Source organism: Orcinus orca, chromosome 5 (genome assembly GCF_937001465.1).
Source record: "Orcinus orca chromosome 5, mOrcOrc1.1, whole genome shotgun sequence".
NCBI lineage: Eukaryota > Metazoa > Chordata > Mammalia > Artiodactyla > Delphinidae > Orcinus > Orcinus orca.
The window spans coordinates 140,959,833-141,242,263 of record NC_064563.1 but is presented as its reverse complement, the minus strand read 5'-3'; the positions used below and the strand labels follow the sequence as shown (position 1 = coordinate 141,242,263).

At 41.3% G+C, this 282,431-nt stretch overlaps 3 protein-coding genes and 1 long non-coding RNA gene across 24 annotated transcripts; 2 read left to right on the top strand and 2 right to left on the bottom strand.

Moving 5' to 3' along the window:
- Positions 1–3,703: 3,703 nt before the first annotated feature.
- LOC125964554 (uncharacterized) lies at positions 3,704–16,471 on the bottom strand. Its single transcript, XR_007477682.1, has 4 exons — positions 16,365–16,471; positions 8,720–8,786; positions 4,048–4,148; positions 3,704–3,828 (listed from the first exon to the last, which is right to left on the bottom strand). It is a non-coding gene; the product is annotated as an uncharacterized LOC125964554 (long non-coding RNA).
- Positions 16,253–85,837, top strand: VPS26C (VPS26 endosomal protein sorting factor C). 5 transcript variants are annotated; one of them, XR_007477681.1, is made up of 9 exons: positions 16,465–16,846; positions 50,292–50,435; positions 51,536–51,685; positions 56,721–56,801; positions 58,890–58,964; positions 60,691–60,841; positions 61,124–61,276; positions 61,480–64,307; positions 64,511–85,837. XR_007477681.1 is itself a non-coding variant. In XM_033418289.2 (8 exons), exons 2-8 carry the CDS (start codon positions 50,295–50,297, stop codon positions 64,591–64,593), a joined length of 834 nt encoding a protein of 277 aa, XP_033274180.1. In that variant the 5' UTR covers positions 16,253–16,397; positions 50,292–50,294; the 3' UTR covers positions 64,594–85,837. The 5 variants fall into 5 exon arrangements, 4 of the variants coding, with proteins under 4 accessions (XP_033274180.1, XP_004264600.1, XP_033274179.1 ...); XM_033418289.2 differs by lacking the exons at positions 16,465–16,846; positions 61,480–64,307 and adding an exon at positions 16,253–16,397; XM_004264552.4 differs by lacking the exon at positions 61,480–64,307.
- A 25,354-nt stretch (positions 85,838–111,191) lies between these two features.
- On the bottom strand, positions 111,192–251,348 carry TTC3 (tetratricopeptide repeat domain 3). Of its 16 annotated transcripts, none has more exons than XM_033418270.2 (47): positions 251,247–251,342; positions 248,149–248,278; positions 239,804–239,958; positions 239,012–239,054; positions 238,538–238,688; positions 237,983–238,070; positions 236,719–236,772; positions 235,487–235,607; positions 233,375–233,460; positions 232,219–232,313; positions 231,040–231,102; positions 218,619–218,673; positions 209,192–209,354; positions 208,196–208,241; positions 207,276–207,396; positions 206,462–206,525; positions 204,232–204,292; positions 201,132–201,216; positions 186,914–187,048; positions 186,190–186,270; positions 183,416–183,528; positions 180,865–180,985; positions 178,716–178,838; positions 177,853–177,954; positions 175,901–175,993; positions 175,180–175,244; positions 174,055–174,191; positions 172,184–172,510; positions 169,807–170,058; positions 167,043–167,089; positions 166,005–166,061; positions 164,934–165,007; positions 157,249–157,413; positions 151,020–152,067; positions 150,037–150,102; positions 144,908–145,057; positions 132,049–132,188; positions 130,478–130,546; positions 129,418–129,514; positions 127,641–127,741; positions 123,620–123,710; positions 123,115–123,216; positions 120,391–120,728; positions 118,021–118,147; positions 117,708–117,842; positions 113,863–113,955; positions 111,192–112,715 (listed from the first exon to the last, which is right to left on the bottom strand). In XM_033418270.2, exons 3-47 carry the CDS (start codon positions 239,945–239,947, stop codon positions 112,641–112,643), a joined length of 5,964 nt encoding a protein of 1,987 aa, XP_033274161.1. In that variant the 5' UTR covers positions 239,948–239,958; positions 248,149–248,278; positions 251,247–251,342; the 3' UTR covers positions 111,192–112,640. The 16 variants fall into 16 exon arrangements, with proteins under 16 accessions (XP_033274161.1, XP_049566559.1, XP_033274165.1 ...); XM_049710602.1 differs by lacking the exon at positions 251,247–251,342 and adding an exon at positions 251,138–251,154; XM_033418274.2 differs by lacking the exon at positions 248,149–248,278 and having other exon boundaries at positions 251,247–251,348.
- Positions 251,349–251,400: 52 nt separating this feature from the next.
- Positions 251,401–262,850, top strand: PIGP (phosphatidylinositol glycan anchor biosynthesis class P). Of its 2 annotated transcripts, none has more exons than XM_049710625.1 (5): positions 251,401–251,646; positions 252,125–252,211; positions 257,955–258,027; positions 260,226–260,344; positions 262,496–262,850. In XM_049710625.1, exons 1-5 carry the CDS (start codon positions 251,616–251,618, stop codon positions 262,624–262,626), a joined length of 441 nt encoding a protein of 146 aa, XP_049566582.1. In that variant the 5' UTR covers positions 251,401–251,615; the 3' UTR covers positions 262,627–262,850. The 2 variants fall into 2 exon arrangements, with proteins under 2 accessions (XP_049566582.1, XP_004287041.2); XM_004286993.4 differs by having other exon boundaries at positions 251,402–251,629; positions 252,110–252,211.
- The last annotated feature ends 19,581 nt before the right edge of the window (positions 262,851–282,431 follow it).

Sequence of the window (282,431 nt, the reverse complement as noted above, 5' to 3'; positions counted from 1 at the left end):
GTTTCTGGTCTGTTCCATTTTAGGGTTGCCAGACTGAGCAAATTTAAAAAACAGAAAACACAGGATTCCCAGTTAAACCTAAATTTCAGATAAACAATGAAAAATACTCTAGAATTAAAATATTTGAGACATATTTTCCTTAAAAAATTATTCATGGTTTATCTGAAATTCAAATGTACCTGGGCATCCTGTGTTTTATTTGGCAACTCTATTCCGTGTTCAACTAACTGGAGCAAATACTTGCCTGGACAGTTTTTGTCTGAAGACTTTGGTCTTTTAGTTACTGTGCACTATGCTTCTCTTCACCTTAATACCTTGAGGACACATGAAATGATGGGCTCGGTTGGGAAAGTAAAACACCCTTACACTACGGTTTACCTCTGGACCGGCTCTAACTCTCGGGCAGAAAAATTGAAGTATGAAGCCATTTGTAAAACTTGGAAACCTCAGTAAAACCATCTTTCCGGGCTGCCTTTGCTTGGGGTGTGGAAGCAGACCCCAGATTATCAGTTTATCAGTCAAATGAAATCGTAGACTCCAGGCAGAGAGGGCTTCCTTGGCACAATAATATTCCTTGTTTACAGACTGGCTGACTTTCCCCCCGAGTTCACCTCTCTCTTGCACTTTGCAGAAAGTGGAAGGAAGCAGCCCAATGTGCTCCAAATTCTGATTTTTTTCAATCATCTTCCCCAGTGCGCAGCCTTGGTCAGCAGGTAGTATGCTTTCTAAAGTAATACTGGGAACATGCCACCAAATGTCATTTTTCCTACTAACGGTTGTCATTTTTCCTCCCTGCAGTATCTGAGCCCTCACCGTCCAATGGCTACCTCAGTGCTGCAACTTAGGTTCTGCCGCGTGCATCTTCCCACTTCTGGATACCCAACTCTGTATTAGTTATGACCGGAGTCGGCTGCCAGTGTTAGAACGCACAAAATAACAGGCACTTAAGCAAGTGTATTAGTTTCCTGTGGCTGCTATAACAAATTACCGCATACTTAGTGGCTTAAAATAACACACATTTATTCTGTTACAGTTTTAGAGCTCAGAAGTCTGAGATGAGTCTTTTGCAACTAAAATCAAGGTTCATCAGAGCTAAGTTCCTTCTGGAGGCTCCAGGGAAGACTGTTTCCTTGCCTTTTCCAGTTTCTAGAGGAATTCTAGAACCTGCATCCTTTGGCTTACGGCTCTTCTTTCCATTTTCAAGGTGCATCGCTCCAACCTTTGCTGCTTCCATCACTGCATCCCCTTTTCCTGTCTCTGACGTTCCTCTTCTAAGGACCCCTTTAATTAACTTGAGCTCACCTGGATAATCCAGGTTAATCTCCCTCTTTCAAGATCCTTGACTTAATCACAGCTGCAAAGTCTCTTTGTAAGGTAACACGTTCACAGTTTCCAGGGATTTGGATGTAGACATCTTTTTTGGGGGGGAGAGGGGGTATTATTCTGTCTACTACAGCAAGAAAGAAGTTTCCTTCTCTCACACATAAGTGTAGGCAGTCAGGGCCAGGATGGAGGGTCCATGGTCAGGAAGAGCTCAGACTCTTTCTAAACTGTCCCTCTTCCATTCTCAGCAAGAAGTCTCCACCTCAAGGTCCAAGAGGACTCCTCAAACTGTAATCAACACCTCCCAAATTCTAGCCAGCAGTGGGAGGAAGGGGGAAAAGAAGGATTTGCACCTTCTCTTTAAAGATGCTTCCCAGGAGTAGCACACGTGGCTTCCACTAACATCCCTTTGGCCAGAACGTAGTCACATGGCCACACCTAGTTACAAGGGTGATGGAGACACCCTTGTACAAATTCTTCTGGGCAACTACATACACAGCTGAGAAAAAAAATGGAGTTTTTACTACTCCAGAGGAAGGGGAGGACGTGTACTGGGGGCATCTAGCATTCCCTCCAGAGTTCCTGACTAAACCTCTAAGATTACATGGACATTTTCAGAGAGTGAATTTAATTCACATGCAGGTGTGCTCAGTTCCAGAAGACAGACAGTTTTTGCCTTGTTGCTTCTAGTCTCATGCCCATATTTGGAGTAATGTAACAGGAACCCTTTGTGTAGGGCCCAGACATCAACGTTCCCTTAAAAAAAAATCAGAGACAGTCACGTAAATACCTTCCAGGGAAGAACGTGAAATGGAAGTTTGATGGTTCCAGAAATAAACAGGAGTTTTCCCTTCAGCGACTTCCTGAATGATCTAATGATTATCAGTGAATGGATAATTTGAGCTCTTGCTGAATGGGGGCGTGGCATCTCAGAGTGGAAGGGAAGCTCCAGGGCCTGGAGAACCAGGAAGTGAACACTCTTCCCTGTGATGACTACAAGTTTCACAAAGGCCACATGGTCATACCTGCTGCGAATGCGGGTTTGGGTGAGACATGGGACCCTGAACCCCTCATGCATAGGGAGACCCCTTCTCACTCTCCCAGCTCATGTGTGAGCTCACGTCGGGACCAGCTCCTAAAGTGTCTCTATTGGCCAACTTCTTTCCATCCTACATTATTACTATGACCGTTGTCCAGTTACTAACGTCTCTTGCTAAGATTACTACATATGTCTCCTGAGATGCTTTGTGTGATGTTCCTCCCCTAATGTACTCTGCAGAGATTGCAGTCAGAAGGATCTTTCTAAAATGCAAAGCTGATCAACTCATGTTATAGGTTGCATTGTGTCCCTCCAAAAAAGACATGTTAGAGTCCTAACCCTTAGTACTCAGAAAGTGCCTTTATTTGGAACTAGGGTCTTTACAGAGATAATTAGGTAAAACGAGGTCACTGGAGTGAGCCCTACAATAATTCTTCACATTCTACTGGAATTATTTGTGCAACCATCTCTCTTCCTTTCTAGGCTGTAAACTACATGAAGGGAAGACTATATCTGTCTTCAGGATTTAGCATAATTCATAACTGGCATCCAGTAAGTAGATGTGAGACAACTCACCAAAGGAAGAGTAATATATGTTCCCCGTAAATTGTATAAGTATCTCTACTTCCATTTTCACCCCAACTTTTATTTTAAAACTTTCAAACATAGAGAGGAACTGAAAAAATTGTACAGTGACCAGGCATTTACCACCTAGATTCTAGAATTAGCACTTGGCTAGATCTGCTTTATCACATATCTATCTACCCATCAATCTCTCTCATATGATTATGAATTGTAAGGGCCTGCAGGGTGCCTGGCAAACATGCTTGTTCAGTTTAGTAGATAGCTCTAGGACAGCAGACTGCCAGTCTTCCTGAAAGTCATATCCTTGGCCCTTTGCACTAGTGCTAGGATCATGTGGATTTATAATTTTAAAATTGGAATTTTAAAAGTGGAGCTCTGCAGAGTTACCTAGCATTTCTTTTATTCCAGATCCTTACCTATTTTCAGTTTTGGTGTGTATTTAGCAGAGACTTTCTAACAAAACATTTTGTTCTCAGTTTAGGATTAGTGTGGAAACTACCCAGGAAAACGAAGAAGAGCTCCATGATGATGGAGAAAATAAACCAATGGGGCAAGATATAACAACTGTAAATATATATACACGCAACATAGGAGAACCTCAGTATACAAGGCAAATGCTAACAGCCATAAAGGGGGAAATCGACAGTAAGACAATAATAGTGGGGGACTTTAACACCCCACTTACACCAGTGGACAGATCATCCAGACAGAAAATTAATAAGGAAACACAAGCCTTAAATGACACATTAGACCAGATAGACTTAATTGATATTTATAGGACATTCTATCCGAAAGCAGCAGAATACACTTTCTTCTCAAGTCCACCCGGAACATTCTCCAGGATAGATCACCTCTTGGGTCACAAATCAAGCCTAGGTAAACTTAAGAAAATTGAAATCATATCAAGCATCTTGCCGATCACAATGCTATGAGATTAGAAATCAATTACAGGTAAAAAAAACTGTAAAAAATCATAAACAGTTGGCACCATAACCGAGACAGAACAGAGGATACCTCATCTGGAGGATGAGCCCCTTGGTAGGCAGCCATTGGCCTGCTCAGTTAGGGTCAGGAAGGGTGAACCAAAAGGTGGAACTTACCTACAGGGCTGTGGTAGCACCTGATATCTCCTTGCCACCTGGCCCGCCTGGAAGTCCAGGAAAACCCAGTAGTCTGTGGAGGAGACCAGCGCACCACACTCCTGTAGTGGATACAGGAGCTGGAGTGGGGACCTGGCCACTGCCATATTTAAACCTTGATAAGCTCCATCCCTGACACGTCCTTAGGCATTCACGAGCAATGGCAGGAAATCAAGTTAACTTCAGTGATTTTCCTCACGAAAATCTTTTACAAGACATCATCTTGTTCTATTTTCTTCTTAGTGGGTTCACGCTGTAGAATTTTGGATAACTCCAGTACACTAACTCTCAGGGCATGATGGTCCATTGTTGATACGCTGTATGAAGTTTACAGTTGGCACATCAGCAATATCTCCTTGGTAATCGACATAGTAAACAGACACTCTACTTTAGGTAGGTAAATGGAAAGGAAATAACAAACCAGGAAAGGAGAAGCTTGGCACCAAATGTGAACTTTACACAATTTGAATTATTGGAAGGCTGTGGGAATGAAATTAACGTAGGAGATAAAATATATGGTCTTAACAAGTTTTCCTTTCCTTACAGCTTTTTTAATACCGAAAGTGTTTATGGTGTAGTATTCATCAATTTGCCTATTTGAGAGATATTTTAGATGTCTCCCCCATAAATGGTAAGGCTCCTCTCTAAGGAAGAATATCCAGAAATGAGTAAATTAATCTTGTGTATAACTTAACTCCATCTTGCATTTCAGTTACAAAAGCCAACATACCTGTGTGTGGCTTAGGATCACTTAAGTAGGTTTCTGGCTCTTGCAGTTGAAAGAATGCTGACTCTGCCCTTATGAATTCTTTTTTCCGCTTCTCAAATTTAATGGTAACTATTTTTTTAAATTTAATAGAAAAAACTTTAAATTTGATGGTAAATATTTTTTTAAATAATGCATGTTTGTGAAAAGAACTAAAAAAGAACAAAAGGTACTCATAGTCCTAATCACCCCAGTACAGACACTGTTAATATTTGGGGGGCATTTCTTTTTCTGCTAGGATTTCTGTGCTTTTTTTTTTTTTTTTTTTTTTTTTTTTTTTTGCGGTACGCGGGCCTCTCACTGTTGTGGCCTCTTCCGTTGCGGAGCAACAGGCTCCGGACGCGCAGGCTCAGCGGCCATGGCTCACGGGCCCAGCCGCTCCGCGGCATGTGGGATCTTCCCAGACCGGGGCACGAACCCGTGTCCCCTGCATCGGCAGGCGGACTCTCAACCACTGCGCCACCAGGGAAGCCCTCTGTGCTTTTTTTGTTTGTTTGTTTAACTTAGAGACTTATGTTGCATGTACTTTTTTGTTTGCCTGTTTTTCACAGCTGTAATCATATTATAGCTAAAACTCTGAATTCTTTTTAAATTTTTATTTTAGCACAACCATTTTCTATGTTAGAATATGATCTGCATAACTGTATGACTTTTGAAGTCAACTTATGCAAATATAATTTATATAAAATAAGCCACACCCACCGTATATATACACAGTTTGATGAATTTTAACAAATGGATAACCTGTGTAACTAACTCGCACTCAAGATATAGATTATTTCCTTCATCTTAAGAAGTACCCACCTGACTGTCTGTAGTCTGTCCCCCAGCCTCCTCACGGGTATCCACTGATCCATTTTATGTCACTATTGGTTAGTTTTGCCTGCTTGGAACTTATATTAATTATGTAGCCTTATGGCTGGCTTCTTCTGCTCAGCATGTCTTGAGATTCATCCATGCTGTTGTATGTATCAGTAGCTTGTTTTTTAGTTGTTGTGGTTGTTTTGTCTTTTTCTTGTAATACTGTGTAGTCTTTTTCTGTTTTTTTTTTTAAATTTTTGGCTGCGTTGGGTGTTTGTTGCTCCACGGGCTTTCTCTAGTTGCAGCTAGCGGGGGCTACTCTTCGTTGCAGTGGGCAGGCTGCTTATTGTGGTGGCTTCTCTTGTTGTGGATCATGGGCCCTAGAGCGCACGGGCTTCAGTAGTTGTGGCACGTGGGCTCAGTAGTTGTGGCTCTCGGGCTCTAGAGTGCAGGCTCAGTAGTTGTGTTGCACAGGCTTAGTTTCTCTGCAGCCTGTGGGACCCTCCCAGGCCAGGGATTGAACCAATGTCGCTTGCATTGGCAGGTGGACTCCTAACGACTGCACCACCAGGGAAGTCCCAATAGCTTGTTTTTTGTATTGATAAGTAGGGATCCATTGTGTGGATATACTGCTATTTGTTTTTCCATTCACCACTTGATGAATATTCGGGTTGTTTCCAGTTTTTGTCTATTATCAATAATGCTACTACGAACATGCAAGTACGAGTCTTTGTGTAGAGAGATGTTTTCATCTTCTGGGTAAACACCTAGGAGTGATTGTGCTCAGCCGTATCATAAGGGTGTGTTTAACTTTATAAGAGGCTGCCAAGCTGTTTTACAAAATGGTTGTTTCACTTTTCATTCCCATCAGCAAGTGAGGGTCCCAGTTCCTCCACAGCCTCACCGATACTTGGTATAGTCAAACTCTTTCATTTTAGCCATGCTAGTGCTGTGTAGTATATCTCGGCATACTTTTAATTTGCATTTCCATAATAGTTAATGATGCTGATCATCTTTAAGTGTGTTTATTGGCTATTCATATTTTTTTTCTCTTGTGAAGTGCCTACTGAAATCTCTTGACCGTTTATTAATAAGGTTGTTCTTTAGACAATATAAATCCTCCAACTTTGTTCTTCTTTTTCAAAACTATGTTGGCTATTTTGAGTTCTTTGCGTTATCGTGTAAATTTTTAAATTAGTTTGTCCATTTTTACCAAAAAGGTTACTGAGGTTGCTAAGTGGGATTGCACTGAGTGGAAGAATGGTCATCTTAATAATATTGAGTCTTGTACTCAATAAACATGGAATATTTCTCCACCAGTTTAGGTCTTCTTTTATTTCTTTAAGCATAACCATGTTTTTAGTGGCTGATAATTTCTCACTGATTTGAAGGTATAGTTTACCAAACCAAGACTGTTTTGTCAAGTAGATTTTTCCAATTTTTCATTACTAATAATTTGCTGTGAATGCTGTGATGTTTAAGTTTTTTTTTTCAAATTTAGGATTATATTGTTTAGATAGATTCACAACAGTCAAATTACCGAGTCAAAGAATATTAACATTTAAGAAACTTTGGTATATATTGCCAAATCTTTTTCTACCTTTGTCATACCATTCACATTACTATTATAAATGAATGAAGATGTTTGTTCCACCTCTTATCTGCCAATATTGAGTATTTTTTGCTAAATGAATCTCTGAAATGGAAGATTCTTACTAGCATTTCTTTGGGTTTTTTTTTTCTTTTAAGTTAAACATTTTTGCATATGCCTGCTTACTACTTAATTTCCTCTTTTGCAAGTGTTATTCATACCCTGCGTTTTAAAGTTCTTCTTATAGATTTGACAGTCAAAATCTTAAGAATGATCCCCCAATGACCTTCACCCTTGTATAATTTCATCCCTTTTGAGTGTGGGTAGAAGCTATGAATACGATGAAATATCTCTCCCAGGATTATGTTGTTATGTGGCATGGCTAACCTTAAAATAGGGAGATTGTGCAGCCAAAAATAAAATAAACATTAAAAAAAACTATATTAAAAAAAAAGTCTATGCCTAACTTGTTTTATCATTTCCTTTTATTATTATTATTATTTTTTTGGCTGTACTGCACAGCTTGCAGGATCTTAGTTCCCTGACCAGGGATTGAACCTGGGCCCAGCAGTGAAAGGGCCGAGTCCTAACCACTGGACTGCCAGGGAATTCCCTGTTTTGTCATTTCCTGAACTCTTAATCCAACTAATTTTTGGCAGGAGGAGGGGATAGGAGAGCTTATGGTGAGATAGCAAAATCTAAATGAATTTTTCTTCTATCAAGTCATTTAGTCTAATATCATTTGCCAAATAATCCTCTGTTTTCTACAGATTTGTGATAACTCGTTTATCGTATATTAAAATCTTAAATACTAATATATTGGTGTCCGTTCTGAGCTATCCTGTCCAACTGATCTTATGCCAGAATGATGTGGTTTTAACTCTTATAGCTCTACTTTGTGCTAAGTAGGACTCTTTTCCCTGCAATTAACTTTTTTAAAAGATACATCATTTTTTAGCATTCATTATGTTTTCAGAAGAATTTTAACGTGATTTCATTAAATTCCCTCATTAAAAATTATATTGAGGGGAATTAATGAAGACTAAAAATTAATTTTATAAGGATGGGCATTTAAAAGTATTTAGATATTCTATTCAGAAATACTATCCATCTCTCCATTTTTCATAACTCATATATCTTAATTCAGCCTCATAGCTTTATTCATGTAACTCAAGCATATGTTACATTCAAATTACTCCCGAGTATTTTAGATTTTTATTGCTATTTAGGATACAATCCCCATTTTCATTTTATTTTCTAACTGGTTATTGCTGTTAAATAGAAATGTCTATTGATTTTTGTATATGTAGCTGTTTTAAGATTTATAGGCACAACATATAAATGGCCAAAAAAGTAACAATCTTCATTTCTCTATAACTTAACCCAGTTTAGCTCTCCAGCAATCATTTCTGCTGAGGGTGGGGGAAAAAATTCAATCTTACTGTTCAGTTGGAACTCAAGTGATAGTGTCTTACCTTCTCCTTTCACATCCCCATTCTCCTTCTTGGCTGCGATGGGAGAGTCATGTGGTTCAAAAATGCCCTGTACCACAAAAACAGAAATATAGATCAATGGAACAGGATAGAAAGTCCAGAGATAAACCCCTGCACCTATGGTCACCTAATCTATGACAAAGGAGGCAAGAATATACAATGGAGAAAAGACAGTCTCTTCAATAAGTGGTGCTGGGAAAACTGGACAGCTACATGTAAAAGAATGAAATTAGAACACTCCCTAATGCCATATACAAAAATAAACTCAAAATGGACCTAAATATAAGGCTGGATACTATAAAACTCTTGGAGGAAAACAGGGAGAACACTGTCTGACATAAATCACAGTAAGATCTTTTTTGATCCACCTCCTAGAGTAATGAAAATAAAAACAAAAATAAACAAATGGGACCTGATTAAACTTAAAAGTTTTTGCACAGCAAAGGAAACCATAAACACAATGAAAAGACAACCCTCAGAATAGGAGAAAATATTTACAAATGAAGCAACTGACACGGGATTAATCTCCAAAATATACAAAGAGCTCATGTAGCTCCATATCAAAAACCACAAACAATCCGATCAAGAAATAGGTGGAATATCTAAATAGACATTTCTCCAAAGAAGATATACAGATGGTCAAAAAGCACATGAAAAGATGCTCAACATCACTAATTATTAGAGAAATGCAAATCAAAACTACAATGAGGTATCACCACACACTGGTCAGAATGGCCATCATCAAAAACTCTACAAACAATAAATGCTGGAGAGGGTGTGGAGAAAAGGGAACCCTCTTGCACTGTTGGTGGGAATGTAAATTGATACAGCCACTATGGAGAACAGTATAGAGGTTCCTTAAAAAACTAAAAATAGAACTACCATATGATCCAGCAATCCCACCCTGGTTATATATCCAGAGAAGACCATAATTTAAAATGATAGATGCACCCCAATGTTCATTGCAGCACTATTTACAATAGCCAGGACATGGAAGCAACCTAAATATCCATCAACAGAGAAATGGATACAGAAGATGTGGTACATGTATACAATGGAATATTACTCAGCCACAAAAAGAATAAAATAATGCCATTTGCAGCAACATGGATGGACCTAGAGATAGTCATACTGAGTGAAGTAAGTCAGAGAAAGACAAATATCATATGATATCGCTTACATGTGGAATCTAAAAAAATGGTACAAATGAACTTATTTACAAAACAGGAATAGAGTCACAGATGTACAAAACAAACTTATGGTTAAGGGAGGAAGGGGAGGAGGGATAAATTGGGAGACTGGACTTGACATGTACACACTACTGTATATAAAATAGATAACTAATAAGGACCTACTATATAGCACAGGGAACTCTACTCATTACTCGTTAATGACCTATATGGGAAAAGAATCTAAAGAAGAGTGGATATATGTATATGTATATCTGATTCACTTTGCTGTACACCTGAAACTAACACAACATTGTAAATCAATTATATTCCAATAAAAATTTAAAAAACAAAAAAAGAAAATGCCATGTATCTTGGCCAGTGACCCAGCTGCAGTAATTTGCAGTCCATTTCAGCAAAGGCAACACCACGCTAGAGGGCTTCTAGAGTAAGCTTGAGCTCTCCCCACCCAGCTCACAACGCACTCTTGCTGGATCTGCTCATCCTCTGCTCCTTCACGCTCACTCAGCCTCTCTGAGTTTTCCATCATTTTCTGCAGCCCTGTCCATCCCCAACTCCAAGTGGGCTGTTGACTTCAGAGGACAGATAGCCAGACCTCACCCCAGGATCTTTTTTGCTCCATTCTCTGTTCACACCCCTTCCTCTAGACCAGACACATTTCATATCTTTGGAAAAGTGCTGTTTATCACACATTTTTTGATTCAAGGTGTAAATTTGATGTAAGGAATTTTGGGGGTCACCTACTAGGAATTACAGGGCATAAAAAATACTTCAGCTAATAGTTAAAAAATATTATCCTACTGCATATATTTATCTTGTCTTCTACTATGGAATTCAAAGATACATACAAAGCAGAGAGATGGTACAATAAAGCCCCACGTTCCCATCACCCAGCTTCAGTAATTATCAACATCTGTTTCAACAATCATCCTGCCGGTCACAACTCCTCCCTTCTTCCTGCTGCTCCCCCTCGTCCTGGAGTTATTTTATAGCAAATCCCTGATTTCATATCATTTTACTCTGGCCAAATTTTCAAACAATTTTTTTGGGGGAGCTGCATTGGGTCTTCGTTGCTGCATCAAACAGTTTTTTTTTTTTGTTTTTTTTTTTGTGGTACGCGGGCCTCTCACTGTTGTGGCCTCTCCCGTTGCGGAGCACAGGCTCCGGACGCGCAGGCTCAGCGGCCATGGCTCACGGGCCCAGCCGCTCCGCGGCCTGTGGGATCTTCCCGGACCAGGGCATGAACCCACGTCCCCTGCATTGGCAGGCGGACTCTCAACCACTGCGTCACCAGGGAAGCCCCAAACAGTTTCTTTAATAAATTTTCAAACACTTTTTCTAATAATTTTTCTTCCTTTGGCTGTATCCCATAGGTTTTGATATGAAGCATTCTTACCTTGTTATTTTTTAGCTGGTTATTGTATTTTTATTTACTCCTTGACCTAATGTATTTGGGAAAGTATGTCTTAATCTCCAAGTGGTCAAAGTTTTGGTGGTTAAAGTTTCTGTACTATACCTAGTTAATTGAATTTGAGAGTGTCTTTGTGGCCTAGTGTACAATCAATGCTTATAAATGCATCATGGACACTCGAAAAAGTGAATTCCCTGTAATTCCATCTTATTTGCTAATTGCTCTTCTTAGTTATTTTGTTAAAATCCTCTATGTCTTTGTTTTTTATCTGCTTGATCTCTGATACACTGTGTTGTGTTAAAATCTTTTACTTACTGTACCTATTTATCTTTATATGCCTGAATATTTTTGTTGTATATATTTTGTTACTATATGTTACAGGTTGAATTGTGTCCCCACCAAATTCATATGTTGAAGATCTAACCCCCAGCACCTCAGAATGTGACAGAATTTGGATACAGGGTCTTTACAGAGTTAATGGAGTTACAATGAGGTCATTAGTGTAGGCCCTAATACAATATGACTGGTGTCTCTACAAAAAGGAAGAATTTGGAGACATATACACATACAAGGGAGAATGCCCTGTGAAAGTGAAGACACAGAAAAGAAGACAATGTGAAGGGACGCAGGGAGAAGACAGCGGTCTGCGAGCCAAGGAGAGAGGCCTGGAACTGATCCTTCCCTCATGGCCCTAGGAAGGAGCCGATCCTGCCAACACCTTGTTTTAAGACTTCCAGCCTCCAGAAGCTAACGTGAAAGCACAATTTCTGTTGTTTTAAACCACCCAATTTGTAGTACTGTATTTTGTTACAGCTGCACTAGTAAACTAATACACTATAAAATTCTGCCATAATTTTAATAGTCTTCCCTATCAATTGATAAATGACCCCTAGTCCTTTCTTTAAAATCACCTTTTACTGTAACGTTGTACCTCTGCTTGATCTTCACATTTGATTGGCAGTCCTTTGCTCAGTCTTTTAATTAAGGTCCTGTGCCTCTCTGCTATAACCCCAGGCCTTTGTTGTACACACATTTGTGGCACGGTGATTGGTGACTGCATATGTGAGCTCTGGAATCAAAATGGGTGGCTGCCATTTGGTTGCTACATGGTCTTTCAGTGCCTCAGTTTTTCCCTTTTATAAAGTGAGTAAACAGTAATTGTACTTGTATCGTAAGACTGTTATGAAGATGGAATAAATCAAAACATTTAAAGTGCTTAGAACAGTGCCTGGCCCACAGTAAGTACTTGATAGATATATGAACTGTTATGAATTCTATTAACTTCCCTGTAACGAAGGTATTGTGAGATCACTTTACAGATGAAGAAAACTGAGGCTCAGAGAAGTTAAGTCAGGAAGCTAGCGTGACAGGATTGTTGCAGGAAGCAGGCTCGGGATGGAGATTAATGTTCAGGAAGAATATTGGGGGTGAGCAACAGGAATGGAGGGATAGGGTGAAGAAACAGGACTGGGTTGGGCAGAGGGAAAAGTTGAACTGTCACGCAGTTACAACAAAGGCTCCCCATCCAATGGGAGCTAAGTGGCTTAAAATATGTCACAAATTTTTTGATGCCCCCTTCTAAAGGTAGAGCCAAATTCCCCTTCCTTCAAGTATGGGTTGGATTTAGTGACTCTTCTAATGAACAGAAGAAAAGTGAATGTGAGAAGTCAGGCCATACAAGGCACTGTAGCTCCCTGTTTGCTCTCCCTGTGGGATTGCCTGTTCTGGGAGAAGCTAGCTGCCATGCTGTGAGGACTCTCTAGCAGCCTGTGGACTGTCATACAGAGCGAAGTAAGTCAGAAAGAGAAAAACAAATATTGTATATTAACGCATATATGTGGAATCTAGAAAATGGTATAGATGATCTTATTTGCAAAACAGAAGTAGAGATACAGACATAGAGAACAAATCTATGGACACCAAGGGGGGAAGAGCGGGGAGGTGGGGTGAATTGGGAGATTGGGATTGACATATATACACTATTGATACTATGTATAAAATAGATAACTAATGAGAGCCTGCTGTATAGCACAGGGAACTCTACTCAGTGCTCTGTGGTGACCTAAATGGGAAGGAAATCCAAAAGAGAGGGGATATATGTATATGTACAGCTGATTGACTTTGTTGTACAGTAGAAACTAACACAACATTATAAAGCAACTATACTCCAATAAAAATTAATTTAAAAAAAAGCAGCCTTTGGAGAGTCCCACATGATGAGGAACTGAGGCCTCCAGCCAACAGTCACGGGAGGGAGCCATCTTGGATCTCCCAGCCTTAGTCAAGGCTTTGGATGACTGTGGCCCTAACATCTTGACTGCAACTACCTGAGACCTTGAGCCAGAACGACTCAGTGAAGCTGCTCCTAAGTTCTTACCCACTTTATTAACTGTTGGGGTAACTTGTTATGCACAGTAGATACTAATATAGGGAGCTTTGGAGTTGGAACTGTCCCAAACTGTGGTGAGGGAAAGAGGTCTTCATATCCTAAACTGACTAGTCGTTAGATATGGGCTGTCCCTGCCCCCTCACCCCTCCCCCACCTCCCCAAGGGACCATGACTTCGGGCAAAGCAGTTTTCTTCAGCTGAGGGCAAGTTTTGAAGAGTGACGTAACTGAGAACTGTTGAGAGCTATACTCTGAGTAGATCAGGGAACATGTCCTTCAGTCCTGAAAGGTCTGAACAGAGAATCACAGCATCCACTAAAAGATGTTTAGTGGGGCCTCTCCTCTTGTCCCAGAATGAGCACTAAGCTCACGGCTGAAAACAACATAGTACCCCATCTTCTAACAAAAGATGCCACAATCGGAGACAGACACTTTCCGCACGGATTAATAAAAGCTGCAGATCTAGCCCTGCTTCCACGGAATACTTTCTCAATCCTCTCCTTCTCAGTCTATATCGGAAGGCAGGCGAAGGAATGAAAGGAGGTAGTTGGCCTTGGGGAGCGTTTCTGGTGGGAAGTGATGTAGTGGGGAGGCTGTACGATAATCTCTCCGCTATCAGTAGGGCTTACTGGAAGGAGAGGCTGGTGTTCCATTTCCTACCTGCAAACCTGTCTAGTCAGCATTCTTGCTGATTTACTTCTCTCTGTGTTTCAGGAGGGAGGAAGAGGATGGAAGAGAGATGGCAGAGTAGAGAGCAGAGGCCACGGGCAGCCTCCAGTCTGGCCCTTTTGTGTGGCAAGGGCACGTGTTTCTCAAGAGTCGGGTGGACTCTGTGGAAGATAAATCGTCTCCAGCTTTCTTGCTGGACCCTCACCCACAAGACTTGGTATACTGCTCGGTGCGGTCAGTGGGGTGATGGAAAAGATCGAGCTGAAGGTAGATCTTCCATGAAAACATATGGAGAGGACAAGGCCCATCAGGTCTTCCCATATGTACCCCATGAAAGGAGTTTCAAACAAGAGCCTGTTATCCAGAGAAGCAGGGATCAACTAAGATAGAACTCTAGCAGTGGCCAGTTAAGAGAAACTTGCCTCAACACAGAAGAAGCCAGGCCTTCAAGAGGATGTTGAGGAAGTGTCTGAGAACCAGAACCATGACTTGTACCTTAGCACCCTAAGAATCTAGGATCCCACTCAAGCCACGAGATCAACACACTAACAGGGTCTGATTTTAGTAACTGAATTGACCAGAACAGTATCACCTAAGGTGTGGTTAAGGGATAGAAAAGATTCAAAAGAACAGCGATCGGAGAAAAAATGGACTGTTCTTATGTTTGGAAGCCATCACACGGAGAGGGTCCAACAAACTGTTTACACTGATAACTGCCGGAACTAAAGCTCTCTGCAGTGCACCAGCATTCCAGAAAAATTGTGTACAAACTACATAGATGAGTGAAATATAGCACACTTGTCCTCAACGAACAAGAAATGTTCTGTTACAAAATAAGTTTAAAGCAGGTTTGCTGAAGCAAACAAGTCTGGAATGTGGATCCTTTTAAGGTGTTTCTTTTCCTGTTTCCCAGCTTTGTCTACTGAGACTGACATTTTACCATTTGGAAATGATGGGTGAGTCTGGTGGAAACGGATCCACGTCTTGAACTGCAAATAGACTAGACAGTGATTATTAAGCCCCTAATGAATTGTTTTAGAATTGCTGCGTTTGAGTTGTCAGGAAGGTATCTAAGACCGAGACGAAGCCCCGAGGGCACGGAGGAGCTGAAAACTGAATATTGGGAAACACCAATGTATCAACCTTCAAAAGCAATTGTAGCTATAGCACCATCACTGTTGTCCTGTAAAGTACCTTACATTCCCAAGAGAGAGGCACTCGTGATACTAATTCAGGATACCGTTTTACGGAAAAATTCTCATGTAATTCTAAAAGTAACGCACTTAAAAAAACAAATAGCAGAATCAAAGAATTTTAAATAAACAAAAAGCACTGTATTAAGTCAGCTACCAAAACAATGAAGATTTACCTCTCTGCTTATTAGAAAAGTTCTTGTTTAAAACATTGACAAGGGATTTTATTTCAACCAACGTAGTATGTTGCCTAGCACCGTACCGCTGCCCTGTCTGGAGGCAATCCTCCCACAAAGCAACGTACTCCTTGTGTGTAGTCAGCTCTTGCTGGGAAAAAAAAGATTAGGCAGGACCGTTTCTGCTTTTAGGTTTTCATTTCCATGCACTGTCAGGACCCAAGGCCTGCGAGCCGCGCCGCCCCACATTCTGCGCACCCCGTTCCAGGGCGCGCGCCGAGGGAGTACCCACAAGCCCCCGCGGCCCTGCGAGGCTGGGCGAGGTCACCCGCGCTCCCCGAGACCTTGGCCCCCGGCTCGGCGGCGGGGGCGGGACGGCCGAGCCGCCCGCCAATCCACGTTTTGCAGGCAGCGAGCGCGGGGCCTCGGAACGGGCAGGGAGAACTGCCTAGCCGAGGACGGACACAAGGCCTCCGCCTTCAGAGCCCCCGAAAGAAAGCGAGAGAGGACGAGAGACGACAAGAGGAAGGGACTGGAAGCGAAGGCAGCCCCCACTTATCACCGCCTTAAAGCCAACTCAACAGCGTAACGCCTCTTTACCCCGCACAGCCTGACGGGCGCCTCAGCCTCTAGGTACTGGCTGCGCCCGCAACGAGTCCCTGGCACCGCCCCCTGCCGCGGGGCACGCCGGGAGAGCCGAGTTTCCCCCTTCCTCTAGTAAACGGGCGAGACGAAGGGTATTTCCGGTGTTAACGACTATCTTTACGGAAGAGGTGGGGTTAATCCTGTCCCGCCCTTCCTGGCCGGCGGGGCGAAGACTGACAGTCTTCGGCAAGCGCTAAGGCCCGCCCCTGCACCGGAAGGAGGAAGGCGGGGGAGTCGAACAGGCGTCAGGCGCGGTGTCACGTGTCGCAACTGCTGGTGGAGAGAAGAAAAGGGCGGGACCCCGGACGGAGGGGTGGGGTGCCCTCCCTTCCCTTGGGTCACGCGCGGCAGGAAGTGGTTCCCGAAACGGAGTATTTGAGATGGGGACCGCCCTGGACATTAAGGTTAAAAGAGCGAACAAGGTTTATCACGCCGGGGTAAGTAGGGGTGGGTGTGCCTGCAGGTTCTGTTGTCTCCCAGGTCCCGCATACTTCTGGGTTTTCCTGGGCGGGGCAAGGCGCACCTCCAGGTAAGTCCCGGTCAGGTGCGGACCAGCCAGGTGCATCCCTGCCAGGTGCGTCTCGCTTGCGCGGCTGGCTGCTCTAAGAGCGGCCCCCGCCGGAGTCGCCGCCGGGGTTGGGGAGGCATGCAAGGCCGAGAGGCTGGCCCGAGGGCTGCAGCGCTAACCGTCGGGCGCCTTGAACATCCAGCTCGGCCTTGGGCCCCCGGGCTTGAGCTGTCGCCTAGAGCACTGAGGGGGGAGGAGCTTGATGACCAAACGCCCCGTTCCTCACTTCTAAGTTGAGTGCAAAGGTCTAAGGACAGAAAGGCAGAAATAAACTTGGAAGCAGAAATACGCACTTTAGGCCGTGCTCAGCTTTAACACCATACAAAAGTTATTCATTTCTCTGGTTTTGTTGTTTTAATAACATACAAAAGGAATAGCATATTAAAATGCAAGTCAGAAAAAATCTTAACTATGCCATTAACAAGTTTTGGGCCACTGGCTACTTAATCTCTTAGGGCGTCAGTTTCCTTATTTGCCAAATGAGGATGCAAGGTTCCTCTACCTCTAAGTCGGGGAATCTCAACCCTTGCTGTACTTCAGAATCCATCACTCAGGGGAATTTAAAAATACGCTAACTGGGGTCTCACCATCCTAACCAAGACCAACAATGAATACCACCTTTCCATCACTGTCACCACTAATGAGATTGACATGTTCTGGCATAACAATAGAGGGTTCTGGCATGAAAAACTGAGAAGGATACAACTCACCTATGTAGCCTTCCTGCCAAAAGTGCTTAACTTCCCTCAGTTCATAAGGAAACAGGCATGTTCATATTGAGAAACATTCTGTACAGTAATTGGCCTGGATTCTTCAAATATGTTAGTGTCATTAAAAAGAATTTTTTTAGATTCAAGAGATGAAAGGGATTTGAAAACCAAATACAGTACCTAATTTTTGATAAATTTGAATATGGGCTATATGTTAAATACAAGTTTTGTGTTGGTGTTAATTTTCCCCAGTATGATATTCATATTTTGGTTATGTGAGAGAATACTCCACATACTGAAGTGCTTAGGAGTGAAGGGTCAAAATAACTAAATTTTAAATGGTCCAGCCGTATCGTGTGCGCACATATGAGGAGAAAGAAAGCAAATGTGCCAAAATATTAACTGGTGACTCTAGTTGAAAGTTATATGGGTCTACTTTGTATTCTTTATTGAGATCTAATACCATAAAAATACACCTTTTCAGGTGTACAATTCAGTGGTTGTAATATATTCAGGGTTGTGCAACCGTCACCACCATCTAATTTTAGAACATTTTTATCACCCCCAAAAGAAACCCTGTACCCATGAGTAGTCATTCCTCATTCCCTCTCCCTCTTGGCCCCTGGCAATCACAGATCTACTTTCTGTCTCAGTGGATTTGCCTAATTAGGACATTTCATGTATATGGGATCATACAGTGTGTGGCCTTTTGTGATTGGCTTCTTTCACTTAGCATAATGTGTTCAATGTTCATGCATGTTGGAGCATGTATCAGTTCCTCATTTGTTTTAATGGCTGAATAGTAATCTGTTGTATGGATATGTCACATTTTATGTATCCATTCATCTGCTGATGGACATTTGGGTGGTTTTCACTTTTTGACTATCATGAATAATGCTACTATGAACATTCTAGTACAAGTTTTTGTGTGAACATATGTTTGCATTTCTCTTGGATATATACCTAGGAGTGGATTTGCTGGGTGATATGGTAACTCTATGTTTAGTTTTTTGAAGACCTACCAAACTGTTTTCCAAAGCACAACTTCACACTCCACTAGCGGTGTGTGAGAGTTCCAATTTTTCCTCTACTTTGTATTCTCATAACTTTTTTGTAGCTTGGAAAATATCAAAATAAGAATTGGGGGAGGCAGTGACAGGCGATATGTACACTTAACTTTAATACTTATTATTTTCATTCAGAAGTTCGCAGATTCCATTCAAGGATGTTATAGCAGCTGAGATGCTGAAACGTTTTCTGTGGTTTAAAATATGGTATCAGTAATGAAAAGTACATTTGAAAAAGTTGAAGAGATGGAATCATCCATTTGACCCAGCTGGAAGTCTTAACGCAGCCAGGACCACTCCTTGTGGGTGGCAGGGTAGAAGCAGGTATTAGCTCTGCTCATCTGGTGCACATCCCTTCATGCCAGGATTAGGAACAGAATCTGCACCTGTTGGCTTATGACAGTGTTTCCCAGTCTTCACTTTTACCCTTAATGTATTTTACACTAAATGCATTTTAAAAGGAGACCTCATATGGCCATTGTGAAAGAAAACCCTGTGTAACTTCTCCTAAATAGAGGGTTGCTGTGTACAGTTGACTCTTAAACAATGCAAGGGTTAGAGGTGCCAACCCCACGTGCAGTCGAAAATCTATGTTTCACTTTTGACTCCCCCCAAACTTGACTACCAATAGACTACTGCTGACCAGAAGCCTTACCAATAACATACACTGTTAACACATATTTTGTGTGTTATATGTATCATGTACTGTATGCTTACAATGAAGTAAGCTAGAGGAAAGGAAATGTTATTTAGAAAATTGTAAGGAAGAAAAAATAACATTTACAGAGCATTGTACTGTGTTTATCAATACCATAGTTTGTCTCTTTACAAGGTGACTCGTCTGTCAGTACCTATATCGATATTGTCTTATACAAAACACTGTAGATGCTATATGTATTACTAACACTAGACATCAAAAGTCAAGAGATAATGTGAAAAATAAATTCACATTTATTTACAGGCGTAACAGTTCATGCCCTGATAATAAAAAAGCGACAGTATGATTGCTTTGTGGTAGCCTAGCCTATACACCGATGTCACGTTCGTGACATACCTAACTTTTTCTTAATTTTTTCCATGTTTCTAGGCTATATGGTTTTTCTTGTGAGTTTTTTTCAAATCGTCACAAATCTCAAAAACTTTTTCCAGTATATTTATTGAAAAAAATCCACCGTGAGCCCACACAGTTTAAACGCATGTTGTCCAGGGGTCAACTGTATATTTTTTAAAGCCAAAAAAAGTTATTAAAGGAATAAATCTAATCACTGGACAAAAATATACACCTGGAAACACATGCTGTGACTCATGTGTTGGATGGACTCCGTCATCTGTGGTTAAGGATGGGTAGAGGAGGCAACCAGCACCGTCAGGGCTGCTCCCAGAGCTCCAGGGCGAAGGACCCTCCGAGGTCTCAGTGCCTGCAGACAGCGCGTGTCTCAAGCCCAGTTTGCACCATGGTTGTACAAGGGGGGGTCCTGTCTTTCTCATCCTCTCCACTCTTGGCTGGCGGCAGGTGGGACTAACAAATACAAATTTCCAGTTTTCTCAGTACAGCTCAACAGCATTGGTAAAGATTCGGTTGCTATAAACCGGACTCATCCATGCGCCTGCCAGAACACAGCACCTGTAATTGTCCTGGTTTGCTCGAGGTGGCTGCCACCTGTGCTCTCTGGTTTTAAGTGCTTGTCATTCAAGTGAAACATACTTGTCCATGTAACGACGGTCTTATGTTCCACCTGAGGGACTCGGGAAACACTGGTGTAGGGTTTTGTGAGCCTGGCAGCATCACTCCCATTTTACTAACGAGGAAACTGAGGCCTAGACAAGTTAAGGAATTTGCCTCGGATCACCCAGCTAATGACAGCCTGGATTCCAGTGCAGGTCATCAGATTGCAAAGTGTGTCCAGCCAACACTCTTATTACACCTCCTCCCTAAGAGCGCCCATTTTTGTGCAAAATGGAGGAGCTTTTTACGTAGGAATAGTAGTTATTAGTTTCCTAGGAGTGCTGTGAATAGCATTGTAATATTTCAGTTAAAAAGCTGCTGTGACGACTCCTCGGAACGTGTGCAGCCAAGTCTGTTCCTGTGCTTTTCAGCATCTTAGTTGTTGTGGAAGCATTTGAAAATGGTTTTGATTCTGTGGACACCAGTGAGCCTAAGTTATTCTTGGGTTTAAAATTGTCATTTGGGTTTTTCCTAGAAAAAGACGCTCATTCAAAGTGGTGGTGTTTTTTTAAAAAATCACAGTTGAATAATTTTTTAAAATATAAACAACATTTTACAGAAGGCTGGAAAGTGAAAAGTCAAGTTCTTCCTCTTTCTGACCCCTTTTTCTGTCCCTGGACATATCCACTGACAGTTTATGTACTATTCCAGACATTTCCTGTGAGTAATAGTTGCACGTGTGCGCAGACACGCACGCAGACATACACAAAACTTGTTCTTTTTGCTGAACGGTATATCCTTACCTTGGATACCTTTCCTTATACCACATCTTCATCAACTCATTCTTTTCAGACTGTTACTGAATCAAAACAGTTGTATTCAACCAGTGTCTGTGACTCTCCTTACAGGTCTGGAGAGAAGTAGATAAAGAGAAAACAAAAGGTGCTGACGTACTTGTGCTGGAATGGGTGCATCTCTGGTGTGTGAGGGAGCTCAGAGGAAGGTGTAGTCGTTTGGGGGTGGGGGAGGGCCCTTCTGGAGCTTCACTGAGGCAGTGAGGCTCCAGCCTACTTCTGAAAGCTGTGTGCGAGGCCGGGGTCTCCCTCCCCACCTGGCACTGTGTGTGTGTGTGTGTGTGTGTTTCCATCAGAAGGAACAGACAGTGCGAGCACAGTGGACAGGAGCTAGCAGACATTTGTGGGGCAGTGAGTCCAGTGAACGGCTTCTTTTACTCCATCTCCCCACCTTTCACTGCAGCTCATGTTCATCTCGTTTGACAGTGATTTGTTTTAATGTTTTTTGTTTTTTACATCTTTATTGGAGTATAATTGCTTTACAGTGTTGTGTTAGTTTCTGCTGTATAACAAAGTGAGTCAGCCATACATATGCATGTATCCCCATATCCCCTTCTCTTGCGTCTCCCTCCCACCCTCCCTATCCCACCCCTCTAGGTGGTCACAAAGCACCGAGCTGATCTCCCTGTGCCATGTGGCTGCTTCCCACGAGCTATCCATTTTACATTTGGTAGTGTATGTATGTCAGTGCTACTTTCTCAGTTCGTACCAGCTTACCCTTCCCCCTCCCCGTGTCCTCAAGTCCACTGTCAACGTCTGCGTCTTTATTCCTGTCCTGCCCCTAGGTTCATCAGAACCATTTTCTTTTAGATTCCATATATATGTGTTAGCATACGGTGTTTGTTTTTCTCTTTCTGACTTACTTCACCCTGTATGACACTCTCTAGGTCCATCCAACTCGCTACAAATAACTCAATTTCATTTCTTTTTATGGCTGAGTAATATTCCATTGTATATATGTGCCACATCTTCTTTGTCCATTCATCTGTCGATGGACACTTAGGTTGCTTCCATGTCCTGGCTATTGTAAATAGAGCTACAATGAACATTGTGGTACATGACTCTTTTTTTATTATATAAATTTATTTATTTATTTATTTTTGGCTGCATTGGGTCTTCGTTGCCGCACGCGAGCTTTCTCTAGTTAAAGTGAGCGGAGGCTACTCTTCGTTGTGGTGCGCAGGCTTCTCATTGCGGTGGCTTCTCTTTTTGTGGAGCATGGGCTCTAGGCACGCAGGCTTCAGTAGTTGTGGCACGTGGGCTCAGTTGTTGTGGTACACGGGCTCTAGAGAGTAGGCTTAGTAGTTGTGGTGTACGGACCTAGTTGCTCCGCGGCATGTGGGATCTTCCTGGACCAGGGCTCAAACCCATGTCCCCTACATTAGCAGGCAGATTCTTAACCACTGTGCCACCAGGGAAGTCCTACATGACTCTTTTTGAATTATGGTTTTCCTCAGGGTATATGCCCATTAGTGGGATTGCTGGGTTGTATGGTAGTTCTATTTTTAGTTTTTTAGTTGTTTTTTTTTTTTTTTTGCGGTATGCGGGCCTCTCACTGTTGTGGCCTTTCCCGTTGCGGAGCACAGGCTCCGGACGTGCAGGCTCAGTGGTCATGGCTCACGGGCCCAGCCACTCCACAGCATGTGGGATCTTCCTGAACCGGGACACGAACCCGTGTCCCCTGCATTGGCAGGCGGACTCTCAACCACTGCGCCACCAGGGGAGCCCCTAGTTTTAGTTTTTTAAGAAACCTCCATACTGTTCTCCATAGTGGATGTATCAATTTACATTCCCACCAACAGTGCGAGAGGGTTCCCTTTTCTCCACACCCTCTCCAGCATTTATTGTTTCTAGATTTTTTGATGATCGCCATTCTAACTGGTGTGAGGTGATACCTCATCGTAGTTTTGATTTGCATTTCTCTAATGATTAGTGATGTTGAGCATCCTTTCGTGTGTTTGTTGGCAATCTGTATTTCTTCTTTGGAGAAATGTCTATTTAGGTCTTCTGCCCATTTTTGGATTAGTTTTTTTGTTTTTTAGATATTGAGCTGCATGAGCTGCTTGTATATTTTGGAGCTTAATCCTTTGTCAGTTGCTTCATTTGCAAATATTTTCTCCCATTCTGAGGGTTGTCTTTTCATCTTTTTTATGGTTTCCTTTGCTATGCAAAAGCTTTTAAGTTTCATTAGGTCCCATTTGTTTATATTTGTTTTAATTTCCATTTCTCTAGTAGGTGGGTCAAAAAGGATCTTGCAGTGATTTATGTCATAGAGTGTTCTGCATATGTTTTCCTCTAAGAGTTTGATAGTGTCTGGCTTTACATTTAGGTCTTTAATCCATTTTGAGTTTATTTTGTGTATGGTGTTAGGAAGTGTTCTAATTTCATTCTTTTACATGTAGCTGTCCAGTTTTCCCAGCACCACTTACTGAAGAGGCTGTCTTTTCTGCATTGTATACACTTGCCTCCTTTATCAAAGATAAGGTGACCATCTGTGTGTGGGTTTATCACTGGGCTTTGTATCCTGTTCCATTGATCTATATTTCTGGTTTTGTGCCAGTACCATACTGTCTTGATTACTGTAGCTTTGTAGTGTAGTCTGAAGTACAGGAGCCTGATTCCTCCAGCTCCGTTTTTCTTTCTCAAGATTGTTTTGGCTCTTTGGGGTCTTTTGTGTTTTCATACAAATTGTGAAATTTTTTCTTCTAGTTCTGTGAAAGATGCCATTGATAGTTTGATAGGGATAGCATTGAATCTGTAGATTGCTTTAGGTAGTATAGTCATTTTCACAGTATTGATTCTTCCAATCCAAGAACATAGTATATCTCTCCATCTGTTTGTATTATCTTTAATTTCTTTCATCAGTGTCTTAGTTCATCAATAGTTTTCTGCATACAGGTCTTCTGTCTCCTTAGGTAGGTTTATTCCTAGGTATTTTATTCTTTTTTGTTGCAGTGGTAAATGGGAGTGTTTCCTTAATTTCTCTTTCAGATTTTTCATCAGTATATAGGAATGCAGGAGATTTCTGTGCATTGATTTTGTGTCCTGCTACTCTACCAGGTTCATTGATTAGCTCTAGTAGTTTTCTGGTAGCATCTTTAGGATTCTGTATGTATAGTATCATGTCATCTGCAAACAGTGACAGTTTTACTTCTTCTTTTCTGATTTGGATTCCTTTTATTTCTTATTCTTCTCTGATTGCTGTGGCTAAAACTTCCAAACCTATGTTGAATAATAGTGGTGAGAGTGGACAACCTTGTCTTGTTCCTGATCTTAGAGGGAGTGGTTTCAGTTTTTCACCACTGAGAATGATGTTGGCTGTGGGTTTGTCATATATGGCCTTTATTATGTTGAGATAGGTTCCCTCTATGCCTACTTTCTGGAGAGCTTTTATCATAAATGGGTGTTGAATTTTGTCAAAAGCCTTTCTGCATCTATTGAGATTATCCTATGGTTTTTATGCTTCAACTTGTTAATATGGTGTATCACATTGATTTGCATATATTGAAGAATCCTTGCATTCCTAGGATAAACCCCACTTGATTATGGTGTATGATCCTTTTAATGTGCTCTTGGATTCTGTTTGCTAGTATTTTGTTGAGGATTTTTGCATCTATGTTCATCAGTGATATTGGCCTGTAGTTTTCTTTTTTTGTGACATCTTTGTCTAGTTTTGGTATCAGGGTGATGGTCCCTCATAGAATGAGTTTGGGAGTGTTTCTCCCTCTGCTATATTTTGGAAGAGTTTGAGAAGGATAGGTGTTAGCTCTTCTCTAAATGTTTGATAGAATTCGCCTGTGAAGCTATCTGGTCCTGAGCTTTTGTTTGTTGGAAGAATTTTCATCACAGTTTCAATTTCATCGCTTGTGATTGGTCTGTTTATATTTTCTGTTTCTTCCTGGTTCAGTCTTGGAAGGTTCTGCTTTTCTAAGAATTTGTCCATTTCTTCCAGGTTGTCCATTTTATTGGTATATAGTTGCATGTAGTAATCTTTCATGATCCTTTGTGTTTCTGCAGTGTCAGTTGTAACTTCTCCTTTTTCATTTCTAAGTCTGTTGATTTGAGTCTTCTCCCTTTTTCTTGGTGGGTCTGGCTAGTGGTTTATCAATTTTGTTTATCTTCTCAACGAACCAGCTTTTAGTTTTATTGATCTTTGTTATTGTTTCCTTCATTTCTTTTTCATTTATTTCTGATCTGATCTTTATGATTCCTTTCCTTCTGCTAACTTTGGGTTTTTTTTTATTCTTCTTTCTCTAATTGCTTTAGGCGTAAGGTTAGGTTGTTTATTTGAGATTTTTCTCATTTCTTGAAGTAGCATTATATTGCTATAGACTTCCCTCTTAGAACTGCTTTTGCTGCATCCCACAGGTTTTGGGTTGTCGTGTTTTCATTGTCATTTGTTTCGAGGTATTTTTTGATTTCCTCTTTGGTTTCTTCAGTGATCTCTTGGTTATTTAGTAGCGTATTGTTTAGCCTCCATGTGTTCGTATTTTTTACAGACTTTTTCCTGTAACTGATATCTAGTCTCATCATTTTGGTTGGAAAAGATACTTGATACGATTTCAATTTTCTTAAATTTACCAAGGCTTGATTTGTGACCCAAGATATGATCTATCTTGGAGAATGTTCCATGAGCACTTGAAAAGAAAGTGTATTCTGTTGTTTTTGGATGGAATGTCCTGTAAATATCAATTAAGTCCATCTTGTTTAATGTATCATTTAAAGCTTGTGTTTTCTTAATTATTTTCATTTTGGAAGATCTGTGCATTGTTGAAAGTGGGGTGTTAAAGTCCCCTACTATGATTGTGTTACTGTCGATTTCCCCTTTTATGGCTGTTAGCATTTGCCTTATGTATTGAGGTGCTCCTGTGTTGGGTGTGTAAGTATTTACAATTGTTATATCTTCTTCTTGGATTGATCCCTTGATCATAATATAGTGTCCTTCTTTGTCTTTTGTAATAGTCTTTATTTTAAAGTCTATTTTGTCTGATATGAGAATTGCTACTCCAGCTTTCTTTTGATTTCCATTTGCATGGAATATCTTTTTCCATCCCCTCACTTTCAGTCTGTACGTGTCGCTAGGTCTGAAGTGGGTCTCTTGTAGACAGCATATGTACAGGTCTTGTTTTTGTATCCATTCAGCCAGTCTATGTCTTTTGGTTGGAGCATTTAATCCATTTACATTTAAGGTAATTCTTGATATGTATGTTCCTATTACCATTTTCTTAATTGTCTTGGGTTTGATTTTGTAGGTCTTTTCCTTCTCTTGTGTTTCCTGCCTAGAGAAGTTCCTTTAGCATTTGTTGTAAAGCTGGTTTGGTGGTGCTGAATTCTCTTAAGTTTTGCTTATCTATAAAGGTTTTAATTTCTCTATCGAATCTGAATGAGATCCTTGCTGGGTAGAGTAATCTTGGTTGTAGGTTTTCCCCTTTCATCACTTTAAATATGTCCTGCCACTCCCGTCTTGGTTGCAGAGTTTATGATGAAAAATAAGCTGTTAACCTTATGGGGATTCCCTTGTATGTTATTTGTTGCTTTTCCCTTGCTGCTTTTAATATTTTTCTTTGTATTTAATTTTTGATAGTTTGATTAATTTGTGTCTTGGTGTGTTTCTCTTTGGGTTTATCCTGTATGGTACTCTCTGTGCTTCCTGGACTTGATTGACTATTTCCTTTCCCATGTTAGCGAAGTTTTCGACTATAATCTCTTCAAATATTTTCTCAGACCCTTTTTTTTCTTTTCTTTTTCTGGGACCCCTGTAATTCGAATGTTTTTGCATTTAATGTTGTCCAGAGGTCTCTGAGACTCTCCTCAAGTCTTTTCATTCTTTTTTCTTTATTCTGCTTCCTGGCAGTTATTTCCCCCATTTTACCTTCCAGCTCACTTATCCGTTCTTCTGCCTCAGTTATTCTGTTATTGATTCCTTCTAGAGTATTTTTAATTTCAGTAGTTGCATTGTTCATCACTGTTTGTTTGCGCTTTCTTTCTTCTAGATCCTTGTTAAATGTTTTTTGTATTTTCTCCATTCTGTTTCCAAGATTTTGGATCATCTTTACTATCATTACTCTTTCTTTTTCAGGTAGGTTGCCTATTTTGTCTTCATTTATTTGGTCTTGAAGGTTTTTACCTTGCTCCTTCGTCTGTCACATACTTTTGTCATTTCTTTTTTTTTTGATGGGTGGTGCTGTATTCTTGTCTTACTGGTTGTTTGGCCTGAGACGTCCAGCAGTGGAGTTTGCAGGCAGTTAGATAGAGCTGGGTCTTGGTGCTGAGATGAGGACTTCCAGGAGGCCTCACTCCAATTGATATTCTTTGGGGTCTGAGGTTCTCTGTTAGTCCAGTGGTTTGGACTCAGAGCTCCCACCACAGGAGCTCAGGCCTGACCTCCGGCCTGGGAACCAAGATCCTGCAAGCTCTGTGGAGTGGTTAAAAAAAAAGGAAGAAAGAAAGAAAAAAAGAAGCAGTACGATATCAAAGAATAAAAAACAAAATAAAATTAGAAAGATAAAAAGTATATTAGGAAAAATAAAGCTATAATTGAAACAACTGCAAGAAGGTAAAATAAAACCACAGCAGAGAAAAGAAAAAAAGGTGGGCAGGGGGAACAAGCCCAAAGGAGAGATATATCACTAACAAAGTATAAAGAATAAAATAAAATTAGAAAAATAAAAGATTTATTAGAAAGAATAAAAATATAAAAGAATCTACAACAGTGAATCAACAAGGTAAAACAGAACCCTGATCTAAATGAGGAAAAAAGAAAAGAAAGGAAAAAAAAAAAAAGCCTTGGCTATGGGGGCAAAGTTTAGGAGCCGGGAGTGGGGGTGGTGTGGAGCTTAGGCAGGGGCAGGGTTCAAGGTGGAACGGGGCCTAGGTGGGGGTGGGGGGGTGACGTTCGAGCGTGGGACGGGGCCTCTGCTTAGGGCCTGCGCGGAAGGGGAGAGGCAGCCTGTGGGAAGCAAGGCCTCTGGAGTGTGGGCTTCCAGAGTTTGGAGGTGGGGCCCTGGTGGGTGTGTGTGGGTGGGGTTTAGGCCCCGCACGCTGGAGGTGGTCTCAGAGGGGGTCTCCGCATGTAGGGGTGGGGCCCCGGGTAGGGGTGCAGGTGCGGGGCTCAGGTTCTGCCCGACAGGAGGGAGGCTCCCAGGGCAGAGGCTTAGGCCCGGGAGCCCAAGAGGCTCCCCAGTGCCTAAGTGGACGGGGAAAGCACTGGCTGCGTTCCCTTCCGTTTCTTCATGCCCCTCCCCCACTTGACAATGATTTATTTTTTTTTAAGTGACTTTGCTATATTCTCTTCCCAGAATATTTATTTTCTTTGCCTTAGGTTTACTCTGCTCTTCTCCTGTGTTTTTTGTTTGTTTGTTTGTTTGTTTTGGCCAAGCCTGGCAGCATGCAGAGTCTTAGTTCCCTGACCAGGGATTGAACGCATGCCCCTTGCAGTGGAAACGCAGAGTCCTAACAACTGGACCACCAGGGAAGTCCCTGTTTTCGTTTTTTAACTTCATAAATTGGCTGTTTAGCTTACTAAATTGTAGCCATCTTTTTAAAATGCAGACACTTTTCTCTAAGTACAACTTTAGTTGCATCCCGTAAGTTTTTGTTTTTAATAGGTTGGTGAATTATTGTAAAGCAGACGCCCTTGAAACCCCACCCAGGTCCTGCAGGAAACAAGTAGGGGACCAGGAGAGAGGGAGAGATTGGAAGAAGTTGAATCACTGCCTAGATGCTGGCAGAAGGCGCTGTTTCAAAAGATGGTGCTGTGGGGATGTGGGAAGACCCCAAAAGAAGCTCCACTGCTCTGTCCCTCAAGATTTGATTCATAGTATTTTTATGATTGTCAACTTAAATTTCTTCTAATTTCCATTATGATCTTTTTCTTTGACATGTGACTTGCTTAGAAGTGTGTGTTCTAATTTCTGTTATAAAAACTCTCACTAGAGGCTTATAGTAATTCCCAAGTTTAATATTTAAATTTTAGAGAAGTCCTTATGAGAAGAGTAACTTTAACCAGAAAGTGAGGTTGTGATGAAAAAGAATGCCAGGAAATTCCAGTGGTCAGAGAAAAGAAAGACTAACACGGGATTGTTTTCTATAATTCTTTTCTCTAATTTAGTAGTGACCTATAATGGGTTACTAGCATACTTTATATATACCGCAGTCATCACATTGATTAACTTCTGTTGTAATTAATTTGTTCTCTGAGTCGGCCTAACTAAAATAATTTGTTTATATTTGTATTCCTAGACCTTTCAGTACCTGCCACTTGGTAAGTGCTCAGAAACTTTATTAAATGATAGTTGAAGCCTTAAAACATAGATTTTAAGCAAAATTCATGAGACTGATAGTTTTATGAATGCATTGATCAGAAAAGGAAAACTATTGTCTTATAGTCAGATTTTGCTTTGTAATTATAAATAATATTCTAGACATAAATTCTAGACAGATGCTGGTAAGATTCTTATTTTGATGTATCCCCACAGCTACACATGACCCCCCCCCCATTATTTGTATTTGCTTTAGGGTGGTCATTCTTTTTTTTAAAAATAAATTTATTTATTTATTTTTGGCTGTGTTGGGTCTTCATTGCTGCATGTGGGCTTTCCCTAGTTGCGGTGAGTGGTGGCTACTCTTCGTGGCAGTGCACGGGCGTCTCATTGCAGTCGCTTCTCTTGTTGCGGGGCGTGGGCTTTAGGCGTGCAGGCTTCAGTAGTTGTGGCACACGGGCTCAGTAGTTGTGGCACACAGGCTCAGTAGTTGTGGCTCATGGGCTCTAGAGCACAGGCTCAGCAGTTGTGGTGCATGGGCTTAGTTGCTCCGTGGCATGTGCGATCTTCCTGGACCAGGGCTCGAACCCGTGTCCACCGCATTGGCAGGCAGATTCTTAACCACTGTACCACCAGGGAAGTCCCTAGGATGGTCATTCATAAGAGAATGGTTCAAATAAATGTGGGAACAGGGACTTCAGACTTCCTGTATATATGGTTATCTTCTAACTCAGAAATAGAAAATTGTCCAGAATTTGATTCCCCAGAGTCTTTGTCACAATTTGCACAGCTCAGAGACAGGAGGCCTTCCTCAGAGCTTGAGCAATGCAACCTTCTCCCTGAGACGACTCATTGAATCCAGAAGGTTAATTTGTGTTTCCAAAGCCCCATATATGATACAGAGCAATCAGGAATGTGAAAAAAATTCCCTACTTGTGTATTTCCAGGGAAAATTCCTGGAAATTTTGAGGAAGAGAACACTTAACTGATACTGTTTTATGATAACATGGTACCAGTACAGCCCTTTCCAACACACAGACTGCTTTAATGCTCACAAATACTGAAGAGATGGCATTTCTCTCCCATTTTATGTGTGGGAAGACTGAGGCTCAGAGAATTCAGCGGCATGTCAAGGGCATTGATGTAAGAGTGAATGTTTGAAATCACGTCTTTTTATTCCCAAGCCTGGAACTCTGTGTGCCTTCTCCAGGTCTTAATTCTCATCCGGAGGATGGGGCTGATACCTGCTCAGAGGCTTTGTTGTGAGAATTAAATGAGAGAAAGTTTCAAGACATTTGCTATAGGTTTGACCCGAAGTAGGGGTCAAACGGTAGGTGGTGGTATCCTTACGCTTTTCCACAATCTCAGTTTGCACCTAGAATCGCTCTGTCTGCCTTGTTGTTAATCATGTCGTTCATGCACCTTACAGATGGTGCACCTTACAAACAGTAAGGGCGTATCAGATGCTGTACAGATTGCTGGATGTCTCCCCGTGGTGAACTTGGAGAACGGAGGCCAGGGACCCGGGAGAGCATACAGATGACAGCATTTGGGGCACTGCAAGCTGGGTGTGGCTTGGGCTTTGTTATGTACTTCTTTGCTTGGTGCAGTAGATGTGTTCTTGGACCAAAAGTTTGACTCAAATGCATTCTAAATTGCATTATATTTTCAATGTACTAGAGCTTATTGGCTAAAAGAGACCTGCAGTAAATCTTTTTGCAATGTAAATATAGTTCATTTGTTTTTATAAATTCAGAATGTTTTACCTTCTGAAACCCTGGCACATGTACTCATGAAAATGACACTGTTATATATTATGGTTGTGAAAAATATAAACGGGAGATTTACTGTCCAGCATAGCCAGGTTACAGTGATAAAGGATTTATGCACGGTGGGCTGATCACTGTTACCACAAGAACTTATAGGTTTGCGTTTTGTCTTGTTTGGCTTTCATGTAATTTCTTGTTTAAAAAAGGAAAAGTTTAAAGAGGAAAAATCCTTTATATGCCAGTTCATTATTATGAAGAAAAATTGCAAAGCTAGAATGGTATGAAAAAAAGAAGCCTAACTGTTCTACTTTGTTCTGCTGGATTTTTGATTTGTGAGCGGTCAGTTATAGTTGGATGCTGGTGCAAATTCTTAGGGTAGAACTTTGAGCTAGGAGGGATCTCAAAATAACTTTGTGGGAGGTATGAACCCATTAAGGAACGCAGTCATCTGAACCTTAAGTGGGTGTTTTTTCTCACTAATTATCTAATACTCCTGAAAAGGTTTGTCCAACCCTTATATAATGCATGAGAAGTATTTTCAGAGTTGTCCAATGCCGTTTGAACCGTGGGATGCAGTCAGAGTGTTCGTTAGTTCTCCGTTTGGTGTTTGTTGCAGCAGATTCTGTCCTGGCCTGAGCATTAGTGACGCCTGCCTGGCCCCTGTGGGCGTGTCCATGTCTAGACTTGGGACAAGTCTCAGCATGTTAGGGACACCCTTGACACTCCCCTCCCCCTGCCGGCTGCTCTGACTCTTGCAGGGTGGTTGGGTTTTCCCCCGCCTTCTTCTTGATGCCGAGACCACAGTCCAGACCTCCTGGCCTTGTGTGGTCCTGGGTTCAGCCTGTGCAGCCAGCAGTGCCCTCTCCGTGGGCCGAAACCTGCAGTCTTTGACACCAGCCACTCCTGCAGTGACTGTCCCCCAGTGCTGAACTCCTAGCTGTGCTGCTCGCAGGCTGGGGAGTCAGCAGCACCCGTCTTCTCCTGTCATTCCCCCTCTCTGACCCCCTCCCCACTGCTGCCCCAGCCTGAGTTGGCAGAGCCCAGCTGCTCTCTTCTATAGGTGTCCAGTCTAGGTGACCCTCCTTAGAGAGGGTCCCCGCTCTCAACCCGCCAGGAGCTTAATTGCTACTGTCCTGCTTACCTCCCCCTCCCTGGTCCTGCGACTCTAAAACCTGCGCCCTCTCCCTCCCCACCATCCTCCGGGCTCAGCCAACCAGACTCTCTGATATCCTCCCTGACTTCCATCCTTGGCCCCCTCTCACTCCCACCACTCTCCTTGCACCTCTGCCCCCGTGTGCTCTCCAGGCCTCTTGGCTTGTCATCTGCCCTCTTAGTACAGGCAGGTTCCAGAAAAGTTGTAAGTTGAAGCCAGTTATCTATTTGCTTTCCTTTTTCATCTCAGCTCCACTTTGGGGATTTTTAACCCCCTAGCTCTGAATATGTTTTCATTTCATTGAGAGATTTTAATCGGCAGTTGTTATCTGTAAATGCACTTCATTTACCAGACAAATCTGTGACACCACCCCCTCCCCCAGTTAGGGTTCTAGGCTTCAACTTCTGTTGGGAGAACAGACTTACTCGTTAGCCATCGGCCAGGTGGGCTGATCTGCTTCCCTTCCCAGTGAGCACATTGAAGCCCGGACTGTTGCAGAAGAGCATTATTAGCAAATCAACAACGGATGGTATTATGCCAACAAGAAAAGCACAACGTTCCAAAGCTCAGAAATAAACTTTGGCCTGTTTGGATGGAGGGTTTAGGGAGAGGTCAGTTCATGCAGTGACTTGCTTCAGGCCTGTCTGAATCTCTGCGTGGGGCGGTAGACCCAGCTAGCTGTACACTGTTGCTCTCTGGCCTTGGGGTCCTGCCTCTTTTCAGATACTTTTCCATATAAGCACAAGCAAGTAAAGGTATAATTTTTGTAAAATACTTTTGTGAAGTGAAGAATGCCTATCAATTTCAAGTATTGTCCTCTACTTGCACATAGGACTTTCTGGGCACATTAATCTCTTTAAAAGATTACTTTATTCATTTCTTAGAAAGGTACAGTTTCCCAAGACTGAACCAGGAAGAAATAGAAAATATGAACAGACCAATTACAAGTACTGAAATTGAATCTGTGATTTAAAAACTCCCCAAAACAAAAGTCCAGGACCAGATGGCTTCACAGGAGAATTCTAGCAAACATGTAGAGAAGAGTTAACACTTATCCTTCTGAAACTATTCCAAAAAATTGCAGAGGAAGGAACACTTCCAAACATTGTGTAAGTCCACCATCACCCTGATACCAAAACCAGATAAAGATACCACACAAAAAAGAAAATTACAGGCCAGTATCACTGATGAACATAGACGCAAAATCCTCAACAAAATACTAGCAAACCGAATCCAACAATACATTAAAAGGATCAGACACCATGATCAATTGGGATTTATCCCAGGGATGCAAGGATTTTTCAGTATCCACAAATCAATCACTGTGATACACCACATTAGCAAATTGAAGAATAAAAACCATATGATCATCTCAATAGATGCAGAAAAAGCTTTTGATAAAATTCAAAAACTCCACAGAAAGCAGGCATAGAAGGAAGCTACCTCAACATAATAAAGGCCGTATATGGTAAAGCACAGGTAACATCATACTGGTGAAAAGCTGAAAACATTTCCTCTAAGATCAGGAACAAGACAAGGATGTCCACTCTCTCCACTTTTATTCTAGATAGTTTTGGAATTCCTAGCCACAGCAATCAGAAGGAAAAGAAATAAAAGGAATCCAAATTGGAAAAGAAGAAGTAAAACTGTCACTGTTTGCAGATGACATGATACTATACACAGAAAATCATAAAGACACTACCAGAAAACTACTTGAGCTCATCAATGAATTCAGTAAAGTTGCAAGATGCAAAATTAACACACAGAAATCTGTTGTATTTCTATACATTAACAGTGAAAGTTCAGAAAGAGAAATTAAAGAAACAATCCCATTTACCATTCCATCAAAAACAATAAAATACCTAGGAAAAAAACTACCTAAGGAAGCAAAAGACCTGTACTCCAAAAACTATAAGATGCTGAAGAAAGAAATTGAAGATAAAAGGAACAGGGGGGAAGATATACCATGTTCTTGGATTGGAAGAATCAATATTGTCAAAATGACCATACTACCTAAGGCAATCTACAGATTCAGTGCAATTCCTATCAAACTACCAATGGCGTTTTTCACAGAAATAGAACAAAAAATTTTAAAGTTTGTATGGAAACGCAAAAGACCCTGAATAGCCAAAGCAATCTTGAGAAAGAAAAACAAGAGCTAGAGGAATCAGGCTCCCTGCCTTTGACTATGCTACAAAGCTACAGTAATCAAAACAGTATGGTACTGGCACAAAAACAGAAAGATAGATCAATGGAACAGGATAGGAAGCCCAGAAATAAACCCATGCACCTATGGTCAATTAGTCTACGACAGGGCTTCCCTGGTGGCGCAGTGGTTAAGAATCCACCTGCCAATGCAGGGGACACGGGTTTGAGCCCTTGTCCAGGAAGATCCCACATGCCACAGAGCAGCCAAGCCCATGCGCCACAACTACTGAGCCTGAGCTTTGGAGCCCATGAGCCACAACTACTGAGCCCACGTGCCATGACTACTGAAGCCCGCATGCCTAGAGCGCATGCTCCACAACAAGAGAAGCCACTGCAATGAGAAGCCCGTGCACCATAACAAAGAGTAACCCCCGTTTGCCGCAACTAGAGAAAGCTTGCGTGCAGCAACGACGACCCAACACAGCCAAAAATAAATAAAATAAATAAATTTATTTAAAAAATTAATCTATGACAAAGAAGGCAAGAACATACAATAGAGAAAGCACAGTCTCTTCATTAAGAGGTGTTGGGAAAACTGGAAAGCTACACGTAAGAGAATGAAATTAGAACATTCTCTAATACCATATACAAAAATAAACTCAAAATGGATTAAAGACCTAAACGTAAGACCGGCTACTATAAAACTCCTAGAGGAAAACATAGGCAGAACACTCTCTGACATAAATCGCAACAGTATCTTTTTGGATCCGTCTCCTAGAGTAATGGAAATAAAAACAAAAATAAATAAATGGGACCTAATCAAACTTAAAAGCTTTTGCACAGCAAAAGAAACCAAAAACAAAAAGACAACCTGCAGAATGGGAGAAAATATTTGCAAATGATGCAACTGACAAGGGATTAATCTCCAAAGTATACAAGCAGCTCATACAGCTCAATATCAGAAAAACAAACAACCCAATCAAAAAATGGACAGGAGGGCTTCCCTGGTGGCGCAGTGGTTGAAAGTCTGCCTGCCGATGCAGGGGACGCAGGTTCGTGCCCCGGTCTGGGAAGATCCCACATGCCACGGAGCGGCTGGGCCCGTGAGCCATGGCCGCTGAGCCTGCGTGTCCGGAGCCTGTGCTCCGCAACGGGACAGGCCACAACAGTGAAAGGCCCGCATACCGCAAAAAAAAAAAAGGGGCAGGAGATCTAAAAAGACGTTTCTCCAAAGAAGACCAGGTGGCCAAAAGGCACATGAAAAGATGCTCAACATCACTAGTTATTAGAGAAATGAAAATCAAAACTACAGTGAGGTACCACCTCACACCAGTCGGAATGGCCATCATCAAAAAGTCTACAAATGCTGGAGGGAGTGTGGAGAAAAAGGAACCATCCTACACTGTTGGTGGGAATGTAAACTGGTATAGCCACTATGGAGAACAGTATAGAGGTTCCTTAAAAAACTGAAAACAGAGCTACCGTATGATCCTGCAATCCCAATCCTGGATATATATCCAGAGAAAAACATAATTCAGAAAGACACATGCACGCCATGTTTATTGTAGCATTATTTACAATTGCCAGGTTGTGGAAGCAACCTAAGTGTCCATCAACAGGTGAATGGATAAAGAAGATGTGAGATACACACACACAATGGAATATTACTCAGCCATAAAAAAGAATGAAGTAATGCCATTTGCAGCAACACGGATGGACCTAGAGATTATCATACTAAGTGAAGTAAGCCAGACAAAGACAAATATCATATGATATTGCTTATATGTGGAATCTAAACATGATACAAAGGAACTTATTTACAAAACAGAAATAGACTCATAGACATAGAAAACAAACTTACGGTTACCAAAGGGGAGGAGTGGAGGGATAAATTAGGAGTTGGGGATTAAAATATACACACTACTATATGTAAAATAGATAACCAACAAGGACCTATTGTGTAGCACAGGGAACCATCCTCAATATCTTGTAATAACCTATAATGGAAGAGAACGTAAAAAAAGAACATATATGTGTGTAACTGAATCACTTTGCTGTACACCTGAAACTAACACGATATTGTAAATTAACTATATTTCAGTAAAAATTTTTTACAAGGATTTCCTTTGTCTTTTATTGTCTGTTTTGAGGAGACAGTCTACTCTCTCACTTGCAGGCAGGAGAAGATTGAGGCTCAGAGAAATGGAGCCTTTCTAAAGGTGACGGAAACTATATCTTACCCTTCATCTCACAAACTACAGTGAATGTTTCCTCATAAACAGCTCAAGAAAGTGAACAACATTGTTTAGAATAACGATTCCACTCCTCCCTGCTGCAATTCTAAGCAGTGAGACTCTTTTATTAAATGAAGTCTTATCAATTAGCATTCTGATACATTAATTTTAATAGATATAATATCCATTAAAATAGTTCATTTTATAAGCAGATAAAAGCAGAACTTTTTCATTTGAAGTGAGCCCCCCACCCTGCCCTCCCTGACTCTTCCTCAAATCCCAAAGTGGCTGCTGAGGCATCTGCACACATCTGGAACTAACTGAAACTAACTACTAGTTGTAGGATGTAGTGACCAGCCAGAGCCAACAAGGTTGAAGCTTTTTCATATCATCCCATTTTAGTTTGTTTTATGCCAAAGCTTACAGGCTCTGTTAACTTTCTGATATAACAGTGCGTACAGCCAGGCTTCAAGCATTTTGCTTTTATTATTGGAGGATTTAAGTCAAAAAAAGGTAGCCTTCTAACTCCATACAGATCATAGACCCACCATCCATGAGTACCAAGGTTACCCATGGACTGACCATCCTTGGTTAGGCTTCTGCCAGTTTCCTCCTTGAAACCTGCTCACCTGGGGTTCTTGGGCCAGTAGACCCAGCAGAAGCTGATGGAGTCTGTCCTTCACTGTTCTCCCTGGTGTTTAAACTCATCCTGGGAAGGGTAGTATGAGATTGTAGGTAGCCTTTAACTCTTGATGGGAACCTGTACCTAATTAATCTGTTCTGACCTTGGATTTCTGATGCCCAGAAAGAGCTTGCCCCTGAGGAACTGGAAGGGTTACACCAGCTGTCCTCCCAGCTGTTGGCAGGTTCTTGTGTTGTATGACATTGGCACTCATGCTTTCTAATGACGACTGGGTTCCATTAATCCTCACTACCCTGTCCCACCATGATGATAGTCTTACTTAGGCTGACAGTTTTACTGTCACACACTAGGCATGACGTCAACCAAATACCGGCCCTTCCTTTGTTTTATCAGAAGAGATCGTTTAAGACCATTACTCTAAAATGCAAATCATAATCTTTGGGAAAGGAGCACAAGTCCCATCAGTGGAAAAGTAAGGGGCAGATGGACCGAAATTCCCCTCTTCAATAATAATCAGGAAAAAAACTTTTTTAAAATTAAAAAAAGATATAATAGTGTCCATTTGTTTTGGATATTTCAAAAGGGTTTATATTTGTTTTGTACGTTAAAAAAGTTTTCTTTTAACTTGCTGAGAACATTCAAGTAATAGGAGGGAGTATCAGATGAGAAGTAATATTCTCTGTCTCCCCTTCACTGCTCCGTATGCATTTCCCAGGACTAATGCTCCACATTCCCAGCCTCTGCTGTGGGATGGAACGGTGGCCCTGGGAGCTGCCGGGCCAGTCTGAAGCAGGGAGGCTGCACCTGTGCTGGGCAGCACGTGACTGCCCTGAGCTCTTCTGTGAGCTCCTGCTTTCAGCAGCGCTTGGCGTGGCCTAGTTTGCTGCAGGGCTCTCCGCTGGCTCTTCTGTTCCTGGAGTTTGCCTGTGCCTTGGATTTGGATGGTGCGCTGTCGGTCTCACTCATACTTGAGTTCCCTCTGACTGCTGTTCAATTTGGTGGTGGTGGTTCGTTATGTAAGTGTTGGGCTGGCTACTCAGAGCATTTTCTTTGGCCCTCTGCCTGTATTCCACGGTCATTACTTTGGCCTGTAATCAGACCATCTCCCAGACACCTCTGCGGTCAGAGCTCTCCTAAACTCTTGGGTTTATAGTCTGGAGTCTTTGCATTCACTTAGGCCAATAGTGCCAAACGAGTATCAACACTATAAAGTTTCTGTGAGTTTTAATGTTATTGAAATCTGAAATCTAGTCATCTGTATTAACTCATAATTTTGCTAATATGTAGTATCTAACCCCTGAAACCACACAGCACACCAAGGTTCGATTTTAATATTCCTGCGCTAAAGACCTCATATTTACTTACTCTTATTAATTTTTACTTTTCTGACTAGTATTGGCAATCTCATTTTGCCCCTTTCATCTAAACTTTTATTCAGGGGCTCGGGTTTCTTTTCCAGACTCTCAAAAAAATTTCAGAACTAGAAATTTCAGAGATGGCTCCATCGGACAATAGCTGTGATTTTTGTCAGCCCGTTTTACTGAGTATTTAGACCTATACTTGTACTATACTGACCTAGAAGAAACCTGCTTTGTTTTACCATATTAGTACACCATCAGAATGCAGCACTGAAATGTAAGCCCACTGAGAACAAGGGCTTTACCTCTTTCGTTCACTGTCCTGTCCCTGGTGCCTGGAACGGTATCTGATGCATGGTACGCATGCCAAAAATATATGTTGACTGAATGATTATATTATTTCTACTCTTTTGGCAGTAAGTGTATATAAGCCACACAAATTAGTATCTCAGTATTTTGTTACAGTTTCATTGCTAATGAACTGCTTGATTTTTACTTAAATATTAATCACTTTAAGAATATGACTCTTGTCAACAAGGTAGGATAACTGTGTTTCTTTCTTGATTATCTTTGTGAGTTTCTTAATTGACGTATATCACATACAATAGATTGCTCTTTTCACTGCAAGTTTTTCCGAGACCTTAGCCGCCATCACAATCAAGATATGGAACAGTTCTGGCACTCCCCCAAATTCCCTCATGTCCTCTGTACTCAGCCTCTTCCCCCACACCCGCCCCAGCCTCAGGCAAGCACTGATGTGGTTTTAATCCCTATAGTTGGCCTTTTGCAGAAGGTCACATATGTGACATAAATGCAGTTGTACGACACGCAGCCTTTTGAATCTGGCCTTAACACTTAGCATAATGCCTTTGAGACTCATTCAAGTTGCTGTGTGTCAGTAGTTTGTTCCTTTTTATTGCTGAGTTGTCTTCTCTTTCATGGATGTACCACTGTTCCTCCGTTCACCCGTTGAAGGACACTTGGGTGATGATGAGTGAAGTTACAGGAAATATTTGTGTACAGATTTTTGTGTGAACATAATCTTTGATTTCATTTGAGTAGAATCTAGGAATGGGATTGCTCAACAGCATTGTCTTGGTTTTAATGATAAATTGGAGATGATGCATCTCTTCAAAATTCTCCTTTCTAGAACCTTAGTAAACACCACACAATATCGGCCCATTACTTAATATGTGGAGAAATATCTGGTGATTGTTTATTCTGTTTTAAAACACGATGGAAAACAGTTGTTTTACAGAAAAATGGAAATGGGGACACCTAAGAAGTTGAAATCTCTTCAATGGGCCTGATTTCCCTTTTCCAACCAAAATGGGTCTCTCAGTGCCACTAAGGACTAGAGTCTTTCAACAAGCCGAAGTCCACTTGTGTTTTCCCACCTAGCTCAGTGATTTACCTTGTGATTTTTTTTTTTTATGTTAGTGAACTGCTTAACACATTTGGTTCACTGTCTGTAAATGGAAGGGCAACTCACTCTTGGGGTACAGGATCTCTAGACCAATGTGGTATAAGAATCCCAGGCGGTTCTAAGAGTATCGCTGAAACGTTAGGAAGGAAGGACTTGTTCAGAGACTCAGAGGACTCCTGGGGACAACGATGGCTGTGAGGCTCCTCATGCTGCTTGGGCCCATCAGAGAGGAAAATACTAGAGAGAGAGCGGCTGAGGCATTAACCCAGAGACTTTCACTTCCCTAGCAGTTGTGTTCAAGTCCAAAGTAAGAGGTAATCCAGAGAATGTGACTTTCTAGCGTACAATCTTTAGGTCTTTTCCTGAGGAGGAAGACTGTGCCCTTGGGTCATCAGCATTTAAGGGCTTAGAACTTTGTACATTTTTACACTTAGAGGTCACCCAGTCTGGGATTGATCTTATCTTAAAATTGATTTATTATGTTACCAGTTAACATCAGTGCAGATGGTTTAAAATTCATGAGTTCCAGGATGGATGCGTCTGCCCTCCTTTGGCCATCAAGGTCCTCTCCTATGGGGCAACTAAAAGCTCTCGATTTCTTGCCATTTCTGCCAAAGTTATTTTATGCATATCAAGTAAATATATATAAATGTTCTTTTTCTCCCCATTTTTCACAATGGTGCAACATGCAGCCTTTAAAAAAAAAAGAACATATATGTACTAATATGAATATCTCCAAGATATTAAAGGGAAAACCCACCATTTTCTTATTGTTGGAATTTAGGTTGTTTACATTCTTTTGTTATTACAAACAATGTTGCAGTGAGTAACTACTGTTCATAATCATTTCAACGTGCAAATGTCTTTGAGGAAAATTCCTAAAAGTGGTATTGCTGGGCCCAGGTGTTTGTAAAGTGTTTTCGGTTTTGCCAAATGGCCCGTACAAGATTGTGGTATTCTCAGCTACCCTCAGCAATGTATGAGAGTGCCTGTTGCCCCCTCCCCTACCATAATATGATCATACATTTTGGTCTTTGCTAATCTGATAGGTGGAAAATGGTACTTAGTATAGTTTTAATTATCATTTCTCATGTTATCATTGATATTGAGCATGTTTTCATGGGCTTAGGAGTAATTTGCTTTTCCTTTTCTGTGACCTGTTTTCATATCATTCAATTTTTCTCTTAGGTTGTTAGGTGGTTTTTGTTTTATTTTTTAGGAGTTCTTAACATATTAGAGAAATTAGCCTTTTACCTGTTATATTAAGTTGCATCATTTCTCTAGTTTATCATTTATATGAGTGATGTTGCTTGTAATCACTTTTATGTAACAAACTATTTTTGGTTGTATTTGTAGTCATTTATTATTCAGAGTTTTGAGTCATTCTTAGAACGGCCTTCCCCACTTTGATAAGATAAAAATCATTCCCCGTGGTTCTAAAATTTTGGTTATTCAATTTTTACATTTAAGTCTTCGATGCATTTAGAACTTTTTACCTGCAAAGCTTTGCAGTATGGATCCAACTTAATTTTTGTTGCCAGTTTTCTGGACAGTTTTTCCCCCCAGATCTCTGGCTGGTTTCCCAGTATTATTTAGTGAATATTCCAACTTCTCCCTCTGGATTTAAAATGCTTCCTTTATCACCTACTAAATTCCCATGTATCTGGGTTTATATCTGGAGTTTCCCTCTTGTTCCTTTGATCTTTCAGTCTGTACATGCCCTGCACCTCACTTTGTAAGTTATTGAGGTGTTATAATATCTCGTAGGGCTAGTCCCCCTCATTTCTCCTCATTTCAAAATTTATTTATTATTTATTATTATTATTTATTATTCCAGATAAGTTTTAAAATCAGCTTGTCTAGTCCAGCCCACCTCTAAAAAAGAAAAAACAATTCTGATGTTTTCTTTGGATTATGTTACCTTTATAGACTGAAAGTAGACATGTAAAGGGTGTAAAAACATGGTGTGGCTTTCCATTTGTTTCTTTTGTGCCCTTCAACTGTGTTTTAAGTTTTCATCTTCTAAGGGTTTTAGACATTTCCTGTTAAATTGATTTATAATGTTTTAACTTTTTGTTGGTTTTAAAAAGAAAGTATTTTCTTCCAATGTATCTTCTCATGGATTGTTGTTGTGTACATGTTGCCTTATTGATTTCTGTATATTAATTTTGTACCCAGCTATCTTCCTTCCTGAAATTCTCTTCATGTTGATAGTTTTCAGTAAATTCTCTTGGGTTCTTTCAGGCATGCAGTCATGTCATCTACAAATAATGATAATTTTGCCTCCATTTCAGTTCATACTTCTTTCTCTAGTTTCATCGCATTAACTAGTACATATAGTACGTTAATGGTGATGATAGTGGTCATCTTTGTTTTATTCCTGACTTAAATGCAGTGTATTTCATTTCCCATTAAGTTTGATGCTGGCTTCTGGGTAAGGAAATATCCTTCTATTCTTATTTTACTAATAAGAATTTTATCAAGAATGGATATTAATTTTAGCAAGTGACTTTTTAGCATCTATGGAAATGACTCTACGATTTTTCTCTAGAGAGCTATTAATTGTGAGTTGTATTAATAGTTTTCCTCAACAGTTGAGCTATCCATACATTCCTGGACTAAATCCCACATACTTACGGTGTAATATTCCTTTAAGTTGCTACTGGATTGTATTGCTAATATCTTACATAGGGCTTTTGCACTGGTATTTGGAAGTGAGAAAAATCTAGTTTTCTTTCTGTATGGGTGTGTTGTGTGTATAGATACTGTCTTACTGTGGTGTCACTGATATATTTGCTGTATTTTTTAAAAGAAATTCTTTACTTTTCTGTGTTTTGGAGTAGTTTAACATTGGAATTTTCTGTACTTTACACACTTGGAAATGATCTGTGAAAGTCTCTGGGCCTGGTGCTTTGGGGGGGCTTGTGTATAACTTTCTCTGATTTTTCTATGGTGATTTATTTGCTTTAGCTTTCCTGTCTCTTTCGGAGTTAGTTTGGGTAAATTATATTTTCCTCGAAAAGTAATTCACTTTACCAACTTTTCAAATTTACTTATATGCAATTGAACAATGTGTTCTTTTATTCTTATTTCAATTACTGCTATATCTTTGATATTTTTTATTTCTCGATTAGATTAATAATTTGCTTTGCTATTTTTTTCCCTAAAGAAAGACCTGTTGGACTTACTCCATTCAGGGTGTGGAGGTCAGCATGTTGTATGTTGAGTTCAGTTAGTTATACTTTATTGATGTGTAACTAAGATGCTTATATCTTTTCTTCTTTTTGTCCTCTTTTCCATCCTGGCTAAGGGGGGTAAATTAACATTTCCCACAATGAATGTGTTTTACTCAGTTTTCTCCTGTATCCCCTGTGGTTTTTGCTGTGAGTGTTGATGCTGTGTTATTTGATCCACAGATAGTGATGCCGCATGTCTCTCCTGAGGGCTGTACCCTTTAAAAGCATACAGTGCCCTTCTTTGTCTGGTTTAATCCTTCTTTCTCAGAACTCAGCCTTGTCTGATATTAAGATTACAGCCCGCGATTTATTTCTTCCATTTGCTTCATATACCTTTGCTTATCCTTTCCTCCTCAGCCTTTCCAAATCCACCCTCACCCCTGCCGTTTTTAGGCGCTTCTTTGTCGTACAACATAAAATTGGGTTTTGCTTTGAGATAAAATCTGAACGTCTGTTTTTTAATAGGTATTAATTTAGCCTGTTTATTAGTATGACATATGTTTGGCATTAATTCTGCCACTGGTGCTATGTTATCATTTGAGGGATTGGGTTTTTTTAAACATTTTTTTAAATGTTTATTTTATTTATTTATTTGGCTGCACTGGGTCTTAATTGCGGCAGGCAGGCTCCTTAGTTGCAGCTCGCCAGCTCCTTAGTTGTGGCATGCGAACTCTTAGTTGCAGCATGCATGTGGGATCTAGTTCCCTGGCCAGGGATCGAACCCGGGCCTCTGCATTAGGAGCGTGGAGTCTTAACCACTGTGCCACCAGGGAAGTCCTTGGGGTATTGTTTTTAAAGTAGCTTTTAGAACATCTGCCTCTCTACAGTCTTATTTGCTTTATGTTGTTTGTATGATCTTCTAATAATTTGCAGTTTTATTATAATTCTTATCCTTACAGCTTTTTATTTTACCCTAAATCTTCTCTGTTTTAGATGTTACTTATTAATTCTCTACTATGAACAATGGTGAAATTAGTATAGCTCCTCTTCTTTCCTTCTCCCTTCTCTTCTACCAACTGATCTTAGTTATTTACAAATATTACCTTTATTGGTGTTTAACTTGTTAACTTTATTTGTACAACATTATTTGATTTATTAACTTTAAATCAGCACTGTGCAGTAGAACTCTCTGTGATGATGTGAATGTGCTATTTATCTGCCCTGTCCGTTGTGATAGCCACTAGCCATAATGTGGCTTGCAAGCAGTTGAAATGTAGCTAGGGCAACTGAGGACCTGAACTTTAAATTTTCCTTAATATTAATTAATATAAATTTAAGTTTAAATAGCCACATATGGCTAGTGGCTACCGTATTGGAGAGCATGGTTTCAGTGATACATTTTTAAACCCCAGCTGTCAAGGACAAGGAAGCCACGTACATTGTACTGCCTCCCACCTTCTAGCCCCTTAGTTGCCCAACTGGTGTTATTTAAGTAGTTTCTGCACTGTCAGGACCTGTATTTTGCACTCTGCTCTCTCACCATAATCATGACATACCTCTTAGTCTTATTCTTTCAGTTGAATGGATCCAGTCCTCACAATTGGTTTTGATGGAGGGTTTCTCTTGAAGAGTTATAGTTCACTATCTAATCAGTTCCTCAAGAAGGCTTTTTATGCAGTGCTCCTTGGGGTTTTGTTTGTTTGTTTCTGCACACGTAAAACTTCTTTTATATGTGAGCAATTGTTTAGGTAAGTCTAAAACCCTAGTATCATCACACTTGTTTCCTTGAGCATTGTAATGAGTATTGCTGTACTTTCATTTTGGATTGTATTTTGCTGTGAAGAAGTCTGCTTTTCCCCCTCTTGTAAGTGACTTTTCTTTTGCCTGACTCCTAAAGGATTCTTTCTTTTTTTTAAGTAGAATAGTTTTACTAGAGCCTGTCTTTTTCTTAACCGTTCCTAATCCATTTGCTTTTTCAGTGTTTAAAAATTACATCAGTAAACATGTTGTGTTCCATTATTTCAGTTTTCTTATTTGGGAACTTCATTATGCATATGTTGGATGTTCCTCATGGTCTCTTGTATTTATCTTTTTCTCTGGTGATTCTTTTTAATTCTTTCTTAAATTTTCACACGATTTGTTTGAATTTTCTCATTTCTGTCCTGTATGTATTTTGAGCCCCTTTCAGTTTCACCTCCTTTTCTGTGATGGTTTTGTTTTATTTTTTCCTTCCACTTCTTTTCTGAGCTTCTCTTATATTTTTTATCTCTTTCTTTTGCCTCACCATCTTATCCCTGAACTCTCATAGCTCTGTCTTGCGTTCATCCCTCATAGAAGCAATTGCATCATGACGTTGAAAAATTCACGGTGAAATGCTTGTTCACAGTTTCCATCTGCTTGATGGTGCTGTGTTTTTCTGGTGGGTAGTCATTTATTTGTTCAGTAAACATCGAGTGCCTGCTCTTGCTGTCACTCTACCCTTGTGGAGTTTACATTCCAGGAGTACAGATGATAAGTAAAATAGATAAGCACTTACGGAGTATTTTAGAAGGCGACAAGTGCTGCAGAGCGAAGTTAGGGAGGGGGATAAGTGAGTGTTGAAAAGGGGGTAGTGCAGTTTTAATAGGAGTGGTCAGGGGAGTCCTCATGAGGTTGCTGTCATTTGAGCACCAACTTGATGGAGAAGAGGGAGCGAGTGTGAGAGAAAAAATTATCCATGGCCCTTGTTGAAGATGGTAAAGCAGACTTTATTCAGGGGGGAACTGTTGGAATAGATGTAGGGACCACTGCAGTGGGGTCTTGCAGTGGCGAAAAGAGGCTCCACTCTGAGTGCAGTGTGGGCAAGTGGTAATTATCGCCAGGGAGCAGAGTGGGGGGGGGGGGTCACTGGATGGAAAATTACTGAGAAGAAACATCAGGAGGGTAAAGGAATAAACCAGCTCACAGGATTCTTGCTGAAGGCAGGCCAGGTTCATCAGACACCCCCCGGGGCCAGGAGAGGTGGAGAATGAGGAACCTGGTCAGGTGTTGAGGGTGATGGATATGGAGGATGGTTCAACTGACTTAGCAGAATTCTTGCTACAATCAGACGATGCAGAGAGGAACACGGAAATCAAAAGCCGAGGCCTAGTTGAAAAAGAGCTCAAGAGAGGCTGAGTAGGGCTTCCCTGGTGGCGCAGTGGTTGGGAGTCCGCCTGCCGATGCAAGGGACACGGGTTCGTGCCCCGGTCCGGGAAGATCCCACATGCCGCGGAGCGGCTGGGCCCGTGAGCCATGGCCGCTGAGCCTGCGCGTCCGGAGCCTGTGCTCCACAACGGGAGAGGCCACAACAGTGAGAGGCCCGCGTACCGCAAAAAAAAAAAAAAAAAAAAAAGGCTGAGTAGAGTTTGGTCAAGGAGAGAGTCTTCGTCACGAGCCACGTGGGTTCTGGAAGAAGAGCATCCAGGTGGGGGCAGGAGTGTGTGCACACGTCCTGAGGCTGGATGCGGGGGCCAGGACGGTGGAGAGGAGTGGCTGAGGGGGACGGTTAGAGATGAGGTCACACAGGTGGGGCTGGAGCCCCCCATCTGTAGGGCCGTGGAAATGACTGGCCTTTCTACCCTGTGGAGTTCCTATACGTAGAAGAGCCACGTGGTCTGTGCTTTGTGTGTCCAGGCACCTCTGCTGGTTCTGTCAGTGTCTCCTTCTTGCAGGAGATGATTTATTCCTGGACCGCGCGGGCTGAGGTTTGACGTGAGTCTCTCTAACCTTTACCCCCGGCCCCCGTATGTGAGAAGCAGCTGGGGGGCGGGTCACAGCTCCTGCTTCCCGCGTGGGGCGTCGGGAGGTGCCCCTCACCTTCCAGAAGCGGCTTCCTGCAGCCGCGGGCCTCACTTCGCCTTTTGACTGCGCGGCCCCTGCTCGTCTTCACCTATTTCACGGCACTTAGCCGTCTCCTTGCTTCACCGAGAAGGGCGTTTGTGGTTTTGTGTCTTGTTCTTCTGGGTGATTTCCAGGAGGCCGGGCGGGGGCGTTGCTGACTCGACGCTGCCCTCCTGCAGCCCAGAGCCCTAATTATGGGTTTGGCATTAGATTCCGGAGAACAAAGAAGAAAAGAGTTGTGGAGTTCGCTAGCGGCCTCTTCCGTTTAGAGAATACAGAGTTACAAGCCGCAGCTTCTCAGCCCCCTCGGGAAGCCTCGGCGGTGGCTTCTGCGGAGAAAGCCGGCGGCCGGTCAGCCGGGGAGACCCGGAGACTTTGGGCGCCCCCGCTTCTGGTTTGGCTCTGGTGCCGGGGTTCCAGGCCTTCCTCTGGACTCGGCTCCTCCGGGCAGAGCCTGGAGCCCCCCTGCTGCGGGCTGGCCGCGGGCGCGCGCGGGACGCACCCCCCCAGGGCCCGGCTTCTGCCGATGCTGGTGGGAGTGTGGCGGCTGCGGGTCCCCTCTGAGGGCCACACGGGCGGGCCAGAGCGCTGGGATCTGTCTCCTCGTGTCGGCTACACGCACACGAGTGCGGGGCCCGCGTCTCTCTCTGTCTCTTAACCTGTCTCAGGGCAAGGGCCTCCTTGCTGATGTGACAAAAGCCATGGCTCTTCTCCCCCCGAAAATCAGCACACGCTGTACATTGTTTCCGGGGTTCATTGTCATCCTTACGTCCAGGAGGGGCTCCTCTTTGAAATCATGGCCCTCAGCGAGGGACCCCACTTATCACGTCACGGTACCAGCGAGGTAGCCTCGCTGTCCACGGCCCTGATCTTTTCTCCCTGTTGACCCTTCTAGGTGGAAGTCTGAGCGGGAAGTTCTTGGTGAGGTCTTGGGTTCTCGTTAATTTCAGTTATACAAGTTATTCTCTCCTCTCTCACCAGGAATAACCAAGAATTGTCTGGTACACCTAAAACAAATACAGTGTTGTATGTCGATTATACCTCAGTTTAAAAAAACAAAAAGAAGTGTCAGTCGTCTTCTTACCGTGGGTCTTAACTCTTTGTTGAAATATGTTTTAAAATTCTTGGCTCCGTGGGCTGTACTTGGACTAATTCTTTATCTTTCTTATGTTGGTAGGAATTGAATGGACCTGTGTATTGTTAGAATGCCTAATTTATCTGCAAATATTATATTAATTTTTTATTCTCTCTACTATATTTCTCAATTGAAATCAAGGAATGACAAAAGAATCATAAAATATTTACTCTGCTAATTTCCAGGGTACTTCACTGCTTTTTCCTTCTTATGCCATAGGGATTAAAGGAAGGAAACAGTTCTATTGATGTCGTGATTATAATATGGTATTCAGTGGTCAACCCAGATCCTGTTCCCATGAGATTAACTGAATACATTACAATTAAATAGAAGCAGAACCAAGTACTGTTGTGTGGTTTAATTGATAAAGTTCATGAATTGTTTTCTCTGATTTTAATTCTGGGACATACTAGTAAAGCATATTTCTTAAAATATAATAGTGGATTTAAATTCTTAAAAATCAGATTTTAAAATTTCATTTAGGTCGTACAAAAATTAATAGAATTAATTTTAATTAAATTTAAAAGTAAAATTAGTATTTCAGAAGGGGTTTCATTTAAATTCTCTTACGAGCTTCTTATGTTAAGAACAAAATGAGTTCTACCCCTTGAATTCTGCTTAAAAGGGAGCTGAGAGTGTTTGTTTAATTTAGACTTCAGCGCTTTGCGATGGGGAATGGGAAACAAAGCCAAAATACTTAGCATATTTAAGGGACATAGAATAGTCCCCGCTCCCAAAATTTCACATAATATAAGAACTTGGTGAAAGTTTTTTCACCAGATGACTAGAGAAAATAAAAGGTAAACAGATTTAAACACCAGGAGGACAGATTTTTTTAATGCTTTGATCTGTGGGGCCATTTTTTTTTTTAACATCTTTTTTGGGGTATAATTGCTTTGTGGGGCCATTTTTAATTTTTGTTGTTTTTCTTTTTTTCGTCTTTTTGTCAACAGTTCTGCCATCACATTACCATTTGAGAACAGTCACAAACCGTTTCTTGAGGTCATTTCAGAAACACGTTGTTTTGTGATTATTGTGGATTTCCTTTGGTTGGTGCTAGTTAATCTTCTCAACTTCCTGTTCCACGCAAACCCCAGTCGCAACTTGAGACCGTCAAGCCCACGGTGACAGGAAGGAATGTAGTTAATGTCCATATTCTGTGACTCAGTGATTATCTCCAGAGAAGTGAATGGATGTGAATGGATGCTCTGTTGTGAAGTCTTTCTTAAATGATTCATGAACCAGGGAAATCTGGGCTCGACTGTCCACCAGCAGGAAGCAGGCACAGAGGGGCTGGGGGCTTAGTGAAGGGCCGTGTGGCCGTCGGGTGGTATATCCACGACCTCCAGGCCCCCCACGAGGCTCTCTGGGCAGAGGACACCCGGCCAGCAGCCGTGCTCAATCACTCATGCGTTTGACAGTGTGTAATCATCTTAGTCAGCATAATTGAGAAAGAACCTAAAGAAAAGGCTCTTATTGTGTCATATTCCTTCTGAGGAGATCGCCATACACGCTCCTGTGTAACGGTCTGTGAATCTGCCTTTCCCCCAGGCCCTTCTCTTTGCCCTTTTGAAATCAGACATTTGTTTGGATTCTCCAGCAGGAACGAAGGTGTGTCCGGAAGGCGGTGATGGGATGAGATTCCTCGCCCCCCCCCGCCCCCCCGTTCCCCCGGGCCCCCCCAGGGCCGGCCCGTCCTCATCCTGGTATCCAGGCATCTGGTCTGTGATAAGCACTCAATGAGTGTCTGCATCTTTGAACAAATTGATGGTTACGGAGGCTGACTTTGCTAGTAGACCAGGTGGATGAAAGAGCCATGCTAACGTGTTGGGTGGCTGTCTCCTCTCCCCCAGGAAATGCTCTCCGGGGTGGTGGTCGTATCTGGGAAGGATTCGGTCCAGCACCAGGGAGTCTCCTTGACAGTGGAAGGAACCGTGAACCTCCAACTCAGTGCCAAGAGTGTGGGTGTGTTCGAAGCATTCTATAATTCTGTTAAGGTAAGAATGCTAGCGTTGCACGTTTTTAGTTCGTTTTTCAAACGTCTGTGGTGGTTTTTACTTGCTGTCTGGCTTGTTATTTGTCGCTATTTTGCAAGGAATGGTGGTAGTCATGCTTTTACTATTTACTAATCAAACTGAAAAAACATTCAGATGTTTTGATTTTGAATATATTCTGTTATTGAAAGTCTGCTTGTTTTTATTCCCATTAGATAGGATTGGGGGGGGACTAATTTCAGCCATTAAGGAGACGAGAGCTCTCTGAGAAGTTGTGCCTGGGCCTTCTGGCACTTACCTTCCTGAAACAAAACTGTTCTTTTAACTGTTATTTTAATCCAGCTGCTGTTGGATATGGCATTCAGGTAAGATGCAGGTAGAGCCATTCTTTTCTGTCACTTAAAGTTCTGTGTTCTAGAAAGTGAAGTCTTTTTTCTATACTTATAGTTTCCTTTTCCTGAAGGACATATTATTAACTCTTTAAGTTTTGAAGGGGAAAGAGTTGAGAGGAAAGAAAGGTTCATTAAGAGTATTCAGATTCAGGACCTTCCCAGGTTTTTCCACAGTTTTCTTATTTTCTTCCATCAACACTTAGAGACTCACTTCAGAAGCTGTGGATTTTCTCAAAGTGATTGTAAATCAATGGCTTAGAGTACCTTAACTAAGTAAGGTGTAACACCTGCCTTTTAGGCAGGTTCCAAGTGTGAGTACTGTTTCCCTCCAAGGGCCCAGCCGAGGAGGCCTGCACGGGTGCCCTGGGCTGCGCGAGGGCCCCGCACCTTGCCAAGTGTCGTGCACGTCTGCTTCACTCTGAAGGTGGAGGTGCCCGCCGGAAGGGTCGTTAGGACAGTCAACTGAGATACTTCGGGATAAGGGAGGGACGTATACCAGTTCACTTCCTACTGTGCACCAAACGCCTAAGCATCCAGTCCTGCAAATGAACCAGAGACCTTGGGCCAACTCACCGCTGACAGGGCACCAGGATGGTAGCGGCCGAGGGCTGGGGTGTGGTGTCTCAGGAGATTATTTAATAGACGCAGTAACGTGAAGGAAAGTGCATCAAGAAGTGCTTGTTGATGGACTGACTTGGGGTTTCTTTACAGCCCATCCAGATTATCAACAGCACCATCGAAATGGTGAAACCAGGTAAATTTCCCAGTGGCAGAACAGAAATTCCTTTCGAATTTCCTCTGCACGTGAAGGGTAACAGAGTCCTGTATGAGACTTACCACGGCGTGTTTGTCAACATCCAGGTGAGCGTTTCCTTATCCCGTGAAGCTGACTTCACAACTTTTCTTCTGCAAAACAGCTTGGTCTTTCTTTCACTGAAAGTTCATAGGTGGACCCAAGAATTTAATACTCTGTTTATTGCTGAGCCCTCCCATGTATATTCTGTGTTGATTTCTCATTTTGCCCTGCAGAACATATTTCATGTATGACCATTATCTTTGATGGGGATCTAGGAGCACCCAAGCTGTAGCTTCTTTCCAAAATTCCGTTGTTTCTTTGGGGCTCTGTTCAGGCCACGCTGACACCGTAAGGGGTGCTTTTATTGTTGGTAGTAGACGTGCCCTCACTTCTCTCTGGCACCCGCACTAACTTTTCTATTTTATACGTATAAATATCTCTTTGTTTCATACCCAAAGGCTCCCGCTCTGACATAGGCTTGTATTCTTTATTGAACAAACCTTGTAAATGAGGGGGAAGTGGATTTATGACTTCCCGTCTACCTCCGCTGGTTCAGGGTTCTTTCACAGTCCCTATTGTTGTCTCGGGGCAGTTTGGAGTCATGACTCAGAGCGAGAGAAAGAGAGCCTTTCCTTGATTCAGCGGAAAGAAAGGTACTTTTGTGTTATCAGCCTTGCAGCGGTTCCCCTGCTGGATGAGACAAAAGTATTTTGTCTTACGTATGTGCAAGAGGGCTGGCAGTTAGGAAATTTTTTGATTTATTAATTTTTAGCTGATAATTTGGTCTTGGTAGAGACCATTCCCCTGCTTAAAATGTAGCACTTTTAAAATAAAAATCCTGCAAACACTTGTGAGAGTTAAACCAAAGGTTTGTCTGTATGTGAGTTTTATGTATGGCCTAAGAGATCGGTCAAGAAGAAACTCGTGTAGTATGATGTACTCTATCGCAATAAATACCTTTCTGTAAAGAAAAACTTTTCTAGTCCTTTGTTATCGGTGCACCTGTTTCAGGCAATAAATATACTGAAGGCTTTGGGCAGCTCATAAGAAGTGACAGTGAAGTGTCTAGCTTCAAAGGAGACCCCTTGCATAGACATACAGATCACTGCTGTAGAGACCCGCATCCTCTGACCAGCTTTCTAGGCTGGGAATACTTTCACCATGAAAGAAAGTATTGCCTTTTTACTTTTTAGCGAGACTGAAAATATCTCAAACGTTGCATTTTCAAAATTATTTGTATTCTCTTGCCGTAATCAGCATCAACCTGCTTTACCCGCACAGTCGTTCTTTGATGCTGCTCACTTAGCAGCAGAAGCATATATTCGTTAGAAACTGAATAGAATAACGTCAGATTCTCTGTGGTCATACTTCTTACTTGTCACTTTCTTTTCCTGTGTTGATCATTCTTGTTAAAAGATTAATTTGTTTAAAATAAAATTGGAAATCTCACCCTTTTCCAAATATTGACAAGAAACCAGACAGATATACATACAAAACTTGGGTTCCTGTGTAGCTGTGTGTAAGTTGGAAACTAGCTAAAATGCAGAAGAAGAGTTCACATGTGGTTAAGTCTTTAGTAAGGTAAATAATCACCCCGACCCCCTTTATTCTGGTCATCAGATTTCACCACTTTGAGGGTTTACCTCAGAAGGCTACAACTTGGAATCCTGCACCTCCCCAGATATCTCATAAATTTCTGAAAACGTAGAGATGTCTTCTCAACCTCAGATTTATAAGAGCTTGTCACCTTACACTTACCACTAGATTCAACATTTATTAGAATTTTGCCACCTTTGTTTCATCTGTATTTTTTTTTTCTGAATCATTTCAAAGTTAGTTACAGAATCTTGACAGTTCGTTTCAAAATACTTCAATATCTATCACCAAAAAATAGGGACATTCTTCTACATAATCCCAGTTAACTATTTTCACAGCTATCAGAATGAATAAAAATTCCCCAATATCATCAAATTGTCAGCTCTTATTCAAATTTGTCATTGCTTCTTTTGAGAAATATACTTCTTGAGAGAAACTAGGATTATAGCTTCTTGATCTCTTTTTCATTCATCAGTTCACTCATTCACTCAGTCTCTAGATGGGGCTTTTTCTACCCTCCTTGTGGGACAGTGGAGCAGGTGCCCTGCAGAGAGGCGCCACACGGGGCGTCACCTTCTCAGTGCCATCGCTTATCAAGCTTCCCGTGAAGAGTCCTGGGTGTGTGACTTGGGATTGGGATAGAAAGTGTTGTTGTTGAGCCCTAATAACATCTTTCTCAGATTATACGGGTGCAAAGACATTTTGCATTTATCCTCTGAACTGTGTTATAGTAACATAATGGAAAAACAGGAAAAATCATAAGACAGAATAAAGGATTTAAAATGTAGCCGGTATTAAATTGTCAGCTTGCAGGGGCTGGACTCGTGGTAACTTCTTAGAGGGCTTGATCCTGTTTGCTCTGATTCTTCTTCTCAGCCATCCTGCATCCACTTCTCATCCTTGTTAGTAGACAGAGCGTACAGGAAGCCGGCAGTCTCTCTAGTTGTCCCCTGTGCAGCCACTTTTTCCTTTAAAAGTTGTTTAAATCACAGGGAAGTTTTATTATGGTTGTTTTACTCTTGTGGCCATACTATCAAGGTTTTATACTATAAAACACAAAATACAGCAGTACCAACATGTCTGCTGAAATTGTGTGTTCAGAATCAAATGGTAGAGATGGTAGTCCTCCTGTTGACAGACTCCTTTCTAGGAGTCTGCTTTAAATCTGTTGACACGCGTTTTCTTTCCTCGTTCCTGTCCTGTGTTTACTGACAGTCGAAAAAAATCAAATCTTGAGAGTTCCCGGGCGGTCCAGTGGTTAAGACTCCGTGCTTCCACTGCAGGGGGCACGGGTTCCATCCCTGGTCCGGGAACTAAGATCCCACAAGCTGTGCTGTGTGGCCAAAAAAAAAGAAAAAAAATTTAAGAACTTAACACAATTCCTAAAACATAATCTCGTGTTTTTCCTCTTTTCTCCATCTTTCTCCCCTTCCCCCCACTTACCACCAGCTGCCTTATATTAGTAATTATTGCTTTCACACTTAAAAACCTTCAGTGACCAAAAGTTGGTGCCCATTACACTCTCTCATCTGCAAGTTATAGAAATCCAGCTCAAACTGGCTTAGCCAAAAAAGGGATATTGGATCATGGAACTCTCAATTCCAGGGGACCGTCTAGGCCAGGGCGGGCACCGGTCAGCCCGCAGCTCGGTGTTCTCGGGGGTGAAGCTGGTTGTTGGCCGGCGGCCACAGGCTTACAATCTCCTGGCCTGGCAGCCCCAGCAGAAGGGACTGTTTCCCGTGGCCAAGCAACAGTCCTGCCTTTCTGGTCACTTCCACACCCCCGTGCGATGGGGGGAAATCAGCCCCGCCCAAAGCCCTGAGACTGAAAATGAGGAAGGGACGTTCCCATCGGGAAAACCATCAAGGAGACCAGGCAAAGCCCGAATAAAATGCTGCCTCTTCTAGGCAGCGTGTGGGCTGTACAGGAGAGAGACAATGGACGTGCATACGTGCATGTATATATTGTATATTATACACACAAACATAGCATATACATATATGGTACAGCCCTCGCTGAGCTTGTCTGGTTGGGGAGACCAGATTGAAATCTCAATAGAGAATATCTATATCTATATCTCTGTATATATATATGAAGGCCCTTGCAGACAAAGGTTGATTCTTTTTTTCTTTAATGTTTTAATCTCCCAGGAGTACCTTAAATACGTAGCAGCTTCTTGTTTAACGTGGACAGATTGGTCATAATAGTTGTAGCTTCTTGACTCAACTGTGCATATAGTTCCAGTTCTACAAATTATTTTAATGTTTTTCTCGGATGATTAAAACAACAGCTCACTTTATCCAACATACGTTCTGTGATTTTTTGTTTAAGATTAACGTTAAGACAGTGATCGTGCTGTAGAGTTTTGTTACCACACAGTCTGTCGTGGACCGGGATGTGAAGGGACAGTCCCGGGTGAAGCCAAGCTTTCGGCTCAGGGCCCATTGCAGCAGGTGCACCGGCAGTGGCTAGTTCAGAAGGACAGCACAGGGACAGCAGAGGAGTTGAATACGGCCAAGTTCAAAGCAAGCGTGATGCTCCATCCCTTTCCTGTCCACGTTCTTTTGCTCGCAGGATACGTCTTTGCTGGCCAATGGGGGAGGGCCGAGGAGAAGAACAGGACTGGCCGTTGGGGAAGCTGGCTGACGGATCTGGGGCTTCCTTATACGCTTCTCTTTACGTTTGCATACATTTGAATTTTCTAAAATGACAATTTTGCAAAGACTTTCCCCTCTTTTTTCCTCCTACGGTTAAGATATGAAGAGCTCATTTTGAGATGCCCTGGAGGCCTGGGCTCCAGGACTCAGCACTGTCACTAGCATCGCTTCCCTTCCCCACGTGGGGCGCAGCTCTGCCCTTGCGCCGGCACCCAGCGCGGTGCCGCCCATGCAGAGAACGCAGCGAGTGAGAGCGAGTCGGGGGCTGACCCACATCTCCCAGGTTGGCCTGTGAAGTCTAGATGCCGTCCAGGGGTTTGCAGTCCTGCTGCTGTGTTTTCTCGTCCTTACCACAAAACAGCAGCCGTTTTACCCAGAGCTGCTGTGTGCCAGGCCTTGGCTTACCACACGTTACCTAGCTGGGTCCTCGCTAGGGTGGTGTTAGCGAGCAGGAAGCTGAAGCTCAGGGAAGCTGTGCTCCTTGTCTGGGCTCGCCCGGTAAGGCAGAGGACCGGGTGTGAGCGAGCTGCTGCTCCAGGCCTGCCCTTCCGCTCTGCCTCTCTGGTCTGTCCTGTGATACAGGGGAGGCTCTGCACCTGTATTCCAGGGGGTCCAGCTACAGAATGGCCGTGGGAATGGTCTGAGGAATAACCTTAAAGTGTTTTTTTAATAGCACTGTTTTTTTTCTGAGCATTAACTCCCCCCATTATGTACATTAATTTCATATAACACATTAATTGGACAAAGTTTCCCTAAAATATGTTGACTGACTTGCCTCTTTGTAAGAAATTCCTGGATGAAAGCAAACCATCTGAAAGGATGTATTCTTCTCTGCCTTTCCCTCCAGTATACCCTGCGCTGTGACATGAGGCGGTCCCTGCTGGCCAAGGACTTGACCAAGACCTGTGAATTCATCGTCCACTCTGCTGTAAGCTGCACTCGGGGGCTCTGGGCTCAGTAATAGGAATCCTCTGTGGGGTCTGGTACAGGACCCCACTTACAAGCAATAAGTTAGCCTGATAGTGTTTCGTGGATGCTGGGGAGAGACTCGGGACTCCTGGGTTAGAGACAGGGGACTGGATTTCTCCCGGCATGGCTGGTGTCAGCATGTGTGTCATTCCCCTGGGCCAGAGCCCTGTGGGGTGACGCCACGGGCCCAAAGGGGCACTGCACCTGAGGGGTTTGTGCCTCAGCTGCGGCGCCCCAAGCTGGGGAATCCGCCTTTGTTACAGCAGGCAGTGAGCAAGCCTGCTCTTTGTCCTGGAGGGAGACCTCACCTCGTCCCTCAAGGCAGCTTCAGCGAACAGCTGGGGGAAATGGCCCAGCCCAGGGAGAGAAGGCCAGGGCCTTGCATTCTCGGCCTGTACAGCAAGAACATGCAGGGCTGCTCGGGCCGGGGTGGGGAGCCTCTCCTGACACCTTCTGCTAGTACTTGGCAGTGACAGAGTGTCCTTAAAAATTCCTCTCACGTGCCAGGGCTGCAGGTGACACATGGTGGTGAGTAGTCGTGCCCACGGCCCTGGATCCCTTTGTGTCTCAGCCTCTCCAGGTCCTTTGGGGCAGGGCCTTTTACACCATTATGAAATGTCCATGGGTGTCTTTTAGTGATGATTAAGTGAAAATGTAAGACCAATTTCTTGTGCATAAGATTGGCAGAATCGCTGATGCCCTTGCATCATTTTGTGACTTTTTAGGATTTCCAATATTTGTAGTTTCCCTGTTTATAAATTTTTAATAATCATAGTGTTAAGTATTTCTTTCAGTGATACAATATTTTATGTAAAATATGATGAAAATATCCTTTTTGGAAGTTAACTTGATTTAGATGGATATTTTCCCTTTTTCCATCAAGGGTTTTCAAAGTGAAGCAAAAAAACTTTTTCGCATGTAGATTATCCCCTAAAAAAGTCACCTGCCATTTTAGGCGCTAAATCAAAAGCGCCTCCAACTTTGTGAAGAAGAATGAGCCCGAACCCAGCCCCCCGCCCAGAGCTGGGCCCGCAGACCCTGGCCCCCGGCCCACGGGTGGCCGCAGAGCTCGGGCTTCCTCCCTGCTCCTGGGGGTCCGCCCGCACTCGGCCTTCAAGAGTCTTCGGGACTGATTTCACCAGAAGCCAAACCGTGCTGTGACCTGTAGTACATGAAGTTACATACTCCTCTGTATACTGTGAGGAGGAATACATTATTCCCTAAAGAACACGTTCATGAACCTATTAGTAAAAAGAATATATTCAGGAAGAATGTTTCCTAGAATAAGCTTTTGGTGAGTGAGTGAACTTGGCAAATCGGTCGGTGCCCTTTCTCCTCCACGGCTCCCCGGCCGTCTGGGCGCCAGTGGCCTTTGGGCCCCAGCCCATGAGTAAACGACACTGGGCAGGCCCCGTGAAGCTTGTCTGTACTGATGGGTTCCGCACGTATGTAATGTGGAGATGATCCTTGCTAACTAATTACGGCAACATATAATTAATTATGTTAACATATAACTACGTTATAGGTGTGATTCTTCCTGGTAGACAGTTGTACAGCTGAGTGGCTAACTGCCCCGGCCTTGGAGCCAGGCTGCCTGGGTTTGGACCTCAGCTCTGCCCCATGCTTGAGCCACCATGTGAGCCCTCTGTGCCTCACTGTCATCTGTGAAGTGGGACCAGGGCTGGTAACAGCTCTGCACAGGGTCATGGTGCCGATTCAGTGGCTTTTATTCTCAGAAAGAGGTTCAGAATAAATGTCTCCCAACAATACTGCTCTGTTTTTAAATTCTGGACCTGAAAGGGACCTTAGAGACTAAGAAGCCTGTCCCCTCATCTTACAGATGAGGAAACTGAGTCACGGGGATGAGGACCTTGGACAGCACACAGCCTTCCTTGTTTCTTGGCCGAACTGTGTTTAGAATCCAAGCGTCCTGCCTCTTAGTGCCAAGGTCTTCTGGTTCACGATGCTACCTTGTGTTTCCTTAAATGGGGAAAGGCAAGTCTGACCTGTGGACTCTCTGCTGAGTTTGGTTTCTCCTCCTCTGTAGCCTCAGAAGCGGAAACTGACTCCGAGTCCCGTGGCCTTCACTGTCACGCCTGAAACCTTACAGAATGTCAAAGAGGTAACGTGTTCCTTACACACCAGTGCCAGGGAGGCTTTCTTAGTAACCGGATCCCACTGACAGACTGTTGCCCACCTGTTCTTTACTTGGGTATCAAGTCATCAGCAAGAGGAAATTTTTGTCTCTACCCGAAATAGTCTGTATTTTCAATTTTACTTTCTTTTTAAATTCGGTAACTACTTAGCAGAAGGATTGTTTTTAAAAGAGAGGGTATATGTTTATAATTTTTTACTGTCTTCTCCCAGTTTTATTGCACTGTGGCCAGAGACCCCTCCCCTGAGCCCCGGGGCTGCCACTGCCTGTCAGGGGGGCCGCATACCCTGGTTTTTCAGCTGGGCCCTTGGTCACTTGTCTTTTGTGGACGTGGCTTTTCCTCCCTACCCTAACCCTGCATTCTGCTCCCTGGACCCTCCTGACTGGGGTCGGGTCAAAGGCCAGTTTGGGAGGATTATTGGCTTCATCTTGCGAGAGGCACAGCTGAGGTGGGGGTGTGTCATGGGGAGCCTTTCAGAAATCCATTGAACATCTCTCCCTTCTCTGGTTTCTGGAGCAGTGACCCCAGGAGGCCAGTCAGATTTTCTTCTCAGGAATTTGAACCTTGATTGGAAACATGCAGTTGCCTAAGAGAATTTTAATGGGAACTGCTACTGCTTTTCCTTTTTCTAAACAAATAGCCTCTTTCAGTTTTTTTTTAGAATTCTGTCTTGAATCAAGACTTTTTTTAGAGTTCTTTGCCTTTGGGGGCTACCAGGTACAGAGCGCCCTTGCTCTTGACCTCCAGTACAGGGCACCACCCACGCCTGACCCACTGACCCTTGAGGTGGGGCTGGTCAGATCGAGATGAGATTCAGGGTGAGATACTGACTGGGTTTCAAAGACTCGGTATGATAAAGAGAATGTGAAACATCATTCATAACTGTAAAGTACTGATGATGTGTGGGATTGATGATATTTTGGATATATTGATTAATTTTACCTGTTTCCTTCTACTTTTTTAATGTGGCTACTAGAAAATTTTAAATTACACAGTTGCTTCACATTTGTGGTTTCCATTATGTTTCTGTTGGACAGTGGGGTTCTAAACTCTGAATTACCTGCAGTAACTGGGACACAGCCATAGGAAGGACTGCTAGGACAGATGTCCCTAACTCTTTAGTTCTGTTTTTCCTGTGGCATCGTCACTCACCCATGACCATTTTCCTCTGTCTGAAGAGAAAAGGTCCATAGGCTTTTTAGTCAAGCATTGAAGAAAGTTGTTCTCTTTAAATTTCCTTGAAATAAAGTTAGTGTCTTGGTTTTTCAAAATTGTATAATTGGGAACATTTAAAAATTACCTTTTTAAAACCTCTTTTTTTCCTTTTGGTTGTCCTTAAACACTGTCAGCAACTTCTTTAGAGATTTTTATGTCGTGTCCTTGGTGAGAAGGAGTGCTCCAGACCTGATCTAGGCAACCAGGATGCTTCTGTGAGAGAGCTGGGCATTCCGTGCCAGCAACATCAGGTGCCTTACGCCTGTAGATAGCTGTTGAATAATTCAGTCTGTTACTTAAGTTGACAGAAAATGTAAGTACTGTTGTACCTTGCTTCCCATTTTGTAAGCCAGGGTCCCAGTGGATCTTATAAAAATTATCTGACCCTGTTTTCAGTTTTTATTTGTACCAAAGTGACTTGAGTACCTTCTCCTGGCGCCTCCCACTCCTGATGTGTCTGTTTTTGTCTTGTTTTAGAGAGCCCTGCTCCCCAAATTTCTCATCAGAGGACATCTCAACTCGACCAACTGTGTTATCACACAGCCACTAACGGGAGAGCTGGTGGTGGAGAGCTCGGAGGCCGCCATCAAAAGCATCGAGCTGCAGCTGGTGCGCGTGGAGACCTGCGGTAAGGTCCCCACTCCGTCCCCGTCTCCCGTTCTTCCCCTCCATCCTCCCTGCCCCCGCTGCCGCCAGCCCTTAGCCACGAGCTCGCCTCTCGATTCCAAGAAACGTATGTTTGAGGAGCGTGGGGTGTGGAGGGAGGGAGGACTCCAGAATCCTGCAGAGACGGGGGGAGAGCAGGTGAGTGGGCTGATGCAGGCTCTCCTAGACCCACGCAGGGCCTGTGGCTCAGCCTGTTTGGACGTTTGCTGTGTTCTGACCGCGTGATGCTTTCTCCCTGCTCCAGGCTGTGCAGAAGGGTACGCCCGCGATGCCACAGAGATTCAGAACATTCAGATCGCCGACGGGGACGTGTGTCGGGGCCTCTCTGTCCCCATATACATGGTCTTTCCCCGGCTCTTCACCTGCCCGACACTGGAGACCACCAACTTCAAAGTGGGTACGTGTGCTGCCCTTGGGGTGCCCCCGGGAGGGGTGCAGCCACCGGAGGGGACAGGCCTGCTGGTCTGCTGGGGTCAGATGCAGCCCAGAGCACCCAGTCCTTCAGTCACTCAACAAAAACGCAGGCAGAGCAGCTGTGTGGCGCTGAGGGTCCCCGGTGAGCAGTCCCGGCTCCGAGGAACTTGTGTCTCCTCCCCCCAGGGAGACAGCGTGGGCTGGGTAGGTGACCACGAGCTCTGTGAAGGACACTAACTCAGCCAGGGAGCAGCCAGCCGGGCGCATGAGGAGGTCAGGTCGGCTCCCTGATGGGCTGGCATTTGACGGAGACGCGAGACCTGAGACAGCCCAGTGTGAACGGTAATCTTCCCGAGGGCTTTAGCTCCAGCAGCCGAGGGTGTGTCGGTCTTCTCCATGAATGCGTGGGTAGATATTTTGACCACAAGATCTGAATCACATGACAGATGCAGTTTTCTATCCTGCTTTTCCTCCCTTCACTTTGTATTATGAACCTTTCCATGGTTTTAAGTGTTTCTATAAAGTATTTTGATGGTGCATTCATCCTAATAAAATGTTCATGCTTACGAAGTTCAGTGGAGAGCTTACTCCCCACCACAGAGACACAGCAGGATGGACCCTCGGGCCTCTGCCCTGGCTGACACGACCTTCTGCAGACTGACCAAAAGACCACAGAAGTGTCCCCGGGCTCTGTGTCATGTGCAGGCTCACTGGTGAATAGATAGAATTAGGAGCTTTTGGTAAATGGTTGTTTTTATACCCATTTCATTGAGAAATGGGAGCACAGTCCCTAAGGCCAGTGTGTTTTCTTAATGTCCTATTCCCCCTAAATCTTCTAACATACATTATTACTAGTCCAGAGACAATCTCTCTTTTTTTTTAATTAGACTGTGATTTTACTTTAAATAATTACAAATAATGTAATTTAAAATTGAAGAAAGTAGAGAGAACTCCCTGCCGGTCCAGTGGTTAGGACTTGGCGCTTTCACTGCCGTGGCCCAGGTTCAGTGTCTGGTCTGGGAACTAAGATTCCGCGAACTGCATGGTACAGCCAAAAAAAAAAAATTTGAAGTAAGTAGAATTTCATCACCGAAGCTGAGTGTATGCCCTTTGTTTTAAGAGAGGGAAAGGTGGTCACACCTGGCATCACGGGGTGCTTCTCAGACCTTGCTGTGCCCTTGTGTGAGCGTGAACCCCGGAGCCCCGCCAGCCTGGCAGGCCAGAAGCACAGTCTAATACAGTGGAGCCCTCGAGTGCTTTATCTGAAACGTTATATTGTAGCAAGAACATAATGGGGTCAGGACACCCTTGTCAATAGAAATGAGGGCGACAGACCCAGCTGTTCACCGAATACAGAGCACGGTCAGCTGAAAGATGACATAGGGTCAGACTTGACCCGAGCTGACAAGGTACCATGTTTTTTCTCAGAAACTGTGTATGGTTACTGAGTAGGTGGTACATGCCCACTGTACACAGTCCAGAGGCCCCAGGGCCTCGAGTGCAGAGTCAGTGCCTGCAGCCCCCAGGAGCCTCCCGGCCACAGCCTCGTGCCAGCCCCGCGCGTCCCCCCGGGGTGCTCCCTGCCACGCTGCACGCCGTGTTCTGAAACGGGTGTTTATTCGGGAGCATACACTGCAGTGCTGCGTGAGCCACGGTTGGGTGAACCTGCAGATGCAGAACAGCTGTGGAGGAACTGCTGCATAAGGGGCAGCCTGTAACCTCTATGCAGACCGCCAACCGTGTGCAGGGGCGGCGTTGTTCAAAGGTCGACTGTACTTTGATTTGAAGTTGAGGAGGAGCTTGTCTGTTGATTTCTCAACTTGTTTTTCCTACGTAAACTTCAAAAAAGGTCCAAAAATTAGTTTTTTCTGCTGTACTATGCATTAGGCACCTCTGTTTCCTGTGTGTTATATTTGTCAGACTTCCTAAGTGTCCATATAAGATTTAATGAGGTGCCTGTGATTCTTCCATAGAAATAGCGCCCTCAGTCCCTCAGCCAAGACATCACTGATGCTTTTGTCCTCGTGGCTCCTGTTTCGTCTATTTGGGGGCTTGCGCAGTGGCCGCCCCGTCAGCTGGGGGGGTCCCCCAGGGAGGAGGTGGCCCACGGTCATTGAGCGCCGCAGCCTCTCATAGCCCCTGGGTTGCTGTCGCGTGGCTGGCGAGGTCGGGCTCTGGGTCTCGGGTGCGGGCGGGGTGAGCCCCGCGTCCTGCGTTAGGCGCACATCTGGGTGTACCCCTTCACCTTGACCGCAGGGGGCTTCGTGTGCACGGCCAGGCCTGCGGCGTCCTCCAGCCCAGCTCACGGTGCCCCCCGCCAGGGAGGACCGCGAGGTGGTTAGAGGACCTGGGGAGGGATGGTGCCGGGCAGGGCCAGGGGCTGTTCCGGTGCCTGACCATCATCAAGGAACAGAAAGGAAAGGAACAGGGTGCGTGCTGCTGGTGCACAACTCCTGTCCCGGCTGATGCTTGGCGAAGGTGACAGCCACACATGGGGACGTTGTCCTTGGGCCGCAGGCGGGGTCCTGGACGAGCTGACCCCCAGCCCGTTCCCCAGCTGAGCCCTGCGCTGCAGTGCTGCCCGCCTCGCTCTTCATGCTGGGGAGGGACCTGGGCTGGACTCTCTTCGGGGACTCCCTCGTCACGCACGCCCCTCTTTCTGTCAGTAAGCTTACCCTTAGCGGCTGGAGAGCTGGGGAGAAGACTCCTGTTTGCTGAAAGGTAAAAGAGGGATGTTTGAACAGGTGTTGTAGGGAAACCAACCAGTATCCAAAGGAGCTACAGTTAGACTGCTTGCTGTTTCTGAACGTTGTTTCTTGCCTGGGCTGGGAGACGTGTCCCCAGACAGCGGTAGGCCGGTTTGGAGTCCACTCTCCCATTAAGAACTGTAGGAAATGTAAAAATAAAGCCAAAGAGTACACGTGAATTGACAGGATTCTAGAAGATTCTCTGCAGTAAAGACGAAGGACCAGGAGAGTGTTTGGGGAAGCTGAGGCCTTACAGCATGTTCCAAGGTGAGAAGACCAGCTTACTTAGGCAGTCTCGCCAGCGTAGCATCTACACTGATTCTCCTGGACGCTTGGGATGACGTACGTGCAAACCCACGCAATGCCCGGTGCTCCCTCTGTCGAGAGTTCGCTGCGCCCGTGGCGGGGTTGGTGTTTGGTTCCCGCTGCTCCGGGCCGGTGGGCATAAAGCCTGTCCTTTCTCTTCCCAGAGTTCGAGGTGAACATCGTTGTGCTGCTTCACCCTGAGCACCTCATCACAGAGAACTTCCCGCTGAAGCTCTGCAGGATGTAGGCGGGAACAGGGGGAGATGCAGCCGTGCCGACCTACGGGAGCCGAAGCCGGCGGCAGCAAACTCGCTCTCTTGATGGTTCTGTATCAGAAATGAGTCTGACCCTTCTTCCTCATTCCCTCGAGGCCCCTGTAGTCAGAGCTTCCCTTTGAAATTCATCAGGATTTCTTCATGGCGCTGGCAAGATCGTTTCCCAGAGAGTAAATTTCCTGTGACTCCTGACCAACCTCCTCCTTCTTAGGTTCAGAGCACAGTTGTAACGGAGTCTGAGCTTTGCTGGAAAGTGAGGTCAGGGACAAAGGAAACCTCCCGTCTGGCCGACGGTTGTGGCCAGGGCTCCCGACGGCTCCCCGACCCCGCAGGGTGGCGACAGGCGTGCTGGTTGCTCATGACGTTGGCAGACGCCCGCCAAGGAGGGTGCTGCGGCGCCGCTGCAGATGCGCAGCGTGTTTCCCACTCTCTTGTCTTTTATAACATTTGTCGTGATAACTTCAGAACTTCTGGGGACCTGGGGAAAGTATGCTTCGCCCTCCCGGGAGTGAGGGGATCTGGTGACCACGGCTGGTGCTGGAGTAGTTCTGAGTCTCAGGACCTGGTGTGAAGTTGCCTACTGCTGTCTTCCCAGAGTCCATTTAAGTGCTAGGTTCTGTCAGGGATAAAAACACGTGTCCACGCCCGTCGTTGTTGGCTGGGTTCTGAGTGGCAGGGGACCCGGGCCCAGGCCAGCAGTGAAGAGCCCTCTGTGCTGGGCGGGACCTGGACCTGATGAACTTGGCCCACCTCCATCCCACCTGAGGGACCTGCGTTGGCGGGGTCGGGGGAGGTAGTCTGGCCTGAAGCCATTTTCTCCCTCGCCTCCTGTTGGGATTTGCAGTGTACGGTGGGTCTGTTACAACACATTTCTTCCTTCACATCCTGCTGTTTCTCTGGGTCCACAGTTAACCTCAGAAGTAAGCCGCGCGCTGTGCACACTGCCTGGCCTTCCTCTCCTGAGGGAATAATCATCACCTGAAGAGCTGCCAGCAGCCCGGCCGCCTTTATCATTTTATTCAACCTCGAGGGGCCCGAGCGAGGGCCATTTCCTTGCGCTTCTTGGACGGGCACCTCCACCATAAGTTATTAAGGAAAACTCGGACGTTTGGGTATCTTGGGCAGCAGCAGTCCCACTACTGCCCTGGCTGGAGCCGGGGGTGTCCGTTGTCAGGTTCTCCTATTACAGCAGGAGGAAGGGGAGGTGAAGGAAAGAGGCCATGAACCTAAAACAGTACATTTTTTGGGGAAATGCCCGGTTAGGCAGGAGCACCTTCTGGCTCTTGGAGCTCCAGCAGAAATGGGGCCTTGCTCTGGTTCTCAGCTGCACCGTGAGTTCCACAGGAAAGGTGGAGACGTCAATCAGAAATAAAACGTTTAAAAAAGAAGCCAAAATACTGTGCCTGTCTTCACCCAGAGCTCATGTCCGGAGCCTACCTGCTCCGGTAGCTGGGGGGAGGTGGGTCCCTGGTGTCATTTCTGCCTTCTTGAGGCTCATAATTCCGGAGCCTGAGTCTGAATAACCTTTAAGACCTTTGGGGTAAGATTACCCCCCACATACTGGCGGCACTTTGGGCTATGGCAGATCACCAGTGTTCTCCACAGCCCCTCTCTGATTCCCTTCCGAGTTCAGAAATAGGGTTGCATTTCCGTGGAGCCGTGCCCACCTGACTGGGGACCGACTTCCAACTCCTTTGCAGCAGGGTGTGGTTGTGATAGGGAGGATGTGGGCCCCTTCCCGTGGCTGGATGGGAACAGGCCTACTCCCCACCTAGACCATGCTGAGCACAAGGAATGTGTGAGCCGAACAGCTAGCCTCTCACCTGTGTCGCGGTCACCGGAGAGGGAAAGGAATGGGTCATCTTCAGAGCATGGGATTGCCGGGTGTCTGGGCTGCAGCAGCCCTGCCCTGTCCTGCCCTGGAGCTTGTGACGTAGGGCCCAATCCCACCCATGCCTCTCGTACAGCCCGAGGTCCACATGCACGTAGTATGAAGAAATACTCCTTTATCTTCATGCCCACCCTCTGCATCAAGATTCTTAAGGGTCCAGAACCTTGCCCGAGCCCAGCTGGTCAAACACCAGGGCGGGTGTAGACCAGCACTCCCCGGAGCTGTTGCTGACCTCATCCAGCCACCCCAGGACACAGCTGACCCAGCCCTACCCAGTAAAACCTCCCTGACCAGAGTGGAAGGAAAACAGGCTGGTTTTCACTGTCACTAACTGTTCTAGAGATCTAAGAGATTTGGTTAGGTTTTCCTGGGAGAAGTGTCAATACCAAGATAAATTCTGTGATGACAGCTGTGACGCAGCCCTTTCATCCTGTGTTCTGGGAGGAGAGCTGCTGCGGGCTGGTGAGTATGGTGCTACTCTTGTCTGGTGCTGGTTCCCACACATCCTTGAAACCTGCAGGAACTGCTTTCTCAAGGGAGGCCGCCCTCCCCGAGGGCTGGGCCGCTCCCACTCAGGGGCCTCCACGCAGATGGTTTCGGTTGCTGGAGTGTTGATAGATACCGACCATGTCTGTGCATCTAATGAGAGCAGGAGCTCTGTGAGCATTCATTGTTATTCTGGATCAGACCCTGTGCTGAGTGCCATGCATGTATTATCTTAATTGTGTAGCAACACTATGAGGAGGGAACTCTTATCCCCATTTAAAGTTGAGGGGATTGCGGCTGATGGAAAGACATACATCATTTGTGCCTGCTTCTTCAGGACTCATCAGATTTGGGGGAGCATCTGCTTGTTGAAGACTAAGGGTTGACATAACACTAGAATGTTTGGTTGCTTGTCATCTGGATCAGCTGTCCTTTCTCCAGGAGAGGCCTGTTTGATTCCCTTGACAAAGTCCAGTAGTGGCAGGAGGCTCTGTGAAGGTCCATGAAGAAGCAGCTCCAGAGAAAAGGATTTCTGAGAGATGGGGTTTGTTCAGCAAGGGCCCCACGACAGGGGATGTGATCACTGCCTCCCATCTCGATCAAGGATTAGAGTTTTAAGACCACAACCTCTGGGTCTTATGTGACAGAAGTGGGAGGAGCTTTTTCTGTCTTCAGATGAGCAGCCACCTGGGGGAGGCTGGGCCAGCAACCCAGACCTACTGCTGCTGGATACACCAAGAAAGGGGTGTGCTCAGACTTAGCTGTGGAAAAGTGGTAGAAAAGAGCAGAAAAATAAAAATCTTAAATACTCATTTTTGTTTTAAAATAGCTTCAACATCAGTATATATTAAGAAAACTCAAATTCAAAACCCAGTACAGTAAAAGAGCAGACAAGTTTAAGAATTGAGTATTTACTTCCTAAAATGTTCACCACCATGTTCCTTTATATTTTACAGAAAATACATACTTTTCAATCCATGGAAAAATTGCAAAAATCAATGAAAGAAAAAAACTCAGTAAAATGTTAACATGTAGAAATTGCCCAAGCCACATACTCTATCATAATGCAATAAAATTAGAAATTGATACTAAAAGGAAAATCAAATTCAGTATAACCACTTGTAAATTTTATTACATTCTTCAAAGAGGAAACTAAAACTTCATTTATGGACCCTTTTAGATTTAATGAAAATGAGTATACTGTTTAGCAAGAGCTTTGCACTATGGCCAGTGCTGCAGTCAGAGGAAAATTCATAGCCTTAAATGTTTTTATTATACCAGAGAGAATGAAGACTAATGAGTTAGGCATTCAAATTAAAACTCTAGATAAGCAAAATAAATAGGAAATAAACATGATAAAAGCAGGAACCAATTAATATTGATATGAAATTTAAAACACTGGAAATTTATAAATAAGTCCACAAATTTATACTTTGAAAAGCCTAATTCAACCGGCTGATCTTTAATAGAACAAAATGAAGTGAAGGGAGAAAAATACGTAACACTAGGAACAATTTCATATTAAAAGGAACCTGATAAGAATTATAATATTACAGTATGTGCATTTCCTGCTAATAAATTTGCAAATGTCGATAAAATGCAGAGTGACTCCAGAAAAGATGGGGTACCAGAATAAAATGATAGCCTATGGAAGAAATTGAAAAAACTGCCAAAGAAGTATCACTGAAAAGGTGCCAGGCCCCAGATGGTTTTACAGCAGGTTTCTATCAAAGCTTTAAAGATTAGATAGTTCCTCTGTTATTTAACCTTTTGCAGGATATAGAGAAGGATGAAAAACCTTCTAATTTATTTTATGAAACCAGCATAGCCCTAATATAAAAATACGACATTATCAGTTAGGATTAGGTTTAGTGAGTGAGTAAGGGAGACCCAAAGTGAAGAGTGGCTTAAACAGGACTCGTATAAATGTCCACAGGTAGGTAGTCCAGAGCTGGCGTAGCAGCTCAGAGCCAAGATGTTCTTAGAGATCCAGGCTACTTCCAGCTCACTGTGATGCCTTTTCTAGGGTGTGACCCTTGTCTTCATGTTCTAAGATAGTAGCAGCCAGCTCCAGCCATCACATCCGCATTCCAGGCATCAGAATGGGAGAAAGGATGAAGGTGGAAAAAGGTCAAAGGTCAAGTATCAACTCTATTGAGGATCATCTTGATGGATGCCATAAGGTATATATTATTTTAACCTTTTATTTTGGAAATTTCAAACGTTTAGAAAAGCACAGAGTCGTATAGATTATGTCATACCCAAAAGATGTCTTTGTTAACATCTTTATTGAAATATAATTCATGGACCATAAAATTTACCCATGTAAAGTACGCAATTTGATAGTTTTAGTATACTCATAGAGATGTGGAACCATCACCAAAATCTAAGTTTAGATTATTTTCTTCACTAAAAAGAAAGCCTGAAGCCATTAGTAGTCAGTCCCTTCCTCTTCAGCCCCAAGCAACCACTAATTTACTTTCTGTCTCCATAGGTTTGTGTATTCTGGGTATTTCATGTGAATGGAATCATATATTGTGTGGTCTTTTGTGACTGGCTTCTCTCACTTAGCATAATGTATTTAAGGTTCATTTGCATTGTAACGTTTGTCACTACCTCATAACTGCTTTATTTGGGGGGGGGAGGGGTAGCATATTTTAAGATTTATTCAGTCCCATAGTTACTTTCCAAAGCTGTCCAAGAAAACTAAAAAGAAGCAGTTGGGAAGGGAAATGATGAGATGTTTGAAGTGTGAGTCAGTCTAATCTCAGTATATCCATCCCAGCTTAGTTCTAACTCATTTGAAGATAACTGTAGTTTTTCCCTGGATTAAAATGGCAATTCACAAAGTAAGAATCAGTCAAGCTGTTTCCCAGTGAATGACACTGAGCTTCACCAAAAAACTACCCTCAAGGAGCAAAAAGGTACAAAGTAAGGAATCATTAAACTGACATTCCTGAAATGGGGAATTCCTTTTTAGGGTGAGCCATCCATCACTCATTGCATTTGAGGCAGCTACTGACAAATCCTCAACAAACCTAGAAATGAACTACTTAGTTCCCACAACCAAGCAAAGGACATGTGCACACTTTCTGCCTGTCTGTGCACCACCTACAAATGCACTACCACGTGACAATGTGGGTTTTACAGTATTTTTCCACAGCAGGACAGTAAGTCTTTCCACAAAGTCTAGAGCAGGGCTTTGGTTTTGGTTCTTTCTGGTACCTTAACATTGATACCTGTTGGGACATTCTGAATAAGAGGTTAGTATCAGTGCTTTGCCATGTCACCATGAACCCGGGTTCAGCCATCGTCGTTCTGGTTCTGAACTGCATAGAGCTGTCATTCCAGGGGTCTCTTAGAGTCCAGTCTCTTGCCCTCTTTGGCTCTCTGAGTCTCTCTCTCCCATCTACTTCTGCCTCTTCTGACATCTTGGCATGCTGGTTGTCAAGTGCAGCGCCGCCTCTTAGTCTCCTCCTATCAGCCGCCTCGTGCTCCTTCTGTCTTGGCCTTTCCCTCCCCCTCCCTCATAAGTATTTTGGTTTTGTTTTTTTTTACATTTTTAGATGTATTTTTAAAATTAATTTATTCTAACAGTCATTAATTCCACAATTATTTATTAAATAGTTTAATATGTGGGGCATTGTACTAAGAACTAGGGCACTGGGATACTTATTTCTTGTGTAACCCTAAGCAAGATAACTGAATTCCATAAGCCACAGTTTTCTCATTTGTAAAATGGGACCAATGATACTTATTCATAAGAACATCATGAGAATTAAATGCAGTAATATATGTATATATGTATATTACTGCATTTTATTTATATAGTGTTTGAATATATACATAGGAATACATAAAGTACTTGAATTAAAAAAACTGTAGAGTCTTAAGTTGTCACTCAATAGGTTATTAGTTCACAAAAATTTTATTGAAGTATAGTTGATGTACCACATTATATAAGTTACAGGTGTATAATATAGTGACTCACAATTTTTAAAGGTTATATTCCATTTATAATTATTATAAAATATTGGCTATATTCCCTGTGTTGTACAATATATCCTTGTAGCTTATTTTATACCTAATAGTTTAGATGTATTTTTAATTAGTGGGTAACGACCACCTTTTACGAGAGGATTCCAAATGGTTAGTTCACACATGCATTTTCTTTATAGAGTAAAAAGCTGGAGATAAGGGTTTGTGATCTACAAACAGAACACTCTTAACTTAAAAAAAACTTCATGCAGTTTCTTTCAGATACCAGAGCCAGATGTTTTTGTTTGGACTATCAAATGGAAATGAACTGCCTGCATTCCTGGGCATGCAGACCTAAATCCATTCTAGAATATGGATATAAATATATTCCGTGGCAGCTTTTATTTATATTTGAATAGACTACATGGAAGTTAGAAAAATCTTCTACCACAATAAGTAAAATAACTTTATTGAGTACTTATTATGTGCCAGGTGTCTTACGCTATAAACTTTACATAGCTTATTTCATGTTCTCATTATCAGAAGCTTGTAAAGTAGATATTATTTTTTCAATAGTCATTTTATTTTTATTTTATAAGTTGGCTGATTTTATTGAGGTATAGTTGATTTACAATATTATATAGGTTTAAGGTATACAGACAACATATTGATTCACAATTTTTAAAGGTTATACTCCATTTATAGGTATTATAAAATATTGGCTATGTTCCCTGTGCCATATAATATATTAAGCTTTATATTCTAGCTTATTTATTTTATGCATAGTAGTTTGTACCTCTTAATCCCCTGCCCCTCTTTTGCCACTCCCCATTTCCCTCTCCCCACTGGTAACTACTAGTTTGTTCTCTATATCTGTGAGTCTTTTTTCTTTTTTGTTATATTCACTAGTTTTGCTTTTTAGATTGTACATATAAGTGATTAACATACAGTATTTGTGTTTCTGAACTTATTTCACTAAGCATAATACCCTCTAAGTCCATCCACGTTGTTGCAGATGGTAACAATTCATTCTTTTTTATGGCTGAATAATATTCCATTGTTCATATGTGTGTGTGTGTGTGTGTATACACACACCACATCGTCTTTATCCATTCATGTATAGATGGGTACTTATTTGCTTCCATATCTTGGCTTTTGTAAATGCTGCAGTGAATATAGGGGCGTATATATCTTTTTGAATTCGTGTTTTTGTTTACTTCGGATAAACACCCAGGAGGGAAATTGCTGGATTGTATGGCAGTTCTATTTTTAAGTTTTTGAGGAACCTCCATTCTGTTTTCCATAGTGGCTGCACCAATTTACATTCCCACCAACAGTATACGAGGGTTCCCTTTTCTCCACATCCTCTACAACTTTTGTTAATTGTAGACTTTTTGATGATAGCCATTCTGATAGATGTGAGGTGATACCTCATTGTTGTTTTCTCCACACCCTCACCAATACTTGTTACTTATTGTCTTTTTGATAACAACCATTCTGACAGGTGTGAGGTAATATCTCATTGTAGTTTTGATTTGCATTTTCTCTGATGATTAATGACATTGAGCATCTTTTCGTGTTCCTGTTGGCTGTCTGTATGTCTTATTTGGAAAAAATGTCTATTCAGGTCTTATGTCCATTTTTTAAATCAGGTTTTTTGTTTTTTTCATGTTGAGTTGTGTGAGCCATTTATGTATGTTGGATATTATCCCCTTATTAGTCATATAATTTGCAAATATATTCTCCCATTCAGTACATTGTATTTTCATTTTATTGGTTTCCTTGGCTGTGCAAAAGCTTTTAAGTTTAATTAGGCCCCATTTGTTTATTTTTGCTGTTTTTTCTTTGCCTTAGGGGACAGATCCAAAAAAATATTGCTATGACTTATGTCAAAGAGTGTTTGCATATGTTTTCTAGGAGTTTTATGGTTTCAGATCTTACATTTAGGTCTTTAATCCATTTTGAGTTTATTTTTGTATGTAGTATTAGAAAATGTCCTCATTTTATTTTTTCACATGTAACTGTCCAGTTTTCCCAGCACCACTTATTGAAGAGATTGTCTTTTCTCCATTGTATATTCTTGCCTCCTTTGTTGTAGATTAATTGACCATAAGTGGGTAGGTTTATTTCTGGGCTTTCTATTCCGTTTCATTGAGCTATGTGTCTGTTTTTGTGTCAGTACCATACTGTTTTTGAATACTGTAGCTTTGTAGTATAGTCTTAACTCAGGAAGCATGATTCTTCTGTTCTTCTTTCTCAAGATTGTTTTGGCTATTCAGGATCTTTTGTGTTTCCATAAAATTTTAAAATTTATTTGTTCTAGTTCTGTGAAACATGCCATTGGTATTTTGATAGAGATTACATTGAATCTGTAGCTTGCCTTGGGTAGTATGATCATTTTAACAATATTAATTCTTTGAATCCATGAGCATGGTGTATCTTTTTATCTGTGTCATCTTCAGTTTCTTTCATCAATGCCTTATAGTTTTCTGAGTACAGGTCTTTTACTTCCTTAGGTAGGCTCATTCCTAGGTATTTTATTCTTTTTAATGTGATTGCAAATGGGATTGTTTCTTTAATTTCTCTTTCAGATAGTTTGTTGTTAGTGTATAGAAATGCAACAGATTTCTTTATGTTAATTTTATATCCTGCAACTTTACTGAATTCATTTGTGAGCTCTAGTAGTTTTTTGGAGGCATCTTTAGGATTTTCTAGGTATAATATCATGTTACCAGCAAACAGTGACAGTTTTACTTCTTCCTTTCCAGTTTGGATTCCTTTTATTTCTTTTTCTTTTCTGACCACTGCTGTGGCCTGTGTTGGGTGTGTGTGTGTGTTTGTGTGTATTTATTAACAATTGTTAATAAACAATTGTTATATCTTCTTCTTGGATTGATCCCTTGATCATTATGTAATGTCCTTCTTTGTCTCTATCCGTCTGTTTTGACTGATATAATTATTGGGACTTCCCTGGTGGCACAGTGGTTAAGAATCCGCCTGCCAATGCAGGGGACGTGGGTTTGATCCCCGGTCCAGGAAGATCCCACATGCCATGGAGCAACTAAGTCCATGCACCACAACTACTGAGCCTGTGTTCTAGAGCCCACGAGCCACAACTACTGAGCCCGTGTGCCTACAGCCCGTGCTCCACGACAAGAGAAGCCAAAAATAAAATAAATAAATAAATGTATTTTTTTTAAAAGAAGTATTGCTACCCCAGCTTTCTTTTGATTTCCATTTGCATGGAATACCTTTTTCTATCCTCTTACTTTCAGTCTGTGTGTGTCTTTAGATCTGAAATGAGTCTCTTGTAGGCAGCATATATATGGGTGTTATTTTTGTATCCATTCAGCCACTATATGTCTTTTGATTGGAGAATTTAGTCCATTTACATTTAATTATTGATATGTACGTTCTTATTGCAGTTTTTTAAAATTGTCTTGGAGTTGTTTTGTAAGCCGTTTTCCTTCTTTTGTTTTCTTCTCTTGTGATTTGATGACTCTCTCTAGTGTTATGTTTGGATTCTTTTCTCTTTTTTGTGTGCATATCTGTTATTTTTGGTTTGTGGTTACCATGATGTTTATATATAGCAATCTATATATGTATGTGATTGTTTTGTTGCTGATCTCTGAATTGCAATGCATTTTAACAACCCTGCATTTGTACTCTCCTCCCCTCACAATTACTGTTTCTGACATCATATTTTACATACAATTATTTTGTGTATCCCTTAACTGCCTATTGTGGATATAGATGATTTTATTACATTTGTCTTTTAACCTCCCTACTAGCTTTGTGCATGGATGATTTACTACCTTTACTGCATATCTGCCTTTACCAATGAGATTTTTCCTGTTGTAATGTTCACATTTCTAGTTGTGACCTTTTCTTTTTTGCTTAGAGAAGTCGCTCTAACATTTTTGTAAAGCTGGTTTGGTGGCGGTGAACTCTTTTAGCTTTTGCTTGTCTGTAAAACTTTTGATATCTCCATCAAATCTGAATGAAAGCCTTGCTGGGTAGAGTATTCTTGGTTGTAGATTTTCTCCTTTTATCATTTTAAATATATCATGCCACTCCACTCTGGTCTGCAGAGTTTCCTTTGAAAAGTCTGCTGATTGATAGCCTTATGGGAGTTCCCTTCTATGTAACTTGTTGCTTTTCCCTTGCTGCTTTTAATATTCTCTCTTTATCTTTAATTTTTGCCATTTTAATTACAGTATGTTACAGTGTGTTCCTCTTTGGATTAATCTTTTTGGGGCTGCTCTGCACTTCCTTGATTGGATGACTATTTCCTTTTCCAGATTAGGGAAGTTTTCAGCTATTGTGTCTTTAAATATATACTCAGTCCCTTTCTCTGTCTCTTCTTCTGGGAACCCTATAATGCAAGTAGTAGTATGCTGATGTTGTCCCAACGGTCTCTTAAACTGTCCTCATTTCTTTTCATTCTTTTATTGTTTTTCTGTTCAGCAGCATTGATTTGCACTACTTTGTGTTCCAGTTCACTGATCTGTTCCTTTATAATTTAGTCTACTGTTGATGCCTTCTACTATATTATTGATTTCCATTATTGTATTCATCTCTGTTTTTTATATTTTCCAACTCTGTTAAAAACTTCTAACTTCTCACCTTGTGTATCCATTCTTCTCCAAAGTTCTTTAATCATCTTTCTGACCATTACCCTGACCTCTTTCTTGGGTAGATTACCTGTCTCCGCTTCACTTAGTTCTTCTGGGATTTTATCTTGCTTCTTTGCTTGGAATATGTTCCTCTGTCTCCTAATTTTGCCTAACTTGCTGTCTTTATTTTTATGTATCTGGTGAGTTGGTTATGTTTCCCAACCTTATAGAAGTGGCCTTTTGTAGGTGACATCCTGTGTGTCCCAGCAGGGCACTCCCCTCTGGTCACCTGAGCTGTATGCTCTAGGGGTGCCCCCTCTGTGGGCTGTGTGGGGCCTGTTGTGGCAGATTGATGACTGTGGGTCATCTGGTAGGCTTGCTTGGCCCTCGGTCTGGTTGGCTGCAGGCCCTGTCTTGTGCAGAGGCTGCTGGCCACTGGCTGGCAGGGCAGTGTAATAAATCAGCTGGCTGTGGAACCCTGGGCGGCCTTGGGGCTAGAACTGGCTCACTGGTGGGCAACGTTGGGGTCCAGGAGACCCCAGGGCTGGTGCTTGCCCACTGGCAGGCAGAGCTGGTCCTAGAGTCTGGCTGCAGGACCCAGGGGTTCCAGAGCTGATATCGGACTGCTGGTATGTGGGGCCAGTCCCTGATACAGCTGGCCGCAGGATCTGGAGTGTCCTGAAGCTCGTGTTAGCCTGCCAGTGGTGGGTCCAGGGCCCAGCCAGCCCCAGGGCTGGTGCCAGCCTGCTGGTGGGCAGGCTGGGTCTGCAGTCTGTGGGGCTGTGTTTGTCCTGGGCTGTTGTCCGCCTGCTGGTGGGTAAGGCTCATCCCAAGGCTACAGCAGGATCGCTGGCAGAGAGGCCAGAGATTCCGGGGCTGGTGCCTTGGTAGGTGGAGCTGTGTCCTGGGGGGTCCCAAGTCTAGTGCCTGCACACTGGTTTATGGGGCCAGGTTCTGCACCCCCTGGTAAGCAGGGCTATATGTCCAGGGGTGGCTGTGGGGTCAGGGGGACTTAGGGCAGCCTGTCTGCTGGTGGGTGGGGCTGTGTCCCCACCCAGTTAGTTGTTTGGCCTGAGGCCTCCCAGTACTGGTGCCTTCAGGCTATTGGGTGGGGCAGGGCTGGGTCCTGAAACTAGAGGGAGGATTCCAAAATGATGCTTGCCAGCAGCAGTATCCATGTGGCAGAAAGAGCTCCCCAAATGGCTGCTGCCTGTGTCGGTGTCCACAGGGTGAGCTCCAGTTGCCTCCCGCCTCTCTGGGAGACTCTCTGAGATCAGCAGGTGGGTCTGACCCAGGCTCCTTTCAAATTACTGCTTCTGCCCTGGATCCTGGAGTGTGAGCTTTTGTGTGTGCCCTTTAAGAGAGGAGTCTCCGTTTCCCCCAGCCCTCTGGGACTCCTGAAAGCAAGCCCCGCTGGCCTTCAAAGCCAAACGTTCTGGGGGCTCATTTTCCCAGCATAGGCACTGCGGAGCCCACTGTGGGGCTCAGACCCCTCCCTCCCTTAGGAGGACCTCTGCAATTGTAATTATTCTCACATTTGTGGGTCACCCACCCCAGGGTATGGGACCTGACTGTATTGCAACTCTGCCCCTCCCCCCCATCTTGTTGTGGTTCCTTCTTAATACCTTTAGTTGCAGAAGATCTTTTCTGGTAGGTTCAGGTCTTTTTCGTCAATGACTGTTCTGTAAATAGTTGTAATTTTTGTGTGCCCATGAGAGGAGGTGAGCTCAGGGTCTTTCTACTGTACCATCTTGGCTGATCTCCCTAGTACCTCATTACTGTTTATTGCAAAATAATATTCCATTGTATAGACATACCACATTGTGTTTATTCATTCATCAGTTAACAGACATTTGAACTGTTTTCACTTTTTCGCTATTAAGAAAAAATTCTGCTATGAACATTCATGTACAAGGTTTTGTATGGACATATGTTTTTATTTCTCTTAGATATACATCCAGGAATAGAATTGCAGGATCATATGATGGCTCTGTGTTTAACCTTTAGGGGAACTGCAAAATGTTTTCTAAAGCATCTGCACCATTTTACATTCCCACCAGTAATGCACAAGGTTCCAGCTTCTCCACATCCTTGTCACCACCTGTAATTGTCCACCTTTTTTATTATAGTCATCCTAGTGGGTGTGAAGTGGTATCTTGTGATTTTGATTCTAATTTTCCTAATAACTGATGGTATTGAGCATCTTTTTATGTTTATTGGCCATTTGTATTGATATATCATCTTTGGAGAAATATCTATGCTGATCTTTCGCCAATTATTTAATTTGATTATTTGTCTTTTTACTATTGAGCTGTGAGAGTTCTTTGTATATTTGGCATATAAGTCTCTTTTCAGATATATGATTTGCAAGTATTTTCCCCCATTCTGTGTGGGTTGTCTTTTCACCATCTTGATGGTGTAATTTGCAGTAGAAAAAGTTTTAAGTTTTGATGTAGACCAGTTTATCTATTTTTTTCTTCTGTCGCGTGAGCTTTGTTTGTTTTTGGCCACACCATGCAGCATGAGGGATCTTAGTTCCCAAACCAGGGATCGAACCCGTGCCCCCTGCATTGGGAGCATGGAGTCTTAACCACTGGACAGTCAGGGAAGTCCCTGTTGCTTGAGCTTTTGGTGTCCTATCTAAGGAACCACTGCCTAATCCAAAGGTCATGAATATTTACTCCTATGGTTTTTTTAAAAAGAGTTTTAGCTATTAGATTTATGTCTATAATCAATTTTGAGTTAATTTTTTATATGGTGTGAAGTAGGGAATCTAACTTCATTCTGTTATATGTAGATATCCAGTTGTCCCAGCACCATTTGTCAAAAAATCTATTTTTTTCCCCACTGAATTGTCTTGGCATCCTTGTCAAAAATTGACCATAGGGACTTCTCGGGTGGCGCAGTGGTTATGAATCCACCTGTCAGTGCAGGGGACTCGGGTTCAATCCCTGGTCCGGGAAGATCCCACATGCTGCAAAGCAGCTAAGCCCGTGCACCACAACTACTGAGCCCACATGCCACAACTACTGAAGCCTGCGCACCTACAGCCCGTGCTCCGCAATGAGAAGCCACTGCAATGAGAAGCCTGCGCGTCTCAATGAAGAGTAGCCCCCGCTCGCCGCAGCTAGAGAAAGCCCATGCACAGCAGCAAAGACCCAACGCAGCCACCTCTTTCCTTTAAAAAAAAAAAAAAAAATTGACCATAGATGTGTTGGTTTCTGGACTCTCAAGTCTATTCTTATGTCAGTACCTCACTGTTTTGATTACTGTAGCTTTATAGTAAGTTTTGAAATTGTCAAGTGTGAGTCCTATAACTTTTATCTTCATTTTCAAAATTCTTTTGGTTACTCTAGGTCCTTTGCATTTCCATATGAATTTTAGGACCAGCTTGTCAACTTCTGCCAACAAAGGTAGCTTGTATTTTGATAGGGATTACAAAGAATCAATTTTGGGGGTATTATCGTCTTTATAATATTATGTCTTCCAGTTCATGAACATGAGAAGTCTTTTGATTTATTTACACCCTGTTTAACTTCTTTCAACAATGTTTATTGTTTTCAATGTACAATTCTAATACTTTTGTTAAATTTATAAGTATCTTATTCTTTTTGATGCTGTTGTAAATGGAATTGTTTTCTTAACCTAATTTCAGGTTCTTCTTTGCTAGTGTATAGAAATACAATTGATTTTTATGTATTGTTTTGTATCTAGCAGTCTTGCTGACATTTATTACCTCTAAAAGGTTTTGGGGGTTTTGGGGGTTTTTTGTTTTGATAGATTCCTCAGGATTTTCTATATACAAGATCATGTTATCTGCAAATATAGTTTTATGTTTCCCTTTCCAATCTGAATGTCCCATTTCTTTTTTTACCCAAGTGCCCAGATTAGATCCTCTGGTTTTGAGTAGAAGTGCCAAGGTCAGACATCCTTTTCTTTTCCTGATCGTGGAGGAAACCTTTCAGTCCTTCACCGTTAAGTATGATGTTTGTAAGACGTTGGTTTTTCATAAATGCTCTTATCAGGTGGAGGAAGTTCCCTGCTATCCCCAGTTTGCTGAGTGTCTTTACCAGGAAAGGGTGTTGTATTTTGTCAGTTGCTTTCTCTGTATCTACTGAGCTAATCATGTGGTTGGTTGTTTTGACCTTTATTCTGTTAATATGGTATATTACATTGATTTTCAGATATTAACGTGTGGTACATATATACAATGGAATATTACTCAGCCATAAAAAGGAACGAAATTGGGTCATTTGTAGAGACCTGGATGAATCTAGAGACTGTCATAGTGAAGTAAGTCAGAAAGAGAAAAACAAATATCGTATATTAACACGTATATGTGGAACCTAGAAAAATGGTACAGATGAACCAGTTTGCAGGACAGAAATTGAGACACAGATGTAGAGAACAAACGTATGGACACCAAGGGGGGAAAGCAGCGGGGGGGGGGCGGGTAGTGTGATGAATTGGGAGATTGGGATTGACATGTATACACTAATATGTATAAAGTGGATAACTAATAAAAACCTGCTGTATAAAAAAATAAAATTAAAAAATTAAAAAAAAAAAAAGAAACCCTTCTAATCTGGATTTAACTGATTAGATCAGGTACTTCAACTATGATAACCCAAGAGGGTAGTTCCATCTGACATAGTGATAATCCAATCCAGGACCCCTTCCATGGGTTCATGCTAAGGGAAAAGGATATAGATCCGTTTGCACAGCATGCAGAGATCATGGGGACTGTGAGAGTAGGTGAGGAAAATAAAAATCCCTAGACTTCCCTTGCATCTTGTCTAGATGCATCCTAACAAGTTTTCCACTGAAACTAATCTGAGTTTCTGTTCCCTATATTAGGTATAAACACTGCAAAAGGAGACATAAAATTATCATTATTAGCAGATAATATGATTGAAAACCTTGAAACCCAAGAAAATCAACTGAATAAAAAAACTATTATAACTATAAAGGCACTTCAATAAAATAGCCTGTTATATATATAGATCTGTAAAAATAGCTTTCTAAACAATAGATTTAATTTTATCAATGTTTCCATTCACAATAGAAATAAAACTATAAAATACAATGAATAATTTTAATAAAACTTGTTAATAAAACATCTGCAAGACATTTAAGGAAATCTATAAAACATTTAGAAATACTTTTTAAAGTTGAGGAAAATGCCATGTTATTATATATAGACTCAAGTGTAAAGATATCAGTTCTCATTAATTTTTAAATTTTAACATTTAACTTTGTTCCATGCACAGCTTAATGTAATATTTTCTTTAGATCTAAGGTTCACATGGAAGAATAAATATGTTACGATATTCAATAACATTTTGAAAAACAAAGTAATACAAACCAGATGTGAGATAGTATTATATGAAAATTAAAAGTGTGGTAGTAGTGCCAAAAGAGACAGGTTAATTAAATAAATATAAAATCCATAATTGGACCCATGTGTATATGTAAGAATTCAGCAAGGAAGAATCCACCTGCCAATTCAGGGGACACGGGTTCGAGCCCTGGTCCAGGAAGATTCCGCACGCTGCGGAGCAACTAAGCCCGTGCACCACAACTACTGAAGCCCATGTGCCTAGAGCCCGTGCTCTGCAAAAAGAGAAGCCACTGCAATAAGAAGTCCATGCACCGCAATGAAGAGTAGCCCCTGCTCACCACCGCTAGAGGAATCCTGCGTGCAACAACGAAGACCCAACACAGCCAAAGATAATTAATTTAAAAAAATTATATTACCAATAAGCACCTCAAAAGGAAGTAAATACCAAAGGTATAAAGATATGAAAGTAAATAATGACAGACATCATAATACCACAAGAAGATATAGATAATATGTAACTGTTGGACGGTGAAACTTTTAAAACATGACACTGACAAAAATCATGAAGAAAATATTGATGGAAAAAGTAAAAACCTTCAATACATTACATTTTTCTATAAGTTAAAAGAGAAAAAAGACCAGTTAGGAAAAATTCACATAATGACATGAAGTGTACATATAAGAGCACTCACACAGGTCAGTAAGAAAAATAACATTTCAGAAGAAAAATAGGTCAAAATATGAATAGACAATTCAGAAAAGAAAGAAAAAATCAGGGACTTCCCTGGCCTGCCAATGCAGAGGACACAGGTTCAATCCCTGGTCCAGGAAAATCCCACATGCCGCGAAGCAACTAAGCCTGTGCACCACAACTACTGAGCCTGCGCTCTAGAGCCCACAAGCCACAGCTACTGAACCCGTGTGCCACAATTACCGAAGCCCACATAGCTAGAGGCCGTGCTCCACAACAAGAGAAGCCAATGCAATGAGAAGCCCATGCACCGCAACAAAGAGTAGCTGCCGCTCACTGCAACTAGAGAAAGCCCGTGTGCAGCAACAAAGATCCAATGTGGCCAGAGATAAATAAATGAATAAATTTATTAGAAGAAAGAAAAAATCATGTGGCCAATAAACTCATGAAAAAAAGGTCAGCCTCATTAACTTCTTCATGTATGCAAACATTTAAGCAATACTACTTATCAGCCACTGTTCTGGAATACCTAGTGATAGGGGTAAAAAGCATGATTTCTGTGGGAATAAAATTATGTAAGTTCTTTCCTTGATTCAGAAATGTATGAAATCAGAAATGTGGGAATAATTTTTAAAAAAAGAATAACTAATGCCAGTCACATGACCTATAATCCTTTTCCCATTCAAGCTCTATGTTACACATTTCTGTTCTTTCCTCCCAGTAGAAACTAAGAATACAAAGTATTTATAACTCAGGGAAGTAAACAAAGAACCTATTGCCAATGAATCAGATTGAAACAAGCTGGAACACTAAGTAAAACTTAAAACATGGTTCTGCTCCATGATAATCAAATTCTCTGTGGTGTCACTCTTTGCTAATAACTATTACACATCAATTAATTTATAAATTAATTAGACAAAAGATAAGTACTGTCTTCCTGCCAAACTTAATCTGAACAATCTTTAAACACCTTCCAACGTATTCTTTAACTTCTAGGTTTAAACAAATTGCTTGATAAAGTGAGATATGCTGTCTTTTTCAAATTTTAAATTAAAAAAAGTTAAATAAAATAGTGTTCATTAACTGTGCTTTTTATTTTTACCTAAATTATAAATAAAACCACATCTTTTCTCTTGCTTTCTTTCTTGTTAAAATGGCAATACTACCCAAAGCAATCTACAGATTAAATACTATCCCTATGAAAATACTCATGATATTTTTCACAGAACTAGAACAAATAATCCAAAAATTTATATGGAACCATCAAAGACCCAGAATTGCCAAAGCAATCTTGAGGAAAAAAAAGCAGGAGGCATAACTCTCCCAGACTTCAGACAATACTGCAAAGCTACAGTAATCAAAACAGTGTGGTATTGGTTTAAAAAATTAAAAAAGACATATGGGTCAACGGAACAGAATAGAGAGCCCAGAAATTAACCCACATGCCTATGGTCAATTAATCTTCAACAAAGGAGGCAAGAATATAAAATGGGAAAAAGTCTCTTTAGCAAGTGGTGCTGGGAAAGTTGGACAGCTGCATGTAAATCAATGAAATTAGAACACACCTTCATACCATGCACAAAAATAAACTCAAAATGGCTTAAAGACAAACAAGACATGACACCATAAAACTCCTAGAAGAGGGCCTAGGCAAAACATTCTCTGGCATAAATCATGCCAATTTTTTTTTTTTTTTTTTTTTTTGCGGTATGCAGGCCTCTCACTGTTGTGGCCTCTCCCGCTGCGGAGCACAGGCTCCAGACGCGCAGGCCCAGCGGCCACGGATCACGGGCCCAGCCGCTCCACTGCACGTGGGATCTTCCTGGACCGGGACACGAACCCGCATCCCCTGCGTCGGCAGGCAGACTCTCAACCACTGTGTCACCAGGGAAGCCTGCTGATGTTTTCTTAGGTCAATCTCCCAAAGCAATAGAAATAAAAACAAAAATAAATTTACAAGCTTTTGCACAGCAAAGGAAACCATAAAAAAAAAATGAAATGACAACCTACAGAATGGGAGAAAATATTTGCAAATGATTCTGCAGACAAGGGCTTACTCTCCAAAATATACAAACAGCTTATACAACTCAACAAGAAAAAAACCAAACAACCTAATCGAAAAATGGACAGAAGACCTTAATAGACATTTCTCCAAAGAAGACATACAGATGGCCAGTAGGTACATGAAAAGATGCTCAACATCACTAATTATTAGAGAAATGAAAATCAAACTACAATGAGATACCAACTCACACCAGTCAGAATGGCCATTATTAAAAAGTTTACAAACAAGTGCTAGAGAGGGTGTGGAGAAAAGGGAACCCTCCTACCCTGGTGGTGGGGATGTAAGTTGGTGCAGCCACTGTGGAAAACAGTGTGGATGTTCCTCAGAAAACTAAAAATAGAGCTACCATATGATCCAGCAATCCCACTCCTGGATATATACCCAGACAAAACTATAATTCAAAAAGGTACATGCACCCCTATGTTCATAGCAACAATATTCACAATAGCCAAAACATGGAAACAACCTAAATGTCCATTGACAGATAAATGGATAAAGAAGATGTGGTACATATATACAATGGAATACTACTCAGCCATAAAAAAGAACAAAATAATGCCATTTGCAGGAACATCGATGCAACTAGAGATTATCATACTAAGTGAAGCAAGTCAGAAAGAGAAAGACAAATACCATATGGTATTACTTACATGGCACAAATGAACCTATCTACAAAACAGAAACAGACTCATATAGAGAACAGACTTGTGGTTGCCAAGGGGGAGGGGGTCAGGGAAGAAAGGACTGGGAGTTTGGGATCAGCAGATGTAAACTATTATATACAGGATGGATAAACAACAAGGTCCTACTGTATAGCACAGGGAACTATATTCAATATCCTGTGATAAACCATAATGGAAAAGAATATTTAAAAAAAGAATATATGTGTATAACTGAGTCACTTTGCTGTACAGCAGGTTGGCATAATATTTTAAATCAATTATACTTCGATTAAAAAATTAAATTAAAATAAAAAGAAATGAAAGGGGAGAAAATAACAGCCGATACCACAGAGATACAAAAATATCCTAAGAGAATACTATGAACAGTTATATGCCAACTAATTTGACAACCTAGAAGAAATGGACACATTTCTAGAAACATACAGCCTGGCAAGATTGAGTCAAGAAGAAACAGACAATTTGTACAGATCGATAACTAGAAGTGAAATGTAATTTAAAAATTCCCGGCAAACAAAAATCCAGGACTGGATGGCTTCATGGGGGAATTCTACCAAACATATAAAGAAGGTGGTATACTTCTCAAACTATTTTTAAAAATTGAAGAGGAGGGAATACTCCCATATTCATTCTACAAGCCACCATTACCTTGATACCAAAACCAGACAAAGACACTACCAAAAAAAAAAAAATTACAGGTCAATATGTTTAATGAATATAGATGCAAAAATCAACAAAATATTAGCAAGCTGAATCCAACAATACATAAAAAGGATCATACACCATGATCAAGTTGGATGTATTCCAGGATCACAAGGATGGTTCAACATACACAAGTCAATCAGTGTGACACACCACATTAACAAAAGACAAAAGCCACATGATCATCTCAATAGATGTGGAAAAAACATTTGACTAAATTCAATACCCATTCATTATAAAAACTCACATCAAAGTGAGTATAGAGGGAACATGTCTCAATATAATAAAGAACATTTATGACAAACCCATTGAGCCAATGTAATACACAATGGTGAAAAGCTGTTAAGACTTCCTGCTAAATTCAGGAATAAGACAAGGATGCCCACTCTCACCACTTCTATTTAAGATAGTATTGGAAGTCCTAGCCACAGCAATCAGACAAGAAAAAGAAATAAAAGGTATCCAAATTGGAAGGGAAGAGGTAAAACTATCACTACTTGCAGATGACATGACACTTTACATAGAGAACCCTAAAGTCTCCACCCCAAAACTATTAGTACTAATAAATTAATTCAGCAAGTTTGCAGGATACAAGATTAATATACAGAGATCTATTTCATTTCTTTAATACTGAAATATCAGAAAGAAAAACTAAAAACAAAAATCCCATTTAAAATCACATTAAAAAAAAAAACCTAGGAATAAACTTAACCAAGGAGGTGAAATACCTATACTCTGAAAACTATAAAATACTGATGAAGAAAACTGAAGATGATTCAAAGAAATGGAAAGATATCCCAGGCTCTTGGATTGGAAAAATTAATATTATTAAAATGGCCATACTACCCAAAGCAGTCTACAGATTTTATGCAATCCCTATCAAAATACCCAGGACATTTTTCACAGAACTAGAACAAATAATCCTAAAATTTATATGGAACCACAAAAGACCCCAAATTACCAAAGCAATCCTGAGGAAAAAGAACAAAGCTGGAGGTATAACCCTCCCAGACTTCAGACTACACTACAAAGGTATAGCAATGAAAACAGCATGGTATTGACACAAAAACAGACACATGGATCAACAGAACAGAATAGAGAGCCCAGAAATAAACCCATTCACCTATGGTCAATTAATCTATGATAAAGGAGGCAAGAATATATGATGGAGAAAAGACAGTCTCTTTAACAAGGGGTGCTGGGAAAACTGCAGAGTTACATGTGAAACAGTGAGGTTAGAACATTCCCTCACACCATATACAAAAATAAATTCAAAATGGTTTAAAGATCTAAATGTAAGACATGAAACCATAAAATTCCTAGAAGAGAACATAGGTAAAACACTCTTTGACATAAATTGTAGTAATATTTTCTTGGATCAGTCTCCCAAGGCAAAAGAAATAGAAGCAAAAGTAAATGGGAACTAATTAAAACTTAAAAGCTTTTGCAAAGCAAAGGAAACCATCAAAAAGACAGCCTATGGAATGGGAGAAAATATTTGCAAATGGTGCTGCTGACGAGGAGTTAATATCCAAAATATACAAAGAGCTCATACAATCCAATATCAAAACTAAACAATCCAATCAAAAAATGGGCAGCACCAACAAGGATCTACTGTATAGCACAGGGAGCACGGCTCAGTACTCTGTAATAACCTAAATGGGAAAAGAATTTGAAAAAGAATAGATACATGTTAAAGAAAAAAGAAAAGAAAAAAAGGGCAAGGACTTCCCTGGTGGCACGGTGGTTAAGAATCCACCTGCCAATGCAGGGGACACGGGTTTGAGCCCTGGTCCGGAAAGATCCCAAGTGCCATGGAGCAACTAAGCCCGTGCGCCACAACTACTGAGCCTGTGCTCTAGAGCCCATGAGCCACAACTACTGAGCCTGCGTGCCACAACTACGGAAGCCCGCACACCTAGAGCCTGTGCTCTGCAACAAGAAGCCACCGCAATAAGAAGCCCACGTACCACAACAAAGAGTACCCCCCCCCCCGGCCGCAACTACAGAAAGCCTGCACGCAGCAACGAAGACCCAACGCAGCCAAAAATTAATTAATTAATATTTAAAGAATGGGCAGAACACCTGGATTGACATTTTCCCAAAGAAGACATACAGGTGGTTAACAAGCACATGAATGGTGCTTAACATTGTGAGTTATTAGAGAAATGCCAATGAAAAGCACAATGAGGTATCACCTCACACCTATCAGAATGGCCATCATAAGGTCTACAAATAACAAATGCTGGAGAGGGTGTGGAGCAAAGGGGCTCCTTGCGCACTGTTGCTGGGAATGTAAATGGGTACAGCCACTATGGAGAACAGTATGGAGGTTCCTTAAAAAACTAAAAATAGAGCAATGACCCAGCTCTATTTGACCATATGACCCAGCAATTCCACTCCTGGATATATACCTGGAAAAAATGAAACCATTAATTCAAAAAGATACATGCACCCCAGAGTTCATAGGAACACTATGTACAATAGCCAGATGCCCAGCAACAGATGATTGGATTAAGAAGATGTGCAATACACACACACACACATACACACACAGTGGAATATTACTCAGCCATAAAAAAAGAATGAAATACTGCCATTTGCAACAACATGGATGGGCCTAGAGAATATTATGCTTAGTCAAATAAGTCAGACAGAGAAAGACAAATACTACATGATATCACTTATATGTGGAATCTAAAAAATAATACAAATGAAAGTACGTACAAAAACAGAAACAGACTCACAGATACAGAAAACCTTGTGTTTACCAAATGGGAGAGAGAAGGGGGAGGGACAAATTAGGGGTATGGGATTAACAGATATAAACTACTATATGCAAAATAGATAAGCTACAAGGATATACCATAGGGCACAGGGAGTTATACTCATTGTATGATAATAACCTATAATGGAAAATAATCTGCAAAAATACTGACTCATGGGAATTCCCTGGCAGTCCAGCAGTTAGGACTTAGTGCTTTCTCTACAGGGGCCTGGGCTTGATCCCTGGTTGGGGAACTAAGATCCCACAAGCTGCGTGGTGTAACCAAAAAAACAAAAAATACTGAATCACTCACTATGCTGTACACTTGAAACTAACACAATATTATAAACCCACTATATTTCAAAAAAAAAAGAATTAAATAATTTTTTTTTTAATTTTGGAAGTTCCCTGGTGGCCTAGTGATTAGGATTCGGAGCTTTCACTGCCGTGGCCTGGGTTCAATCCCTGGTTGGGGAACTGAGATCCTGCAAGCCATGTGGTGTGGCAAAAAAAAAAAAATTATGGGTTCTAATGCATTGCTGATGGGACTGTAAGTTGGCATATATCTGGATGTATGTACACACACATATACAAATATATTTATGGTTCAGATTAAGGGAAAAATAAAAAATATCTACAAAAATACTTTTTAAAGGTAAAGTATGCTATGATAATTTTCGTATTACATGTGACGTTAAACGTTTGTCAACGTATACAGTTCATGCTGGGATTTATATAAACCTGAAACAAGCCAACAAAATGGAGTAAAGGTTAGAGAGTGCTTAAAAACCGGCTAGAAAAAGGCGTGAGACCTGGGAAGAAGAGACTGTGTAACTCAGAGCAGCCTCAGGACTCAAGGATGGCCCTCACCTAGGTGTTGGCCAGCACACCTAAGTCCATGACCATGGGTCCCACCCCCCCTGGGCAGTCATATCTGTGTACAGACAAAGCCTCTCGGGCGAGAAGAGAGGAGTGAGGAAGGCTGCTGTTTCCTTCTTTGTTTTGCTTGAGTCTCTAAAGGTAGGAGAGGCAGAGTCTCTCCTGACAGCTAACACTTATCTAGTGCTTACCATGCACCAGGCAGTGTTCTAGATGCCTTATGTGTATTAACTGCTAATTCTCACAACAAGGCCGTAAAGAGAGTATTCTTATGTCCCCATCTTACAGATGAGGAAACTGAGGCATTGAGAGGTCAGTGCAACTTGCCCAAGGTCACCTAGCGGTGAGTGCTGGAGCTGGCACTCCCAGTCACTGCTGGTCCCAAATACGCCCCTGACTATGGGGAGGGAGGCGACCAGGCCACTTCTCAAGAAAGCCCTTCCAGGCCTGATATGCATGTGATTCACTTGTCCAGGTGGCCAACATCTGCAGGTACCCTGGTCCTCAACCTGGGTTGCATGTTGGAAGTATCTAGGGCAGGGTTTTTAAAAGCCTACAGGCCACAGTTGGACTGATTAAGCACTGAGGAGAGAGCCCAGGCTGGCAGCTCTTGATTCTCATTCGAAGCCAGAGGACCACAGCCTGTGCTGGGGATTCGCTCATTGAAGACAGTGATTTCTGGCAGTTCTAAAACTTCGCCCTCGGATATGGAGCAGTAATTTGGGGGGGACGAGGTTTTCCAACCCCACCCCTGGGCCCAGCTCACATCACACAGCATGAGAGGCTTCGACAAGTCTCCCGGGCCCTGCATGGGGCAGGTGCTCAACAATAGTTTGTTGAATAAGGGCCTGGAGAAGAGCTGATGAGATCACCAACCTGTGGTTAGTACCGCTGAATTGGCCACTGTTTTGAAGAACAGACGAGCTTAAAACCTAAATTAGCTCAACCATATTTAGTTAGTGACTGCATATAATCCCCAGACCTGCCTCTGGAGCACGTAGAAAGATAAATCAGATCTTTCCTCATCTATGAAATATGGACAATAGCTTCCACCTTGAAGGATTCAAACAGCTGGCACAAGACCCGGCCCCTAGAAAGTGCTGGGTAAATGTGGCCATTATCATTCCCTCAAAGTGTGCAACGGAGAGGCAGGGACAAACAGAGCAACTTAATCAACAAACATCTACTGGCCACTCACCGCGGGGCAGGCATTATGCTGGGGACGGGCCCTGTGGTCAAGCAGATGACCCCTGTTTTCACTGGCCTCTCACTTTAGGGTAAGACAGACTAGAAAGTAGAGTTACAGGGTCTGAGAAATTCTGAATTTATATTTGTAATACCCTAAAAATAAATTTTCATTTTCTCCTATTAGTTACTACATCTATACTAAGGAGTCATGTTCTTTTCTTTTTATTGCCATTGAGAAACATGTAAAAGCATAAAACATATTTTCTTCTGCAGCATAACGAGACTAAGTGATTTCATAGTATGCTCCTCTGGACCTTCGGATGAACCATGAACTCTCCACCCAACTTTAAGAGGGAAATTCTCAGAGGAGGAAACTCATAAGATGCTGGTGGATGTAATCAGATTAAGACCAGGACATTGATTCCAAGATGAGAGGATGAAAGGTGGTCCTGATATTTTAAAGTAAATATTTGGCTTAGTAGGAAAAAATGGCATTTAAAAAGTTATTTTACATGGTCGGAGATATTTTCTGGGAAGGCCTTCACCTTGGAAAACAATCTGAAGGCATCACCGAGTGCTCTACAGTCAGGGAACTTTTGGTGTGGCTTTCAGATAAAAAAGTGAATAAAGCAAATTATCTGTCCCTTTTCTCTGTCCCAACATTCGAGACCAGCTCTGGTTTCTATCCTGCTTCCAGACAGAGAGGGACTTAAAACCTAATTCGGGGCCCTTCCTCTGCTGCACGGCCTCCAGGGCCTTTCCCTGCCTCCAGCACAGGGGAAAGGATATTCCTTTTAATAACTAGTACTTTTTATATTTTTACTTATAACCAATATCTACATGGTTTGCAATAGTTTAATATTAGTTGTATATATTTAGATATCTCCTACAGTAACCTGATAAGAAATGAACACATAGTATAAGCCACCTACGCACATAATTTTTAAAAATCAATATAATGTTCAACTATAATACAGAGAAGAAGTAAAAGTAATGTGGTATAGGGACTTCCCTGGTGGCGCAGTGGTTAAGAGTCCGCCTGCCGATGCAGGGGACATGGGTTCGTGCCCCGGTCTGGGAGGATCCCACATGCCGTGAAGCAGCTGGGCCCGTGAGCCATGGCCGCTGAGCCTGAGTGTCCGGAGCCTGTGCTCCGCAACGGGAGAGGCCACAACAGTGAGAGGCCCGCGTACTGCAAAAAAAAAAAAAAAAAAAAAAAAAAAAGAATCCACCTGCCAATGCAGGGGACATGGGTTCGAGCCCTGGTCCGGGAAGATCCCACATGCTGCAGAGCAACTAAGCCCATGCACCACAACTACTGAGCCTGCGCTCTAGAGCCCGCATGCCACAACTACTGAACCCGTGTGCCACAACTACTGAAGCCTGCGCGACTAGAGCCCATGCTCCACAACAAGAGAAGCCACCACAATGAGAAGCCCGCGCACCACAACGAAGAGTAGCCCCCGCTCACCACAACTAGAGAAAGCCCACACGCAGCAAGGAAGACCCAATGCAGCGAAATTAATTAATTAAATTAAATACAAAAAAAAGTAATGTTACAAAATATTATATATATTTCAATAAGTAGATGCTTAGACACAGATAAACTAGAAGACATCAAGACAGAATATTGAAATACTCAGTGCCTATATGCACAGGAAGGATCACCATGAATGCGACAGCTACAAATGTAGCTGATTCAGGTGTGTTGTGCTGATGGATGATACCACTTTCCAAAATGGTGAACAACTCTTGCTAACGTTCAGAGAAAAAAGTAGAGTCAAACCTCAAACCTCGGGAGTTCCCTGGTGGCCTAGTGGTTAGGATTCCAGGCTTTCACTGCTGTGGACCCAGTTCAATCGCTGGTCAGGGAACTGAGATGACGTAAGTTGCAAGGTACGGCCACAAAAAACCCAAAAAAACAAAAACCCTCAAACCTCTATTTGCATGGTAACACATTCCTGGAAAATTCAAGTACATTAAAATTCAAAAGGTACTTGATATTTATATACATAAAATGAAGTTTTAGGGTCTCAACCCGTACTGTCCAATTCATAAGCCACTAGCCACATGTGACTGTTGAGCATTTGAAGTGTGGCTACTCTGAATGTTGTAGGCTAGATTTAGAATTTTTTAAAAAAGGATGTAATATATCTCAATAGTAACACATATAATGTTTCTATCAGTTGAAATATTATTTTGGATATATGGGTTATATAAAATATATTGCCCAAATTAATTTTAATAGTTTCTTTTCACTTTTTTTTTTTTTTTTTTTTGCGGTACACGGGCCTCTCACTGTTGTGGCCTCTCCCATTGCGGAGCACAGGCTCCAGACGCGCAGGCTCAGCAGCCATGGCTCACGGGCCTAGCCGCTCCGCGGTATGTGGGATCTTCCCGGACCGGGGCACGAACCCGTGTCCCCTGCATCGGCAGGTGGACTCTCAACCACTGCGCCACCAGGGAAGCCCTCTTTTTACTTCTTTAATGTAGCTACTAGAAAATTTAAAATGTGATATGTGACTTGTGTTACCAGACAGCAGCACTGATGTGTAGACTGAGCTTGGTGGGACTTTGGAAAGTTGCTGGGCAATGGGGCAGTCCTCACTCTATGGGATTACCCAACTCATTGCACAATATCCCACATCCCTGGTCTTCCCCACCTGACTCCCAATCATTGTAACAACCATAAACATCCTCACATATCTCCAAAGCACCCACCCTGGGGCAGGGGGCGGGGCACCACCCTGCCCTACAGGATGAAGCTCCCAGGGCCTGCCCACCGCCCAGCCCCCCCAACTCTCAGCTGCACACTCCATGCTTCCATGTCCCTGAACTCCTTGGACACCACTCACACCCCAGTTTTGCCCCTGGATTCATCTTTGATGATGTTTCATATCTCCCTCTGGCAGCACAGACTCAGGTCACTTCGTATATTTACCAACATGGTTCAAAAGCTGGGCCATAAAGCAAATCTCAATACACTTAAAAGGATTCAAATCATACAAAGTGTGCTCTCAGATCACAACTGAATTATATCAGATGACAGTAGTTCAATATAATTGAATATCACAAGATATTTAGAAAAACTTTAAATACTGGAGACTAAATATACTTCTAAATAACCCATGGATCAAAGAAGATATCATAAGGGAATTTAGAACATATTTTGAACTGAATAAAAAGGAAAACACAACACATCAAAATTTGTAAGATGCAGCTAGAGCATGATTTAGAGGGAAATTTGCCATTTAAATGCATGTAATAAGAAAGACAATAAGTTTAAAACAAATGATCAAAGAAGCTAGAAAAAGAAGAGCTATAAACAATAGAAAAATTTAACAAAGCCAAAAGTTGGTTCTCTGAAAATATAAGTAAAATTGATAAACTGGCAAAACTAATGAAGGAAAAAAAAAGAAAATACCAATAACCAATAGTAAGAATGAAGAAATATCTACTGGTCCTTTACATATTAAAACGATAGTAAGGAAATATTTAAACGACTTTATCCCAACAAGTTTGACAATTCAGATTAACGAAAAATTCCTTGAAAGACACAAATTACCATAACTGATTCAAAAAGAAATGGAAAATGGGAATGGCCTTGCATTTTTAAAATATAATCACTATATAAAACTTTTCCCCAGAGAAAAATCCAAATTATCAAACATTTAACAAAGAATAATACCAACATTATGCAAACTCTTTCAGAAAAGGGAACACTACAGTTCATTTTACGAGGTCAACAAAACCCTAATACCACATCCTGACAAAGACATTCCAACAAAGAAATTTACAGACTGAGCTCCCTCATGAACACAGATGCAAAAGTCTTCATCAGAATTTTATCAAATATAATCCAGCTATACATCTTGAACAAATAGGATTTCTTGGAGGTTCAACACTTGAAAATCAATGTGATTTACCACAACAGAATAAAAGAGAAAAATCATATGATCACTAAAAAAAAACTGACAAAATTCAACATTAATGATTAAAAAACAACAACAAAACCCTCTCAACAAACTAGGAATATGAAGGAAACTTCCTTAACTGGATAAAGGGCATCTAATGGAAAACCTACAGCTAACATCATACTAATGGTGAAAGACTAAATTCTCTTCCCCTAAAACTGGGAACGAGGTGAGAACGTCTTGTACCAGAGGTCCTAGCCAGTGTATTAAGAAAAAAGTAAAAGGCATAAGATTAGAAGGGAAAAAGTAAAATTGTCCCTATTTGCAGACATGGTTGTCTACATAGAAGATTCTAAGGAATAAAAAATACTACTAGAATTAATAACATTTATCAAAGTTGCAGGATACAAAGTCAATATACAAAAATTATATTTGTGTGCCAGCAAAAACCTATTTTTTTAGAAAATAAAGTTTAAAAATAGCATTTCCAGTAGTATCAAAATACATAGAATACTTAGGGATACATTTAATGAAAGATATGAAACACCAGACTGAAAACTGGTGTCTCATCAATGAGAAAAATTAAAATGATATAGAAAGAAAAACTGATTGGAAAAATTAAAAATGATATAAATTAATGGAGAGATATATCGTGTTTAGAAATTGGAAGAATCCATATTGTTCAGGTGTTTAGTCTTTCAAAATTGATCCATAGATTCAATGCAATCCCAAAACCCCCCAGCAGGCTTTAGACAGTCTGCTTCTGAATTGTATTTGGCAATGCAAAAAACCTAGAAGAGCCGAAGTTTTTTCCGGACACGCAGGCTCAGCAGCCATGGCTCACGGGCCCAGCCGCTCTGCGGCATGTGGGATCTTCCCGGACCGGGGCACGAACCCGTGTCCCCTGCATCGGCAGGTGGACTCTCAACCACTGCGCCACCAGGGAAGCCCCAAAGTTATTTTGAAAAAGGAAAAGTGTTGATGCTGGATTGTGTTCATCTGCAAGGGCTGCGATAGCGAAATACCACAAATGGGCTGAGTTAAACAAGACGTTTATTCTCTCACTCACAGTGCTGGGAGCTGGAAGTTCCAGATCCTGGATCAAGATGGCTGTGGGTTGGTTACTCCTGAGGCCTCTCTCTTTGGCTTGCAAACAGCCTACTCACTGTGCCCTCACAGGATCCTTTCTCTGGGCACGAGCCTCTCCGGTGTCTCTTCCTTTTCTTACAAGTACACCATCCTGTTGGACTAGGGTTCTGACCTGATGGTCTCTTCTAACCTTATTTACCTCCTTAAAGGCTCCACTCCCAAATACAGTCACACAGGGGGTTATGGCTTCAGAACTTAGGGGAACACAAAATCAGTCTGTAACGTGGCTATCACCCCTAAAGAGTCAGATTTAATTGGTCTGGGAACCCTGGTCATGGGATGCTTCAAGGCTTCCAGGGATTCTAATGAGTAGAACACAGTGGAGAACCACTGGGTGAAGACTAAAGTCTCATCAACCTGCGGATGAGCTGAATCCGCAGGCTCTCCCGGGCCCTGCAAACTCCAACCGAGTGACGAGAGCAGCTGGACACCCTGAAGGATACTCTGTGAACAAGTCTGTGATGGGAAAGGGCTCTATTTCAGGCACTTCCTCCACCTTGCATGGTCCTGGGATCAGCTGTGTAACATACTCACAGCCCAGAGCGAGGCTCACCAAACAGAAGCCATTAGCCAGGCATTAAACGCCCATCTGCTCCACTCCAAGATTCTGACTCTTTCCACTAAACCCTAGTGATCTTCAGGCTGCGAGGGAAGCACGGCAGTAGAAGAGGAGGAGGGAGCGGCCTGTATTATTTAGCCCCAGTGTTTGGATGTTAGTGGGGTTTATTCATTTTGTGGGGGCACCGGCCAAATGCCGTTCGGTGTTGGCCTCACCACCTCTTGGTTCCTCCTCTCCACAAGCACAGCCCCTGCTCAGGGGCTTTGACACCAGCCCATCTAACAGACACGGAAGGGTTAAAAGCCAACCAGCCAATTTCTCCTCTAGCTGCTTCTTCAGGATTAAAGAGACTATTTTTAGGATTGATGTGGTGACAACTGGCAAGAATGGTGGAAGGAGTTTCCAGTATTCACATCTCCTTTGTCTGAGCTCCGGGCTCATTTCACCCCTTGTACTGTCCCCCTTTTTTTTCCCAACATCTTCATTGGAGTATAATTGCTTTACAATGGTGTGTTAGTTTCTGCTTTATAACAAAGTGAATCAGTTATACACATACATATGTTCCCATATCCCCTCCCTCTTGCGTCTCCCTCCCTCCCACCCTCCCTATCCCACCCCTCCAGGTGGTCACAAAGCACCCAGCTGATCTCCCTGTGCTATGCTGCTTCCCACCAGCCATCTAGTTTACATTCGGTAGTGCACACACATCCAGGCCACTCTTTATATTTCCTCTCGGTGGCAACAGGGGTCTGGTCTGCAGGTTTCCCCCGCCCCTCCCCCCAGTCCCGTCCCAGCAGAAAGCGGCTCTGCCTCCTCAGACTGACAACTAGGGCGGCTCCGCAGGCCCTACTGCTGCCCACAGAACAGCTCCCGGCCTGACGGGCCAGCAAGGGAGGCAGAAGTTGCTGAGAAAGCAGTGGAGGGTCAGCGAGAAGACAGGAAACCAGGGCCGCCACAGAGCCCCAAAGCCAGCGCCCCAGGCCCCCGCCTCCCCCTGAGACGGGAAGGCCATATTAGGGCTCTTTGGGCTCCACAGTCACAGGCTTGGTCCCCAGGCTGGCAGAGCCTCAGGGCTTTGGTCAAAGCAGCAGGCATGTGGAGACAAGCTGTAGAGTCCATTCTGCACAATCATTTTCCTTTCTTCTCCTCCCTGTCCCCCAAGGCCCTTTTCCACCAGCTGCCGTGTCAAGGGAGCGCAGGTCCTGCCAGGGGCGCCGCTCCAGACGCCTAATGACCTGCCTCTGGGGCGGTCAGGCTGCCCTGACATGTAGAAGCTTTTTTTTTTTTTTTAAAAATAAATGTATTTATTTATTTTTGGCTGCGTTGGGTCTTCGTTGCTGCGTGCGGGCTTTTCTCTAGCTGCCGCGAGCAGGGGCTACTCTTGGTTGCAGTGCACGGGCTTCTCATTGCGGTGGTTTCTCCTGTTGCGGGGCACGGGCTCTGGCGCATGGGCTTCAGTAGCTGTGGTGTGAGGGCTCAGTAGTTATGGCTCGCGGGCTCTAGAGCACAGGCTCAGTAGTTGTGGCACACGGGCTTAGCTGCTCTGTGGCATGCGGGATCTTCACGGACCAGGGATCGAACCCATGTCCCCTGCATTGGCAGGCGGATTCTTAACCACTGTGCCACCAGGGAAGCCCACGCAGAAGCTTCTTGAGACAGAAAAAGCCAACCTCTTTTAAAGTGTGGCACAGGGGAAAAGCGTTAGGATATAAGAGAGTTTGCTATTGGAACTTAAATCTAAAATCCTGTGACCACTCGAGAAAACAAATTACAGAAATATATAGGAAACAATTCTCTTTTGCCTTTCAAGTGAGACCATAAACTCATTCATTTATTTATTGTGTTTCTATGATAACTTCTTTCCGTTTTCTAACTGGAAGCCCCTGTTAGGTGCTATGGGGAATATAAAGATAACTAAGATGTCAGCAGGATTTCTTGGATTTCTGAGTCAGGCAAGGTTAAGTTGAATCCGTTCCTTTTTTTGCCCGGCCTCGTCAAAATCCAAATTTCCCCTCAATATACTGGCAAGTTCCATGGGGGTTTCTGTCCTCAGAGTGGCTGCTGCTCCGGGTTTTTGCTGCTCTGACACCTCAACTGAGTCATGAAACTCTTCCTCCATCTGTTCCTTCCACACAACCTTGCCCTACACAGGTATGTAATTGCGATATACCTCATGAAGAAGTGGGAGGGTTGGGAAGTAGGAGTCTGTATTACAGAAACGCAAACAACTTCAAATGGCGAGTTAGACATCCTGTGTTTTAAATGCCCTCCAGGACTTTCAGGTCTCGTCAGAACTGAAGAACGGGTATAGGACCTATTCCCTCACAATAAAAGAATATAAAGCTGGACAAACAGGAAGCACTTGCTTCTGGACTTTGGATAAAAACCATCATAGGACCATGATGACCCTGGAGGAAAGTGAAACCTGAGGTGAGTGCAGACTCACCATGGCTTTCTGCCTGGGGACACTTCCCAACCCAGGGCACAGGGAAGGGGCCCCACAGCAGCTGGGCTCTCCACTGGGGACAAGTAAGAGAGACTGGAGTTCAGGCCGCTGAGGTGGCTGGAATCCGCAGGGCAGGGTACAAGAGAGGAGAAAACCTGCACAGAGAAGGGGCTCCAGAAACTGCCATCGAAGCTCCCTTGTACCTCAGCCAAATGCTAAGCTGTGTGTGCGGGACAGGCCTCCACAGGCCCGGCAGAGAACAGCTACTGCGGGGCCGTGCGACGAGGGGAGCTTTGGGGAATCACGCAGTGCTGGAGTTCTGACCAGACAGAGCGGAGACACCTAGGCTAACAAGCCGGTCATTCAGGTGAGACTCCTCCAGCCCCAGGGCAAGGGCCATCTGTCCCTCGCAAAGCCTACTAACAAGACTGGGAAGGTTAAGCTCTATCAGCAAATGAACTGCCTTCCAGCATAAAACTACACATTATTTAAGGGAAGACAATGAACTAAGACAATGAACTACAGACTCTCAGCAGTGGAGCATCCACAGTATCAAGTATCTAATCCAAGGGAGTTAGTGTTTAATGGGGACAGAGTTTCAGTGTGAGAAGATGAAAAGTGCTAGAAATGGATGGTGGTGATGGTTGTGCAAAACTATGAACGTACGGTTGACCCTTGAACAAAATGGGTTTGAACTGCATGGGTCCAGTAAGATGTGGATTTTTTTCAATAAATACCGTAGCACTATACAATCCACGACTGGGTGAATCCACGGATGTGGACCCTCACGTACAGAGGGCAAGTGTAAGATCACACATGGATTTTCAGCTGAGGGGGATGATGATAACCAGTCATTCACGGGTCAACCGTACTCAATGCCACTGAACTGTACACTTAAAAACAGTTAAGGGGCTTCCCTGGTGGCACAGTGGTTAAGAATCCACCTGCCAACACAGGGGACATGGGTTTGATCCCTGGTCAGGGAAGATCCCACATGCCGCGGATCAACTAAGCCCGTGCACCACAACTATGGAGCCTGTGCTCTAGAGCCCGCGAGCCACAACTACTGAAGCCCACACACTCTACAGCCCGCGTGCTACAACTACTGAGCCCACGTGCTGCAACTACTGAAGCCCGTGCGCCTAGAGCCCGTGCTCTGCAACAAGAGAAGCCACTGCAATGAGAAGCCAGCGCACCGCAACGAAGAGTAGCCCCCGCTCGCCGCAAGTAGAGAAAGCCCGCGCGCAGCAACAAAGATCCAATGCAGCCAAAAAAAAAAACCACCACAGTTAAAATGGTAAAGTTTATGTTACGTACATTTTACCACAATTTTTAAAAATGCCTTCTAAGACTACTGCTTCCAGGAATAACAAGGATAAGAGGTGCTCTCCTGCTCAAACACTGAAACACCAGAAAAAAAAAAAAAGAAAAAGAAAGAAACAATGATACGCAGACACTGGGCATCAGGCAGCACAAGACTAATCCTCCAGAAAGGGGAAAAAATGAGGTGAGCCATATAATGTCCCCAACTCACTGTATGGAGTTTCCAGACTACAGCATAAGGAGGGGAAACCCCAATGGAGGCCCGTGGGCTCCCTGAATTGAGGAAATGGAGCTGAGAGTTGAAAGAGGCCAAGGCAGCCAGAGTCTGAGAAGGCAGAGTACCCAGAGAAAATGAAATCATACAGAGTCCCAGAGATTTGCAGAGGGTCCCCCTTGAGTCTTCAGCTGAGTACTGACCAACACATGCAAATAAAGAAACTAACAGACTGGAGAAAGAATCACTCAAAAGGACTGGAGGGGATAACCCCTAAGCTTCACTCAGGACCAGGAACTGTTCCAAACAGCTAGAACACAAAGGTTTGTAATTCACAAGGCGTCAGATAGAATACTCAGAAGGTATTGCTACAGTGGTAAAGAAAAAATTAGCCCCAGATTAAAATCTAGTCTGAACTAACAAAGTTTAAAGCAAATGATAAATGTATCAAACTACTTCCAAGTAACTTAACTACACTGCAGAGCAAAGCTCAGGAATATTTATAGGTATAGAAGAATATCTGCCATACAATAAGATAAAAGCTATACTGTCAAGCATTCAATAAAAAATTACCAGACATGCAAAGACGCAGGGAAACATGACCCATAATGATGAGAAAATTAATCAATAGGAACAGACCAAAAAAGAGTACAGATGATAGAATTAGACAAGGACATTAAAACAGTTATTATAACCATATTCCAGAAGGTAGAGGAAAGGCTAAGCATCTTAAGTAGAGACACAGAAATACTGAAAAGACGTAAAATGAACTTCTAGACTTGAAAATTACAATGAGATGAAAAATACATTTGGTGGGGTTACAAACAGATCAAACACTGTAGTAAAAAAAATATTAGTAAGCTTAAAGACATACGAATACTACCCAAAATGAAACACAGAGAAAAAAAAAAGACTGAAAAAAATGAACATAATATCATTGAGCTGTAAGATAACTTCAAGTAGCCTAATATTCCTGTAATTGGACACCACAGGAAAAAAGGGAGAAGAACAAGAAAAAGATTTGACTAAATAATGGCTGAGGGCTTCCCTGGTGGCGCAGTGGTTGAGAGTCCGCCTGCCGATGCAGGGGACACGGATTCGTGCCCCGGTCCGGGAAGATCCCACATGCCGCGGAGTGGCTGGGCCCGTGAGCCATGGCCGCTGAGCCTGCGCGTCCAGAGCCTGTGCTCTGCAACAGAAGAGGCCGCCGCGGTGAGAGGCCCGCGTACCGCAAAAAAAATTAAATAAAAAAATAAATAAATATCCTTCTTAAAAAATAATAATAATAATGGCTTAGAGGGACTTCCCTTGTGGTCCAGGGGATAAGACTCCACACTCCCAATAAAGGGGGCCCGGGTTTGATTCCTGGTTGGGGAACTAGATCCCACATGCATGCCACAACTAAGAAGTCTGCATGCCGCAACAAAGACCAGCACAGCCAAAATAAAAAAATATTTCTAAATTAAAAAAATAATAATGGCTGAGAATTTTCTAAATTTGATGAAAATCATAAACCCACAAATCCAAGAAATTCAATGAACCATAAACATAAGAATCATGAAGAAAACTAAATCAAAGGCACATCATAATCAAAATGCTTAACACCACTGATAAAGAGAAAATCTTAGAAAAAAGGTACGTTACATACGGAGAAGCAAAGGTAAGAATGACATGAGACGTCACCCTGGGAACAAAGTGAGCCCAAAGACAGTGAAGCAAATATATTTAGAGAACTGAAAACAAAAAGCTATCAACACAGACCTGTATATTCACCAAAGATATATTTCACAAAAACGTGAAATAAAGAGTTTTTCAGATATTTAAAAGCTGAATGGATTCACCACTACAGGACCTGATTCACAAAAAAATGTTAAAGGAAGTCCTCCAGGCAGAAGTAGTATCAGGATGAAACCTGTATCTACATAAAGGAAGAAAGAATACTAGAAATACTACATACATAAATATAAAAGAGAGTTTTCCCCCTATTTAAAAAATCTCCTTAAGAGACCGCTGCTAGAACTTTGAAGTTCTTACCCCCTCCCAACACACACATGTAACTATGTGAGGTGATGTACTGACTAACCTTATTATGGTAATCACTTTGCAGTATAAAGCTGGGAGGGGGGAAGAAGTCATTGAGATGCATAGCCTTAGCTATTAAAACAATACAAATCGAAACTACATGAGATGGCATTTCAAACCCGTTAGGATGGCTGTAATCAAAAAGATGAGGAAAAGCAAGTACCAATGAGAATGTGAAGAAGTTGGAACACTCATATATTGCTGGTGGGGACGTACAACGGTGCAGCCAGCCACTCTGGAAAACAGTCTGGCGGTCTCTCAAAGAGTTAAATGTAGAGTTCCCGTGTGACCCAGCATGTCCACTGCTAGGTACATACCCAAGAGAAATAAAAACATATGTCCGTATAAAACCTTGAATGTGAATGTTCATTCCAGCATTATTCATAAAAGTCAAAAAGTGGAAGCAGACAAAATGTCCCTCAGCTGAAGAATGGATAAACAAAATGTGGTGTATTCATACAATGGAATAGTATTCAGCAATGAAAAAGAAACAAAGTACTGATACGTGCTATAAAACAGATGAACTCTGAAAACATTATGCTAAGTGAAAGAAGGCAATCACAAAAGGCCATATATTCTATGATTCCATTTATATCAAATGTCCAGAACAGACAAATCTATAGAGACGACAGTAAATTAGCAGTCATCTAGAATTTAGGAGGATGGAGGAAATGGGAGCGACTGTTAAAAGATACAAAGTTTCACTTTGGGGTGATGAAGATATTCTAAAATTGATTGTGGCGACTGTTACACAACTCTGCGTATACTGAAAACGATGTCATTATACACTTTAAATGCGTGAATTGTATAGTATGTAAATTGTATCTTAATAAAGTTGTTAGAAAAGAGGCAGTTGACTGTTTATAACAAAAACAATTGCAATGTATTATAGAGTTTATAATTTAACTTAAAGGGTTTAAAATGTACAGCAACAATAACACAAAGGCCAGGAGGGGAAAATGGAAGAATACTGTAGTAAGCTTCTCATAAGAAAACTGGCACAATATTATCAATATTTGAAGGAAGTTAAAAATGCCTATTATAAATCATAAATCAACAACTAAAATCAAATAGATAATAAACCAAAAAGTTTAATACACAATTACTCAAAAATATGGCAAAAAGAGGAAAGTGGGAATGAAAAGATACTACAAATAGGAAAATAGCAAGATGGTGGATTTAAACCCAACAATACCAACAATTACATCAAATGTAAATGTCCAGACACCCTAATTAAAAGGCATAAATGGTCAGGTTGGCTAAAAATGTAATACCTAACTATATGCTGCTTACAAAATACCTAGTTTAAATATAAAGACGATTAGGTTAAAAGTAAAGGAATGGGAAAAGATATACTGTTCCAACACTAACCAAAAGAAAACTGGAGTAACTATGTTAATATCAGACAAGGTAGATCTCAGACCGAAGAATATTACTGGAAATAAAAAAACGGCCATTTCATAATGATAAGGAGTCAATTCATCAAGAGGACATGTACTAAATATTTACGTACCTAATAACACAGCTTCAAAACACACAAAGTAAAATCTGTTAGAACGCCAAGAAGAGAGAAATCCACAATTACAGTCAGAAGTTTCACACTCTAATTGGGAGAACAAATTGACAGAAAATCAGAAAGTATATAGAAGGCTTGAACAACACTATCAACTAATTTCACTGGTTGATTGACATTTATAGAACACTTGACCTACCAACAGCAGAATACACATTCTTTTTAAGTGCACATGGAATGTTTGCCAAGTTCTGGCCCTATATCGTGGGCCATAAACCAACTCAATAATTTTAAAAGGATTCAAATCATACGAAGTATGCTCCCTGACTCATGGAAATAACAAAATTAATCAATTAGAAATAACAAAAAGATACATGAAAAACCCAAAACATTTGGAAACGAAATAATATACTTTTAAAACAACCCAATGGGTCAAAGAGAAAATTAAAAAGTATTTTGAACTGAATCAAAATAAAAACACAACAATCTAGGTCCAGATGGGTTTAATGACAAATTCTACCAAACATTTATGAAAGACACTACCAATTCTACACAAACTCTTAGAAAATCAGAAAGGAGGAATACTTCTAAACTCACCGTATGAGGCCAAAAATAACCCTGTTATCAAAACCAAAGGAAAGATATTACAAGAAAAGATAATATAGACTAATATTCCTCATGCATATAGATGCAAAAGTTCTAAAACAAATTAGAAAATCAAATTCAACAATACGAAAAAGGATGGTTAAATGGGATTTATCCCAGGAAAGTACGATTGCCTTAACATTTTAAAGTCAATCAGTATAATTTACCATATTAACAGACTGAAAAAGGAAAACTGTATGACCATCCACATGTACACAGAAGAGGCATCTGACAAATCCAACATTAGTTTCTGACTTAAAAAAAACTCTCAGCCAATTAGGAATATAAAAGAACTTGCTCAATCTGATCAAGGGCATCTATGGAAAACCTACATTCTTAGTGGTAAAATATTGAGGGCTTTCAGAATATGTGGTTGGAGAAGTTCTGCTGCGGCCTGGGAACCTGAGCTCTTTTGGCTGCAGGGGAAGAAGTGGCCAGCAGATAAATAGCTAGAGATGCAAGTCAGCCCAGCAGGGGCAAATCCTGACTCGACACTTTCCAGCTACGTGACCTTGGGGAAGTTATGTAACCTTTTGGCTTTGTTTCCTCATCTGTAAGACAGGGGTAAGAGTTAGCTCTGCTCTGCAGGGTACTTGGGAGAAATTAAGTGCTGCGATGTGTGTAATCACTCCGTGCAGTAGCCAGAACATTCTACTACACTTGAGAAAACAGTCATTCATGAAAAGCATGTTGGGAGACAGTGAGGGTAAGAGGCTGTGTCTCGGGGATGTGAGGAAGGTTGGATGGGGGCTGGAGGTACCAGATTCGGAGGCCGCCAAGGCCAGTTTGCAGTCGTGGCTCTGACCCTGAACTGCGGTGTTTTTCTAAGTGTTTATTGAGCAGCTAGCTCTGTACGAGTACACTCGTTAATCCTCATTATATGCATGTGGAAACTGAAGCTCCAAGAGGTGAAATAATTTGCCAGCCACACCACTGAAGGGATGCAGGCAGTGTGGCAGGAAGAGAGGGGAGGTTCCGGTGCCAGCCCGCGGTGGGAGCACTGGAAGGGGGCCGGCTGCTGCAGGCCAGGGGCTACATTAGGTCCCGGTGTGGGAGGTGAAGCGGGGAAGAGGCTGATGAACGGGCGGTGGAGGGTGGCAGTGAACGAAGGGGCTCAGGCCTGGATACGTGGACCCACCCGTGTCCCCAGAGCCCTGTAAGGCAGATCCGCTGAAGGCAGCTCCTAGGGGCCTGATTGGGGCCAGAATTTCCAGGGACTGGAGAGGGATGGGAAAGGGGCTGGGGCGCCCAGGTTGGAAGCAAAGGTTCAGTTAGGAGGCTGACGGAATGCAGTTGAAAAGGTTATCAGAAATGCCCCCTGCCTGGCCTGGAGCCAGTCCTCTGTGACTCTACGTCCACATGCAGAACTAAAGAAGGGGTCACCTGCAGGCCGCACTGCCCGCCAGATGCTGAAATGCCTCCACATCGGCTGGTCTAAGGCCCAAGACCCAACCCCTGCCCCGGGTGCCCTGTCCCTGCCCCGGGAACCTCCTACCTCTGCACAGGCCACCAGAGCAAGGGGAAACACTGGCCTACTGCTCTCCTTACACACCAGCAGGTCCCTCCCTGCAGGCTGTTCCTGCCTTCTGTCTGCCTGGACACCCTCCCTTCCCTGTCCTCCGAGCTCCTCGCCAACACCTTCAGGGCTGATGTTATCCCCGGCCATTGTTTAGAAGCGTGACCCTTCCCCTCCCATACACACTGCTTTCTGGCTGCATTTTTCTCCAGATTACCAGAGACATACCAAATACCTACCTACCATCACAGTTGACGCCGGCCTCCCCTACTGGAACGTCAAGGGCCTGAGGCTGGGCCTCTCATTGCTTCTGCTCCCTGTCGCATCTCCAGCACCTAGAACGGTGCCTGCATGAGCTAGATAGAGATTTGATGCATGAATGAATGGACAGCCCATTGAAATGTCAGGGCCACGTGACTCACCCCCAGAGAGCACAGCAGGGATGAACGGAGGCTCCCCGGGAGAAGGGAAGGGGTGACAAGGCCCCTGTCCCCTAGGAGAGGTCCACAGTGGGGACAAGGAGACGCAGGCTCAGTCGTCTCATACGGGCCCAGGAAACATGTTTGATAGCCACGTCCCTCACAGGGAAGGGGTGTAGCAAGTGCTAGGCCTCAGCTGTCAAAGGTCTGGCCAATTTCGAGGCTGTGGTTGTTTTGAAACTGGAAGCAAAAGCAATGTGGCCTCCAATGAGGCCCCAGTAAAAGCCTGAGCCCTGCTGGCACTGGGACAGCAGAGCGCGTCAGGAAGCGTAATGTCGATCTGCTCAATTGCTTTCTTTTTTGGGAGGCGGTTGGCTCACCCCGCTAGGACGGGGCGGCACTTCAGGACACGAAGCTCGGAGCTGGTGGCAGGTTTCTTGGAACTGGCAGCAGGGAGATCTAAAGTAAGACCTTTCTATCACACCAAATAAATAATAGCTGAAACAGAGCGCTCAAGGAATTAGGCAAAATGCCTTTATACATAACTTCTGAAAAGTGGAGAGAGAAAAGTTACAAAAACAGAATGGTATTTATTCACTCGAATCCCAAGGTATTTGCTGAAAACAACGACACCTCTGTTTGACACAAAAATACATGTTAGAAAGAGCAAGGCTTTCTCTTTGAAGTGTCCTGCCACAGAGGCCCGGGTACTAAATATTAACTGCTCTGTTGTGAAGGCTCTTGTGGCATGCCGAGGGCTGGCCCAATTTCAAGGGAGGGCAGATGAGTCAGCTGCCTCTGGCTTGGAGTTGTCCTCGTGGTTGTTTCTTGTTTGACCCTCCTGAAGCACACCTGCTCTGGATTTACCTGCAAGCTCTCGAGGCAGGGCGTCGCCAGAGGCAAGAAGGGGGCCTTCCGTGGTTTTCAGCAGAGGAGGACCTGCAGCAGGGCCAGGTGAGATGGGGGAGCAAAGCTGCTGTGGGAGAGGCTGACTCGGCGACGGACTTTGGGCCTCTGACTCTGGTCCAGCAGGTCCTGGGCACTGCGGTGAGCAGCGTCTTCTTCCCAGGATGACAGATCCAGGATGGGGCCACGGCGGGGGGAAGCAGGAAGCAGCCATGGCAGTGAGCGTGAAGACCCCCACCAAATGGAGCCGTGGGGAGGGACTCATTTAGCCTGAATCACCTCAGAAGGCTTACGTGTTAAAGTCCCCTAATCACCAGGTCAAGTGTGAAATGAGAAAGACACAAAGGGCAACTTCAGTGCCATCAGACAGGCTTTTTCTCGTACAGACAAGACTCCTGCTTTCACAAATTCTTTGAGGTGGGCGGGGGCCTTATATGTAGCATTTGCCAATTTCTATGGTGTAAATACTCACAACCATAGCCAATTTCAAGCTGTCTATGTGACACCTATGTAATTTCTAAGGTATCTATGTGACACCATTGAACAGAGTTGGGAAGAGATGCACAGAATCCCATTACGTAGTATTTCCACCTTACAGACACTATATACGTCAGTAACCAGCAAAAGCATGAAGAATAAACTGTAGTAATTAGGAATTGCTTTTGTTTACTACATAATTTTTTTTTTTTTTTTTGGCGGTACGCGGGCCTCTCACTGTTGCAGCCTCTCCCATTGTGCAGCACAGGTTCTGGACGCGCAGGCTCAGCGGCCACGGGCACGTGGGATCTTCCCGGACCGGGGCACGAAGCCGCGTCCCCTGCATCGGCAGGCGGACTCTCAACCACTGTGCCACCGGGGAAGCCCTCTATATAATTAATTGTAAATTTATGTAATTCAACTCTTAAGAGTAGTTTAACAGCCAGATCACAAAAGTCCTGAAAACCTAACAACTGGCTCTTGTTACTGGGGCCAGTTAGAGCAGACTCCAGCACCCCAGACCTCACCCACGCCAAGGATGCCAGCACCGGATCTTGCAAAGGGGACGGTCCTCCACGCTAGCACCAGGCAACTGCAAGATGACTGGCACCACCTGCCCAGCAAGGTGTGGTCTGGCTTTTTTCCTCTCAACTCAGCAGCAATAACGAATCTGGCATCAGGCTCACTTCCTCACCACCCTACGGAGCAACTTCCCGAAGGCCCGCTGGCGGGCTGAGGTCCCTGCTGGGAGGCTGCAGGAGCCGGCAACCCAAGGAGGGGGCACCTGTTCCACGGTGGGGCGTTCAGGTCACTCCGGGCCTCTGGTGGGAATGTAATCTAACAGCCGTGAGGGCCGTGCACACAGGCGTGGGACCAGCTTCCCATGAGCTTTGCCAGGGACCACACACTCACTATGCCTCTGGGGCCCAGGTGTATCAGCGTTGTCTTGTTTTTTACACTTGCTGTTCAGTTTTACTGAAAACCACAGAAAAGTGCACGCATTTTTAATGTACAGCTCCATGAATTTTCTGAACGACTCCGGTCAGCACTGCTCACCTGAAGACTGCAGACCATTTCCAATGCCCTTTCCCTGTTAGCAGCATCACCTCACAGGTAAGGATGCTGACCTCTCCGACCAGTTTCCAGTTCTCAAAACTCGCGTAAAGGGAATTCTGTTTTGTTTCACCACTCTGGCTCAGTATTGTTTGTGAGAATCATCTGTGCAGTTTTGTGTAGGAGTAGTTCCTTCATTTCATTGCCGAGTATTCCATCACGTGAATAGGCCATGACTTGTCCATTCTATGTTGAGGGACATCTGGATGGCTTCTAGTTTGAGGCTATTATGAATGAAGCGAGTATTAAAATATTTGTACTACGGCATGCATTTCTGCTGAGTGCATGCCTTGGGGTGGGACTCTGTCATAGGGTACTACAGTATTAGCTGTCAGTCTTTTTTTTATGTTAGTCATCCTGGTGGGCATCTAGGTCACTGGTTTTAATTTGCATTTTTCTGATGATGGATACTGAACAAATCTGGCTATCAAAATGCCTATTAACCATCTGGATATTTGTGAAGAGCCTATTCAAATCTCTAGCTCATTTCTAAATATATCACCTTTTTCTTAACATCATTTTCTTTTCTTCTTCTTAACATTTTTAAATATATTCCGAAGCCTTTGTTGGAAATATTAAAAATTTCCTCCACTTCACAGCTTGACTTGATAGAGTTCTTAATTGTAATGATACAAGTTATCAGATTTTTATCTTCATGGTTAGTGCTTTTCATGTCCTAATAAATCTTTGCCAAGGCCAAGAAGACTGTGTTTTCTGCAGAAGCCTTATTATTTTACTTTTCATATTTAGGACCACTGGAATCCATTGGAATCCATCCATTTGGAATTGATGTTTGTATATGGTTTGAGGTCAAGCTTCATTTTTTTCCCATATGTATGCCCAAAATTAGTGTTCTTAATACAGCTGAAAACGTTTTTCTGATTATTGATGGTTGTCTCATTAGGATTTTCTTGTTTACTAATGCTGTTTAATTTCTGGATTTTGGCTGAATATTTTATCTTTTTTTCTTTCACCTTTAAAGGGTAAATAGGAAGAGACAATATAAACTGGAGGTGATGGTAATAGCAGTTCTCCCCGCAAACCGGGGAGCTGGGATTACATGCCTCCTCTACTGGGATGAGCCTGCCCAGGCCTCTCCCATGCTCCAGTACAAACCCCCAGCCGAGCCAGGCATAGAACTCTGGTCCTAAAACCAAACTGAACAGAAAGCTACCTCAAAACTGCTCATCCAGGTGATTTGGAAAAGTCACAGGTGAAATTATCCTTTGCTACAGAATCACGATGTCATCAAAGTCAACAGGGAGATTTCAGGAACAAAGCTGTTATTTTTCAAAACGACTTCGAGGTGCTCTGATCTCTTCTCGCTCTGTTCTCTACCTGACTATGTTCCACAGTCTAGGCTACACTGAGGAGATCTCCTAATCTAACAAAGCTTTTCTTACACCGGACCACCAAGCTCTCTCCCTGTGCAATTTCCAGGCCCTGACCTTAGTAACAATCGCTGGCTCCCCTTTATCACAGGTTTATGTGTGAGGCACTATGCTAAGCACTTTACAGGAATTTTATTAGTAATCTATACACCTTCCTTGATACTTTTTTAAAGCCCTTCTCAGCACCTGAAATTACATTCTAAATTTGTTTACTGTCTGTAACCGGAAGACAAATTTCACAGTCCTCGTCTCTCCTTCACTGCCGTATCAGGATGTCGAGCCCAGGGCCTAGCGCACAGTAGATACTCAGTACACATTTGTTTTCACTGTTGTCCAGGGTTGCCCACCCTTCTCAGCAAAGCACTGAAGGTATATGGCTACTTGAAGGTGGACGTGTCCTCTAAGTAGATCATATCAGGGTGAAGAGGAGAAAAAGGGATTAGATACAACTGATGATCCATTCTTCTTACAATTATTTTTTAATAAAGTTTGATGATTAACGTTTATTAATCAAGTTCGATTAAAGTTAAAACACCTGAAATGTATTTCCTATTCCTTTCACGAAGGGTCATACTGGAGATGGTTTTGGTCCTCATTCAGACAAGCCTTCCCATCTACTTCACTGTCTTCCCTTTTTATCAGCCTCATCAGCAAGTACCTCGTATGTTGATGAAAGAAACTGCCACCTTGCTATTATCTCTTTTACCTGTTTCCTTTAATCCATTTTTCCAGAGAGTGACATCTGATTGAAAAACTACCTAAAATAATTTCGTTGCTTCAGTTTTGTGGTGTGATCACTTTTCCCACCTGTTTCCACTCTACGGTCTTTGAAATTACCTTAAAAGTGTAGTAACGTTTTGCAATGCTGGGGTACCATTTCAATTTTATATTGGATTATGCATTATTTATAGCATAGATTAAACTTTTCAGCAGGGAAAATAATCCAAACTCTTAGGAACAGTCATTGTTTTAAGTTATACACTATTTTCAATTAAACCCTACCAGATTAAAGACACAGACTGATAATATTGGCTTTTTTCAATCATCTCTTAGCGCTCAGCATACCAGAAGGTCCTCTAAAAGGGAAACCCTTCTCATGAATCCACAAGGACCAAAAGGTCCTTGAAATCTGGCCCAATCTAAAACATCCATAAGCATATTTGGTCCCTGCCAAATGCTTTTGGACAGGACCAAATATCAAGGACATTTTGGTGTGGACCAAAAGTCTGCTAACCATCCACAAGTACCTCAAAAAAGTCAATACTGAGACATGCAATTGGATTAACTCTAACATTTTCACGTGTATTCACATGAAAAACCTCTTATTCTATCCTAAACAGTAAACTCTACCATCTCTGTATAAACTTTCCATTCACAAATTTCAACAGCCCATCTTGTGAACTTGAGTTTAGCAACTTCTATTTAGGCACAGAGGATGTCTTTGATCCAGGCTCTAAAATGTCCTAAGACCTCTTGGTTAGACTCCTCAGACGTACCATGGCTCTTCTTTCCAAATGAAGTCACCTTTTAAAATGTCAGCGTAATATATGTCTTGAATTTTCAAGTAGAATACTTTAAATTATTTGACAAAGAACAGATAACACGACAGTAAACTGATGTTATTTTAGAATGCTTTTTATTTCGACACTTACAGGACACGTGTAAGGCATGTTCACAAGTATTTGTTTGAAGTTATGTACAAAACACGTTCTCTTTCTCTCCAGCTGCTCTTCTTTCCCTTTGTACCTGCTGCTACAAACTGGGCCCTGTGTATCTTCATATCTACAAGTCCTCAGTTATTCTGAACATGCAGACAATGTTTTAGGGACCTGCTTCGAAATATGGAGGAAGCTTCTATGCACTAAGTCACTAAGACATCAGAACTCACAGGGAACCAAGGCAGAGGGAAGCGACCAAATCAGCTCATGAACTTGCGACTGTGAGCTTCTAGCGGGTAACAAAGAACACACGGAAAAAACATTTTTTGACCCTTCCTGTTTGAGAGAAATGGAATGTGTCCAGAATTCATGTTTCTGTATTTACTACTACTGCCTATGAAGTCACTACAGAGAACTAATTTTTTAAGTTTCTAATGCAGTTACAGTTTTGTTCTCAGGCCACAGTACAAGAGAGCATGCATTACTTTACACAAATGTCAAACACTGAACAATTGTAACAGGGACTCCTCGGGACTGTCTAATTACACAAGTGTCTCTTTTTGGTGGTAGGATAAGGAAAGTGCCCACTGTGTGCTAGACAGAGACCCCCAAACACTTGTTGTCTAACTCATAAAGAGGGACGACATCACTAATGAGAACAGAGAAGTATTCAGAGTAAGTTCCCAATGTGGGGCTGGGGTAATGGATACGGAGCCTCAGTTTTAGGGGTTAAAAAAAGTCTTGGCTGATGTTAATAAGTTTATTGTGTGATTTTCAAACATCATTATGTCTTTAAAATATGAAAAACAAGCACTTATAAATCTACTGGGGAGAAATAAAATAATGAAATGAAAAATCAAAATCACATGAAGAGGAAGGAGATCTGAAGGAATCTTTTGGTCTGAATCAGCCGATATTTTAACATCAGCTACAACCTAGTCAAATGTGGTTTGCTTAAGCCCGTTTTTTAAAATGCAGAATCTTTAAGGAAAAACGTAGGCATTTGTTTAGGAATACTAATCTCAAAAAACTTTAACGTGGGGCACTTTAAAAGATCAAGGATACTTATAATTTAAGTCCTGCTTTGAGGCACTCACCATGTTTTCCTTCCATCTCAGAGAGCACCTCTGCAAGCAGCCCCAGCAATATAAGGATGTGGTCACACATAACTTTATCAGACACCATTTGGCGATTATTAAGCGGCTAGTCAGAGTTGGGAACTTACTTACTGTCAGCTGTATTAAAGATTTCCATTTATTAGCACTGTGAAGCACAGTGCAAAGAATCTTCACATGTTGCTTTTTATATCAAAGGTAGTATATTGTTATTCTTCCAACTCAACAAACAGTATATACTCTAGTGAATTGTAACTACCTAGAACAGTGGGTGGGCCTCTTCCAGAAGGGCAGGTTACTCTTCTGACAGGAGATCACGAGCCAGGCAGGCTGGGCAAGTGCTCTGCTCCTTAAGCCATTGCTTGAAGCACTGAAATGAGAAAAGACAATTACCCAGTGCCTTTAGGAGCACATGGAACCTCAGCCCTCCTGTACCACTTGCCTCAGCAGACACGGCTAACTTCACTGTGGCATTTGGTAGGGCCTGGAGCCACCCAACACCCAGGGACACCAGAGCCTGCTCCGGGTAGGAGTCTGGACCAAGCTCCAGGAACAAAGAAACCCACCTCAGAATGTGACCTTGAACACTCAGGGCCTGACCTTGGGGCATGGCCTTGCCCTCCCATCCCCCCACACCCTGCTCCAGTCTCGTGCTTCAGCTGCCCTAACTTCTAGAGGCTGGCCCTTGGACGCACCCTGTCTGCCTGGTCTTGTTCCTTGCCCATCCCACCAGCCTGCACGCCACACAGCCTCGCTGGAGCCTGTCTACCCAGCGTGCTCCTGGCTGGCCTGCCGCCGCTATAGAGCCGAGTGTGTGTGTAAGTTCGAGAGCCCAGACAGGATGCCCCTACCCGGGAAGGAGGGAGAACGTAGGCCGTGCGGGAGACTGCACGCTGTCTGGACTCTTTCTAGCGAGTGTACTGTGTGTACCCCTTTTCTCAGGGATTCCTACACTGACAGGGCAGAGACCTGATCTGCTCTAAACCAGCAGCAGGGGTGCAGGACAAATGCTCACAGCACCCAAAACACCAAAACAGTTACCACAAATCCTGGAAGGGCACAGGCCAGAATCTCCCAGGATCAGGCCCAGTGGACCCAGTTAAGTTTAGTTTTTCTCCTCCAAAATGTTAAACTTACTTCACCTGCTGCAGTAAACTGACAAACTGCTGCACTGTGTATCTGTCTGGCCACGCATATAAGAAACAGGTGCGTATAAAAAACTGGCTTCTAAGGAACCAGTACTGCTCTGACTTTCAGCAACTGATAGGGCCAACTGCTCCTTTGCACTCATGACACAGAGGACAGTGTGCACAGTGCCCGCTGCAGGGCCCAGGAATCTGCTCCCCTTCCTGCAGCATCAATCTTTGGGAGGGAGACAATCATCACAGACATGAGGAGGTTTAGAAAGTGCTTTGAAAATGCAAGTACTGAAGCCTAGAAAACAAAGTCCCTTTTTATTTTCAAAATACTCCATAGTCAAAATGCATGACATGAGGATGGCCAAGGAGAATCCTTACCCCTTTGTGAAACTTGTGCCCACATTTCAGCACACGTACATTTTTGGATTTGAATACTTCCAGGCATATTTCACAGGAATTTGCACCGGACACCTGTGGAAACAAATGCATCTCAATAGTAAAGAATAACTAAATTTCTCCTTACTACATGAGTCTTCTTACAAGTGGCCTTCCAGAACTTTCACAGCTAAGGTGGAAAATTATTCTCAATTATAGTTAAGGAGACTGAGGGAACAACTTATTTTCTAATAACATTTCTTAGGAAAAAATAAAGTTTTAATTTTCTCAGAGAAAAAAATGTTTTATGTGGTTAACTCATTCCCAGCTAAAATACTACAAATACCTACTTACCCCAACCCATACCTAAATAAAGTATGGTACTAGCTGAATATTACAAATTAATTGTCCATCTAATTATCTAACAGTTGGAGACAGTAATAAATTATGACATCTCTACACTATGGATTATCATGGGGCTGATTAAAATCATGACGGAATTCCATAATCCGTGACGTGGCAAGTTAGTCACAAAAACTCTCTGAATAAAAGTAGGCTACAGAACAGTATTATATAATTCAATATTTTAAAAATAGAGAGAATGTGTATATACAGAGATGCCTAGAAAAGAGTCTGGAAAGATATAAAATGTTAACAGTGGTTACTGGCTACTTTTGGTTGAGAGATTTAACTTTTTTCTTTGCTATTTTTCTAAAGTTTCCATGAATGTGGATTACTTGTATAAATCAAAACAAAACGAACTGACGCCTCATTCAGCAAACATCCATGGTCAGGGACTGTGCGGGGCACAGCGACACGGAGATGAATGGGAGGGCTTCCGGCCCTAGCCGCTCCCAGTCTGGTGAGCACAGACAGCGTGCTCTGTGTGAAAGCAGAGTGCCAGCCTAGAACACCAGGCGTGAAGCTCTCCCTATGGCTCACAGCACTCGCCCCACATGCATCATTAACTTCGACCCTCACTCCCCACCTTAACTCTGAGCACCCTGAAGGCAGGAAATGGCCTTGCTTATCTGTGTTCTTAGCAGCTGGCAAGGAACCTGGCCGCAAACTGAGACTCCATAAACCGTCAAGAAAGTGAATGAATGCAGCCCTGGCAGTGGGTTAAGGTCAGGGAGTACAGCTGGGGGTAGTGCCTGAAGGCTATGACACCCTGAACTGCTGCACGGGGTTTTCTGTCTTTCCCATGGCACTGTTGCCGCTGCAGCAATGGGTCAGATGTGCTCTCACTCCTCTGTGCGGGCCCCCAGGGAAGGGTCTGGGAGGAAATGTGGAGGTGTCAGCCCTGGGGAAAGGGCAGGTTAAGGTCTCTGCAAAGTTCAGAAAAACCCATGGTTAACTTGACTATTTCCTAGTATGGAAAAGTGGGCACAATATATTTCTAATTGAAAAACACACACACACACACACACAAATATATGCACAGTTGACTAAATTCAGTATACACACAGATACAAAAGAGTTTAGAAAAATATATACTGATACGATAGTACTGGTTACCCTTAGAGGGTGGGTTTTGGGGTTCTTTATATGCTCTTTTGATTTGGATTTTCTATTATGAACCACAAAACTTTTATAATTTAAAAATACAAAGCAGGGACTTCCCTGGTGGCGCAGTGGTTAAGTATCTGCCTGCCAATGCAGGAGGCATGGGTTCGAGCCCTGGTCCAGGAAGATCCCACATGCCGTGGAGCAACGAAGCCTGTGCATCACAACTACTGAGCCTGTGCTCTAGAGCCTGCGAGCAACAACTACTGAAGCCCACACACTCTAGGGCCCGTGAGCCGCAACTACTGAGCCCACGTGCCACAACTACTGAAGCCCACACGTCTAGAGCCCATGCTCCGCAACAAGAGAAACCACAGCAATGAGAAGCCCGCGCACCACAAGAAAGAGTAGCCCCTGCTCGCCACAACTTAGAGAAAGCCCGCGCACAGCAACGAAGACCCAACACAGCCAAAAGTAAAATTTTACATTAATTAAAAAAAAAAAACAAAGCAAATTACTTTTAATCTTTAAAAAACTACCTATGATTAGCAAATTAAGTCCCGGTTCCAATACATATTATCCTTATAAGTCAGCTTTTACACCTTTATTACTATCAACATCAACCATGAAGTAGAAAGCAATCTCTTCCCAAAAGGTGATTATGGTCTGTCTTGGGATGGCCAACAAGCACACAGATGCACGCGTGCACACACACACACGCACACAAAGGAGTTCACACACACACTCACACATCAGTGAGAATGCCAAGAAGTTGACCTGGTTGTTCGACCACAGAGCACATGACCAGCAGGAACACCCCTGAGAGAGGGAGGGGACTCCAGCCAGGCCTTGCAGGAATGCTCTGCATGATCATAAGCTTTCCCTTTGGGGTGAGACCCTCTGGGACCTGAGTGTATGTGATGCAGAAAGTCTCCAAAGGGTAGCAGAAAGTGAAAATGTATGGGAGGCATAAAAACGAGTTCACAAAAAAGATTCACTGCTTAGCTCAAGTCAGCAAACCTGCGCTCTTTGTGCAGTCTTGCACTGCTGACTGCGCTATGGGGCCTGCAACTCTTCTAATTTCAATTTCACCTGAACAGTGATACTGTAGCTGGACAAAAAAGGGAAATGTGGGGGCTTCCCTGGTGGCGCAGTGGTTAAGAATCCGCCTGCCAATGCAGGGGACGCGGGTTCAAGCCCTGGTCTGGGAAGATCCCACATGCCGCGGAGCAACTAGGCCCGTGAGCCACGACTACTGAGCCTGCGCGTCTGGAGCCTGTGCCCCGCAACAAGAGAGGCCGCGACAGTGAGAGGCCCGTGAACCGCGATGAAGAGTGGCCCCCGCTCGCCGCAACTGGAGACAGCCCTCGCACAGAAACGAAGACCCAACATAGCCAAAAATAAATAAATAAATAAATAAATCTATAAAAAAGGGAAATGTGCTCCACACCAGAATTCAATCTGAAGCCCACGGCTGTGAGCCGCCAGATGGCCATCTCTCTTCCAGCCACACGTTCAGCCGGTCCCTAACGCACAGTCCCCAGCACGAGCTGGTCAGTGCGCTGAGGACGCTGTGGTCAAATCGAAGGAAGGAACGCTGGCAAGATGCGCGAGCTACCTGTGCCTCGGATTCCTCATTCATAAAGACAGTTATAATGCCCTGTCGACTGACATCCCAGATATAACAGTATTTCATAAAAAGTTCTGTGTCACTGTAACATTCTCATTGTCTGAAAGGACAACAAACAATCTAAATCAGTATATCAAATTAAAGGCAAGTTAATTTAATGGGCTCATTCCTGTGTGCCCCCCGCGCCCCTTGAGGGGAGAAAGAAGGGAAGCAACCAGCCTTTCCCGAGCACAGCACTTGACTCTGCCTATTCTGCTTCAGCACTTCATCCCCACGACGACCCGAACAAGCAGATATGATTCGAGCTCACAGTGTTATTAAGTGATGGAACCAAGTCTGTGTTATTCCAAAGCCCATGGTCACACGTAGAAGAAAATTATCCAAAAATCAAGTTTTCCAACTATTCACACTTGATACAAAAAGTGAATTTATCTGACCATCCACAGGCCCAGTTCCCACAATGTGGTCACAGCTCTTCTTGTCACTACATGCAGGGGCCCCGAGCTACCCGTGGAAGTGGAGAGACAACCTCGCCATTCACTGGCTCTCCTAATGAAACACTCAAGTACATCTAAACTTGGTTTCCAATTTCAAGATCAAATAAATTCAATCTAGAAAAATGGGGCTAAATCATGGATTGATAGTTCTGTTTCCTTCTTGTTCTTCATCAGAAGAAGAGAACTGACTCTATGGTCATACATGCAACACTCAGAGGGACGTCGTCTGTCTTCTGCCCCTGGCTTTCGCGTGATGATCCAACAAGCACGAAGGGCGGGCCCTGGGTGGCCCTGGTCACAGAAGCAGCAGAGCTGGGCTCAGACGGCCTCCTGTCCTTTCCTGGATTTGGCTGCAGCAAGATCATGGGGCAGGGAAGCAAGTTCAGTGACCCAAAAACTTGACCCTCTTCTATCTACTGAATCGCTCTCCATTTTGGGGTTGGAAGCATTTTCCCCCACAATTCTCTTATTTTATAAATAAATAAGAATAAAGTGGAACATTTTATTGAATCTAAATGAAAAACTGACCTTTTTCTTTTTCTCTTCATCTAGAATGTGTTCTGTCACTCTTTGGACAATTTCGTCAATACTCAATCCAGAGAGCGAGTTCTTGTTTTTGTTTCTCACTTTTTTAATAAAACCAGCAAGCTCGGTGCTGAAAGAGAAAGTGGGAATAATGTCAAGAGAAAGTTAAAGTTTTCTGCTGCAAAGAAATATTATGGGCCAATATTAACCCAACAGCAAAAAGAAACAAAATCAAATACACACAAATAATTCATTTGTAAACAACAACAGTAACTGTATACAGAGAGCAGCAAAATCCATCTTTCAAAGCACTATGAAAATTCCAATATTATTTCTAAATATTTGTTTTAATAGACTTTCAAAGTAACAGTGTATCTGACAGATCCATTTGAGATCTCCATCTCTACTTAGAAACCTGACTTCTTACAGCCTGGATATACTGTAGCTTTAAGCAAAATCAATGAATGATCAGACGCCACTGGGTCTGACTTGAAATCAATAAAATCTCATTCTATCTAAGAACAAACTAGTTTTGTTGACTTCTTCCCTTTAAAAATCTAACCAACAGGGCTTCCCTGGTGGCGCAGTGGTTGAGACTCCACCTGCCGATGCAGGGGACACGGGTTTGTGCCCCGGTCCGGGAAGATCCCACATGCTGAGGAGCGGCTGGGCCCGTGAGCCATGGCCGCTGAGCCTGCGCGTCCGGAGCCTGTGCTCCGCAACGGGACAGGCCACAACAGTGAGAGGCCTGCGTACTGGGAAAAAAAAAAAAAAAAATCTAACCAACAACAAAGTTTTCAAAGCCTGAATTTTTCATAGGTAGCAGTGGATGTAATTTATATCGTTAATCAATAGGAACTTGGTATCTGTAGCACTAATACCTCATATGCTTTAACATGCAGAAAATTAGGATGCATATCTATTTGGTGGTTTATATTCTGCCAGATTTAGTCAGGATTACAAACAGTTTTATTTGTAATATACTTCTGGTAATTACAACTTGACTATTTTTACTAATTTGCATGGTAATCGCTATTGAGAGAACTTACAATGTTTATCAAACTTAGGCAGGGCTAAACATGCCCATGTGCAGACAAGACATACTTATTTCCAAATGGGCAGGGCTCCACTGACAAATGCAAAACATCAAACTTGGCCAATCATAATTAACTACTGTGTTTCAAAAGTATAATCTCAAAGACTGTGACTAATATCGTGTCAAAGACAGAAATAACAAGGGAGGTGCAGAGGGTCAGTTCTGGATGTGGATTCCTCTCTTCTGAGCTGTATCCCAGAGACATTCCCTCCACTTCCCCTTCTCTCCAGGCTGAGACCAGGAGTACCTCTGTCCCCTCGCACCAATCTGGAGTGAGGTCAGAGGTTGATGCAGAAGCACTGCTGAAGTGCCTGAATGACAACTCTGGCTGACTTAGTTAAAAGCAGCTCTCCCCATTTGCAGCAACATGGATGGACCTAGAGACTGTCACACTGAGTGAAGTAAGTCAGACAGAGAAAGACAAATATATGATATTGCTTATACGTGGAATCTAAAAAAATGGTACAAATGAACTTATTTACCAAACAGAAATAGTCACAGACATAAAAAACAAATCTATGGTTTCTGGGGGGGTGGGAGGGGATGAATGGGGAGACTGGGAGTGACACATACACACTACTACATATAAAATAGATAACTAATAAGGACCTACTGTATAGCACAGGGAACTCTACTCAATACTCTGTAATGACCTACATGGGAAAAGAATCTAAAAATGAGTGGATATACGTAAATGTACAACTGATTCACTTTGCTGTACACCTGAAACTAATACAACACTGTAAATCAACTATACTCCCCCCCACCGTCCACCAAAAAGGCAGCTCTCCTCACCCTCATAAGGACCCCTTTGTAACATGCGCACACACCTGACTCACTAGCAGATTACAGCTAGCCTTGTCAGCCTCACACTTCTAACGAATCGGAGGTGCTGTCCAGTAAGGTGTAAGTTGCTGTTGCCTTCTTTGCTATATGTGGGATTTTTTTCCCTGAAATAATGTAAAACTAATGTTTTGCAGTTCATTTAGTGATTCCATAACTAGTGTTGGAGAGTTACTGAGTTCATCTAAATCTTAGCAAACTGCCAAGGGTTCTGATGAGTACTGATTAACCAGTGTTCAATGTTTTCAATCTATTGGTTTGAAACTGCTCACTTCTATGTTTACAAAAGGAAAAAGTGCAGCGCTTGTCTTTCTGAGTAAAACAATTATGCAGTTCTTTCCACTTCAGCCCCTAATTGGCTGTAATGTTATCTAATCAGGAAACCTCAGTTCAATAAAGCACTTAACAGAGTTGCAGACATTTTGGATTCGTACCTGCTGTAACAGGGGAACACCACTGACAGGTGCTCAATAATACTATTGAACGGTTTCTTCGGAGACTGGCTTGAGCGGGTGGCACGTCCTGGAGCACCAGGTAACTTCTGATCAGCCACCGGGCTTGGCTCTGACCGAGCTGCCTGGCCGGCGCTCTCACACTCTGGCAGCCGGCCGGCTTCTGGCTCACAGGAGGGTGACTCCACTGGGCCATCGGTAGCAGAGACCAGACTTGATTCCTCGGGAACTGCTGTTCGGTCTCCAGTCCTGTGACTTGTAGAAGTGGAGGGGCCTTGATCATCATGGTCTGAAGACTCAGGAAGTAACTTAGGATGAATCTACAAGGAACACACCACAGTGGCTGGATCACTAAGAGTGACATCCGTGAACAAAGTCTAACAATTAAGCACAACTATAATAAAACCTGGCTGCTCAAGTGCACAGTATTTGAATTACAACAAATTAAATGTTTTGTTCTTAAAAATTGCTGGCCACCTTCTCTTTCTCAAAATGAGCTCTTCATGGCCCCACACTGCTGGCTTCTGTCCCATCTGCTGGGCCCCTGGCTCAGCTCTCCCCGCAGCCCTGCCGCCGTGCACACCTGAAGTGCTGCTGCCCCTCATGTTGTCAGAGGTGCAGCCTCCACCCCACCCGTGCTACGCCCTCTTGTTCCTCGGTGACTGTGTGCTCACTGAGGATAATGCCCACTTTTTTTTTTTTGGCCGTGCAGTGCAGCATGTAGTATCTCAGTTCCCCGACCAGGGATCGAACCCACGCCCCCTGCAGTGGAAGCGCAGAGTCCTAACCACTGGACCGCCAGGGAAATCCATAATGCCGACTTTTAAAAAGATTCGAGTCTAGAATATCTTCCTGAGATCCAAATCTGCACATCCAAACTTCCTAATGGGCAGATCCACGTGGGTGACTGATTCCAAGGCCACTCAAGCCCTACGTCTTCAACGCCAGCCTCAGGGCGGTCTCCTCACCCTGCTCTTCCTCCGACGCCACTTCACTGACAGAAACCCAGAGTCATCCTCAAGACTGTTGGCCTTACAATCTCACAAGCAGCACCACTCTTTTTTTTTTTTTGCGGTACGCGGGCCTCTCACTGTTGTGGCCTCTCCCGTTGCGGAGCACAGGCTCCAGACGCGCAGGCTCAGCGGCCATGGCTCACGGGTCCAGCCGTTCCGCGGCATGTGGGATCCTCCCGGACCGGGGCACGAACCCGTGTCCCCTGCATCGGCAGGCGGACTCTCAACCACTGCGCCACCAGGGAAGCCCCAGCACCACTCTTTCATCTGACCTCCTGCACACCCCTCAAATCTGTTCTCTTCCCTGCAGCCCCGCTGCCTCTCTGACCCAGGACACGGCTGGGGGCAGTGAGCTGTAGCTGGTTGACTGGAAATCGCTCACTCAGCTCCCTCTCCCACCACATCTACACACTGCAGTCAAGCTGATCGTCAAGTACAATGTTGATGTCGTTCCCTAACTGGAAATTTATACTGGCTTCTTAGTGATCTGAGGAGAAGTCCACACTGTTGAACACACCTTACACCTTAATAAGGCTCCCTTTGTTCCGGCCCGTGGGCACGAGATTATAATCTTTCTCCCTATAGCCCCCTTTGTCATCATGGACTCCTTTTACTGCTATGAAAGGAGTGTATTCTCTTTTTTTCTAGCCTCCAAATATGCTGCTTCTTCCACTGGGAACACTTTGACCCTGCAAACATCACACACCCCTCCTCAAACACACACCCCCTTTTACTCCTTTTGCCTGGTTAATTCCTATTCCAGACCTCTGACTCACTGAGACTTCCAACAGCAGAGCTTCTGCTGAGGCCTAGGCCTCTGGGTTAGATTAGTTCCTCCTAATTTATGCTGCCATAGCATTCTATGTTCCTGTGAAAAATCTTGGCACACTTTGCTTATAATTATAGGCTTAAAGTCTCTCTTTCCCAAACCCATATGCACTTTGAGGGCACAGACCACATCTAATCTTGATCACCACTAAATACCCAATGAATGAACAGCAGAGAAATGACACACAAAGTAAATCGTTTTTAGGGGTACTTATTACTCAAGCTCCTGGCACACTGAGAGTTCTCAAGGAATCTTAAATTTTAAAATTACATAAGCTCGAGTTAAAAATTAATGGTAAAATATTCTGTTGATATCTAATGCTTTTCCCCCTTCCGTATCTGCTATAAGAACTTGGAAACACTATAAATAAGTGATCTTTAATTCTAAATAAAACTCTTTCTTACTCAGCTCAATGGAGAGAAAAAACTTTTTCTATGGAGAGAAAAAAAACTGGTGCTCAATAGAAAATTTAATCAGTCCAAGGTGGCTAAGCTTTTTAATGTTTTACACCATTTTTTTTTTTTGCAGATGAATCCACGATAAGTATGAATGCTTAGTGTGCAAGGTATTGGGGAGAAAAGGACGCTCAGGATGAGGCTTCTGACTGCAGCTCCAGAGCCTACAATCTAAGACGCTGAATGCATTGACAGGAAGGGTCACAGGGTGAAGGGCAAATAAGGGCAGCCCTCACGGGGCTTAACCTAGTACTTAATGAAAACATTAAGGCAATTGTTAAGCCATCTCACGCCCACTCCCAAAACAATAACAACAAACTGCTTTTGGCCAGTTAAGAAAGAAATTGTGCTTCACTCCTTTTCTGTTCTCTTTCCTTCAAAAAAAAAAAAAAAGATGTAATAGACTTACTGTGTTACAGGGAGGAAATGAAAGCTCAGAAATCTGCACTTTAGAAAGTTCACTGAGCCGAGAACCATTTTTAATTGCTTGAATTTGCTCTTCAAACTGAGACTGTAGGTAGAAGGAAAAATGTTAAGTTTTTCTAACAACTTCCAAGAGAAAACCACAGCTGTCAATTAATACTTTTTTCCCCTTACTATATATACATAACAAATGCTCAACCGTTTTCCAAGAAATATAACTGAATTGCAAGGAAAGAAGTTCAAAATAAGTCCTTATTAATCAAAATGCTCTACAGCCTTATCAAACATAACTTTTCTAATCTTATCAAGGGTTGAGTTTAAAGAGAGTTAAGAAGATAGCATTTCGTTCATGAAAAATTCTTAATTACAACAAAAAATAAATATTGTCTTTAACAGCTCAAAAAAGAAATAGTTTCAATATGACATGACCTCCTTAAAATTATAACCATCACATGGATTTTGACAGAATTATAAAATACCTTATAACTTACCTTTGCTTTCTCAATTTCTTCTCTAACATTAGAAAGAAATGATTCCCATGAATGTATGTCAGATTCCATGACAGTATATGCTGCAGAATCACTGAGAAAGTAGAAAAATTTATAAAACTGCTAATGTCCACTTAAAAATTTTTTTAAATTGAAAGCACTAAAGTACAAATGAAAATAAACATTTAAACACAAGAGAAACATGATCACACATAATAAAACAACTATTTTTAAAGAACTGTATATCTTACAGTCACTACACTTTAGGAAACTTTAACCGTTGATCTAATCCAAATCCCAAAACTGGTAGGCAGAGAGCAAATATTCTCCTGAATTTGAAGATCAGACACTCTTCAGTTGGCATCTTCATATTTAACATCAAAGGCTATCTTTGTATTGAAAAACAAACCAAAAAAAAGGCAGCCTGGGAACATCCCAATAAAACCCTCATCCCCATCTTTTTGTAAAATAAAGGGTGGGTGTCTAACAGGCTATGTTAAACTTCTCAGCACCTCATGAATCTGCTCCACTGAAAGTGACAGATAAGCTTTCTACTCCCAATTGAGAAGATCAGAAACACTACCAATCCGCGATGGTGTCAGTTCTCAGTATACGTCTTAAAGAAAAACCACAACATTGCTTTTATGGCTTTCCTCTTCTGCTATCCTTGGTGGAATGAGCAGAATTAGCACAGAAGCCCTAAGAAAAAACGCCGTGTACTGTGAGGCTTAATAAGGAGTCAATACCATTAGATAAAATGAGGCCTGAGATATCTTTGTTTCCCAGATGCACCACAACGCATAGCCCACAGCTGTGCTGCATACTGGCAACTGAACACCACGTGGTCTCAACCTCAGCTGTACTAGTCCTGTAATCTGAATCAGCGTATCAATTTACCTTTTCTTTTTTTTTTTTTTGCGGTAAGTGGGCCTCTCCCTGTTGTGGCCTCTCCCATTGCGGAGCACAGGCTCCGGACGCCGCAGGCTCAGCGGCCATGGCTCACGGGGCCCAGCCGCTCTGCGGCATGTGGGATGTTCCCGGACCGGGGCACGAACCCGTGTCCCCTGCATGGGCAGGCGGACTCTCAACCACTGCGCCACCAGGAAGCCTCCTCAATTTACCTTTAATCAGAAAGGTTTTCTCACCTTTCTGAAAAAAACTTAATCTTGAAACATGAAGAAATAAAGAACTATACAATAAAACTGTTTTTCCATAACCCACAGAATCTCTGGTTTAACACTGAGGGTTTGAAATTTAAATCAAAAAGCACTAGGAATTAAGAATTCAAAACCTGTGTGTTTTGAATTTGTTTATTTTTGTCTTTATTTCCATTTCTCTAGGAGGTGTGTCTAAAAGGATCTTGCTGTGATTTATGTTACACAGTGCTCTGCCTATGTTTTCCTCTAAGAGTTTTATAGTGTCTGGCCTTACATTTAGGTCTTTAATCCATTTTGAACTTATTTTCATGTATGGTGTTAGGAAGTGTTTTGCACAGCAAAGGAAACCATAAACAAGATGAAAAGACAACCCTGAGAATGGGAGAAAATATTTGCAAAGGAAGCAATGACAAAGGATTAATCTGCAAAATGTACAAGCAGCTCATGCAGCTCAATATCAGAAAAACAAACGACCCGGGCTTTCCCTGGTGGTGCAGTGGTTAAGAATCTGCCGGCCAATGCAGGGGACACAGGTTCAATCCCTGGTCCAGAAGATCCCACATGCCACAGAGCAACAAAGCCCGTGCGCCACAACTCCTGAGCCTGCACTCTAGAGCCCACGAGCCACAAATACTGAGCCCATATGCCACAATGCCCATGTGCTTTAGAGCCCGTGCTCCGCAACAAGAGAAGCCACGACAATGAGAAGCCCGCGCACCACAACCAAGAGTAGCCCCCGCTCACCACAACTAGAGAAAGCCCGCGCATAGCAACGAAGACCTGACACAGCCAAAAAATAAAAACTAATAAATTTATAAAAACAAAACAAAAACCAAACCCAATCCAAAAGTGGGCGGAAGACCTAAATAGACATTTCTCCAAAGAAGACATACAGACTGCCAACAGACACAACGAAGGATGCTCAGCAGCACTGATCATTAGAGAAATGCACATCAAAACTACGATGAGGTATCACCTCACACCAGTCAGAATGGCCATCATCAAATAATCTACAAACAGTAAATGCTGGAGAGGGTGTGGAGAAAAGGGAACCCTCTTGCACTGTTGGTGGGAATGTAAATTGATACAGCCACTATGGAGAACAGTATGGAGGTGCCTTAAAAAACTAAAAATAGAACTGCCATATGACCCAGCAATCCCACTATTGGGCATATACCCTGAGAAAACCATCATTCAAAAAGAGTCATGTACCACAATGTTCATCGCAGCACTATTTACAATAGCCAGGACATGGAAGCAACCTAAGTGTCCATCGACAGATGAATGGGTAAAGAAGATGTGGTCCATATATACAATGGAATATTAGCCATAAAAAGAAACAAAATTGAGTTATTTGTACTGAGGTGGATGGACCCAGAGCCTGTCATACAGAGTGAAGTGAGTCAGAAAAAGAAAGACAAATACCGTATGCTAACACATATATATGGGATCTAAAAAAAATGGTTCTATTGAACCTAGGGGCAGGACAGGAATAAAGATGCAGACGTAGAGAATGGACTTGAGGGCATGGGGAGGGGGAGGGTAAGCTGGGACAAAGTGAGAGAGTGGCATGGACATATACACACTACCAAAGGTAAAACAGACAGCTAGGGGGAAGCAGCCGCATAGCACAGGGAGATCAGCTCGGTGCTTTGTGACCGCCTGGAGGGGTGGGATAGGGAGGGTGGGAGGGAGATGCAAGAGGGAGGGGATGTGGGGATATATGTATATGTATAGCTGATTCACTCTGTGATACAGCAGAAACTGACACACCACTATAAAACAATTATACTCCAACAAAGATGTTTAAGAAAACAGAAACGAAAACCTGTGTGTGGAATATGATAAAAGGACCAGATGAAAAGCAATCCCATGTGCAAAAATCTACACTGAGCGTGCTCAATGCTGGACCGGAGGGGGCCCTCTAGGGTTCCCAGGCAGACCGCATTCCAAAAACAAAGCAAGGAAGAAAAGCAGGCAAAGGTTACAGAGGGTTGGGAACAAATGACCAGACACAAATATCTTTTGAAGTGACATGCCCATACTCTCCCATTAAGACTGTTAAGTGACTATTCTTACGGAAGGCAACTGTTTAAAAAGCCTTAAAAATGTGATCTTCATTCCAGAAATTTATTTATTGCATGGAAATGACTAATAATTTAGCTATAAGGATAAAACTTTAGCTATAAGGATACTTGCTACAGTGCAGCTTTTATTAACAAAATGTGCAAACAACCCAACTCTCCCACTATAGTGGTGTTTAATAAATCATGACATGTTTGTACACTGGATTACTATTTAACCTTTTAAAATTAGGTTGGAGGGGGCTTCCCTGGTGGCGCAGTGGTTGAGAGTCTGCCTGCCGATGATGCAGGGGACACGGGTTCGTGCCCCGGTCCGGGAGGATCCCACATGCCGCGGAGCGGCTGGGCCCGTGAGCCATGGCCGCTGAGCCTGTGCGTCCGGAGCCTGTGCTCCGCAACGGGAGAGGCCACAACGGTGAGAGGCCCGCGTACCACAAAAAAAATAAAAAAATAAAAATAAATAAATAAAATTAGGTTGGAGAAGCATAATTATTGATATGAAAGGAGGATTCCTGTATACTACTTAGTGAAAACTATATATAATTTTTTTTCAAATACTTAATGGATTTGCTGCAAAATATTAACTAGTTATAGCTCAATTAAGAATTAGGATAATTTTTATCCTTTTTGTTTACATGTTTTGATTCTTCTATAATTGAATATCTATTAACTATATTAACTATTAAAAATAAACTAGTCCTAATGTAATTTTTTTCTTAAATCAGCCCTAACCTTTTTTTACCCAATGACACTTCTGGAAAGACACCTGCAACATCACAATACCTGCTCATTAGCTTCAGGTTCTTAAGAAATCCTTCGGCTTGTGACTCCATGTTCTGTAACTTATATACTTCCGTCTCCTTCCAGTTTTCGAGCACAGATACCTACCATTAGATTAAAGAATGTAAGTATTTTAAAACTAAAACTATTTTAAGGTTGGTAAAACAAACATTCTAAACCACTTTCAGGTTTCTCCTTAAATGACATATGATCAGAATCACCAGAACTTAATTATGTTATAATTTCTCTAAGGTGAACATGAATTAAAACTTTTGGATTTGAAAATAGAATAACAAGATGACAGTAAAATTATATACCTAAAATTATACTTTTCTCAGATATGAAACTTTCCACATGGCTTACTGCTTAAGCCATATACAAGCACAGAGCTAGGTTACCTACATGTATATACCTGGTGTGCATAATCTATGGTCCTGTTCATGGTGAGCAGAGGGCCAGGACCCTGCAGAACCACCCCAAGGCTGAACCCTACCGAATTTAAAGGCCTCGGAAACAGACTTGTGGTTGCCAAGGGAGAGGGAAGTGGGTGTGTGTGTGTGGTGGGAGTTTGGGGTTAGCAGATGCAAACTACTATATATAGAATGGATAAACAACAAGGTCTTACTGTATAGCACAGGGAACTATATTCAATATCCTGTGATAAACCATAATGGAAAAGAATATACAGAAGAATGTGTGTGTGTGTATGTATATATATATATACATACACACACACATATGTATAACTGAATCACTTTGTTGTACAGCAGAAATTAACACATGTGGTAAATCAACTATACTTCAATAATAAATAAATACAGAATAGCTGCATTAAAATAAAATAAAAGCCTCAGAGAAGCTGTTATCAGCAAGGGCATTAAAAGGTTCTAGGGCATGTTTTTAAAACTTTAGACTCTCTGCTGTGGCTCCCCGCACAAGCCAACTGGCCATTTTTGTAAAAGTCACTGCAGGAAATGTAGACCTGCCTTGTTTTAATCCAGGTGTCAGGGCCCACCAGGCAAACCTGCTTGCCAAATGGTGATAAATGGGAACTGAATGACTTGGGAACAGAGATGCAGGCATAGTATCGGTAAAGTAGAAGTACTTGGACTATTTTTCCTTCCTTTCTTTATAAAAGCAGCTGCATAGCTGATATTTCACTGGAAGACTCATGTTTACAGACTGCATAAGCTAAGCTTTTCCTTACCTTCCTAGAATAATCATAGACACATACCCAAATAAATAACATTTACTTCTCAATGAGAAAAACAAAGACAACCATATTTCAGGAACTAAATAAAATACAGCCAGAAGTCATTATTATTATTATTGTCTCAGTAGTTTCTCAAATAGTATACTGACATTGGTATATATTCTTCTGTGGGGAGGAGAGTATATTCTTAATAAATGGATTATTTTCAAGTTCCCTTTCTAGCATTGGCAAATAGATTTTATGGTTGGCTACTTCATGGTGCATCACTTGACTAAATACGATGAAGGCATTAACAGTGTAGAGCATGGAAAATGATTGAATTATGTTAAATAAGCAGGTTATAAAATGTGGTATACACTACGAGTACAGCTAGCATGAAGGTAAAAAATTTTAAAGCTACAGGCAAGAAGAGAGTGGTTGTTCCAGGGAGGTAGGATTATGGGTGAAAGGATATCCCTCAGCCTCCACACTTCCCAGCAATGCTGTCGTGCCTCATGTGTAATTAAACACAAAGTAAACAAATGATATCCTGCCATATCTGTCAGTCACCAAGTGTCCTGGACTCACCTCTGCATCCACAGCCCTTTGAAGACTCTCTTCATAATGCTCTTTCTCTTTCTTTATACACTCTTCTATTTTCATTTTCTCATTCATAAATGTATTACTGCAAATATTAAAGAAAAAAAAACTTATTGAAAAAAACTTAATCAGTGAGATCACAAAGGCTGAAGCCAGGTTAACTTTTAAGTCATGCCACAAAAAGACTTACACATCTTCTAGAGAAACTTCTTGCCTAATATTTGACTACATAATGCAAGACTCACATGTGCTCTTTGCACTTTACAAATGATCGAAGGAAGATGTGAAATTAAAAGTGAGTATTGGTGGGACTGCTGAGAAACTGGTTCACCATTTTTATGGGGTTAGGTTAAGTCTAATCTGGCTACTGAGTCAGAAATTCTATTTTGACCCATATTACAAGGTAATAACCCAAAGGAAAAAAGTGATATGCACAAAGCTGTTCATGGCATTACGATTATAACAGCTTAAAAAAAAAACAAACAAAAACCCGGCATGGACTATGACGTAAATGGAAATATGTGTATGAAACAATATTAAATAAGAAAAGCAGAATACAACTGCTTACTACTGAATACACTGGTTACCAGTATGTACAAACATTTCTATTAATAAAGGTTAAAAGGAAACTTTTTATAGGTTCATAACAAAAATTCTTTAATAAATCTTTAAAATTGTCGAGCAAGAAACTACCATAATATAGTTGAGACTGTTATTTCAAGTAACACAAAAGTTTTTCAAACACATTTTTAGTTTCAGGTTAATTCAAGGGAAAAGAAGAGTAATCAACAATGATAAATTCAGCACATTTTTTACACCGACAATGTGAAACAAAAGGAGAAACATCATAAAATAAAAATATTTAAAGAATAAATTTATTTAAATATTAATCTAAATAATAAAATAGAGAAATTTTAAAAAAGAGAAACATAATCATTTAAAAGAAACAGACAAGTAAAAATATATTTGGATGTCTCAATAAGTGCAGACTGTGCCTCTGGTATTAAAAGTATAATAAGATGTTAAAATAAATTTAAGCTTAATTTGCCTGATTTCAAAGGACTGGTCCAGAAGTAATTCACGTTCCTTTTCCTTTCCAGCGTTTTCCTGGGTATACCTACAAGTAAGTATAATCACCAAATTCTAATTAATTTTCAAAGGTTTTTAAAAACACGATCTCACACAGTAAATTCCTATATCCATGCAAACATTTCTTGAATTCTTTACATTTATTTTTGTTTCATTTCTAGTATCTTCTAAATAGGCAAAGAATTTGGACCATTTTCCTTTTGGGAAAATTTCCTTCTACACCTGCAGGGCAGATCACCTTTTTTCTTCACTCTAAGTCGCATGTCTGCAGCAAAGATCCCCTGTCTCAGTCCTCTGTCAGGAGCACCTCCAGGGGCTTCAACACGAGACAGAGGAGTAAGGTGTTGGATCATCATCAGTTTAACAGTGGTTCTCTCTCAAAATGAAAACAGCCTTCTATTCTTTAAAACAGAACCTCGGGGCTTCCCTGGTGGCGCAGTGGTTGAGAGTCCGCCTGCCGATGCAGGAGACACAGGTTCGTGCCCCGGTCCGGGAAGATCCCACATGCTGTGGAGCGGCTAGGCCCGTGAGCCACGGTCACTGAGCCTGCGCGTCCGGAGTCTGTGCTCCGCAATGGGAGAGGCCACAACAGTGAGAGACCCACATACCACAAAAAAAAAAAAAAAGAAGTGATGCTCTGACAGTTCTGGGTCTGAACCTTCAGAAGGGTGGGCAGCTTCCACTTCTGCACTCTTGGAAGCTCTTAGCCACCACATAAGCGGTCTGGCTACCATGATGGAGACCACATGGAGAGATCAAATAGATAGAAGAAGCCACATGGAGAGAGAGAAGGCCTGAAACTGCATAGGAAGAAAGAGGCCAAGTCACCCCAGCATCCCAGCTGAGCCAGCCACAAGAGGAACCACTGACAAGACCAGCAGAAGAATGGTCCGGCCAAACAGCCCAGACTGCAAGAGCAGGATCAAATAAAAATTAATTTAAGCCGCTGAGTTTCTGGTGTTTCGTTCAACAGTAGATAACAATTAAGGTGAGGAATCATATGACATATCACTGTTTAGGGAAAGAGGGGTTAGGAATGGATCACAGAGAATCTTAAAACAAACCTGGTCCATCTGACAACTGCCTGAATGTATTACCAAATCCTTCATATTACAGAACCAAATTTTAATAATTTAAAGATTCAGGATGGAAGTAATAAATAAAATGATCATCACAGAATCTTAGTGCTGGAAAGAACCTTAGATCTAGACAAGCCCCCTCATTTTACAATAAGGAAGAGGGGTTAAAGGTAATGTTCACAGTAAGAGGTGGTGCTCAGACTGGAAGTTGGTTCTTTGTTGATTTGCAGTCTTACCTTTATGTAATTTATCTGCAAACATGGTAGGTTTATAAAAAGTTTTAGGTGCAATAATTCCCCAACGGATGTTCTTTAAAATGAAATGAAAATACCTAAAATTTTCACTTTACTTGATATAGCTTGAAATTGAATATCAAAAACGAAAAACAACCCAAATATACCCCAATAATAAATAAATAAGTAAAAATCACTGACTTTCAAGGGTTACTTACATTTCACTGGCATTTAAAACCTTTTTCATCTTCTTCTTCAGTGCCGTTAGTCTCTCTTGGATTTCTTTTTTCTCCTGTTCCCATTTTTTAATTTCCTTTTCCAAATCTTCGAGGAACCAATCTAATTCTGTCTTTGAGATCTAAAAACATTTTAGAAAGTACCTAAATAAATGGGAAGATATACTTAAAAAAAAAAAAAAAAAAAGAACTTGAAAGACTATAATTGTGGTGGTGTGCTAGCTTAACCAATGACTCCAGTTCCACAGAACACACACTCAGGAGCTGGCTGTATGTGCTACCCTGGCCGAGGCTGGACATAAAGTCGCACAATACACAGCCTCAGCCCTTAAACAAGGATGGAGAGAGACATGACAGACTATCTGGTACTTGGGAAGGGCTTCTCAAAATAAGTGATATCTGATCTCTGTCTTAAAAAATGGGTCTGTCACATGGAGAATGGATTCCAAGTAGTGGCAACTGGTGAAGCAGAAGGTTAAAAGAGTAAGGCCTGTCTGTGCAAAAAAGCAAGAGGTGCTACATGGCTGGAGGACGAGGTGGGTGTTCAGAAGTCAGGGCACGGAGAATGGCATCTGAGGCACCTTGGGTTAAAATGATCAAGGGCCTTGTAAGCCATGCTAGGGAGTGTGGACTTTATCCTGCTGAAAACGGGAAGCCAGTGAAGGCTCTTAAGCAGGGTTGTGAGATGATGAGATTCCTATTTTAGAAAAATAACTGAAAGACAAAGAGGTAGACCAGAGATAAGAGGGTGCACGAAGGACGAGAACAGTGACTTTCACATTTTCTTGACTTTCTCTGACACTTTCTTATTGTGACCCACAATAGCAAATACATTTTAATAATTATCTACAGCATATGTATATACATGTATATGTATGCATGTGTATACACATAAAACTGAAAAAAAAATTGCCCTCACTTTCTGAGATGCCCCGGAGCAACTAAACCCGCGTGCCACAACTGCTGAAGCCCACGTGCCTAGAGCCCACGCTCCGCAACAAGAGAAGCCACCGCGATGAGAAGCCCGCGCATCGCAACGAAGAGTAGCCCCCCTTCGCCACAACTAGAGAAAGCCTGCACACAGCAACAAAGACCCAACACAGCCAAAAAATAAAAATTAAATTAAAAAAATCTCACTGCAATAGCCCAGGTGAGAGACAATGAGGATGACAGTGGTAGCTGTAGGGATGATAAAAAAAAATAAAGGAAACTTTAGAAGACTAGAATGGATAAGACCACGTGTCTGACTGGATATATGGTAAAGCAGAAGGTGACAGAGTTAAGTTTCTACCTTGGATGAATAACTAAACAAAATTCCATTAACAAAAAAGGAGAATATGGAAGATGTACAGGAAAGAGGGAAATTAACCTAGATATGTATGTTTAAATAAATTTATGAGTAAACAATAAAATATATAGAAGAACTTAATAATTTTGACCCTGCAATCATTTTGATGGAACAGAGTAGAAATTTATAAGTGTTTGACAAAGACTACAAATCAAAGGAATAAAATTCTGAATTCAAACAGTCTTCCAACATAGCCACACAGAAAGGAATAACATATTTCCCAGTTTTGCTGATTTACACATCTTCTAACAGGCTATTCTAGAGTGGGTTAGCACACCATCAAGACAGGTGTGTTCTGCTCCCCAAAGAACCTTTCCCAACATGGCAAACTCCAAACCCATTAATATACTACCAACCAAAAGTCCATTCACCAATTAATTAGTTGTAACTTGGAATGCATTTCCCCATAAAAAGCCATGTTAGAAACATCAGTTAAATAGCCAACACTTCTCTTCCAAGAAGCTCACAGTTACAGTGGTTAGCTGAAGAAAACGAGGTCTACAGTGTTAAAGAAGGCAAGTTTCCAGACCATGAAGAGTCTATTTGACTGTAGAAGAAATAGTCTCAACCGGGGTTCTGGGAGCAGAGACATGTGGTGCTGGAAAGACGAGGAGGAAAGCTAAGACTCCCCTCTGAGACGGTTTCGAAAAAGACTCTCGTCTGTCTTCAGCAGCCTCCCGTCTTCCTTTTGGCAGTGGGTTCCACGCTCTGGGGGCCCTTCCTCCCTCAACACCCTCAAGTTTCTCTGGACCCCTGACTTAAGCCCACCCCCAGCCGAGGGCCTGCCAACTCCCAGGCATACTTCCAGAACGTCCTTCCTCCCCTTCCCTTGCCATCCCTCACCCCGAGGGCGCCTGACTGCAGCACGGCGCTCAGACGAACCACTTCAACCGGCCTGGAAGTATCCACGCTTCACCCTTCAGCCTAAATGATCCTCTAAGCTACAGGGAGTCTGCACACGTTTTATTTGGCAAGCCCAGTACTTTTCGTTTGCTTTTCAAAATATAAATGTGTTATCTCTGCCTGGTCACAAAGGCTTTTGGTTTGCAACACCTGCCAGAATTTCAGGCAATATGACAAGGAGAAATGAAAAGCTGTTATCTTGATGCTCTGGACGGCTAGGTACAACACCAGTTGAGACAGCCTGCTTGGTCAGCTTTCTCACACAGGTGTTGCCTTTTGAAACTTCTTCTGAACCTACAAATTCTCTAAAAGTTTTATGTCATTTTTCGAGGTGTCATCTCTTCAGTGCCAGCAGATATACAGGCGGTGCATATGCTTGTAAGATGCCAGCCACTTATAAATGAACACGCTCTAGACTAATATTTCTAACATTACTATGGGAATCAGAATGGAGCAATATTTACAAGAGACTAAAAGAAGCACCTTTCAACTTTACTGTTTTCCAGTTTGAAATTCTACTAGTAACGACGACTGCTTAATGAAGTCCCAACTTCATTTCTGCTTAGGGAGCCTTTCATTTTCCACCTCTGACCAGGTTCCCTGTAGCCTGAATTTCCTGCTTAGGCTTAGAATGTGACCAGGTCACTGAGACATGGGTTCAGCTACAGAAACTTGGAGCCTCCTCCTTCAGAAAAGACAGTGTACCCTGAAGCCAAGTTACACAGACTCCCCGTGAAATACGGCTGTCTAGTCAAAAGAGGCATCAACTTACGAGGACATTTCTCCCTCATCAGCTTTCGACACCAAGGTTTCGGATGTTCCTGGGAAGCAGGTTTGCTAACCAGTCCAGGTCCTTAATGACTTTAAAGTCCCGCTGCAGGAGTAGGGTTGACCTCAATGGCCTTGACATGTGCAGGCCAACTGTTCTAAGGCAGCAGAGGTTCAACAGCTTAGTGACATTCCCTCCGTCACGGGGACAGTTCAACTCATTTTCCTTGCTGCAATCTTGCTGATCCTGAATGTGCTGAGTCATTACTGTGACAGAGGTGACCACCATGCCTACTAGGCTTGCAAGATCCTGTATTCTACTACCATGACCAATGTCCATATGCACGCCTTGCTGCTGATGGCCAAGCCAAACTTGTTTCTTGCCTCTATTCTAAGCCAATGATTTCACCTAGGATTCAGCTCTTTGGCTGGGAGATGATGTACAACCTCAAGGTTATACTGGGACATAAGAACCTACTTGGCAACAAGTACCTCAAGCAGTTCAGGTATCAAAAGGCACAAAGTATTATAAACACACACACACACACCCCTACAGCTCAGCCATGAAAAATGCTACATGAGTTCATCTGCCATTTGTACTCACCACCCTTTAATGACATAGCTGGCCTAGGGCAGCTATCACGAGCTTGTCTCTGACTACATGAAAAAGAATAATCTGAATGCCTTTCTTTGAAACATTAGAATAGGAGAAACAACAGGCTGTATACAACTGCATCCTGTATTTACACAGTTCACTGACATAATTATAAACACCTCTGAAAGTCTTTTTCTCAATTAGAGAACATCTGGTTTTTATACCTCTTTTTTTAAACCTCAACTATGTTTTAAAGTAAATATTTGAAGTGCCTTCAGTAATATATATAATTCAAAAAATACAAAATAAAAAAGAATGCTAAGTAAAGAAAACAGAATAAAAAGATAAGAATGATAATATAAAAACAGAGCCAGAGTAATATAAAAACAAATGGCATGAGGCCCTAACCATTCTTCAGAAACAGTATTAAAACTTTCTGGCAGTCGAAGTCCAATAAAAACAAGCCCACTGCACGAAGAAACGCAGATAGTAAAAGTAGAGAGAAATTACTTCTCAGGGCCTCATAAAGAGGACGCTACATAAAAGTCCTGGAAGATCAGCACAGCGCCTGGCACTTAAGAAGCATCCAATAAATATTTGTCAAATGAAAGAATGGGTGATACCCTCCACTACATACTAGCAGTAAATAAAGCAACGATCTTCACACAACGTCCAGGCCTGACGGCCTTTCATGTAGGCTGACAGAATATGAAGACACAATTCACTAAACCCAGTTCTTCAGGGGCCCAAGTACAACTGTTTGATAACATCGGCGGAGCTCCTAGTCTGTGCACTGAGATCCAAAGATGGCTAAGAAACAGTCGTCACTTTCAGGGAGATCACAGTTTGGTGGGGGAAATGTGCATAAAAGATAATTACTACACCATACACAAAAATTAACTCAAAAGGGATCATAGTCCTAAGTGGAGAGAGCTAAAACTATAAAACTCTAGAATACAGGAGTAAATCTTGGTGCTTGGTGATCTTGGATTTGACAGTGGTTTCTCAGCTATGACATCAAAAGCATAAGCAACAAAAGAAAAAATAGAGAAAGCGGACTACACTGCAATTTAAAACTTGTGTGCTGCAAATGATACCATCAAGAAAGTGAAAAGACAACCCACGGAACAGGAGATAGAAGAAATAAAGTTGCAAATATGGAAGATGGGAGAAAATATTTCTAAATCATATATTTGATAAGCAACTTGTACCTAGAATACATATATATGAAAACTCTTAATTCAATAATTTAAAAACAAATAATGAAATTAATAAATGGGCAAAGGATTAAAACAGACATTTCTCCAAATTTTCCAAAGATATAAAAATGGACATTAAGCACATATAAGATGCTCAACATCATTAACCTTTTAGGGAAATGCAAATCAAAACCACAATGAGAAACCACTTTACACCCATCAGAACAGCTAAAATCAAAAAGACAGATGATAATAAGCATTAGTGAGACCATGGAGAGATTGGATCCCTCATACACTGCTGGTGGGAATGTAAGATGGTGCAGCTGTTTTGGAACAGTATGGAACTTTCTCGAATTCTTAAATATGGAGTTAGCACACGACCCAGCAATTCCACTCCTAGGTATATACCCAAAAGAAATGAAAACATATGTCCACAGAAAAACTTGTACTCAGATGTTCATAGCAATATTATTCATAACAGCCCAAAACTGGCAAGAATCCAAATGTCCATCAACTGATGAATGGGTAAATAAAATGTGATACAGCATACAAAGGAATATTATTCAGCAGTAAAAAGGAATGAAGTGCTGATACATGTTACTCGGATGAATGTACATGGATGGACCCTGAAAACATAAAGCTAGGTGAAAGAAGGCACTCACAAAAGACCACATATAATATGACTCCATTAATATAAAATGCCCAGAACAGGCAAATCCACAGAGTAAATTAGTGCTTGCCTACAGCTGGGGGAGGGAGGGAGGAGAACAGGGAGTGACTGGTAGTGGTTATGAGATTTCGTTTTGGGGCGATAAAAATGTTCTAAACTTAAGATTGTGGTGATGGCTACAACAGCGTGCATATAGTAAAAACACTGACTATATACTTTAAATGGGTGAATTTTATGGTATGTGAATTCTATCTCAATAATGATATTAACAAAATGATAATTACTGTATAATATAGTGTGAGGCACTCATTATCACCACTGCATTAATAAGGGCGTTTAACCAAGCCTGAGCTGTCGTCAGTGACTGCTTCCTCAACAACACGATGCCTGAGTTGGACCCAAACAGTGAGGAGAAGTGAGCCAGGCTTGGGGAGGAAGAAGGCCACTTGAAGCAGAAGGAACAGTGCTGGGAAAAGGTCCAGAAGTGAGCAAATCACATGACAAGCACTATCCATTACGTAAGGAAGAAGGCAGAAGATGGAGTTAGGTACCAATCACAGAAGGTCTCTTAAGCTCTTGGTAATTACTGAGCATTAGTGAATTACTGGTGCTAACCTACTGTGGCAGAGGGATGGCATTCACAGCCCCATCCTTCACCCCTCCCCATATCTACACCCTTTCTCATGGGACCTTGGCGTTCCCTTCACTAAAGAGGCAGTCTCTTCCCCACCCCTGGCATCTGGGCTGGCTATGTGACTTGCTTTGCCTGATGTGATATTAGCAGTGACTGTCCTCACTTGCCCTTGTACTTACTGGAAGATGAAAGACACATGGAGCCGATCTAGTTGCCCCTGTTGTCCCCCCGAGGCCATTCTAGCACAGCCAAGAGCAGCACAGCCCTAGCTGACCCAAAGGTGAAACCGTCTAGCCAAGCCCCATGGGGATCAGCTAACCCACAGACTCACACATTTAATATTCATTGTTATACATCACTGAGGTTTTTGTGGGTGGTTGTTACTCGGCATTATTATGGCGTCGATTAACTGACAGGCTGCTCATGAAATGCTGAGAAACGTTTTTCAACTGGTTGTGGAACTGACATTCTCTTAAGGGAGGACAAAAGCAAGGTATTTGGAGCCCGACACTCATCACCTGTTCTCCTGCTTAATACTGGTGTGACTTGGAGCAAGATGCATTAGCAAGTCCGGCCCCCTTTTTCCTTATCAGTAAAATGGAGAGAATATTATATACTATACTGTAACACTAGTACGCTAGGATTGTTTTGAGATTAAATAAAATAATACATGTAAAATATTTACAACTCAGTATGGCACATAACATGAGCTCCATAAATGTTAGACTAAAAAAAATGCTGGTGCAACTAAGGAGCCCGCCTGCCACAACTAAGACCCAGCACAACCAAATAAACAAATAACTAACTAAATAAATGTTAAAAAAAAAAAAAAAAAAGGCTGGGGACCTCCCTGGCGGCCCAGTGGTTAAGACTTCACCTTCCAATGCAGGGGTTGCAGGTTTGATCCCTGGTTGGGGAGCTAAGATCCCACATGCCTCGTGGCCAAAAAACCCAAAAAAACATAAAACAGAAGAGATATTGTAACAAATTCAATAAAGACTTTAAAAATGGCCCACATAAAAAAAAATCTTAAAAAAAAAATTTAAAAAGGCTGAACTTGGCAAGGGCAATAACTGAACAGGAGAACCCCACCTCCGTGAAGATGTGAGCTGAGGAAGCTCTGGCAGGCAGGGGCCCAAGATTCTGTTGAAACAGGACAAAGTTCCAAATTCTACTCCATAAATTATTCTGGGCCACAATTATTTTGACTGTGTTTTAAGAGTCAATGTCAACTAAATCCCCATCTTAGCTCTAAGCAAATCCCATTAAAGCACCTGAAGAACATATGACCTAGGAGAGATGGGGAGTGCCTGCTTAATGGGTACAGGGCTTCTTTTTGGAGTGTTGAAAACGGTTCTGGATTGGATGGTGGTAATGATTATACAACATGATGAATATACTGAAAACCACTGAACTGTATACTTTATAGTGGTTAAAGGTGAATTTTACCTTAATAAAACAAGAAAGAACATATGCCCTTGAGCAACATGGCAACCAGTTATAACCTGCTGGTTGCAGGTGAGACGTACATTAAAAACAATAGGAGACTCTGGCTTTAGAATTGCTATTTTCCTCTGGCAGGGAACAGAGAATAGGCCCATCCCTAATGATAATCAAACTCCATCAGCTATATGCAATAGCTGGCCCAGATTCTTACTGATGCTTTGTAAACGCTCAGCGCTTTTCAAGTACTTTGTAAATAAGTGATTTTTCTCAAAGAGGGCATGACAGCATTCTGGGTGGGACAATTCTTCCTCCTTCTATACTTATCTCTGGCCATTCCCCACCCCTTTCCAACCACCTCTGTGAGTCCTCACAAAACTATGAAGTAGAGATTACATTATTAATGAGGAAACTGAGGGTCGAAGAGATAGAGTAAATTATTTTAGGTCACAAAGCTATTAAGTGGTGGTGCTGGGGTCACTAGCCAGGCAGTCTGACTCTTATTGCCCAAGTTCTTTTTTGTTTTTTTATTTTTGGCTGCGTTGGGTCTTCGTTGTTGTGCATGGGCTTTCTCTAATTGCAGCGAGCAGGGGCTACTCTTAGCTGCCGTGTGCGGGCTTCTCATTGCGGGGCTTCTCTTGTTGCAGAGCACGGGCTCTAGGCATGCAGGCTTCAGTAGTTGTGGCACGTGGGCTCAGTAGCTGTGGCTCGTGGGCTCTAGAGCGCAGGCTCAGTAGTTGCGGCACACGGGCTTAGTTGCTCTGCTTGCCTGAGTTCTTAAACGTGATTTGCTACTGCTTGCCTCTCTCTTCTCTATAAGGGGGAAGGGCTGTTGTATTTAATATATCCAAATGTGGGATCAAGAAACTTTAAGTATTAGCTCATAACCTCAGTGATCTAAGAGAGTCAAAGGCCAAGGGAAAGATCAACAAAAGTGGAAATTCCTTTTTACGTTTATAAAAGATTTTCCACAAGTGAATTCTGAGTATAGTCATGATTAATAAAGAAGTTATCTGCTTGGCCTCATCTGCTCTTGTGCAGACAACAACCTAAGGATCTCAGACAAGCAATTTATCCTGCTAGGAAACAGGTATACATTTTACATGGAAAGTCTAATAACCTAACTGGCCTGTAATTTGAGGGACTAAATAATGGCTCTTTTTAGAAAATGGACTGACTACTCTTAAGTACAACCACGTGGAACCCGACCCAGAGCCTTAGCCAAGTTAAAAAGCAGGTCAGAAGCCCAAGCCCACCAGCCAAAGCTGCTGCTCTCACAGCCCTCCTCCCTGCGCGCTCATTTACTGTACATTTCTTGGTCAAGTGTACAAAGAAGCCTTGATGAGCTGCACAAATACAGGACCCAGTCAGACCAGCAGTTTATAAAGCTGGACAAGCCTCTGCCAGAAAGAAAGAAACCTCACTCACCAGATGCCCACCTAAAATTAAGTGGCTGAGTCTGCAAATCTGCCCTCAGCACTTAATCGGGTGAACACAGGCATTCCCGCACGGATTTATTAAAACTGAAAACTGAATTTTCCTGAGGCAATACAAAGTTTACAAAAATATGTTATTTTGTTAAGCCCCCCAAGTAGCTTATCCAAATTAGTGTTCTGTGAGCCACTGTGCAGGGCTTTACTTTTGCTCATTTTTCCCTCTTCGCAATCAAGAAGACTTCATTCATCTGGGCAACTGAGCAGAAAGGCTGCTTCCTTCCAATTCTTCTCATTCTTCAAACCTCCCCGGTCTCATCCCAAGTAAAAACATGTCCTAAGGAATGTTATAACAGTAACCTTTACATACCAACCCTTTTCTTCTGGGCATACTTAAATCTCAATAAATGAGTTTATTGATTAAGGTCCCACAGCTCGTTTTCCTCTACTTAATATGTGACGTCAGCTATTGACTCAGACATCTGGAACAAATTCTTCCTTTCTTAAATGGACTAACAGCCCTTTGTTACCTCTGTACAAAAGACCTCAGTTTTTACAAGCTGATTATAAAATGGGCAGAAGACCTGAAAAGATATTTTTCCAAAGAAAACATTAAGATGGCCAACAGGTACATGAAAAGATGCTCAACATCACTCATCATGAGAGAAATACAAATCAAAACTACAATGAGATATCACCTCACACCTGTCAGAATGGCTGTCATCAAAAAGAACACAATAGGACTTCCCTGGTGGCACAGTGGTTAAGAATCCGCCTGCCAATTCAGGGGACACAGGTTTGATCCCTGGTCCGGGAAGATCTCACATGCTGTGGAGCAACTAAGCCTGTGCACCACAACTACTGAAGCCCGCACATCCTAGAGCCTGTGCGCTGCAACTACTGAAGTCCGCACTCTCTAGGGCCTGCGTGCCACAACTACTGAAGCCCGCACGCCTAGAGCCTGTGCTCTGCAACAAGAGAAGCCACCTCAATGAGAAGCCCACGCACCGCAACGAAGAGTAGCCCCCGCTCGGCACAACTAGAGAAAGCCCACTTGCAGCCACCAAGACCCAATGCATCCAAAAAAAATTTTAAAAAGAGCACAATAAATGCTGGCAAGGATGTGGAGAAAAGGGAACCCTTGTACACTGTTGGTGGGAATGTAAATTGGTGCAGCCACTATGGAAAACAGAATGGAGGTTCTTCAGAAAACTAAAAATACAGCTACCACATGATCCAGCAATTCCACTCCTGGGTATATATCCAAAGAACATAAAAACACGAATTCAAAAAGATATATGCACCCCAATATTCACAGCAGCACTATTTACAATAGCTAAGATATGGAAGCAACCTAAGTGTCCATCAACAGATGAATGGATAAAGAGATGTGGTATATATACACAATGGAATATTACTCAGCCATAAGAAAGAATGAAGTTCTGTCATTTGGAAGAACATGGATGGACCTGGAGGGTATTCTGCTAAGTGAAATAGGTCAGACAGAGAAAGACAAGTCTCTATTTTATTGCTTATTTGTAGAATCTAAAGTATAAAACAAACGAATGAATGTAACAAACCAGACTCACAGATAGAGAGAACAAATTGGCGTACAATCTAATAAAAATATCAAGTCACCATGTTGTACATCTGAAACTAATATTGTAAATCAGCTATATTTCAATTTTAAAAAAAAGACCTTAGTTTAAAAAACAAATGTACCATGATTTCCTCACATCTATAATTCCATTCTCCCACTAATTCAACTGGGCCTTGCCATGAATCAGTATTACTCCAAGAACCAGTCACATGTAACTGAAGGTCAATCTTAACTAATGGAAGTCAAGATCAGGAGACTCAACCAAGATACTCTGGGTGACTTTACAGTTCTAGTATGCCAACGCTCCATGGCTTATTTTTATATTTCCTGAGTAGTAAGATTAAGATGATGATGATAGTAGTAGTAATAATAGTGGCGGGCAACACTTAGAGAGCTCTTACTATGCACCAGGCAACGTTAAGTACATTTGGCCTTCTGTATCCTCAGATGTGGAACTCTCGGATACAGAGGGCTAACCATATTGCAGCACTGTATACAAGGGACTTGAGAATCTGTGGATTTGGGTATGTCTGAATGGGTCCTGGAACCAATCCCCTGCAGATACTGAGGGATAACTGTACTTTACAAGTATTAATCTAACCGGGCAAATGGGAGCTACTGTTACCCAAACTTTCCAGATAAGAAACTAAAGCACAGAGATGCTAAATACCTTGACCAAGATCAGAACTAGTATAGAACTAAGCCTGGATCTGAATCCAGTCAGTCTGACTCCAGGCCTCACACTCTGAACCACTATTGCTACACAACTTGTCTCACTATAAACAAGAATTTAGGGACTTGCCTGGTGGCAATGGTTAAGAATCCGCCTCCCAATGCTGGGGACGCAGGTTCGATCCCTGGTCTGGGAAGATCCCACATGCTGCAGAGCAACTAAGCCTGTACGCCACGACTACTGAGCCTGCACTCTAGAGACTGCAAGCCACAGCTACTGAAGCCTGCACGCCTAGAGCCCATTCTCCGCTGCAAGAGAAGCCACCACAATGAGAAGCCTGCGCGCCTCAACGAAGAGTAGCCTCCACTCGCCGCAACTAGAGAAAGCCCAAGTGCAGCAACGAAGACCCAACGCAGCCAAAAAAAAAAATGCCATGAATTCAGAACACAATGATAAAAAAATTTAAACAATAATAATTTAACTTGGAGCTTAGTCACCAGAAAATACTTTTGGTTTTTTTTTGGTATTTATTTATTTATTTTAACATCTTTATTGGAGTGTAATTGCTTTACAATGGTATGTTAGTTTCTGCTTTATAACAAAGTGAATCAGCTATACATATATATACCCATACCTCCTCCCTCTTGAGTCTCCGTCCCATCCTCCCTATCTCACCCCTCTAGGTGGCCACAAAGCACCGAGCTGATCTCCCTGTGCTATGCGGCTGCTTCCCACTAGCTATCTGTTTTACATTTGGTAGTGTATACGTAAGTCCATGCCACGCTCTTACTTCATCCCAGCTTACCCTTCCCCCTCCCCATGTCCTCAAGTCCATTCTCTATGTCTGTGTCTTTATTCCTGTCCTGCCCCTACGTTCTTCAGAACCATTTTTTTTTATTCCATATATATGTGTTAGCATACGGTATTTGTTTTTCTCTTTCTGACTTACTTCACTCTGTATGACAGACTGTCCATCCACCTCACTACAAATAACTCAATTTCATTTCTTTTTATGGCTGAGTAATATTCCATTGTATATATGTGACACATCTTCTTTGTCCATTCATCTGTCGATGGACACTTAGGTTGCTTCCATGTCCTGCCTATTGTAAATAGAGCTGCAATGAACATTGTGGTACATGATTCTTTTTGAATTATGGTTTTCTCAGGGTATATGCCCAATAGTGGGATTGCTGGGTCATGTGGCAGTTCTATTTTTAGTTTTTTAAGGCACCTCCATACTGTTCTCCATAGTGGCTGTATCAATTTACATTCCCACCAGCAGGACAAGAGGGTTCCCTCAGAAAATAGTTTTAGTTAAGCAAACAAACTGAATTATGATATATGAAAATTCAGATTCACAGCCCTTTTCTTAGACTGCAACTTGTAGAGCTTCTAAAACACTGCAAAAAAAATACTGTTACTTTAATATGTCATAAAGAAATCTGAAATAGGCAACGAGAAAGATTCCTTTTGTTTAGCCAACAATGCAGTAGCCCAGCTAACTGAGGCTACACGAGCACAATTCTCCTAATGATACCGCATGCTATTAAAGAGGGTTTCAGATAGGATTACCTTGTTTTCTTCTAGGTGCCTTTTCAACTTTTCTTCCAAATCCTTGGTTTCTTCTGAGCCCTTGATATTTCTCTGCTCATAATTTTCACATGCTTCCTTAAGCTGCTCTTGTAAAACTTGGTACTCCTTTTCAATCTGTGAAATACTCCCCTAAAAGTATAATACAAAATTATCTATTAAAAGTAGTTTTAAAAGCCTATTTCTGATCTTGTTCTGAACTGTCTCTTAAAATAAACAAAGGAGAATATATGGCAGATGAAAATTTACAAGGGAAATGTCACAATAATTCAAGAATTAAAAACCCATTACACTGTTTATCAAAGCCAGCTCTTTATTTATTTATTTCTTTGGCTACATTGGGTCTTAGTTGTGACATGTGGGATCTTTGTTGCGGCATGTGGTGTCTTTTTTTGTTGCAGCGCACGGGCTCAGTAGTTGCAGTGTGTGGGCCTAGCTGCCCCGTGGCATGTGGGACCCCAGTTCCCCAACCAGGGGTCAAACCCGTGTCCCCCACAATGGAAGACAGACTCCCAACCACTGGACCATCAGAGAAGTGCCAAGCCAGCTCTTTTTTTTTAAAAAAAATTATTCATATTACTGGAACTCACAAGGAAACTTCTCAATATGTACCATAATTAGCTCTGAATATTTGTTTTAGAAGAGTCCAATATTAAATTAACAGTTTGATGTGAATGTCATCCTCCACAATTAACATCAAGAACTACTTACCAGCTTTAAAAACTGCAAATTTATGCATATTTTAGATATGAACAGGACATATTAATTTTGGCCCTACTTTTATAGTGTTTCAAATGGATAGTTGCTGCTATTTTTAAAAGACGAGTTAAAATAGTATCAATAAATTATTTACATTTATGTAACTGTCTCCCAGACAGCTTAAAAAAAAAGCAAACAGGGCTTCCCTGGTGGCGCAGTGGTTGAGAGTCCACCTGCCGATGCAGGGGACACGGGTTCATGCCCCGGTCCAGGAAGATCCCACATGCCGTGGAGCGGCTGGGCCCGTAAGCCATGGCCGCTGAGCCTGTGCATCCGGAGCCTGTGCTCCGCAACGGGAGAGGCCACACAGTGAGAGGCCCGCGTACCGCAAAAACAAAACAAAACAAAAACAAAAACAAAAAAAAGCAAACAGAAGTCATACTGCAATGTGAAATGTTGGCAAACAATGAGTAGCATTTATGTATTTTTTTAAAGCCTTTCATACTGCTAAGACTGGCAACAATCACACATTTGTGTCTGAAAGAAGCACCTGTTTGATGCTGGCAACTCCTCCCAGCTGCAGGTAACTGCTCTACCAAGATACGAGGGGCCTTGGCAGCCAGGCTTTGGAAATCTAACCCAGTGGCACAAACTTGGTCCATCTTCCCCATCTCCTGCACCTCTCCCAGCATCTTAGCATCTTCCAAGTGTAAAGAAGCACGGAATCAAGGTTTTGAAATTCTGTAAATTATCAGAGAACCATGCACTGTGGCCAAGGTGACCATACGTGCCAATTTGCTGTGAAGAGTCTCAGTTTTTGTCATCCAGACTGAAAGTTCAGCTCTACGAATACAGCCCGTATTTAAATAATCAACTAAATGGTGAACCTTACTATGACCCACAAGCAAGCCTTTACAGTTTTAGATCTTAGTTATTTCTGTTTTCAGTCTCAATTCAGCAAAAGGATCACAATGCAACTCAGTATTATGAATTAATTCATATGCCCCAAATTGCTAACAGAAACAGGCAGCAAGTTATATGCCATCTCTATGTTATGATACTTAAATTTCACCACAACTGTGTAAGAGGTATGTTATTTTCAGTTTTTAAAGATCAGGAAACCAAGGTTTAGAGAAGACAGGCAACTTCTCAAAGTCCCAGAAGAAAGCAGCCGTGCTGGGGATAATTTTAAGTCTCACTGGTTGAGAAACCAGCAATCAACTATGCTAATGTCAAGGTCTTGAAACTAAGAGCTAATTTAAGAAAGCATTCGTGAATTATCCCAACACTGATGAGAATATTTATATGAGGGTAAAAACACTGGCTCAAACAACACAGCGTACCTGGTTAAAGCTAAGTAGTGTTAAGAACTCAATACCACTCATTCTACTTGGTATACACTCATATTCAGACAACAATGTTCACCACAGCACTGTAAGCATGAAAAGCTAACATAATCTAAATGTTCGACAAAAGAAATCTAGTCAAATAATCTATGAATTCATATAATGGAATACCAAGCATGCATTAAAAATGTTGGTGAAAAATTGGTATTTACTGACATGGAAAGAAGTCCACAATATATTAAGACTGAAAATTTCAAATGTAACATATATGGTATGATACCATCTTTTAAAAAGCATTGCTAAAATAAATAAATAAATAAAATAAAATAAAAAGCACTGCTAACTTAAATGCCAATGTTAAAATAAAACCTGGAAGGCTGCACATCAAATTCTAACACAGGTGATGGGAATGTAGATAATTTTCAATTTCTCTTTCATAATTTTCAGTATTGTTCATTAAAAAATTTAAGGGCTCTATATTATATTTTATAATTGGCTAAAACTGTAAAGCTATTTGTAAAAATAGTAGCAGGCAAGATGAAGTTCTAACCTTACTTATTCCTAATTAATTACACACCTGATATTATAAATCACTCCTAACCAGTGATCATAGAATTGCTTCATTTTTAAATGACAGAGTAATATTCATTATATGGATGTACCATAATTCACTTAACTAGTGAATATCGATGGATATTCACGTTGTATTCAATTTTTTGTTGACATAAATACAGATAAAACAAATATACAAATATCCTGTTCACTGGTCTCTGTACACATATATGAACACAGATAAATTCCAAATTGCCTTCCCCCAAAATTTACATTTTTATATTCTTTCAATAATGTATAAATGATTATTTTTCTTACTTCCACTGGGGTTGGGCACCATTTTATATGTTTAAAAATTATCCTTATTTCTTTTATTGCAGATTGTCTGTTCCCATCCATTCCCATTTTTGTGTCAGAATATTAATTTTTTCCTTATTGATTTACAGCAACTTCATATGCTAAGCAAGGAAATTAGTTCTCTGTCCTATGCTGCAAATAATTTTCCTAGTTGGTCATTTGTGTTTTGATGCTGTATATATTTGTTCATACATATATATATGTTATGTGCATGTACATGTGTGTGTAAACACATATACACAAATACTTTTCTGTCCTGCTGTTCATTAATCTTATTTTAAAAATTTTCCTTTTCTTCTAGGTACTCTTCTAGGTCCAGTTTTTAATATTTAAATATTTTATCTGCCTGGAATTTATTCTGGTATATGGAATGAGGTAGGGATCCAAGTTAATTTTTTCTAGATGGCAACGCACGTCTCCTAACACCACGTATTTAATAATCTACTTTTTGCTCACCAACAGCTAGCATTTTTATTAGACCTTAAATTTCTATATTTTGTTCTATTGGATTCTTAGTCTAATGGCCTATTTATGTGCTAATATAGATTTATATTATGTTTTGATACCTACCTGCACAACTCCCCTTCTTATAGTTTCTTTTCCATGGGCATTCTTGATGTTTGTTTTTCCATATGAAGTTTAGAATCAATCTGTCCAGTTTCAAATAAATTCTATGTAGTAGCCAGCCACCAAGGTGGCCCCCAAGATCCTTGCCTTTTGGTATTCATGCCATTGTATAATCCTCGCCTACAACGTATCAGGGTTGGTGGGTTGGTCTATGTGACCAAGACAAATACAGGAGAAGCGATACACTGTGACTTCCTAAAGTAGGTCATGAAAGCCACTGTTACTTCTGCCTTGGATCACCCACTCTGGGGAAAGCCAGGCCTCAGGAGGACACTCAAGCAGCCCTAGGTGGAGGTCCACAGGCAAGGAACTCATGCCTCCTGCCAACAGCCAGCACCAACTTGCTAGGTGTGTGAATGAGCCATCCTGGAGGTAGCACCTCCAGTCCCAGTTACTCCTGCAGATGCTTGAGCCAAGGTCAACACCTTGACTGCAGCTCATAAGAAATATCTGGAATGACCCAGCTAAACTGCTCCTCCATTCCTGACTCATAGAAATTGTGAGGTAGCTTGTTATGCAGCAATAGATAACTAATACACTCTGTTCATGTTTGTTTTGAGACTGTTAAAGTAAAATCTTTAGAGAGAACCAATCTCTTTAATAATAGGTCATCCTATTCAAGTACACTGAACATTTTCTCATTAAGTCTTCTGTGTGTCTCAGTAGCATTTTAAAGTCTTTTTTCACAGGTTTACATATTTTATCTTTTTGATGCTATTGAAAATGTAATCTTTTCTTTTAATATAATTTGCAATGGGTTGCTTATATATGGAAAGGAATTTTATCCAATCAACCTTCTGAATTATCTTACATTTTGGTATTGGGTTTTCGGTTGATCACTTTGGATGTTCCAGGGACACAGTCTTAGCCTCTGTAAATAATGATACTTATACCTCCACCTTTAAAATCTTATTTTTTTCTCTTATCTGATTTTTTCAGCTAATATATCTCCAGGATAATAATAAATATTAATGATGATATATAACCTTTAAGCAAGATGACGCATTTGGCTTAAGAAAGATACAAGCATGTTGAAAAGTATTCATCTATTCCCATTTGATTATGAGTTTTAGTCAAGAAAAAAACCTGAATTTTTTCCAATACCCTATCAGCAACTATGGAGTCAATCAAATGACTTTTCTCTTAAGATATGTTAACACAGTAATTATATTAATAGATTTTCTAATTGAATCATTCTTCAAGTGGTGAAAGTTTTTATAATAATTTCTGTATTATTCATGTGAATAAGCTTTTATTTATAAATTAATACAGGCTCATTATACCAGTTAAAACAATAAAGCTGTTATACTTCACAATCAGTAAGCTAGAAAAAACTTACCTTTTCCTCTGCCTCCCCTTCCCAAATTCAAACAATAAAAACAAAACAATAATTTTTTGGTATGTTCTAAAGCTTATTCTATGTTTTGTATGGAATAACTGGCTTCAAAATAGTTTTAAGTTCGTCATTCCCATCTAGTTAAAAGTAAAGAAAATTAAACCTTTAAACAGTTTAATATGATTTTGACTCACCTGTTGTGCCTCAAAAGGATCATACGGCTCAGTATTGACTTCTTGATGCATTATATTCCGAGACACCTTTGGGGCAAAACAAATACATTCAGTCTATCTCAACTGCACTAGTAAAATAAATCCATCATGTAATAACATTTTGAAACGTGCCCATAACTTTTTCAAGGTTTTTTTGGCCACTTTAGATAATGTTCTATGCTTTCTACAAATATTTGTAACAGGAAAAAGTGATCATTTATAATTAGTAAAAGTGAAAATGATTTGGGTTCATTACTGTTAACATAATTCTTCAAAGTTTTCTAGAAAGCAAAAAACTTAATGAGTAGGAGGATAACCAATAAGGATTTAATGAATTCATGCCTGATGAAGTTAACTACAGAGAAACCTTAGCTTATTCTCATGCTTGTCAGGAAGGAACTTTTATTCACATCTCTCTCGTTTCTCTCCATCTGGTTGTGTCTTTTAACTCCCTCACTCCTCCCCTGGTTTGGTAGGAGAACTGGGCATGTGTAGCCCAGACTCTTCCTTTTTTCTTTTTCTTGGGAGCTGCCCATGCAGAAAGCATGTTCTCCCCTTCCTTCTCCATGCACTATGTCTTAGGGGCAGGCACCCAAGTCAGGAGGCCTTCTAGTCCAGCACTGCTGTAACTAGGTGGGGAAGCTGGTATGTCATGGGCTTCACTCTTAGGACATGCACTCTCTACAGAAACAGCCACATCTTCCCGCCATACTTTTATTAATTATCAAGGTGATGTTTTGGCTCCATCTGCTGGTTCCACTATCTTATTTCTCAACTGGTGCAAAACTTGGATAGGAAGGATGTTATTTACCAAACCCAAAAATTCCTTCTGGCATTACCTGTCACGCCCTACAAAAGGGTTCATAAAGTCCATCATTTTAAAGAATTTTAGTAAATATAATGGCAATGAAAAATGAGGAAAATTTAACTTTAGTATTAAGAAGGCTTTCTATTTTCAGTCTTACCTGTACAGCAACCATTTGTGTATGTGGAATATCTGTTACTTCATCGGTGCTTTCTGGATTTACTTCCTGCTTGGCAGAATTTCCACAGTGGTCATCAGTTCTGTTAGACTCACTTTGGGCTGTATCAGCACCATCCGTGATGCACTGTGACTTTACTGGTATTTCCAAAGATTCCTGAAGGATTTGTGTTTCAGAGGCAATCTGGTTACCAGGGGCATTCTCAGCACTGAAATGATGGCCCTCAAAACGCACTTCTGTTATGTCACTGGCTACAAAAGACGGCACCACTGGTATTGATCTTTGCAGCTGATATTCAGAAGAAACTCTGGCCAGAGGTGCATAAATGCTATACTGGGGCAAAGTCGGTAACACATTTATAAACGCTGGTGGTGTCTGGGTAATGTCAAATCCCCGAAAGGGAAGATACGTACAGTATCCTGTGACCAACTGGGGTTGAGTCCAATAGGTTGGTTTCACATCCTCTGTAACTGGTTTGGGAGAATTAGAGGAGACATGTTTGTGACTTGTCTCCTCGGAGACTGGTTTGGGAGAATCAGAAGACACCCCTTTGGGCTTCTCATCCTCAGAAACTGATTTGGAAGAATTATCGGAAATTAGTTTCGGCTTCACAGCTTCACAAGGTGACTGGGGAGAATTAGCAGATGTAAGGTGGGGCTTCACATCCTCAGAAGCTGGTGCTGAAGATAAGTCAGACACTGGTTTGGATTTCACATCTGGTTTAAATTCCCTAGCAGTTGGATTCAGCGGTAGTTTAACTTGTAAATACTCTCCTGTTTTCGAAATTTCTTCTACTTTTGTCTTAATGTTTTTCTTCTTTCTCTTTTTCTTAAGCCGTAACGCAACTTTCTTCAATGCAATACAGTTGTCAATCACAACAAAACGAGGACATCCCAGGAGAAAAGATTTCAAACCACCTGCTTTTTCTAGTATCTGTCGAGTTTCTTCTGGGAAAAACTCATATTCTTCAGAAAACATCTTGTTACTCATGTCCAAGGGACCATGTTCCTCTAACAACTGAGAGAAATAACTTGGAAAAAATTTACATAAGTTATTATAAGGAAGTACTTGTACATGTTTATCTGAAAAAAATATTTCCCAATATTTCTCCCAAAGCAAAATACTACTTCACTTCTAACTGATCTTGACACCTCCCCAACAAATATGTTATACTCATATTAAATCTCAGAAAGGCTAACTGTAATCAATGATACTATAAATAAAATTTTGTTTACCCCTCAGAAAATAATCCTTTAAAAAATTTTGGGGAAAAAAGCTAAAGGAGATTAAAAAGTTATTTTTATAAGTTTCAATTAAATAATTATTCACTATATTTTAAAAAGCAATGAAAATCAAAGAAACTTATTCAAGAAAAATAACAAGGCTATCAATAACAAGAACATCAAATGAAAAAAGGAAATCAAATTTCAAAAAAATCCTATTGGAATTTACATATAGTAAATCTATTAACATTTCTCTGTTTAGGAATATACAATGATTCAGAATTACTGAAATCAATCAGGTCTGATCAATAAACCACCACAGTGCAGGATCAGATCCACAGTAATGGGGCCAATCCCTTAACCTGCCTCCATCTGTGGACTGGGTTTGTTCACTCCAGTTCTGGGGCCATGTTCTTTTGCCATTCTTGTGCCAGGCTCAAAGAGCCTTCCTCTCCCATTTGAATTTGGTATTCAGTCTGTAACAGTGGCACAACTAGCAAGAAAGACACATACCAAGTACACTAAGAAGGCTTTTTCAAGAGCAAAAACCTCCAAAGGAACATTCTTAGTAAATTAAAGCTAACCAGGAAGATAACTTATTCAGGAGGAAGGTAAAAACAGTACTTCTTTGAAGCAAAAGAAAACCACTTTATGTGCAGATGCTGCTGCACATAAATGCACAGGACAATTACAAGTGATTAACCCCTATTCAAAGCAACTGCTATACTGAAACATAAAGACCAAAAGCCACTTCTCTTTGTCTGCACTGCTGATCTAAATACTTAAAAGCCCGTCAGTCTCTTTTAAAGCGTTTTTTGATAAACATTTTCCCCTTAGAATAAGCTCTGCAATAGAAACTCCCCTACATACATGTTGTTTTGCAAGGTAACAGGTTAAATATGCGTTTGCCTTAAGATTCTAATCAAACTTCATTTTTAATGAGAAATCTCTAAAAGCAGAAACTGTTGAGGGAGGGTAATAAGGTAAAAAGAAGCAAATCACTGTAGCCTCAGGAACAATAACCCTTGCTGAGGGTTCTGGTCAATTGGTATAAATAACACTGACCCCACAATCTGTCCCAAGAGAGACCTTTCCAGTTGGTGTTTAGCTGTCACAAGCAACAGCAGATAATTCATCAGTGGTGTTATGTGTATTTACTTTTTGCTCTCCGTGATGAATACTATAGAGAATCATTTAAAAATAAAGCTTTTCTACCTGCATTAAAATACTTAAATCCAAAATGGGATCACTAAAGAACAGAGACCACAGGAAAGAAAACCATTACCAGTAATTTAGCAGAGAGCTTTTCAAGAGTTCGCAACATGAATGATGATATAGATATGGTGATGATTATTGAGTAACTAATAAAAGTCAGATTCCTGAAGAATACTTAAGGATACAAAAAAATGCTCACCATGCATTTTTAGGTGAAAAGGGCAAATGACAAAGCTGAGTGTAGAGTTAAATAACAGCTTATAAAGTGCAAAGCATATATTTCATACATATAAACATTTTAAAAGTCTGGGGACTTCCCTGGTCCAGTGGTTGAGACTCCACACTTCCACTGCAAGGGGCATGGGTTTGAGCCCTGGTCGGGGAACTAAGATCCTGCATGCCGCACGGTGCGGCCAAAAAAATAAAATAAAAAGTCTGAAAGGATACACACCTTTTTTTTTGAAGAAATAGAGCCTCCATGTTTTTTCCACTGGCTAAATAGCAATGAATTTTTCATACATTCAAACAGAACAAAATTTAATTCAACAAGGGTCCCTAGCCCAAAGAAAAATAGCATTATAACCACATTGTGAATAAAATTTTTATAGTGATTGTTATTTGAAATGCAACACAAAATGAACTTTAACTCTATTTATATGCTTTTCTAGCCTTGAAAAATAGTCTCTGTAGATAAACATGGGGCCCAAGATAGCACAAATATGATTTCTTCATAATCCAGGCTCTAATAGGGATAGTGTTCTTGCACTTCAGAACCTGAGGCAGACTGGCCATGCTGTGCTTGATGGAAGTGATAAAAATAATAATAAAGTTAATTTCACCACAGATAACAACAGTTGCTATATTACATACATGTACATGTTTTCATTTTTTAAGGAACCTCCATACTGTTTTCCATAGTGACTATACCAATTTACCTTCCCACCAACAGTGAACAAGGGTTCCCTTTTCTCCACATCCTTGCCAACACTTATTTCTAGTCTTTTTGATAAAAGCTATTCTAACAGGTATGAGATGGAGATGATAGCTTATTGTGTGTTTATTTTTAAACTGAAGTATAGTTGACTTAAAATATTGTGTTAGTTTCAGGTTTTACAGCAAAGTGATTTATTTTTTTTTTTCAGGTTACTTTCCATTGTAGGTTATTACATTATTGTGTTTTTGATTTGCATTTCCCTAATGATTAATGATGCAGAACATCTTTTCATGTACCTGTTGGCCATCTGTATGTCTTCTTTGGGAAAATGGCTATTCAGCTCTTCTGCCCATTTTTTAATCGGACTGTTTGGTTTTTTTGCTATCGAGTTGTATCAGTACTTCATACATTTTGGATATTAGCCCCTTATCAAATATATGATTTTCAAATTATTTTCCCATTTGCAAATATGTGTATGTATATTTTCATAATTCAGTGATGATCATTAGTGTCTTAAATGGTCCTTAATGGACTGTCACGTGCTAGTGCCATGTCACTGTCAGAACAGGGGCAAGGGATAGGAATGGGAAAAATATTTCCAAAAGCATTCCCATCCTACTATTCTGGTTGTGCCCCTTTGAAAAATCACTGTTTTCTACATGCTCATGATTCCTTTTTTTTTTAAAGAAATAGATTAAAAGATGAGGACCCAGTTCCCTCTTTCTTGGAAGAGAGCATGACAAGTAAGCAAGAACCACATTTTCTTTTTGGTAGGCAAAGACTGATAGGGAGAAAAAACCTGATTCTTATTGCACAAAGTCATTTTTATTTGCAATACACTGTGATTCAACCAATGATCAATTTTGCGCTCCTGCTACTTGTAAGCTGCGTGATAGAACTACATTTTCTACTTTTTCTGAAATCTTCCCCAGTGCTTAACCTTAAGTGGTTAATAAATCTTGACTAATTAACACTACTAAAGAGGTGTTAGGAAAAACTGAATATAGAATGCCACCTACTGAAATTTATTATGCTTCAACTATGTGTATCATAAAATGTTAGAATAAGGTGGAGGTCACTGAAAAAAAAAATCAGTCCAACCCCCTACTTTAAACTGAAATACTTACATCAAGAAAAAGTTAACAGCAGTTATCATAGTATTCTTGACTTCTTATCTAATATGTTTCTACTCTACACTCTTTTCATATACAATGATTTTATTTTTCTTTCTCTTACCCATTGGCCACTAAAAAAATCATTCTTAAGCCAATCATTACATGTTTACTTTTGAAAATTCAAGGAAAGAATTATGTTTTGAGGTATGAATTCCTGTAACTTCTTGACTTTCTCCTATTATAAGATATAAATTCTATCTCAAAATACACAAATCAGCCTATTGGTTTCTCATAAAGTTATTAAATTTCTTCCCACTTATAGTGGTAATAAATTCTTTAAGAAGCAAGCTCCTGGAAACTACAGTTTAGCTTCAGTTTTGGATGCTTGAAGCAAAGTCCAGCATGTTTTAAGAAATACTGGTGTAGTTTTATAGCTGATTCCAGGTTGTCATCCAGTTCTCTGAGAGTATGATTTGCTCAGCACTTCAACTCTGAAGAAAAACTACGAAAAGGGATCCAAGAGGATATAACAAGACTGAATAGGAACAATGCAATTGAGAAAAAGAGAAGTAACAATAACCAAACTATAGATGAGTGATGGGTTTTCCAGGAGTTCATTTTTTTAAATTAATTTTTACTGGAGTATAGTTGCTTTACAATGTTGTGTTAGTTTCTACTGTACAACAAAGTGAATCAGCTATATGTATACATATATCCCCTCTTTTCTGAGACAGGAGTTTGCTTTCAAATTAATTTTCTGTTGCAGATCTTTGCCCCTCAACTTCTTTTCCTAAGGAAGGCATCATGCACAACTTATTAATGCCAAGCTAAAAAAAAAAAAAAAAAAAAAAGGCAAACGTTTCCTAGATTTTTCTGAACTCTTTACTCCACTACTGTATCCACCCCACAAAGACTTGACTTTAGTGTTAATTTCTCTTTTCTTTTTTTTTGGCCATATCATGTGGCATACAGGATCTTAGTTCCCCAACCAGGGATCGAACCCATGCCCCCTGCAGTAGATGTGCTGAATCATGGACCGCCAGGGAAGTCCCCTAGTGTTAATTTCACATTCATATCTTCAATCCAAAAGTAATTGAGCCCAAAGTTTCTTTAAAGGAAAAGTCTGTTTCTCTTTACTTAGATAAATGTCTGGAAGTCAAGTTTTCAATTCAATAAAGAGATACAGGGTTCTATATGTGTTCTATACCATCACAGCTGGACAACTATCTCAGCAGAAGTAATAACCAGATCCTGGTATCCCTTCCCCATTAAAGGGCAGTACTTCACCAAGCTACATTAATTGTCACTGGACTTAGGAGACGCCAAACAACTGCATCATCAACATAAGGACAATGAGATCAAATAATTATACTCTTCCTTGTCAAATGTATATACTTTGGAATTCATGATAAAAGATTATGGCTGGAAACTGTTTATCATTCCTATCAGGACATACCAGGACAGTTTTGGAAATAGACAGAATCTACATTAGCAGCTCAAACTGACAAAACTAATAATCATTAGGATTCTAAATGTAATAGTTAAAAATCTTCAATTAACTCTGTGTAATACATGACAAAAGCCATAAAAACACTTTTCTTCCCCAGAGTTTGTGAGCCAATCAGTGATTCCTTTAATAAACATAAAGGGACACAAAGTAAATAACTTAAGATCTTTAACTGGCAGCCTCAGTATAATAGTTGTAGGAATGTTAAACTACTTACTCATATAGAGTTGAACATTTTTGTTTTGGGTTAATGTCCCACAGCTTCTTATTACGGACAACATATTCATTACTGTGCTGTCCATACAGAGCTTCAAATTCTTCTACATCGTGACGAAGATGGTCAGGCACTACAAATGGGCCCGCAGAATTTGAATTGCGTTTGCTGATTAAAAGAAAAAAACCCACAATTTTGTGAGTAATTAACTTTCAGGTGGCCCAGAGTTAACATTTAAATTGAAATAAAGATGGCAACATATTACTCAACTTCAGGATGCAAAAAAACACTACCAGAGAATTTAATGCAGAACAGTTACCTTTCCACAATTACGGTCAAGAGATACCTGACTCCTGAGTAACGTACGAGATACGTGACTACTGAATAAGGTACAAGATATCTGACTACTAGGTAAGGTACAAGATACCTAAGTACTTTTAATTACTTACTCTTGCTACCAAGAGGAAATATTTTTTAAATTCTGGTTTTAAAAAAAATCAATGTTGCACTAATTGTAACCTATTAAAGAGAAAAATGACAGAGTTTATCATAACTGCTATCAATTTAAGTTAAGGTGAGATTGAGACTGGTAAAAGGTACTTAAATAAAAAGATTTTTTTAAAAAACAGTATAAGATTCTAACACTCTGAAAAGATATCATAGTTTGAGTGTGGGCTCTACACCAGACTGCTGATTTACACTCTGGCTCTGCTATGTACAAGCTTTGTGTCCTTGGACACTCAACTACACTGTGCCTGAGCTTCCTTATCTGTAAACTGAATATAATACTACTACTTATCTCCTAGAAAAAAGAGTGGATTAAATGAGTTATACATAAAAAGCTCTTAAAATAGTGCCTGGTACATAAGTGCTATCAAAATATAGGCTACTATTATTTTAACTTAAAACAATCCCTCCATTCAAAGAATCCATGGAAATGTACAAAACCAACTGTTATTACAACTCAGTTAAGAAACGTGGGGGGGCTTCCCTGGTGGCACAGTGGTAGAGAGTCTGCCTGCCGATGCAGGGGACACGGGTTTGTGCCCCGGTTCGGGAAGATCCTGCATGCTGCGGAGTGGCTGGGCCCGTGAGCCATGGCCGCCGAGCCTGCGCGTCCGGAGCCTGTGCTCCGCAACGGGAGAGGCCACAGCAGTGAGAGGTCTGAGTACCGCAAAAAGAAAAAAAAAAAGAAACGTGGGGGAAGAGAGAGATTGGTTCAAGATGGCGGAGTAGAGGAACGTGCGCTCACTCCCTCTTGCAAGAGCACCAGAATCACAACTAACTGCTGAACGATAATCGAGAGTAAGACACTGGAACTCACCAAAAAAGATACCCTACATCCAAAGACAAAGGAGAAGCCACAAGGAGACAGCAGGAGGGGCGCAATCACAATATAATCAAATCCCATAACTGCTGGGTGGGTGACTCACAAACTGGAGAACACTTACACCACAGAAGTCCACCCACTGGAGTGAAGGTTCTGAGCCCCACGTCAGGCTTCCAATCCTGGGGGTCTGGCAATGGGAGGAGGAATTCCTAGAGAATCAGACTTTGAGGCTGGCAGGATTTGATTATAGGACTTCGACAGGACTCGGGGAAACAGAAACTCCACTCTTGGAGGGCACACACAAAGCACTGTGCGCATCGGGACCCAGGGGAAGGAGAACTGACCCATAGGAGACTGAACCAGACCTACCTGCTGGTGTTGGAGGGTCTCCTGCAGAGGCGGGGGGTGGCTGTGGCTCACCATGGGGACAAGGACACTGGCAGCATAAGTTCTGGGAAGTACTCCTTGGCGTGAGCCCTCCCAGAGTCTGTCATTAGCCCCACCAAAGAGCCTGGGTAGGCTCCAGTGTTGCGTCGCCTCAGGCCAAAAAACCAACAGGAAGGGAAGCCAGCTCCACCCATCACCAGACAGGCAGATTAAAGTTTTGCCGAGCTCTGCCCACCAGAGCAACGCCCGGCTCTACCCATCACCAGTCCCTCCCATCAGGAAGCTAGCACAAGCCTCTTAGATAGCCTCATCCACCAGAGGGCAGACAGCAGAAGCAAGAACTACAACCCTGCAGCCTGTGGAACAAAAACCACATTCACAGAAAGACAGACAAGATGAGAAGGCAGAGGGCTATGTGCCAGATGAAGGAACAAGATAAAACCCCAGAAAACAGCTAAATGAAGTGGAGACAGGCCACCTTCCAGAAAAAGAATTCAGAATAATGACAGTGAAGATGATCCTCGACCTCAGAAAAAGAATGGAGGCAAAGATGGAGAAGATGCAAGAAATGTTTAACAAAGACCTAGAAGAATTAAAGAACAAACACCTAGAGGAATTAAAGGACAAACAAACAGAAATGAACAATACTATAACTGAAATGAAAAATACATTAGAAGGAATCAACAGCGGAATAACTGAGGCAGAACAACGGATAAGTGACCTAGAAGACAGAATGGTGGAATTAACTGCCATGGAACAGAATAAAGAAGAATGAATGAAAAGAAATGAAGGGAGCCTAAGAGACCTCTGGGACAACATTAAATGCAACAACATTCACATTATAGGGGTTCCAGAAGGAGAAGAGAGAGAAAGCACCTGAGAAAATATCTGAAGAGATTACAGTTGAAAACATCCCTAACATGGGAAAGGAAATAGCCACCCAAGTCCAGGAAGACAGAGAGTCCCAGGCAGGATAAACCCAAAAAGAAACACGCCGAGACACATAGTAATCAAACTGACAAAAATTAAAGACAAAGAAAAATTCTTGAGAGCACCAAGGGAAAAACGACAAATAACATACAAGGGAACTCCCAATAAGGTTAACAGCTGATTTCTCAGCAAAAACTCTACAATCCAGAAGGGAGTGGCATGATATATTTAAAATGATGAAAGGGAAGAACCTACAACCAAGATTATTCTACCCAGCAAGGATCTCATTCAGATCCCATGGAGAAATCAAAAGCTTTACAGACAAGCAAAATCTAAGAGAATCCACCAAACCAGCTCTACAACAAATGCTAAAGGAACTTCTCTAAGTGGGAAACACAAGAGAAGAAAAGGACCTACAAAAACAAACCCATAACAATTAAGAAAATGGTAATAGGAACATACATATCGAGAATTACCTTAAACGTGAATGGATTAAATGCTCCAACCAAAAGACACAGGCTTGCTGAATGGATACAAAAACAAGACCCATATTACATGCTGTCCACAAGAGACCCACTTCAGACCTAGGGACACATACAGACTGAAAGTGGGGATGGAAAAAGATATTCCATGCAAATGGAAATCAAAAGAAAGCTGGAGTAACAACACTCATCAGATAAAATAGACTTTAAAATAAAGAATGTTACAAGAGACAAGGAAGGACACTACATAATGATCAAGGGATCAATCCAAGAAGAAGATATAACAATTATAAATATATATGCACCCAACATAGGAGCACCTCAATACATGAGGCAACTGCTAACAACTATAAAAGAGGAAATCGACTGTAACACAATAATAGTGGGGGACTTTAACACCTCACTTACACCAATGGACAGATCATCCAAACAGAAGATTAATAAGGAAACACAAGCTTTAAATGACACAACAGACCAGATAGATTTAATTGATAATTGATATTTATAGGACACTTCATCCAAAAACAGATTACACTTTCTTCTCAAGTGCACACGGAACATTCTCCAGGATAGAACACACCTTGGGTCACAAATCAAGCCTCAGTAAATTTAAGAAAACTGAAATCATATCAAGCATCTTTTCTGACCACAATGCTATGAGATTAGAAATCAATTACAGGGGAAAAAAATGTAAAAAACACAAACACATGGAGGCTAAACAATATGTTAATAAGTAACCAAGAGATCACTGGAGAAATGAAAGAGGAAATCAGAAAATACCTAGAGACAAATGACAATGAAAACACGATGATCCAAAACCAATGGGAGGCAGCAAAAGCAGTTCTAAGAGGAAAGTCTACAGCAACACAATCCTAACTCAAGAAACAACAAATATCTCAAATAAACAATCTAACCTTACACCTAAAAGAACTAGAGAAAGAAGAACAAACAAACCCCAAAGTTAGTAGAAGAAATCATAAAGATCAGAGCAGAAATAAATGAAATAGAAACAAAGAAAACAATAGCAAAGATCAATAAAACTAAAAGACGGTTCTTTGAGAAGATAAACAAAATTGATAAACCATTAGCCAGACTCATCAAGAAAAAGAGGCAGAGGACTCAAATCATTAAAATTAGAAATGAAAAAGGAGAAGTTACAACGGACACCACAGAAATACAAAGCATCCGAACAGACTACTACAAGCAACTCCATGCCAATAAAATGGACAACCTGGAAGAAATGGAGCAATTCTAAGAAAGGTATCACCTTCCAAGACTGAACCAGGAAGAAATAGAAAATATGGACAGACCAATCACAAGTAATGAAATTGAAACTGTGATTAAAAATCTTTCAACAAACAAAAGACCAGGACCAGATGGCTTCATAGGTGAATTCTATCAAACATTTAGAGAACAGCTAACACCCACCCTTCTCAAACTCTTCCAAAAAACTGCAGAGGAAGGAACACTCCCAAACTCATTCCATGAGGCCACCATCACCCTGATAAGAAAACCAAAGATACTACAAAAAAAGAAAATTACAGACCAATATCCCTCATGAATACAGATGCAAAAATCCTCAACAGAATATTAGCAAACAGAATCCAACAACTTATTAAAAGGATCATACACCATGATCAAGTGGGATTATCCCAGGGATGCAAGGATTCTTCAATATATACAAATCAATCAATGTGATACACCATATTAACAAACTAAAGAAGAAAAACCATATGATCACCTCAATAGATGCATAAAAAACTTCTGACAAAATTTAACACCAATTTATGATAAAAACTCTCCAGAAAGCAGGCATAGAGGGAACCTACCTCAACATCATAAAGGCCATATATGACAAACCCACAGCAAACACCATTCTCAATGGTGAAAAACTGAAAGCATTTCCTCTAAGATCAGGAAAAAGACAAGGATGTCCACTCTCGCCACGATTATTCAACATAGTTTTGGAAGTCCTAGCCACGGCAATCAAAGAAAAAGAAATAAAAGGAATACAAATTGGAAAAGAAGAAGTAAAACTGTCACTGTTTGCAGATGGCATGATACTATAAATAGAGACTCCTAAAGATGCCACCAGAAAACTACTAGAGCTAATCAATGAATTTGGTAAAGTTGCAGGATACAAAATTAATGCACAGAAAACTCTTGCATTCCTATACACTAATGATGAAAAATCTGAAAGAGAAATTAAGGAAAGACTCCCATTTACCACTGCAACAAAAAGAATAAGATACCTAGGAATAAACCTACCTAGGGAGACAAAAGACCTGTATGCAGAAAACTATAAGACACTGATGAAAGAAATTAAAGATGATACAAACAGATGGAGAGATATACCATGTTCTTGGACTGGAAGAATCAGTATTGTGAAAATGACTACACTACCCAAAGCAATCTGCAGATTCAATGCAATCCCTATCAAATTACCAATGGCATTTTTTACATAACTAGAACAAAAAATCTTAAAATTTGTATGGAGACACAAAAGGCCCCGAATAGCCAAAGCAGTCTTGAGGGAAAAAAAAGGAGCTGGAGGAATCAGACTTCCTGACTTCAGACTACAGTACAAAGCTACACTAATCAAGACAATATGGTACTGGCACAAAAACAGACATATAGATCAATGGAACAGGATAGAAAGCCCAAAGATAAACCCATGCACCTATGGTTAACTAATCCATGACAAAGGAGGCAAGGATATACACTGCAGAAAAGACAGTCTCTTCAATAAGTGGTGCTGGGAAAACTGGCCAGCTACATGTAAAAGAATGGAATTAGAACACTCCCTAACACCATACACAAAAATAAACTCAAAATGGGTTCGAGACCTAAATATAAGACTGGACACTATAAAACTCTTAGAGAAAAACATAGGAAGAACACTCTGATGTAAATCACAGCAAGATCTTTTTTGATCCACCTCCTAGAGTAATGGAAAGAAAAACAAAAATAAACAAATGGGACCCAATGAAACTTAAAAGCCTTTGCAAAGCAAAGGAAACTACAAACAAGACGAAAAGACAATCCTCAGAATGGGAGAAAGTACTGACAAACGAATCAATGGACAAAGGATTAATCTCCAAAGTACATAAAGAGCTCATACAGCTCAATATTAAAAAAACAAACAACCCAATCCAAAAATTGGCAGAAGACCTAAATAGACAGGTCTCCGAAGAAGACATACAGACGGCCAAGAAGCAAATGCAAAGCTGCTCAACATCAGTAATTATTAGAGAAATGCAAATCAAAACTACAATGAGGTTATCACCTCACACCAGTAAGAATGGGCATCATCAAAAAATCTACAAACAGCAAATGCTGGAGAGGGTGTGGAGAAAAGGGAACCCTCTTGCACTGTTGGTGGGAATGTAAATTGGTACACCCACTATGGAGAACAGTATGGAGGTTCCTTAAAAAACTAAAAATAGAACTACCATACGACCCAGCAATCCCACTACTGGGCATATGCCCGGCGAAAACCATAATTCAAAAAGACACATGCACCCCAATGTTCACTGCAGCACTATTTACAATAGCCAGGTCATGGAAGCAACCTAAATGCCCATCGACAGATAAATGGATAAAAAAGATGTTGCACGTATATACAATGGAATATTACTCAGCCATAAAAACGAGCAAACTTGGGTCATTTGTAGAGACGTGGATGGATCTAGAGACTGTCATACAGAGAGAAATAAGTCGGAAAGAGAAAAACAAATATCGTATATTAATGCATATATGTGGAACCTAGAAAAATGGTACAGATGAACTGGTTTGCAGGGCAGAAACTGAGACACAGATGTAGAGAACAAACAAGTATGGACACCAAGGGGGTAAAGTGGCAGGGTGGTGGTGGTGTGATGAATTGGGAGATTGGGATTGACATGTATACACTAATATGTATAAAATGGGTAACTAATAAGAACCTGCTGTATAAAAAAATAAGTAAAATAAAATTCAAAAAAAAGTGGATAGTAATAATATAACTTAAAAAATAAATTAATTTAACTTAATTTAAAAAAAAAAGAAATGTGAGGGGAAAAAATTTTGTGGGTTTTTGGTCCATATAGGAATATGATATAAAAAGGTCACTGCTTCTCACTAGTTTTATTTCTTTTGTCTATTTGTCTCTTGAAAACTCAGTTTCAACAACCAGCTACCACTGGAAATCACTAACATCTAAGGTTAAAACCACAACATCATTTATAGCCTCCAAAACATCTTCCTAGTAATTATCAACAGGACGTTCTCTTCACTGAACATTTTAAAGAATAGTTTCTAGGATCTTCCCACAGTATCTTGCACAGAGTAGGTTCTCAAACTTATCAAATGAAGGTCATCAGCCCTGTGATTTTAATGCAGTTTATATGAATTCTTAACACTGACAGGCCACACTATAAATTCAACCATGAGGGGTCACATCAGGTTGTCATTAATAGATGCACATCTTTAGAGAAGTTAGGGAAATAAAACACAAGTTTAAAGTACATTAATACCACTTTTAAGTTCAAATAAAGCAAAAATTTTCAGACTGTACTTACTTATGGTCTTCACCTGAAGTGACAGTCTCATTATTTGGTGCGACTGAAGTGGTTCCAGACCCAACTAACATAGGCTGGTTTAAAAGACAGAAAAATGACAAGGATTTTCCACCTTAAAATTACCACTAAAACTGATGAATGCTTACATAAATAAATATGCATACAAGCTGCCAATATATATGACTGATCTAAATTTTCTTGTGAACAGGAACATACAGTACTAAAACTTTCAACAGCCACAAATAGGCACAAATTAACATTTAGGTAGCTTCTAACGCTCTAAAATTTTTTTAATTATCACTGTTTAAACTCTCATTTTAGATAAACTAAAGACATATAGTCAAAGATAAAAAGTTTTATTGGAACTTATAAGCTGCTCTCATCCTCCCCTAATATTTGTTCACTTTTTCAACCCCTGCCCCCTATTTGATCCCCCAAATACATGAGAGCCACGAAGAACCCACCATAAGATTTAAAAATAATGCCCTAGTTATCTCATGTGCCTGAAGCAGAGCTTTAGGTGAGAGGAAGGAAGGGAGCCTTTCAATTCTGAGATTCTGTCATGATGATTAGTATTCAGTATCTTTATTTTGAATGTTTTAGATAATAATTCTATTAGTTATTAATAATAAGTATCATGTCTTGTCATACAGATAATGACACTAAGTAAGGCACACGGAAGTCAAGTAACTTGCCCAAGGTCGCACAGATAATAAAAATAATAACAATTGGTAGAACCCAGGTCTGCCTGATGCCAAAGCAGCCTTGGTCACATTGCTCTATGACCAGCCATACAAAGTCCTACATTATGACAATGATTTCACCAGGAAATATCTAGAAAATAAAAAGGACAATAAAGAGTCTCTTTCAAGAATTACTTATATATGACATGAACCTTAAACTTCCTCAAAATGTAGAAGACTGCCAAAACACCTTTAGACGAAAGCCTAGAAATTCTTTCTCTACAAAATACTTCAAAATATCCCAAGAATTGGTTAATTCTTATTTATATTTATTTATATATTCAATTAATTATTTTGGACAAGAATCAATACAGAAAATACTCCATACCTTTGAATCTTTTGGCTTCTTTTTCTTGCCTTTGTTTTTTATCTTGGTAGAATTAAACTAAAACATAAAAATTATTGAACATTCATATAACAGCATTATGAAGCTGCCATATATTATAAAGATACCATACTGATTTTCACAGACTAGTCCTAAGCTGAAGTACATGAAATGTTTAACAAAAATTAACACTATAGTGTGTTAAGCCCTAGTGTTTTGATTTATAATAGAAAATAAGAAAAAGTTAAATGATGCCTAATGCTATAACTAAAATTAAATTGTTCCAACCTAACATGTTGTACCCATTTTAAACAAGGTTTATGTCATTTCAAGGAATTAATCAGACTTATTAAGTAATTCCAGTTATATGCTGATCATATTTTAATGATTTTCCTTTTACTAAACCAAACTCAACATTCTACAGCTGGCCAGACACCAGGGCACAAACAATGAATTCAGAAGAAGCATTTACTTCCCATGGGCTATGTCAGCTGTGTTTCTACAGTTAGCCAGACAGTGTCTAACAGAGTGGGCTAAGACAAAGTTTCAAGTATAGATGACTTGATCCTAAAAATCAGTAAACAAGTATCTTTCTGACTGAAAACTGCCACAAACTACTAAGGAAGACAACTCTGGAATTATTTTAACTTAAGCTCAATTGTAAGCCACTCAAAGCAAAGTCCATTTGTTTTCCTTACAGAACAAAACATTGCGATTTTAATCATTACAGATAACGTTTCATTTTTATGCCAACAGATGACTCAAGAACTCCTTTCCTATATCTATGATTAACATTTATTAGTTGTGAAAACTTATGGACATTGTCTAATTTAAACTTCAGAGTGCGCTGACTGTTGTTCCAATTCCAAGAGGAAGATTGGGATTAATTTTCTAAGGAAATCGTACACGTTATCCAGAAGTCCTCAAGGTTTGGTTCTGGAGCGCCTCTTGTGATGTAAACAAACACTGGCCTGGGTCCTCCTCTCTTCCTTTGGCTGACATGAATTAGAACATAATATTGAAAGTGATCAAATAACTTACTGGCACATCACCACTGTCCTGTTTCCTTAATACAGTGCAGCGGCTGTCTGTAGGAAGATACAGATGGTTTTGTGAGGAAACAAAATGTTTATATTGCCATAGGATACACTAAAGCCTTAAAGAAAACCACCCCAGATACTACTAACATCCACTATGTACTACTCCTTATTTGGCTTTGACGTAAGTTTAGCTTAGAAACCAAGAGCAAAATGGCTAACTCATCGGAAAACCAACTACAAAGAACCACAAAATTTCAATCCAATTCAGCATAATTTGACTGCTTTCTAGGCACCGAACTCTGTGCTAGGTGCAGGGAATACAGAAATGTATAGAGAAGTCCCTGCCATCGATAACCTCATGTTCTGCAAGCTACACAGAGGCAAACACCCATAGCTCAGTGTGCTAAATGCCACAGCAAATACAGTGGAAACAAGCTGACAGAATAATAAAGTCTTCAAGGGGAGTGGCCTGAGTCAGGGGTCAGGGAGGGATGTGGGGAGGAGGGGACTTGAACAAGTTAGACTTGAAATGAACAAGCAGAGGGGTGGGATGTGAGCAAGGAAAGCACAATGCAGGTTTGGACACAGTAGGAAGTGGGGTGTATATTCAGAGGGCAGATGGGGTGAGTGCTAATGAACCCAGACAGACAATGTGAATTCAATTTGTAAGCAAAATGAAGCAAGTGCTTCCCAAACAAAATACTTATAGGATCAGACAGATGTTCTAGAAGAGTCACTAACAGCAACATAAGAGAAAGATTTGGAGTAGGAGGGTCAGAAGCATGGAGACCAATTTGGAGGCTACTGCAATCATGGAAAGATTATTAAGATCCTGGCCTAGGGAAGCGGAGGTAGACACGGAAGGGCAGATCAAAAATAAAGCTTATTTGAATTGGCAACAAACTAGACATGGGGTAACAGGCAAGAGGAAGGGTGGAGACCAGTTTCAGAGTTTTCCTGCTTAAAAACAATATTAAAACGTTATTATCTGAGATAACCAGGAAAAACAGGTCTCTAGAGATACAAGTGGCTTAAGCCATATTGCTCTTAATGGGTCTCTTGGCCATCTACACAGAAATTCCAACAGGGAAATACGCATGCAGGATCCAGGAGAGTTTGGGTCTCCCAATTATCACGGCATTGGTGATATTATTGAGTACTCTTATTTACAAGATCAGTGGATTTTGAAGTTTTAAGAAATACAGTCATTCCTTTAAATGAAAGGAGACAAAATTGAAAATGTCTGGGATGAGGGTGAGAGGCACAAGTAGTGAACTTGAAAATCTGTTGGCTGGTCATTTGGCTGGTGGCTTCCAACCCTATGACTAAAAGCAGAGAAATAGTCACCACTGGATGGACTGTATATTTTAGGTATAGACACAAGAATCAGGGAAAACACATAATGAGAGGGTTGGGTCCTTTATAGTTATCTTGTGTGATCCAAACGTGCATTGAGTTTTGTAAGCTCAGTCCCAGAACAGCGTTTTATTACCAGCAGCAGCAAACTGATGGCAATAAATTCAGGCTATCAAGAAGCATGTCACCTCCAGTCATGAAGCAGTGTCCTAGGAAAATAAAGTCACCTATATTTGAGAACCACAACAAAAGTAAGCTTTTCGGTTCCTTATACTGCATTTGAACTTCATAATGCATAACATTTTTGTACAAGGCCAGACCTTCTCATGTACCCTTTAAAACAAATGGCACAAAATTTGAAAGTCTAACTCCTGACAATATATAAGCAGACTTCTGATGCTAAGGGAAAAGGTGGGGGCAGGGGCGAGGCGTTATCCTAAGAGATACATGCAGTACCAAAGACAAGAAATTTAAATTAATCTAGAATCTAAGAATATTAAAATTTTGAACAAAACAGAATCACACAGATCACTGGCTCCAATTCCTCATTTTAATGATGAAGAAACTAACATTCAAGAGAAGTTAAAGAATTAACTACTAGTTAACCTATTCTGCCAAACTGGACTCCATGCCATTATCCAAGCAGCCCCCTCAAGTCCCCTCCACCCTGTCTCTAATTCTGGATGTCAACCTGTCAAATTCCACCTCCATGTTCAAAGCTGGACTTGGACTCTACCCCTGCACCAAGGCTTTCCTCCTCCCCGAGGAGAACCCCTCAGCACTTTTTCTGGTCCTCTCTTCTCCCATATTACAGTTATCTGTATATTCACTTTACTGCCTTTTCTGAAACATAAGGTCCTTGAGGGCAGAGACTAGCGTAAGCATTTCTGAATTCCTTGTTAACACCTAGCACAGGGCCTTGAAGCAGTAGTAAAAGAAAGTTTCTAATTAATTGAGTTAGGAAAGTAGCTGGGCCACAGCCTACTTTTCTTGACTCCCAGCTCTAGGCTCTTCCCACTACAATACATATTCTATCTGTTCTAGATTCTGCAAGCATCACCTACTTCTGCAAGCCAATGTTTTCTTGAATGCTACAAATCAAGCCATTTCCTAAGAAACGCCATCCCTTTGATATACAATCTCTGCCATGACACTGTGAAAATACCTACGATGAGAATAGTATGGTGTACAGTCTGTGTAATGTATCCATCTGAATATCTCTACACTTAACTCCACAGAGTAAGAAGGCTTTATGACATTTTTTTTAAAAATCACTATTCTTAACACTAATTTCCCCAAATAAGCCAGTTGTACCATAATAATTTTCATTATTTTCTTTAAGTATTTAAGTAAGCTAGATCCTTTGGAGATTTTTTCTAAGATTAGATATAAACTGCAAGTCCACATACCCATTATATCAAAGAATTCATCCAAAGCATTCTGCAGTGCTGGGAACTTGTCTCTGTGTTCTTCCAGCAGCCATATTAAACATCGCGCTTCCTTCAGTGACGCTGGCTCACAGAAATAATCAAGCTGCTTTCCTTCTATAGAGCCTAGTTTATGACCATATTTCTCATTCCAGAGAAAAGTCATGATGCTAAAATCAAGCTCCTTGAGAGCGGCCCCATAACGAGAAAAAAAAGGTCCTGTGGCATCTAAGCCTATAATAAAAACAAAACCCAAGTCAGAAGAAGGGGAAAATTATGTGCTGTAAAGTCACATTCAGTTTCACATCTCTGAAAGCAGTTCTACTACAGTTTGCTTACATTTTCAGTGAAAACATTCAAATAATTGAGAACGAACTTGTTCAAGCTATTATGCATTTTAGAAACACCATTTCACATTAATATGTTAACTATAATAATTCTTATCTATGAGTTGAACAAGGTAGGCCAAAGGTTTCTATTAATATAGTTATTTTTATCAGACCTAGGAGATAAAATGAATTAAATGCCTTTAAAAGGCATTTTTAAAGGCATTAAATTCCTTTAAAAATATTACAATACCTTTTTCACTACTTCGCAATGATTTGCATTCCAATTAGTTTAATTCCAAATTGGAATTTGCATTCCAATTATTAAGCTGACAAGGTTTTACAATGCTTTTCTGCATATGTTCCATAAGAACAAAATACCAATAATATACAGAACTTGCCAAGTGCCTATAAAACAGAAAATGGGCGAACTCCTCACCCAACACCCAAGAACTACACCTTAACCCCCAAAATATCACGGCTCCTTACCCTCCTCACAAGATGCGAGGTGGTCACTATTCCCGCTTTTATCCCTCCCTTCTCCAACTCAGAAAAAGGGGTGGCTGCAACCTCACACGCCACTACTGAAAGGTGAACACCTGCTACCTACTAACACAGCCGCCAAAAAGCAAGGATTGGCTCTGTTCTCTCCCCCGACACGCCTCTAACACAGGACGGACCACAGGTTCCCAGTCCGCAAATGAAGCAGAGATTGCCAAGTTAAAATTACCCTGGACAGCTGTTTCTTCCAGATGAAACAGTTAGCTTTGCAGAAGTCATGTTACATGAAAAATTAGTGTATTTAAACACCAGAATCAGGGATCACAAAAAATACTCATACAAGGTTCAAGGGAATCAGCAATGAAGAAATACCACATTCACATCTCCATCTATGGCTCACATCAAAGCATGTGCTCGTTAAGGGGAAGGGAGCAGATCACACCTAGTACTGAAACGTTAACCCCCGTTCCCACTGCATTTAAACTAAGCTCTTTGTTAAATATAGCAGGTTAAAGTAAGACATAACTTTATAATTTACTTGTCTGATTGTCAGTAGACACTAACAGCAATCATCACTTAGGTGAAATTGTCCGGGGCCAGAAACCCATGGAGATGCATGCTCAACACAGCACCATTTAGTTATCAACTACACCAAGTTTGCTGCCATCTTACTTCGTCTCTACTGACAGAAACATATCAATATATCCTCCGAAACCCTGGAATTCTATCAGCTCCGTGTCTCTAAGGCAGGTCAGGCAGGCTCTCTCTATAGACCGCTGCTGAAAGGGCCTGCCCTGCTGTGGCTCCCACCAGCCTTTTTACCCAGCAGGTGCCAAGTGAATCATCCACAGCACTAGGCAGCAGCCAACCTGGTCACCAGGAAAAACAAGGCCCTGGTACCAGAAGAGATCACCATCTAGTTCAGTCAACAGCTCTCTCTGCAGTCCTTAGGTGGCTTTGCTCAAAGAGCCTGCTTGGGGGGTTCTTCCTCAACCGCATTAGGAAAATCAGGGCAGAGTACCAGAATGTTATGACCCTGTGATTCACAACACTGAAAGTCAACCCCAGGGTATTTCTCTCTTAATCCTTAGATACATATTTGCCCCAGGTGATCCTAAGCAATTAGTTCCATCCACTCTTTCCTGGAAATTCCTCACTAAGGAATGTGACTACGAAACTGCACGATCCCAGAGGGCACTCCCCAGCAGCTGACTCCAGGGGGTGCTATCTACCCATGGTTGTACCCAGTATTCACATACTTTACACAAGGACAAATAGTTCTGCATAACATAGGACTGGATTTTCTTACTGACTGAACTTTCCTGTGTTTCTACCTTATACAAAAGCATATTGTAACCCATCCATAAAGTAACCTAAAAATTGTGAGTTGGGGGAAATAGCATTTTTAACCGCACAAACTTGTGGTTCTACATTTTAAAAAATCATAAATGATAATAGGAAAATGAGAAAGGATTCAGAGGCCTACGTTTATCCTTCCTATGAAACTGCATCTCTAGAATTAAGTGACGTACCAAAGCTATTAAGTTTTTGGATCCAGGTGGCTAATTTTGGTTCCACTTCTTTAAGTTCACTCAAAACATGCAGAAAAACCCTTGTCTTTACTCTATTCTTTTCTTGAACCAAATGACAAATGACATAGTCCACTGCTTCATTGAGAAAATTTCTGCTAGAAAAACAGGTTGTGTAGTCTTCTGTGGTTAAAACCTTCCAAGAAAGCAACTCTTTGAGAAGCTTGGAAGTATTCAGTATCCCGGACTTAATCTTGTCAGCATACTGCTTTATGCACTGCAGAATTCTGTCATCAAGGAACTGGCAACTCTGAACACGGTCTATAGTTTCTACGGATAAATAACAGTGGTCAGTAAAAAGGAGAAAGAGAAACAATTTGCAAAAATATAAACTCAGAAAAAATTAACATAACATTACACAGCAATATAAAACATGACTCATATATTCTTTATGTTGTTTTAAATAGCCTAAGAAATTTTAAATTAGGAATATAAATAAAATATTTAACACCTTGAAAAGGTATGAAAGTTGACATTAAATCGAACATATCAAATACCTTATTTCCTTCACTTGTACCACTCATCTAAAAATCCTAACTGAGCCTCATCAACTACCCAAACTTTATATTCAGTAAATATGCTTCATGCATGAATGCAAAGGGTTTCTTCCTGGAGTTGAAGGGATCATTTCTTCAGGTATAAATACAATTAACATTTGGTAGTTACTGTATGTTATTCATCTTATTGTTGAATCCTAAATCACAGACCTGTGGAATCATTGATTCCAAGCTGGGAAATATCTCAGAAGTTCATCTTCCCACCCAGGCATTTCCCCCTAAAAATGGCCATTTAGCCTCTTGAAGCTAAGACAATAAATTAAATACAAAAAATATATATATATAAAATAATAATGTTCACTAAAAATTTTTTCGGTAGGAAAGATAACTGTGATTGATTTGTGAAACATTAATGGAATACTAGATGAAAAATAAAGACAACAAGAGGAAATATTTCATTTTGGGAAGAGCCATCACAGTAGAAAATGAGAACAATGTACTTCAACTCCAAACTGAAAGCATGCCTGGGGCTATAACGTACAGTATGGTGACTATAGTTAATAATACTGTTTTCCGTATTTGCATGTAGATCTTGAAAGTTCTCGTGAAAAAAAAATTCTGTATGTATGGTGATGGATGTTAACTGAACTTACCTGTGGTAATCATTTTGCAATATATACAAATTTCAAATCATTATGTTGTACACCTGAAACTATACCTCAATTAAAAAGAAAAAAAAAAAAACTCAACCCCCGCCCCAAACCTGAAAGTAAATATGTCCACAGAAACAGTAAATTACTGAGACCGCTCCCATGTTGATCAGGGAATGCTGACAAGACAGGTGTAAAACAGAAGGCTGGATTAGGTAATCTCTCTGGCACCTAGTATGAACTGCTTCTTTATTTGAATTCAGCATATTTCAGATAATCAGTGGCTAATTTACAGTTCAACGTTTCAGAACTTAAATCTGTGTAGCAGGGTTTACAAACCACTGTCAAACATACAATAGGAATTTCAGATATTATTCTCACATGCACTTTGGAGATAAGGAAATGGACAGAGTGTCAGTTTGCCCTGAGTTAGTGGCAGGGTAGCGTTTTCAATCCCTGTATATCGCTTCTAAATTCAATGTTCCTTACACCAACCCCCTCCCCACCTCAGTGTAAATCAGAAGATGGTGATAAAATCAAAATGCCAACGGAAATCTAAATTTCAATTCAATAACAATTAACATAAGGCCCAGCAAGATGAATATTTATATTTATACTTTTAAGCAAAAATACATTATTATTATCATGACTTGGACTCCCAGCATACCTTTCTGCTCTTCAATTTTAGGTGGATTACTTTCCCTTAAGTCCTCTTCCAATCTTTCTTGTGCTAATTTTTTTGCTTCCTTTTTTTGGATCTTCCGCTTCAATTTTTTGTCTTCTTTCAGTCTTAACTTCTCTAGGCTGATAAGTATTTACAATTAGTCATAACTCACCTTTGTTATAAACTCAATTAACTATTTTCCTTTGCCTAGTGTAAGTTACAAGTTTCCTTTTTTAGTTAAAACTTGGCCTATATCTTCTGTTCAATATCAAAAACTTTTGAGACGTGGTCAGTTCAGTCAAAACAAGTGTACTTGTTTCCTGAAAACAAGAACCTCAATGACTGAGTGACTTCTAATTAAGGATGGCATGTACAGATCATGCAGATGTTATTTCCATGTATTTGAGTTACTGCTTAGGGTAAACAAGAATAGTAAAAATGACTCTGCAAGGTAATACATGTAAATACTCATTTCCACAGTAAAATATTATTTTCACAACCCAATAATGGCCCACAACACCAGAATTTGGTCACTATGGTTACAACAAGTTCTCCTCAACAAATAATTCTGTTCATCTTTTCTTCTGCTCTTTCCTGGTCACCAATGATGAAAAAAATCACTTCTTAAAATGGAAAGCAAGAAGCAGGACCAAAAAGAAAAGAAAAAAGGATTGGAATTATTTGATCTGAACAAGAAGATATAGAAATGAATAATTTTGACAGTTCACTGAATATTTCAGGGTGAGAAACAGTCACTGGTTCAAAATGTTTGCTGAAGAGAGTAAAAGGAAAGATGCTTTTGGAATTAAAGTTTCAACAACAGAGAACTAAGTATATAATTTTTATCCAAATGCCAAATCTACTGAACATGTCATTTCATAGCTCAATTTCATAATTTTACTTATAAATTCAACTATTAAATAATGCTTTTTATTCAAGTTTTTAGCATTTAACCATTCTAGGCTAGTTCCCTTGAAAGTTATAAATACCCATAAAATTCACTTAAGAACCACTTATCTGGATATGTGTGCAGAGCCAATTTTAAAAACAGCATAATTTAGAAATCTGCATTTAACAGAATTATATTCTAATAGACATTATTAAGCTACTGATTATTAAAAATCTTACCTAGAACATTTCTGTTTCAGAATAGGTCTTGGAGGAACCTTTTCTTTAATGACTTTGTGTTCAAACTTTAAATAAAACAGACACATCCAAAATTTGTCTCATGCTCCCATGACATAAAGCACAAAACCACAAGTAACAAGCATTTCAGAAGCACACACAATGTTCAATTCGATAGGGAACAGTGATGATGTTCTGACCCAAACAAAAGCCCAGAAAACTTTAGCAAAACAATTTACTGAAAAGAGGAACAAGAGAGTAGACACAATTTAGGAAGCTTAAAAAAAAAATTAAGAGTAAGCAGATCAAGTAAACTACAGATGTCATTACCACAACCCACTCCTGCCAACTCCCATACAGTGAGGCTAGAGGTAATCCCTCCAGACACTCTCCTCCCTCCTTAAGATCCCCCACCTCGCCAACACCCAAACGTTTACTGGGAATTAACAAAATAAGGTTATTAAAAAGAGTAAAAACAGTAAAACTAAAATGTAAAAGACCTCCTCCTCCTTTTAGGAGATAAAAGAATATGAGAATCCTTCAATGCACAGAAGCATTCTCACATCCTATTACTTCCTATAATTTCTTATATTAAGTAACCGCTTCTTTCCTGGAAAACACAAGATCCAAATAGTACAACTTCCATAAATTTAAATCATATTTTAAAAGGTATCAGCATTTTGTTTATTAATTTAAGGAGAATTCCCCTTTATTAAATACTTACTTCACATTTAACTTGACCACCACTGCTGAAGATGATAATCTTTGAAATGATTCCTTCACAGTCAGGAGTAAGACAAATTCCTTGCAGAAAATCCTATTTGATTAGAAAAAAAAAAGTGCTCCATCTCAGCATAAATCTATACACGTATTCCATTTTAACCATCAGGAACAGTCAAAATGTGATCTAAAACCTCCTTCAGGGACGCGCCGTAAAGTGCCTGCTCGTTGCCATCTGACTTCCAGAGCCCCCAGCTGTAGGGGTGACCACGGGACTTGCTCTGTTTGCGTAAGGTGAGCTGACATGATGTACGCTACGTCCATACAAAAGCTTTAAGAAACACTGAATGGACTGGCCATTGCTCTTTTCCCTCCGCCATAAGAACGTGTTCCAGTCACTCCTCAGCCTCAATCAGAAACAAAGAACACAGCCACACAGACTGGAGCTGCCACAGCCCAACCCTGGACAATGAATGCAAAACTTCAGGACAAGTGACGCAAGCAAAGAACGAGGCTTTCTTACTGTAAGTCCTAAGGTATTTGAGTTACTTCAATACATCCTAGTGAAAGCGAATTTACAGAGGGTATTTCAACCCATGGAATGGTAAGACCACTGAGGGCGAGGGCACAGCTAGAGAAGCTCAATTAAGGACAAAGACATAGCAGAAGTGACTCAATGGCGACAGCTATTTGGTCACATCATTACACCTCTAGTTAACAACATGAAAATGTGTAAAATGTGAGAATTTATTTCTACTAAACTTCATAATTTCATTGCTAACGTTCACCTAGCACAACCACCTTATTTTTTTTCCTCAGTAAGGACAGGGGTTTACCTGAGGCTTAGCAGCGTAGAAAAAGGTTTTCTTTTTTTAAGTCCATAGCTTATATGGATCAGAAACAAATTCTATCAATGCAAACAAGATTATTAAACTGTGACTGCTCTCAAAGTATATCTGGCTAATGGAATTAACATCATTATCTTGTTAATTAAGAGAAAACCCCAATTAGATGTGGCAGTACAAAATTTAAGTTGATTTCTCAGTACAAATTATCTCATCAAATTTTTTTAGAAAATATAAAGTTTGAAGCCCCAATTCTACATCATAACATTAAAATCAGACATTTAACCTTTTTTTTTTAAAAATTTTTTGTGGTACGCGGGCCTCTCACTGTTGCAGCCTCTCCTGTTGCGGAGCACAGGCTCCGGATGCGCAGGCTCAGCGGCCATGGCTCACGGGCCCAGCCACTTGGCGGCATGTGGGATCTTCCGGACCGGGGCACGAACCCGTGTCCCCTGCATCGGCAGGTGGACTCTCAACCACTGCGCCACCAGGGAAGCCCTAAACTTTTATTTTTGATCATAATATTTCCAATGTAAAAGGGGTTCAACAATTTATTAAAAGCCTCTATGGTTACTGCCCTTTACACTTGCATAAAATAAAAACAAAAACTGGGCTTCCCTGGTGGCGCAGTGCTTAAGAATCCGCCTGCCAATGCAGGGGACATGGGTTTGAGCCCTGGTCTGGGAAGATCCCATACGCTGCAGAGCAACTAAGCCCGTGCGCCACAACTACTGAGCCTGCGCTCTAGAGCCCAAGAGCCACAACTACTGAAGCCCGCACACCTAGAGCCTGTGCTCCGCAACGAGAGAAGCCACTGCAATGAGAAGCCCGTGCACCGCAACGAAGAGTAGCCTCCACTCGCCGCAACTAGAGAAAAGCCCGCGTGCAGCAACGAAGACCTGATGCAGCCAAAAATAAAATAAATACGTTATAAAACAAAAACTGATTTTCTAACTTTATCATTAAATTTTTAATTTAATATTTTCTAATTATGTCTCATGCACAGGGAGGAATTCATATCCTCTTAAGACTTTTCCTAAAGATTCTTAGGGGAAAAAAATCAACATACAATAAGCATACTGAAAAATCCAGACAATCTTGTTAGCCTTACCTTGTCAATTTTATCATTAAAGGTGGTTGTTTTTAACTTCTTCCAACAGTTCATATGGAATTCTATTTTACAGTACTGGCAACAGCTGATTCGTATAAAACCCTAGGGTTTAAAACAATTTTTAACTCACTTTTGAAAGATGTCTACACACACATTCTCTCTCTCTCTCACTCACAACACATATTAAGATAGAGAGCTGTCTGCACTTACCTGGCAGACATAACTAGATGTCACATTTCCTCCTGGGGGAGTGTAAGACTTCCGTACCCCAGACTGCCTACTGCTGGAAACACTGAGCTTAACTGACATATTCATTTCCACAATTTACAGCTGCGTTATCCTTTACAGTATCAAATATTTTATAAACTTTATTTCATCTGACTTACTAACCAGGGACAGCAAGCAGCTTCTATCTTCTTGAATAAGCTAAAGCCCAGGGTCTTACTCACTCGATTCATTGCCAGACTTGGTCTCAGACTTAGGTCTCTAGGAGTTAATTCAATGATCAGAATGGCCTTCAGATTCTTGGACTCAAATTTTTTACAAGAAATTGGAATTGCAACAAATCAGGGGTACTAACCTCCCTTTGTTCCCTGGGCTCCTAAAAATAGGCTAGAAAGGGGAAATGGAATCAGCTAACCTGCCTTCTCAGGTCGCCGTCCCTGCCCTCGGTGTTTATTTCAGTGGCTCTGGGCCCCCATGTGAGACGATGTAGACTTAAGTCCAGGGGATGGGGAGGACAAGAGGACATAAAACTGCTGACAAGTCACAGTACCCAAGTGTCTCCAATTACAGAATTTGTTCTGAATCCATTTTAAGGCACAATTCAGCAGGTTAATGACCTAGTACACACTCATTAGTACCTTAAAGTCTGGATCAGTTATGTATATCTGGATTTTGGAATATCCACGGCACTTCTGATAGCAACAAATGGCATCCGGCACTGGAGGGAACCTGCATTCTTCAATAAATTTCTCTAACAGCATCTAAAACAAAAATAAACAAAAATGATACGACTACAACACTGATTCAACAATAAAATGTTTGTGATTTCAATAACCTTTTGCCATCAAAATATTTTCAGCACAGAAAGGACCAAATGCCTTTTAGCCAAGAACTACATACAACTTTTAAAGTTTTTCCTTCTAGAGAGAGGCTGATACAGAGACATGCCAAGAGACAAAGATGGGGAAAAAAGGGCTAATCAACAAAATTTCAGACTCTGAATCAAAATCTTATCCTGTGTTATAATCATCAGGCCTCATTTTACACTACATACCTTTTAGAAATCTCCTTCAAGCATTCACAGGGAGTCAAATGAGGCAGAATAACCCTTAGGGCTCTACTGTTCTCCTTCCCGATGTCATTTCACCTAGGACCCCACCACTGTCATCCATCTACCTCCCTGAACCCCTGCCCCCTGTGCCTGTTCATCACCTGGAGAATTACACCACTGCCACCGAAGCCCCCAAGACTCATGCCACGCTTCCAGTGCTGGCTGTCCGTTATCAGTAGTTCCTGTGCCTCCACTCCAATCCAGTATAAAGAGAGGAAAATCCAACAATCCCTACGTTTAGTTTTATTTTTTATACCAGCTTTGTTGAGATATAATTCATATACCATACAATTTACACATTTAAAGTGTATAGTTCAGTGGTTTTTTTAGTATATTCGGAGTTGTATAACCATCACGATAACCTAAAATTAGAACATTTCACCATGCAACAAGAAACCCCATACCCATTAGCAATCCCTCCCCAACCTTCCTCAACCCCCTAGCCCACTCATCTACTACCTGTCTTCACATATAGATTTTCCTATTCTGGAGATTTCAGATAAACAGAATCATACAGTATGTGGCCTTTCATGTCTGGTTTCTGTCACTGATATTCAATTATGTGGATATACCACATTTTATTTAACCATTCATCAGTTGACGGACACTTTGAGCTGTTTCCACTTTTTGACTATTGTGAATAATACTGCTATGAACATTCATGTACAAGTTTTTGCGAGAACATGTTTTCCTGTCTCTGTACATACCTAGGAGTGAAACTGCTAGGTCATATGGTAACTCTATCTTTAACCTATGAGGAACTGCCAGACTGTTTTCCAAAGCAGCTTCATCATTTTACACTTTACAGCAATGTATGGATGTTCTGATTTCTCCAGATCCTTGCTAACACTTGTTATTGTCTGCCTTCTTGATTACAGCCACCCTAGTGAGTATGAAGTAGTATCTCATTTTAATTTGCATTTCTCTGATGGCTAACTGTTGAACACATTTTACATGCTTATTGTCTATTTATACAACTTGCTAGCAGAAACACCTACCCAGATCTTTTGGCTACTTCTAATTAGACTGTCTTTTTATTACTGAGTTGTAAGAGTTGATTCCTGTGCTTTTAAAAGCTTCAGCCAAAAGCAAGTTCTGAGTAAATACCAGGGTTCATCACAAGTAAAGGCCTATCCTAGTCAATTCACACACTTTAGTCTTTCTAGAACTGGCAAAGAATCCTACGCTTCTGGATATGAGACTAAATTTATATTTTCAGAGTCTTCAAGTACCATTAATAACCATGATGAAAAAACAACGCTATACCTTTCTCTAAGTACAACCAGTACGCCATGCTGCTTAACAGTGCACATTCTGGTCAGGATGCCTGGATTCAAGTCCCAGCTCCACCATTTCCTAGCTGTTTAACCTTGAGCTCAACACTTAACCTCTCTAAATGTAATCTTCCTCATCTGTAAAATGCGAATAATCATAGTGCTCATCACATAGGGTTGCTGTAAGGGTTAAAGGTAATGATAAATGGAAGGTGTATGACTGGCACACAGGAAACATTCAATAAACGTTGGTGATTCTCACCAGTCTTTCAAGGGGAAACGCACATGGAGGAGCGGAGGACAGAGTACTCCTACCTGTCTTCTGCTACCTGAGTCAGAGCGCAGAAGCACAGATGAGCTTTTATGGTTAGTAAGATGCTCTCTAGAGAAATAAACGGTTACCTTTATTTTCCCTGGCTGAGTCTCTTCAATAACCACATTACTTGTGGGCCAAGTTAACACTCCAGGAAGACGACAGATCAAGGTTCTTGCTTTCTCGAAATGATTAAGAGCTTCTAGAAATCTAAAGTCATAATTATGAAGAAGGTATTAAAGATGTGACATGAATTTTCATTCCCCACAACAAGGCACAGAGATTTCAAGCTTACTAGGTAAGAGTACATTTGACAAATCACTACACAGAAATATTCAATGTAACCCATATGTTCTTTAAAAAACCAAGACATTATCACTGTTTGCTACAAAGATAATATAAATTAAACACTAATCTACCTGGACACTGGCTTTATTATGGTAGGTGCACACCAGTCCTTTTAAAGTTGTAATTTTTTTTTAAGTTTTCAACAAGTGAAACAGAAAACTGAATAAATTATGGTTGTTCCATTTTTATTTCATTTACTAATCTAATTAAAGTAGATTCTTGTAGAGCAACAGCAAAGCTCCACTTCAACTAATTAATCATAAATAGGGAAATTCTTTTCACTTGACTCATTTAGAACATCTATAGTAAAACCGATTTGCTGAAAAATTTTTAAAGAAATCGTATATTCTGGACATCTTCAATTATAAAGCAGTGAATCATTTTAACAGAACAAATGTGTATGTAAACTATTTTAACTATAAATATGAAATCTTTCATTTCCAATTATGGTTTAAATATTAATCTCAATAGAGTCCCACAGTCCGTTCAACAAAAGAATACTAGAATACTGGATCATAAGGTTATCCCAGTCTTTATTCTTCTCTTCAGACTAGAAAATAGAGGGTTCTCTGCTTTCTCCAATCTTGAAATGATTTCCCAATTGAAGAAGTCATTTTTGCCTTTGGGTACAGAAAACTTCACCTGCAGAAAAGCTAGACCAGCATCCACCATAAGACAGTTATAAACAGCAGGACTTTCAACCAGACACTGCACATTGCAACAGCAAATAACCAGCTTACTGGACACTGAACCACAAACCATATTATTGTGAAATTAAAAGTTAAATGGGTTTCCACAACATTGTAAATCAACTATACTTGAATAAAATAAATTTTAAAAAAATTTAAATGCCTTTCAAAATGGCAAACACGTCTTCATTTACTACAACCTCCTACACATTTATGTTACATTCCCAGATCTTGTGATATCCGCATGCGGTCACTGCATTAAACAGGTATGTCCCAAACAACTTATGCTAAGCTGGAATTAATTTCATTTATTACCATAGAAGTGACTGCTAAATCCTCACTACCCCTGATCCTTAAAAGAGTTGACCTGGTCAGACAGTAGCTTCAGGAAGTAAAAGAACTTTCTTTAATCTTTAAAGATCTTTAAAGAAGGTTCTAGGCACCCCCTGAGATTGGGTTCCCAAGAATACCAATGGTCTGATAAAACTTCCTCTAAACAGTCAGATGAAAATTTAAGGATAATTAAAAGTTATGAATGATATTCAATCAGTCAACAATTATTTCTTTATAAAAGTAATCTAACATACCTACCACTATATTGGCTGTAATTCAACTATAGGTTCAGAGGAGAGATTTTTGTTTCTAACTCATAATGTCCTTGAACATATATAAATTTCGTATTAGCGACTTCCCTAGTGGCGCAGTAGTTAAGAACCCGCCTGCCAATGCAGGGGACACAGGTTTGAGCCCTGGTCCCGGAGGATCCCACATGCCGCGGAGCAACTAAGCCCATGCACCACAACTACTGAGCCTGCGCTCTGAAAAGCCCACACAGCACAACGAAGAGTAGCACCTGCTCCCCACAACTAGAGAAAGCCCACACGCAGCAATGAAGACCCAACACAGCCAATAAATAATAATTTAAAAAAAAATCCTCATATAAGTTTTTTGGGGGAAATGGGTATTTAACCAAAATATTATATAATCACACTTGTAAAGCATTAATTTATACCAATTCAGTCGCCACTTATAAATGACATATACTAAAAGATAAAACATAAAATCCTTTGTGTCAAATTACTCTATTATTTTTTTTAATTTATTTTTTATTTATTTATTTTTGGGTCAACGTTGCTGCACATGGGCTTTCTCTAGTTGCGGCGAGCGGGGGCTACTCTTCGTTGCAGCGCACGGGCTTCTCATTGCGGTGGCTTCTCTTGTTGCAGAGCATGGGCTCTAGGTGCACAGGCTTCAGTAGTTGTTGCACACGGGCTTATAGTTGCTCCACGGCATGTGGGATCTTCCTGGACCAGGGATCCCCTGCATTGGCAGGCCGATTCTTAACCACTGTGCCACCAGGGAAGTCCAAGTTACTCTATTATTGATTTTCCTATTACATTCAAAATTAGAAAGCACTGGGAACTGAAGTGATTTGACCTTACTTTAATAATTAATATCCAAATGCCAGTCCTTAAAGTAAACACAATTATCATAGTGTGCCACAGAGAAGATACCAAAATAACTCCAGAAAAAGGATCATCATCACATTAGATTTGAAATGAGTAACCAGCCTAGAGCATAAAGTAGTGTGGCTTCTACTAACCTGTTTTTTTTCAAGTACACTTTTCCAATTCCACAGTAAGCCAAGCAATCAAGTCCCTCATTGGGGTAGTGTTCAATCATCCTCTTAAACTGGTTTTCAGCCTCAGATAACTCCTTCAATAGCAATGAGAACAGTGATCACTTACACAGAAAGAGAAATACTGGAACCGATTTTACCTGAAAGTTGATTCCTTTTGTGTAATATTAAAAACAACCGTATATCCTAAAATTTCTATGGCAAAATTATACATTCTGTACTTCATTTTCTTAATAATTACATAAATTTTGACCATATGGATACTCAAGAGACACAACCAAAATGATCCAGCTCCAGAATGAAAAGTTGGCACTGAAGTCAGACAACCAACCAGATGAGCATTTCCTAACACACAGAGGTCACCGCGTGTGCTGGCTAACCCTAAAAGGTGTGAATGCAGGGTAAAAGGGACTGATTTGGATGCAAACACGCCATAACATACATCCTAGTAAGTGCTGCCCCCTTGGGATCACAGGAATTCCAATGATGTTGCCACAATGTTTTGTGACATAAGACAAATGCTCTGCCTTAAAAACAGCTCTTTAGTAAACTTTACAGAGCTTAGAGTACATTCTTTTGAATACTCTCAACAGTGGAAGCCTCTGGGCTTTGAATGAATATTGTTTTGGAAAAAATCCAAAAGACACTTAGCTCAAAGCAATACTGGCCACTCCACTGTGGGTGAAAAAGGAAATGTCACTACAAAATGGAGTTAATAAGAAGCTTTGAGGCCAGCTCCGAAGGAGGCATGCCAAAAATGTTTCAGCAAGGACTGTTCTGGAGTGAATATAACTTCCTTCTGGGGACACTCTGAATGATGAAATTCTCTTAAATGTCCAAGTTCTATCGTACCTATTTAGTTTTTTTTTTAATCAAAAGTAAATCAAAGTAAATAAAAAATGTAATAAACTATTTCGTCAGTTCCGGTAAGGCAAAACATGGTAAGAAGCTTATTGTTACTCTGCCAAGAATAGAAGAATGGAGATCATACAGTCCCGTCTCCAACAATCTACTAGAAAACAGAGTTAGAGATTCCCTAACGAAAGACATTTATCTGTCTCATCAAGAACAAGAAAGGGGGGCTTCCCCGGTGGCGCAGTGGTTGAGAGTCCACCTGCCGATGCAGGGGACACGGGTTTGTGCCACGGTCCGGGAAGATCCCACATGTCGCAGAGCGGCTGGGCCCATGAGCCATGGCTGCTGAGCCTGCACGTCCAGAGCCTGTGCTCCGCAACGGGAGAGGCCACAACAGTGAGAGGCCCGCGTACCACAAGAAACAAAAAATTTAAAAAAAAAGAACAAGAAAGGGGCTTCCCTGGTGGTCAGTGGTTAAGAATCCGCCTGCCAACACAGGGGACACGGGTTTGAACCCTGGTCCGGGAAGATCCCACATGCCACAGAGCAACTAAGCCCGTACACCACAACTACTGAGCCTGTGCTCTAGAGACAGTGAGCCACAACTACTGAGCCCACGTGCCACAACTACTGAAGCCCGTGCGCCTAGAGCCCATGCTCCGCAACAAAAGAAGCCACGACAATGAGAATCCCGCGCACCGCAACGAAGAGTAGCCCCTGCTCACCACAACTAGAGAAAGCCTGCGCACGGCAACGAAGACCCAATACAGCCAAAAATAAAAACAAATAAATTTTAAAAAATGACCAACAGCATGTCACAAGGAAAATGAACCTCACTCTCTGTAGACCACTCAGACAGTGGAACATAAAACAACCTGATCCTTATTAGGGAGCAATTAGGGTTAAGCCTCATCTAGCCTAGGAAGCTTGGGGCCCAAGTTGGTAGAAAGGATATATTATTCCTGAGGTAATTCTAGAGCCATTTCAACCTTTATCAAAAACGCGAAGCCATGGAAAGCAAAGTATAATGCTGAGCAGTGCAGGTAAGTAAGCTTTCCAGGAGAGCACTGAAAGACCATGAGTAACGGAAACCATGTGTGCTGACACCCATACACTGATTGCATGTGGTTATGGGAAGCCTGAACTCTAGAAGATAAAACACCCAGGTACTTACTATCCAGAACTAAGAGCTATTAACATTAGCATTCTTTTTATGATTTAAAAAATAAAAAGGCATGACACAAAGTTGAACTCTCCTTTTTTAACCTTCCAAGTCCCATTCCTTTCTTCTATCACTAAATGCAACCATTATATTAAATTTGATGTAGGGCTAGTCCATGTTTTTTTTTACTTTTTCAAGATTCACAGATAGCCATAAACAATATATACTATTGCCCTGTAAGTTTTCCACTTTGCACATAAGTGGTATCACGATGTTACTACATTCTCCAACTTGCCTTTTTACCTCAACATGTTTCCGAAATTTATCATGATATACCAGGTCCTTTACTTTTTATACAAATAAAAGGTAGATTCCCACTGGTGGTCTGGCATAACTTTTTTCTAACGGAAACACAAACTAAATTTTCTTTTCAAAAAGAATCACAAACTAAATTAAATTTAGTTATTTCAGAAAAAATTATCAAGAAAGTACGCAGGCAGTGCTCATTAAACTACTGTGATAATCATTTAATGATATACATAAGTCAAATCATTATGCTGTACACCTTAAACTTATACTGTCCATTGTATCTCAATAAAACTGGAAAAGCAAAAAAAAAGTACCCAGAAGGAAATACGCCAAAGTGGAAAAACTATTTTAACATACCTTCTAAAATTAATGACATATTTTAATTGTTTATTATCTCTGTTACAAATCTTACCTCAGGTTGTCCTATTCCAAGGAGTGAAATGGCAAGTCCATAGACTACTAAGACGTAGTTAATCATGGCCAGGTTCAGTTGCTGTCAATAAAAATGCTCCAGTTAAACATCTGAACATAATTCTGCCCAATTTGCATCATACTAACTTGTTAGCCGCAACAGTAAGAGTATAAAAATATCTTACTAATCACTGTGGGACAAAGACCAAACAAAATTAGAAAATATATTTTGCAAAGATATGCAGTTATCTTGCTATCAAGTATCTAAAACACAGAATCACTGTCTCAGAGTTCCTTGAAGGCATGGTTCATAACAGAATAACTGATGTCATATTCTTTTGCATATTAATGGGATGAGTAACAGACTAAGGTATTTGCTCTCTTAAAACCTTGCATATTTACCCAGCTAATACTTTCTTTGTGGATGGAAAGATGTGACTAGAGTGAGTCCAAATTCTTGACTTAGTGCTCTAATAAGATAAAAAGCCAAGAGTTCTAATGAACACCAGCTATAGTGCAAGGAGAGAGTCTAAACCTGGCTTCTATACCGACGGCAACCATAAAGGCTGAATCAGAGCATTATCTGCTTCTCACAACCTGGAGTAAATTCACCTGATCTCAGCAAGACGATACATTAGTACAATGAAGTCGAAGTGTTGGTTCCCTTCTACATTCATCTGAAACGCATTAGCACTGGTAAACAAGTTACCAGGAGGCAATCTCACCTTTATTTTTTGAGGATCTAAACCATTGAGCAACTCTGTGAAGGCCTGGGCAGCACTGCGGCAGCGCTGCTCCAACAAAGCCGTGTAACCATCCTGGATTAAGCTTCTCAGCATTTTCATTATATTAGCAAAATCCTGCAAAAAAGAAATTCTTTTTCAGTAAACCAGAGCTACACATGCTTAGTCTAAAACTTAAGATGCCAACGGTCATCATTGGGCAGTTATACTTTATAACTGATCATAAAATATGTAAATACCCAAAGCTACCCTGTATGGATTATACTCCTTTCTCAGCACAGCACCATTAAAGTGGAAATTAAAAGGTACTGCTTCCCCATCTTGATCCCAACACTTCTAGTGCTGCCCATGACAAAGAAGGGGGGTTCACTTTACACTACATGGTGCTAAGCTATACTCACTTTTCCAGGCTAACCAGACAGTATTTGGACATTTTAACAGCTCAAATGGAGAACATCAGCCATCATTTAAATAAGTAAATTGTTTGGCTGAGACTTGAACAATTAGACAAATAAGAACAAGCAATCAATTTCCTGGTCACTACCAGAGTTTAACAACTGCCCTCATGCCCTGGAACAAACCTAAATTCTCAGCAAGAAATGGTTATTTCAATCTGTAGCTCTACTCCTGCCTAACGTGTACTTGAATATAACTAGATAATATTATCGGGAGAGATATTACTAGGTTAAATGCAAAGAGAAGAGAATAAGGAAAACAGCTGCTATAATGTACCCTGAAATAAAGCGAGAAAAAAACTTTACAATTTGAATATACATGAGCACATACATTATAATTTGCATTCAGATTTTAGTTACATGGCAATAGCTATAGGCCACAAAACTTCCATAAAGACTGGAGAGGCAAGCCTGGAGGCTAAGCTAGATCTCCCCACACCTTGCCATACAAGTGTACACCGTTCAAGGGAGCAGAAAATGCAAATATTTGCGTGACATGCCTCACTGTTCCTCATGATAAGGATCCAAAAGGAGACCCCACTGCACAAAACACAGAGGGAAAAGCAGTCTGGTCACACATAAACAAAAGCTGCCTAGTGCTTTTCGTCCAATGAATCAAAGTTTAGGAGAACTTTCCCCCCAGAAAACACATGGAAAAGAGCAGCTCTCAAGTAAACTTGGTATTTGCTATACAGTATTTAAAAAGTTCAACGATCGCCATATTAATGTTAAGATAAGAATTTTAACAGTTATAGAAGACGATGTGCTATCCCCACACACACTAGTTTATTATTTATTATTCAGCCTTGGATGTACTGATCCCATTCTAATCTCTTTCATTCTAGAAAACAAATCTATTTGCCTCATGTTTCCACTGGAAATTATTTCTCTCAAAACAGTACTGAAAGCTGCATGAGAGCGGGCTGAATGGCAATGCCACTCTTCAGCGTATGCAGGGGCCTAAAGTAAAGTGTGTTAAATGAACAAATCAAGGCTCAAAAATAACCATCATTTTTATTTAAATACTCTTTTGTCTTTACAGGCTGTCGTTACAATTTAAGTCCATCACAGTTTTTAGAATCAGTAAAATCAATATAAAATGACAATTTTAAAATCACCAACTGTTAGAAATACTAAAAATGCTTTTATGCAACTAATTAGAAAGCTGTTGAAACCAATTAGGAAACTGATTAAAAATGCTTAACATGCTTCATTCCAATAGTCCTTAATAAGCTATCTGTCATACATACCTAACATAGTTAACAGAAGTTTAAAATGACCCAGATATTAAAATGAGTGTTGTGTTTCATGTTAATATACATTTGGGGGGGGGGTAAAATCCAACATTTTATTTTAGAAGAAATAGAACTGTATTTACATAAAGCACTGAAGTGTCAAAGCAGACTCACATGAACCACATTTAACCAAAAGAAACAATCTTTCACTGACAATACATAGTCTACAGGTATTCAATGACTGGAAGAGTGATTAGCCATGGTTCTATAAATTCTGGATTCTGTACAGGTTTCTATTTCTTCTTGAGTCAGTTTTTATAAGCTGGATTGTTCTAGGAATTTGTTCATTTCATCTACATACATTTTCAAATTTCCTGGTATAATGTTGGTCATAATAGTATTTTGATATAGTATTTGTAATACTGAAGCGTCTGCAGTAATGTATCCTTTTTCACTCTTTTTTTAAAAATATTTATTTATTTGGCGGCGCTGGGTCTTAGTTGCGGCGTGTGGGATCTAGTTCCCTGACCAGGGACTGAACCCGGGCCCCCTGCATTGGGAGCCCAGAGCCTTAGTGACTGGCCCACCAGGGAAGTCTCCTTTTTCATTCTTGAAATTGTTTTATTGTGTCTTCTTTTCTTCCTTTCTTAATCAGTTTCCATACTGATACGTAAATTTTATTTATATTGTTAAAGAATCAACTTTTAGCTTTGTGGATTCTTCTTTACAAGTTGTTCCATTTTCATTATTTTCTTTTTTTTCAGAATTTTATTATATTTTTTTATATAGCAGGTTCTAATTAGTTATCCATTTTATACATATTAGCGTATATATGTCAATCCCAATCTCCCAATTCATCACACCACCCCCATCCCCACCACTTTCCCCACTTGGTGTACATACGTTTGTTCTCTACATCTGTGTCTCAATTTCTGCCCTGCAAACTGGTTCATCTGTATCATTTTTCTAGGTTCCACAAATATGCATTAATATACGATATTTGTTTTTCTCTTTCTGACTTACTTCACTCTGTATGACAATCTGTAGATCCATCCACCTCTCTACAAATGACCCAATTTCCTTCCTTTTCATGGCTGAGTAATATTGCATTGTATATATGTACGACATCTTCTTTATTCACCCAACTGACGACGGACATTTAGGTTGCTTCCATGTCCTGGCTATTGTAAATAGTGCTGCAATGAACATTGGGGTGCATGTGTCTTTTTGAATTATGGTTTTCTCAGGGTATATATATGCCCAGTAGTAGGACGGCTGGGTCATACGGTAATTCTATTTTTAGTTTTTTAAGGAACCTCCATACTGTTTCTCCATAGTGGCTGTACCAATTTACATTCCCACCAACGGTGCAAGAGGGTTCCCTTTTCTCCACACCCTCTCCAGCATTTGCTGTTTGTAGATTTTCTGATGATGCCCATTCTAACTGGTGTGAGGTGATACCTCATTGTAGTTTTGACTTGCATTTCTCTAAAAATTAGTGATGTTGAGCAGCTTTTCATGTGCTTCTTGGCCATCTATATACGTCTTCTCTGGAGAAATGTCGATTCAGGTCTTCTGCTCATTTTTGGATTGGGTTGTTTGTTTTTTTAAAATGGAGCTGCATGAGCCATTTATATATTTTGGAGATTACTCCTTTGTCCACTGATTCGTTTGTAAATGTTTTCTCCCATTCTGAGGGATGTCTTTTCGTCTTGTTTGTACTTTGCTTTGCTGTGCAAAAACTTTTAGGTTTCATTAAGTCCCATTTGTTTATTTTTTTTTTCTTTCCAATACTCTAGGAGGTGGATCAAAAAAGATCTTGCTGTGATTTATGTCATAGAGTGTTCTTCCTATGTTTTCCTCTAAGAGTTTTATAGTATCCGGTCTTACATGTAGGTCTCTAATCCATTTTTAGTTTATTTTTGTGTATGGTGTAAGGGACTGTTCTAATTTCATTCTTTTACAGGTAGCTGGCCAGTTCTCCCAGCACCACTTATTGAAGAGACTGTCTTTTCTGCACTGTATATCCTTGCCTCTTTTGTCATACATTAGTTAACCATAGGTGCATGGGTTTATCTCTGGGCTTTCTATCTTGTTCCATTGATCTACATTTCTGGTTTTGTGCCAGTACGATATTGTCTTGATTACTGTAACTTTGTAGTTTGGTCTAAAGTCAGGAAGACTGGTTCCTCCAGCTCCGATTTTTTCGCTCAAGACTGCTTTGGCTATTCGGGGCCTTTTGTGTCTCCATACAAATTTTAAGATTTTTTGTTCTAGTTCTGTAAAAAATGCCATTGGTAATTTGATAGGGATTGCATTGAATCTGCGGATTGCTTTGGGTACTGTAGTCATTTTCACAATACTGATTCTTCCAGTCCAAGAACATGGTATATCTCTCCATCTGTTTGTATCATATTTATTTCATCAGCGTCTTATAGTTTTCTGCATACAGGTCTTCTGTCTCCCCAGGTAGGTTTATTCCTAGGTATTTTATTCTTTTTGTTGCACTGGTAAATGGGAGTCTTTCCTTAATTTCTCTTTCAGATTGTTCATCATTAGTGTATAGGAATGCAAGAGATTTCTGTGCATTAATTTTGTATCCTGCAACTTTACCAAATTCATTGATTAGCTCTAGTAGTTTTCTGGTGGCATCTTTAGGATTCTCTATTTATAGTATCATGCCATCTGCAAACAGTGACAGTTTTACTTCTTCTTTTCCAATTTGTATTCCTTTCATTTTTTTTCTTCTCTGATTGCCATGGCTAGGGCTTCCAAAACTATGTTGAATAACAGTGGCGAGAGTGGACATCCTTGTCTTGTTCCTATCTTAGAGGAAATGCTTTCAGTTTTTCACCATTGAGAATGGTGTTTGCTGTGGGTTTGTCATATATGGCCTTTATTATGTTGAGGTAGGTTCTCTCTATGCCCACTTTCGGGAGAGTTTTTATCATAAATGGGTGTTGAATTTTGTCAAAAGCTTTCTCTGTATCTATTGAGATGATCATATGGTTTTTCTCCTTCAGTTTGTTAACATGGTGTTTCACATTGATTGATTTGCATATACTGAAAAATCCTTGCATCTCTGGGATAAATCCTACTTGATCATGGTGTATGATCCTTTTAATGTGTTGTTGGATTCTGTTTGCTAGTATTTTGTTGAGGATTTTTGCATCTATATTCATCAATGCTCTTGGTCTGTAATTTTCTTTTTTTGTAGTATCTTTGTCTGGTTTTCATATCAGGGAGATGGTGGCCTCAGAATGAGTATGGGAGTGTGCCTTCCTCTGCAATTTTTTGGAAGAGTTTGAGAAGGGTGGGTGTTAGCTGTTCTCTAAATGTTTGATAGAATTCACCTGTGAAGCCATCTGGTCCTGGACTTTTGTTTGTTGAAAGATTTTTAATCACAGTTTCAATTTCATTACTTGTGATTGGTCTGTCCATATTTTCTATTTCTTCCTGGTTCAGTCTTGGAAGGTGATGCTTTTCTAAATATGGGTCCATTTCTTCCAGGTTGTCCGTTTTATTGGCATGAAGTTGCTTGTAGTAGTCTCTTAGAATGCTTTGCATTTCTGCGGTGTCTGTTGTAACTTCTCCTTTTTCATTTCTAATTTTAATGATTTGAGTCCTCTCCCTCTTTTTCTTGATGAGTCTGGCTAACGGTTTATCAATTTTGTTTATCTCCTCAAAGAACCATCTTTTAGTTTTATTGATCTTTGCTACTGTTTTCTTTGTTTCCATTTGATTTATTTCTGCTCTGATCTTTTTTTTTAACATCTTTATTGGAGTATAATTGCTTTACAATGGTGTGTTAGTTTCTGCTAACAAAGTGAATCAGTTATACATACACGTATGTTCCCATAGCTCTTCCCTCTTGCGTCTCCCTCCCTCCCATCCTCCCTATCCCACCCCTCTAGGTGGTCAAAAACCACCAAGCTTCTCTCCCTGTGCAATGTGGCTGCTTCCTATTTTACGTTTGGTACTGTATATATGTTCATGCCACTCTCTCACTTTGTCACAGCTTACCCTTCCCCCTCCCCGTATCCTCAAGTTCATTCTCTAGTAGGTCTGTGTCTTTATTCCCGTCTTACCCCTAGGTTCTTCATGACCTTTTTTTTTCTTTTCTTAGATTCCATATATATGTGTTAGCATATGGTATTTGTTTTTCTCTTTCTGACGAACTTCACTCTGTATGACAGACTCTAGGTCCATCCACCTCACTAAAAGTAACTCAACTTCCTTTCTTTTTATGGCTGAGTAAGATCCGATTGTATATATGTGCCACATCTTCTTTATCCATTCATCAGTTAATGGACACTTTGGCTGCTTCCATGTCCTGGCTATTGTAAATAGAGCTGCAATGAACATTGGGGTGCATATGTCTTTCTGAATTATGGTTTTCTCAGGGTATATGCCCAGTAGTGGGATTGCTGGGTCGTATGGTAGTTCTATTTTTAGTTTTTTAAGGAACCTCCATACTGTTCTCCATAGTGGCTGTATCAATTTGCATTCCCACCAACAGTGCAAGAGTGTTCCCTTTTCTCCACACCCTCTCCAGCATTTATTGTTTCTAGAATTTTTGATGATGGCCATTCTGACCGGTATGAGATGATATCTCATTGCAGTTTTGATTTGCATTTCTCTAATGATTAATGATGTTGAGCATTCTTTTATGTGTTTGCTAGCAATCTGTGTATCTTCTTTGGAGAAATGTCTATTTAGCTCTTCTGCCCATTTTTGGATTGGGTTGTTTGTTTTTTGTTATTGAGCTGCATGAGTTGGTGGTAAATTTTGGAGATTAATCCTTTGTCAGTTACTTCATTTGCAAATATCTTCTCCCATTATGAGGCTTGTCTTTTGGTTTTGTTTATGGTTTCCTTTGCTGTGCAAAAGCTTTTAACTTTCATTAGGTCCCATTTGTTTATTTTTATTTCCATGTCTCCTGGAGGTGCGTCAGAAAGGATCTTGCTGTGATTTATGTCATAGAGTGTTCTGCCTATGTTTTCCTCTAAGAGTTTTATAGTGTCTGGCCTTACATTTAGGTCTTTAATCCATTTTGAGTTTATTTTTGTGTATGGTGTTAGGGAGTGTTCTAATTTCATTCTTTTACATGTAGCTGTCCAGTTCTCCCAGCACCACTTATTGAAGAGGCTGTCTTTTCTATATTCTTGCCTCCTTTATCAAAGATAAGGTGACCATATGTGCGTGGGTTTATCTCTGGGTTTTCTGTCCTGTTCCATTGATCTATATTTCTGTTTTTGTGCCAGTACCATATTGTCTTGATTGCTGTAGCTTTGTAGTATAGTCTGAAGTCAGGGAGCCTGATTCCTCCAGCTCCATTATTCATTCTCAAGATTGCTTTGGCTATTCAGGGTCTTTTGTGTTTCCATACAAATTGTGAAATTTTTTGTTCTAGTTCTGTGAAAAATGCCAGTGGTAGTTTGATAGGGATTGCATTGAATCTGTAGATTGCTTTGGGTAGTAGAGTCACTTTCACAATGTCGATTCTTCCAATCCAAGAACATGGTGTATCTCTCCATCTATTTGTATCATCTTTAATTTCTTTCATCAGTGTCTTATAATTTTCTGCATACAGGTCTTTTGTCTCCTTAGGTAGGTTTATTCCTAGATATTTTATTCTTTTTGTTGCAATGGTAAATGAGAGTGTTTTCTTAATTTCACTTTCAGATTTTTCATTATTACTGTATAGGAATGCCAGAGATTTCTGTGCATTAATTTTGTATCCTGCTACTTTACCAAATTCATTGTTTAGCTCTAGTAGTTTTCTGGTACCATCTTTAGGATTCTCTATGTATAGTATCATGTCATCTGCAAACAGTGACAGCTCTACTTCTTCTTTTCCAGTTTAGATTCCTTTTATTTCTTTTTCTTCTCTGACTGCTGTGGCTAAAACTTCCAAAACTATGTTGAATAATAGTGGTGAGAGTGGGCAACCTTGTCTTGTTCCTGATCTTAGTGGAAACGGTTTCAGTTTTTCACCATTGAGGACTATGTTGGCTGTGGGTTTGTCATATGTGGCCTTTATTATGTTGAGGAAAGTTCCCTCTATGCCTACTTTCTGGAGGGTTTTTATCATAAATGGGTGTTGAATTTTGTCAAAAGTTTCTCTGCAGCTATTGAGATGATCATATGGTTTTTCTCCTTCAATTTGTTAATATGGTGTATCACATAGATTGATTTGCATATACTGAAGAATCCTTGCATTCCTGGAATAAACCCAACTTGATCACGCTGTATGATCTTTTTAATGTGCTGTTGGATTCTGTTTCCTAGTATTCTGTTGAGGATTTTTGCATCTATGTTCATCAGTGATATTGGCCTGTAGTTTTCATTTTTTGTGACATCTTTGTCTGGTTTTGGTATCAGGGTGTTGGTGGCCTCATAGAATGAGTTTGGGAGTGTTCCTCCCTCTGCTATATTTTGGAAGAGTTTGAGAAGCATAGGTGTTAGCTCTTCTCTGAATGTTTGATAGAATTCACCTCTGGAGCCATCTGGTCCTGGGCTTTTGTTTGTTGGAAGATTTTTAATCACAGTTTCAATTTCAGTGCTTGTGATTGGTCTGTCCATATTTTCTATTTCTTCCTGGTTCAGGTTGTCCATTTCTTCCAGGTTGTCCATTTTATTGGCATATAGCTGTTTGTAGTAATCTCTCATGATCCTTTGTATTTCTGCAGTGTCAGTTGTTACTTCTTTTTCATTTCTAATTCTATTGATTTGAGTCTTCTCCCTTTTTTTCTTGATGAGTCTGGCTAATGGTTTATCAATTTTGTTTATCTTCTCAAAGAACCAGCTTTTAGTTTTACTGATCATTGCTACTGTTTCATTTCTTTTTCATTTATTTCTGATCTGATCTTTATGATTTCAATCCTTCTGCTAACTTTGGGGGTTTTATGTTCTTCTTTTTCTAATTGCTTTAGGTGCAAGGTTAGGTTGTTTATTTGAGATGTTTCCTGTTTCTTAAGGTAGAATTGTATTGCTATAAACTTGCCTCTTAGACCTGCTTTTGCTGCATCCCATAGGTTTTGGATCATCGTGTTTTCATTGTCATTTATCTCTAAGTATTTTTTGATTTCCTCTTTGATTTCTTCAGTGATCTCTTGGTTATTTAGTAACATAGTGTTTAGCCTCCATGTGTTTGTGTTTTTTACTTTTATTTTCCCTGTAACTGATTTCTAATCTCAGAGTGTTGTGGTCAGAAAAGATGCTTGATATGATTTCAGTTTCCTTAAATTTAATGAGGCTTGATTTGTGACCCAAGATCTATCCTGGAGAATGTTCCATGTGCACTTGAGAAGAAAGTATAATCTGCTGTTTTTGGATGGAATGTGCTATAAATATCAAGTCTCTCTGGTCTATTGTGTAATTTAAAGCTTGTGTTTCCTTACTAATCTTTTGTTTGGATGATCTGTCCATTGGTGTAAGTGAGGTGTTAAAGTCCCCCACTATTATTGTGTTACTGTCGATTTCCTCTTTTATAGCTGTTGGCAGTTGCCTCATGTATTGTGGTGTACCTATGTTGGGTGCATATATATTTATAATTGTTATATCTTCTTCTTGGATTGATCCTTTGATCATTATGTAGGGTCCTTCCTTGTCTCTTGTAACATTCTTTATTTTGAAGTCTATTTTATCTGATATGAGTATTGCTACTCCAGCTTTCTTTTGATTTCCATTTGCATGGAATATCTTTTTCCATCCCCTCACTTTCAGTCTGTATGTGTCCCTAGGTCTGAAGTGGGTCTCCTGTAGACAGCATATATATGGGTCTTCTTTTTGAATCTATTCAGCAAGCCTGTGTCTTTTGGTTGGAGCATTTAATCCATTCACGTTTAAGGTAATTCTCGATATGTATGTTCCTATTACCATTTTCTTAATTGTTTTGGGTTTGTTTTTGTAGGTCCTTTTCTTCTCTTGTGTTTCCCACTTAGAGAAGTTCCTTTAGCATTTGTTGTAGAGCTGGTGTGGTGGTGCTGAATTCTCTCAGCTTTTGCTTGTCTGGAAAGCTTTTGATTTCTCCATTGAATCAGAATGAGATCCTTGCCGGGTAGAGTAATCTTGGTTGTAGGTTCTTCCCTTTCATCACTTTAAATGTGTCATGCCACTCCCTTGTGACTTGTAGAATTTCTCCTGAGAAATCAGCTGTTAACCTTATGAGAGTTCCCTTGTATGATATTTGTCATTTTCCTCTTGCTGCTTTCAATAATTTTTCTTTGTCTTTAATTTTTGCCAGTTTGATTACTATGTATCTCGGTGTGTTTCTCCTTGGCTTTAACCTGTATGGGACTCTCTGCACTTCCTGGACTTGGGTGGCTATTTCCTTTCCCATGTTAGGAAAGTTTTCAACTATAATCTCTTCAAATATTTTCTTGGGTCCTTTCTCTCTTCTTCTTCTGGAACCCCTATAATGCGAATGTTGTTGCGCTTAATGTTGTCCCAGAGGTCTCTTAGGATGTCTTAATTTCTTCTCATTCTTTTTTCTTTATTCTGTTCCACAGCAGTGAATTACACCATTCTGTCTTCCAGGTCACTTATCTGTTCTTCTGCCTCAGTTATTCTGCTATTGATTCCTTCTAGTGTAGTTTTCATTTCAGTTATTGTATTGTTCATCTCTGTTTGTTTGTTCTTTAATTCTTCTTCTAAGTCTCTGTTAAACATTTCTTGCATCTTCTCGATCTTTGCCTCCATTCTTTTTCCGAGATTCTGGATCATCTTCACTATCATTATTCTGAATTCTTTTTCTGGAAGGTTGCCTGTCTCCACTTCATTTATTTATTTTTCTGGGGTTTTATCTTGTTTCTTCATCTGGTACGTAGCCCTCTGGCTTTTCATCTTGTCTGTCTTTCTGTGAATGTGGTTTTTCTTCCACAGGCTGCAGGATTGTAGTTCTTGCTTCTGCTGTCTGCCCTCTCTTGGATAAGGCTATCTAAGAGGCTTGTGCAAGCTTCCTGATGGAAGGGACTGGTGGTGGGTAGAGCTGAGTGTTGCTCTGGTGGGCAGAGCTCAGTAAAACTTTAATCCTCTTGTCTGCTGATGGGTGGGGCTGGGTTTCCTCCCCGTTGGTTGTTTGGCCTGAGGTGACACAACACTGGAGCCTACCCAGGCTCTTTGGTGGGGCTAATGACAGACTCTGGGAGGGCTCACGCCAAGGAGTACTTCCCAGAACTTCTGCTGCCAGTGTCCTTGTCCCCACGGTGAGCCACAGCCACCCCCCGCCTCTGCAGGAGACCCTCCAACACCAGCGGGTAGGTCTGGTTCATTCTCCTATGGGGTCACTGCTCCTTCCCCTGGGTCCCGATGTGCACACTACTTTGTGTGTGCCCTCCAAGAGTGGATCTCTGTTTCCCCCAGTCCTGTCGAAGTCCTGTAATCAAATCCCACTAGCCTTCAAAGTCTGATTCTCTAGGAATTCCTCCTCCCGTCGCCGGACCCCCAGGTTGGGAAGCTTGATGTGGGGCTCCAGGTGGTGGACTTCTGTGGTATTAGTGTTCTCCAGTCTGTGAGTCACCCACCCAGCAGTTACGGGATTTGATTTTATTGTGATGGCACCCTTCCTACCATCTCACTGTTGCTTCTCCTTTGTCTTTGGATGTGGGATATCTTTTTTGGTGAGTTCCAGTGTCTTCCCATCAATGATTGTTCAGCAGTTAGTTGTGATTCCTGTGTTCTCGCAAGAGGGAGAGAGAGCACGTCCTTCTACTCCGCTACCTTGAACGAATCTCCTTCACTATTTTCTACTTTGTAATTTCCTTCTACTTTCTTTGTGTTTTTTTTCCCCTGCTCTTGGAATGAATGCATCACTAATCTAAAAGTCTTTATTCCTTTAATACATACATTTAGCTTGATAAATTTCCTTCAAAGTAATATCAAAGTTGTACCCCTTGCATTTTTTTATTGAGAGGGAAGTACAGAGATTTCCATATACCCCTTTGCCCCTTACATGAATAGCTTCCCCCATCATCAAAATCACTCCTCAGAATGGTATATTGGGTTGGCAAAAAAGTTCCTTCAGGGGGCTTCCCTGGTGGCGCAGTGGTTGAGAGTCCGCCTGCCGAGGCAGGGGACACGTGTTTGTGCCCCGGTCTGGGAAGATCCCGCATGCTGCGGAGCGGCTGGGCCCGTGAGCCATGGCCACTGAGCCTGCGCATCCAGAGCCTGTGCACCGCAGCAGGAGACACAACAGTGAGAGGCCCACGTACCGCCAAAAAAAAAAAAAAGTTCCTTCGGTTTTTAAGTAAAAATAAAAGACATTTTTCATTTTCACCACAAATTTTATTAAACAACACATTCACCATTTTATTCCACTACCTTCTGCCATTTTTCAGGCAACTTCATAATTCCATCTTCCCAAAACTTTTTTTCTTTTTGAGCAAAGAACTGTTCCAGGTGCCTTTTACAGTCTTCCAGGGATTTGAAATTTTTTCCATTAAGAGAATTTTGTAAAGACCAAAGTAAATGGAAATCCAAAAGTGCAATATCTGGTGTATATGGCAGATGAATCAAAACTTCCCAGCCAAGCTAACAGTTTTTGCCTGGTCATCAAAGAAACATGCGGTCTTGCGTTATCTTGATGGAAGATTATGCATTTCCTGTTGACTAATTCTGGACACTTTTCATGGAGTGCTGCTTTCAGTTGGTCTAACTGGGAGCAGTACTTGTTGGAATTAATCGTTTGGTTTTCCAGAAGGAGCTCATAATAGAGGACTACCTTCCAATTCCACCATATGCACATCACCACCTTCTTGGGAGGAAGACCAGCCTTTGGTGTGGTTGGTGGTGGTTCATTTCGCTTGCCCCATGATCTCTTCCATTCCACATTACTGTATAGCATCCACTTTTCATTGCCAATCACAATTTGTTTTAAAAACAGAATGTTTTCATTACGTTTTAGTAGAAAATCGTATGCGGAAATATGGTCAAGAAGGTGTTTTTTGCTTAACTTATGTGGAATCCAAACATCAAAGAGATGAAAATAACCAAGCCGGTGCAAATGATTTTCAACGCTTGATCTGGATATTTTCAGTATGTCGACTATCTCCCATGTGGTATAACGCTGACTGTTCTCAATTAATGTCTCAATTTGATGGCTGTCAACTTCAACTGGTCTACCCGACCATGGAGCATCGCCCAACGAGAAACCTCCAGCATGAAACTTCGCAAACCACTTTTGACATGTTCAATCAGTCACAGCACCTTCGCCATACACTACACAAATCTTTTTTGCGTTTCAGTTGCGTTTTTACCTTTCTTGAAATAATAAAGTGTAATATGCTGAAAATATTGTTTTCTTCCATCTTCAATATTAAAATGATTACACAAAAATTCACCAATTTTGAAAAATGTTTTTTTAAATGCACACTGATATGACAGCTGTCACATACAATCAAAACTGTTTCGAATGGAGTTAAAGACAACTAAGTGCTACTAGAGCCATCTTACATAAAAAACCAAATGAGGGACTTCCCTGGTGTTGCAGTGGTTAAGAAGCCGCCTGTCAATGCAGGGGACCTGGGTTCGAGCCCTGGTCCAGGAAGATCCCACATGCCGCGAAACTAAGTCAATGCGCCACAACTACTGAGCCTGCGCTCTAGAGCCCGTGAGCCACAACTACTGAGCTCATGAGCCTCAACTACTGAAGCCTGCAAGCCAAGAGCCCATGCTCCCCAGCAATGAGAAGCCTGAGCACCACACCGCTGGCCGCAAATAGAGAAAGCCCACACGCAGCAACGAAGACCCAACGCAGCCAAAAAAATAAATTAATTTAAAAAAACGAACCTTTTGGCCAACCCAATATACATACATGGGGTGGGGTGCTTTTTTTTTTTATTTAACCAAGGATTAACCTACACTGACACATCATAATCACCCAAAGTCCATAGTTTACCCATGAACCCTATGGTTCACTCTTTGTGTTGTACGTTCCATAGGTTCGGACAAATGTATAATGACTGCATCTATCATTTATACTATCATACAGGGGATTTTCACAGCCCTAAAAATCCTCTGTGCTGTGCCTATTCATCTCTTCCCCCTTAATGTACATTTTTCATTACTTACCAAATACTACAGAGTTTTATATAGAAAGTTATATGATAAATCATTCAAAGGATAAAAAGTTTGCTCTTTAATGGTTCTATAGTAGATGTAATAAAACCGCAGGTGCTTAAACCTTTTAAAATGATTTAAACCTTCTTAAAATATTTAACTTAAAAGTTAACACTTTGGGAAGACTTGCTTCTTCCTTTTAAATCTATGGGAAACAAACAATTCTGTATTCAGTATTAACCATTAGTTAAATCTCTGGTTCACACACTTACCAAATTAAAACCTAAATTAGTGACGATCTGGTTTCTTAGCAATCATCTATTAAATTGTATGTTCATAACTAAAATTATTATAAAAAACTTTAGAGATGTACACAATTAGACTTAATTCATGTGAAAAATGTTATGTTCAAAGAGTTTGCTTTTCCATTAGAAAAGCCTTTGCCTTTACCTGGTGTGCAGCTCTGGAGGATTTAGAAAACTGTTTCTCCAAGATGTTTTTCAAATCTACTGGTAAACTCCCTTGTGAACCAGAACTAAAAGAGAAAAGCACTCTTTTGAATTATTTTAAAATAAAACAATCCCGCTTATTATATAAATAAAAAAATATTTACTGAAGATCATTTTAAACTTAGTAAATAGGGAGTCACAAGTTCCTAAATAGAAACATTACCAAGATGCCAATTCTCTCCAAATTAATTTCTAAATCCAATAAAAATCCCTATAAATTTACTGGGGAAAGGGGACCAGATGAACTGATTATTCAGATGTTATAAAAGAACAGCTTTAAAAAAAAACGAAAGAAAGAAATCGGTGGATTTACACTGATTACCTAAAGTTATTACAAATCTAAAGTCATGAGTAACAACAAAGTCATAAAACAAGAAATGTGCCCCAAAACACTGCAAAGATGATCCATCTCATACGAAAATCTGTTAATAAGATATAACCTTTTCAGAAAGTCTGACCCCCAATGCTGGTGAGGGTAAGGAAGATTCAGGTACTCCAGGTGGTGTTTTCTGACACCACATGTGAGGGTTTCTGACACCACATACCTGTCATTTTTCCACACCGATTCTCCAACACCAACTGAGTGTCCAACAATTCAATTCTGACACCAACTCTGGAGTTAAGAACTCAGGCCCCACAGGTTAAAGGCTCAGTCCCACAAGACTGCCCTCACTTCAGCCACAATGGGGTACCCAGGCTACCCATACTTCTGCCCTGCCGACTACAAATTCAGGGGTTCCCGTGACTACCCCTTGGGTTCAACTATTCCCTAGGACAACTCACAGAACTCAGGAAAGCGCTTTACTTACCATTACCAGTTTACTGTAAAGGATGTACGTCAGGAGCAGCTCAGTGGAAAAGATGCATGGGAAGGTGTAGGGGAAGGGGGTGCCTCAGAGCTTTCACACAGTCCCAGAGTGTACCATCTCCCCAGCATCTCGATGTATCCACCAACCAGAAGCTCCCTGGGCCCCTATGTTTAGAGGTTCTTACTGACGTTTCATTACACAGGCATCAAAGATTTAATTACTGGACTCTGGTGACTAAACTCCATTTCTTGCTCCCTTCTTCTCCCCAAAGATCAGGGGTGGGGCTGAAAAGTTCCAACCAACCACACACTTTATTTTTCTGGTGACCAGCCTCAATCCTGAAGGTAGGGACCCAACCTTGGGTCACTTTATTAGTATAAACTCAAGTAGAGAGGAAGGGGCTCATTATAAATAACGAAAGACTCTCTCATCATTCAGGAAATCCCAAGGGTCCTAGGAGCCCTGTGCCAGGAACTGGGGACATAGACCGAAAATATAAATATCTTTACTATACCACACCCTCTCACAGCTTAGTAGGAGTGTGAACACTGCTCATTTTTTGAGAGGAGAATTTGGCAGTATCTATCAAAGTTAAAATTACACATCCCCTTTGACAGCAGTTCCACTCTAGAAATTTCTCCTTCACACACATCTATACAAGGAAATATCCTGCAGCCATGAAAATGAAGGATGTAGATCTCCATGGTCTGATATGGAAAGGTAGTCAAGGCATTTTGAAAGATATAAAAGCAAGCTGTAGGCCAGAATAGTTCCAACAACAATGAAAACTATAGTCTTAACAATAATGATAGGTCAGGGCTTCCCTGGTGGCGCAGTGGTTGAGAGTCCGCCTGCCGATGCAGGGGACACGGGTTCGTGCCCCGGTCCGGGAAGATTCCACATGCCACAAAGCGGCTGGGCCCGTGAGCCATGGTCGCTGAGGCTGTGCGTCCGGAGCCTGTGCTCCGCAATGGGAGAAGCCACAACAGTGAGAGGCCCGCGTACCGCAAAAAAAAAAAAAAAAATAATAATAATAATAATAATAATGATAGTTCAAGTGTATTGAGCATTTACCATGTTCTATTGCTCTAAGTATTTTATGTGGTTGTCCCATTTAATTGTTAAATAACCTCATGAAGTAGACATAATCAAGAAGAGCATTCAGTTTGAAAACAGAAACAAAATATCAGGAAAATAAATTTATCTTTAACACAACAGGTTAAAGTTATAACTGTGCATTCAAAGAATGAGCATGTATTGGGTTTTGGCTTCCTTTTATGATGAGGGATGGGGGGCAAGGAGGAAGACTCAGGACTTTTCTAACAAATAACAGAACAACAAAAGGCACTATGGCCTTGCTTTGTATTTAACTTTTGAGGCACCATCAAAAAACGGTCATTTTTTAAAAATAGGGCTTTACTAATTTATCTTAGTGCTTTGATATTCAAATCATTCTCCTTTAAGCACCTATCAAGGAATCAGCCTTAAGAAATGAAGAGAAAACTGAAAACTAGTGGAACTGTGGCAAAAATGGCTTTGCAGTTTCTCCAGCACCACTTTCATTGATTTCATGAATTTCTGTATCTGTTATAAGATTTACAATTTCACTTTGCAATCAATTTATATCTTTGTAGCTAATGGGGGTTAACTCTAAAGATTGGTGGCAAGAGTTCCTACTGCTAATTTGGGGGGGATGTTTGGTAGAACGAATTTTGTAAGTGGTCGCTTCATTAGTAAATCCTTGCCTATGAATATACAGATAGCCACGCCAGTGTATGCAAAGTTAAGTTCCCAGACGGCCAAGAAATTGCTAACAGCAAGTTTCTAAAGCAAGGCACTAGAGAAGGGCGTCAGAGAGAGGGGAAATGAAGCAAACAGGGAAGGAGACTAAGTTTTCACTTTATACTTATCTGAATCTTTTTTCCTCTTATGAGCCTGTATTTTGGAATTTTAAGAAATTAATACTGATATATCTCGTATTATATGACTTTCAGAAATCAGTATTAACATCCAGGATTAATACCCCTTTAGTCAAAAATGACCCTCTCCTAATAAAGACATGCCGTGCTATTTGAAAGGGATTTTTTTTACTACTTATCATAGTACACATGTGTAAAGGCAGCTACTACTAGGAAGAGATTTAATTTTCTTTTTTCTTTTTTCTTGGGAGGAGGGCATTACAGAAACGAAACGAAACAAACAAACAAAAAACCCTTACATTAAAAAACATACCTGAACTTCTCCAATTCATTGTTTCGGGATTTTTGTTTTCCTTTATATTTTGGAGGCTGACCTGTGAATACAAAAGTATTTGTTCCTGAAATCTGTACATAAAAATCTACAAGCTTGAAAGTAAAAGTAAAACAGTTTTTAAAAATGTAAATTGGAATAAGAAAGCAAAGGAGGCAACACTGTATGTGAGTCTAACTATAAACAGGTAAGCCAAAAAAAAGAAGCTACTGATGATGTTTCTCTATGTATGCTATAAAATTATTATAAAGATTATAATGACGATTATCATTTAGTCCTATAGTAGATATAGAAGAGATACAGGTGTAGTTCCTGTTCTCAGGTAGTTTACAATCAGATGGGAAGAAAAGACAGTCACTTCACCAATTAAATAACAATCCCCGTTAAGAAGAAAAGAAGATGCATTGTTACTGAAATGTTAATTCCATAGTAACTGCTCTTGTAACTCCTAGAAGGGAAAAATCACTTAAGCTGGAGTGGCTGGGAAACACCTTAGTGGGGATGCAGCATTTGTATTTAGTTTTAAGGAACAAGTAGGATTTGCAAAGAATGGGTCAAATGAAGTTTTATTTTAAGAAACACTACATAAACCTGTGTGACTGGGCGAGTTAAGTAAGGATAGATTGAAAGGGGCTGCAAGCCAGGCAGGTTGGTATGAGTGTTTACAGGCCCAGGGCTTCTGACCCCCCAGCTCTGCAAGCTCAGCCTTTATCCCACTGAAAGGAGGAGAGAGCCACTGTACACTTTGGGGCAGGGGAGTCACACGTGCAAAGTTGTGTAGAAGAGAGCACAGCAATAGGGACTGGGTGTCTCTGATGGAAGCTTTGGGAGAGATAGCAGAGGCAAGTCAGAGCCTATGTATAGGGAGGGGATGAGAGTCTGAGCTCTGATGGCCTCAGAAAACAAGAGGCTTCTAGAAAGAAAGAAGAGTTCTAATTTGATTTCTACTGTGTGACCTAGGGCAAAATTATTTAATCTAACCCTGGGACCTCAATTTCTTTGACTGAATATAGATGCGGAAGTATGGGTGGTATTTAAATGATTTAAATGTGCTATCTGATAATAATGGTCTAAGAAATACAAATAAATTAAAAGCTGTTTTCAAAAAAACAGTTTTATTCTCAAAGATTTTTCACATGCTATAAAGTCACATCAGGTAAGACAAACACCTGCGTTTCCCCCTCTTTGTAACTGTGCTGAAGTGCTAACCAGTAGTTAAGTGGTTGGATACGCAGCACTGGAGCCTAAGAGAAGATAGAGCTGCAGGAAGTAAAAGAGAGAAATGGCTGCCAGAAGTAAAAACACTGAAAAAAATAAACAAATGAACCAAAAAACAGGTGGAAGGAAAAGAGAGCAACAGGATCACTAACTAGAAGGCCAACAATCTCACCACAATAACTCTGAAAGGAGCACATGAAAGCTTGAGATAAGTAACCTGTGTGTAACAACAACTTTGAGTTGCTGAATTCTCTCAAACTCTGTTTTAAAAGGCAGAGAAGAATAACCCACTTAGAACGATTTCTCTCAAAAGCTGGGAGTATAAACGGAGACTGAGAAATAAACGAGGCATGCGTGTCCACTTCTCTGGAACCCTTCATTTCCCAAAGATGCCAAGTGGACAAGGTCTGGCTGTGTGTCTGCGTATTTTCTAGATGCATAAACATATGCACTAAGCACATACAATTTAAATAAACTAGTATTAGGCTAAAGCATCCATTCTCAACAGGGGTGACATCACCCACAAGAAAGTCATAACTGGTTATTGGAAGATGAAAAAAATCCGTTTTTATATATACAGCACACATGTACATACAGTACATAAACAGATAAACAGTATCTGTGATATTAAAGTTTCACAAGGGGAGGGTAATTAGGGGAAAAAAGTGTCTAAAAAGGCTCTGGGAGCAGGGGGTAGATGATGAAATAAAAGTTGAGAAACACTGGCCTAGTGGAAATTAGGTAGCAGACCACGAAGAGCGCCATTTTTCTTCTCCATTCCTTTATTTGGTTTTCCAAAATTAAATTTATTAAACAATATGAAAAGGCTGAGCATTGATTACAAATAAACATTCAATATTTTCTCGACACAGAAGCATTGTAAAGTAAAAGGAGAATAATAGCAAATATAAGGCTTGTGAGAATTTTAGGGCATGGAAGTTGAGGCAACACTACGCTAATTCAGCAACAATTTACATATGGGAAAAAGACTCACTTGATGGTGGCAGAAATTCAGGATGACAGTCACAATCATCTACCTTCAAAGCTTCATCTGCCACCTACCAAGAAAATAAAATTAGTGACACTTTCAAAAAAATACAGCCATGAAAAATTCAATAGCTAAATAATAAAACTGAGTAGCAAAGAATTTATCCAAGTGCCTAAAATACTCAGCTTTACCAAATGAATAAACAAACTGATAGGGGCTTCCCCGGTGGCGCAGTGGTTGGGAGTCCGCCTGCCGATGCAGGGGACACGGGTTCGTGCCCCGGTCTGAGAAGATCCCACATGCCGCGGAGCGCGTCCGGAGCCTGTGCTCCGCAACGGGAGAGGCCACAACAGTGAGAGGCTCGCGTACCGCAAAAAAAAAAACACACACAAAAAAAACAAACTGATAACTACTGAACAATAAATACTGAATTAATACTATCACATCTTTCCTTATTCTCCTCTCCCTAACTGAATACAGCTTCTTTGAGACTTTCATTACTAACAGCAGAAGGACTTTACAACGGGTTGGGAAAGTTCCCTTCAATGCGTACTACATACCTAACCCGAAAACACCAATTCCCTTTTTTCCCCTCAAACCCTGGAAAGAAATATAAATGTGAACTTGGTGATACCTGCTGAGCTTTGAGTACACTACAATTCAGGAAAGCTCAGACACAGGTCATCTGGGACACTGATCACAGAGCCAGGCTATAGGCTCAGAGGTGCACACTGGTTTCCATTATCACAAAAATATTTGTAAAAATATAAGACTACCTATACTTGAAATAATTCTAATTTTAGTTTTTAACTGAGCTTACCTTTGGATTCTGATTACCACCGTTTGCCATTTCGTGGTTAGGTTTTCTGGAATTTTTTTCAGTCTCCACAAAGTTAAGTGAAGTACTAAATGCAGGTGCTGATAAACTAGGTATGTAGGCCCTGAGTGGTAATAAAAGAAATAATCATTTTTAAAAAATTATTTTTAAAAAGTTATCCTTCAAAGAGGTTTCAGCAAGTATAGCCTTTTTACCTTGAAAGCAAGGTAATATTGTTTCAAAAAGAATCTCTACCTGTGAGATTGGGTTTCATACATAAATATTACTTTAAATTTGCTATTAAAAACTCCAAATAGATTACGAACAGTTCAAGAAATGTATTCTGGTTTCTAATTTAACAGCTGTTATAAATTTAACAGCTTCAATATCTTAGGCATTTAAGCATGTGGGAAAAGCTTAATCTATTTTAACTGCCAAGTGAAAAACGTAGACTCCTGGCTGCTATTTGCTTCCTTATGAGCACACTCAAGTCTATCTGCTGCCTATTTCTAACAGAAGTGTCTTAGCCTTTGAAAGGTATCAGGAGGCTGGAAGCAGATGTTTCCAGGACAGAGGTGAGGGGTAAAAGGCACAGACTGAGCCCCGCTCTCTGCTGCCAGGAACCTCGTGGCTAAACTGGTGGCAGTAACATCCAATTAACATTTCACGCCTCTTCTCCCATAGGCTTAGGCCATGGATCTCCGATATATACATACGCAAAGAGTTCAGCCAAACAGTAAGCAAAACCAATCAGGCAAATCACAGGTCGCCTGATCTTACAAACACTTTAAAAACCTCTTCTCATCCTTCCATCTGCAACTTTATTGTGGTTGCTATTATCTACTAAAGCATCGAACAGCAATTCTGAAACTCACAGAGCAAAACCATTCCGAGTAACAGCTACTGATCTGATATTAACTCACCTGCTTTCATAGAAGGCTTTAATTGGATTCCTAGTTGGTGTTCGACCTACAAAAATGAATCACACACACATAGTAATCAGCGGACTGGCAACACATACTTTAAAAGATTTTCACATCTCTTTTAAGCTGACAGTAAGAATATCAAATTTAGGGAACTGAAAAATAAACCTAAACAATTTTACACTTCTAGATGTTTTTAGTTTTAGAATGATGTCAACAAAATGTTACACAAACCTTATTTGACATCTCATTATCATGGGATCATTGACTAGATGCAGCAATATATAAATCTCAATCAGAGACAGTACCTGTCTTCAAGGAGCTCACAATCTTATAATCATGTTCTGTTGGATGACAACATCTGTTAGTGAAATAGGACTGCTCAGCTCAGCTTCATAAGACACTAACTACCCAAAGAAGAAATAACAGGAAAGATCTATAGGCTGAAAGCATAGAGTGAAAGCATTCAGGTACTGGGAAAGCAAAACGACTTAGGAGAGAAAACAAGGGTAAAATGGAAATCTGGAATTCCTAGCCTGCACACTAATTTATGATGTACCTATGTATATACATACATTCAGCATGCTACAGAATTGGCCACAAACTTGGTGCAAAAACATCAAACAACTCTATTGAAGGGCCTTTTCTTTAGGAAATAAGTATAATAATGGAGAAAAAAATCTTAAACTTTGTTTCAAAAGGCTTTACTTCATTCAAAATTTCAAGAAAGTATATTTTTCTACAGAAGAATAAATAATAATTTGTTGCTGTTCCAAATAAAAAGTACAAATCATTTATTATTACCTATTGGAATACAATACTAACAAAATTCTACATGAATAGAAATGAAAAACTTAACTGAGTTAACCGAAATAACGTAAAGGAAGTACAAATCATCTGAGAATTGATTTATGGTCCTCCATTAATCCAAGAAACCCACCTTCAAAAGTTTTAAAGGGAATTCGACTGTAACCAAAAGAATCTTAGGTGAAATACCTTGCAGGTCTTCTATTTGTTTTTGTAACTTTACATGCTGCTGAATTAGATCCTTGATTCCCTCAGGGTCATTTTTACAGAGTTTTTGAGCTTTTATGTTTGCTTGCAGGGCCCAGTCATATTCCCCCAGCATAGAAAGAGCAGCACAATAACGATAATGACCCTGTTCCAAAAAGATAAATTCAAATTTTTCTCAAAAATATGCTTAAGTTCAAGAAAATAGATAAGGAAAAAATATTTTGCTTGAAAACTGATTAGTTACTTAAAATGTTACATTAGGATCCTATCAATAAAATAAATAAAAATGTTAATACCTCTCAGGAAATAAAGTCACCTAAATGAGTTAAATGAGAAGCTACGAATAGTATTCATAATAATTTTTAACAACTGATTAGAGATCAGTGACTCTGCTTAAGAGATTTTTGTACCCCCTCCCAAAGAAAATAATTCAACCTTTACTGTACGTAAGAAATACATTATTCTTATGCCAAATTAAGTATAAAAATGATGCATTATAAATAACTTAATTTTTTTCAAAATACTTTTAGGCAGTAATAGTCTCTAAGTCATTACACTCCCTACACTTCTGAAGTCAAAAGAGTTTTAGAGCTGGGAGGAACAATCAGCCTGTGCAGTAGTTTTCCAGCCCTGCTGAAGAGCATGGGCACAGATAAGGGGTGCAGCTATTAATTCCATCTTTCTTAATCAGCTTTTAATTATTTTACCTCTAAGTATAGAGTTCTTGGCTTTAAGAAAAGATCCGAAAACCACTGATTTACTCTTAATTCCAATGATCAGGTTGCTTGTTTTACTGCTACAGAACCATAGTTCTGGCTGGTCCCATTTATGCATTTTGGGAAATCTTCTATATCAAGCATGAACATTTTAATCTAGAAAGCTAATATTACCAAACCTGGGGCTAACTCAGCCAACCCCTCCTGTAGCTACTCCCAAACCAAACTCCCATTTTAGGCACAGTATCTCCATTTAAGAAGTGATTTACAAGTGAGAGAGGCTAGAAACTGGCCTAATGCCACATTTATTTAGAGACAAACCAAAGAACTTGTATCTTAGGACTCCAGGTCCAGAGCTCTTTCCTCTTTACTACACATTTTACAAAGAACATTCTGATTCTACGAGAAAATATGAAATCAGAAATAAGTGATCCATTTAAGAAAGATGCGACTTTCACTAAAAGAAGCCAGAAACAACCAAAGGACCTCTGTTTATGCAGGTTCAGAGCATATATAATCCTACTGTGGTGCACCAACCCAACCTGTTCCAGGGCATTTCTTAGCCAGGCTCCTTAGGCTCAGATCAAAGATCCCAATTCAGACTGCATTTGGTTAAACTCTGCTTTTCCTCCAAAGGCATAAGATAAAGAGTTCTCACAGATACGATACAGGACCAAAATTCTATCCACTAAGCATATATCCACTTCAAAGTTTAAATAACTGCATTAAAAAATAATCACAGCATAGGAAATTATGAGAGATTATAAACCTTACCTGCTAAATTTGTAAAAAACGCTTCATTTCTTGCTCTTTTCCACTCACCTTTCTCATCTTTTACTGGGTCCTTTTCCCTAAACTCTGTAAAACCCAGTGTAACTTCTATCAGTTGAGAAAGGAGTTTATTCAGATCTCTCTGCTGAAGTTGTCTGAATGAAGCTTAAATTAAAGGTATCTCAGAAAGTTTCTTGAACCCAATTACATAGAAAGTTTTGCTCTTCTCTGACATTATCTCATTCTCTATCACATATACAGTTCATCTGACTAGCATCCCCTCCTCTTGTGTGCCACCATGTCCTACGCCACACAGTAATGACCCCACTAGTGCCCCCGGCTCAACAATGGCTGGCAGGGTAGAAGCATAGCTGTGACCCAGGAGACTGGTCAATCCAAATGTACCACTTCCCAGGTCACAGTAATTGATCCACAGGTGGGTACATGGCTCAACCAGGATCAGTCTGAGGCATTCCACAGTCATACTACATAAATACTAACAGAGGCTCTCTCTCCACTAGAATAAAGTTACTAGGATATCAGTTACTAGGATATCACTTTTACAAAATGAAGCCAAGAGAGCCTATGCTCTAATTACCACTTGTGGTCAAGACAGAGTAACAGGGATTGGATATACCCTCTTGCTTAAAACAAACGAGGACAAAATACATGAAACGAAGGTTTGCAAGACACTGGACATCAGGCAACAAAAGAGAGTGATCCCTGAGAGATGAGAAACACAGAAAGCCCTATGATTGCTCCAGCTTACTTAAGGAGAGATTCTAAGCCATAGCACACGGAGAAGGAACCCAGGGAGAGACCACAGTCTCAGTGAAGACAGAGCCAGGAGTCCAGGAAAGCCAAGGCAGCTCAAGTTCACAGGGCAGAGGACCAGAGAGGAGAGAGCTGGACAGAGAACTCCAGAGATCTTCAGAGGGTCTCCCTTGAGTCTTCAGCTGAGTATCAATCAGTACATGCATGCGGGGCAATTACCAGAGCCAGGGAAAGAACCACTTGAAAGACTAAAAGGGAACAGTAGTCAGCACTGACACAGGGCAAGGAATAATTCCTGTTCCCACTGACCAATGCGGAAAACATCGTAATTCATGGAGTATTAAGTACTCAAAAGAGTTGCCTCAGTTGTGCAGAAAAAATTAGCCCTAGACCAAATACCACTATGATATCACCCAACAAAGCTTAAAACAACACTCCAAAGAATCTGTTTCCAAGTAACTTTAATACATCCCAAAACGAAACTCAGAAGTATTTACAGAAATACAAAAATATTAGTACCAAACAAGGTAAAATTCACAATCTCTGGCAACCAATCAAAAACTACTAGGTATGCAAAGACGGAAAATGTGATCTATAATGAAGAGAAAAAAAAATCAGTTGAAAACAATCCAGAAATGACACAGATGATAGAATTAGTAGACAAGGACATTGAAACAGTTATAAATATATTTCATATGTTCCAGAAGCTAAGGGAAAAACTGAACATATTAAGAAAAGACATGAAATATATAAGAAATACTCAATCTGCAATTCTAGAGGTGACTGCTATAGCATTTAGATGAAAAAAAAATTAGATGGAAATAAAGGCAGATTAGACATAGCAGAAGAAAAAGACCAGTCAATGTGAGGACAGAGCAATAGAATCTAGGTAAGATGAAACAGACAGAGAAAAAAGAGAAAAAAGATTAAAAACGATGCTAACAGGGAAGCACCACTGAGAAACAGAAAGAAAAATGTGTACAGATCTGGATCTGACCATGCCTGAAGCTGACCCCCTAGACTTTTCAATTACATGAACCAATAAATTCCCTCTTCTACTTATGAGTTAGGTTTTGTCACTCCCAAACAAAAGAATTCTAATATACTCCTCAATATTAAAAAGTTCTTGAGGACATTTGTGAGGTTTGTATCCTGTATAACATCAAAAGATAATGCACTTGGAAATGTCAACAAATATCTGTTGACTATACTGTAAAAATTCTCACTCTTTGGGATACAATGACTCACCCTCTCTTAAGCCTAAAAGTACGTGTAGGACTTATATAACATTGTAAATCAGTATACCTCAATAAAAAAAATAATGAAAATAAAAAATAAATCATTTAAAAAATTAAAGTATGTCTATGATAGCTGACATTGTACCAGTCTTCTCTACCTGGAAAGAAGGAAGAAAAAATGGTCTACCCTCACACAGAAATCTACAGAGTATCTTCCTATACAGGCTTATATCCTAGAGGAATGACTCAATAGACTCAGATTCATGAAAGAACTCATAAAAGAATGGGGACTTCCCTGGTGGTCCAGTGATTAAGACTCTGCACTCCCAATGCAGGGGGCCCAGGTTAGATCCCTGGTCAGGGAACTAGATCCCGCAAGCCAGAACTAAAGATCCCATGTGCCACAACTAAGACCCAACGCAGGCAAATTAATTAATTAATTTATTTATTTATTTTAAAATGTCTATTTAAAAATTAAAAAATAAAAGTAAAGAATGCATCTTGCACAGTCTACTTTTGTTTTTGAAGTTTAAAATATCCTTCAATGAGCATTCCTTTCTGGTAAAATAAAATGATAAATGAGCTCAATATATAGTTGCCAAATTTTCTGAATACTTACTAAGAGTTGTGTTTTTCATCTACACAAATACTTTTGCAACCATCAAAAAAATCTCAATTTAAAAAAATGAGTGAACCCACATAAATATAGTCAACTGATCTTTGACAAAGGACAAAGGCCATACAATGGAGCAAAGGCAGTCTTTTCAACAAATGATACTGGAACTGGACATCTACATGCAAAAAAACGAATCCAGGGACTTCCTTGGTGGTCCAGTGGTATGGAATCCACCTTCCAATGCAGCGGACGGGTTTGATCCCTGGTTGAGGAACTAAGACCCCACATGCCGCAGGGCAACTAAGCCTGCATGCCGCAACTGCTGAGCTTGTGCGCCTCAACTAGAGAGAGAAAACCCACACACCACAACTAGAGAGAAGCCCACACGCCGCAACGAAGAGCCCGCATGCCACAACGAAGACCCAACGCAGCCAAAAATGAAAATTAATTAATTAACTAATTTAAAAAATGAATCCAGACCTAAAGCCCTCGACAAAAATTAACTCAAAATAGATCACAGACCTAAAACTCCTAGAGGATAGCATAGAGGAAAACCTAGATGATCTTGAGTATGGTGATGACTTTTTAAATACACCAAAGGCATGATCCATGAAAGAAATCATTGATAAGCTGTACTTAATTAAAATTAAAACTTATGCTCTGTGAAAGAAATGTCAAGAAAATGAGAAGGCAAGCCCCAGTCCAGGAGAAAATATTTGCAAAAAATACACCTGATAAAGGACTGTTATCCAAAATATACAAAGAACTCTTAAAACTCAACACTAAGAAAACAACCAATTAAAAAATGAACCAAAGACCTTAACAGACACCTCATCAAAGAAGATACACAGAACTTCCCTGGTGGCGCAGTGGATAAGAATGCACCCGCCAATGCAGGGTACACGGGTTTGATCCCTGGTCCAGGAAGATCCCACATGCCTCGCGTGCCACAACTACTGAGCCTGCGTGCCAGGCTCCGCAACAAGAGAAGCCACCGCAAGGAGAAGCCCATGCACCACAACGAAGTGCAGCCCCCACTTGTCACAACTAGAGAAAGCCCACACGCAGCAACGAAGACCCAATGCAGCCAAAAAAATTTTTTTTAATTTAAAAAGAAAGAAAAAAAAGATACACAGTGGCAAATAAGCACATGAAAAGATGCTCCACATCATATGTCATCTGGGAAATGCAAATTAAAACAATAAGATACCACTACACATCTATTAGAACAGCCAAGGGCTTCCCTGGTGGCGCAGTGGTTAAGAATCCGCCTGCCAATGCAGGGGACACGGGTTCGTGCCCTGGTCCTGAAGATCCCACATGCCGCGGAGCAACTAAGCCCGTGCACCACAACTACTGAGCCTGTGCTCTAGAGCCCGTGAGCCACAACTACTGAGCCCGCATGCCACAACTACTGAAGCCCATGCGCCTAGGGCCTGTGCTCTGCAACGGGAAGCCACCGCAATGAGAAGCCCATGCACTGCAACGAAGAGTAGCCCCCGCTCGCCGCAACTAGAGAAAAGCCCTCGCGCAGCAATGAAGACCCAACGCAGCCAAAAATAAATAAATTTTTTTAAAAAAGAACAGTCAAAATTCCGGACACTGACCATGGCAAATGTTGGCAGGATGTGGAGCAACATGAACTCTCATTCATTGCTGGTGGAAGTGCAAATGGTGTAGCCACTTTGGAAGGTTTGGCGGTTTCCTAAAAATCTAAACATATTCTGATCATATGATCCAGCAACCGCACTCCTTGGTATTTACCCAAAGGAGTTGAAAATGTATGTCCACACAAAAACCTGCACATAGCTGTTTATAGCAGCTTTATTCGTAATTGCCAAACCTTGGAAACAATCAAGATGTCCTTCAGTAGGTGAATGTATAAATAAACTGTAGTATATCCAGACAATGTAGTATTTTTCAGTGCTAAAAAGAAATAGCTATCAAGCCATGAAAAGACATGCAGGAACCTTAACTGCATATTACTAAGTGAAAGAAGCCAATCTGAGAAGGCTACACATTGTATGATTCCAACTATAGGACATTCTGGAAAAGGTAAAACTATGGAGACAGTAAAAAGATCAACGGTTGCCAGGAGTTTGGGGGGAAGGATGGATCAGAGGATGTCAGGGCAGTGAAAATACTCTATATGAACCATAATGGTGGAATACATGTCATTATACATTTATCCAAACCCATAAAACATGGAACACTTAGGGAGTGAACCCTAAGACAAACTATGGACTTTGGGTGATTATGATGCGTCCACGTAGGTTCATCAGTTTTCACAAATGTATAGCCCTGTTGGGGGATGCTGATAATGGGGGAGACTATGCAAGCATGGGGGCAGGGAATTTACAGGAAATCTCTGGACCTTCCTCTTAATTTTGCTGTGAACCTAAAACTGCTCTAAAGAAAATAAAGTCTTAAAAAAAAAAAAAGAGTGAATATTTTATGTTTGATAAGTTAAGCCAGGAATAAACATTTTACATAAAGTCCTCAATGAAATTAAGAAAGTTTTAAATTTAAGATATATGAAAGATAGCATATGTACTGTGTATATCTAATGGACGTTTCGAAAGAATAAACTGGGAAGGAGGCAATATTCAAATGATTAAGGGTGAAAATTTTCCAGAAATGCTGAAAGACATGAATCCTCGGATTTTAGAAGCCAAGCTATCTCAATTACGATGAATTTAGAGAAAATTCCTCAGACACATTGTGATGAAATGGTCAAACGTTAAAGACAGCGAGAAGATCTTTAAAACACCCAGGAAAAGAAAAGATTACTTACAAAGGAAAAATAGCAGACTTGTCAACAGTGGCAAAAAAAGTCAAAAGAATGTAGACTCAAACATCTACATCTGCAAAGAATATTATACCCTGCTGAATTATTATTTAATAACTGGGATAAAATAAAGCCATTTAAAAAAACAAAAAAAGAAAGTTTTAGTATACTTTTTCTAAGTTGATAATAGATTGAAATAGCAAAAGTTATCCCTGGAAAACCAGTATCATGGTCTAGATTTCAGTATTATGAACTCTATCATCCATTCGTTCCATAAATTAATTTATACGGCACCTGCCCAATGATCAGCAGAGATTATGTTTCAAGTACAACAGCAACTCACAATGAAAATGGCAACAAGCTCACCACCTTCAAACAGAAGCATATCCAGTGCTGGATTCTCAATTCTATTTTGTCTTTCACTTGCAGTGACACCTTGTAAAAGTCACTTTACCCTTCTGGGACTCAATTTCTTCATCTATAACTGAGGCATTTAAAAGTGACTCCAATATTTGGAGGCAGAAGTCCACCTGGAGAATTTTATAATCCCCAGACTCTAATACACTCCTAGGCCATCTGAATCACAATTTGGGGGCTCTGAAATCCTATGATTCTATTCACTCTGGCTTATAAACAAATATGTAAACACTTTTTAAAATCTATAAATATTGGTAAGCCAGTTAACTCATTTCAACCCATTCATTCAACTCATTTATTAAATCAACAAATACTATGAGTGCTTGCTATGTGCCAGGCAGCCCGTCAGGCAGTCCAGATTCAGAAGTGAACCAACCAACCAAAAAACCTGTCCTCAGGGAGCTCACAATGTACTAGAGCACATACAAAAAGCAACACAACTTAAATAACATATATCATATGTTCAATAATGATAAACGCTAAGAGGAAAAAAAAGTAAAGCAAAGAAAAATAGCAAATGTCTAGGAAGGGGCGGGTTTTGCATTTTAGTGATGTGGTCAGGGAAGGTTTCACTGAGAAGAGAACTTTCAGTGAACAATGAAAGGAAATAAGAGAGCTAGCTCAGGCTCTGGGGAAAGGCACTCTAATTCCAGGCAGAGGGAAGAGCAAGTACAGACTGGGAGTGGACCTGGCATGTGTAAGAACAGTGAGGAGGCCAACGGGCCAACAGAGTGAACAAGGGAGAGAGCAGCAGGAGTGAGGTGGGAGAAATAACGGGTGTTAAAGACAGGAGGCTGGTCAGATAGATCCTAGTAATAACTTTGATCAAGCGAAAGAACCATCCTCATCCACTGCTTTATTAACGTATACTTAGGTTATCTGCAGTTCTGTGCCATTAAAACAATACCACAGTGACCAATCTTGTGCACCTCACCAGGTGCACATATGCAAGAATGCTTGTGGGGTACACACCCTTGGAATCAATCACGGCATACGCACATCGTAGTGCTCTCCAAGTGGGCTGTGACAAATTCACACCCCACTGGTTTATCGAGAGTTCCTGTTAATAAACACACTACTGATACTCAGGACTATCGATCTCTAACTTTTGCTCATCTGAAGGACTCAACATCACATTGTTTTTCACTTGTGGGTGTACATGTGGGTCTGCTTGGAGGCTATTAGGCTCTATTATGTTTCTATCTCTTTACAGTTTTAATTACTAGGAAACAGAATATACCTTTTTCTATCGCCCATTCAGGTTTCCTCATCTCTGAAATGCTTGTTTATTTCATTGGCCTGTTTTCTACTGGGTTTCTTATTTATCTTTGTTCTTTGCATATTCTGAATATAAATCCTATCAGTTATATATGTTCTATATATGACAAACTATCTCCTCCCAAATTATTTCCTTCATGGTGTCCTGACATACAAAAATTTTTAAGTTTGAGGGGCTTCCCTGGTGGCGCAGTGGTTTAGAGTCCGCCTGCCGATGCAGGGGACACGGGTTCGTGCCCCGGTCTGGGAGGATCCCACATGCCGCGGAGCGGCTGGGCCCGTGAGCCGTGGCCGCTGGGCCTGCATATCCGGAGCCTGTGCTCCACAGCGGGAGAGGCCACAACGGTGAGAGGTCCGTGTACCACAAAAAAAAAAAAAAAAAAAAATTTTAAGTTTGAGATAGTCGAATTCATCAGAGTTTTTTCCTTCACTGACCTGTGCATGTACGTTATTTAAGAAATCCTTTCCCAGCTCAAGGCTATAAAGCTAGTCTCCTACAGCTCCTTCTGGGTTTTAAGTCTCATTTTCCAGAGCCAGGTCCTTAATCCATCCAGAACTTGTGGATGCTATTACCTCAACCATAAGGGATGCTCACGGCCCCTAGGGACTGCTGTCCTCCTCAGACACATGTGGCCCTTACTGCTGGGCTGTATCTCCTCTCTGATCATGGAAATGAAGATTCCCCTGCCACATTCCTGAGCTCTGCCTAATTTTATCCAGCATTTTTACATACAGATTTACATTCTGTAAACAGATTTTTCACAAAGTTGTATGGCACTATGTGTTCAATGTAAATAAGAAAGAAACCTACCTTTGTCCAATTGTTCTTCAGAATAATAGCTCTCTTTCCATCACCAAGTGCATTTCTAAAAAAAAAAAAAAAAAAAAGAAGAAGAAATATTCAAACTAAAGGCATTATATATTGTATATCTATTTAGACTATAATTTTCCATATATAATCTAGTTTTTAATTTTTTTAATCCACATAATATATGTCCATTATAGGAAATTTGGAAAATACAGAAAAGTAAAACAAAGGGAAAAAGTCACCCAGAGTCACAATCACAATTACCCAGGAACAGCTACTTTTAATATTCCAGAGTACTTCCTGCACACAACTATTTACATCTTACCTATGCCTAACTTCTTGTTATTCTTTGTACCGTTTTTTTTGGTACTATTTTTGCAAGTCAGCAAGACTTCTGATCTCGGAAAATAAAACTTCCAGATCTCTTACACAACACATCGGCTAAGCTATAGTGGACAAAGCATGAAAGTTGGCATATGAGATGGGGATTAAGTCCAACTCCATCAGTAATTCTCACTGGGGCTGTTAAGAAGTTATTAACCTCTCTGGGGCCACTTTCTCCTCTGTAAAATGAGGCTAATAACTGTGTTCTTCCTGTTTTCAGATACTATGCTAAAGCACAGTGCTTTGTAAACTGTCAAGTACTAAGGTCTAACACCTAGCCTCAGCTTCCTGGCTTCCTTACATTCAATGACCTCCTCCTCTACCCCAGCTCAGCCACCCACCACCGCCCTCCCAGGGAACTTTATCACCACTCAAAACTGTTCAAAGCCCAAATTCACTAATTCAGGCATCCCACTCTTTCCCCCATAACCTAGCTCCTTCTATCTTACTTGTCCAACTATTCCTACTATCTCCTCAGGGTGCCCAACGCATTGACTTACCCACTTTCTCTTTTTTTTTTAACTTCCTTATTTATCTAGCTTAAGATTCGTTGGTTCATCATTGCATATTCCCATGCATACAACTTCTTTATACTTCTTTGTCCCTATGTTTACATCTTGCTCTATGGCAAAACCCAACACTGAATCAACCCTGCTTCCTGCTTTCTCCATGACTACATCTAGGTAGCCAAGTACTGCTGGAGAAAATTACACAGCAGAGCACACAGGTAGCACTACTACTCAGGATTCCAACAGCCCAAAGGGGCCTTCAACATTGTTAACCAATTATTTCAGACCAAATCATTCTCTAACTTTGTAAAATGATCCTTTCAAATCTTACGTCCTTTCCTCAAACTTCCAACTCCCCTTTCTCTCAGCAGATGTAAACTGGAGACATCAAAGAGAACTCTCTCAATTTTCTACAACCAAACTTAAAGACAAACCCACATCTGGCCCTGCCTTTTCTCTTCCACAATAAGTGTCTTCTTCTGGGCTTCCTTGGTGGTGCAGTGGTTGAGAGTCCGCCTGCCGATGCAGGGGACACGGGTTCGTGCCCTTGTCCAGGAAGATCCCACATGCCACGGAGCGGCTGGACCCGTGAGCCATGGCCGCTGAGCCTGCGCGTCCGGAGCCTGTGCTCCACAACAGGAGAGGCCACAGCAGTGAGAGGCCCACGTACCGCAAAAAAAAAAAAAAAAAAGTCGTCTTCTTCCTTATATGGGCAATTTCTCCACTTGTGCCATATAACTACCCATCCTTACAATATCAATTATCCCTTCTCTCACCTGTAAAATTACCCATTCCTTCTCAAGAATCTACCCCATCGATTTTTTTTATTGTGGTGAAATGTACATAACATACAATTTACCATTTGAACCATTTCAAATGTAAAGTTCAGTGGCATTAAGTACATTCACGTTGTCGTGCAACTTCCTATCAACTTTTAATATGCTCAGATCTCTCTCATCTTTAAAAAGCAAATAAAAAATAAATCTTAAACCCTAAGCAAACACTGTTGGTAATCTACCCAGCAGCTATCCCCTCCTCTACCTGATTACTAGACTTCCATCGTGAGGCTCTACCTCACTACTACAAGATTTAGAGATAATAATACCTTATTAGTTTAAACCAATCATGGCAATCCTACTCTCCTTTCCATTGACAGGTTTAGGGGTAGTCAAGTGACCCAGACCTGAAGGGACTTATCACTCTTAAAAAGAGATTACAAAAAAATAAATAAATAAAAAGATTACAAAGAAGAACAAAACTAGGTAACTTACCCTACCAGATAGCCATACCTACTAAAAGGCCAAATATACTTTTCTTTTAATAAAAAATAAAAAGCTATCTAAAGACAGATGATCTAACTAACAGAATAGGATATAGAAATCAGAAACAGATCCTTACACACAGTCACCTGATTTATAAGACAAAGGTGACACTGTAGTGCATGGGGAAAACATAGTCTTAAACAATGGGGCTGGGTCGGCTGAAGGGGGTCTCTTCGGTACCCCTACAACTAGTGCAGAGCCTGCTATGTAGAGATGCTCACTGGTTATACGTTCAAAGAATGAGTGAATGGATGAATGAATAAATGTGTCCTCCACATCTACATGCCTGAGGCAGAGCAGAGGCAGCAGCACGAAGAGGGTGGGGGGCTGCGAGCAAGTGGAGAAGCTAAAAAGGCTTCCTCCTCCCCCTCCCCCTCCTCCATCCATCCACCCATTTCTTGTGCATCTACTACATGCCGGGCACTGTTTATGGACACAATGTGGACAAGCTGGACACGGCCCTGCCCTCTTGGGACTGACATTCTAATGGGGAGACAAGACAATATGGGAATAACTAAGTGATTTCTAAGCCACGTGAAGACTACTGAGGTGGAGAGAGTGAATTTTCAGGAAGAAGGGTCAGGGCAGGCTTCTAGAAGGAGGTGATATTTGCGCTGAAACTCAAATAAAGGGAGGGAGGGAGCCCTGTGATGCCAGGGAAGAGCGTCCCAGGTAGAGGGGACAGACAGTGCACAGGGTCTGGGGCCAAAAGCGGGGCAAGCAAGCAGAGGGGAGGGGTGAAAGCGGAGGCCACAGAGGTAAAGAGAGGAGGGCGTAGGGATGGGAAGGGTTCCTGGGTTGGGGGCCTGAGGACCTGCGAGGGCTGGAGGCGAGGGCAGAGGCCTGTCGGTCTCCAAGGGCAATGCTGACGGATTCGGGGCAGCAAAGAGAAACAAGGCTGTCTCATCAGAGCTGGCTTTGGAAGCCTCAGGGCCAGAGGCAGTACTGGGGGAGAGGACCAGACCCAGGGGAGGGGGCTCCAGAAAAGCAGCCCAAGAAGCAACGGACGGGCAGGTTTAAGGAGGTGGGTTCACTGTGGTGGGAGCTCAGAGTGGGGGATTCTGGGAAGCAGAATCAGCTGCAGGCAACGCCAGGATTGCAGAGAGGTGAGAAGCGGACTGATCCCCACTCACAGGCTCTCCGAGGAGCCTGGTGTGGGAGTCGGGGTGTGGGGAGGGCCGTATTCTGGCCTGGTCCCTCAGAGGCAGGGCTGCAGTGGGAGCCCTGCTCGCTTGCCCTGGGATAGCAGCCCCACCAAGGCTGGCCCTGGCGTGGGGGGCGGTCTTGGGCCCAAGAAAAAGGAAAAAAAGAAAAAGAAGGAAAAAAAATGGGGCTGGGTCAGCTGGACATTCATATGAACCTTGAACCCTACCTCATACAAAATACAAAAACCAACTCCAAATGAACAATAGATTTAAATACCAAAGTTAAAAAAATCAAGCTTTTAGAAGAACAAAGAACATTTTGTAGAGCAGGCAGAGGTTATAATCAGAACACAGAAAGTGCTTACCACAAAGGAAAAAATTGACAAATTGTACTATATTAAAATTACTACTTCCACTTGCGAAAGGAAAACATAAAGAGCAAAAAGGCAAGCCACAGAGTGTCACAAGGCGTTTGTAATACGTATATTTGACCAACGACTCATATCCAGAATTTTTTTTAAAAAACCTCCTACTGATGAACAAGACATTCAACTCAAAAGAAAAAAAAAATAGCAAAAGACTGAAGATTCAAACAGGCACTTCACAAAAGAGAATATCTGAACGGTCAATAAGCATGTGAAAAACGTTCAACTTAAATCTCCTAAATCAACTTAAGGAAATGCAAATTAAAATCACAGCACTGTATCACTACACACCCAGCAGAATGTCAAAATGAAATGACACAAAATAAGAAGTGTTAGTGAGGATGTGGAACTAAAACTCTCATATGCTGCTGGCAGGAGTGTAAAACGATACAACCAGGGGTGTGCTTATGTTCAGTGTGCTACAGCTGAACATAAGCACACCCTCCTGTCCCAGCAGTGCCACTCCTTCATTATATACTTAACAGAAATGAAGACATGTGTTCACAATGACACTATCTAAGTCAAGTACTAGAAACTACCCAAATGCCCATCAACAAGAGAATGGATAAAATGTGGTATATTCATGCAATAGATGAACACTTTACAACTACATGCAACAATATGGATCTCAAACACAATGCTGAAAACCAGACATAAAAGAGCACATACCACATGATTCTGTTTATATTGCACAAAAGCAGGCAAAACTAACCTATGGTGTCAGAAGTCAGGACAGGAGTTATCCTGGGGGGAGGAAGTGGGTAGTGACAGAAGGAGGAACAAGGGTGACTTCTGGGTTACTGGGGTTGTGATCTGGGTGCTAGTTATGGTCGTTTGGTTTCTGAAAATTCAACCTATACACTTATGAACTATACATTTCTCAGTGTATGTACTAAGGTTTTAGTTTTGAAGATTACAACAGTCATCCTTCTGCTGGAGGCTGTAACATCCAGTGTGGTATCTGAATTACAGTAGCCATCCCGCCATCCGGAGGGGGCAGCTTGAGGTCCAAGTCATACAGTGGGGCTGGAAAAAAAAAAACCTAGGTCTTTGATGACATAAACACACAACCTTAGAATCACCTTCTTCTGGAACTCTTGAATAAGGTAGGTTTTCTTCACCATTTAAACCAGCTGAATAAGAGACTTCTGCTATTTGCAGCCAAAAAACATCTTAATGCAATGGCAAACCTCTTCTGTTCCTCACTGCCTCTCTCCCAGAACACCTTTAACGGCTGCCTATGCTAGCTGGCTCCATTTCCTCACCCTCATTTCTCAACCCACTCCAGCCCAGCGTCTGTTCCAAGCTTCCCACTGACTGCTCTCCCTATGGTAAAAGAGATCCATAGAACTAAATCCAAATTCCAAATGGCTTCTCAGCAACAGGCAGCGCTAGCTACTCTTTCACTTGCTTCCATGATCCCACACTTACTTTCCTCCTACCTCTCTGGCCACCTCGTAAAAGTCTCCCGTGCAGGTTCATCCTTCTCTAATTGGCCACTGTTTGTGTCCTTCAAAGCTCGGTCCTACTTCCTCTTCTAATCTCGACCCTGCCCTCTCTAGACTAGCGGGTCTCAAACTTGGCTGCACATTAGTACTACCTGGGGGGCTTCTAAAAGCCCAGTGCCCAATTAATTCAATCAGAACTTGGACTGTAGCCTACAAAACCCTCCTTGGTCTAGCCCCTGACAACCTCTCCCCCTCCTTCTCTGTATTCAGACACACTAGTAATTCCATGAACGCAACATGCTGTGCTCGCTTCGGCAGAACATAAACCAAACTTGGAATGCAACGTGCTCCTTCCCACACTGCTGGTCCACTGTCTAGAACGCAGGGACTATGTCTGTTTTTGCTCATTTCTAACATACCAGTGTTTAATGTTATTTATTATAATAAACAATACTATAATACCTATAATACATAATATATTGCTATTATAATTATAATCACATTTTAAGTATATTTATTAATATATAAATGTATATTAACATTTTCGTATTTACTAGCATTTGACCACATTCGTCTATGAAAGCAAAGTGGGCGGAGTAAATTACATCGTGTTACTGCTCATCCAAGTCACTGCAGCCCAGGGTCCAAACACTCTGGAGGGCAGGCCTGACTTTAGCAGCAGCAATACCCTGCACAATACATCTATGAAAACAGGAAAACCCCAGAGATGCAACCCAGTAGTAAGTGTACTGGACAGAGGGTAAGAAACAGAGCTCTAGCATAGATGCTCCAATTTATTACATGTTACATGGGAAAGTGTATTTCTCCAGTCCCTACCCCTATCTAGTTCCTCACATACAATATGTTACATTTTGCCCTAAATTATGTTATAAAAAAACACTTATTTCCCCCTCCTCTAGCTTCCACGTGGATTTGCTAGATTAATCACTAGTGAGCTCTCTCCTCTCCCTAAACCTAACTTTTCCCCGAGGGAATAATAACTTATCTAATGGTGGGGGAGAGGCATCAATCATATGGGGCTTAGCCTCTTCTTTTTCTTTCTTTGGGACCTTATCTTCAACAGCAACATAACACCAGATTCCCTTCTCCTCCAAGCTTAAAGTTCACAAGGGCCCCTGTTACCTGGTTCTGTCTGTGACATGGGTGAACAACATGGGTCACTTGGCTATCAGACTTAAGACCCGGTTCTCCAACAACTGTGTTAGTAATGGAGGCGAGACTGCATCACCAATTGTCTTCTGCTTCCATCTCTTAGCTAATTCTGGACTTGGGAGGGGAAGGAGATGCCATTAACTGACTCTCTCAAACCACAACATATAAGTATGTAAGAACTTTGAATACCACAAAAGAATTACTTCTCCCCCTATTGTAAATCATCACTTTCAGGGCCTGAGCAGACCACAAAGAAGTAACAATATTACTCCCCAAGGTTCTCCATCTTACAATGAAACAACAAAAGCAGGATTCAGATATAATGTCAGTTACTGTCAAATATGCAGTGACTATTAACCACTGACTGAATAAACACATACATTTTAAATCAAAAGTTAGTGTCTGGAATTAAAATTACATATGCTCTTTCATCCAAGTAAAATAAATTTTTATCAGGAATTTATCCTACATATATATATATATATACTTGCATCTGAGTGTAGAATGTAAGTAAAAGGATATTCCTGTATATAATTTTTAAAACTGAAAATAAGCTATATTCTAATACAAACTATTTCACTGAGGAAAATACTATGCAGTCATGAATAAAAACTAGGGTAGATCTCTATATTCACCGATATGCAACAACTCCAAGATTTAAACATTAAAAGCATCAAGACGTACAACAGGGTGTATAATATGCTCTTACCCATGTTAAAAAAAAAAAAAGGACATATACCTTAGACTGAACCAAACAAAATGCCTTATTCTGATTTATAAAAGCAACTTCATTTGGTTCAATGTAATAAGTGCTAGTACAGTCATGAAATATCAGTATCATGGATATACAAGGATCTAAAAGAAAGGAATTAGGGCAGGGGTCTCAGCTGGGCAAGAGTTTTCAGCTTATCTTTTAGTACTCAACTTTTTATGATGTGCATTTGTTACTGCTTTTTAAAAAGGGGATGAACCCCAAAGAAGACTGAAAAAATAACTCTTTCCTTCAAAAGGAAATTCAGCGGGCTTCCCTGGTGGCGCAGTGGTTGAGAGTCTGCCTGCCGATGCAGGGGACATGGGTTCGTGCCCTGGTCTGGGAAGATCCCACATGCCGCGGAGCGGCTGGGCCCATGAGCCATGGCCACCAAGCCTGCGCGTCCGGAGCCTGTGCTCCGCAACGGGAGAGGCCACAACAGTGAGAGGCCCGCGTACCGCAAAAAAAAAAAAGCAAATTCAGCAGCTTTTAAGCAAAATAAAGAGACAGCACAAGTAAGAGAAAAGAGTGAGGAATAATTCACCAACCAACACGTACACTAAGGCTCCCCACATACACTAAGATTTCTGACATTCTCACAGAAACATACAATTGACTTGATTTACACCTCGGGCCTCAGAGAAATTCAGAAACACACACACACACACACATCATTTAAAGTCTATCCACCTGCTATTAATCACAAGTTGGGAGCTAATAGGTAATATCATATAGATATAGACTTTATATAGAGATAGATATTTAACTATCTATATAGATATAGATAGTTAAATATCAAGTTTTAAAATTCCATCGTTTGGGGCTTCCCTGGTGGCACAGTGGTTGAGAGTCTGCCTGCTGAATCAGGGGACACAGGTTCCAGCCCTGGTCCGGGAGGATCCCACATGCCGCGGAGCAACTAAGCCCGTGCACCATAGCTCCTGAGCCTGAGTGCCACAACTGCTGGGGCCTGCATGCCTGGAGGCCATGTTCCGCGGCGGGAGAGGCCACCGCAATGGGAGGCCCGCGCACCGCAACGAGGAGTGCCTCCGCTCATTGCAACAAGGGAGGGCCCGCGTGCAGCAATGAAGACCCAATGCAGCCAAAAATAAATAAATAAATTTTAAAATTCCATCATTTTCCAAAGTAAATTTTTTTAAAAAATCCAAGGCTCTCCCCTTTTCCAATTACATTTCCCATTACACAATTTATCCCATCCCACCAAACAATTCAAACTTTCACGTATGAGTCCCACAAGAATGAATTAAACAGTAAGTCTAATCATATACCTTGCGAAATCATTGTAACTATAGACGCTATAGATGCCTGATTGCTTTTTCTAGATTCCCCTCTAATCTGAAAATTTCTAATTACTTCAATTAAAACCATCACTCTAAAATGCAGAAGATCAGAATAAAAAGGACATGTCACCCCAGCCAGGCATTCTGGGATACACTGCACGCATTCCTCAGCTTGAAGGATTCAGTAGGGAGAAGCAGTGGCAGGAGGCAGCATATTTCCACCACCACCCCCAAGCCCAACCCCATTCCATGTGCTTCCCCAGGGCAACATCTGCTGACCTGGAGGTGCACACCTCTGGAGAGTGGTAAGGGTTCTTTCTGACTCCGGGCCTCCCCTATACCCACCCAAGGGTGGCCAGACTTACAAGTATAGGCTATTACAAGTGGGGCTATTCGGCATTAAAACCTCCACCACTCTCTGACCATTTCTAAGTGAAGCATTTTCCCCACACATACTTCACCTCAGGTTCCCAACCATTGGTCTTAAAATACTTCTATTTCTCTCCTTTCAAGATTACTTTCCACTTATTTTATCCTTAATGTTTGGTGTTTTTTCCTTTTTTCATCTTATGTGCGTTTTAAATTACACTTTGTGTTACTTTTTTATCAAATATACATAAAAGTACAGAGAATAACATTAAGATAATCAACACCCATGTACCAGCTTAGCAAGACCTTAACATTTTGCCATATTTACTTCAGATCTTTTTGCAGAGGTCTGTTACAGCTGACACCCACTGTGAACCATCTTTCCCAGCTGCAATCCTCTTCCCTCCCTCCCTCCCTCCCTCCCCAGAGACAGCCACTCCCCGGGTGTTTAACATGCCCATGCACTTTAAAAACATTGTAAATACATACTATGTATTAATTATGGATATGCATATCATTTTGCACATTTTAAAACATCATATAAATGGCATCATACCGTACAAATCATTCTGCAACTTGCTTTTTCACTCAACATTGCATTCATTTTAACTGCTGCACAGAATTCCATTGTATGAATATACCATAATTCATTTTATCCATTCCCCTACTGATGGACTTTTAGGTTGTTTCCATTTCTTTACTCTTAAAAACAACGCTCTAATGAAGGCTCGTACACATCTTCTTGGGTAGCCCAGAAGCGGGCGGCAGAGTACGCACATCTTCACCTTGCCAAAGGGCTCTCCACAGTGATTGCACCAATTTACACTTTTCTCCAGCCGAGTATGAAAGTTTCCTTTGTTCCACATCCTCTCAAACACTTGGTGTTATGAGGTTTTTAAATTTTTGCCAATCTGATGGGTACGAAAGAGAGACTCACAGTTTTTAATCTGCACATCCTGTAAGGACAATCATGTTTATTGACTATTTAGACCATTATTTTAATTTTTTTAAACTTTCACATTGCCGTTTGATTCTATCATCACCTTATGGTGATTAATAGTAGAGACTCTGCATCCAGGCTGCCTGGGTTCAAATTCTGGCTCCATCACACCCACCTAGTGTCTGAGGACACTGCTTGACCTCCCCAGGTCTCAGGTTCCTCGTCTATAACGACAGAGCAGCACCTACCTCACGGGGTTGTGAGGGTTTTATGAGTTAATACATGCAGAATGCTCAGAACAGTGCCAGGGAGGTCGGATGCTTCACCCTCAGCTGTTCCTGCAGCTGCTCAGCCTGATTCCCATAACGGACCTACCAACCCTCAGATGTGAGAGCTTCAAAACATCTCAATCTTGGTAACCCAGCTAAATGGCATGGGTCCTCCTGAGTCAATGGCACGTCTGAATCACTGGCAACATGTTCTTTTCTGAAGTCATATCAACTACTCACTTGGTCAGGAGTTATGTGTATTGCAGGTTCAGAAAACATTATCCCTACATTACTGAACAAGTCATATAAACAATGAATGAGGTGGCAACAACAGTAAAACCAATGTGGCATAATGCTTCTGACATTAAATAAGCATCCAGCACATATTGGTGATTGCCTAATAAGGAGATGCTGCTGACCTGCCTCTAAAGAAAACTTCATTGGTGTTGAATCACAAACCTAGACCGGCAGGAAAGAGGTACAAGGATGGATGCACAACCCTGCTCTTGACCTTGACCTCACCAGGCTACCTGGCTTCTATACTTCTACTTTGATGCACCTCCTTCACAGCAGAGTTTTAGCAGGATCCTGCTTGAGTGTCTAGCATTCAACACTCACGAAAGAGAGCAGAAACCCCTGGTTTGCCTCTCAGCTCCCAGCGATCCCCTATGCAGAGGGGATGACCTTCCACCCAATCAAGGTTTCAGATAGGCGCCTCGATTTTCACAAGAGGCGAGCCAAGTTGCCCAACCTATTCATCTTGAAAGTATACAGATTGACCTTTAAACAGCGCAGGATATCTGCAATTCTGGACCTAGCCAGAGGCAATAATCTAAAGACATTTGCAGCTCATTTCTTGTTAGAACCAGTTGAGGACAGTGGTATAGACGGAAGACTGTGTCAAGCCCATCCATTCCTCTAGACTAGATAGCCTCGGTTTATCCACGGCTTAAGCCACCTAAAAGCTGCATAACGTTAATACAGCGGTATTCTCCGAGGTGGTGATTTTATTTTCTTCTTTTTAAACTCTTGTATTTTCCAAATTTTCTACCATGAGAAAGTGTTCTGTTTATAATAAAAGAAAAACATACAGGTTATTTTTAAAAGCTTCATACTTGGAATATACTATAGTCCCCACTCCCACCTCCCAACGTAAGTGCTTTCCCTGAGCAACAACTGATATCATATTCTCTGCATTCGTGAGAAAACTTAATGAAAAAAATTATTTATGAAACCCCAAACTGCACTCTCAGGGAGTTTTTTCCTTTGAACAGGAATGTTGCGAGGTTCTTCTCTACTCCACCACTCAGTTCATATTAGCCATATAAGAAACTTCTTCCAGAACGAAACACCAGCAAAACAGTTTCACCTGAGCAACTGGTGTCCTCTTTCTTCATGGTCAGTGAGAATTATGTAACTTGTCGGGTATTCTCTTTTTATTTTGGGCAACAGAGAGGTCAGATGCAAATATGAATTATAGCCAATCACTAAGCAGGACCTTATGCCTATGCAGCTTTATTCTAAGGATCCCAGGCTCTAACTTGGTTTTTTAGTTTGTTTTGTTTGTTTTTAATATTTTTCTACTGAGTGGATGTATTCTTGAAGCAACCCAAAACCCTTCTTGCAATAAGGTAGGACACAGTTAAATGTAACTGTCATCTACACTGCTCAACATTAATGCTTAATATTTAAGTCCTAAAAATTTTAAACTGAGACAATAAAATCATGGTACAGTATCAACAATCTTTCTCAACTAATAAATAAAAGCTTAGTTGAACATGAGGAACTAAGAATTAATTATGATTTCACTCCCAGAGTTAAACCATTAAATTTCTTTTCCTTCACTTATGAAGGATATTTACTTAATTTTTTCATAACAAGACAGAGGAAACAAATACAGCAAAAATTCTTCCAGAACTATACAGATTAGTTAATAGAGCAGAAGAAGGTAATATATTACAGGTGTTATAAACACAGACTTTGACATCATCAGATAAGATCTGTGTTCAAATCTTGGCATCACTGCATCATAGCTTGAAAAAAAATGGGGCAGGGTAGAACCAAATTCACAATTACTAATTACTAATGGTATGAGTTTGCCCAAATGTAAAATGTGGAGAATAATTATCTATTAAATGTGTTGTGAGAATTAAATAACCTATACGAAGTGCTTAAAATAATGCATAGCATGTTATCCACTCAATCAGAATAGCTGTTTCTGTCGTTGTTTTTATATATGAAGCCTAAAAGAGCTCTCTTCTAAGCATTTAACTATTTCTGCCGAAGAACTACTGAAGAATTTTCTTGCGAAACTGCAAAACAGAAATACTTCTCAAAGATCGGTATTTAGCCTAACAATTCAGTGATTAGGCACTCTAACCAACTTACCTAAATTGTCCAGTGCGAAGAAAACAAAGAGCTCGGTTACCATAAAGAAGGTGATTTTCAGGTCTTTAAAAGAAATAATGTTTCGTCAGTAAAGAACATTACATACAAAACAAACATAACACAGAAATCATAAGGCATGAAATAATTTTCAAAAACTTTACATCTGTGTGGCAGAGCACAAAGAATATAGTTCTTGTTCCTTCACTTCCTGAGTAACTTGTTCAAACCAACTTAAACTTCCCTGTATTCAAAATGAAGATTAAAAAGTTCTACTTTTTCTGCCTAGCTCATAGGGCTGCTGCAAGGATCAAATGAGACATATTAAAAAACTAGCAAACTACAAGTATGCTATAACTGTACAGAACAGAATACTTATGTAAGTCAGAACTGTACCACCTTCACAAAGAACTCAAATAAAGGAAGCCTGTAAATTACAACAGTAATTTAAATAGCTTCATTTCGAGTTTTGTCCTTTTTGGTTTTATCTTACTGTTCCTCTACCTCTTCCTAGAAGAACAGAGCAGCAGGCTTTCAGATGTGGTGTGCTACCTGGATTCACTCATTCCCTGTGGAGATGGGTAAGACAGGAAAGAGAGTAGCTGTCTACAGCGCACCCTCCTAAGGCTGCTACAGTATTAGGTGGGCCAGCTAAGATGTCAGTAAGAGCCAGGTGACGCACACTTGCAGGAATGCTACAAAATTCTAGCAGCTGAGCAAACAGAAGATGAGGTAGAGAGAACACATGCATTCTCTCAACAATTCCAACTATTACCCTTTAAAAATTCCCTCATAGAAAGCACAAATCCCTGAATGGGTGACATCTTAAGTACTAGTAACTAACCCTTTGTTATCAGTTAATAATTTGGAAGGAATTAGTGGAAGGGAAAACAAGAGCAAGAAAGAACAGATGACTCTGTACTGGAAAGCTTGGGAACAAAGTGGGGCAGGGTAGAAGCAAATTCCCAATTTCGTCTGATTCACTTGAGTTATACAACTTGATTAGTAAGTTCATCTACTCAGGTCATCTCATGCTTCTAATACCTACGGGTGAGAAAATATATTCTGCATAGCAAACTGATGATATTCTCCAATTCCTCATCTTGTGTTTCTTTCTAATGACTAGCATTCTAACTTGATCTGCCACATAAAAAGGGTCTCATTGTTCTATTTTGCTCTTACCTACATTCAATGGCTCTGGTGTAATAGATAATAGCTATATCAAATCTTTCTTTGGAAAACTCTTCATTTCCTTTCATTTTCATTAGTTCTCCTTGCTGAGAAATCAAGGTAAAAGAAGACCCATCAATTAAATGCAAAGAGAATCAGTAACCCCAATATTTAAGAAAAATGGTTCTGGGTTTCTATCTCAGATATCAGAAATAACCTGGGGGATTACTTAGGTAGAAAATGAGAATTCAATACCCAACATTTTAGAATATACATTTAAAGAAACCTGTCTGTCTCTAATGACTCAACGCTAACTTTGATAAAGGGATATTAAAAAGTAAACAAAGCCATGACATTATGAATAACACTAACAATTTACCCCTTGTGTACCGTATTTGGCAGGCCCACTTTTAAACAGACCTTGACATGCCTGCATATGCAGAAAAGAAATAAGATCCAAGTAGAATTTTAATTTTAGGTTAGAAAATGTGATGTTATTCAACAAACCTGAGTGCTTAAAAAATAATATATAAATCAATAACATATAGGCACTGTTGATTAGACTAACTGCCCCCCCCAAAAAAACGATGTGACCTACAGCAAGGATGAAATAAAAACAAAAAAAAACAACCAACAACAACAAAAAATGAAATCAAAGATGCTACAGATATAACTAAAACTTTTCAACTCAAACCTTCAAATTTTCAAAATAAACAAATTATTATTTACTGGATTATATCAATGGCTTTAGCTAGAGAATTAAGTAGAATATTAAATATTTTCCTAAATCCCTTTTTAAAAATTAAGTTAAAATCATATTTCCTATGAGTGAATTGTATGGCATGTGAATTACATGTCAATAAAGCTGGTGGCAAAGAAAAATCATATTCCCTCAACTAATTAAAAGCCTTTTAATTTAAAAAAAATCAAATTTCGATTTTCAATTAACTCTTAAAATCTATAACATTAGAAAATTGATCAAGATGGCTTCCTCCAAAAAAAATATTCCAATCAAAATTTATTAAAAATTTCCCTCAAACGTGTTATCAAATTTTATAGTAGTTCCTTGTGTATTGACAGCAGTTTTACTGAACTTTCCTCTGAGTGTTAATAAAAGTTCTAACAAGCAAATCTTAAAATATACTTACAAGTAAATATTTATTCTCACCTCTAGACACTCCGCACAACTTTGAGTTTTAAATTCTTCAAGCAAATTGCAGTTTTCTGTTACAACTTTAGTAATGTGATACTTGTCTAAATTTTATTTTTAGGAGAGAGTGAGAGAACATTTGTTTAAAAAAAACAAATTGCTATTGTTAATGTTCTAATTCTTAGGCTACGTAGGTTGAGTCTGTAAAGTTCAAGATATACTTTCTAAATAATGTTTCTTATAATCTTTTACATGTATCAACAATATATTTTTAATAAACAGCTGATAAAATGTTTCAGAAAACATTAGATTCATTGCGTGCTAAGAATCTAATCTGTTTTATTTCTAGCATTTAAAAATCTTGTTTATTACTACTCTAGTTCTAATTGTAGTTAACAGTGCTCTGTCATAACACATTCCAAATAGGCCTCATAATTACTCAAGTCAATTCAACAAATGTTATTGAGCTATGGTGTACCTGGCACGAAGTTTAACTAAAATTTCTGAAAACAAAAACCTGAGAAACTACTTTCTAAAATGTGTTTAATATAAAAAAAAATGAAGAATTTAAAATGTCTTAATTCAACATTTTGACTCTCATGAATGTTAAAATTTGACATTTTTTGAAACATTATTCTCATAAAAATTTAATAAACTAATTAAAATGCAGTAGGTAATAACCAAAATTTATGTTAAAAATTTACCAGACATCATTTTCTGTATTTTAAGCTGTTCTATAAAAAAGATTTTAAGTGGTAAATAATAATTTTATTGCAACAAAACTATAGTTACACTTCTAGCCAAACATATTCACTTCCAAGGCAAAAGCAGTACCTAAAATTTAAGACTGAAGAAAGAATTTTGGAAGGTGACCAAATAAAGTAAACTAATACTAAAGGGACAGATTAAGATTATAGAACAAAAACCCGAACTTTGAGATCAGAGAGACCTGACTTCTCATCTAGGTTCTACTACTTAATAGACTAAAGAAATATCACTTAACCTTTCAAAGTTTGCTCATTTCTAAAATAGGATCACAGCATCAACCTGGCAGAACTATTATAAAAAGAGAGAACAGAGAAAGAGTTAGAAACGAGCCCAAATGGGTGTCCAGTACATGATACTGGTCCTTTACTTCCACCATAAAATCTAGGCTATAATTAAAGGCTTCCAAAACAACGAAGAGAACAACCTCTATCAACGTAACACAGCCCACCGTCCAATAAACATCAGGAAAACCTGTCTTGGGGCTTTCCTGGTGGCACAGTGCTTAAGAATCCACCTGCCAATGCATGGGACACAGGTTCGAGCCCTGGTCCAAGAAGATCCCACATGCTACGGAGCAACTAAGCCCATGCGCCACAACTACTGAGCCCATGTGCCACAACTACGGAAGCCCGCATGCCGAGAGCCCATGCTCTGCAACAAGAGAAGCCACCATAATGAGAAGCCTGCACACCACAACAAAGAGTAGCCCCTCTCCCCACAACTAACCCAACGCAGCCAAAAATAAGTAAATAAATTTACTTAAAAAAAAAAAAGAAAAACCTGTCTTCATATTTAAGATTAATTTCTCTCTAACACTCAGGTCAAGAGTATAAAATGTGCCCTCTACTCAAAATGGCAAATGGAAATGGCAAATTATCAGTCATTATCAACTAAAGAGCCAAATACTTCCTGTTTCAAGATCCCTATAAAAACACTACTAACACTCAAATATTTTAGAGAAAAATATTTCACAAGGTAAAAAATATATAAGGCAGCTTCATCATATATAAGAATAACAAATTCATCAGAGAAATGAAAATTATAATCTTAGCTCAGTTACTTCTCTTATGAATGAGAATACATAAGCCCCAATGTGGTCTCTTTGGGTTTTATATATTAATAATTTATGGCATACATTTGCTAGGATGTTTAAAAGGTATTAACATCACAGATATCATCAAGACAGGAAATACAGAATAAAATTAACTACAGGGTTAAAGTTCTCTTATTCAGGCTTTTACTCATAAGAGAAAAGCGTTTTTTAAAATCCTAAGATAAGAAATCACAGCTACACATTCTATTTTCCAAAATAATACCTTTATAAAACTGAGTCAAGTAACAATTTAAAGCATTTATACTTACATTCAGTAAAGAAAATACTTAACATAGGCCAACAATTGTCAACTGCTCCTAACCTAGGTAAAATTGTTACATCGCCTGTGTATTTCACCCAATTCAAAGCTTCTTCCATTGCCAAGATTTTCTGTTTCAAAAAGAGGGATGAAAAATGTGATCTGTGTATTAATTATAAGTTTACATGTGGCATTATAAATTTATCTTATATAGTATTTCAGACTCTTATTACAAAACTTGTACAACCTCATGTTTTCATTACTATAGCATGAAGCCTAGAATAGCTAGACCCCAACACACAAGTTAACAGAGACCACAGACTCACATATGTTATATCTTCAGGTAACCTCAGGCCACCCTCAGAGCCCAGGATGCTGCTGCTATGATTAAAGACCTGGAAGTTGAGGTCTACAACCTGGCCAGAGGCTGCCCTAGGTAGCAGGAGAGTACAGTAACACAAGGTGAATAGGGGTCTCAGATTTCATCTAAACTGGGACTTCCATCCTTACCTTAAGATTAACGGTATCTATTAAGGCTCACGAAAGGGACTATGTACTTTAAATGGTCTGTGGCAAAGAGAAGAATAAGCATATAGGCAACAAGAGGAGGGCATGGTTGGGCAAACGAGCACTCAGTGCAATGACCTTCATGAAGGGTCGAGAGTTCACAGAAGTATAATTCATACTTCTCGTGTCGGAAAAGATTTCAGAAATTAAATAATGAAGTCATCAACGCTGGTGTCAGGTTTAAGGGAAACATGTACATGTTTATGTCACCAGTAGCATTAAAAATTGGTTTATTGGGAATTTCCTGGCAGTCCAGTGGTTAGGACTCTGCGCTCTTACTGCTGAGGGCCCGGGTTCAATCCCTGGTCGGGGAGCTAAGATCCTACAATGTATCTGGAGATCATCTAGTAATTGTGTATCAAAATATATTCATACCAGGGGCCTAATAACTTCATTTGTGAGAGAACATATGCCAGGTAAATAATCTAAAAGAGAAAAAGCAATCAACTTGTAAAAGAGGCTCAAAATTACACTACATATATGGGGGAAAATGATAATAATGCAAACCCCCCAAACAAGGAGATTGCTTAGGCAAAATACAGAAATCAGTACTACTAAATGCTACCTATAAAATGTTGACTCGGTGGGCCTAGTATTGATACAGGCGGCAATGAGAAGTGAGAAAACTGCCACTTATTCAAAGTGGTTGTATCGTATTCCCATGTTAACACTTACATTTTCTATTTTATAACCAATTCTCAATAAGCCTCCAATAAAGAATGAATCATTCTGCAAAACAGAAAAGACAAAACATTTTCTTCCTTATTCGGCCAATCATACTTTAATTTTCTAGTGGGAAAAAAAATTCTACATTTTAGGAATACTACTCTATGTACATAGCAGTCCACTTTCTACGGCACTTTCATGCCCAATTTACCTCTTAAGGACCCTAAAACAAGTCAGAAATCGTCTTACACAGGGTTCTAATAATAAAATGATTTAGTTTAACTTTTATATGTACGGATTTTAAACTTTCAGATGTATGGTTCATTACACCTAAACTTTTTTATAAAATTACATTGGCTGGGCTTCCCTGGTGGCGCAGTGGTTGGGAGTCCACCTGCCAATGCGGGGGACACAGGTTCAAACCCTGGTCAGGGAGGATGCCGCGGAGCTGCTGAGTCTGTGCACCACAACTGCTGAGCCTGCGCTCTGGAGCCCGCGAGCCATAACTGCTGAAGCCCGTGCACCACAACCACTGAGCCCGTGCTCCGCAACAAGAGAAACCACTGCAATGAGAAGCCCCACGCACCGCAACGAAGAGTAGCCCCCGCTCTCCACAACCAGAGAAAGCCCGCGCACAGCAACGAAGACCCAAAGCAGCCAAAAATAAATAAATAAAATTTTTTAAAAATTACACTGGCTGATATAAGTTGCTGCAAAGGATTAATCTGCAGGAAATAAATATCAGAATGCCCTTTATAAATTTAAGTTTGCAATCAGAATTACCAAGAAAAACACTTGGCTCCATAACCAACTGAAATGAGAAAAATTATTAAACAGCTTTCAAGGGAAAAAAAACCCTCAGTGTAGTATAGGGATACCTCCTCAAACCTGACATGATAAAGTTTACCCCAAAGAAAAAGTATTTGTGGTGGTGCTAACAGCGGCATGATTTTACGTTACAAGATAGGACCCATCACTTTCAGAATCTGCGGCAAAGGTTTCTGTGAACTAGGTGCACACTTCCATTTGTGACAAATTCTAATGTCTATTAGTTAACGGCAAGGAGCACACCTGGTTCTCATCATGTCATGTCAGAACCATGGAAAAAGCCATCTACCTGATCTCTCAAACACACAGCACAAACTCATGGATAGCAGAATAAGCTCAGGTTAACCATTACCCATTAGTCACCATAAATTAGTAACATGGGCCTAATACCATATAAATATCTATATCCTTGAAATGCGGGAGGGGAACACATTCTATCACTTACCGCAGCTTTCTTTGCCAAATCCACAATATCTTCCATCAACTCAAGATGTTGTAATTTCTTCAAACTTATCTCAGAAGCATGAGAACTGCTTAAAGACAAATTTATTTTTTAAAAGATTAGGGTCTCATATATAAAATTCATTGAATCTTACACTTAACTATATGTTATACCTCAATTTAAACTATTTGAATAAAATTAAGTTCTCTTACTTCACTCTAGGTAATAAGTTGTTTATTAGGTAGACAAAATACTACACTTTTTTCTTTCTTCTGTACTATAATACTGGTATTTATAAACAAGCATATTAATTTTTCCTTATTCAGCTTCAAATCTACCATCTAACGCTCCTCAGAGTTTCATTCATTATAATGTTACCACGATTATTCATTTATATCCAAATCCCAAGTATTAACTTTTCCACTCTATTGAACAAAAGTAGAGTTGAACAGTATACAAGAATGAGACATAAGCCTCCCGTTGCACTTGGCATTCCTCAGTACTGGGCAACACACTCACCACTGTTCATACAAAATGGGTTAACAAGCAGTAACTTACTTCGCCTCCACACAGGGATGCAACCGTGATATTACAGAACTATGTTGACGTTGAAACAGAAGTGGCCAGAAGACGTGTATTTTAATGGCATCACAGTAATCTTGCAGGATAGAAATAGGTTTACTACACCACATAGTGCAGATATCAAACTCTTAATTAAAAAGAAAAAGTTTTAAATTAATATTTTGTGCCTCATTTTGGAATGAATCAACACTGTCAAGGGAAAAGACAAAAATGGATATGGAAAGGTAAGAAATGAATGGATGAAATATTTTAACCTGTCAGATGTTAAGAATATCTAAGTGTTAGCTAAAACTCCATTTTAACAAGGAAAGGTTTTTTAATTTCTAGTTAAAAAGGATAATAAAGAATAAACTTTGTAAAGATGTATAAGTCTGTTATGTTGATGTGAATGCATGAACCTCCCTTGATAGCTGTTTCAACAAATTAAAATGAAAATACCAAAGTACTCACCTAAGTTTCCCTCACTTTGGGTATAATCTTTATACTGTCTACCCTGAAAAAGAAAAAAATTCTTTTGACTTGTATCTGGTAAATGCAAAAGTAACAGTTCTTGATTTTTAATGTAAGGGTTATCAATACTAAACTAAAAACTTAAAGTACGTTTACTTTTACACTTTGAATACAACATCTTCAACCAATGAGTCTTTTGGCCTTTTTCAGTGTTTCCCCGAGTCTGTTTCTATGGCTCTCCCTGACAGCCTTTAGTCTCATCTCCAGTCAGAAAACAAGCTTTCACCAGCACTGCACATTCTTCTTGAGGCACTGCTTACTTCTCCGTCTGAAATGACCTCTTCAAAAGCCATACATATCTCCCTATCAAATCTCATGTAGCACAAAAATATCTTTACTCAGACAGCTCTATACCACAAAACCTTCAAGAAGTAAATCGTAAAGGTTCTCATAAGAAGGAAAAAAAATGTATAACTATGTATGGTGATGGACGTTAACTAAACTTATTGTGCTGATCTCATGATATATACATATATTGAACCCTTATGTTGTACATTTGAAACTAATGTCATATGTCAATTATACCTCAATTTTTAAAAAAAATAAACCTTTAAGAATACACAATGTTAAAAACAAAAAGTTAAGGGGACTTCCCTGGCGGTCCAGTAGTTGAGACTGCACTTCCACTGCAGAGGGCACGGGTGTGATCCCCTGGTCAGAAAACTAAGATCCCGCATGCCACGCGGTGTTTAAAAAAAAAAAAAAAAAAAAAAAGTTAAGAAATCTACTTACCACCCCGTCACAGTAAAGTTGAGTCACACGAACATAATCATTGGACATAAATTCGGAGGCAAAGACACAATCATCCACATAAGGGCACTCTTCTAACAAGGCATAATCTGCTACAGTGAAATTTCCCAGGGCAAAATCGTCCATGGTGCACCCTCCTAAGGACACAACAAAACCCAAATCCATAATCAAATCATTTGAGATGATATGAGAAGCAGTTTTCCTAGCTTCTATAGTATATCTGAAAAATACCTGGAACTCATGCCCCAAGGAAATAACTCCAATGAGAACACTGAGCTCTGGAAGATTCTCAACCTCATTTGCTAGTCTTTCCCCTTGACTCTCCTCGAGTATCAGTTTAATCTATTTCTTCCTTTTGTCGGGTTCAAAGAATCACCATCTCTACCCTGAATTTAACTGTTTACATGTCTCCTTTAGATGCAAGATAAGTAAGGGCATCTTATTCATCTTTGTATGTGCCTAGATGAATGAACAAAAGACATCCTTCCACCGCTGCCCTTTTACCCCAACTGCTTTTACTGCCTCTGTGAAATATGCTGTTTCATCATACAGAAACTCTGCCACATTCTCAACCTCCTGGCTGGAACTAAACCCTGACTGCACTGAGAAAACGGTTTCCTCTCAGCTGTTCATATTCTCCTATCCATGCCTCAGTGTGTGTGTCTGTCTCGGGCAAAGGGGCAGAGCTGAAGTGGTACAGGGAGAGTACGTAGCCTCCTAACCCCTCACAGCCGCATCCAGACCTGCCATCCTCCCAGCAATCGCTGCTCCTAACGCTCTCACAACAGCTACAGCAGCACGGCAACGCCCCTTACATTATCAGCGACCACATGCTCTTAAAACAAGTACTTCAGTGGGGGGACGGGGAATTAGGGCTAGAGTTTCAGACTAAAGTGTAGTCCCCTGAAGGAAGTTCAATAACAAAAATGTATAGCTATCAGTGAATAGCTACAAAACCTAAACATCACTGGAAAATGCAGCATTTTATTACTTGTAACTCTTGCCCAAGTAGTGGCTTTCTTTTCCTATCATCACCAGCACCACCATTAACACCATTTTTTATACCTGTTCACTTCATCACTATTATCCCACTACTGTTATGATAAACCAAGTTTCTTTTTTCCCAAGCAAGACCACCATGAGTCCTTGGAAAACACATCTGTTTCTTTAAGTAATCCTTCCTCTTATGCCCAATTTGCTGTACAACAACCTCACAATATCAGAAGTGAAGACCAATGACCACCTTCCTAGCAAACTGCCGGTACCATTTGTCCTATGTTGTACCAGGCGTTTTACACGTACCATCTCACTGATCCTCACAGCAATTCTTTGCAGGCCCAATTATTATCACAGTCAATATACAGATGGAAAACATGCATAGCAAAACTAAGTAATGTGCTCAAGGTCACCAAGCTAGGCAGGATTCAAACCTAGGTCTTCTGATTCCACAGTTTCCTCTCAAACACTGTATTTCACTAGATCTACGTTTCGTTGTCACTGCCGTCTAGCTGCCTCCTGGCTGTTGTCATGTTTAAGAACACAGGCACCTAGTTCACAGTGTTCGCCTCTTTCCTCCAATCATCATTCCAGCCACACCAACGTCCATGTGGACAACCCTTCAGGACTCTAGCCTTGCAGTGCAACCACCTTCTCAACTAAAATGAAATCTGCGGCCCACCTCACCTAGGCTCTTCCTTCACAGGGCCACACCTTGGACCACTGCCCAGGTCTAAACCAGTTTTTAAATCTTTAACTCTGATTAGCTCCTCTCCAACCACACCCAGGAATCATTACGACTTACGTCTCCCCTATCTCCTACCACATTCTTCAACCTCATCAAGAATTCTTCCTTTTCTGCCATTCAAATCCTCCATTCTCGTTTATTTTCACTTTCCTAATATTGGGTTTCCACTTCCACCATTTAAGGGAAGCTGCTTCAATAAAGCCGTTGGCGACCTTTTCCAGTAGACTGGATATCTACAATGTCTGGAACCTGACCTGTCCCGGATGAACAATACTTCCAGAGTTTAGAGAATTTAACTCCAAAAGTAAACGATGACTGGAAAAAATATGAAGACATTTTAGCACCCAAAGTATGGCACATAATATGGGACATATGCTATTCTGGGAAATATATACACTTTTAAACTCATTTGTCTTGCAAATGTTTTTTGTATATAAATACAGAAAGAGCCAAGAACGGTCTGTCACAGCCCACACATCACCATCGTGGCATCAGTTACAATACAATTGACATGCTCATACCTGGCAGACTGAGCCACTGTAACACCATGCTGGTCAGTCACAGCCTGGCATATCTCACTGATACCATGCCCTACACCAACTGCACCGTAATTACGACATTGGTGTTATTTTTATTTTCTGTTTTGTTTTAACCAGAGAGGCGATGCGGCATAGTGGTTAAGAGCATAGACTCTGGAACCAGACTGCCTGGGCTTGAATCCTGGCTCTATTTCCTGAGTGTGTGATCTTGGACAAGTTACTTAACCTCTGTAGGCTTCAGTTTCCTCACTTAATCAAGTGAGGACAGCAATCCTACCTATCTGATTAATCCATTAACACATTTAAAGTGCTTTTAGTAGCACACAGTGTATAGGAAACGCAACAAATATCAGCTATCATTAACATATTAGATGAATGTTTTTTTTAATCCGCTATATGGATGCCTCTAACTAAATGGTCTCCCTTAATTGCTAATTCCAAAGAGCACTTTTCAGCTTAAGACTTACTTGACGCTGTTGACCACTTCCTCCTTCTCAGAACTCTTCATTTGGACTCCAAAGACCATCTTCTCCTGGTTCTCCTCCTATTCTTCTGGCTGCTCTTCCTCAGTCTCCATGGCTCTTCTTTTCCATTCCCCGCCACCCAAATGTCAACTCTCTTTTCTTCTCACGCTTACTCTCTCCTTGGGTGACCTTATCCACCATACCCATGCCTTAAAACAGCACTTTCTGAACTTCCATCATTTGCATAGCTTCACCACAATTTTTGCCATTTCCACAGATCCCATGTGTTTTATTTACTTAATATTCCCTTCTTTTGGGGCTCACTTGGTCTAAGTGATAATATCCATGATATTATAGGTTTGAAATACAGCTTACGTTTTTCAGACACGTTAAATTCTTATTTTTTTAATCTGTGTACTACTTTAAGTTACTTCATACTCACTGTAGCAAACCACAGCTGACATGTCCAAATGCTGAAGACTCTCAAATCTCTCCAGGCTGGGTTGCATCTCATGACTTCTAGACCCTCCCTATCGACTGCTACTGGGTCTTAACCAAGATGTCCCGCAAGCCTCTCAGATTCAGTAAGTTCAAAAACAAACTTATCTTTTTCCTCAAGAACAAATGAAACCAAGTTCTTTCCTCTTTCTGTATGTTACCAGTTAATTGCTCTACATGCCACCTGGTTACCCAAACCAGAAATCTGGAGGTCAGTCTACACTCCCCCAGTCTCCTTCAACATCCCTAACCAACCTGACCATGAAGTCCTGTCCTTTCGACTCCTCTAAGGAATCCAAAATCAGCACACATACACCTCTTCGTGCCCACTGCCAATGCCTTGGTTGCAGCTCCACCTTTTCTCCTCTGAACTACTTAAACAAGCAGTCTCCTAACTGGTGACTTGCCTTCAATCTTGGCATCCCCTAAAACTCTGATCATAACACTTCACTGCTTAAAATAATTGAGAAGCTTCTCATCATCTTCAGGATAAAGTCCAAACTCCTTACTATAGCACAGAAGGCCTTTGGTGATCCTGTTCCTGCATTTCTCTAGTCACTCCATGACATGCAACGTAGAAGCCAGTCATACTCAGCTGCCTGGCACTTCTAAACAAACCTTATTCTGCAACCACAATGCCCACCAATCCTTAACACTCGATTCCAGGAAGCATTTCCTGAACTTCTCACTACCACCAAGTTTATTTTTGCACCGCTTCTCTGTAAGCCCCGAGCACCCTGCTCATTTCTTTTTGACAGCAATTTTTATACTGTTTGGTCATTACAGGTTTCTCTCTGTAGGTTCACTATGTCCAGAGGGCACACTGTGCCCTACTCATCTTGATTCCGTATCTCAGTGCTTCCCAAATTTTTAATTTGCATACCCCAAAGTAGAAAACTTTGCCAAACCCACTTGTCAACTGTACTGTTACCTATTTAATATTTTTATTTACACTAACTCAAATTTTAACTTAGATGTAAACTTGTTTTAATGGAAAGTTTGTTACCACCAAGAAATCTTAAGTTTGGTAGGACAGAATTTTTTCCTAACACATACTAAAATGAATATACTACAAAAATTAAATACTAATGTAAAGGACTTCTGAACCCATCAATTATGATGAACTAATGGGGCACTCCATGACTGCAAAACAAAGTGGATGCTAGATTTTTTAAATTTTGCTGAGCTCATAGAAATAGCCAACATTTAAAACCACCCTTTCCCCCCCCAAAGCAACAAACCTCTAGCTAGAAACTAAACCTGACAGTCAACAATGATAAATCATAATGCCAAGAGCAATAGTGGGATCATGGGCCAGAAGCAAAGTGAGAAAACTGAAAGGTTGGTCCCACGTAACGCTCCCAGCCAAAGCTAATACAAATCCTATCAGAAGGAAAGTACCCCCAAATCAGACTCTCAAAATCCCCACAGAGAAAGATCAATCAATCAAGAGTTCATCACTGAAAATCTCTAAGCACAGGAGGGGACAATCCACCATAAGAAAGGCAACAGAAAAAACAAGCAATAAATTTAGACCCCTGAGGACATCAAACATTGGGACTGCCAGTCTACAGAATACAGATTCAAAACAATGAGCAAGCAACATGAGACTAAAAAAAATGGCTGGGTACAGCTAAAAAAGAACCGAGTGATACTTTAAGAAACTAGAAATATAATTGTTAAAAGTAAAGGAAAATGAAACACATGGGTCAAACAGATGATCAGGCACAGGTGAAGAGAAAAGTGACGAACAAGAACATATGCCTGATGAATTACCCAGCAATTTAAGTTCTGGCAAAGATACAAGGAAATGAAAAATGTGAAAGATGAAAAGTGATCTGGAAACAGTCTAATACATATATATCCAGTTAAATTTCCGGAAGGAGAAAATAGATAAAATCAGAGAGAAAGTATTTAAAGGACACAAGGCTCAGAATCTGCTAGACCTCATGAAGACAAAATTCTGAATCAGGAAACACATGTATCCAAAATAGGTAAATAAAAAGTAATAATCATCTAGACTTAGAAGTGAAGATGTAAACCAAAGACAGAAAATCCAATGCAGCCAGAAGAAAAATAATATTTTCTTCAAATTACCATAAATAAAACTGGCAGCAGACAACTTTGCATGTAGAATAATATATTTACCATATAAGCAGAAAATAAAGCATCAACCTAGAACTGTATACCCATCAATATTATCCTCAAGAACAAGGGTAAAATAAAAATAATTTTAGATAAAAAAATGAGTTGACCACCAAGAGACCTGAACTAACTTCTAAAAGTACCAATTAAAAATCATAAATTACCTGACTGGATTAAAAGAAAAATCTAGTAATATATTCTTCATAAGAGATACCTAAAATCTAAGGACATAAGAAAAGTGACATGAAAATGAAGAAAAAGGCTATTCCAGGTAAATTACCACCAAAAGAAAGGTGGGATAGACCAAACAGACCCTAAGACAAAAATCAAAATTAAGCATGGAGAGAACCACAACATAACAGAAAAGGTTTAACCCACTAGGAAAACAATGTTTAGCTTGCATGTATCTAATCGTCTCAAAATACATAAAAAGAAAAACTGTTAGAACTACAGGAAGTCTGTTAGAAGGTAACAGTGGAAGACTACATCTCTCTCATGATAGGTCAAACAACTGAAAATTAATATAGACAGTCTGAACAACACAATTTACAAGCCTGATCTAACACATACATAACAACTAGAGAATACATACTCTTCACAAGTACACACAGAATAGTTATCACAATTCCCTATGTACAAGGCCATAAAGCAAGGGCAAACAAATGTTTTTAGAAAGATAAAGTATACAATACATTCTCTGACAACACAATTAAGAAATGAACGAAAAGGAAAAATGTTAATGAAGAAACATTTGGAAATTTTAAAGCATATTTTAAAGAAAACTTTAAAACACATAAGTCAGAGAAGAAGTCAAAATAGGAATTTTAATAATACTTAAATTTAAAAGTTAATGAAAATACCATAAATTAAACCATGTTACATAAAGCAAAAATGAACTGTGAGGAAGCGTAGCTTTACATGCTTGTAGAAGGAAACAGGAATGACTGAAAATTAGTAAGTTAATCATGCAATTTAAGTTAGAAAAATAATAAACAATAAACTCAAAGAAGGAAAAGGAAGGAAATCATAAAGGAGACAAAAATCAATGAACTAAAAAACAAAAATATAATAGAACAAATGAGGCCAAAAATTCATCCTCTGGCAAGATTAATAAAATAGACAAACTTCTGGCAAGATTTAAAAAAAAAAGTCGCACACAAATAATATTCAAAATGAGAAAAGGGAACATAACTACAAGTAAAAGAGATTAAAGAGAATTAAGACAATACCATGAACCTGATGCCAATAAATTTTTAAAAGTAAATAAATAGGGCTTCCCTGGTGGCACAGTGGTTGAGAGTCCGCCTGCCGATGAAGGGGACGCGGGTTCGTGCCCCAGTCCGGGAAGATTCCACATGCCGCGGAGCGGCTGGGCCCGTGAGCCATGGCCGCTGAGCCTGCGCGTCCGGAGCCTGTGCTCCGCAACGGGAGAGGCCACAGCAGTGAGAGGCCCGCGTACCGCAAAAAATAAATAAATAAATAAAATTTACCAAAACTGACTAAAAGAAATGGAAAACCTGAAGTCCTATTACTATTCAATTGCTAATTATCAACAATTTACAATCCTCTACACACAAAAAATTAGATCCAAATGATCTCACAGATAAATGCTACCAAACTTTTTGTTGTTGTTGTTCAGCAGATCACTAGTGAACAGAGGGCCAATTCAATACACGGAGTGAGGTCAATTGTAGCCACATGGGGGGAAAAAATGAATGTGGATCATTACCTCACACCATATACAAAAATCAGTACCAGATGGATTATGAACTTAAATGTGAAAGGCGTCATTTAAAAACTTCTAAAGAGAAACACAAGAGAATGACTTTATAATCCCAGGGCAGGGAAAGTTTCCAATTAGCTTACATTAAAATTAAGAACTTCTGTTCAGCAAAATACACCATGAAGTGCAAAAAGACAGACCATGAACTAGAAGAAATTTACAACATGTATACTCAATAAAGCATCGATGTTACCAGTTTGTTTTAAAAGACACCCCAACAGAAAAATGGGTAAAAGATATGACGAGGTATTTTTTTGGTGAACGAAAAGGACAGATGGTTCACAGACAAATGAAAAGATGCTCAAACTCATTAACAATCAAGAAATACAAATTAAAACCACAATGCACACCAATTCATACCCATCTGATTGATAAATATTAAGAAGTCTAAAAGTAATAAGTGTTGCAGAGAATATAGATCAACTATAATTCTTACACACTGCCTATCAAAGTATATAAATTGACAAAACTGCTTGCCAAAGTATAAGCTGGTACAACCACTTCAGAAAACAATTTGGTATCATTTTGTAAAGTTGAACATTCATACCCCATAACCCAGCAATTCCACTTCTAGCAAATAGCTTACCACAGTGGTATTCCGATATTTTTTACTCACAAACCACATGCTTTAAAAATTACATATTCTTCACACTTTAAAATGACATCTAAAAAAATTTCAGCCCCAAGTTTAAATAATTGCAAAGGATGAATTTCTAGAGTATCACAGTGACATTTTAAAACTGACATATCATTGGTTTAAAATGTCATAATTATTACAGCATAAAGTTGATCAAAAAATAACTAGTATATATAATGATAATTAAACATAAAAGTTATATTTTATTGGAAATGCAGCTCTTGAGGAGATGGGAAGTGTCTGGATTAAAAGAGGTGTTTCCTAAAACTATAGCTGCATGTATTTTAGATTAGCCTTTTGTTTTCCATGGAGAGTTTTTCAACTGGGACACTACCCTGGTAAGATTCCATATGGGTGAGTGCTATGCATTCCTAATTTAAGGCAGAAGTGCTACTGTGAGAGGGAAGGTGGGAAAGTAGAACCAGGAGGAAGTTTCTGTCACAGGCTTCGGCATTACCAGTTTTACGAAAGGGTACACGTGGAATTTAATGATCACAAATTGATTCATTAATATTACCTGTGCCCAAGTACTCCTCAGAAAATCTTTATTACTTCCCCAGAGGTCATATACCCCAGTGTGAAAAGCAGAGAAATTCTTGCAACTATGTACCAGAAGATATGTACAAGAATCTTCAAAACAGCAAAACCTAGAAACAACCAAAATGTTCATCAACAGAAGAACACATACACTGTGTTATATTCACCCACAGAATATTACACAGCTGTGAAAATTAATGACATATCTATACTGAATATCAGTGACTCTTAGAAACATAACATTGAGTGAAATAAGCAAGACCCAGAAAGCTGTATCCAGTATTCTTTTTAAATTCAAAAACAATAGAAACCACACAATACATTGTTGAGGGATGTATACATATCTGATAAAATTATTTTTAAAAAAACAAGGAATGACACACACAATTTAGGATAGTAGTCACTCTGGAGGTGAGCACATTCAATATCGGTCATTTTGATTCCTGGATCGATCATTCTGATTCTTGGATTGAGTGGTGGGTTGATAGGTGTTCATTTTATTGTTTTGCTTCACAACTTGCATATATGTTACATATTTTGAAAGTATCAAATATTACATTAGAGGAAAGAAGATTTTTAAAAAACCGTTCATCATATGCAAAAAAGTATTTAATTAAATCACCTCACCTGCTATTAGAGAGGTACATCTAACATACCATGGAATTATCTTACATCAACCATTGGAACTGATAAATTAGGTACAAAATAAATGTTTACTGGAATTAATCTTATGAGAACCAAATGAGATAAAGACTGAGCCAGTTAACTGTGAGAGATGAACCCATAGGCTGACACAGGGCTAGAGCAGAAGCCAAGGTGGGTGCAAGCAAATTTAGCTGCAAGCTAAAGTTATAAGGAAGCTGGTCAGTAAAGAGAAGGCAAAAATGTAAAAGTCAGGTAACATACAGTGTTAGCAAGGGTGTGACAAATGGGTGTCCTCACTCAATACCAGTGAGAGTGAAAATTAGTGCAACCACTTTGAGAGCTTCTGTGATATTTAGTTACGTTGAAGATGCATATTTCCTAGTATAGAGCAAATCCACTACTAGGTGTATTTTCTCGAGAAACTTCCAAACGTGTGCACAAAGCAGACAAGTACAAAGATGTTTATTGTAGGATTGTTTTTTTAGAGTCAAAAACCAGAAACAAAGCCCATCAACAGGAAAACGGATAAGTAAATTATGGTATATTCATACAATGGAATTCTATACCAGCAATTAAAATGAATGAACCAAATACAATTATCCAATTTATTCATATGTAAGTCTGAAAATGTGATGCTGATCGAAAAACGCAAGTTGCAAAAAGACACATTGTTTAATACCATTAAAGTTTAAAACACACAACACTATATATTGTTTATGGATCCACCGTGATCAAAGTATAAAATATGCAAGGGAATGATATACACAAACCTAAACACGGTGACAACCTCTACGGAAGGAGGGGCAGGAACTGAGAGCACCTCCATATTTTGCAATTTTAGTTCTTTGAAATTAAAAAGAGGATCTGAAGTAAATTCGGCAAAATAATTACATCTGTAAATCTTAATCATGGATTGGTTAGATACCCCTCTGTATTTTATGTGTGAAATCTTCCAGAAATTAAAAAAAAAAGGAAAAAACGGAAAATTAGGCAAGAGTAAGAAAATTGAGCAAATGAACAACGAGAAACAGACACCGAAACGCAGCCCTTGAGCGCAGAGCACGAACCTTTGAGCAAGAGGAGTAGCTGGGTCTCTAATGGGTAATGGGTCTCTAATAGGATAAAAGGCAAATTTCCTGCAATACAGAATGTCCTAGCTAGAGCTGTAATTATGAGGAAACTGCTCCCAAGGCGGGAGTAAAACCTGTAAGATGTCTACCTTGTTTCCCTCGCCGTGACGCCAGGCAGAATCGAGAGTTAATTTACGTGAACGCCATAAACCACTATATGAACCGTTAAGTATTATCAAGAACGCCCAGGATCGGCTAAAAGGTATTTGCCCAGGTATCGTGTACATATTATTTTGGAAGGAGTCTGAAATCGAAGGTCTTTGGGCGTGTAGGGCGCCTCTGAAAATAGTACGCCACACTGGTATCAACCAACATTCACCTATGCCTTGACTCCATTTTTGGCCCTTGGCCCCCTTATTCCGTCCCCAAAACTGGCTGGCTCGACCGGCCACACCTGACATCGTAAATATTACGGCGCAGCTTGCCAGACCCGCTGCTGTCCCCCCTTCCCATTAGCGCTGGGGGAGGAAGGATGCTCCGAAGTAGGCGCAGGGGACGGGGGAGCACTGAACTGATTTCTCCCTCCCCGTCCCCTCCCCGCGCTCGGCAGCCATTCTAACGAAAACAGGTGGCGCAGGTGTAGGGAACACAAGACAGAGGAGGGGCGTGCAAGAACGTTCACGAACACTCGCGAACGACGACCTGATCACACACTCGACAGGACCCAGGCGCAACGCGCGCGCGGGGACACGCGAGTACGCAGCGCCGGGCGGACGATGCTGCAGGCGGGGGTCTCGACTACAGGAGGCGCGGCCACGCGCGCGGAGGACGCGCACCCCCGGAGAGAGGCAGTGACACAAACGGGGGCTCCCACACCGCCGGGGTGCCCACGCCGTCGCCGGGAAGAAGCAGCGCGGACACAAAGGAGCCGGGAGGGGACACACGGGGCCGTGCCCACCCGCGCTCAGGCCGGCGGACCCTCCGCCTAGCCAAGGTGTCACCCGCGCACCGACTGGGGCGAGAGTGCGCGTGCGGCCGGGGGATGCGCACACAAAGGGGCTTCTCCCACCTTCGCACAGAAGCCCGGACGGGGCCACACTTAAAGAAGGAGGACACCAGACAAAGGAAACACACCCACTGAGGCCGACAAAAGCGACCACACACTCCCGCTCTGCACCGGCACCCAACCCGCGCACACACACCGCGGGCGCCACGGCCAGCGACGCGGGGCGACGCGCACACACCCACACTCACCACACACCCACGGAGGGGGTGTGGAGGGCCCCTCTCCCCGGGCATCTCGGCTGCAGCGCGACAAGGTGACACATCCGGAAGCCCTGCCGCGCGCCAGGTGTGCACTCACCGGGGCCCGCAGCCCGCGAGCCTTGGACGCGGGCCGCCGCCGCCTCAGGCCCTCCACGTCAGCCAGCGGGCGGGCAAGAGCGGCCGGCGGCGCAGGCGGCAGACGCGTCACGTGGGCCGCAATGCACTTGCGCTGTCGTGCCGCCCCGCCCCCAGCGGCGGAGAGCTGACCGATCCCTCCCGCCCCCGCGCTCGCGCGTTCCTGTCGGGCGAGGGTCGTAGTGCGCCTGCGCCCGGGCAGGGGTTGCCTTGGCGACTCGGCCTTTCTCCCTTTTCCTTCTCTCGCCCCCCTGCGGCTCCCTGATCCGCGCCTGCGCAGAGGACTCGGCACGGAGGTGGCCGAACTGTGGGGAGCGGCCGGAGTGGGCGCATGGAAGACCCAAGGTCGAGGGCCAACCCCAGTCCCCGGGCTCGAATGAGAAACAGACCCCACGAGAGGGCAGGTCCGGGTCCCGGGCGCCGAGGCCCAGGCCTGAGGAGGCCGCACGGGCCTTCTGTCCCTGCTTGCCCTTCCCTTTTCGCACGGAGGCGAAACCTGCAGAGCTGGAGTGGCGTCAGTCCCTCCCCTGCTCCCTCCTTGCCTCCCCCCACCTTACACTGCGGGAGGGGCGCGCTGTGGCGCGTGTGCTTGTGTGCGTGTGCATGTGAGGTTTGGGGGCTGGTTGCGCCTACAGGCGAGGTATGGGTGCTTGTGTGCACGTGTGCAAGCAGGTGTGTGTTAGAGGTCTGTGTGCAGGTTGCCCGTTGGCAGTGGTTTAGGCTGGGAAAAAAACTGCGGAGAGGCTGTGCCCATAGCAAAGCGATGATGTTATAATAGGCCAGTGGTGTGAGTCACTGACAGATGATTGTGTTTCTTTCCCACAGATTATCTAAAGACAGGGAAAATGGTGGAAAATTCACCGTCGCCATTGCCAGAAAGAGCGATTTATGGCTTTGTCCTTTTCTTAAGCTCCCAATTTGGCTTCAGTAAGTACTTTCCTGATGGATGGCCAGGGCCTTTCTCTGGTGTTCAAGGACAGGAAATTATTGCATTTGTTTGTAGAATGTGTACACAGGAACTGTGATTCTTTCTACCTTTGTCTCTTTTCGAGAAAACCTGGAGGGAACTCTTGTCTGTTAAGAGTGTTCTACATGCCAGACATGAGCCTGAAAGATTTAATCTCAACAGATCTTTAAAATGCAGCACCAGTCAAGATTGCAAAGTGATTGCAACTTGGTCCCTGCCTTTAAGGAGGTCATGGTTTTGTGGACAAGACAGAGGAGTAAATCTACAATTCTCTATCAGTGTGATAAGGGCCATGGGCAGCCAGTGTCGAGACAAGAAATCAAATTGGAAAGTCAGGGAATTCCCTGGGGGTCCAGTGGTTCGGACTCTGTGCTGTCACTGCCAGAGCTCCATTCCTGGTCAGGGATCTGAGATCCTGTGAGCCACGCAGCAGCGTGGCCGAAAAAAAACAAAAAACCCTGAGAGTCAGAGTGAGCTTTCTCCCAGGAACTTTGTCTTCACCAATAAGAAGGAAGAAGTGGGAAGGCATTGTGGGGTTTGGAAATGAGTAATCTGGTGTGGCCCCAGTGCAGCCTGTGGGAGGGACAGCAATCAGGTTATAGAAGTCAGCTGCACTTTACATCCTGGGTCTCAATCAGTCCCCATAAGGTCCCATTTTACAGATAAGGAAACTGATGTTTACTGAGACACGATATTCCCAGAGTCACACAGTGGGCCCCATGTCTCTCCCCAAAAGGATTTGAGAATTAGGGAGAAAAGTGGGTGCCCACAGCTTTTTAGAATTTTGTGGAAACCAGAAAGTTGGAGTGGTAATGCTTCTGAACCCTAACTACATCAGTTTAGCCAACCGAGCTGTTGGCCAGGGGAGTCTATGGAGTGAAGAAGTTATGACTTGAGTTCAAATCCTGACTCCTCCACAGATTAGCTTTGTGGAAGACTGTTTAGTTAACTTCTTTGGTTCTTCAGATTCTTCATCTGTGAAAGGGTGGTGATGTTTATCAAATGCTTATGAAGCATAAGACAGTCCTGTGAGATAGATATTGTCATTACTGTCCTCATTTTGCAGATGAGAATACAGAGGCACACGGGGCTTAAGTAATGTGCTCAAGGTCACACAGCCAGTAAATGATAAAGCTGGAATTTGAACCCAGGCACGCTGGGTTGACTTCACTATGCTACCTCTTATGTCCGTTGTGAAGATTACTTGCCGTAATGTATGCAGAGCACTTAAAAGAATGCATAGGAGCAATAAGTACAGGTTTCTCGAACAATCCAAAAGTAGAGACCATTCCTATGAAACCTTTCGTAAGCAGAAATGGCGTAAAGCAAAGAAACGATTACCTTAGGGCACATCTTGCTAAGCAATGCACAAGATAAATTGAGATAATGCACTCAATTTGATAAAGATACTCAGTTGAGATCAAGATGTTCACCGACACAGTTCAGAGCTATGGCGGTTTGATGCCGAGATGCTGAGTGTAGCTCTGGGGAAGGAGCCCAGACATGCCACACTCTCCCTGCTCTGGGTGGGCACTGCCTGTATCACGGCTCCCTGAAAAACAAACACTGAATGCTGTTTAAGTAAAATCAAAAATCCTCTTCAGATTTCCTTTGGTTACCGAAGACAGTTAACTAACGTAGGTCTTTCATAAAAGCGAAATGGCTTAAAGCAAGCTTTCGGAAAGTGGGGATACCTGTATTTATTCAGTGTTAGCTGCTGCTGTTATTGTTATCATCAACATCATCATTTTTGTAAATCCCTGTTCTATAGAGTTATTTGAAGGGTTAGAAACTATGTATTTAAATAAAAGCAATGACTTTAAACTTAAATCCAATAGTACCCACAACCAGAAATTAATTCTGCAAATTTTTCTTGCGTACTTACCATGTGCCAGCCACTATTACAGGCAAGGGAAGAGCAAAACAGCCCCCAACTTCCTGCTTTCACATATTTCATTCTGCTAGGGGGGGATTGCCAATGGACAAATTAAATAATTAAACATGCAGAATGTCAGATGATAATGTGTGCCATGGGGAGAAATTAAGCCAGAAAGGAGGATAAGAAGTGGGAGGAGGTTGCCATCGTTAAATACAGCGGTCAGGTGGTGCCTCACTGAGGGGTGAGTTGTAAGCACAGACACGAAAAGTGAGAGTTAGCCATGTGGCAATCCAGGGAAAGAGCCTCCCAGAGAAGAGCCAGTGCAAAAGCCCGAGGAGGCCAGTGGTTTCAAGGAACAGATGGAGGTCAGTAAGGTTGAAACCTGAGATAGTGAGGCAGAAAGTAATAGGATAGAGGAGGTCAGAGGCCAGTAGCCAACAGTCATAATGAAACTAGGTGGTGGGTACTTACAGGTTACCTGAGTCTCTCTGTACATTGAAATATTTACTGATTTAAAAAGCTAATTGTCTTAATCTGTTCAGGCTGCTATAACAAAGTACTGTAGACTGGGTAGCTTAACCAATCGACATTTATTTCTCACAGCTCTGGAGACGGGGAAGTGCAAGATCAGGATGCCAGCATGGCTGGGTTCTTGGTGAGGGCCCTCCTACGGTTTGCAGACAACCACCTCCTTACCGTATCCTCGTATCCTCGTATCCTCATGTAGTAGAGAAAGAAAGGACACTAATCCCATGATGGAGACCCCTCCTTCATGACCTCATCTATACCTAACTGCCTTCCAAAGGCCCCACCTCCAAATCCATCACATTGCGGATTAGGGTTTCAACATATTAATTTGGTGGGGGGGGACACAAATATTTCCATCCATCACAGTAGTTATAGATTGTGGTAATAGCTTTGAGGGAAATAAAGGGAAATGACAGGGAGTAATGAAGGTGTGGTAGGTGGGACACAGTTGGGAGAGCAAGTGATTGGGGAAAGCCTCTCTTAAGGTGACATTTGAGCTAAGACATAAAGCAGGCTAAGGAACCATCTGCATTGGAAGAGCCAAAGGAAGATCGTTCCAGGCAGACAGCACTCACTGTAACTGCAGTGACCCTGCGTCCGCAAGGTTGTTTGAAGCACAGAAATGAGACACTGTCCAGAGCTGGAGCATAGTGCGTGAGGGCTGGACATTGGAGAGGCGGGCCGAGCCAGGTCGTTCAAGTTCTTGCAAGCCCTAGGAAGGATTTTCGATTTTATTCTAAGGGCATCGAAGGATTTGAACTGGCAAATGATAGGGTCAGATTTGTCTTTTTGGAAAATCTCTCGACGCTGTGTGGAGAATGACTGCTCCAGTATCTCTTTCTTCAGGGTTGGAATGACTAGATCCCACTCTGAAAACCTGGGAGTCCTCTTCACTTGTACTTTTCCTTCTCCGCCAACTCATTCATCTGCTACTGCCACTAAGCCTGCCGGGGTCTCACTTCTTCCACAGGTTCATCCTACATGCAGCCGTCACAGTGACGCACTTGAGATCCAGACGTGGACTTCCCTGATTAAAACCTCTCGTTGGAGCCTGGATGGTTATTTCTCTTGGTAGTCTGCTGTAACTGTAAAGTTACCAACAAAATATCCAGTTGTTCCCCTTGCCCAGAGCATAAAGTGCATGTTCCTCGCCCAAGGTCTTCCATGATCTGGGACCTGTTCAGTTTTCCAGCTGGTTTCTCCCTGCCTCGTACTTGATGCCCGAGCCACTCCACGCTGCCTGGGGTTCCCCCAAATATGTCGCCTCCGCTTCATGTCGTTTCCAGTGCTCTAGCCGCTGCCTGTAAGCCCAGGTTCTCATTCCCGCTCAGTAACGTTTAGCTGTGAGGCCTTGGGCAAGTTATTTACATTCCCTGAGCCTCAGTTTTTTTCACCTGTGAGTAAGGATTACTAGCACACACCTCAGGGGTCTGGGGAGGGTCCAGTAAGGTAGTGCCTGGGAAGTTCCTGCCACTACATTTGACTCGTTTCTCTCTCCCACATGACTTTGTGAGAACAGAGACCATGTCTCATTTATCTTTATAGCCTCGACCTTCTCATAGTGCCTGGCATATGGCAGATGTACAGTAAATATTCATTCACTTAATTAAACTAAGCAAATCATTTCCATTTATGAATTTGCATTTGTTTCCCCACTGTTTGTGTTTCTTTTTTTTTTAATAAATTTATTTTTGGCTGCATTGGGTCTTTGTTGCTGCACGTGGGCTTTCTCTAGTTGCGGCGAGCGGGGGCTACTCTTCGGTGCGCGGGCTTCTCACTGCGGTGGCTTCTCTGGTTGCAGAGCATGGGCTCTAGGCACGTGGGCTCCAGTAGTTGTGACACGCAGGCTCAGTAGTTGTGGCTCCCGGGCTCTAGAGCGCAGGCTTGTGGCGCAGGGGCTTAGTTGCTCCGCAGCATGTGAGATCTTCCTGGACCAGGGCTCGAACCCATGTCCCCTGAATTGGCAGGCGGATTCTTAACCACTGCACCACCAGGGAAGTGCTGTTTGTATTTCATTAATCCTGAAAACTCAAGCTCCACGCCAGTTCCTTGCCAGCTTTTCCCTCTGCCATCTACCACACCAGCTCTCTCTTCAGATCCCCGGCGCTCTGTCTGTGGTGGTTGCTGGGAACACTGTTTTCTCATATTTCCTTCCTTCCTATCGTCTGCAAGCCCAGCATTTTCATCTGGCTAACCCCCTATTCATCCTTTAGGCCCCAATTTAATGACTTCTCCAGGAAATCTTTCCTAACCATTCACATCACCGCCACTGTGGGCTGAGGGCCTTCTTATGTGTTCCAATATCCTCTTTTGTTACTTGCTCGTTAGCACTTATCAGAGTGTATTGAAAACACCAATTTATTCTTCTCTATTCCTTGCTCAATTTTAAGCTCGGAGAGGGCAGAGGCCATCTCTTTCGGGTTCACCATTGTATCGCACACTCCTGACATAGAGAATTCCGTAATACATATTTGTTGAGAAAAATGTTAATCCTTCATCATCACTGAGACAGGCTTGACATTTCTCTCTGCCACTTACCTTGGACAGAGGATGTAACATGTCTGAGACTCCAGTTCCTCCTCTGTAAAAATGGCTTAATACCTACTAGGATTGTTTTGAGGATTAAATGAAATGATGCATGTAAAGTGCTCAGAAGTGTGCTTAGCCACAGTGAGTGCTCAGAGGTTGGCTGTTACAATAGAGGGACAACAGTAAAGGGTGCCACAGAGACCCGAATTGAGGGAAATAAGATTGTGCTCTAGGAGATAAGGCATGTTGTGGATCAGAACAAGGGTAGATAAATTCACCTTTATGCCCCTAAATGTCTGTACTTTCAACCCTGTGGGGATGAAGTGTTGAACACCGACTACGTATAAAGCAAATTGCTAGGTGCTATAAGGATTACAACAATTACTAAGGCATGATTTCTGCCCTTAAATTGCTTAAAATACAGGGTGAGTAGCGGAAGTTAAGACATGTTTTTTAAAATAACTAAGAGGAGTTGTTTAATGGGTATAGAGTTTCAGACTCACAGGATGAAATAGTTCTAGAAACCTGTTTCACAGCAATACAAATATACCTGACACTATTGAACATTACACTTAAAATGGTTAAGATCGTAAATTTTATGGTTTGGTTTTTTTTAATTTATTTTTGGCTGCGTCGGGTCTTAGTCATGGCACGTGGGCTCTTTCGTTGCAGCGCACCAGCTTCTCTCTAGTTGTTTTATCTGAACCTTGATAGATTGGATGCGTGCCTTACTGACCTTTTTCCCTTTTTTTTTCCCTCTTCTGCAGTACTGTATCTTGTGTGGGCTTTTATTCCTGAATCTTGGCTAAACTCCTTAGGCTTAACCTATTGGCCTCAAAAGTAAGTTCAATGTATTTCTTAAATAAAGTAAGAGTATATCAATGCTGTTTCGAAGGATCAGGTTTTTTCTTAAGACTTATGCAAATCTTATATTTATTCTTTTAAGATCCATAAATAGCCATATAGAAATTTAAAGCTTTTTAAAGACGATTATTGATACGCTTCTATTTAAAGATGGTGGACTAAATGCACATCTTTATCCCTACTTCCTCCCAAAATCTTGTTAAAATAAGCCCATAGAAAAAAATAATTGTTAAGCTATAAACCCACAGGAGCAAATAACGGGATAGTGGAGGTGTATCAATAAAATCTTGGGAAGTGGATTGCAGATAGGTGAGAGGTGACTAACTGAATTTCCACTTTCCCACATTGCTAAAGCAGGGAAGCCAGCCAGAGCCTCTGTGCCCACAACACAGAGAGGCCCAGACATTGGAGGTACGGGTACCTCTTTAACATGGTATTTCTGGGTTGGGCTGAAAACAGTGTTTAAAGAGCATTCAACCCTCAAATCCCCCTCCTCAGCCCTTAAAGCTGGAGACCAACCCTCCCCTGCAGAAGACAGGAGTTTTATGCTCTGGAAAGGCTGAGTGAGAGTCTCTAGTCTGGGGGACACTAGGTCTAACTAGGCACGTTACTGAAAACAGGGATCAGTGAAAATCTGCATTGCTGAATAGTGAGATTCCTCCCAAGCACCTTTCCTCACTAGGCTCTCAGGCTTGTGGTTGGCAGGCTTATACCACCCGCCTCCTCCCAGCAAGATAGGAGGGTCCTCCCTGAAGAAGTTGACCAGCTCAAGAGAAAGGGTCTTTAATTTCTGATAATTAGAGATCCTCCAATGGAATGGCCAGGTCTCCCATAGTGTGGGTCTCCAGTTGGCCATCCCAGCCCACATATGCACAGTGCTTCCAATTAGCTTGTTAGTAGTTCATCTTTATTTTTATTTTTATATGTCTCCCCAGCCGCCTCCCTGCCTTCCCAGTACTTCATCTTTAAATATGAATGGGCAACTTATCAGACATTAAAAGAAAGCCTCTAAAATGAAATACAAGAGAAAAAAGCAAAAAAAGAAAAGAGAAAAGAAACTTGAAGAAAATGGAGATAACGCAAAGAGCAGAAGAAAACTTTAAAACAAAATCCTCAGAGATAAAAAAAGATTATAACTATGAAACAACAGGATGCTATAAAATAGGGAATGTTCAGAGAATTACTGCATTTGGAAATTATAAATATGGTAGCCAAAATTAACATTTTAATTGAAGGTTTAGAAGAAACACCAAAAGTAATCTCCAGGGCTTCCCTGGTGGCACAGTGGTTGGGAGTCCGCCTGCTCATGCAGGGGACACGGGTTCATGCCCCGATCCGGGAAGATCCCACATGCCGCAGAGCGGCTGGCCCGTGAGCCATGGCCGCTGAACCTGCGCGTCCGGAGCCTGTGCTCCGCAACGGGAGAGGCCACAACGGTGAGAGGCCCGCGTACCGCAAAAAAAAAAAAAAAGTAATCTCCAGAAAGTAGGACAGAGTATAGCAAAATAGAAAATAAAGAAAAGATGAGGAAAGTATAACAGCAAAAAAGCTCTTAGAAGTTCCAGAAAGAGAAAACAGTAGGGAAGAAATTATTAAATAATGCACCCAATAAAACATGTGAGGTAGAGCATTTGATGTGTTTAACTGTATTAAGAGGCATACTAGATTCTATCAGAGAATTTGAGGACTGAGTATTGATAGGTACATGGGAAACCAAGCAAACAGACAAAAAGTAGTAATTAATTTCCAGGAAAAACAAAAAATTGTACAAGCAGACATAATAATAATACGTTACAGTGCTCCGTTTCAAACATTATTTATATATACATCTTTATCTCCATATTAGGATGTTCAGAGAAAATGTCTGAAGTTTAAAAAGTCAAGAAATAGGAATAGGAGTATGTTGTGTAGGAAGGTGGAGGTAAACACCAGAAGAAACAGCTTAGGTGCTGAAAGTGTTCCCTGCTGGGAAGAAAGACACCAGGGCTCAAACAGGGGTACAGGATAGCAGCTTCACTGTAGGCCAGTAGAACTATTGGACTGCCTTTTAGGTACATGCATTATTTCAGTCAAAGCTAAAATTAAGTTTAAAAGTGTATTAACTTGGTGATGAACTGTAGAGAACTGCAACTTTTTAGGAAGTCTGTTACCTACTTTAATATTCTTTTCTGCAGATACTGGGCAGTTGCACTGCCTGTGTACCTCCTCATTACTGCAGTGATTGGTTATGTGCTCTTATTCGGGATAAACATGATGAGTACCTCTCCACTCAACTCCATTCATACAATCACAGGTAAATTTATATCAAAGGAAAGTGCCGGGGGTTGGAGGAGTCGGGTATTGACACTTTTGTCAAGAAAAGCAGGGACTTCCCTGGTGGTCCCGTAGTTAAGACTCTGCGCTCCTGGGACTTCCCCAGTGGCGCAGTGGTTAAGAATCCTTCTGCCAATGCAGGGGACACGGGTTCGATCCCTGGTCCGGGAAGATCCCACATTGCTGTGGAGCAACTAAGCCTGTGCACCACAGCTACTGAGCCTGCACTCTAGAGCCCAAGGGCCACAACTACTGACCCCACGTGCAGCAACTACTGAAGCCCACGTGCTCTGGGGCCCATGTGCCGCAACTACTGAGCCCACATGCTGTGACTACTGAAGCCCATGCACCTAGAGCCCGTGCTCCACAACAAGAGAAGCCACCGCAATGAGAAGCCTGTGCACCGCAACAAAGAGTAGCCCCTGCTCACCACAACTAGAGAAAGCCCGCATGCAGCAATGAAGACCCAACACAGCCCAAAAAATAATAATAAAAAAAAAATAAACCTAGATCATTAAAAAAAAAAAAAAGGCTCCACGCTCCCAGTGCAGGGGGCCCAGGTTCAATCCCTGGTCAGGGAACTAGATCCCGCATGCCACAATTAAGAGCCTGCATGCTGCCACTAAAGGAGCCCACATGCCATAACTAAAAAGATCCCACATGCTGCAACTAAGACCCAGCACAGCGAAATAAATAAATAAATAAATATTTTTAAAAAAGAAAAAGCAACAAAGAACAGGCTGTAGTAATTGACACACATCAGCATAGTAAAAAAAAACTGGGAGAAATAAATACGATTATACCAGAGGAAATGTTCACATGGCACAAATAAGCTGTCATGAATATGCTGTTTATTACACTAGTTAACAGGTATATTTTCCCATAAAAACCACAAGTATGTAATATGTTCCTTGGCAACTTTGCCTGAGAGAAACTTCTTTTATCCTAAGCAAGCTGTGTTGATCAAGGGATGACAAAGAGGTCCATACAGGCCTTGTCTGGGAGGAGGAATTTGGGGGTGTGTATCCTCAGGATCACTGTGTACACCTGACCGCAATTAAGTGGATAGAAGAGCCACGGCATGTTTTCTGTAGTTGTTGGTAAGTTCTTTTATTTCAAGTCTAAAGAATAAAGTAGATTCCTGGAGTTCCCTGATGGCCTGATGGTTAGGATTCCCGGCTTTCACTGCTATGGCCTGGGTTCAGTCTCCTGGTTGGGGAACTGAGATCCCACAAGCCGCGTGGCATAGCCAAAATTTAAAAAAAAAAAAAAAAAATTAGGTTCCTGAACTTGCTTGGATTCTAGGAAGCAAAGTATTTTTTAAGTTCTGGTATGATTTTTTAACTTTTAGATATTGCTTTTCTGATAACCTACTGCGTTCCCTGCATACTTGGCTGGAATTACAGCAAATAGACAATTTGTACAAAGAGGGGAAATTGTTAAGTTTGCATGAATGATTGTACCAAATGATTGGGGTGTTGATATAATTCTGTTCCTATGAGAAATGTACAAATGGGGCTTGAATCATCATTGTACAGTTGAATGAAATATTTTTTTTTAATTTATTTTTGGCTGTATTGGGTCTTTGTTGCTGTGCGTGGGCTTTCTCTAGTTGTGGCGAGCGGGGGCTACTCTTCGTTGCAGTGCAGGGGCTTCTCATTGCAGTGGCTTCTCTTGTTGCGGAACACGGGCTCTAGGCTTGCGGGCTTCAGTAGTTGCAGCACACGGGCTCAGTAGTTGCGGCACGCAGGCCCTAGAGAAAATGGGCTCAGTAGTTGTGGCGCGTGGGCTTAGTTGCTCCGCGGCATGTGGGATCTTCCTGGACCAGGGATCGAACCCGTGTCCCCTGCTTTGACAGGCGGATTCTTACCACAGCGCCACTAGGGAAGTCCCTGAAATATTAATTTCTTACCCAAGTTAGAGAATGCAAAAAGTAACTTGGCTGATTTTTATTCTAATCGGGACATTTCTTCTAAAGAGAGAATTTAAGGGGCCTTTTAATTATGTTAAACATGGTATTTGTCATTATCCAAACATTAGCCTAGTAAACTATGTGGTGGGTCTCCACAAACCACAGAGATTGTTGAAGAAATTGCTTGGGTAAACAGAGCCTTTTGTCCTCTTCTTACAGATAACTATGCCAAAAACCAACAGCCGAAGAAATACCAAGAAGAGGCCATCCCAGCATTAAGAGATATTCCTATTAGTGAAGTAAACCAAATGTTTTTTCTTGAAGCCAAAGAACTTTACACCAAAAACTGAATTGTACATAGACTAATACCAAACATTTATTACAAATTTTTGATGGAAGAATTTCGACCGTAGTAATTTTGACTGTCTTTCTGATTAATATCCAGTATTGAAATGTTAAAAAAAAGAAAGAAAAATGTAAGTTGAACTTCTCTTAGATTAAGTTCTATTAATATTATAAATGTTATCAAATAGTAGTTACTAATAGAGTAAATAAAATACTACATTACCATATGGCAGGTGTCCCTCCAGAGAGGCATTCATGTTGTAATTTTCAAAGGGCAATTGTGTCCTTCCCACTGTTTGTTCTTAGAAGCCCAGAATTCAAACTCTTAGGTTTAGGAGAAGGGCACATTTAATGTGTGTCTCTGCCATCAGATTTGTGTCTCAGGGACGACTGCTTTAGATGGGGCAGTCGACGAAAGCTGCTGTGAGGAGGCAGTTGGGGTTGAGGTTTGATTAGCAAAAACAGGAGCCGTCACATAAAGATTAGGGGGTCAGCAGGGAGCTTCCAGTACCGAGCAGGCAGGACAGAGACCTTGGGTGGGAAGGAGGGAAGGAGCGTGGTGTGTCCTAAGGCCAGGAGGCCAGCAGGGGGCCTAGCACTTGCTGCTGGAGGGTGTGAGGGCTGTGAGGACCAGTGTAAGAAGTCTGAGTTCATCTGTCAGTGTGATGGGTTTGAGGCCCTTCACATACTGAGCCATTAGGAGGCTTTGAGGAAAAGTGTGTCATGGCCTGATCTGTGTTTTTTAAAAGCCACTGAGGGGAGTTCCCTGGCAGTCCAGTGGTTAGGACTCTGCGCTTTCACTGCAGGTTCACTCCCTGGTTGGGGAATTAAGATCCCACAAGCCGCTGGGTGCGGCCAAAAAAAATAAAATAAAAGCCACTGGGCGGTGGGTGGAGGGTAGGTTCAGGTGGGGGAATTGGGGACAGGGAAGAGTGTGGAAGTAGGGAGACCGGTCAGGAGACGATAGCATTAGTCCAGGCAGAAAATGCTTGCCGCGTAGAGCAGAGTGGTAGCTGTGGAGCTGCGGAGGAGCGCGTAGCTTTGCAGCATTTGTTGGAGACAGCTGACTGGGTAGATGGATCTGATTGTACAGGGTAGGCAGGCTACCGAGAGGAGTTGTGATCAAGAGTCATTCCTAGGTTTATTTAAATTACTGAACTGAGTAGATGATTGCACCTTCTACTGAATCAGACAGATTTGGGGAAGTGCAGTTGAGGGGGTTGGAGGATTTGGTAACTAACTATGGATTAGTTTGAGCAACGCTGCCGTATTAATATCTGGGTATGTCTCGTGTAAGATTAAGAAGCTTAGATAGAAATGTTTAAAAGAAACAAGCCACCCATGACTTAGCAGGAGTATACTCACAGTTGGCCAGGGGGACCAAATCTAAATTCATCTAGCACTCAGTGCCGCCTATCTTTTGATAACTTAAATCTCTACCCAGGATTGGAGCCACACATTTTAATTTATGCAAATTTAACTATATTTTCTGTATTTAAAAATAAAAAAGGAAAGAGAGAAAAGAAAATGAAACTAATAAATTTAAAGAGTTGGGAAAACTGGGACTTCCATTTCAATAACCATATCCCTGCCCAGTAAGCATGAGATGGATAACGTGAATCTGCTGTTTCTGTTCCCTAATGAGTCCCAGTTCCTGTATTAATTTAGGGTAAGGGCACGTCACCACACTGAAGAGCAGTTTGAGGGGACCAGCCAACTCTGTCAAGGGTAGAATGGTAAATAAATTGTGTCCTGTTTATACAATGGAAAACGACACTGCCATGCAGACAAGAATGGAATTACTGCTCTACCTAGCAACGTGAGTGAATTTCCCAATGTTGGGCATAAAAAGCCAGATATAAAGGAATATATATATATATATATGTGTGTGTACACACACACATATATATGTATATATAGATATACTGTATGATGCCATTTATATGAAGTTCAAAATCAGGAAAATAATTTTTAAACCTATGGTGATATATATTAGAATAGTGGTATTAACTAGGAGGCAGCATGAGAGAATCTGCTGGTGATTTGGAAATGCCCTACATCTTGATTTGGGTGGTAGTTACCTGGGAATCACGTATGTTTAGAAAAATAGTTATTATCATTAAGATTTGTGCTCCTAATGTAAGTTATACATCAATAATGAGGTAAAGAACAGTACTATGCCCCATCCCCAGAAATTTTGATTCATTGTTCTGGAGCAGGGCCCAGGCCAGGGTAATTTTTAATGTCACCCAGACACTTATGACAGGCAGCCAGGGTCAGAACTTCTGCCTTCGTTGATTGGACTTAACTGACCCTGTGGTCAACCAGGGCAATGGCCATTCACTTTGGAAGAGAAAGTGGCAGTTAACAGAGCTGTCCTCTTCCCACCAAACTGGGGGCTGCAATTCCGTTGAAGGTCATGATCAATTTAGTGCACCTGCCGCTTTATACTCATAAAGAGTAAGAGACCCAAAGAGTTTCTGTGTATGTGGATTATATAGAGAAATTAAAGTAGAAATTTTAAAATTATTTGTTTATAAATAATAAACCTGTTACATTTTGTTGTATTTAAGTAACATTTTATGAAAAATAACTGTATTTTCCAGAACAAATTTAGTGAGACAAGTAGAATTGTTTAACATTTTTGCAGATCTGTTTAACATCTGGCTTAAAGGAAGACAGCTGGGTTCTCATATCTGCATCTGCATTCTGTTCTGGTACCACATGCCACAAAGCCTCTGGAAAACTCCACTGCATACTCACAAGAGAGTGAGTGTGAAGAAGACAAATAGCATCTTATTATTATTATGAAGATGGTTTTGACCTCAGAGACCCCCTGAAAAGACTACACTTTGAGAACCACTGGTTAGTGGGCCTCAACTAGAGTGTATGTGTGTGTACTAGAGTAGAATACATTATAGCGGAGCACACTGCACTTGGTAAATATCTTGATTGAACACCTTTTGTGGTCACTTCAGATCCTCTCTGTCCCACGTCTTATTCCAGCCACTGATGCTGCTTTGACCAGATCCACACAGGTGCCACCTGCCAGTGCACCCTGGAAGCAGGGGGAGTTGACACCATAGGACACCACGGGCAGGCGTTAAGCTCCCAAAGAACTGGTTCTGAGCTGCCTTTCCTGAGCTCCAGGCAGGTCTTAGGAGCTTGAGCTGTGGTTACCATGGCAGTGGTGAGCTCAGTATTGGCTCCTTGTCTTTGTTTTGCTTCCTTGCTTCCCACTCCTCCCTAGTGTCACTTTTCAAATAAACTGCCTACACAAGCCTTTGTCACAGGCTCTGCTTTGAGGGGAGCCCTGGCTGACAGGTTTGTATTTTGTAAAAATGTTGCTTCGGTTATAGGGCCATGATGTCTGATGCACTTCCCTGCTGCATCTCATCATTTAAGAAAAACACTTGAAAGACACTGTGTTTTGCAGTGAGCCCAACTAATAGCATAAAGTACTCCGAATAAAAAATGTCAGTGATAGGGCTTCCCTGGTGGCGCAGTGGTTGAGAGTCCACCTGCCGATGCAGGGGACACGGGTTCGTGACCCGGTCTGGGAAGATCCCACATGCCGCGAAGCAGCTAGGCCTGTGAGCCATGGCTGCTGAGCCTGCGCATCCGGAGCCTGTGCTCCGCAACGAGAGAGGCCACAACAGTGAGAGGCCCGCATACCGCCAAAAAAAAAAAAAAAAAAAAAGTCAGTGATAGAAAACTTGCAATTAGATTGCAAATAATTAGATTCTCCAGTAATTAGATTCTCAGTGAGAATTAAAAGTCCAAATATGAAACTATCTATGAAAAGCCAACAGAATTCAAATCCAAAATTCTGCCCTCCCTCATTTCTTGTTTTCTAGTTGTTTTTTTTCTTTTCTGCTCACTTCTTTTTTTAATTTATTTATTTATATTTTATTTCTGGCTGCGTTGGGTCTTCGTTGCTGCACATGGCCTTTCTCCAGTTGCGGTGAGCAGGGGCTACTCTTCCTTGCGGTGCACGGGATTCTCATTGCGGTGGCTTCTTTTGTTGTGGAGCACGGGCTCTAGGAGCACGGGCTTCAGTAGTTGTGGCTCGTGGGCTCTAGAGCGCAGGCTCAGTAGCTGTGGCGCACGGGCTAAGTTGCTCCGCGGCATGTGGGATCTTCCAGGACCAGGGCTCGAACCCATGCCCCCCTGCGTTGGCAGGCAGATTCTTAACCACTGTGCCACCAGGGGAGTCTGCTCCCTCATTTCTTTTTCTTTTTTTTTTTTAACATCTTTATTGGAGTATAATTTCCTCATTTCTTGACCTGCCCTCTTTTAGCCAGAATGTTCTCAATCAAGTGCCTGGATTTTCTCAAGAAGCTGCTCCCTAGGCATCCATCAGAACAGGTGTCACTCCTTAAGCAAATGGATTCAATCAAAAATGTCTTGTATATCGCACTTTTTCAAAGAGTCGGTAGGACACACAATATCATATTATCAGCCCTGTGCCTTAGAAAACCCAACCAAATCAACTGCTACAGCAGTTATCCCAGAACCTGATATATTGAACAGTACAAGCCCCTACTAGTCAGTAACTGCAGTGCAGCTGCGTGGAACATGGGGAAAGGGCAGCGGAAAAGGAGTGGTTCTTGATTTGTCTTCCCAGCTTACAGGTCAGGCTGGGCAGTTGTCAAGATGCTCAATCACTCAGTGTAAAACCTAGTTGGGTTAATTGTGGCCCCATTAATCAATACTACCTGGGAATGGGCAGAAATTTACTTATCCCACCTCTTCTCATCAGGATCGTCTAAGTCAAAAGGCAACAAAATTTCATTTTTCAAAGAACAGAACTTTGAGATAGCCACCAAATGGGACCATGGAGAAAGGGACAGCCGGTGTCTCGGGTCACCTGTATGGACTCCTGACCAGGACTAAATGTTCTCTCCCCCGCCATGCCTCATAACCACAAAAGTCTCAGTGTGCCAGAGATGTGATGGAAACCTCAGGGACCAAAGGAGCCATGGAGTCAGAGATGATGGCATTATAGAAAATGCAGTTGTAGTTCCTGAACAAGGGCATTTGTGGGCCAAGATTTATTATCTCTGTTTCCCATGAAACAGAGGAAAAACCCTTTCCAATAATTCAGTACCTGTCTCCAGCTACTTCTGCAAATGCGGAGTACCCAGGCTCTGCTTCTGTAGGTCACAGTCACAGAGGGTCACGTGGCCAGGGCTGGATGACGCCAGCCTCACGGTGACTCACACATCGCCACTCGAGTTAGTAAGCCTGTTCACGCAGCCTCGCACGTCAGAGGCAGCTGTGAGTCAGCCCGCATCAGCTGCTGCTTGGCTTCAAGGGGCCCCTCCTACCCTCTGACATTTCGGCTTCCAGCACCGCCTGTTCTCACTGTTCTCAAGTGATGCTCCTAGGGTGGCATGCGGGAGGCACAATCATCCGTCACCACCCTTCTGTGAAGGAGAAGCGCCCGACAGGAATTAAAATACAGTATATATTCACGTGATAAACCTGAAGTTCAAAGCAGGCTTTCTTCCCGAAAACTGATATGAGGGGGTCTGGGCCTGCCGATCTGGAGGCTCACCAGCTGCGTGCACGAGGGAGTGTGCTGGGCTGCAAACTGGGAGGTCCGGGCAGAGGGCAGACAGCTCGAGAGCAGTCACCTTTGCCCGTTTCCACCCATGGGCTAAATTGCACCTGTCCCATGAGGGTAAGGAGTAAGGGGTAGAGAGAATGGCAGAAACCTCTTCCCCAGGACTTCCCCAGGAAGGACACTCAGTGTTCTATCTCAGTGTTTCAGCCACTGAGATAGAAATGAGGAGAAAGACCATGGTTCCCCAGCACTGGCCACTTAGGTTGTCTCCTGTTTTGCCCTATTTTAAATAATCAGTACAGCAAACATCTTTGTGGAATTGTGTCCCTGGGCTAGGTTCCTTACATTGGAATTATTACAGGGTCAAAGGGCTTGAACTTTTTAAAAAAAATTTTATTGGAGTATAGTTGCCTTACGATATTGTGTTAGTTTCTACTGTACAGCAAAGTGAATCAACTATACTTATATCCCCTCTTTTTTGGATTTCCTTCCCATTTAGGTCAGCACAGAGCATTGAGTAGAGTTTCCTGCACCATACAGTAGGTTCTCATTAGTTATCTATTTTATACATAGTATCATTAGTGTATATATGTCAGGATTTCCCTGGTGGCGCAGTGGTTAATTAAGACTCTGAGCTCCCTAAGCAGGGGGCCCGGGGTTCAATCCCTGGTCGGGGAACTAGATCCCACATGCATGCCGCAACTAAGGGGCCCACGAGCCACAACTAAGGAGCCCACCCGCCACAACTAAGACCCAGAAAACCAAATAAATAAATAATAAATACATAAATAAAACAAGAAAAACTGGTTTCAAAAAATAGTGCATATATGTCAATCCCAATCTCCCAATTCATCCCACCCCACCCTTTCCCCCTTGGTATGCTTGAACATTTTTAAGACACTTCATATGATGCCAGACTGATCTCCAAAAAGATTCTATCAATGTACACATTCCCTGTACCCCACTAACATTGGGTACTACCCTTATACTGGTGTGATGGTTAATTTTTTGTGTCAACTTGACCAGGCTAAAGGATGCCCAGACAAACGGTAAAACATTATTTCTCGGTGTGTCTATGAGGGTGTTCCTGGAAAAGATTAGCATTTGATCAGAAGACTGAGAAGATCTGCCCTCCCCAGTGTAAGCAGGCATCATCCAATCCATTGAGGGCCCATATAGAACAAAAGGGCAGAGGAAGGGCGAATTCTCTCTCTCTCTCCTTGAACTGGAACGTCCATCTTCTCCTGCCCTTGGACGTCAGAACTCCTGGCTCTCGAGCCTTTGGACTCAGACTAAATCATACCACCTGCTTTCCTGGTTCTCCAGCTTACAGACGGTGGATTATGGCACGTCTCAGCCTCTGTAATCACTGGAGCCAATTCCCATAATAAATCGCCTCTGATGTTTCTCTGTGCTGCAGGACAACTCACCTCGCCCCCTCTCAACACGCCCAGGCGTCACCGCTGGGGTTGGGCACCCACCCCGTGGCAGGAGTTTCTACAACCCCCAGCTCCCTTTGAAATGGTTTCCACGTGGTAACCTAGAATAAAGCTCCTTCTCCCTCACAGCAAGGCGGTGCGGCCTCGGTTTTTTCTGGGCAGTGCCCTGGATGGAAGGCGAAGGAAGGTGTGTAACTTCCGTAAACTGCCTTCCAAAGGAGGAGCATCTCTTCTTCATCCCTCCTCATTCCCGCTGCCCAGCGTGTGGAATTAATGACTGGAAATTGAGGTATCCCCTTGGACTGTGAAGTGACCCAAGGAATAGAAGCCACACAGCAGCAGAACAAAAGGGCAGAAAGAGCTCAAACCCTGACACCATACTAGCCCTGGATGGCCTACCTCTGGACTTGGATGTGCGGAGATTTCCCTCCATCTTGTTTTAGCCACTGTTATTTTGGGTTGTCCAATCAGAGCCACACCTGAACCGGCCCATACATTTCCCTTCAGGGTCTAGACACAGAGACGTCATCTTTACCTACTGGGGTAGTCTGGTAATTGCCAGAATGGGCGTGGATATCTATTCTCCCCTTTGAAGGGGCCAAGAAAACTTAAGGGGCTGCTAAAATGCCGGTTCCAGGCTCTAGTGAGTCTGGAAGTCCTTGGAATCTGCACATTTAACAGGCATCCTTGGAGAGTCTGATGGGACTAAACCATGGACCACATGTGGAGAGATGCTGGGCCTTCGAAACGAAAAGCCTGGTTAGGGATGGTCTCCAGGCTACAAAATCTCTTCTATCTGCACAAAAACCTCCGTCTTCCCTCCACACTACCTTCCCCAGACACACACGTGCATGCCACCCGCACCAAAGGAGTCCTCCACCTGTGATGGTCTGCAAAAATTAGCAAGATGCCCAAACATGGCTCAGAGATCACTGCTTGTCCCACTTTTGTTAATACAGAAAATAAAGGAATAATATGTAGTTTTAATTTGTAAATTCGAATACTAATAAAGTTCAACATTATATACAAACAGGGACTAAATATACATTCAAATGGCCAACTTCCAAGAAGCAAAGTAAAAAACTATGTGCTTTGGCACCAATCAGCCCTGAGTTCAAGTCCCAGCTCTACTATTTCCAGCCAGAGTGACCTTGGGTGTGTTACTTGACCTCTCTGAGCCTCAGTTTCTGCGACTATAAAACAACACCAATTTCATAGGCTCTAGGGAAACACGAAGTATATAACATACTTAAAACCATGCTTGGCACACAGTAGGCCCTTTTATAATAATATTCGTGATTCTATCTCTTGCTTTTCCTCATGTTGATCACTGCCCTGACTTGGGCTTCATCTCCACCAATTCTTGTCATTATTGTATAGTGGCTGCCATAAGAAATCACCTCAAGCTTAGTGTCATAAATCAACAGAAATGTATTCTCTCACAGTTCTGAAGGTCTGAAATCAGTTCTCTTGGGCTAAAATCAAGGTGTCAGCAGGGCGGAGCTCCCTCCTGAAGCTCTACAGGAGAATCTGAATCTTGCCTTGTCCAGTTCTGCTGGCTGCCAGCATTCCTGGGCTTGTGACTCCAATCTATGAATCAATGGTCACATGGTGTTATGGAATGAATATTTGTTTCCCCCAAAATTCGTATGTTGAAATAACCCTCAATGTGACAGTATTAGGAGATGGGGCCTTGGGGAGATGATGAGGTCACAGGGGTGGAGCCCCCATGCATGGGATTAGTGCCCTTATAAAAGAGACCCCAGAGAGCTTTCTCACCCTTCTACCATGTGAGGAAAGCAGCAAGACGGCTGTCTACAAATCAGGAAGAGAAATCTCAACAGACACCAAATGTGCCATTGCTTTGATCTTGGACTTGCCAGCCTCCGGATCCATGAGAAATAAATGTTTGTTGTTTAAGCCACCCAGTCTATGGTACCCTGTCATAGCAGCCTGAACAGACTAAGACACTTGGCCTTCTCTTCTCTATCGATCACATCTCCCTCGGCCTGCCTCTTGTAAGGACACTTGTGATTGGATTTAGGGCCCACCTGGATAACCAAGGCTCATCTCCCCATGTCATGATCCTTAACTTAATCACATCTTCAAAGACTCTTTTTCCTTATAGGGTGACATTTAAAGATTCTAGGGATTAGGACCTGATATCTTTGGGGGCCGCTGTTCACCCTGTTCCAATCATTACATATTAAAGTATGACTTAAATGTATCTCAAAAAACCAATAAAAAAGCAATATTTCCTCAAGCCTGAGGATGAAAGCCAACAGGCTAAGGATGACACAGCACAAGGAAGGAAACCCTGTGTCCTCCACGGCAAGGTTGTGCCACTGAATACCCCAATCCTGGGGGCACCCAATGCCATAGTCAGACTGTGTTTGATAATAAATCCCTATTGTGAAACAGAGAGAGACCAACATGCTCACACATAACTAATCACTCTGCTGTCTCCTGGCCTGCTCCCTCTCCCCTGGCCCTCACCTGCTCCTATGTTGCCTCTGCTTGGCTGGACTACCTCACTCATGGGGGGGGCCTTTCTGACCTTGCTCCTCTCCTTGGGAACAGAGCCTGCGTGGTTAAGAATTTGAGCTTTGTTTTTGTTTTCTTAATTTTTTTAAAATTAATTCATTTATTTATTTATTTTTGGTGCATTAAGTCCTCGTTGCTACATGCGGGCTTTCTCTCTTTGTGGTGAGCCGGGGCTACCCTTCACTGCCGTGCAGGCGGCTTCTCATTGCGGTGGCTTCTCCTTGCGGAGCATGGGTTCTAGGCACGGACTTCAGTAGTTGTGGCTCGCAGGCTCTAGAGCGCAGGCTCAGTAGTTGTGGCGCATGGGCTTCGTTGCTCCGCGGCATGTGGGATCTTCACGGACCAGGGCTCAAACCCGTGTCCCCTGCATTGGCAGGCGGATTCTTAACCGCTATGCCACCAGGGAAGTCCCAGAATTTGAGCTTTGGATCAGAGCCCATCTGGACACCAGTTCTCAAGTCCTGGCTTCACCTCCTACTTGGTGTGGGGGGCCTTGGAGAGGTCACTTCCTAAACCTCAGTTTTCTCACCTGTTAGATGGACAGAACTGCCTCAGAATAATCCTGAGGGTTGAATCATGTGGACTGGGGGAAACCCCTAGAATTCACAGAGCCTGGTCCACATTTCTCACTGCTGCTCCCAGCCACATCCAGATCTGCTTCCATCTCTCTCTGGATGTCTGTCCCCTGTGCTAGACACACTGTTCCGTACACATACTTTGTTGTGTTAATTTTTCTTCTCGGAGACTTGTCTATTTCACCTTGGGTCCCAGTTCCTACCACAGAGGAGTATAGAGTCATTAAATGAAAAGGAAAGAGCTCAAAGGCTCCTATCTGGAATCATCAGAAGTGTTATATATTAAATTGTTTTGAAAGTGCAATGAGAGGGATGCAAACTTCTTTTCATATTTTAAGGAGTCAAGTCATTTAAGACCTAAATATTTAGAATGATCAATGTGGAGATCTTGTAACAACCTTAAATTATTAGAAAGCCATTGTTTCAAACTTTGATGAGCTTTTTAAGATTTTTTTTTCTGAAGTTACTAAAGTTTATGAACCTGGTCTGGTAGCTACTTCAGACCAAATTCCCAGTTATCATTGAATGTGAAGATTAAATTTAATGTGTGTGAAAGATAGATGAAAGGATGAAAAAACAATTAGAAATAATGGCCTCTGACCATGCAGGTACACAAATTAAAGAATTGTCAGCCCAGGACAGAGATTCTATCAGTGATGAATCTGTCGTTTCACTTGACTACTGATCTAGTACAATTATGGGAAAACTAACAGAAATGACCTGAGTGAACAGACTGGGGCCATTTGTTTCTTAAGTGAAATTTCCAGGCACCCAACTCCAGCCTTTGCTTTTCCATCACCACTGAGTGGCAGTTGGCAGAGAGCGGTGACCTTTACTTAACCTTGAGAATAACTCTACCCCTTCCTGGCCAAAATGAGGAATGTATGTCAATGCTTATTGACAATCCATTTGCAGAAGTTATTGAATGTTTGGTCTAAGTCGATGATATCTTTGCCTTTTTGAACTTTATTTTACAAAATAAATATCTTTCATAGGTCATCTTAGAAGTCAGAGAGGGCCACATACCAGGTACAGATGCGTGGCCAGTTTAAAAGGTAACTTTTATGTCTTGTTTTGCTTTGAGGGTTTTTTTTTTGCTCAAACATTCATCTCAATGAATATAGAGAAATAGCCAAGTTTCGCCTGCCACCTTCTTACTGGAAGACAATCCACTTTCATTCCTCTAGGTATTTAGAAACTGTTTATTGTTGTCAACAGTCCAGTAGTTAAGTGATTCCAAAACAAATCCTAAATCAAGCACTGCTTCCAGACTTAACTCCTTCCCTTCCCCAACATCCCCGTGTAATGATTTGTTCAAAGATCTGAAGTAAACGAAATCAGATCAGATATCCAATCCCTCAAAGAAAATGGCCCCAGTGAAGTTAAATCCCCAAACTTGCCCTCATTTTCACCTCTCTGACCCGTCCTTATCAGGAGTTTCTTGTCACCAATAAGATTAGTGGTAGTTAGTGCATTGGGCTGAATCAGATTTTTCATGTTGGATTAATCATGAAAATGCTATGAGCCAAATAACTTACGTGATAGAAAGGTACAGAAGAGCCCATCAACCACACATTCTATGGATCAACAGACTATGTCAGAAATACCCTTGATTAAAAGTCTTCAAGATTTTGGCTAAGGTTATTTCATGATTATAGAATTTTTAATCTATGTAAGTAATGAATATGGAGTGGCGTCTAATGACTGATGTCAAATATTTTCATTGTTGTTTTTAATAAGTATCACTTATTTTCAAAGCAATACATATGCATTGGAGAGAATTTTAAAACTACAGAAAAAAACAAAAAAAATAAATCACTCATAATCCATCACCCCAAAATAATTACTCTTAACAGTCTGTATAAGCCCTTCTAAGGATATGTGTATGTGTGTGTTTAACAAAAAAAAGATCATGCTGTAAATATAATTTTGCTTCATTTTTCAAATAACACTGTGAGCATTTAACAACTGCATAATAGTGTGTCGTGTGAGGCACCATAATTTATTTTACAAATTCCCTATTATTGACTTTTAGGATGATTCTAGGTTTTCATTTTTATAAATATTATTATAACCAATATCTGTGTATAAACATATTTGCCCTTATCTCTGATTCTATCCTTCGGAAATATTTATGAAAAGGTAAGGGATCTAAAGTTTCTTAAAAGCTCTTGTTCCCCATGTATTGCCAAATAGCTGGGGAGGTAGCCTCAATTTAAACTCCCACCAGCAAAGTGTGACTGTCCACTGGTCAACATCAGGTATTGATAACCTATTCATTTATTTATTGTGCATTTTAAGCTTTATTTAAGAAAGTGATAATGGGTCTCCCATGATAATTTTCAGAATAATGAAATAAATTCAAAGAAATTACAAAGTGTGGCTTGGATAGCTGACAGGAATTTACTTAGACTTATTTAATAAGCAAACTTCAAAAGAAAAATAAGCAGGGCTTCCCTGGTGGCGCAGTGGTTGAGAGTCCGCCTGCCGATGCAGGGGACGTGGGTTCGTGCCCCGGTCCGGGAGGATCCCACATGCCGCGGAGCGGCTGGGCCCGTGAGCCATGGCCGCTGAGCCTGCGCGTCCAGAGCCTGTGCTCCGCAACGGGAGAGGCCACAACAGTGAGGCCCACGTACCCCACACATAAAAAAGCAAACTTCTATGAAGAGAGAACAGACCTGTGGTTACCAAGGGGGAGGGGGGCGGGGAGGGATGGAGTGGGAATTTGGGGTTAGCGGATGCAAACTATTATATATAGAATGGATAAACAACAAGGTCCTACTGTTTCAAACCTCCTGATTCTTGCTCACCTCAGGGCCTTTGCACCGACTGTTCCCTTGCCCGGAAAGGTCCTTCCCAGCTCTGTGCCTGGATGGTTCCTCCTCACCCTTCAGGTCCCATCAAACACTACCCTCCTTAGACAAGTTTTCCCCATTATTCTCCTTCATGTTCTTCATGGCATGAATTGCAATTTATAGTTTAGAGCAATGCTTCTCCAAGTTTCTGGAATGTAGGATGAATTTTTCTAAAAAAACAAAATGGAAAAAAAGATAAACAAGGGGCCTCCTTTTGTTTTGTTTTGTTTGTAAACTAGACTCAGCAAACATAAAATTACTCAGTCAAAGCGCTAAAGAAATTTCTAAAAACTTCTGTCAACTTCAGTGCTACCTTGTCTGAGCCTAGTAACACACAGGCTGTGGCCCGGCCTTATGTCCACAGACCCCACTGAGAGAATCACTTGTTTGTCCCCACTAAACTGTGAGCTCGAAGTGGGGAAAGGACCTCATCTGTCTTTTCACCACATGTCTCTAAGGTGTAGAAGGGTACCTGGTACATAATAGGTGTTCAATCCTTTTTTATTGAATGACTAGAGTGGTTGAACCAACGACCAGTCACTAATAATAAAGGAGGGTGTGGGACTTCCCTGGTGGTCCAGTGGTTAAGAATCTGCCTTCCAATGCAGGGGACACAGGTTTGATCCCTGGTCGGGGAACTAAGATCCCACGTGCCACGGGGCAACTATTGAGCCCGCGCGTCACAATTAGAGAGAAGCCCGCGTGCTGCAACAAAGAGCCCAAGCGCTGCAGTGAAAGATCCTGTATGCCACAACTAAGACCCAACACAGGCAAATAAATAAATATTTTTTTTAAAAGATGAAAACTCAAAAAAATAAATAAAGGAGGGTGTGTAGCAAAGAGGTGTCCACTGGGTGGTTTGGCAGGCTGGTCGCTGTTGGCCGAGGGGCTGGGTGCAGGTGGTGAAGTCTGCATGCATCATGGTGGACCCGCACGGGCCCAGGGGTGACCCGGGAGTACTCTCACTGCCCAGGCCCATGGAGGTCAAGAGAGGCCCCGGCAGCGGCCTTTGCCCATGCGGCAGTCATGGTTTATCCCAAAACAACTCCGCTTAGCCTGCCCTCACCGCTCTGCCTGGTGGCCCCTCTGATCTCTGACGAGATTCCTTTTGAGGATCCAGCGTGGAAATTCTGTTCAAGGTCCACTGACCTGGGTAGGAGTGGGGAGCTCCCCAAGGGGAGACTCAGACAGACTCTGGGGGCCCAACTTAGGTGGGATGGGCCGGCAGTCATCAGCCCTCTGCTAGTGAGTGGTACTTCAGCGACATGCAGCCTAGACACAGGGTCCCAGAGAGAGGCCAGCAGAGACTCAGGCCTGAAACAGAGAAAGAATCTGAAGGGCTGGGGGCAGGAAGGGGCCTGGGGCAGCAGAGTCCAACTTAGGTGGGCTTCCAAAGGTTGGCCTCTGTTGTTCAGGGATGTGTGACCAAGAGAGAGCAGGCTCAGATATAAACCCACAATGCAGATAAGGCAACGGAACTTTTTCTGGACTTATCAGCCAGGAGAAATGTTGTGGGCAAAACACACAGGACAGAGAGGAATGGGCTAAGGGGAGGGGGCCGGACCCAGGGGCCTCAGGACAGCAGGAGGAGGTGATGGCAAGGTCAGGCAGGAAGCACTCTTTCTCCTGGTGCAGCGGGAGGGGCTGAGGCAGGACCACGAGGTAGCCACAGGATGAAAGCACAGCAGGCAGGAGAGAGAAGGGGGGGAAGCAGAGCCGTGAGGACGCAGGCTGGGAAGGCACTGGGAGTTCTCCGAGGCTGGACCTGGCCCCGGCTACCATCTGAGCAGAGCTGTCTGGTCCAACATCCAATCAGAGTGGGTAGAAACCTTGGGAGACATCCTTAAAGCTCATTATAACAAAGGGCCCTGGGAAAGGCAGACCCGGCCAGGAAGACTCTCCTGTACAATCACTAGGGAGTCTGTTATGTGTCCAATACTTTCATGGATGTCTCTTTCTGCTTATTTTCCAATTGCGATTAACAGTAAGATGTTTCACAGAAAAAAGGCCTATTTAGGTGGGCCTATGTGACAGTGCCATTTCTGTAAGTCAAAAAGGGTCAAATACCGGCCATTTCACACGGTTCCACCAAGTGTAATTGGGTCCAGGACAGAAAGCAGTGAGATGCTAAGGAGACAGACTTCTTTCTCAACCAGTTCTGGGTGTGGAGCTGATCCAATGCCTCAGAGACCAGAAAGGGGATGGATCTACGAAGAGAGAAAATGGCTGCGGCCTCAGGAGCAGAGGGAAAGTGGACCGTGACCAGGAGAGCTGGGGCGGAAGAGCAAAGGATGGGGTGGTGGAGGGGGTGTTCTTCTCTGGCAGAAGGGGTCCCCGGGGTGGGCTGTCCATGGTCTACAGCTGGACTGTAAACACAGCAGTGTAATGTAGGGAGTGTAAGTCCGTGTTGGTTTTAATCAGGTTACTGAGTTGTTTTTCTCCCCCTGATGTCCCTGGCAGCCCAACACTTAACATCCAACCACCCCCGCCCGGTGTGATGAGCTGCTCACTCGGGTAGAATCAACCACGCTTAGAGCCCAGAGAAGAGAGAATGCCCAGTGTCACCACCCAGAGCCGCCTGGGGCGACGGGACAGCTGCCCGAGCCTCAGCTGTGGCTCCTTCTGAGGCCTGCCCCCAGGAGTGCCAGGGGAAGGGGCCCCATTCCCCCTGCCAGTAGCCCTCGCCCGGGTCTGACGTGGGAGCAGCTGTAACCCGGATCTTCCCTTTCCTCCCCACTGATGTCAGGACGGCGGGTGGCAGTGGGAGGAACAGTGATGTTACAGCCCTACCTGGGGAGACACTAGTTCACCTGGAGGTGAGAGGACACGCTCTGTTCCACCTGAGGGACCTCCCTCAGGCTAATTCACGGCTGCGGGGTCCTGCTTCTCCCTCAGCATCCTCTGGCAGGGCCACCTCTCCTGCACGCTGCCAGCAGAGCCCTAGACTCGGATGCTGGTCCCCAAGTGTCCCCTGTGAGAGTTGGACAAGTTAATTGCTTACATCTCAGCTTACGGAGCTGTCAAAAGGGGATAGTAATGATCGCTACATCACAGGGCCCTTGTGAGAATGAAATGAGTGAAAACACTTGGAACATCGCCTGGCACATGGTAAGGGTCCAGCAAACGTTACATAATTATAGTTATATATTATCGTCGTTATTGAAGACACAAGAGTTTCTCATGCCGCTCGGGACACGAATGCAGCTGGGTATCAGGAAGGCAATGGAAGCAAGAACTAGCCACGCAACAGGACTCAGCCGCTCACCTTTTCCTTCCAAGCACATCTGGTTCATTCTGTGTCTCTCTGCAGAGCCTCCTTCCCTAACCCCCAGTCCCCGTCACCAGACGTGTCCACCCGCAGCCCTAAATGCTGTGCTCTAGGCTCAGCCATGTTCCCAGGTGGCTTCTCTTGTGAACTGGGGGATGGTCCCCAAAGTAGAGGGAAGTAAGTGTGAGCTTGACTATCCCCCCCGAAGTGTCTGTTATAGGAAGAAAGAAAGCATTAAAAGGAGTTCTACACACATTGATGTCAAAATGGCAGTTAAACTTCGGTCCTTTCTGGAGAAGTTGCAAAAGCAAAAAACTGTTGTATTCTATTGGTATAATTCTACCAATAGAATTAAGTCAAGGTACTTCTTTGACTAATCAGAACAATGTTTTCTTTCCTTCGGACCTGGATTATGAAGGGATTGCACTCCAAATAACAAGCGGGGCAGATTGTGATAAAGAGAACACACAGCCCTGATTCCTGGGGCCTTGACTAGTTAGAAGTCATTTTAAAAAATTTCATGTTACTTTTACTGTAGTTCATGTTAACTTCTTGTCACATTTTAAATATTGTGCTGAATGTGTGAAATAAAGACAAAAAAGACCATTGTGACAGCTTTACTGAGGTGCTTGGCGAAGGTCAGACCATACTCAAAAGTACTTTGCGGGGACTTCCCTGGTGGCGCAGTGGTTAAGAGTCTGCCTACCGATGCAGGGGACACGGGTTCGTGCCCAGGTCCAGGAAGATCCCACATGCTGCGGAGCGGCTGGGCCCGTGAGCCATGGCTGCTGAGCCTGCGCGTCCGGAGCCTGTGCTCTGCAACGGGAGAGGCCACAACGGTGAGAGGCCCGCGTGCCGCAAAAAAAAAAAAAAAAGTACTTTGGAGAATTAATATAACTGACACAGGCATACACTTAAATAAAAGAGCTAAAATTAAAAATAGTGATAACACCAAATGCTGACAAGAATGCAGAGAAACTGGGTATTTCATGTATTGTTGGAAGTAATGTAAATGTACCACCACTCTGGGAAAGATATTAAACTTACACTGACCATATGACAACGATCACACCTCAGAGCTATCACACCTCTGGACATTTGTCCCAGAAAAAATGAAACTTATGCTCACACAAAACTCTAGACATTATAGTTTATAGCAGTTCTATTTGTAATAGCCAAAATGTAGAAATAACCTAAATGTTCTTTGGTGGGTGAAAGCTTAAGCAAACTATGTTGCATGTATACCATGAATAATATTTGACAATGAAAAGTAATGAACTGTTAAAAAAAAAAAAACAAAAATTGACACATGAAACAATCTTAGGACGAGCTTTGTGTCCTTCCCCTGTGTGCAGAAAGTAATTGTGCTCATTGTCATGTTTGATTAAGGAAATCTTCCCTGCATCTCCTATTTTATTTTTATTTAAAAGAGCTAGCGAAGGGGCTTCCCTGGTGGCGCAGTGGTTGAGAGTCCGCCTGCCGATGCAGGGGATGCGGGTTCGTGCCCTGGTCCGGGAAGATCCCACATGCTGTGGAGCGGCTGGGCCCGTGAGCCATGGCCGCTGAGCCTGCGCGTCCGGAGCCTGTGCTCCGCAACGGGAGAGGCCACAGCAGTGAGAGGCCCGCGTACTGCAAAAAAAAAAAAAAAAAAAAAAAAGAGCTAGCAAAGAGCAAATAGAAGAGAGAAAAAGGGTAGTGGTTTTAGCAATTCATTTGAATACGGGAACAAATGCCATCTGCTTCTATCTGGATTCAGTAATTAGAAAAGCAATACACATGGAGCATCCAGTGTGGGACTAGAATGCTTTTCTCTGGCAAAAACCAAATAAGCATCCAATCATAAACCCTGTTTACATTCTCTCATAAAATCTATGCCACTTTTGGAAAGGACTGTCTCATGTTTATGGAAAACAAGATTACAAGGCTAGGATGAACTTTAAGAAGCTATCTAGATTCATGGCAGTACTGTTTACAGTAGCCAAGACATGGAAGCAACCTAAATGTCCATCGACAGATGAATGAATAAAGAAGATGTGGTCCATATATACAATGGAATATTACTCAGCCATAAAAAAGAATGAAGTACTGCCATCTGCAGCAGCATGGATGGACCTAGAGATGATCATACTGAGTGAAGTAAGTCAGACAGAGAAAGACAAATATCATGTGATACCACTTACATGCGGAATGTAAAAAAAAGGGAAAAATTGAACTTATTTACAAAACAGAAATAGACCCACAGACATAGAAAACAAACTTACGGTTACCAAAGAGAAAAAGGGGAGGGGAAGGAATAAATTAGGGGTTTGGAATTAACAACATACACTTTGCTATATATAAAATAGATAACCATCAAGGACCTACTGTGTAGCACAGAGAACTATACTCAATATTTTGTAATAACCTATAATGGAAAGAATCTGAAAGGGAATATATATATATATATATATATACACACACACACACATATATATGTATGTATAACTGAATCACTTTGTTGTACATCTGAAACTAACACAACATTTATAAGTCAATTAAAAAAAAAAACAGCTATCTAGAGAAACAACCCAAATGTCCATGGACAAACAAATGGATAAACAAAATGTGCTCTATCCATACAATGGAATATTATTCAGCCATAAAAAGGGATGAAGTAGTGATGTATTCTACAACTTGGATGAATCTTTAAAACATTATGCTGAGTTAAAGAAGCCAGTCACAAAAGTCCAAATGTTACACAATTCCATTCATATGCAAGTATAGAATAGGGAAATCTATAGAGACCAAAAGTAGATTTGTGGTTACTTAGGGCTGGGGTAGGGGAATAAGGGGTTGACAGCTAAAGAGTACGGGGTTTCTTTTTGAGATGATGAAATGTTCTAAAATTGACTGTGGTGGGACTTCCCTCGAGGTCCAGTGGTTAAGGCTCTGTGCTTCCACTGCACGGGGAGCAGGTTCGATGGGGGAACTAAGATCCCACACGCTGTGCAGCAGCAGCCTACATATATATATATATATAAAAGAGAGCGAGAGAGGGACTTCCCTGGTGGTGCAGTGGTTAAGAATCCACCTGCCAATGTAGGGGATACGGGTTCGAGCCCTGGTCTGGGAAGATCCCACATGCCGCAGAGCAACTAAGCCCGGCGCCACAGCTATTGAGCCTGCGCTCTAGAGCCCGCGAGTCACAGCTACTGAACCCCGCATGCTTAGAGTCTGTGCTCCACAACAAGAGAAGCCACTGCAATGAGAAGCCAGTGTGCTGCATTGAAGAGTAGCCCCCGCTCGCTGCAACTAGAGAAAGTGCGTGCAGCAATGAAGACCCAACGCAGCCAAAAATAAATTAATTATTTTTAAAAAAGAGAGAAAAAAATTGTGGTGCTGGTTGCACTTATCTGTGAATATACTAAAAACCACTGAATTATACATTTTAAATCAGTGAATTTAGGGTATGTGAATTCTATCTCAGTAAAGCTGCTTTAAAAAAAAATGAATGGATTGATGAAAATTGGTTTTAAAAAAAAAAGCTGTCTGAATCATCCACATTTAGGTCATTCCATACA

Excerpts from the sequence above, each read along its gene's own strand:
- VPS26C (XM_004264552.4), top strand. The coding sequence starts at position 16,790 with ATGGGGACCGCCCTGGACATTAAGGTTAAAAGAGCGAACAAGGTTTAT. Across the intron at positions 16,847-50,291 it reads ACAAGGTTTATCACGCCGGG|GAAATGCTCTCCGGGGTGGT; the intron begins GTAAGTAGGGGT and ends CCTCTCCCCCAG. Across the intron at positions 58,965-60,690 it reads CCTTACAGAATGTCAAAGAG|AGAGCCCTGCTCCCCAAATT; the intron begins GTAACGTGTTCC and ends GTCTTGTTTTAG.
- TTC3 (XM_033418274.2), bottom strand. The coding sequence starts at position 239,947 with ATGGACGATTTTGCCCTGGGAAATTTCACTGTAGCAGATTATGCCTTG. Across the intron at positions 238,071-238,537 it reads CATCCCTGTGTGGAGGCGAA|CAGTTCTCATGCTTCTGAGA; the intron begins GTAAGTTACTGC and ends TTTGTCTTTAAG. Across the intron at positions 233,461-235,486 it reads AAGTATTTTCTTTACTGAAT|ACAAGTATCACATTACTAAA; the intron begins GTAAGTATAAAT and ends AATAAAATTTAG.
- PIGP (XM_049710625.1), top strand. The coding sequence starts at position 251,616 with ATGGAAGACCCAAGGTCGAGGGCCAACCCCA. Across the intron at positions 258,028-260,225 it reads TTAACCTATTGGCCTCAAAA|ATACTGGGCAGTTGCACTGC; the intron begins GTAAGTTCAATG and ends TCTTTTCTGCAG. Across the intron at positions 260,345-262,495 it reads CTCCATTCATACAATCACAG|ATAACTATGCCAAAAACCAA; the intron begins GTAAATTTATAT and ends CTCTTCTTACAG.